Raw genomic sequence first — 286,085 nt, forward strand, 5'->3', positions numbered from 1 at the left:
ACGTTATCATATTAGTCTCATAAATTGCTATTATTTCAGCATGATTTGATGAGGTGGTGACTAATGATTACTTTGTAGATTGCCAAGAAACAGTTGTACCGCCACATATAAATAGATAATGAGTCTGAAATCTTGCTTTATGTGAGTTAGATAAATACCCAATATCAGCATAACCAAACAATTCAAATTTAGATTTATTTGAATAAAATAAACCAAGATCAATTGTTCATTAAAGATATCAAAAAATATGTTTAACATTCCAATGTCATCTTGTAGGTGAGAACTAAATCTTGCTAATAAATTCACTGCAAATGATATATCAGATCTTGTACAATTAGTAAGATACATTAGTGCACCAATTATACTGAGATATGGTACTTCAGGATCAAGTATATTTTCATCTCCCTCTAGTGGTCTAAAAGGATCCTTATTAGGATCTAATAATCTGACAACTACTGGGATACTTAATATATGTGCCTTATCTATTTAAAATCGCCTTTAATATTTTTTGAGTATAAATAATTTGGAGGATAAAAATTCCACCTTTCAAATGCTCAATTTGTAAATCAAAACAGAATTTTGTCTTTTCAAAATTTTTGATCTAAAATTCTTTTTTCAAATATTCAACAGTATTTTGGATCTTTTCAAGAGTTCCAATCAGATTAAGATTATCAGCATATATAGCAATTATCACAAAATTTAACCTATTTTTCTTGATAAAAACACATGGACATATTGGATTATTGGTATAACCTTCCTTAATTAAATATTTATTGAGGTGGTTATACCACATACATCCAGATTGTTTGAATCTATACAAAGATTTTTGTAATTTAATAGAATAAATATTTTTAAGATTTGATTTACATGCTTCAGGCATGTTGAATCCTTTGGGGATCCTTATATAAATGTCATTTTCAAAATTCCCATATAAATATATAGTGATGACATCCATTAGACGCATATGTTATTTTTCATGCATTACAAACTCACAAGATATTTAAATGTGATTACATCCACTACAAGTGAATACGTTTTATCATAACAAAATCTAGATTTTTGTGAAAATCCTTGGACTAGAAATCTTATTTTATATCTCACAATTTTATCTTTCTCATTTCTTTTTCTCACAAATATCCATTTATATTCCATTGGCTTTACACCTTCAGGTGTTTGGATTACATGTCTAAAAATATTTCTTTTAACCAGTGAATCCAATTTAGATTGGATCACACCTTTCTATTTTGGCTAATCATTTCTACTTCGACATTCATCAACCGATCTAGATTCATGATTTTTGTTCTCTATCTTAATATCAAGTGCCACATTATATATAAAAATACTATCAACAATTATTTCTCTTCGATTCCAATTTTTCTATGGTGATAGAATTTGTTGAATTTTCTATTATTTCATTCTTTTCACGAGTTGGCTCTTCAGGAGTGACCTCTTCAAGAGGTTAAATTTTGTCACTAATTGTTCATTTATCTAATCTTCTTTTCTTTCCAGAATTTTTATTTTTGGAATCAAGAGGTCTCCCACACTTTAGGTGTGCTTTAGATTCATTAGTACTTGTAATTTGTCCTTCATGGACATTAATTTTAACTGGAACATTTTCAACAAGAATATGAGATTTTATAACTCTTTTAGAGTCATTAAATGCATCTAGTAATTGATTTGTATTTTTTATAAATGTATAATTTTTTGAACTTCTAGTTCACATTCTTTGATATAAGGATCAAAAAATTTAATGATATTTTTTAAGTGATTTTCTTTTTCAGTTGATCTTTACCTCCTTCTAATGTCGAACAATATGATTTATCAAAATGATAATCTCCAAATCTTGTAGTAAATAAATCATATGTCATTGTCTCAATGTACTTAATTATTGAAAGTGATTCGTATCCAATATATATTCCTGGGTAGTAGTGTAGTAGTGATGGGGGATGATCGGTTTGTGTACTCAAACTTATTGTAATTCCTGGTTATGAATAAATGAAGGGGCTGGCACCCCCACCCGTTGAGCGGGTTTCGCCAAAAAAAAAAAAATCCAATATATATTCTCATTCTTTTTTGGAGGCCCAATTTGTGGCGTTGGGGTAGTGCAATAGAAACATAATCTACACAACTAAATATTGGTCTCATAATCAAAAGCTAATTGTAAGGGAGAATAAATATGATACCTTGTTGGTCTAATTCTCACAAATATTGCTATATATAATATAGCATGTCCCCAGACAGATAAAGAAAGTTTAGATTTTATCAATAATGGTCTAATAATTAATTATAACTGTTTAATAAATGATTCGGTTAGACCGTTTTGTGTATGAACGTAAGTTACAGGATATTCAACAGTTATTCCAATGGATATACAATAATCATCAAAAGCATGTGATGAGTACTCACCTGTATTATCTAGACCAATTCTCTTAATTGAATAATCAAAAAATTATGCTCGCAACTTAATTATCTGAGCAAGTAATCTTGCAAAAATGAGATTATGAGTAGATAATAAATATACATATGACCATATAGTCGATGCATCAATTAGCACCATGAAATATCAAAATGGTCCACATGATGGATCTACAAGCACACATATATCATCATAGTAATATTTGTCTCTTCCATTTTCAAATAAGAAAAATACCTTTTATTTTTCAATAAAGTATGCGTAATAACACTATTAATGAGATAAATGTCATCATCACCATTATTTAATCCCAAATGTTTGGCATTCATTCCTTCTTTAGGAAGAAATTTACAAACAAAAATAAATATTAATAAAAGATGTGAAAATAGATATTGAATAGAAAGTAAATTGCATAAAAGATACAAAATATCATAAAATATCTAAACAAGTATGAGGTATTTGTCACATAATCATTTGGCATCTTCAGAATGTTCAAAGAAATCAACTAAATCAAGGTGTGTCATATCATTATCATCATCATCATAATCATTCTTTTGATTAATGAAATTTGCCTAGGCACTTTTGTCTTTTTTTTTTCAATGATACTTGATAGAGGCCAATAAAATGATCAGCCGTACAATAAGTACGGGACTAATGACCTTCTATACCACACCGGTAGCATTTTTCTTCATATATTTTCTTTTCTCCATTTTTCTGATCATAATTATTATCCTGCTTCTGGGAGATATATTGCTACTTGCCCCGATTATAATCATCATGAGACATAAATTTACTACGATCGCGTCCACGATCACGGCCACATCCACGGCCTCCTCTACGACTATGACCACGACCTTGACCAAAATTTTGAGATTGAGTCACATTCGCTTCAAAGGATGGACTAGAACCAGTTGGTCAAGATTCATGATTTTTCAGTAATAATTTATTATTTTGTTCAACTAAGAGAAAACATATAATAAAATCAAAATATTTCTTAAATCTCTTCTCTCAATATTACTGCTGTAGGCATATGTTAGAGACATAAAAAATATAAAATATTTTATTTAATATATCTTCATTAGTAACTTTTTCACTACATAATATTAATTGAGAAATAATTTTGAATATGACTGAATTATATTCATTGACAGATTTAAAATCTTGTATCATAAGTGAAGCCGATCCGATTATACTGAATTTTTGGGAGAACAATCAATTTCAGGTGGTCGTATCTTTCTTTCAAATTTTTTCAAAGGACAAGAAAATCTTTGTTAGTAAGATATTTTATTTTTAATCCTTCATTTAAATGATGACGAAAGAAAATCATAGCCTTGACACGGTCTTGGTTTGAGGGTTCATTCTTTTCAACAATAATATTACCAAAACACATTGCCTCAAGATGAATTTCAATATTCAATATCTATAATAAATAATTTTTTTTCAAAAATATCAAGAAGTACGAACTCTTATTTCGTAAGGTTAGCCATAAGAAATTAAAATAAATTTATGAGTTAGAAATTTACCTCAATAATTAGTCAAGAGTTGCTCGAGGAAATGTCCAATAGTTGATTTGACATTGGCAGAATCTCGATAGAATCTCGTGTTTTACTTTTACTCAGAAGTAGAGTCTCGTGCTGATAACGTGTTGTAAAAATAATAAAATAAACTCTATAATAGGGATTGGAATATTAGAGAACGAAATAGATAGAAAATAGCGAACTATTTTCTTATTATTTCAACTGATCAAAAGTTGTTCTTGTTCCTGTTACAAAGAGAGTTTAGGATACTTCTATATATAGGCAATACAAGATCAAAAGTATATGAACCATATTAAACACTCATACATGAATTTAGTACTTCAAGTACATCAATTGAATAGCACCATACATGAATTGAAAGGATTCATCCATTTTACCAATGAATTTTATGGAGGATTCATGAATCAATCATTTTGAGAATACAAATGGAAATCCATATCTTTAGTTGTTTCATAACAAATTAACCTTAAAAGTCAAGCGTGTTTTTCGCATACTTCCATTATTAAATCCGGTGCCTTTATATAAATCGTTATGTTAATCATAAATTTATCAAGCAAGAATGAAGAGACAAATAACATTTTTTAGTGCTTTACTTTTCTTCTTTCTCTTGCAACCTCATGAAGTGATCTGTTTCACTTTCTTGGGAGATCATTTGTGCTGTCATGATGACGCTGTTGCACAACTTCAATTTAAAGAAATGTTTAGCATTTCAACAATTTCCTATCAATTTCTTCTTGGTTAAAATAGTCATTCATGCAAACCCATTGATCACCAAAGTCACCAACATAAGTTGCAGATAATACAAAATCATAGATTACTTCTTGAGAGTACAAAATCAGCAATCTGATTTAGTCGAACATATCAATGAATAATTTATGCTTTTTTTTTTTTACAAACACATTTTTTGTTTGACTTATACATTTTAAGTACGACGGTTTTAGCATGTACTAGTTGTTTGAACTTATTAATGACTAAGATGTAGTGCCAGCAGAAATTTGTTCTATTCTGAAGGAAACTTGAGAGAGGCCTTTAATGCTTTATGTTTCATAAGTCAATAAACTCTGCTACCATTTGGCATTTGTTTGACTAGAAAACAACTCTGGTCCAAACTTGTACCACTTCAAATTATTCGAAATCTTGTATAAGCTGCCAAGAATTTTTTCTTTTTTTTTGTTATAGGGAAAGTGACGAATTCCTATTTCACAATCTTGCCAAATGCTGCCGGGGGTTGGAAAATGCCCTCCAGCATACGTCTTAATTTTAAAGGTTGATTTAGTAATTTTAGAAGGATTGTCTGTTGACTATGAATATTTGAAGTTAGAGGCCAATGACTAAAAAGAGTGGTGATTACTTTATCACTCGTCCACGCATTTATTGGCCACAAGTAGCAAAAAGACATTTAGCAGAACCTTGAGAGATAATTTTAGAAGCCTCCCCGAAGTTTGTGATAATACTAGTTAGCACTCTTGAATTTTGAAAAATATCACTTTCTTCCTTTATTTTTAACTTTTTGTAAAATTGTCAACCTATTTAAAAAATTATTATGACAAAAATCATTTCTAGGTAGAGAAAATATTTTCATTCCAATATTACCATTTTCTTGTAAGCCATTTTGTTTTCATAACAAATTTAGGTAAGCCCTTAACTTTTGAAAACTTGGTCAATACAATTTTTTTAATCAGGGATTACAAGGTGTTAACAAAGTTGAAAAGCCTATTAATAATTTTTGTATGTATCATTAATTTGCACAAGAAATATAAAATTTAAAATAATATATGAAATTCATAAAAGTCAACTGAGCATTTTACAATAAAAAAAATAACATTTTGCGCCTTAAAAATACCTCAAATAAGTTTCTGAATATATTGTTAAGTATTTTATCTTATTCAAGTTTTCAATTGTACATAATTCATAAATCCTTAAATTCATCTTCGAACACTTTCAAATTAAAAATATAAATTTTTGTCTTTGAAAATACCTCAAATGAGTTTCTAGACATAAATTTTTTCCTTTTTTTTTTGGTTTTCAAGCCATCTACCAAGACAAGAAAATTTGAATATTTTAAAAATTTTAGAAATGTGAAAAATTCTTCAAATTGACCGAAAAAACTTTTAAATAAAGGAATAGCTTTTTAGCTTGAAAATAGTTTGAATATATTCTTAAATCAATAAAATAGTTTAAATATTCTTAAAATTAATCTTTTAAAACACTTACTATTATATTGTGTCTATCAAAATTACACATTTGCATAGTTTGTCTTTAATTTTAAAATTTATTATATACTTTCAAATTTGAGAAAAAGTAGGACAACCAATGGCACCTTTGTTATGAAAACATCTTCTCTATCTAAAAATGAATTTTTAAATATTATATTTTAGAATGGTTTGACAATATTTTAAAAAGGTAAAAGTAAGGGAAGCATGTGATATTTCTCCGAGTTAAGGGATGCTAAGTGAAACTATAAGAATCCTCGAGGGAGGTTTCTAAAATTATCCCAAACTTTAAACATCAAAAATTTCTTTAAAGCCTTTTGTTTTTTCCAGGGATGTCTCTTTAAGTAATCTTGAGCGCGTGATTCTTCAATGCGCTATAGCTTAATTTCTATAAAATAACGGACATTTCAAAATTTTTATTAATGATCGAGTTAGATGGATATAATCGCATAATAAAACTTTTTTTTTAATAATTTAAAGGGCAATTTGAATGAAAAAAAGGAGAAAAATTGACATGGGCATTACATAGTAAAAGCGTGTGCAGTCATTGTTTATAGTTTTTAGTTGTATCAGAAAATTATTTCCGTGAAAGTAATATCTACAAATTCATAAACACTGGTTGGAAAGAGAAATGATGCGTATGTGCAAATAAAAAAATTAAATTGGTGAGAAAAAGGAAAAAATGAAAAATATTGGCAGGTACTACTCTCAAGAATAAAAAAAAAAATCTAAAAACAATCTAGTTGTGGGTACGGTAATTATGGATTAAAAAAAAAAAGGTATAGTAGCCTAGTTGGAGCAATTTTAGAAGTTCAGTGGGTTGAGTGGTAAAACAGAAAAGTATGTTGGACTGGATAAAACTTTCAAAAAGTTTTACGGCCTACTGTGTACTTTACCCTGCCTTAATGGTTCTTGTAGTTCTTTGGAACCAAATTTTGACACAAAAAGCTCATTCAAGAAGTTGCAAATCACGGATCTATCCAACAATAAGTTCACTGGTGTTGTACCTTTAAGACTTCAAACAAGCTTAAGAGCAATGATGAATTTAGACAGAAATGAATCAAAAGCAATGTACATGGAAGATTTCAGTCATGGTAGTCATTACGGATATTCGGTGAGCATTTATTTGAAAGGGCTGCCAGTGGAAATCATAACAACTCTTACAGACGAATTTATCTTCCATATGTAGTTCATTTTACTTGGTGACAATGGTAAGTTTACGCTTTTCATTGTTTGCCTTAACTTACTGTTGTTATCTTTTGTAATTGTAGGTTGCTTCTGATGATAGGTAGTTCCTTCATCAGTCAAGTTGTCCAACATGTTTCCGAGTAAGTAATCTCTCTAGGTTCAGGACTGCTAGACGAAGCAACTGCACTGAAGCTAGCAATGTGTAAAGCTGCGACTTTGCAATTCAGGGATGTGCAATTTCAAGTGCCAAACCGACAGCTCCTCAATCAGGTTCGAACAGCAGGTGTAAGCGATTTCAGATTGGCTACTGTTGTGGACGATATTTTACAACTCAGAGATTTGTTTCATAAGTGCTCCTTTTGCCTAGTTCATAATGATAACAATCAACTAAGCACTAAGCTTAGTAAATATGCCTTGGGCATTATTCTAGATGAGGAACATTGGTTTCCTTAGTGGCAAGTAAAGCCGCTTGTAAAGTTCATTCGAGCCTTTGCTCGTACTTGTAAATCTTTTGTCAAGTAATACAACCAATTATCGTTTCGAGAAAAAAAAAAAAAAGTAATCTCTCTAGGTATATATATTTTGTTCCTTGATTATATTTCTTCTCATTATGCTTTACTTTTGAGCTGTACTTTTGAGCTGAATGAATGGGCTTGTTACACTTTTGCCATTTATGAACGCATGGAGAACCACACAAATGAAGAGTTTTCTTGAACATATAAGCTAATTTTGTTCGATATGTATGCCCCAATGCAACATTTTTATAGAAACTTAATTGCAAGTGGAGATATTTCATGAGGAAGAATTGAAAAAAAATAGAAGAAATATCAACGCATCTTGGATTTCTAAGTTAACTTGCTCATCTGGCATCCTTGCCTTCTCACAGTGGCATCTAACTTCTCTATCTCAAGAGATCCTCTATGGAAAATGTTTGTTCTTTTCAGTGACCTTGCCTAATTTTTATTTCTGTAGATAAACCATGAACTAATTTGTATCCGTCAAATTCTCCATTATATCTCATGTAAGTGATTCTATCTACTCTAACTGGATTAATTCCATCTGTTACCTTGCCATTTTTCGTATTCTACTGTCTTTGCATTACATTCTAACTGATTATATCTTTCTTTTTTTGATTCATTATAATTGTAGTCCATGAAGGCATGAAGATGCTTTTGTTTGGATGTTTATGTTATTTTTGATAACTTTTGTGGAGAACCTTGATATATTCAAATGCTAGAATAATCTTGTCGGCAACGACCTGTGATATGCATGCTTTGAACAAAACAGATGTTGTCCTTATGAATTTGGTTTATGGGTTCGTGTTAATTTACAAGTAATTTGAACATGGATTGCTAATTATCTTTTTCTAAGTTCACGTCTACGGCTTTTGTGTTAGTCCATGCAAGGCAATTATAGCTGGAACACAATTGCCTAATGACAAAAAGAGGTTGTCAATTATACGAGTATGTACAGCAGCAACGCCGCACCTTTCACATGCTATTACTATTAAGGACAAATGTGGACGGGACCAAGTCATCACTAATGGTGTTGCAACTAGGGCTGCAAACAAATCGAACCGCTCGCGAGTCAAGCTCGACTCGAACTCGATATTGATCGAGTTCGAGTTGGCTCGAGTCGAAATCGAGCTCAAAATATTAAGCTCGTTAGGCTCGCGAGCTCGAGTATATATATATATATATATATATTATTTTTTATTTTAAGTATATATATATTTTATATTTTTAAAATTTTAATAGTAAAATTACATATATATTCTTAATATTTTATTATTTATTAAGAAAAAATATTATTTTATTTATTTTTTTAAAAATAAAATAATTATTTTTTAATTTTTTCGAGCTCGAGCTTGAAATTGTCAGCCCGTCGAGCTCGAGCTCGAGTTCGAGTTCAATGAAATTAAGTCAAGACTCGATTCGATTAGGCCAAAACTCGACTTGACTCGGCTCGTTTGCAGCCTTAGTTGCAACCTAAGAAGTTGAAAACAATGGTTAAACTACTAATCATTATTGTACTTCGTTAAGTAGTATTATGAACTCTTTATAAAAGTTATCATTAAAAAATTATTAGGATTAATTATGGCCAGGGAACTCATGAGTAACTTGATAAGCCTTCATATTAACATGTTTCAAATTAGGCAAAATGTGGATAAATGCTGGAAACTTTATGCAAATAACACAACAATTATTGATGCCATTTGAGCAGTAGTTACTCTTTATATATTTCATGCTGCAGCACTGGTACTGCGGCATCGCTCCAGAGTGTTCATTCAACTGACTTAGCAGTCGTAGTACGATACTACTGCTATTGCTGCTGCTGCCACTGCTTTTCCAGTGGACCACTATCGACTATTTACAAAATAAGATCAAGAAATGGAGAGCCATTCATCAGGAGCTCTGATTCCAACAGAAGTCTTTCGAGGTGGCCAGGGTGATCTTACCGGCTTTCTTGGATGTCTATGGCAGCAAGCAAAAGCATCACTGTTGGTGCCATTTTTAAAAATAATGGTTCTTTTGTGCCTGACAATGTTGATATTGTTATTCGTGGAGAGAGTTTATATGGGAATTGTTGCAGTTTTGATAAAGATATTCAGGTGGAAACCTGAGAAGAAGTACAAATGGGAGCCAATGAAGGAAGCTTTGCAGATGGGAAATTCAGCTGTCCCTATGGTTTTAGTGCAAATACCGATGTGCAATGAAAAAGAGGTGCTACTCTGTTTCTTTTTTATATAACTTCTTGAATAGCAATTTGACGCACTATTTTTCAGACATGTTTTTAATGCTCATTTCCTTGAGTGCTGCATCATTTGTTTTACGTTTAGGTGTATCAATTGTCAATTGGTGCTGCTTGTGGCTTATCGTGGCCTACTGATCGAATCATAATTCAAGTTCTTGATGATTCAACGGATCCTGCTATCAAGGTTCAACAACTTGCAAAGCTAACTTTTATCTTCAGAAAATTCCTCTGAACATAGGAGGGTGTAAAAACTGTAGCTTTCAGGGTAAAAGTATGCTAAATACAAATGGAGGAGTGCAATGCTTAGAAAAGCTACTTTCCTTCATAAAAGCTTTATGTTTGTTAAGAACACATTTCTCAATCACTTTTTTACCTCACATATATCAAACTATTACAATACATTTTTCTATAAAACTCTAGAAAATAGCAATCAAAACGGGATCTAAATTTTTGAAAAACTTCATAGAGACAAACCTTATCTTAGAGAACATTATCTGAGAAACAAAAGAAGGATGTCAAATCAGAGTACTGGTTCTTGTGTATTTTAAATTGAACTCATGCTATGGACCCCAAATTACTGCTAATTTTGAAAAACTCATCAGCTTTGCGTAAAATTTTTGGGATGTGGCAGCACTATCCTCCAAGCCGTAAATTATAAACATAAATATCCAACCGTCAAATACTCTTCGAAAAATTTGAGTTTTTTTTTTGGTGTGTGTTACAAATTGAGATGGACTTGTTAATTGACAATTACAGGCCTTAAAGGAGCAAGAGTGCAGGAGGTGGGCAAGCAGAGGCATAAACATAAAGTATGAGATTAGAGAGAAACGCAATGGTTATAAAGCTGGTGCTCTGAGGGATGGAATGAAATGTAGCTATGTGAAGCTATGTGACTATGTCGTCATCTTTGATGCTGATTTTCAACCTGATTCTGATTTCTTGTATCGCACCATTCCTTTTCTCGTCCATAATCCTGAGATAGCTCTGGTTCAAACCCGCTGGAAATTCGGTAACTTTCTTGGTTCTATAAAGTATGCTTAATAGCCCTTCAATTTAGGCTGTCGATTGAAGCTTTAACTTGTCGACTTCCTAAACTGTAACTATAAGTTTCTGCCTTCAATTGCAGTAATTCTGATGAATCCTTGATGACAAGAATGCAAGAGATGTCTCTTAATTACCATTTCATTGTGGAGCAAGAAGTTGGATCCTACATTTATGCATTTTTTGGCTTTAATGGTCAGATTTACCGGGAAAAATTTCTTGGGTTTTGGCTCTAATTAATTAACGTGTTAATCTATTTTACAATCTCGAACATCTATTCGTCATGTAGGAACTGCTGGTGTATGGCGAATTTCAGCACTCAATGAAGCTGGAGGGTGGAAGGACAGAACAACTGTGGAGGATCTGGATCTGGCTATCCGAGCCGGTCTCAAAGGCTTGAAGTTTCTGTATGTTGGTGAAGTTGAGGTACAGCTCAAGACAAAATGGACCATATGTTTGAGTTCTAAACTGCAACAGACTAAACTGGCCCGTCCATTTTGTAAAGATCAAAGCCAAAATTCCCTTTAATTTTGCATTTTATTGTGCCTGATGTACTCTTTGTGTGTTCTTAATCAGGTGAAAAGTGAATTGCCAAGTACTTTCAAAGCATACCAGCACCAGCAACATCGGTGGTCCTGTGGCCCTGCTAATCTGTTTAGGAAAGTGGTTATGGAAATAGTTAGATGCAAGGTACAAAGGCATTTGTTTTTATCTTCAATCTGGGGGATGAGAATGATGATTATGCCACTCTGACGCAGGGACGGAGCCAGAAATTTATTTTTGGGGGGGCTGAAGTGTATTAAAAATTTTTTTTTGTGACGAAATAAATATATTTAATAAGTAAAATTTAGAATCAATAATTATAAAAATAATAAAAACATATAATTATACATACCCAAAAATTTGTTCTGAATTTTTGGGTATGTAACTTACCCAAATCTACAAATCTACAAAAGAAACAACGAAAACAGAAGGCCTATCAAGATATGTATAGTATTCGGAGGCATAAACCGCTCACAAAAATAGTTTAAGAATTGCCCATCGCATACTAAAATAGTTTAAAAATTGCCCCTTTCATATGAATTTGATAAGTTCTTGGAAATCTCAAAATGCTCCAAAAAAATACTCTAAACTATCAATAATCTATCACTCACCCTGCTTATTGATTTCATGATCAGAATTCGAAATAAAATAAAAAACTAAGGCGGTCAAAAAGCGAAATAGCAGGAAAACTTTGATAGTAATTGCAAATTTAATTCTTCTTGAAGTGCAAGGGATGTCATAAGCGTTAAATCAAGAACTTTTCTAAATTCCAGGAAATACATTTACAGCATTCTTTGTTCCAGAACATACATTTAAAACAGCACCAACAACTATTGTTGGCAAGCTTCTTGATCAACAAAAGAAAGCCCACTCCACCATATAGTTCATGACAGCGATGCACAAAAAATACTTTGCCAACAACCAAACATCTGAAATAAAAAAAAAGGCTATGTTTCCCAGGCTCTATGTTTCCGAGTCTCACAGGCTCTAACAAAGTCCAGAATATATGATGAATAACTACAGAGTTCAGACCTGCTCAAAACATTTTAGGAAAATCCAAGTTATTACATCACCAGTAGGTGAAAACATAAATAACTATTGAAAATTTCAGACAATAATACCAGTATCCTAAGAGACACATAGGAAGAGAAAGGTAGTACCTACCTACCTACCTAGTTACCTACTGCATTTTAGAAGCAAGCATTTGGAATCCCCTATATATAGGGGGTTTTCCGGCGGCTTGGGGGGGGGCTTAAGCCCCCACCAGCCCCCCCTTAAATCCGTGCCTGCTCTGACGGATCATGTTCCATTCCATTTTTGCAGAAGGTTTCTCCGTGGAGAAAGTTTTATCTGATATACAGTTTCTTCTTCGTTCAGAAGATAGTGATACATATAGTCATGTTCATCTTCTACTGCGTTGTCCTGCCAGCCACTGCTATGATTCCTGAAGTACAAGTTCCTATATGGGGAGCTGTTTGCATTCCTGTAATTACTCTTCTGAATGCACTTGGGACGCCGAGGTCTCTCTTTATTCTGCCTAAAGAATCTTAATTCGTTAATTACCACTGCTATAGACAGTGACATGTTTCTGTTGCGCTATAATCTGCAGATCATTCCACCTAGCAATTTTCTGGATCCTCTTCGAAAACGTAATGTCTCTGCATCGAACCAAGGGCACATTCATAGGTCTACTCGAGGTAGGGAGAGTTAACGAGTGGATTGTCACGGAAAAATTGGGACGTGTCCTACAAACGAATTCAGGCTCTAAAGTTCCCAAGAAACCTCGTTTTAGAATGGGAAACAGGTACAACTCTTCATCACACAAAACTATATTCTAAGCAACACAAAAGAAAAAGGATCATATACAACTTTGATTTATTGTCAGAAAGAACTGAAAAATCTTCTACCATTTGCATGAATTGTTTAGTGATAAAGTGTGTAAAAGATTATTGATCTATGAAGTTGAGTATTTGTTTCTTCTTTATTTTTCTTTTTCTCTGCAGCATAGTTTTCTATCCAAAATACTACATCAATTCAAGTTTTATATTGAGGTTAAATTTGCAGATTACAAGTTCTGGAGCTCTTTGTTGGGGTTTACCTGTTCTTTTGTGGGTGTTATGACGTGGCTTTTGGAAAGAGCGGCCTCTTTATATACCTTTTCCTTCAATCAACTGCATTTTTCGTGGTAGGATTCGGACATGTTGGCACCTTTGTCCCTGCTTCTTCCTAAAACTCTTGCAGCATGGGAAAGACTCATCTTTTGGATTGTCCGAAGGATATCTGTGTACTATTATTTTTCGCCTTCTGAAGTACAAGTGGCTGCTTAGTTCTTTTATGCTGTCACTTAGCAATTACAGTGAATATTTTATCCAATGGTTCCCATGCAAGAAAACGGGCGAGATTTAAGAAGTGGGGAGGAAGAAGGAGATTTGATGATGTAATATTGTAATTAATAATTAAGAATTGAAAACATGTGTGGATAATAAATCACATTTGCCCTTGCCTCGTTGAAGCAAATAGCATCCATAAAGCACATTTTTCACTGATTGCAAATTTGTGCTTGCGTCAATGATAATTTAGAATAGTAAAAGCGTCCATATAGCATCTTCAGGTTTTTAAAAAGGAAAAAAAAAAGGCTTCCAAGGTTGCTGTTCTACAAAGTAAATGGAAAAAAAAAAAGTCACTTGACTATTTAAAATTGCAGTGTTCAATAACCAAACTTTTTTTTTTTAATCGAAAAAGTAAGTGCCAATTTTAGTCATGCCGTTGAATTCCGATATTAAGATAGAAAAAAATGCAAACACACGAGCAGCACGCTTAGGGTTTCAATAGCAAAAATATCTTTGATGCATGTTGAAAAAAATTAAGGACTTTCATAGTTTCCAAACTTTACCAATTCTCTTTAGATTATATTGATAACCTTTATCAATGCTTAGGAATTTTACTCAATAGCTAGAGAGTTAGTAAAGTTTGGAAACTTAAAAAGACTTTTTCTAATACGCTCCAAAAGTTACAAGATTTTTTTTATCCTTGAAAATCTAACTATATTGCTCAAGTGGATGCATTTCTTCTATCTTAACACCGGAATTCAATAAAAATAACCAAAAAATGTACACTTTTATGAGTTTGATGACCTTCTTAACTTAAAAAATTAATGACCAAACGGTGTAATTTTAAATAGCTGAAGTGACCTTTTTTTTGCTATTTGTTCCTGTGTATACGATAGGTACATCAGAAGCCAAAGAGAATGTGCCCCTCCTAATTGGGGAATATTTCATCACTTAGGTCATTCTAATCTTTCAACATTCAGACTGTTCAATGACAATGATTTAGAAAAGGCAGGTGGCATAGTAGTGTTCACTCGGCCACGAAGAACCCAAACACCCAAAAAAAAAAAAAAGTAAATAAATAAAGCAAGACAACATAAAGGGAGGGGTACCAACAAGTAGCTTCGCTTTTACACATGTTACATGTCGGGAGTTTTCACTTTTAGGAAACTGATTTAGAAGTGGCAATTAAGGCACAGATCCACCTATAAAAAATGATTCTAAATCACGACAATCTTGATTATTGACACAAATATAAAAATTTCTAAAATCAAATAATTGGGTTATCTATTAGCTTGTTTCCGTCGTTTAATATGTATGTCGCTTACAGGATTTTCATTAAGATAGATTAGTAACTTGAGAGATTTCGAAGTTAAACTTAAGATCTTCAATCCCAGAGATCAGCACGTAATGCTTGCTCTCACATGCATAGATACCTTACATTGCATTATACACAATCTAATTTTTTCATTCGAGCTCTTTATTGTTCTTGATTTCGAACTTTATTGTTCTTGATGAAGACTTTAGAGGGGTCTGTTTCCATTTTTTTTTTTTTTTTTGAGGGGGCTGGGGTTTGGGGGGGGGGGGGTGTGGGGTGTCTGTTTCTTTCCTTTTTTTTAAACCAAAACAACAGTTGCTGTTCAAACTAAAAAAGCTTTAAATTATACAAAATCTTGTAAAAGCTGCCATAAAGTTTTCGTACGAGGGAAATTAAATATTACTTTTTCGCAATCTTTCCAAATCCTGAGGGTGGAAAAATCAGCACCCCTGCAGTCCAGGATTCCATCATACGGATTAATTTAACAATGTTTAGGAAGGTTGATTGTTGACTAGAGAAAATTTGGAGTTGCAGGTTGTGATTAAAAGGACGTTTGGCCGTGGCTGTCAGCACAACTGCGAATGATTCTGGATATATAGTAATTTACCCATTTACAATCAGTAATCCAAGATTTTGAGGGACGGAAAATTTTAGTTTTGAGCACAAAATTTAATGTTAAACACCTCCTTAATTAAGTAGTCAGATATTGTTATGATGAGATGAGCAACTTAACAAAAGTTTCGCATAATTCTTAAGAACATTAATTCAGACATCAACTTCTTCCTGTGTATTTCGCATTGTATCAGTATACATCTTCAAGCTTCATATTCTGCGTAGTCAATTGCTTTTACATTGGCGTCCTAAATATTCAATGTTCCTCTACCTCTTCTCTAAACTATGTCATAGACGTCTTAAATAATTATTGATACGAAAACCCACAAAGACCGCTGGAAATTTTAAAAGCTTTACTCGGAAAGATTAATTCATTTTTAAAACTGATCAAGTCAAGCCATGAGTTAGACTAATTCTCTCGGTTATTGCCTACTGAGAGAGCAAGAGTAGAGCATTATATAACATTCATGATGATTCAAAGTTTATCAGGCAAAAATGAAGAGACAAATAACATTTTACAGTTGCTTACTTTTCTTCTTTCTACGGCAACCTCAAGAAGTGATCAGTTTCACTTTCTTGGGAGATCATTTGTGCCATCATGATGATGCTCTTGCACTGCTTCAATTCAAGGAAACGTTTAGCATAAATGCATCAACTTATGTTTCTGCTTATTGTGATAAGTGGGGTCAGAATTCTTACCCAAAGACGACACATTGGAAACCAGATGCAGATTGTTGCAATTGGGACGGAGTCACATGCCACAACATCACTGGTCGCGTTATTGGGCTCGATCTGAGTTGCAGCCACCTTCAGGGTCTCATCCTTCCAAACAGTACCCTTTTCCATCTTTCCCATCTCCGCCGCCTCAACCTTGCTTTTAATGACTTCATTGGTTCACGGATTTCACATCGATTTGGTTGGATGACAAGTCTGACCCACCTCAATCTCTCAAGTTCATCGATGGTAAAGTTGCTTCGGATTTCACATCGATGGTAAAGTTGCTTCGGAAATATCATACCTATCCAATCTAATTTCATTTGATCTCTCTTCCCTTTTTCCATATGATTCTATGGGTTGTTGGGTTCTAAGATATGAACCTAACAGTTTTGAAGCAATGCTTCAGAACTTAACCCAATTAAAAGAGCTGTCGCTTTCGTGGATGAGCATCCCATTCGAGTTAAGAACGAATTTTTCTTCATCTTTGACATATCTAAGTCTCACGGGTACTGGAATAAGAGGTAATCTATTAAGTAATGTTTTCCATCTGCCAAATATGCGAGTTCTCTTGTTAGGTGACAATGAGAATCTTACTGTTAGTTTACCGAAATTGAACTGCAGCATTTTTGATTCTCTGAGGCAGTTGGACCTATCGAGCACAAGTTTCTCTGCTGCATTGCCAGATTTAAAGGGGTGTGCAGTGTCCTTAAATTCTTTGAATCTAGGATCCTGTCAAATTTCTGGTGTCATTCCTGAATCAATTGGCAACCTTACACAACTTACTGAATTGCATCTGGGTGACAATTTGTTGGCTGGGGAAATTCCAAACTCACTTCGCAACCTTAGGCATCTTGAGAGTTTAGACCTCTCTAGTAATCTACTGATGGAGGAAATCAAAGATTTTAAAAGTAGGTCACTATCAATGATTTTGTTGAATAACAATCAACTAAGCGGTTCAATTCCTCCATCAATTTTTACTCTTCCGAACCTATCTTTCCTTGACCTTTCAGCAAACCATTTTATTGGGGTTGAGCAAGACTTGCTTGTGGACTTCAATAAGCTTCAAAACAATGCTTTTAACGGTGAAGCAGCATGGAACACTACCAACAATATGAACATTCCCTATCCAAATTTGGGATTCTTGGGCTTGTCTTCTTGCCAAATTAAGGAATTTCCAGAGTTTCTGAGAAATTCGGAGAGCTTATCTTATCTAGATCTCTCATCCAATATGATTCATGGCGAAATCCCAGGCTGGTTCTTGTCCAAGACATGGGATATTCTGGTCTACTTGAACCTTTCACATAACTTCTTAATTGGCATTGTAGACCAAATACTCGTAACTCCCTCTATCGCGTATCTAGACATGAGTTCCAACTCACTTCAGGTTCAAATACCTTCTTCTATCTGTGAATCAAGTCTTCTTACTATTCTTGATTTGTCAAATAACAATTTGTCTTGTCCAATTCATCTATGCTTGGGAAACTCCAGCCAGTATCTAGAAATTATGGATTTGGGAAATAATAGGCTTTTTGGCACCATTCCCACAACATTTTCAAAAGGAAACTCTTTGCGGTTCCTTGTGTTGAATGACAATCAATTGCAAGGGCCATTGCCACGATCTTTAGCTCATTGTGAAGGTCTGGAACTCCTTGATATAGGGAACAATGAGATAGATGATAAATTTCCAATTTGGTTGGAAACTCTTTCTAATCTGGAGGTCCTAATATTGAGATCTAAACGATTTCACAGAGCAATTGGCAATTGTCAAACTAAAAGTCCATTTCCTCAGCTGAGAATTATTGATGCATCCCACAACGAGCTCACTGGTGCTCTACCTGAAGAAATTCTCAACAACTTCAAAGCTATGAAAAGTTCAAAGCATGACCAAAAGGAATTCCAGTATGTGAAGTCAAATGTCAGTAATGATTATTACATCCATTCTGTGAGTTTGGTTATCAAAGGGGTGGCATGGTTCGAAGTCTCGGCCGAGACCGAGACGACTCGGCCGAGTCGTCACCGTCTCGGCCCCTACCGATACGATACCGTGACGAAACGATACCGAGATACTTGACTCGCCGAGAAATCGGCCGAGAAGTCACCGCGACGGATTGACTCGGCCGAGTCACACCGAGTCACTCCGAGTTATCCCGAGTCAAGACGAGAAATCGATCGAGTTACACCGTGACGGATTGACTTGGCCATTTCTTTTACTATTTTTTATTATTTTTGTTTAGCATACTTTTTTTATATTATTAATAATTTTTAGAATATTAAATATTTTAAAATTTGCGTCTCACCGAAACCGTGATCGATATGCCGAAACCGATGTGGAACGTTCCGGGCCGCGACCGTGACCGTGACCACGACTTTGAACCATGAGGGGTGGAGTATAGTCTTGAAAGAGTCCTAATAACTCGAACAGCAATTGACTTCTCAAGCAACAGATTCGAAGGACAAATTCCAGAGATTATCGGATCCCTTCATTCTCTTCAATTACTCACTCTCTCTCATAATAACTTCTGTGGTCCAATGCCTAAGGCATTAGGGAATTTGAGTATGCTTGAATCTCTGGACCTCTCTTGGAACCGACTTGAAGGAACCATTCCTATGGAGCTAGTGAATCTGGATTCTCTTGAATTCTTAAACTTTTCTGAAAATCGTCTAGTCGGACCCATTCCATGAGGAAGGCACTTTGATACATTTGGAGATGATTCATACAGAGGGAACCTCGACTTGTGTGGATTTGCACTAGCCAAAGATTGTGGAGATACAGAGGCACCACCACCAGCCACGCCATGGGAAGCTGAACAACAATATGATGATTCGGAATTCTTTGATGGGTTCACTTGGAAAGCTGGAGAAATTTCTAAGTTTGTGATGAAATTTAAAAAAATTCTACAAAAGGGGCGATTTCGGTGAGGTATTCCGTAGGGGGTCTTCGCATTTCAGAAATGCGAGCTCTGATAATGCGAGCTCTGCAGAATTTTTTATTTTTTTTCGGAGGCCAGAGAGCTCGTATTCGCAGAATGCGAGCTCTACTTATTGAGCTCGCATTCCGCGAATGCGAGCTCTCCCAAATTTAAATTTTTTTGCTTTTTTTTTGGGAGCTAGAGAATTGTCCACCCTAGTTTCTTTCTTGTAGAACTTCTCCCTTGTCTGATATTCTAAGCTCCACAACTAATTAGGACAAGTTAAAAAAAATCAAAACTCAAAACTCTTCAGCTAATCTATTCTTAGTGTAGAACTAATCTTTGCCAGAATTTTCTATTTGTTACTTTTCATTATTATTATTATTATTTTTTTGCTTGCAGGTGCTTATTGTAGCAGGAACTAGTACCACATCAAGGGCGTTGAGCTGGGTTATCTCCCTGCTACTGAACCATAGGCACGCTTTGCAAAAAGCCCAGGAAGAGATTGACTCTTTTGTTGGTAAAGAGAGATGGGTAGAAGAATCTGATATCAAGAATTTAGTCTACCTACAGGCCATTGTCAAAGAGACAATGCGACTACATCCACCAGCACCTGTACCTATGCCACGCCAAGCCGACGAAGACTGTAACGTAGCCTTGTCTTGGTGCTCACCCAGCTCTCAGTGAGCTCGCATTCCGCGAATGTGAGCTCCAATGCGAGCTCATTGAGCTCGCATTTCCGGAATGCGAAGACCCCCATTTGTAGAACACACTCCAAGAACCGCCCTCGTTGTAGAATTCTTTTTTTTTTCCATCATAAACTAAGAATTCACCCTGGAAAGCTGTTCTCCTGGGATATGGCTGTGGATTGGTGCTCGGATTAGTTATGGGAGGTCTCATATTCTTGACTGGAAAACCAAGATGGTTTGTACTGATTGTCGAAGAGTCGTTCAAACTGCGAAGGCGACCGAGGAAATGGATCCACATAGGCACTTAAGAAGGGCAGTGCAATAATTTACATAACTGGTAAGCAAAGCATTCATTTTCTACCCCTATTATCCTTCTTCTTTATTTTTTCCTCAATCACAATAGCTTTTTGAATGACAAGTTTTTGGTATGGCTAATTCGAAAAATATGACTTGTAATGCCCAGGTCTACCCATGGAGTGGAAATAACGAAAAGTTTTGGTACATTTCCAGTCGTACGTGCTGTGTATTTTATGCTGTAATACTTACTTGTTTCTAATGCCCAGGTTTTCAAGTCTCAGAGCGTCAAGTGATTGTGGTTCCTTGCGATTTTATCTGTAGCTTTATATTGAAAGTTGTCCAATGTATGTTACGAGAATGATCCATCAAAAGACTACAAACTCATCGGGTCTTCAAATGCCTCCCTTCAAGAGTGAAGGTTGACATTCAATTTTGCAAGGATCAGGCCATCAAGAAAACGAAAATCATGTTGAATTTTGAAAAGCAAAAACAATCAAATTATGACATTACAACAATGAGAAAATACGATTGCAACTCTGAAATACAAAAAGAATAAAATGCCAGTAAAGAGTTTTTTTTTATATATAAATTTCATGTTACCAATTTTAAGCTTTACAAATTTCATTGATTTGAAATTTTAAGATCATAATTCAAAAGAACAATTCTGGTAAATACTTTGTAATGGGATTATTGTAACGATTTATTTTCATGAATACTTTGATCATCACATCCCACCGACATCAGTAATATTCTAACATTCTTCTGGGAATTGTTTGACATCACATCCCACAGTAATAATGGTGTTTGACACGGTATACACACATCAGGTGAAAATTTGTGCAAACAAAACTAATAATTTCAGCCATTCGGATGATAAGTTCAACTTGAATTGTTGCTTCTCATCGAAAAATTTATCCCCAGTCTCACGGTTCAACCTGAATGTCACTACTTTTCATCAAAACTTAATCACTAAACTTACCGTTTTAGTACGATCTGCAATATCTAGACAATAAATTCAATCTTGAACTGGGCACCGTTAACATACCTATTTCATGCCCCGCTTGTCATTTAATATAAATAATATAACATCTAAATTTCTATGGCTCGTAAATGCGCAAGTGGTTTTTGCCATGGCCTCAAATGAGTGCGTACTAAGCTTTTGATATTCCTATGATAAACATCCAATGTTGTCCAATTCAAGAGATATACTGTTTGGAATGGGCCTCAAATCAACCCCTATACAATTTGGTGATTCAACAAAGATGTGGATTCCTAGTTCTGTGATTCAACAGATATACTGTTTGGAATACCAAAACATATATATATACATATATATACAATTAGATTCCAACAATAATATCTGTGGGGCGAAAGAGAGTCTATGTCATAATTTTGGGAGGAGACCAAGAATTCAAGATTAAAGATAGAAGACTTGGAATAAAGAGAATGAATAACTTCCCAATTAATGAAGCTCCAAATCCAGCGTCTTGATCTCTTACTAGATTCTTGAATCTCCAAAGAGAAGTGCTAGAACTAATGTTTGCAAGTGTTTTTTCCCCCTCCAAGTCCGGTCTCAATTCCGGACTTCCACTTTGAACTCAAGTTTTTTTCCGCAAATTTTTGTCCGTTTCCACCAACCAAAGCCGACACAAGACAAAACCAGGCAATTTTCATTTACACTTAAAAGCTCAAATACAGCAATTGAAGCACAATACACTCGTATATAAAAAAAAAAAAAAAAAAAAATTCTAACCTATCAACCGTATGACAAAACGCATCTTTCTAAAAATTTCTTAGTAGTTTTCTAAAATACTTTCGAAAAGCTTTATTGCTAAAGTAGTTAGTAAGATTTAGAATCTCTCCTAAATTGCAAAAACTAACATACTTATGAGCAATATATCGAACACTCATAACTCTCTAAGATTAACTACTTTCTCCCTCTCTCTCTCTCTCTTTATTTTTTCCCCCATACTGTAGGCCTGTACCCAAATAGATATTGCTTCAACGTAGAAATTTAATGTGGCAATTTTATATAGAATGACTTCTTTTTTTTTTTTGAGAGCTAGTGGATAATAAGTCAGTACCAGTGTCTTCAAATGGTGGATAAATTCTCAATTTCATCGAACCAATAAATCCTAAAAATGGGAGGAGGGAGGAGGGGGATGGGTTGGATGGTTGATGGGGGAGAGAGTGCAAGTGAGAGATTTCGAGTTCGATCGCACCCACGTACACTTAAAAAAAAAAACTCCTAAAAACAATTATTACAAAATTAAGGTCTCATTTCATAGTAGTTTGAGATCAACATTATAATTAAGGCATGATTTAACATATTGAATGCCCAGAAACTATTTTGATGTTATATGCTTAATAGCAAGAAACAGACCACCAATACAGGTGGTCATAGTGTCATGGTCTTGTTTACTCGGTTCGAACTTCTGAGTCAATACTAAGCCCACAATCGATAGCGATTGAAAGGGAATTCTTAATAAATTAGGACTGGAAATTATGTTTTGCATACTTGTTCAATATCACTGTTTGAAAAATCCCATATCATAGCGTACGTCAGTACGTGTGTGCCTTCACATTTGATTGTCATTCTTCGAGTTAAAAAGTGATCAATTAATGTCTGTATGCCCAAAAACCTAGAAATATCTTCACCAATACATTTATTTAAAGAAAAAAAAAAAAAAGAAGAAGTCAAAGGCTTCATCAACGCAATTTATATTGTCGTGGCCATGTTTAATGTACGATGGAAAAAGCTCATCAGCTAATTGAAATCACTATCCGACTATTATTATCCTATAAAACTAGTGACCCAAATTATTCCTAAGATGAGCCCAAATCTGAATATCCTAAATGTAAGAATATGAATATTATTATTCCGGGGTTGGGATAAAACCCTTACTGGTTATCGAGAACTCAGTTTATTTTTACAATGAGTAGCAACGCTGGAAAGCAATTTCAGACCCCAGTAGACTCGTAGAAGAGGAAAGAAGTGAGAATCATTAAAAAAAAAAAAAGAAATGTTTCTGATGATTGGAAGAACTTCTTTTTATTCATGTGAAGTAAATACAAGGATTGAAGGTAATCAAGTGAAACGGTACACATCCTTGTTCATTTGAAGACAAAGTTATAGTGTCTAAATCTGAATGTCATTTAGCAAAACTTTGAAGACTTGTTCTTGATGACCACAATAAATGTTTATTCAATTTTTTCAATTCCTATTTCAATCTCTCCCCTTCGATCGCCTATAAATATACCTCTTCTGGCTTTTTCTTTATCATGAGAACAACTTCGCAAAAGCAAACCAATTAAGGCTATCCACAACGGCAGGATGCAAGGTTTGGGGCCAATGCTTGCGCTAGTTTTTGTTTTGGTAATATCTTGGGTGCTTTCTCCATTTGCAGCTGCACTCAGCACAAATTACTATGATCATACATGCCCAGAGGTTGAGTCAATCATCACCAGAGTAGTTAAGAAAGCTATGATGAATGACAAGACCGTTCCAGCGGCACTACTTCGGATGCACTTCCATGACTGCTTTATTAGAGTAATCTCTAACTAACCCTGTTACTTTCATTTCATTTATCTTCTGTTGATTTCCTCATGTCTACAGTTATATAAGATAGAATTTTACCCATTCATATTTTTCTTTTCAAGGGATGCGATGGTTCTGTGCTGCTAAACTCAACAGCTAAGAACAAAGCTGAAAAAGATGGACGTCGAAATATTTCATTGCACGCATTCTATGTCATTGACCATGCAAAAAAAGAATTAGAATCCCAGTGCCCTGGTGTTGTCTCCTGTGCTGACATATTGGCATTGGTTGCAAGAGATGCAGTTGCACTAGTGAGTGTCACTGACTAATCCCTATGATAGTTGGAATAGAATTATACTATAGTTTACCTACAGCTACTTTCTGATCAATCCTACCGGTTGAGGGTTAAAGTCTTGACAAGTTGATAGGCCCCGATGTTTGGTTGTAACTTCTTCACATTTACATATTCTGTGTGTCGATGTGGTGCTCTGACTACACTCACATTTGCTAAATGTTCCAGTCAGGAGGTCCTAGTTGGAATGTGCCTAAAGGTAGAAAAGATGGCAGGATTTCAAAGGCCACTGAAACTGTACGACTGCCTGATCCTACCTTTAACATATCTCAATTGCAGCAAAGTTTCTCTGAGAGAGGCCTATCACTGGAAGATTTAGTGGCCCTTTCAGGTTCATCCCAAATTAATTTTTGCTCTTAGTAATCTTCATTAGTTAATGTTCTCCTTCAGCATTGGCAACTTCCCTTACAGGAACACACAAAACACAGACACTCACACATGACAAACCTGCCAATTTTCAAGTCCTGATCCAACCGTTGATGCATGCATGCTTGCCCGCATTTTTCAGATCATGACTCTACTAAAAAACATAATTTGATTGCTAATATGCAGGAGGCCACACCCTAGGTTTCGCTCACTGTTCATCCTTCCAGAACAGAATCCACAACTTTAACTCCACTCATGATGTAGATCCCTCCTTGCAGCCATCATTTGCAGCCAGCTTGAGGAAAGTTTGCCCCATGCACAACAAGGTGAGGAGTGCAGGTTCTGGCTTGGATTCTTCGGCAATCACGTTTGACAACATATACTACAAGCGAATCCTTCTAGGCAAGAGTATTTTCTCTTCAGATGAAGCTTTATCGACCGCTACAACTACAAAAGCATTGGTTTCGAAGTTCGCTAATTCCCAGGAAGAGTTTTATACAGCCTTTGTCAAGTCTATGATCAAGATGAGTAGCATAAGTGGTAGTGGACAAGAGATCAGGTTGAATTGTAGAGTTGTTAATTAGGTAACTTCTTCGACGCGAATTCATCATGTCAGCTACGGCTATCTCTTTGACTCGCCGTTTTAATTTGTTTTCTGAGTTCTTAAAATTAACTAGATAAGAGAACATACTTTACACCTTGTCTGGTAGAATTGCTTAAGGTTAAGTGTGTAATTTAATAGTATATTGATTTGCAAGATTGTTATGGATGCACAAATCTTCAGGAGATTCAAAAAAGAGACACTTGAACTATGAATTTCATTTTAATAACAAAAAAAGGCAAAAAAAAATAAATAAACAATTATTGTGTAGTTATCAGGTTTGGTTTATCTTTTCTTAGCTAATAAAAGTAATAAAAATAACAATAAAAAAACTCCTAGAGTTATAGAATTCCTCACTATTCTTGCAAGTAAAATTACCGGTTAATTGAATGTTATTCTCTTAGCTAATTATGACGTAATTTCCTATTATATGTGAAACCTACTCTCGTAATGAATCAACTATATTTGTAGCTAAATCATACCTATTTTCATGGTTATAAAATTAACTATAAATTCATTTTTTCTATAAAATTATATGGAACAAGCCACTAAAGCCACAAAAGTGTATCTCTACTCTTGTGAGTGTACTGTCTAGATTTAACATTTCCTTAAACTAGGGAGGGGAATGAGGAAGACAAGGAGGAAGGGGGAAGTGGAGAGGGATGGAAAGAGGAGGAGAGGGTAGTGGTGGCAAGTGGCGGTTAGTGGCGGTGGCAAGTGGCGGTTAGTGGCAGTGGCAAGTGGAGGAGGGGGAGGAAAGATGAAGATAGAGGATGAATAATTTTTAAAAATTTTAAAAGTTTCTCAAAAATTTTAAAATTTATAAAAACACACATGATAATTGATTCAATGGTTTTAAAATTTGTCAAAAACACCCATGATAGTTAAGTTAAAGGAATTTGAGCACAAAAAATAAAACAAAAATGAAAAGAAAAGAAAAGAAAATTATTAAATAATAATGATAATACATCACTTGCAGGTCACATACAAGTTACAGGTGAAATTTCATATTAGTTTAAAGTATCAGAGGGTTATGTAGACATTTCGAAATCATAAGGTGCCTGGTTGATTTTTTGCAATGCCACAAGAGAGTTTTTTCGCATTTAATCCTTTAATAAAGTATAGATATAGATTGATTTGTGTTTGAAGAAAGCAATAAGAAGAATATATGTGTACCAGGGCCAGTTTGGGATTAAGATTGAAAAATGAACCAAATACTTGATATTCGAATTGAATTTGGTGTGGTAAGAACTCGTTCGAACTTGATTTACCAACTAGTCAAGCAAAGTTTGAACAACGTTTTATATTTGATAACATTTAAACTCGATAAAAAGTTCGTTCAAATTCGGTTCGGCAAATAAACAAGCCAAAGTTGAACAAAATTTCAAATTCGTTAAAACAATCAATCAAGTTTGAACATTAAGATGTTCGATTTGATTAAATTTGTTTACACCCCTATTTGGGATTCTTCGATTCATTCTTATTCCAATGTTCCATATTGTTTCACAATATTAAATTATTAAGGAGCCTAATTGGCCAATTGTTCCCACTTCGATTGTTGAATTCAAGTAACCAATTACTTGTAGAGTAGTTAGCCACCAGAGAGAGGTTTAAGGCACTTCTTGGATGTAGGTCAAGAGATCAAATCTCTTGACTTGTATTCTTTTCTAGAATTTCCTAAAAAAATTCACCAGCAAGTGCAAAGACACCCGTCTAGTGCAGTTGCAATTCAGTTCCCTCCGATTTCCCATTAACCTCTTTGAAAAAATCAGAGTAGATAATGAAGTTATCAAAGCAGACATTTGCTCGAGATATTTACAAACAATGATAACTTTGATAATGAAGTTATCAAAGCAGATATTTACTCCAAACTCACCAATGTCTGTCAGTCTTACCGGAAATTGAAGAACTTATAGAAAATAAAAAGAAAAATGAAAAAGACTGACAGGTCATCCGCGAAATTGCATTTGGTCATTGCGCGCAGTAGACTCAATCATAAATTAATTGGTTAAAACTGACATGAAAGCAAATTGGGTTGGATCGGGGTTTGAACATTCCTCGTGAATGAGATTGAAGCGTTTGATTGATAGTAGTTTTAAACTTTCCTTGCCAATATTTTCTTTTTTTTTCCTGGGTAATTTACGATTTACCTCCTACGGTTTCGTCTATTACGACAAGGCTACTCATGTATTCATCTTAATTTTCAAAATATCTATACACCACATTTGTAGTTTTATGCAAAGTAAAAATTTGGCAAAAAAATAACCTGCGTAATATTGTTAATTAGGATGCTAGTATTGGCCTTATTTGAATACTAAATATAACAGTGAATAGCCAATTCTGCATAGTACCACACGAAAATTATGTGGATATATTAGAGGGCTAAATAATTATATTATAGTTCTAGCTATACCTGGCAATTGGGCGGGTTGGGCGGATTTTGGGCGGGTTAATGTTGGGTTTTCATTTAAATGGGTTACACCCAACCCGCCCAACTTTAGAGTGGGTTAATTTTGGGTTGGGTCATATTGGGTCATCTCAAACCCATGACCCAAATATGACCCAATATATTAATTAATAGATTTTGATACATAAACTCTCTCAAATACATTTTTACATACAAAAAAAAAAAAAAATTCACACACATAAACACATTTTCACATAGATACACATAATTTTACACACTAAAACACTCATAGACACAAAAATATACTCACTTCTTAATCTATTTTGAAATATGTTATTTTTACACATACAAACACATTACAATACACACTAATATACTTTCACAAATACACACACATACTAACTATTTAAACTACTTGGATGAACTCTCTATTTTTTATACAAGTAAGGATTTTCAAACTGGGTATAGCCTTGGTCCAAACTAAGAGATATTTTAAAACTCAAATTCTTATTTATTATTGCATGGGACACATGTCAATCAACTAAATAATGTAACGAGTGTAACGGAAAAAATTATAACAAAGAATCTCTTGTCAAATAATTAGCTTTCAATAAACCATATCTTTATAATTTCAACATTTAGCATAAAAATCTTTAGTGAAAGGATTAACAAAAATTTGGCTATTACTTCAATATTTAATCGCTCCATAAACGAATTTTTACAACACTTGTCTCAGAAATGTTTATTGATATATATTTGCCATAGGGACGACTCTCGGTCAACTAGTCATAGGCTGATGATTCTTGCTCTACAATAGCAGAGGTCAAATTACGTTTAAATGATAATTGCTAACCCCTTTACTAAACCATCAAAAAGTCCAACCAAAATACAGGGAACTTACTCAAAAAATTAACACTTTTTTTTTTTGCCCCGGGTTTTTTTGGGGGGGGGGGGGGGTGGTGGTAACACTTTTGTACACAAGAATGTCTTTTTCCATGTGTCAACAGGATGGGTTATACTTGCATAAAAAACATACAAAGAGGGAAAAGTTGGGTAATGGGTGCCCAACACAAATACCCAAACCGCCCAAAATATATATGGGTTTTTATTACCCAACCCAAAATTTATCCAATACCCAACTTACCCAACCCAACCTCTTAAATTAGTGGGTGGGTTGGGTGGGTTGTTGGGTTTTGGGTATAATTGCCAGCTCTAGTTCTAGCACATGCAGTTTTGAAGCACGTCTGCTAATTAGCCTTTGATCAAAACCATCATATAATGAACAAAGGATGAAAAAATTTTTCATAATCTTATATGGTTCTTGTTACCATTACCTTTTCTGTAATGCTAATCCCCATAAGATTTGACTTCTAATATCCAGGTCTCCCAATGGTGTGGTAAAACCGTTTTTCAACTTGCAGCTTCGTGGGACTTCAATCATGCCCAGAGTTTCTGGGAAAGAATAGGTCATGATAACTGATTTGGAGGTTAATCCAAAAGGAATGAGATAGGTAGGCCACTTGGTCCCATAACCGTGACAGGTATTTATGGTGGAAAAAAATAAAAATCTAATTATAGTGTCTTCATATTATACGGCAATTATACGTATTTTCAAGCCTTAATGAGGACAGCAAATAATTCATAAGGATTCTAAGATTTGTGAAAGGGTTAGTATTCACTGCAAATTAGCCGTTACTCATGAAAGGGATGGTTAGATAGGAATGTGTAGCAGCCATCCAAAGAGAACAGGTCTATTTGTCCACAAAGTAAAGTGATCAGGGAAAAAAGGAGGAATCTGATATTCTAATGCTTACTTGCTTCATTTTATAGTCTAACTTTAAAGTGATTCTGGTGTCCTGCTAGTGTGTAATTTGATTCAAGGTTGATAGACAGAAATTGTTCAGAAAATGTAAAATAGGGTAATTAGGTAGATATCCTAGTTTGGTTTGGATCTTGAAAGTTATAAAAATAGAAATTATGTCAGTGATACTCTTCATTTTTCCTACCTATTAAAGCAGTGATTTTTAAGAATACAAACAAGATTTAAAATCGAATCGCAATATTTAAAGGGAGGAAATAGATGGTTGAGGGCAAAATGGCCATGTTAATGAACTGATATTTTGCTGGTAGGCTGCGGTGATGAAGCGTCACCATAAGTCACAAATGAGTGACTGATATGATGCCACAATTAGGTTTTAACCTGCTATTACAAGTTTCATTGTGGACAAAATTTTGATGGTTAATTTAGTACAGTCGATCAATAGTAAGTTTCTGTTTAAAACCAGTAAGTTTCAATCATTAATTTATGTAACTTACTAGTTAAATAACAAATTTTGCTGAATTTTTAGCAAAAATTGCCACTTGTCTTCTGAAACTTACCATTTTTTTTTATAAAACTTACTAATTTTTCAAGTAGAACTTGTGATTTTATTACCAAATCTTACCACTTTTTGGTAAAATTCACTAAATCATTAACAAATGTTACTATCTTTAAGCGAAACTTACTATTTTTAATACAAATCTTACTTCTTTTTTTCAAGCAAAATGTATGATTTCATTAACAAATGCTGCCGTAATTTTAGTAAAATTTACTAATTATTAACAAAATTTACTATACTTGAAGGAAACGTACCATTTTCTATACAAAACTTACTACTTTTTTGAAGCAAAATTTAAGACTTGATTATTGACTAATGTTACCTTTATTTATGGATAATTTTAGAAACTTCCCTTGAGGTTTTTGTAATATCACTTAACATTCCCGAAGTTTTAAAAGTATCACTAACCTTTCTCGAATCATACTTTTGTAAGAATATCAGCCCTATATCAAACAAATACTCCCAACATAATCATTTAAGGAAAATAGATATATTTTTCTTCCAGCTTTATCCTTTTGTGTTGTCTTATTTTTTATTTTTTTGCCAAATTGATTTTAAGATAAGATTTACATGAGAAAGACTTAAAATGATTTTTTTTTTGGGCGCGAAGGGCAGTAATTGCCAAAGTAATTATTAGATTAGTGACTTTTTTAATTTTGGTTTATCATAGAATAGGCATGTTTATGAATTCAGATTTATTATCTTCGAATTTTTCTGGCAAAAATAATTGTTTGAATAATGAGTAAAATTTGATCTAAGGATGTCATAGGAAGATTCGTTGGGGCGGGGGGGGGGTGATGGGGGAAGGGTATTAAAGGCAAAAAATGATTATTTGAATAGCCTTTTCTTATTATTTTCCCTTTTTTTCAAAATTTTTTTGCATGAGTAATTGTTAAAATAGTAAAGTTACATTAGTAAAAGTTTGGCATTTAAGTGAAAATAGTAACTGTTAGAATACCTTTTTTTTCACGGAAAACATACTAGTGCTTAAGTAAATATTTCCATCCTTTTAATGAAAGTTACAACTTCTTCGAGGAGTTTTAGTACTTTTTAAACCAGATAAACTTTTAACAAAATTTAAGTCATTATAACTCTGTCAGTATTCAAGAAACTAGGGATGACTGAATTTGACTGCCGTTGTTTTTGATAGACTTTTTTGTTCTTCATTTTTTTTTTTTTTTAGTTTGAAAAGACCTGAGCTAGTGGATAAAAAGTGAGTACAGGAGTCTTCAAATGGCAGATAAGTTCTCAAGTTCGCCTAACCAGCAAAATTCCAAAAAATGACCACTTACAAGTCAAAGTCTCATTTCGTAGTAATTTGATATCAACTTTATAATTAAGACATGAATTAACGTTGAGAGCCCCAAGAAACTATTTTGATGTGATGTGCTTAATATCAAGAAGTAGACCACCAAAAAGGGTCATAATGTCATGATCTTGTCTTTCTAGGTTATGAATCAATACTAAGCCCACATATTTGTAATATGAAATCTTAATTTCTAAGTATAAGAATATGAATCTTCTGGGGATGGGATAAAACCCTGACCGGTTATCCAGAATTCAGTTTAATCTTACAATGAATAGCAACGCTGGAAAGTAATTCCAGACCCCATTAGACTCGTAGAAGAGGAAAGATTCATTGAAAAGAAAATGTTTCTGATGATTGGAAGAACTTCTTCTTATTCATGTGAAGTAAATACAAGGATTGAAGGTAATTAAGTGAAATAATATACATCCTTATTCATTTGTAGGCAGATTTACGGCGTCTAAATCTGAAGGTCATTAAGCAAAAATTTGAAGACCGGATTAAATGAAGACTTATTTTTGCTAACCTAAAATGATAGTCAAGTTATCAAAGCAGATATTTCATCAGACTCACCAATGTCTGAAATCTTACGGGAAATTGAAGAACTTCTGGAAAATTGAGAAAAAAAAGGGAAAAGACTGACGGGTCATTCGCGAAATTGTATTTGGTCATTGCCTGCAGAAGAGGGAATCAGTCATATATTCATTGGTTGAAATTGACATGAAAGCAAGCTATATATAAAGGATTCATCGATAATTCGAACACAAATTGTAATCTACATTCACTTGGATAGAGATTGTTGGGAAAGAGAAGTATCATCATTCATTTTCTTTTAGCAACAGAGGTTTTGAATTGCTATGAAAGAAAATTATTCATAATCTATCATACGATTCTTATTTCTTATTTAACATCTTACTACTTCATGAAATATGCACAATATTAATTTTTACAATAATTAATTTGAACAGTTTTTATTCCTATATTACTTATCATTTTCTCTTACAAACTCCTTTTGTTGCTCTATCGTGCCAATAAATCTTTATTAATTTTCAAACATTTGTAACAACTTTATCCAACACGTACTTGACATGTTATGACATTTTTTATTTAATAAAGGACCATTTAAGAAATATTTAAAATAACTTCTATCTTGTACTAATTACATAATTAATTGATTTCCAGAAAAAGAAATATTTCTTTGTTCTATGAAAGTTTTTATTAAAATCAACTCAAGCATCACACTAATCATATATAGTTCAGAAGCATCTATCTCCATAATTATTTGAAAATTTTCCCAAAAATTAGGAGACTAATAAAAGAATAGTTGTATGTGTTTTTTAAGCTATTAAATAATGCTTCTCGATTGCTCTAATATGGATTAGAGGAACAAAAACGTTCCTAGAAGGTCTTCGTCAACTGCGTGACCGAAGTCTTTACAGAGCAGTGCCCCAAAGACTTTGAAGAAAGTACGTACTCTCAAGTCTTGGTGATTTTTTCACTATTCAGAAAAGAAGGATAAGTGAATTTGAACACATTTTTTGAAGAGTCAAGACAACTCTATGACAGTTTCAATTGTTCGCTTGCAAAAACGCAACTTGCATTCTACATTATGCTGATACAAACTTGAACAATTTTTATCAAACAAAAAATGCACATACAAAAATCTTCTAGGAGTATTGTACTTTTCTACTTTTTGCTACAGTCTCATGAAAAGCTCACCAGTTTTTATTTCTTGGAAGAATATATGTGCCTTCATAGAGATTGAAGGGCCACTTTGATTGCTTCAATTTAAAGAATGTTTCAGACAAATGCAGCTGTTGGTGATCCCCCCATTTTTAGGATTTTGGTCAGTTTTCTTATCCACAACGTTTTTTAATAATTTTTTTTTCAGCAATGAAAGGTGGGAATTAAGAAGCTGAAAGGGAGCGGGAAATTCGAGTCCAAAACCTCTAATTCCACAACCTTATCCAAAGAAGTTATCTTGGAATATTAATGCACATTATTATCAATGGTCTTGTAATTGGGCTAAAAGATCAAAGTTGCAGTCCTCTTTAACATTAGTTTTTTCCAAAGGTATGGCTAATTATAAATGGCGACAGCACATTACTGTGATTATGAATGGTCACTGCGTTTGATGTGATTTGCTTAATAGAGAAAAAGGCAACACCAATACGGCTTAGAATTTCATTGTCTCGTTGACAGGGTTATAAATCAATACTATGATCTATCCTTGTCTAGAGTAACTTACTTTGAAAGGTAAAAGAAAAGTTAATGCAAAGTCTTCCTCCAAAGGGAACAAATAGTCTTTAAGATATTTTGAACAGAAATTGTACTCTACATACTTCCTTATCTAGAAGTTAGAAGTCTGAATGAGATTTAATTAATTCAATTAGAGATAGGTGGGAAAGAGAAGCAGGACCATTTGATTTGGTATGCTGAAAGGTAAATTACTCGTAATCTATTACGTGCATGGTTACAATTGCAATTTTTATGCACAATATTAAGTTTTATTTCAAACCATTTAAAAATTTTTATTTCTATGTTACCTTACTTTTTCTCTTATGAGCCCTTTTTATTGCTCAACCATGCCATTAAGCTTTTTTACTCACAAAGTAACAATTTTATGTTACTCTTTAACGTGATGTATCAAATTTCATTTAATAAGGGACCATTGACGAAATATTTGAAACAATTTTTCTGTACTATTTCCAAATAATAGAAATGTGTAATAGTTAGATGGAAGTTGTGAAAGAATAGCAGAACCAACTCAAGCATCACGCTATTTCTCATATAATTGCTGAAACATTTATCTCAACAGTTCTCGACAAGTTTAGTTCTTGAAAAGTTTCCCAAACAAAACCAATAAAAGTACAGTTTGGCTACCATGCATCCTGTGCAGCTTTCCAGCCCTTAAATTGTGCAACTCGACTGCCCTAATATCGCCATCAGGAATAAATCTGTTCCTAGGGTTTCTTTCTTAACTTTATCATGGAACGATTGCCAAAATATTCAGCAAGAAATTCAAGTCATTATAGCTTCGTCAATATTCAAGAAAGTAAGGATGACTGAATTTGATTACCATTGTTTTTGAAAGAAAAGAACGACTCCATTGGTTGAAGAGTCAAGCAAAGATTGAGACAAGTTCAATTGTTCACGTACAACACGTAACTAGTAGTTTTCATGATGCTGATACGAATTTATACAAAATTAGTAGGCAAAACATACTTTTATCTGCATCCATTGTTTAATAATATTATTTTCTTTGTCACTAGGTCAAAAGAAAAAGAAAAATGTTAGATTGTGTAGAGGCAGAGACCTTTACCCTATACTATCTTATTAAAATTTCAGCATCCACACCTGCACTTTAATTTCTAAAGAAACTCTACCTTTCAGCACTAAAATCTTTTCTATAGTTACTTTTAGTTTTCTTTGTGACCGTTTTCTAGGTAGGATGTAGGGTGTCCATATAATGTACATCTACTTCTTTTCCAATGTAAAATTTTCATCAAATTAGAGTCTGCTAATAATATGTTCAAATTGATCAAATAACACGAAGTATAAATAGCTGACTAAACTATCAATTGTACTGACTAAATAGAAGGAAAGATTGAGATTTCTGTTTCAATATGCAAAGACTGTTAAGATATTAGAGAGAGTGAGTCAAGAATAACCACACAATGAAACGTAGTTTACCACAAACTGCAGATACCAAAAGTAATCATGAAACGCTTCATGATCCAATAAACGCAAGAATAAGTAATTTTGACAGAATAATTATTGAATTTCTTCATCTCTTTAGTATTATTTATTTTTCTAATTTATTGTTTAGAACAAAAAAAAAATAAGTCAATTCAAGATATATATGAACATATGAAAGGCTCAACAGCTGGATAATACTCATTAACGACAGAGGCTATTAATCCAAAAGGACTAAAATGGGCAGGCCAGTTGGTCCCTTGACTGTAAGAAGTAAATTTTATATTCCAAAGGGCATTTATGGTGGGGGGAAAATAGATAGGATCTAATTGAAGTTTCTTAACATTATATGGCGTTATACGTCCTTTCAAGCCTTAATGACGATTACTAATAATTCATAAAGACGCCAAGACTTTTGAAAGGATTTAGATTTCGTTGCAATTTAGCCTTTACTCATGAAAGGGAAGGATGGATCGGGATTCTGTAACATGCCGGTAGCAGCCATCCAAAAAGAACTAGTCCATTTGTGCACAAAATAAAGTGAATGTAATGTGTGTGTGTGTGTGTATTAAAAAGTAATCAATTGGATTAGATTTGATGATTTGTGATTTACAGTGTAATTTTTTATATTTTGTGACTCTGTTAAATCTAATATTTTTCAGATCAAATATATTTGTGACATATTCAATATTTTTTCTGCCATTGCTGCAGATTACTTTGTTAAGCAAATCGTGTTGGATGATTTCCAACTAGTTTATTAATAATATTGACTTCTTTTTTATCAAAAAAAATAATCAAGGAAAAATGAGGAATCTAACAGTCTAATGCTTGCTTGCTTGCTTTTTTTATGGTTTAAAGTGATTTTGGTGTCTTGCTAGTTATTCAAGGTGGATAGAAAGAAATTGTTCAGAAAATGTGAAATAGGGTAAGGAAATTGTTCAGAAAATGTGAAATAGGGTAAGTATCCCAGTTTGGTTTTGGATTTTGAAAGCTATAAAAATGAAAATTATGTCAGTGATCCTCTTCAATTTTTTATCACCAACCAAAGCAATGATTTTTAAGAATAAAAACAACATTTGAAATCAAATCGCAGTCTTTAAAGACAGGAAATAGATGGTTGAGGGCGAAATGGCCATGGTGATGAATTGACATCATGGAAATCAAACTGTTCTGTACTAACGCCAAAACGTCACCATAACTCACAATTGAGTGACTAATGTGATGCCACATTTAGGCTTCACATTTAGGCCACCAAAACTTATGACTTGATTATTAAATCTTACCTTTATTTAGGAATAATTTTGGAAACCTACCCTGAGCTTTATGCTAATATCACATAACACTTCTAAATTTTAAAAAAATCACTAGCCTTCCTTTGAGTCATATTTTTTTGTAAGAATTTGACCCCTATATCAAAAATAAATACTCCTAACATAATCTTTTAAAGGAAAATAGATATATTTTTCTTCCAATTTTACATTTTTGTGTTGTCTTATTTTTTAATTTTCTGCCAAATTGATTTTAAGATAAGATTTGCATGAGAAAGACGTAAAATGTTTTTTTTTTTTTAAAGGGGAGAGGGTGTTAAGGGCCAAAGCAATTGTCAGAATAGGGATTATTTTATTTTTGGTTTATCCTAGATTTTTCCCTAAATAGTTATTAGAATAACAAAGAAAATTTAATATAAGATTGGTATAGGAAGATCAAAGAAGGCAGAGAAGACAGATATTTGAATATAAATTAATGGTTTTAGTAGGCATTTCTATGAATTCAGATTTATTATCTTCTAATTTTTGTGGCATAAATAATTATTTGAATGACAATTAAAATTTGATATAAGGTTAGATTGGGTGGGGAAGAAGGGTATTAAAGGCAAAAAATAAATATTTTAGTAGACTTTTCTTAATAATTTTCTTTTTTATCAAATTTTTTTGCACTAGTAATTGTTAAAATTGTAAAGTTAAATTAATAAATGCTTGGCATAATACTACAAAATAAAGGGGTGTTTAAGTGAAAATAGCAATCATTAGAATACCCTTTTCTATGGAAAACATACCAGTTTTTAACTAAATATTACCATCCTTTTAGTGAAAGTTACAACTCCTTCAAGAACTTTTAGCACTTTTTAAACCAAATAAACTTTTAGCAAAAGACAATTTGTAAAACTTATAATTTTTTTTTTAGCAAAACTTATTACATTGTTGACGAACCTTACCAACTTTCAAGCATAACTAATCATTCTTTTTACAATAAATTCACTGCTATTTCAAATAAAACATTTTACTTCATTTACCATTCTTAGCATTTTTTTTGCAAAGTTTGTAATCTATTGAATATTTTACTAACTGTGTAGCAAAACTTAAAAAAACAAACTTTGTAGTATATAAAATTTTATTAAGTCTCTTATAGAATATACAGTTCATGGTCCTTGATTAAAAAGTCTTGTTAAATTTTAGCAAAACTTACCACATCTTTCTAAAAGCAAAACTTATCTACTTCATCGCACAAATCATAAAAACCCATTCAGGAAAAATATAATTATTTATAAATAAAGTTATAATTTTTTCTAAGGACGCTGTATATTTTTGCTAGGTAGGATTATGTTGAAAAAAAGGTATTAAAAGTGCTCGAGGATGATTGTAAATATCACTAACGGAATAATAAATTTTATCAAAAGTTTATTAGGTCATAAGAAAGTACTAAAAAGTCCTTGAAAAAGCATTAGTTTCATTAAAAGAATGGTAAATTTTACATTAAAAAAATGGTACGTTTTGCATTAAGAAATGTAAGATTTTGCTAATGAAGCCATAAATTTCCCTTGAAAATGTATTAAGTTTTTTTTTTTATATATAAGAATAGTAAGTTTTGCTTGAAAGTTAATAGGATTTGGGAATGATGCGCGCAGTAAATTTTACTAAAAAAAGTGACAACGTGTGTTATTGAAATCTTATCTAAAAGATGCATTGACAAGGCCTAGGCCAATGCTTTGATTATTTCTGAGTACATGTTTTCAGGTAGGATCCTGCTTTGGTATGGTAACTACTAACTACTCGTCAGGTAACGACAATATATATTATTAGTTTAGCTGACAAAACACAAAGATTTGACAATACTAATTTTTTGATTAAACAAAGAGCACCTTTACAAGATGTTAGGTTACATGTAAAACCACAGTTCATTAGTTCGGCCATTCGACGATAAATAATGGCTTCTTAATGGTCCAGTTTTTTTTTTTATTCTTTTTTAAAACTCAGAATATGTTTACAAAAATTTATGGTTACGAAAAAGATTCTTTTAAATGACAAAAGCTGACTAGTTTTACGAGTTTTGGCCATTAAAATTACAACGTTAGCTGATGATTAATTATTTTCTCAAGGACTGGACCTTACATGGTAAATCATTTTCTCAAGGACAGGCCATTAAAATTACAATGTTGGCTGATGATTAATTCCACACACTGCTTTCAAGTTTGAGCTCTCATGCATAATAATAAATAGTAGAATTAAACATTTATAGTCAAAATTTTCACTTTTCTCTTTTTTCACATACTTTCACTATTACCTTGATCTACATCTAAGAGAAACTTTTTACAACCTTCTCCAAATTACTGGCTAACATTTTTTTTTTCTGATGAGCTGATGGTTCTTGGACTAATTAAGTCATCATCATTGTTGTTCACCTTCACACTTCACCCCACCTGAAGAAAAGGGTGCGTGCTTAAACGCTCCAGGTCGGCAGAAATCTCTAGCACAGTTGTCAAGAAACAACCAAGCATCCACAAGAATACTACCACAACTCGAGAGAGATCAGATTCAAGAAAAATAAAGACTCTTGTTCATTTTCCTAAGCCATGTTCTGCATGAAGTTGAGTTAACGAGGATTGAAGTAGAGGGTCATTTAATTGAAGAATAGCTAGTTTGGAGAGAATTGAAGGAGGGAGTGCAGCAATGGCAGCCCTTCGGCTCCTCCTCCTTTTTTTAGTGATGTCTGCAGGATGTCGTGGGATCTTCTCTAACACAGATCCTCGCGATGGTAATGTGCTAGTCTCGTGCTGCATGCTTTTCCAAGAATATCACAGTATACAATTGCAGGCATTTCTTATCCAATTTGATTACATCGGATTGCACTTTTGGTTGGACTGCTTTATTGATACACTTTGCGTCCAAATCCAGTACTTTTGTTGGTGTAAAGAGTGAACTAGCCTCATCATTCTTCATGAAAAATGTCATTGTAGCTTTTACATTTTAACATCGATTTGAACTATAATATATATCAAGAATACAACTACTAGCTTGTAGTAGATAGTAGAGTTTATAAACAAATAAATTATTAGTTTTCTTGAAGTTCAAGCAGGAAGATGCATTTAGCCGAGTTGGATACAAAATTTTCAAGCTTTGAATCAGCCAGGGTCTTTGAAACGCATGACAGCCTCACATGTAGCTATTCTTATGGGATTATGGTCTATATGTATGCAAAGAGTTTTTTGCAGTTTGGGAAAGGGGGGAAGGGAAAGTAGGAAAGAGTTATTAGCTAGATATTCTATGCTTTCCATTTCTTAGATTGGATCAAGAAAAATGGTTGAGTTGGGGCGTAGGGAAAGAGAAATCATGTTCCTTGATTTTTGCTTCTTTGTTGCTTCTCGCATGAGTACTTTAGTTACAGTATAAACTACAAAGTTGAGAAAAGGTTGACCTTAGAGTTCCAATTAAAGTCTGAACTAATGAATCAACTCTGGAATTCCATGATCATGGTAAATAGTTGTCTCTGGATTATTTTGAGATTAAGCTAATGGTAATGAAACCAATGAATGAAAGAACTACCAGGCCACAACTTTATGCCAAAAAGGGAAAATAAAAAAAAGGCATCATAGGAACCTCATTTTTTCACCTTTCCTGCTCCAGTAACCTATGTAAAGACAATTTGAAGTCTTTCATCACTGAATTTTCTGCCTGATTTTCCCCCATCCAGTTGGCCCAAACAAATACAATTTTTGGCAGCCTATTAATTCTTGCTAGTATGTACTTTTCGTTAATGGAGTCTCATAAATGTACCATCTCTTTGATTACGTAGTTTCTATGCTTGCAAAGTCCTTTTGATCTTAAGTGGATACAAATTCTTGCAGTTACTGTTCTTCTGTCTTTGAAAGATCAGTGGCAAAACACACCACCAAGTTGGGGCAAGTCAGATGATCCTTGTGGATTTCCTTGGGAAGGAGTCTCCTGTAACAACTACTCAAGGGTCACTGAATTGTAAGTAGTTCGTCTACTCTTTCAGGCTATCACGAATTCATGATGGTATTCCCTTTGAGGTCTTTTGATAGCCTAAAAAATCTATGCCTGTAGCCTCACACTGTGCATTGATACTTCAGGCTATTATCAGCTATGGGACTATCAGGTAAACTCAGTGGTGATATTGGAGGACTCACTGAATTGACGTCCATGTAAGTTTCTCTCGCTATTTCAGCTGATCAAGCACAAAATTTTACAAAGTTTTTAACTTTGCATTCATTCAATTCACGTTTCTAAATATTGTTTCAGGGATCTATCATTCAACCGAGGTCTCACTGGTCCACTCTCTCCACGAATAGGAGACTTGCAAAATTTGAGTATATTGTAATCAATCTGACAAAATCCTACATCAAATTTTGATCCCTGGAAACTATTTCCAGGAACATATTTACGAAGGAAGTATTTTTTTTAATCAATATTTTCGCCTATGTTGCTCAGAATCCTCACTGGATGTAGCTTCAATGGAAATATACCAAGTGAACTAGGGAATCTTGCACAATTGTCCTTCCTGTAAGTATCTTGAGACAACAGCATGAAAACATGGCATTATACATGGACTTATATGAGGATTTGCTGATCTCAATTAAATCTCTGCTTCATCTTCCATGACAGGGCACTTAACATAAATAACTTCACTGGAGAGATACCACCATCGCTGGGAAAGCTTTCCAACTTATACTGTCTTGATATAGCAGATAATCAGTTGACAGGATCAATACCTATTTCATCTCTGACTGAAACACCAGGATTGGACCTCCTAAAAAAGGCACAACACTTGTGAGTACAATTCCTTTTTTAACTCAGTTATTCCTGTCCGATTTTCTTCAGGGATAAGAGTTTGATCTTCATATCTTTGCAGCCATTTCAACAATAACCAGCTTTCTGGCCAAATTCCAGGCACACTTTTCAGCTCAGAAATGGTACTTATACATGTGTAAGTTACCATTGGATACAATCAGTCTTCAGGTCTGATTTATGACCTTTTTCCTTTTTCTTCTTCTTCTTCTTATTGTTTGCCATTCTTTATGGCAGACTGTTTAATGGTAACAACTTGACCGGAGGAATCCCCTCAACATTAGGATATGTTCAGACACTTGAGGTTCTGTGAGTATTCTCAAACTGTTTCATTCGATCTCCCTTTTGGATGGACTGAGTTTTCTTTTTCTTTTTTTTTTTTTTTGGCCTCTCATTCTAACTATTTTCTGGTGTAAATTCTGTAACGGAGAACAGGAGGCTAGATCGAAATGCCCTGACTGGCAATGTCCCATTAAACTTCAAAAATCTCACGAATTTGACGGAATTGTTGGTTCTTCTTGAAATTTGGAGAAGCATTATTTTTTCTTCAATTTTACCATTGGATGCTAAATTGAAATGCCTTCTTTCATACTTTCGTTTTCGTCTAGGCACCTAGAACATAATCAGTTATCAGGTCCATTTCCAGACTTGACCGGAATGAAAGACCTCAACTACGTGTAAGTGATGGTTGAATAATCTCCACAATCAAATTTTATGCTCCCGATTTTTGTTTGGAAGGTGAACTCTATGCTTTTGTTTCCCTTCACAGGGACTTGAGCAACAACTCTTTTCAACAATCGCAAGCTCCAGACTGGTTCGGTATATTAGAGTCACTAACAACCTTGTGAGTATTATTAAGATCCTAATGAGAAGCTTAAGATGAATTATTCTGTTCCTGGATCTATCTTATGCTTCAAAGTTGCAATTCTGTCAGGGTTGCTGAATACGGATCACTTGAGGGAACAGTGCCTCAGAAACTCTTCGCTTTACCTCAAATTCAACAAGTGTATGTTTGAATCAGCACGCTTTGAACAGTAAAGCATATTATTTTATCTTTTAAAAGATAAAAGTAATACGATTATACCGATTCATTTCATGTCAACACTTTTACAGCAAACTGAGAAACAATGCATTTAACGAGACACTGGATATGGGCAGAACCATTGGTCAGCAACTTAAAGTTGTTGATTTGGAGAACAATGAAATAGCCTTCGCTGCTCTTGGTTCTGGTTATGACAATACACCGATGTGAGACAATATTATATTAACCTTTTTTTATGCCAAGAAACAACTTTCCATCTTTTTGTCCAACTAGCGTTCATATCTGTCATCCATGTTAAAACAGATTGCTAGCAGGAAACCCAGTCTGCAGCGCAGATCTTGCAAAGACCAATTACTGTGAGGATATGCAACCACTTCCACCCTATTGTACGAGCCTGGCTAATTGTGCAAGCACATCCTGCCCTGCTGATAAGAAACTCAGTCCACAGAGTTGTGAATGTGCTCATCCATATGAGGGAACAATGTACTTCAGAGCGCCATCCTCCAGGGAGTTGTCTAATTATACTCTATTTCACCAGTTGGAAATTAGCCTGTGGACGAAGTTAAACCTTACTCCTGGCTCAGTTTCTCTGCAGAAACCATTCTTCAATGTTGACGACTTGCTTCAGGTGCATTTGGCATTTTTTCCATCCGTAGGAGAGTATTTCAATAGGTCAGAGGTCCAGAGGATGGGATTTGCTTTAAATTATTACATTTTCATGCCTCCAGAGCAATTTGGGTCCTTCTACTTCAGGCCATTTCCTTACACTTTCGGTGGTATAAAAGGCTAATAATTTGTCTAACTGTCATTTGTTTTTGAATTCATGAATGAACAAACTACTAACAAAAGAGGTGTTGCAGCTGAACGTAAAAATGCCATAAGCAAAACAATTGTTACAGCGATAGCTGCTTGCAGCGTCATTCTGGGATTGTTGCTCATTTGCCTAGGCATCTATGCTGTCCGCCAAAAGAGACGGGCTGAAAGAGCTGTTGAATTAAGTAAACCATTTGGTATGACCTGTCCGCTATAGCTTACTACTCTTTATTATGTTTATGAATGTGCTATAACTGAAACATGTTGACCAGCATCTTGGGCTCCAAGTCGCAAGGACAGTGGGGGAGCACCACAACTAAAAGGAGCTCGTTGGTTTTCTTACGATGAGCTGAAGAAATCAACTAATAACTTTTCTGAGAAAAATGAGATCGGTTCTGGTGGCTATGGCAAGGTATGCTGTCATATATTTTGATTTTGCATCTAAAAATTTTCTTCAGTTTCAACTCAGTTGCATTTCTGGATTCTTAGGTCTATAGAGGGATGCTCCCAAGTGGACTATTTGTTGCTATCAAAAGATCACAACAAGGCTCCAAGCAAGGTGGACATGAATTCAAAACTGAAATTGAGTTGCTGTCACGAGTTCATCACAAGAACCTCGTTGGCTTGGTTGGATTCTGTTTTGAACAAGGTGAACAGATGTTGGTATATGAGTTTATGCCTAACGGAACTCTGAGGGAGAGTTTATCAGGTACGTTTGCTTTCATGTCACCAGATTATACTTACGCAGGAAGATTACTGACTGAAATTTTCCTCGATGGCACGGATACAAGATGTAGAAGATAAACAACCAAATGGTTTTTTTGTTCAATGCATGCCTGCACTTGAAACAGACTATATTGACTGAAGCATTATCACTAGGATTCACTCACTTGAAACAGATTATGTTGACTGCATTCTTTTTTTTGACTTTTAATTCTGGTAACTTGATCAGGTTTTTACAAAATCTAATCACTCACTTGCATGCCTCAACATTTCTACACCTTCTTCCTAAATTATATTTCAACTCATAGGATGTCTGAACCTCTGGATATCTTTGTACAAAGTGTGTCATTAGCTTATATTCCAAATAGACTATATGCCGCTTTCATAAATCCAAATTGGACCCAAACTATAGAAAATGAGATGTCAGCATTGTGAAAAAAAATGACACATGACCTTTGTTTCACTACCAAAAGGAAATAAGATTGTGAGGTGCAAATGAGTATTCTTAATCAAGTACAAAGCTGATGGATTAATCGACTGATATAAGGTGCGACTTGTGGTGAAGGCGGTACATATAGACATATGGCATTGATTCAAGAAACTTTCTTACCAGTGGCAAAATTGGACACCATTAGAGTTTTATTGTCCCTCGCAGCCTATCTAGATTGGCCGTTTCATCAGTTCAATGTAAAATATTCCTTTTTACATAGTGATTTTAAGAAAGATGTGTATATGGATATTTCACCTAAGTATTCCACAACTCTAAAGACAAACATTATGTGCCGATTGCATAGAGCTTTGTGGACTTAAATAGTCACTGTGTACTTGATTTGGCCAATTTACTTTGGCTATAATAAAATACGATTTTCATAGAGTAATGTATGCCACACCTTATTTTTGAAACATAGGCTTGAGAAAGTGACAGCACCGATTATCTATGTCGATAACATGATTATCACAGGTAATGACATAAAGGAGATTTCTAAGCTACAAGACAAATTATTAGCTGAGTTTGAAATTTAGAGTTTGGAAAGTCAAATATTTGTAGGCATTAAAATGGCAAGATCAAAGCAGAGCTTCTTCCTATCTCAATGGAAGTTTGTACTCGATCTTTTGTAGGACTACTAGGTTGCAACTTAGTAGACACGTCGATTATCTAGAACTACAAACTCAGAGATTATCTTGATCAAATGCTGACTGACAAAGAAAGATATTAGATATTAGTTGGTAGGCTAATTTATCTATCACATACTTATCCAACAGTATAACATATGTTAGTATTGTCAGCTGATTCATGCATTCTCTTAGTGGTAGGCATATGAAAACTATGATCAGGATCATTCAATATTTAAAGGGTTCATCTGGGAAAGGACTTCTATTTTCTAAGAATAATCATCTCAAAATTGAAAGCAATACAATGCCAATTGGTCGGGAGACCATACTGATCAAAAATCCACTTCAGACTACTTTACCTTAATGGGTGACAATTTAGTTACATGGAGAAGTAAGAGACAGAAGGTGGTGGATTTATCTAGTGTAGAAGCTAAGTTCAGAGGGATGACCAAAGGGGTGCGTAAACTTCTTTGGCTTAAGAAGCTGCTTACTGGTATACGGCATGCTCAAACTTCTGAAATAGATTTGTTTCATGATAACAAAACAACCATTGACATTTCTCAGAATCTAGTTTAACATGACCAACTAAACATGTAAAGGTTGATCAGCACTTCATTAGACAAAATCTTAAAGATAAGGTGACACTGTTTCCGTTTGCCAAGTCTGAAGATCAACTGACTAATGTACTCACAAAAGCTGTGCCAATTAAAAACTTCTACAACTCATTTAGCAAGTTGAGCATGTATGATATCTATACACCAATTTGAGGGGGAGTGTTGGAGCGAGTTGATCTATTTTTTAATTTAAACTTTTTATCAACTAGAGATTAGATAAGGATCGAATAGATTAATTACCATTTTGAATGTTTCATTGTACTTTATCTTAGTGTAAACCTATAGCTAAAGTGCGAAATAATGAAGATATTTTCCCAATTTTCCTTCTTTTAATCTTAAACAGAAAGAAATTGACTTAGTTACCATTGAAATCAACCCTTAATACGTAAATCAGGAAATTTTGAGAATTTTAACCCCATATCAGGAAATGACCACTAAGAAAAACTTCTGTCTCAGACATGCCTAACTTGGCAGCTTGCAGAATTTGATGCATTTTTATTTACATTATAAATGATTTCAGGGAAGAGTGGAATTTATCTAGACTGGAAAATGAGACTTCGAGCTGCACTTGGTTCAGCTAGAGGATTGACTTACTTGCATGAGCTTGCCATCCCTCCTATAATCCACAGAGATATCAACACCAGGAATATTCTCTTGGATGAAAATCTAACAGCTAGGGTTGCAGATTTTGGCTTGTCCAAGCTTGGTTCTGACAGTTCCAATGGCCATGTATCTACTCAAGTTAAAGGCACACCGGTGAGTTTTGATGTCTCTTTAGCTACCTGATCCCATAAAAACTCCTAATCATGTCCATGTTTAGATACATCATCAAAGGTCCTTTCTTTGTCTCTTTTGCCATCGTGAGCAATTAACGATAATCGTTTATATGGGTGCAGGGTTATATTGATCCTGAATATTACATGACCCAAAAATTGACAAACAAAAGTGATGTGTATAGCTTTGGTGTGGTTATGCTTGAGCTGGTAACAGCTAAACTGCCTATTGAGAAGGGGAAGCACATTGTCCACGAAGTGAGAATGGCGATGGACAAGAATGATGAAGAATGCTATGGATTAGGGAACATGATGGATCCAGCAATTCGAAACGCGGCCAATCTGGTAGGCTTCGTGAGATTTGTAGATTTGGCAATGCAATGTGTGGAAGAATCAGCAGCAGATCGTCCAACAATGAGTGAACTGGTGAAAGAACTCGAAACAATTATTCTGCAGAATGATGGACTTGATACAAACTCAACATCAGCATCCTCTATCGGCACATCCTCTGCCACAGTTTTTGGCATGACAAAAGGTGCTAAACACCTCTATGATGTGATGCCTAGGTAGGATGTTAACGACAGCTGTAATACCCAAATGTCTAAAGTTGTGAGGCCGAATTAGAAAATCACTTTTAAGTGGGGAACTTTTATAATTATAACAAGAACATGAGGGCCAAAAAGGAAAATGCCTATGTCTATCTCATTCCACCGCCAAACTCCCTTATGATTCTTTCATTCTTGTCTGAAGCATCAGGAAATAAGGAGATACGAGAGGACTTGGAGAACAGTGGAGAGAGCTTGCCATCTACCGATTTCAGTCGACTCTGAGGTACAGAGCCAACTCTTCTTAAGTTTCATGAGTTGAAAATTAAAGATAATGCTGTAGAATCTGGATGGTTTTCTTGAATATAGTAACTGCAGGTTGCCAGAAATGAGATTGGACAGATACAAAGTAGTTCTATTGGAGTAATTTTGTATGTATGTTGTTGCTAGCTTGTAACCAGGTACCTGATAAACACATACTGTATATGCGAAATTATGAAGATTTCATAATGTTTAATACCTAGAACACCTTGAGTTTCACCAAATCCGTAGCTATCAGTCACCTTTGCGCAGCCTTAGAAATTGATTATAACTTGGTGTAGAAAAGTCCAAATTAAGTGCCGTCAGCTGCAATCGAAACTAGACTCATAGATCTTTTCAAGCTCTGATTCACCTCCTGTCAGCACCAGTAATTGCACGAAATTGACCGAAAACTGCAACCTGCGCAGAACAGTCCTGGAAACACCTTCAATTGAGGTCTAATTTAAAGCGCTTTACAGCTTGAAACGCTAAATGATGTCTTCTGGAGATATTTAGTACTTTGAGTGTAGTTTCTAGCGGCACCAAATTTGTAGTGGTTCGACATATATAGCCTAAGTTTTGTGTATTTAACCTAAGACTGCAATTGCTAAAATTCCTTCGTATCTCTATAATTTTTAAAATGTCTTAGCAAAAGATTTTGTTCGCTAATTATTATGGAAAACGTATTTTATTATATTAACTTAGATTGAGCATATGTATTTGTTTGATGATTGGGTGTCTTGGAATTATTGCAACACATATATATAAGAGATAAGAGGCGCAAGTTTGGGAAATGGAACAAGAAACGCACCCAATGGTCACTTGGCCCCAACTAACACATAAAAGGGAGTCATGAGTCATCATGTACCAAAATTTGTACGGGCTATTATTCATTTAGCCATTTGCTCTTTCTTCCATTGCAATCAAGTTTTTTCGTCTAAGTCATTTAAACACTTTCTCTTACAAATTAAATTAGCATTAGTTTTGTCTTTTTTATTTATGAGTATTTTATTTCTTGTACTTTTTTTTTTGGTAAGTTTTGTTTCTTGTACTTGTCTTGCTTACGTGTTAAAATCTGGACCGTGAATATAATTATCTAATGATCAAAGTTGTTGTAGTCTTTTCTTTGAATGCTTACAAGGTGTTCACTTAATTTTCGTGAATGAACACAGATCATACCTTGTCAATAAAATTTGGAACACTTTTGAATTTGGAAGCATCTTTTTAACTTCATGTTGAGTGTGAGCTTACAACTTGAGAACTTCGATGAATTTCAATTGTGATCACCATAATAAAACATAAAGATAGAAGTAAGGACTAACCAATTTCCTTTCCATTTTTTTTTTTTTTGGTCAAACTTTAGAGTAATTGGTGCCACACTGTTATTAAACACTTTAATTTTGCATTCATTTCTTTGGAACTTCCAAGAAGCTATCTTTCCCACGAATCTTGAAACAACCCGTGTAAGCTAGCATGTAATCTCATTGATTTGCAAGTCTTCAAGTGTGCTGAAACCAGTCATGCTACGATACTTACATTCATCAATTTACATTTTTTTGCTACATGAAGATGCTGTTTGCTCAATTGTTCTTGGCCTACACATGACTATTATTTTGTAACATTTTATACTATTTTATTGTTTTTGACTATTAGTGCAGTTTTGTTGGCGTTTCATTAGTAATTTTCACCTAAAATGTCAAATTGGTAAGATTGATTAAAACATAACACAAAACGTTAATAAGTAGATTGTGACACGAGTACAATATGAAATTTAACATATAATGTATGTATTTGTACTCAATTTGATACAAACACGCAAATAACACAAAAAAACTATGCTCTCTATATCTGTCTAATTTTCTAGTACGCTCCTCATTATTCACCACGGTATTCAAAACTCAAACTATTCATATGTCTCAACTTCTTCATTTTGAACCCTTTACTATTCTCGAACAATTGTATTATTTTGTTTCTAAATCCACTCAAGTGCAAGCATAGATTTTAAAATTATTCTGTTTATCAGTTGCACATATGAAGTGTGGTTTAATATTCACTAGTAACCGTAAAAGCTATTCAAACTTAAGCGGCTCTAATTTATGCACAACTCTAAAGTTTTTAACTATCCTTATCTTGTTCGAATAATAGGCTACAATTAGTACGTCCTTCAAAGATCAGCTTAGCAACTTTAGAAGGATTAATTGCTTACTAGAGAAAATGAGCTACTGTCGTCAGGTCTTTGATGAAGTGAAGGCGCAGTCACACTTGTCGGTACAAAAGCAATAGCTTTTTGACTGATGATAGACATAGACCGTAGAGCGAGTCTTCCTCTGCTGTGAAGGCAAAGTTTCAATTTCAATTCCTAAATTCTTGGATATGTCTTAAGTGATATTGATTTTGCAAATTCAGCTCCGGATATTCCTCCCAATACACAGTACCCATGATATGAAAATTTTGTCTAAAAAAACAGTAAGCTACTATTTCAACCTCCTATGATTTTCACATTTTGTCACACTATTCCCTTATTATTTAATAACACTCACTTGACTTCCCTGTAATTTTATGTAGAGTGAAGAACAGACGCAAAACACTTATTTACCCAAGAAAGACTTTAGAATTACATGTGAAGTATGAAATATTTTCCGCAAAAACCAATTTAGTTTGTAGAGATATTAACCATTTGACCATAGGATCTTTAGTTTAACACTTATGTCTTACCGTTTTTTCTTCTTCTTATAAAGTTTGGAGTCTCCAATGAATTGAAAAGAAAAAAGAGTATGAAATATGAAATGTACTGATATTTAAATATCCATTTAAACTCCATGTCTATTTCGCATTTGACCACGTAATACTTTTGTGGTTTTACTTAAACCAGATAGGTCCGTTGTGTTTAGTTTTTCAAATAAGGACGTAATTGAATCTTTAACTGATCATCTTCGGGGTTGGCATCAAGCCCTAATTGTTTATTAAGAATTCAATCACATTACGTTGACATGAATTCAATCAAATTTGACAATGAGAACTAGGGCTACAACATAACTTCAGTCCCCGCAATATCGTTGAGAACGGGAAGGAAGTCATGATATTTGTTAGAAAAGGAAATCTCACTGATAAATGTAACTTCTCTTTTCTTCCTCTGGACAAAATACTTTTTTGTTCGGATATGGACTAAATACCTTGTTTTTATGGTACGAACAAAAGAAAGTTTGTTAAGCGAAACTCATCTTTACCGAGTTGAAGACATTGTAATGACTAAAGAACGTTAAAATCTCACACGTGACGTAATTCGAACAAATTACAAGCGTATGTATGTTCATAAATGTGTGTATTCTTATAGGCTGCATTTGTATTGAAAGATTTGATGAAAATTTTGAAATGTTCTCAAATCCCTCTAGTTGTTTAGATTTCTTAAAAAGTATTTGAATTTATAAATCACCAATTTATCTAGTGTTCAAAATATGTTTAGATGATTGGTGAATTACAAACTCAAATATTTCTTAAAAAATCCAAACAACTAGAGCAATTTGTATAAACTTTTGCTGACTGAAACAATTAGCTCCACCTTTTATTCTGTATCTTTAGGGCACAAAATAGAAATATCTTTCCTATAGGATGTACTCAAAAGTGATTATAGGTTTGACACTGGTCTTCCTTAGGCCTAGGTAATTTTTTTTCACTTTTTAAGGTAGGTCAAGGTATTCATGGTCGATAAATCCAGCCTTCGCCAAACGAACAATTTATTTTTGACTGCCTAAAATAATATATATATATATATATATATATATATATATATATATATATATATATATATATATATATATGTTCTTGGCTTACCTGATGATGGCATGACAATCTTGAAGAAAATTTGACAATATTGTTCTTGGGATTTATATGTGGCATTAGGAAATAGGAAAATTGTATTTGTGCTTACAAGCGAGAATTGACGCCAATGTTCTTTTGTTTAACTCAAGTTGTTTACAAACCCAAATCCTATTCTCGAATTAAACTAAAAACATGAAATCGTATACCTTGTTAAAAAAAATTGATGGCATCTAAAAGATATATGTGTTAATTACGTTTACAATTTCATATATGTGCCTGTGCATCACTATTCCTCATTTGGAATATCGATCTTTGTACCAATTTGATTTGATAATTGGAGCATTTCATCAACAAATTGGGTTTAAAAAGTGCTCCAATTTGTTACTAATCATTTGCACACGATGTAGCACATACGTCTCAAGACGTAAAGATTTTGAGTTCAAAACCTTCTCGCCCCCCCTCCTTCTTAAATCTAACTCTTCCGCTATTAGAAAATTTTTTTAAAAATTATGCACACGTGTGTTTTTAAAGTGATATTACATATACTTTATTACCTGTATAGAATATGCAACACTTTTAAGTCCCCTCTTACTAAAATCATGCATTGTTTACTCCACTTTTGTTAATTGCACAAATAGTTGGGTAGAAATCTTTTGACAGGTTTAAAGTGCAAAGTGTCTATAATAATACAAAAGGGCACAATAATTAGAACCCAATGTTGGCTAAACAAAGATATACTTTTGCTATAGGTAGCATCTTACATATTAAATGATTTCACAAATAGACAAGGTACGTTTTCTTTATAGTTTAGCAAACTGAAACAAATTGTATAATAACCAAAGAGCACTAATTTGTTTAACTTCTCTTTGATTATCTTAAGAAAGTACAATAAACGAAAGTAATTAAGCAGAATTAATTCATCTTTGTTCATTTGAAGACAGTGCTATGACTAAGGTCATTAATTAAGCAATATTTTTAAGACAACAAGAAATTTTCTTTTGATGACTACAACGAAAATTAAAAATCTCCAAAAGTTCTAATACCAGCAAATGCACAAGCACAGCAATTTATTTTTATAGATGTATATTCCATGTGTAAAGATGCACTTATAAAAACATCAAAGATTTGGCATATATATGACTTGATAATTCCTAATTGAATATTTACATTCACTAATCAACATTGCAGCCACACATGAACTCACAATTTGTGGGATTTGAATTTGATCTTCAGACCCCTACAAATAACGTTCACGCTTTAGAGAAACTAATTATTTATGTAACCTTTCTTTATCATGCCAAGACTTTCATTCAAAGAATATATGTGGGGGATTTATTCTTTTCTTAATTTTGACAAAAGAGGAATCAAGACTTTTGATTAAAAGGGACTAGTCATCTTAAGATCTAGACCAAGCTAGTGGGTAATAAATGACTATAAATGGTGGGTAATTAAGACGTGAATTTTATGTTGGGAATGCCCAAAAAGTATTTTTGATATGATTTGCTTAACACTGAAAAACAGACCAACCAATATGCATGGGTTATAACTTTTGAATCAAAACACTAATAAGGTCCCAATTCAATAACAGTTGAATGGGAATTCTTAGGACTTAATTGGCGCAGAGTTTTGACAAGAGGTAACATTTGTACTCAACGAATTAGTTTTGGCATGGTATTGAAATCTATTTAACAGTTGCGACCATAAAGATACTTGGAAATTCATGGAAATCTCCTGGATCATTAATCGGAAAATGCTTGTATGCAATTACCTGGACAATTAAGACTGCTTAAGAGTAGTGGCTAATTTCAATCCATTCTTGATTATCCTACAACAATGACCAAACTTACCCTAAATCCTTAATTATCACTATTTAATGAAACAACAATAATCAATTAGTTCAGTATATTGGGTAAGATGTAGTTAGTACTACAGAAGATTCTACTCGGATGAGATGTAAAAATTTTAGTAGTAGTTTAAGACTTAGCTGGCAATTTACCTTTATTTTTTTTTTGGGCAATTTGCATCCTCAGAAGAACAAAGGAATCTTTTTCTTTTGGAAAATTTCTTTTTCTAATGTATATTTACGTGGACCATGAAGAGTATAACTACATGGAAGCTTTGATAGGCAATTCACTAGTTGGACACTGTCTATAAACTACCAGGATCTATCTTTTTTTAGACTAACTTACTGTAGAAGAAGGAAGAACAGTCAATATAAAGTTTTCCTTTGAAAGCCTTTTGAACAGAAATTGTACTCTATGAATGACATTTACTTCAATTAGAGATTGGTGCCAAAGAAATGTATAATTAGTTTCTTTTATCTTCTAACAAGATACTTTAGTGGTCAGGTTGTGATCTCAATATTTAGAGGTCTTGGATTTTAATCCTCTTTTTTTCTTGCCGCTTTTTAAATCTTATCCCTTTCTTACTGTATTTTTTTTTTTTTTTTTAAAAAAGACCCTTTGAATTGCTATGTTGACAAAAGAATTATTCATTATCAATTACTGGTATTTGTTCTAATTACAATTTGTTTATGCACAATAATAAGTTTATAATAGTTTAATTAACATTTTTTATTTCTACATTACTTAGCATTTTCTCTTACGAGCCCACTTTTATTACTTGATCATGCCATTGAATTTTTATTTACAAATGTTTGTAACAATTTTATCTTACACTTTAATGTGTTAAAATAGATTTCATTCAATAAAGGACCATGAAAAAAAAAACAATTGCTGTCTAGTATTCCTTTGCAAAAATTTATTGCCAAATAACAGAAATGTGTTGCAGTTCAGTGAAAATTGCTAAAAAAAAAAAAATTTAAATCAATTCAACCATCAGACTACTTCTTATATAATTTCGGAAACATTCATTTTGAAAGTTCTTGAAAACTTTCCCAAAAAATTAGTAGACAAATAAAAGAATGGTATGGCAACTATACATAATGTGTGTCTTTTCAAGCTTTAAATTGCTCTTCTCAATTGCCCTGATATTGACCGCAGGAAGAAAAACATGTTCTCAGAACATCTTCCTCAACTTTGTCATGGAACAATTGCCCAAAGACTTTACAAGAAATTTATATCAGTACAAAAACTATCACTATTCAGAAATTAAGGATGGTTGAGTTTGACCACCATTGTGTTTAAAAGAACAACTCCATTATTATGGTAGTATGCTGGTAATACATAGTATGCTGATACATGTTTGTTGAAAAATGGTAGGCAAAACATACTTTTTTCTACACCTGTTATCTAATGATATTATTACGTTTGAATAATCTCAAACCTCTATAATGCCAAGAGTTTCTGGGAAAGAATAGGTGAAGATAAGTGACTTGCAGGTATCCATAAAATCAATACGCGTCTTTGAAACTGAAACTCTCAGAAGAAGCTTGGGCAAAATTTATTCACCATTGGACCTGAAATTAAATCAGAGAACCAGCTTGACTGGCTTCAGAGCTTTCACAACAAAAAGTAACTTTGACAGAATACTTCAGTGACTTTCTCTATCTCTTTTATCATTTCTTTTTCCCATTTATTGTTCATTAACAAAAAGAAGTCGATTCAAGATATGAGCCTATGAAAGGTTCAACAGCCAGATAATACTCATTAATGAGGGAAGCTAATCCAAAATGACTGAGATGGGTAGGCCACTTGGTTCCATGACTACTATATATGGTGGAAAAAATTAGAATCTATTAATTGTAGTTTCTGGACATTATATGGCAGTTATTCGTCTTTTCAAGCCTTAATGAGGATAGCAGATAATTCATATGGATTCTACGACTTTTGAAAGGATTTAGAATTCATTGCAATTATAGCAATTACTCATGAAAGGGATATATGGATGGTTAGATAGGAATTCTGTAGCGTGCTGGTAGCAGCCATCCAAAGAGAACAGGTCCATTTGTGCACAAAATAAAGTGAATGGAGAATATATATACATGCTACATCAATATTCAACATATACAAAAATGTGATCAAGGAAAAATGAGGAATCTAATAGTTCTAATGCTTACTTGCTACTTTTTATGGTTCAACTTTAAAGAGACTTCGGTGTCTTGTTCGTTTGTAATTTGATTCAAGGTTGATAAAAAGAAATTTTTCAGAAAATGTGAAATAGGGTAAGTATCCTAGTTTATTTAGTTGGGTATTGAAAGTTAATAAAAATGGAAATTATGGCAGTGATCCTCTTCATTTTTCCCCTCCAACCAAAGCAGTGATTTTTAAGAATACAAACTAGATTTTAAAAAATAGTTGTGGAGAAAACTTTTAACAAGTTTAAAATGCATAGTGTCCATCATAATGTAGAAGGGCAAGTAATTAGAACTCCCACGTTGGCTAAGCAGAAATATATGTTTGCTCTAGTAACATATTACATATTATTAAATGATTTTACTATGAGGTAGGGTACATTTTCCTTATAGTTTAGCAAAATGGAACAAAATTATAATAATTTTAAATTAATATAATTGCATGGTGAAATATCATCTGCCGCAAAATATATATATATATATACAAGAATTTGAGAATATTGGTTAATCAAAGAGCACCTTTAGCGACATGAGGATGAAAATTGCTCCTAGAATGTCTTCCTGGCCTTAGTCATTGAACGATTGCTCAAAGAGTCTGTAAAAAATTTAAGCCATTCTAACTTCGTCAGTATTTATGAATTTGACTGGCATTGTTTTCGAAGGAATGACTGCATTCATTAAAGAATCAAGCCAAAACTGAGACAAGTATGAACAAACAAGCAATTAGTAATTTATATCATGGTAATACAAGTTCATACAAAAAAAAAAACAAAACAAAAAAACAAAAGTAGGCAAATTAAGCCTACTTTTTCTACACCTGTTGTCTAATAATATATATTATTACCTTCCAAACTTTGTAGGTTTGTAAAATGCATCAATTATGGATCTTGCTGTAAAGATGTTAAGTATTAACTAAATTAACTAATTATTGAACTTATACTCATGGAATAATAAATTTTTTGGTAATGTGCTAATTAATCTCTAGAATATTTGACTTTTAATATCCAAGTCTCCCAATGGTGTGGAAATTAAGCTGTTCTTCAACATGCAGCTCCGTGGGACTTCAAATAAATACCTCTCTTCCATACAAATCCCGCGCCTTTATATAAACGGTTACAAAGTTTATCAAAGCAATAATGAAGAGACCGATAACATTTTATAGTACCTTACTTTTCTTCTTTCTTTTACAACCTCAAGAAGTGATCACTTTCACTTTCTTGGAAGATCATGATGAGGCTCTCGCACTGCTTCAGTTTAAGGAAATGCATAGCACATCAACTGATACTTCTCATGATTGCAATTATTTTGGTCAGTACTCATATCCAAAGACAACACATTGGAAACCAGACACAGATTGTTGCAATTGGGATGGTGTCACATGCGACAACCTCACCGGTCGTGTAATTGGGCTGGATCTGAGTTGTGGCCAGCTTCAAGGAGTCATCCATCCAAACGCTTCCCTTTCCATCTTTTCCATCTCCACGCCCTCAACCTTGCTTTTAATGATTTCATCGGTTCACGGATTTCACAGCGATTTGGCTCGCTAAAAAGTTTGATCCACCTCAATCTCTCAAATTCAAATTTTCAAGGCGAAGTTGCTTTGAAAATATCACACATTTTCAACCTAATTTCACTTGATCTCTCTTTTAATCTCCTGTGTAATTCTATGGGTTGCTCGTATCTAACCTATGAATCTAGTAATTTTGAAGCGATGCTTCAAAACTTAACCCATTTAAGAGAGTTGTCGCTTTCGTCAGTGAACATCTCATCCGAGTTAAGGGTGAATTTTTTTTCATCTTTGACATATCTAGATCTCTCATATACTGGAATAACAAGTAATCTACCAGCTAATGTATTTCATCTATCGAATATGAAAGTTCTCTCGTTAGGTGGCTATGAGAATCTTACTGTTAGTTTATCAAAATTAAACTGCAGCATTTTTTATTCTATGAGGCAGTTGGACTTATCGACGACAAGTTTCTCTGCTGCACTACCAGATTCAATTGGGTGCATAAGGTCCTTAAATTATTTGCATCTAGGAACTTGTCAAATTTCTGGTGTCGTTCCTAAATCAATTGGCAACCTTACACAACTTACTGAATTATCTCTAGAAGACAACTATCTTCTAGGGGAAATTCCAGATAAATTTTTACTATTCCGACCCTATCTTACCTTGACCTTTCTTCAAACCATTTTGCTGGGGTTGGACAAGATGTATTTGTGGACTTCAATAAGCTTCAAAAGAACCCTCTTCAAAATGAAGCTCCATGGAACACTACAAACAATGTGAGCATTTCCTATCCAGATTTCTGGCACTTGGGATTGTCTTCTTGCCAGATAAAGGAATTTCCAGAGTTACTTAGAAATTCAAAGAGCTTAAAATTTCTGGACCTCTCAAATAACAGGATTCACGGCAACATTCCAAGCTGGGTCATGTCCAAGACTTGGGATAATTTGCTCTACTTGAATCTTTCGCATAACTTTTTGACTGGTACCATAGACCAACTGCGGTGCAAATATCTGTTGTATCTAGATATGAGTTTCAACTCACTTCAGGGTCAAATGCCTTCTTCTATCTGTAACTCAACTTCTCTTTTCATTCTCGATTTGTCATATAACAATTTGGTTACCCCAATCCCTCAATGCTTGGGAAACTTCAGCCAGAAGCGCTACGTTTTGGATTTGGGAAACAATGGACTTTTTGGCACCATTCCCACCACTTTTTCACAAGGCAACTCTTTGAATATTCTTATGCTGAATAACAATCAATTGCAAGGGCCACTGCCACGATCTTTAGCTCATTGTGAAGAACTGGAGCTCCTTCATTTGGGGAACAACAAGATTGATGATAGATTTCACAATTTGGTTGGAATCTCTACCTAATCTACAGGTTCTCATAATCGATTTCACGGAGCAACTGGGAATTTTCAAACTGAAAGCCCATTTCCGCAGCTGAGAATCATCGATGCATCCTGCAATGAGCTCACAGGTGTTCTACCTACAGAACTCTTCAAAAGCTTAGAAGCAATGAGAAGCTTAAGGGATCACCGTGGGGAATATATGTAAGAAACTGGCTATGAGCTTGATTATTACATCCATTCCTTGACTTTAGTAATCAAAGGAACGGAGTATAGTCTTGAAAGAGTCCTGATAGATCGAACAGCCATCGATTTCTCAAACAGCAGATTTGAAGGACGAATTCCAGAAATTATTGGAACCCTTCATTCTCTTCTTATACGTACTCAGTTTCTCTCATAACAATCTAAGTGGTCATATTCCCCGGCCATTAGGGAATTTGAATAAGCTTGAATGTCTAGACCTCTCTTGGAACCAGCTTGAGGGAACTATTCCTGTGGAGCTTCTGAATCTGACATTCCTTGAATTCTTAAACCTTTCAGAAAATCATCTGATTGGACTCATTCCTCGAGGAAGACATTTTGATACATTTGGGAATGATTCATACAGAGGGAACTTGGCCTTGTGTGGATCACCATTGACTAAAGATTGTGGAAATACAGGGGCACCACCACCAGCCTCACCATTCGGATCTGAGCAACAATATGATCCAGAGTTCTTTGATGGATTTGCTTGGAGAGCTGTTGTTCTGGGATATGGTTGCGGATTAGTGCTCGGACTAGCCATGGGAAGTCTCATGTTCTTAACTGAAAAACCAAGATGGTTCATCCAGATTGTTGAAGTCATACAAACTGCGAAAAAGATCGAGGAACGAAATATGTCCACATACGAACTTGAGAACAGCAATGCAATTTACAAAATTGGTGGGCAAAACATACTCTTTCCTGCAGCTGTTGTCTAATAATTTTACTTCCTTTGCATAATTTCCATTCACATAATCAAATATCCTTGGAAATGATAACTTTTTTCTATGGCTAATCACCAGAAAATTTGACTTCTTATGTCCATGCCTCCCAATGGAGGTAATCAGGAAGGATCAGCAGTAAAACTGGCTTTGTTTCAGTTCCAGTTGTATCTGCTATGCACGTTTTAAGGTTCTAATAGTTGCTTCTTTTTATGATTGTCAACTTCCAGGTGCAAAGAGATTCTGATTCCCTGCAACTTTATCTTTTGCTTCATGGTTGAAAATGAAATCAAGAACATGTTTAGAAAATATGAAAAAAGGGGTATATCCCAGTTTGGTTTGCATATTGAAAGTGGTTCGATGAAAATTATGACAATAGTTCTCTTCATTATTCCCCACCTACCAAAGAGGTGATCTTTGAGACTAAAAACTAGGCTAGTGTGCTTTCAAATGCTTTACATTGACTAATCAACTTGCACCTTTGTGGGACTTGAATTGGAACAGCTTTGCACCATTCAAACTTCAATCGTTTACCCCAAGCTGATATGTGTAAACAGAGAGAAAGTAATCCAAGCGACATTTTTTGACTTTCTGGAAAAGAACAAGTCATCCTCAGTCTTTTGCAATAAATGATAGATAAGTGAAGCCTAGTCTTCATCCAAAATTGTCAGAAGTGAAATTCATGGAAGCAACTTGAACAGAACTTATTCTTCACTGGACCTGAAAATTAGAGCACCAGCGACCAGCATAATCTTAATTGGCTTTGGAGTTTCCCCACCAAATGGTACGACAATTTTGAGAAAAGGGAAGGGAGAGTTATATATTTCAAGAGAATGATCTTTTTTCACACTACAATGTGACAAAACAAACTAGGATGAAGGGTTTTGTGGAGTAACAAAATGCATCTTTCTGGAACGTTTCTTATAGTTAGCAGGAAGACTTGATTTTAGGATAGAAGCTCACCATATTACTTGATTTATAAGGTATAATTTTCACCAAATTAGGATCTACTAACAAAATTTATGGTGAAGTTCTTCAAATCACATGATCAATCCACGAGACAAAATCTAATAGCATGAACTAACTCGAAAATAAGGTTGAAATTTCTATTTTAACTACAAAAGACAATTCACATATCCTAGGTAAGGAGTCAAGAATAACCATATAATAAAGCACAAGAATACAACCACAAACTTCAAACAGCAACAAGTAACCATGAAATGGTTCATGATCCAATTAAAACAAGAAAAGCAAGATAGTTAAGTAATCTTAACAGAATGCTTATTGACTTTCTGCATCTCTTTAATCATTTTTTTTCCAATTTTTTGTTTTACAACAAAACAAAAGTGAATTCCAGATTACAGGTTCAAAAGTTCAGATAATACTCATGAACGAAAAGGGCTGAGATGGGTAGGCCACTTTGGCCCCATAGCTGTGATAATTAGTAGACTCGTTGATCCAAAGGCATTTATGGTGGAAATGAATTTAGAACGTAAATGTAGTTTCTTGGCATTACAAGTCTTTACTCATGAAAGACTTTTCAGAGGAGCTAAGGCCCATTCTAATTAGCCATTACTCATGAAAGGGATGGTTAGATAGGAATTTAGTAACAATGTGATAGAAGCCATCCAAAGAGAACTGGTCCATTTGTGCACAAAGCAAAGTGAGTTTAGGATATATATATATATATATATATATATATATGCTACACCAACAATCTGCACATACAAAATTTGATCAAGCAAAATGAGGAATCTAATAGTTTATACACTAGTGCTCCTTTCATTGCAATCTCGAGAAATTACCAGTTTGTCCTCCCTTTCACCTCATTTGTGTCACCATGATGAGGGTCTTGCTCTACTTCAGCTTAAGCAAATGTTTCAAACATCAACAGATGCTTCTGCCTACTGCGAATATGCATATCCAAAGATGATATCATGGAACAAAACTTCTGATTGCTGCACCTGGGATGGGGTAACATGCCATAGAGTTGCAGGCCATGTAATTGGCATAGACCTTAGTTGCAGCCAACTTCAAGGATCCATCCATGCTAATAGTAGCCTGTTCAATCTTTCTCGCCTCCAAAAGCTTAATCTAGCTTACAACGACTTCAAGAATTCACCAATTTCTCATGGCATTGGTGGCTTGACTAGTTTAACAAACCTCAATCTCTCCAATTCCAATTTCTACGGTCAAATTCCATCCCAAATATCTTTACTGTCAAATTTAGTTTCACTCGATCTCTCCCAAAATCCTATTGAGTTTGAACATCAGGATTTCCAACTGCTTCTTCAAAACATAACTCAGGTTAGAATACTTTCTCTTTCTAACGTTAGTATCTTCTCCGAGTTCCCCAAGAACTTTTCTTCATCTTTAACAATTGTGGATCTGGGTCAAACTCAAGTTTATGGTAAGCTACCAGACCATATTTTCTCTCTAGCAAAATTGCAACAACTCATACTAGATGGAACTCAAGTCACTGGAAGTTTACCGAACTTTAACTGCACTGCTTCATATATGTTGTCATACTTAGATCTTGCTGACACAAATTTTTCTGGGGAACTTCCCAACACATTTGGCTGCTTGAAGTTCTTGAACAGCATGTTGCTCGATGGATGTCAGTTCACTGGTCGCCTTCCTGAGTCAATTGGAAACCTTTCTCAGCTCACTACAATGTCTCTGACTCATAACAGTTTCAGTGGGCCTCTTCCATCGGTGATCTCAAATCTTGTCCAACTGGAAGTTTTAGACCTTACAGGCAACCAAGTGCAAGGCCAAATACCAGATTGTTTCACAAATCTCCAAAAACTAACTCAATTGTCATTGCCAGACAACCGTTTGGTTGGCCCTTTCCCATTCACCATTGCGAACCTTACCAATCTCCAGACACTGGATCTACGATCCAATTCGATAACTGGTCCTCTTCCATCAAACGTGAGTGGCCTTCAGGGATTGTCTTTTCTATATCTTTCAAACAACTCGCTCCATGGCACAGCACCGACATGGTTATTTAGCCTGCAGTTACTCACAACTTTGCTTCTCAAAAACAATCTCCTAACAGGACAAATCGAAGAGCTCAATGGAATGTCACTGATGAAAATTGATTTGAGTAATAACCAATTATATGGTCAAATTCCTAAATCAATTTCAACACTCCCATTTTTAGGTTTCCTTGACCTCTCATCAAATAATTTGAGTGGCGTGCTTGAACTATCCAGTGATAGTCTTGAGTACCTTGTTCTCTCTAATAATCGAATATCATGGAGCACCAGCGGGAATGTCAGCAACTCTTTACCAAACCTTCATCGTTTGGAGCTATCTTCTTGCGAGATGAAGGCTTTTCCAGAATTTCTCAGAAGCTCAAAGAAGTTAGAAGTTCTACAGCTCGCTGGCAATAAGATTCAAGGTCAGATTCCCAGCTGGGTGACATCCATGCCTTGGGATTCACTTCTGTATCTAAATCTATCTTACAACCACCTTTCTGGGATGGATGCATTACCTTGGAAGAATCTAAGGGTTCTAGATGTTCGATTCAACCAAATCCAAGGACAATTGCCTCTTTTCATTTGCAATTTGAAAGCTCTAGCAATTCTTGATTTGTCAAGGAACAAATTTACTGGTGCAATTCCTCGGTGTTTTGGGAACTTTTCTAGTCAACTTGTGGTCTTGAATTTGGAAGGAAATCGCCTGCAAAGGACCATTAATTCAATGGTATTTGCAAAAGATAGCAGATTGAGGTATCTTGGTCTGAATACAAATTTCTTGGAAGGGCCGCTGCCAGAAACTTTGGCCAACTGCAAGTACTTAGAAGTCCTTGATGTGGGGAACAACCGTCTGAAAGATATATTTCCAGCATGGTTACAAAATCTTACGGAGCTCCAAGTTCTTGTGTTGAGTTATAACAGATTCTTTGGACCCATTAGCATTTTCAAGGCTAAGAGCCCATTCCAAAAGTTGCAAATCTTCGCCCTCTCTTGCAATGAGTTCAGCGGTGTTCTATCTACAGAACTTTTGGAAAGCTTCAGGGCCATGATGAGCTTACAAAGCAACAAATCAGAATCTAAATACTTGCATGCAACCGGCAATACGACAAATTATCCATACTCTGTCAACATGACATCCAAAGGCTATGAGATTGAGTTCACCAAAATCATTAGAACTCTCACAACCATTGATCTGTCGAGCAACATGTTTCATGGGAGGATCCCAGATGTCATTGGAAATCTCTACTCCCTCAAGTTGTTGAACTTATCCAGCAATAACTTTTCTGGCCACATTCCACCAGCTATTGGGAACCTGAAATTTCTTGAAACATTAGACCTTTCAAGAAACCAAATTGGAGGAGAGATTCCAATGCAGCTAACGAATCTCACATCTCTTGAAGTCCTAAACTTATCATGCAATCATCTTATTGGGCGCATTCCTCAAGGCAATCAATTGCGCACACTTGGTGAAGATTCATACAGCGGAAACTCAGGATTATGTGGATTCCCACTAACAAAAAGCTGTGAAGAAATGCATGTGCCACAAGCGCCCCCAGACGAGGCATTGGAACAAGGCGAGGATTCGAGTTTCATGGGTGGATTTACCTGGAAATCAGTGTTCATAGGATATGGTTGTGGACTTGTTCTTGGCATAGCTTCTGGTCTTCTAATGTTTGTTACTGGAAAACCAAGAAGATTGGTAAGATTCATTGAAGAAGAAGCATATAGTAATAGTGTACTCTTGTTTGGAAAGAGAAAAACTGTATAATCAGCTGGAAAAACCAAAAACATGTCACAAGCGCATGGAAGAAGAAACTAAATATCCAGATAAATGAGGTAACTAGAACACACATTCTGTGATTTTATATTGTTTCCTTGTACAACTTTGTTATCTATATCATCAAATGTTTACATTCTTAAGATAAACTATTCTTCTCACAGTTGCCCTATGTATATTCAGTTACTTACTATCTTTGTGCTTAATAAGCTATTATTCATATAGCGGGTCTGGTCTTATATTTGTATAGCTGATATCAAGTTTTTGGAGCATGTCTCATTGCCCCATTATTCAAAAATAACAACTTTAAGATCTCCAGTCTATGAATCAAGATATCACTCAAGGCCATAACCAAAAGGATGACCTCACAGGATCCAAAGCCATTTCTGATAATTAGTGAGACTGATAGTTTATTGTGTTTTCACTGAATTTCTGATTCACTGAATTAGAATAGACAACTTTAAGGTTATGATACCTTTCTTTTTATTATTCTCATTTATTGATTTGATCAATTCATCTAAGCAATCACCATTGTTGTAGTTTAATGCGCTTACCTTTCATTTTTGTAGGTGGAGAAATTTGGGAAAGGGAACTTTTCATTCCACGTTAGATGTCTGAAGTATTTGTGTCAGACCAATTAATCTTTCACGGTTCTTCAAGTGCTGTCTGTTGAAAATCTAGAATATCTTTTTTGTACAGCTATAAATTCTATGTATATCCCATGATTTCTGCTCTATTTTAGGATAGAATAATTTACTCCCAATGTATTTTAGGATAGAATAAATTAGCTCCTCATTTCTAGGAGATTACAGATTTCATAAAATTAACAAAAGTCAAATTCCATTTGTATAAATGTTGTACAGAGTCTAGAACAAAATAGAACAATTCAGTTTTCTTTTTGTTCATGGTATCAGAGCTTTTGCTCTTGGGACCTCTTCTTGTCAGCCTTCAAAGCTGAGTGCTTTCTTCTTTTCAAGTCTTTATTGCCAAATGCAATTTCTAGCCTTAATTGCTGATTTTTTTCATTAGGCCTTCATTGCCAATTTTTTTTTTGAAACTTCCAACATGTATGAAACTGAAACATCAGAAATCAACTCCAATACCAAATCAGAAGAGACCTCAAATATTCCACAAACAGGGGATTTGCAGAATATCCAGGCAGCCTACAGGCTCAACGGAAAAAACTATTTGAAGTGGTCACAATTTGTTCAAACATTTCTCAAAGGAAAGGGCAAAATCAGCCACTTGCTTGGAACTGGACCGAAAAAGGGAGATCCTAAATTCGCTGCTTGGGATGAAGAGGATTCTATGGTCATGTCATGGCTGTGGAACTCCATGTTACCTGAAATAAGCGATACTTGCATGTTCCTACCAACAGCTAAAAATATATGGACTACTAGTCGACAGACCTATTCAAAGGCAGGAGATGCTGCCTTAATCTATGAGATCAAAACAAAGATCTCAGCCACTAAACAAGGCAACCTTTCTGTTACTCAATATGCCTATCTTCTGCAAAATTTATGGCAAGAATTGGACCAATATCGGCAGGAACTGAACTCCTTGTTACCTGAAATAAGTGATACTTGCATGTTCCTACCAACAATTAAAGATATATGGACTACTATTTGATAGACCTATTCAAAGGCAGGAGATGCTGCCCTAATCTATGAGATCAAAACAAAGATCTCAGCCACTAAACAAGGCAACCTTTCTGTTACTCAATATGCCAATCTTCTGCAAAATCTATGGCAGGAACTGGACCAATATCAATGTGTTCAGATCTTGTATAGTGAAGACGCAGCCACCTTGAAAAACTTTATCGAAAAGGATAGAGTTTATGACTTCCTTGCAGGTCTGAATGTGGAATTTGATCAAGTCAGAGTCCTGATATTGGGGAAGGAAAGATTATCATCTCTGAATGAGACAATATCATTGATTCGAGTTGAAGAGAATAGGCGAGAAGTAATGTTGGAGCCTAAAACATTAGAAGGCTCGGCAATGATTTCTACAAAGTCAAACAATAAGGAAACAAAGATAGGTAGTGGACGTACAGAGTCAAATAAAGACACAATTTGGTGCACATACTGCAAAAAATCATGCCATACGCGAGATGATTGCTTCAAACTCCATGGGAAGAAACAAGTCTTTAGTCGTAAAGGAGGTTCAAAGGAGGAAAAGCCCACTTAACTGATGGAGAAGACCAAACACAAGAAAAATCCAACCACGCTGGTATAGGAGAATTTAAGAAAGAAGAAATCGAAAAGCTAAGAAACCTCCTAAATTCCCTTGAAAAGTCCTCTAGTACGTGTTCATTGGCTCAATCAGGTAAGTACTCTAACTCTTATGTTTTAAGTGCCTCAAGCATGTCTTCTCTAGGCTCTTGGGTCATCGACTCAAGAGTTACTGACTATATGACTGATAGCCCAATCAAATTTAGAACATACAACCCATGTCCTGAAAATAGAAAAATTACTATTGCGGATGGATCTCCTATAACTGTTGCAGGCCAAGGGACAGTAAATCTATCAAATTCTTTGTCCCTAAATAATGTGTTGTACGTCCCAAAATTGTTCTCCAATCTCATATCCATCCATCAAATTACCAAAGATCTTCTATTCTACTCACTGTGTTTTTCAGGATTTAGTTACGGGGAGGACGATTGGACTTGCTAAGGTGAATGATGGGCTTTATTACCTTGAGGAAATGAGTGGCAACAAGAAGAACAATAATCAGTTATCCCTCACCTGCTCCTCAAATAATAAATCTGAAATTTGGGTTCATCATTTCCGTCTTGGTCATCCATCTTTTATTTTACTTAAAAATATGTTTCCTTCACTTTTTAAGAATAAAGATGTTATTAGTTTTCATTGTGATACATATGAAATTGCTAATCATCATAGATTATCATTTTCATTGAGTAATACAAGATCTACTAGACCTTTCTCTTTGATACATACTGATATTTGGGGGCCTTGTAGAGTTTCTAGTATTTCTGGAGCAAAATGGTTTGTCACATTCATTGATGATTGTACTAGAATTGCTTGGTTATTTCTTATGAAAGAAGAATCAGAAGTAAGCAGTATTTTTCCAATGTTTCATAAAATAATTTGTACACAATTTGGAAGTTTGATTAAAAGAGTAAGATTTGACAATCCAACAGACTATTTTAATCAAATTCTCTCATCTTTTTTTCAAAAAAAGGGTATAATACATGAGTCATCCTGTATAGACACACCCCAACAAAATGGGATTGCTGAACGGAAAAATAGACATTTACTCAATGTGACTCGAGCAATTTTGTTTCAACATAAAATTCCAAAAACCTTTTGTGGGGATGCTATTTTAACTGCTGCACATTTGATAAATAGAGTACCTTTCAAAGTGCTAAATAATCAGAGTCCCATTGCTGCTCTTTCCATTTTTTACCCTGATTTTAATGTCTCTTGCACATTGTCACCAAAAGTGTTTGGTTGTGTTGCTTTTGTACATGTTCATGCACACCAAAGAGGAAAACTTGATCCAAGAGCTTTAAAATGTATTTTTGTGGGATACTCAAACACAAAGAAAGGATACAAGTGTTATCATCCACCTTCAAAAAAAATTTTACCTCTATGGATGTCACATTTGTTGAAAATGAATCTTACTCTCAAAGTAACAATCCTCATCTCCAGGGGGAGAGTTCTTGGAAAGATAAGAAATTTTTCCTTAATTTTCAAAGTCCTACACTAAACTTGAAATCTTTCAAACCTGACCCTACACCAAGTTCCAAAGGAGAACATGTTAGCAGTGAATCTGAACCTGAATTTGAAGTTGAACATGCCAGTAAAGAAATTGAACCTGATCTTGGAGCTGAGAGAAAAACTGGTTTAAATCCAACTACACCACTCAAGGTCTACTCAAGGAAAAAAGTTCAAATTTCTGAACTTGTGCAAATCCAAGAATCTGAACCACAATCAGGTATTGAAAATTCTGTTCCTTTGTGTGTTCAATCTGATTCTGTTCAATTGCTGTTCAAAAAGGAACACGAGAACGCACTAAGCATCCAATCTCAAATTTCGTGTCTTTCCATAGACTCTCTCCACAACATAAAACTTTTCTTACTACCATCAACTCCATTTCAATCCCACAAACACTACAAGAGACACTTAGAAAATAGAACTGGTTACAAGTTATGAAAGAGGTGATGAATGTCCTAGAGAGAAATAAGATTTGAAAAATTGTAAATCTGCCTAAAGGAAAGAAAACAATGGGGTGTAAATGGGTGTTTACTTTGAAATATAGAGCTAATGGTTCATTAGAAAGGCATAAAGCTCGGTTGGTTGCAAAAGAATATACACAGGTATATGGGATAGATTACCAAGAGACCTTTGCACCCGTTGCAAAAATGAATACTGTGCATGTTCTTTTGTCTTTAACCACTAACTTTGGTTGGTGTTTATAGCAATTTGATGTTAAGAATGCGTTCTTACATGGGGATTTAGAAGAAGAGGTGTACATGGAACCTCCACCGGGTTTCAATGAAATGTTTTTGGAAAAGAAAGTGTGCAGGTTAAAGAAAGCTTTATATGGATTAAAACAATCGCCAAGGGTTTGGTTCGGAAGATTTACTAAAGTGATGCTAGTAATGCAATACAAACAAAGTCAAGAAGATCATACCTTGTTCATAAAACATTCAAAAGGAGATGTTACAGCTCTACTTGTATATGTAGATGACATCATCATCATCGGAAATGATCCAATCGAAAGAGAAACACTCAAAAAGTACTTAGCAAAGGAGTTTGAAATTAAAGAACTAGGAAGGCTGAAGTATTTTTTAGGCATTGAGGTGGCATACTCAAGTAAAGGCATCTTTGTTTCCCAACAAAAGTATGTCTTAGACTTGCTTAAAGAAACAGGCAATTTTGGATGCAAGGCAGCAAACACACCCATTGAGCCTAACTTGATATTGAATGAAGAGAAGGATGATAGCATAGTAGATAAGGAAAGATATCAGCCATTGGTTGGGAAACTGATATACTTGTCCCATACAAGGCCGAACATAGCATTTGCCGTAAGTGTAGTAAGCCAATTTATGCATGATCCAAGAGAGAAACACTTGCAGGCTGTCAACAGAATTCTATCCTACCTCAAAGGGACACCGAGTAGAGGAATTTTGTTCAAGAAAAATGAAGGATTGCTCATAGAGGCATATACTGATGTTGATTATGCAGGTTCTGTTGTAGATCGTAGATCAACTTTAGGATATTGTACATTTCTTGATGGGAACCTAGTGACATGGAGGAGTAAGAAGCAATCGGTTGTTGCAAGATCAAATGCTGAAACAGAGTTTAGAGCTATGGCTCATGGAGTTTGTGAATTGCTATGACTCAAAATAATACTTGATGACCTTAAAATCAAGTGGGAAGGACCTATGAAACTCTATTGCGACAACAAGTCTGCCATCAACATTGCACACAATCCAGTGCAACATGATCGCACAAAGCACATCAAAGTAGATAGACATGTTATTAAAGAAAAGCTGGACAGCGGCATGATTTGCACTCCATATGTAACATCAAATAATCAATTGGCAAATGTGTTAACTAAGGGAATGCCAACTTCCAACTTTGAAGACACTACATGCAAGATGGGAATGGAAAATATCTATTCACCATCTTGAGGGGGAGTGTTGAAAATCTAGAATATCTTTTTTGTACAGCTATAAATTCTATGTATATCCCATGATTTCTGATCTATTTTAGGATAGAATAATTTACTCCTAATGTATTTTAGGATAGAATAAATTAGCTCCTAATTTTTAGGAGATTACAGATTTCATTGAATTGACAAAAATCAAATTCCATTTGTATAAATATTGTACAGAGCCTAGAACAAAATAAAACAATTCAGTTTTCTTTTTGTTCACTATCAATTACTAAACTCATAGAAATCTAAATCCGCTTCAAAATTTCTCATTTTATGTCCTTTGTTCTTTTCATGTGTGAATCTTAGTGTGGTTTTGTAACACTTTGTAGAAGCTCAACGATTGATTACTAGATTCAGGTTTCTAAAAGATAGTCTCCATAATTATATGATTTAGGAAACCCAAACTAATGGTGAAAATAATAATTACATTTTTTCAGAAGCTCCTAAAGGTAGGAACTAATATTGAAATTCACCTTTACGAGACGGTACAGAAGCTATACATTGGTACATCCCAAACTTATTCAGAAAATGATCCATCTTTGTGTCAAAGTTCATTAAGGGTATACAAGAAGGTCCAACCACAAGCTAAACATTAGTTTTACTAGAACTAATTTTTATTAAACTTCAAAACATAAGCTAAATTATTTGACAACAAACTAGCAATGAATTGAGAACATAGGATTTTGTGATTCAACAAAAAAAGAGGAAACTAAGGATTATGTGGATTTGCACAAGTACATGTAACTTGATGTTACTGTTGGATCTTTTAATTGGAACGAAGAATAAAGGATGGCTTACCTAATTAAATTTACCACTACCAGGTCAACCTTCTTGTAGTTTCAGCATTGTTTTCTCAATAACTCACAGCTTCCCCATGGATTTTCTGCATTCAAATAATTTTGTCCTCAGCGTCAGAGAGAAGTCATAGACAAGTAATTTGATTGTTAAGAAACCAACATGTAAGGCCATTCAATTAACTTCTTAATCATGTAACTCACCTTTGTGCACAGAAATATGAGACTCTAAAAGACAAACCTTGAAATAGCATTTCTCCATTCACATTTAGTTTGATTTTATGATCTAAAGTAACTGCTGGTGTACTTGCGACACAAAATGAGAAGACTAACGTGCTTTGTGCGTCAGTTGAATGAAGCTAAAGGAAAGCACCAACAGAGTGCCCTGCGTCTGATGAACAAAAGCCACATATGGCAACACGATGAACATCTCGAGCTCCACGACAAACCTAGTTGCAAAGTTACCCATTAAGGAACATAAAAACGAAAGTTGAAAACTCTCTGATCGAACATCTTTAAAACCAACAGAACAAACTTCCAGAAGCAGCAAGTCATTCTGATTCTTGTGCAATCTTTTATCAATCCCACAAGGGTGGAACAAAACCTAGAAGCGGATTCAATTAATAACTCTATGAGTGACAAATTGTCATCAAAAGATTTAAGCTCTGAGGGAAACAACTACAACCAAAATTTTACTTGTGGTATACATCTAAATGAAAGCAATTTCAAAGTTTGAGCAGCCAAAAACATCAGCAAGAATGATGATTGCTACCCATAAAAGGAAAAAGAAAAAAAAGGATCAGATCAGCAGCTCTACTCAGCCACCACTCAAACTGATTGCAACATAGCTAGAACATGTTGACACTCTGCCTAATCTAATTAACAAGAAACTGGCATGTCATACAAATGCACTTCTGGACACGCAATTGCGAGAAACTGGCATGTCATATAGATGCACCTCTGGAGGCGCAATTGATAAAAATTTCTGCTGACATGGCAACAAAATGTTGATCTCAGCATCCTGGCAGTATACTTCATGGATGGAATAGTTGGAAAATTGTATTCAGCAAGTCATGGAGCCTGATGTTTCCAAGTCACTCTCTTCACTCCCAGCAAGTTTAATAGATCCGCCAAAAAGAGCCATCTTCTCTGACAAATTACGAAGAGCATCCTGCCTATTAGCCAATTCCATAAGCACCTTAATCCTCCTAAATGAAACATTACTTGGTTTTTGCCCTTTCTCCACCATCTGCAAGAAAGACCTCTCAGCCTCATCCAACTTCCCCATGTCACAAAGCAAATCAAACAAAACGTCAGAGACCAATATATAAGAGCCAAACCCCATCTCCACCATATCATTCCATAGCTCAAGTGCCATTTCAACCTTCTCGTGCCTTCTCAACAACCTGATCAAAAACATACAAGATTGAGTGTTTGGTAGACACCCTGTTTCCCTCATTCTCAGGTACAAGTTCCATGAACTTATCAAATCATTCCACCAATAAAATGTCCTCAACAAAATATTATAAGTAGTTGCATTTGGGCTCAACCCCTTCTTTACCATCTCATTCATCAAACCGTAGGCATCCCCAATCCTCTTTGCAATACAGAAATTTCTAATAGCAGCATTGTAAGCTGCGACATCAGGATAGCATCCATACTCTCTCATCTCTTCCAAAACATCCCTTGCCTTATCAGGTTGCCCCACAAGCCCCAAACCACCAATCAAACTCGTATATGTAATCACATCTGGACTAATATCCCTCTCCCTCATCTCCTCCACCACCCTATACGCCTTATCGATTTCTCTCGTCTTACAATACACATCCACCAAACAGTTATAAGAAACAATATCAGGTTCAACCCCCATTTCCCTCATCTCCTCAAAAAAGCCCTCGGCCTCATCAGTTGACTTCCAACCAGACAACAATATATTAAAAGTCTGCAAATTCGGCCTAAACTCATGCTTCAAGTTATGATACACATTCCTGGCATCACTCATACTCTTCTCTTGACACAATGTCCTAAACAGTGCATTGTAACAACTAGTATCAAACTCCAAAACAAGCCTTCGAAACCGCTTAAACGAAATCACAGTCTGCTTAACTGAACAAACCTTAGCAATCCTAGCTAAGACAACTTGAACAGTTCTTGAAGTGATCGAAGATTGATCCTTTTTCTTCGCTTCCACCAAAACCTCCCAAATATTATCAAATTTTCTGCTCCTACCCAAAACATACAGCATTGTATCCAAAGAAAATGCAGAATGCAAAAACCCCTTTTTCCTAGATGTAAACTTAAAGAATTCCAAAGCCTGTAATGGATTAGAATGAGAAAATCTAACCCTTTTCAGAACCTTATCAATTAAGTCATTTGAGAAAGGGATTGAAGCTGCTGCTGATCTCAGTGACTGTCTGAGTTCAACTGAGGTTCTTGAACTTGTTAGTATCCGAAAAACAGTCTCAACATCGTCGTTTACAGCAGGGGAGGAAGAAGTAAAAGGCGGGATTTTTTCAATTTGGGGAATGGAACTAAAGAAAAGAAGAGAATTTAAACAGGCATACCTTACTGTTGCCGTTGATGATGTACAAGAGTGAAGAAAAATGGGATTTCTGATAAAAAGATGGAGCATTTTTTTTGGGATGAAATCTGAATGAAGACAAGAACCAAATATTCAGACTCTATGCTACTGCTGCTCCTGCAGGTTTTCCCTCAAGTTTTCGAATGCATGAAATTTTTGGGATTTTTGTGATTTTGGGGTCATTTGTTATGCTGTGGTTTTGCCGCAAAGCGATTCTTCCAGCTGAATTGAAGTGAAAGAAACGCTTCAGGGATGCACCTCAGTATTCTTTTGTTTTCCTCTTTTTTGCCTTTTTTTTCCATCGGCGAAATAAAAAGAGAGAAAAAAAAAAGTAGGCTAATACCATAAAAATGACCATGGTTTTAGAACAGTCAGATCCAATTACTTTCAAAGGTCAAATTAGCACTTACTCTTGTTAGGCTGATTCTAGTTTCGATTTCAGTTTCTATCATTTTCAATTTTAGTATTTTTCTAGGTATAGTTTTCAGATTTTCTAGTACATTTAATTACTTATGATTATAAAATTCATTTTAAGAAAATATAATAATGAATTTAGAGTAACGAGAAACTAAAGAAAATGAATGTAAAAAAAAAATAAGGCTTTTATTCTATTATTAGCTAACAAGGAAGAGAAAGATGATAAAAAAAAATTTATGAAAAACACACCTCATATTTGTTGAATGTTTTACATAAAACAAAAAATACATAATTTTCTATCAAACTTGAAAAAAGAAAAAGAGAAAAATATCTCAATTTTCTCACTAACTTGCGCTTTATTTTTCTTTTGACTCAACATTTTAAAACTAGCGTAATACTGCTGAACTTTCGGTGAACCTCAACCAAAACCTTCAACCATAGTTCAACCCCGATTTCAATTTTCCAAATTAGTTATAATTCTATTTTAACAAATTGCTGATTCAATTCCGATTTGATTCCAATTTGAACCTGAACTTATGGCCATGGTTATTACTATTACGACCCAAATAGTGAAAACTTGGGTTTTTTTTTTTTTATGGAAATGGCACAACTTTGGTGTGAAAGGTAGCACAAGGGCTCATGCATCAAAAACAGAACCTGTTTCGTTGAAGCCCTTTTGGACAGTGGATATTACCGGCTCAGGCCATTGAATTTGAATTGAAGAAGGATTGCATCATGATATAAATAATTAGATTGTAAACGAATTGAATCGAATACAAAATCTATTCCCAGATTGAATTCTAGATATTAAGTCACACAACAAGCAGGAAAAAATAATAAAGTTAAAATTGGGACTTCGTTTATGTCACATGTATTGCCAATTTTCATGTAAATCCGAACTTTTGTTCAGTTTTCATATAATGTTTTTAAAAATTGAACCCGAAATCACTATATGAACTTGAATTGATAATTAGGCATTTTTATGACTAATTTGGTTTAGTAAGTTCTCTAAGTTTTACTCATCGTTCGCTTAATTTCTTAAGATTATACTCGAGTGCCCAAATGCACGTAATTAGAATGGTATCTTATGTACATATTATTAAAATGATGTCTTATGAAATTATTGCAGGTATCATGCAACAAAATTTTATCAAGTCCTAAAAATGATGTGAGTTCTTGAAAAATATTTTAAAGAGAAAAATGCATGCATTATTATTTTGGTAGTCCACTTATATTAATTGCATGAGCAATTGAAGGCAGTCCAAAATTTTTTCAACAATCTTTACAAGTGCAAAGTGTTCATTGTTCACAATAACAAACAAGGGTGAAACTATCAAAACTATTCTTCCTTTGAAAAATGTGAAATGTGGGCAAAGATATTATGAAAATAACACAAAAGACTCGATGATCATAAAATCAAATGTTCAAAACAACATAGAATAGTTCATGATCTTTGTATACTCTATACATAAATGCATAATTAATGAGTTTTCTGTTAAATTCCATAAACTGCATGGGAGAATATTATCAGTTTCATATGACATTTAACTTGGGGTCAACTGGTCATGGGTAGAACATGGGATGCCCTAAAACATGACATGGAGAAGAGAATCTGCATATTAAGGGGCTCTTAGAGTCTCTTACTGCTAATACTCTTGTTTATGCCTTGGCTAAAAAGCTTGAGGCGCAGGTAAAATGGCCTTAATTTTAAGTTCTCTTGTAACTTAGCTTAATTTTGAATCTGGTCCCCAACAAACAATTCAACTCTTGATTCAAGTTTGAATAATAAATAAGATTTGATTAGAGTATCGAATAAAATTCGAGTTGAATATTCAACTCGTACATATTCAATTGATTAAGGTTCAATAAAACTCAAATAATTTTTAAAATTTTTATGTTTCTTAATATATTTTATAAAATTATGCATTTACTATTTTATTATTAAAAAATTAAATAAAATTCTAAGCTCCGAATTGGGCTCAAGCCTAGTGAATACTAAATTGAATCAAACTCAACCTTAAATTTTAAACTCGTTTAGGATTCGAATTGAGCTTTCGTTTGAGTCCAAAAATTCGAATCAAGTCGAAAAATTCAAATTGGAATCTGAGTATAACAGCTGAGAAGTTCGAGTAAATTCGTTTGCAGCCCTAGCTTTATGGATTTAAAATCCACGAAATACAAGTTGAAAAGCCAAACAATTAGTCAAGAAACCAGAGCATCCAAAAACTATATTTCCTTTCCTTTCTTCCTCAATCTCCATCCCTTGACCAAGACAAAAAAGATGTTCACTAGTAACGACATACCAGAAAGGTCTATGAATCCTTTAAAGGGCTAAGGGAAAGAGGAAATGAAACCCCAACTCAAGGGAAGAACAACAGGGACAATAATTACAAAACCTTTACAACTATACAAATTTCCTGTAGAATTGAGGGATTATTTCCTCACCTCAAAATTAGGGAATGCTTTCTCTATAACATGAGTTGGCACTATGTACTGTTATGATTTTTCTTTGTGTATGTCAAATATGGATCCTGAGCAATGCTTAAAACATCTGGCCTCTCTGCCTGATTATATGTAAGACAACGACGAATAAAATCCTGCAAAACATAAAAGGAGTAACTGCTTCAGCATACAGAACAAAAGCAATGAAAGAAAAATTTAGCGCAGTTTATATACAAGTATTCTTCAGTTTTTTGGCAGCAAATGTCCTTTAAACACATGTAACAACATTCATCGCAGAAAATCCAAAAACTAAAATAAACATTGTAATCAAGAATCCAAGCTAAACAAGGAAACATCCTAAAGGTACAAATTTTGCTCCTTTGCCAAGCAAATAATTTAGAAATCCATCCACAGTATTGTTATCAATTTTCCTGAGAATCAGCAATGCCAGTTTTATTTAATAAATCATCATCATAGTTTCTTCATTTTTGACATACCTAGCAAGTTTGTCTATCTCGTTTTGTTCCTTCATCAATCATTTCCATATTATGACTTGCAATATGAGTCAAAGGAAGCATGAACATTGTGTCTGAGCCAGTCAGCCAGATGTTAATCTGTCTCAGAAACTGCTATAAAACATTGATACAAATGAGATTTTCAAATTTGCAGCACATCTGGCTTGGAGAATTGCCAGAGACAAGTGGGGGTTGGGGCTGGGGGAATAGATTGACATGTTTGTAAATGGACAACCTCGATTGAATTTCATACAGAATACTTCCGCTAACAGAAAGGATAGACATTGACGAGTCAAAACCCATATACTGAAATAAATTTTGAAGCACTTCAATACCACATAAAAATTGACTCCACTATGTTGGAAACAATAACCATTATGAAACAAACAAGAGGATATCATGAATAAACTCAGTAGCATCCACATGATTGGCATGCTTATCCATTACAGATCAATTGAAGAGATAATTGTTGAAACTTTTGTCAAATAAGATTTACACAAGTGAAAACACATCAAATTGTGAAGTATAAGAAAGATGATCGATTTCACACCCCACTTTTGCTGTTATCAAATTGTGGTAATAAACACTAGCAATTAGTGCTGGTGATGGTGATAGTGATGGTGGTGGTGGTGGTGGTGGTGGCCATATTAACAATGATATAGTCTCTCCTACGCAGACTCTCTTAGAGAATTTACCCTACATAAGGATGTCGAAGATTATCACCCCAAGAAACATTAGCAAAGAAGTTTACACACAAATGATTAGTGAACCTGCCTTTGCCTCGTTCGACACAGCTGGCCTTGAAGGAAAATCCACCTTGCGGGCTTTAATGATGGTATCTTCGCGTAAAATTCGTTCTTGGGTTTGGTCATGACCAAAAGGCCGTTTGCCAAATAGCATTTGGTACAGAAGAATCCCAGCTGACCAAACATCCACCTGTATTCTCGAACAGAATCACAAGTATCTATCAGATCGAGAACACACAATTGAACATCAGTAGAAAATATAATGGCCTCATTAAAAGGTTGCCGAAAAGATGCTTCAAGGGCCAATGCAAAGACAAGCATAGCAGCCTTAGACAAGGCAGAAAATGCAGGTACATATCCAGGCCATTACAGCTTTCCAACTAGTTAAACATAATCAAAGATAAAATATAACATTCACCAAACCTTTGAGGATATAAGGGGTGTCTTGTTAAGCTCAAAGCATTCGGGAGGTAGATACCTGAAATTCAGTATAGAACTATGCATTCAGGACATCATTTCGAATAATAAAAACATAAATCACCGTAAGGCTGCTAATATCTAGCTACCAGCCAAATAATGAAACTGCATTAGCCACAAAAATATAAGCCAATGGATCCAAAGGCAAATTTAATGAATGCGGCATGAGCTGAAAAAGAAAAAAAAACAGAGCTTAAGAGACAACTCTATTAAACTATATCATCATTGCAGAAGGCATTCTTCCACGAGAACATGCCAGAAATGGACAAGTCAGAAGAGCTAATTTGTTGCACGACTCACCAATATGTCCCAGCTCCCTGGGAGGTAAGCTCCATCCCCTGGGACCCAACATCATCCTCCACTATTTTGCTAAGACCAAAATCAGTCACTTTAGCAGTGCCAAATTCATCAAATAGAACATTTCCTGGCTTCAGATCATAATGTATAATCTTTTGTGCTCTTTTATTCAGGTAAACAAGGCCTCGAAATATCTGAACAATTATGATTCTCGCTTCTCTTTCTGGCAAAACAGGCGTTGCTTTGAGGACTGCATCAAGATCCTTGCCTGAATGGGCAAAACATATTGAAACAAGTGACTAAAAATACTTGTGATCCTCATTCCAAGATAAAAAATAATAATTCATCTACATTTCCAATTTGTGTTTCGTGAAATGCAACTGCGAGAGCAACCATACCACTGCAGTATTCCAAGACAGTGCAGAATGTGTTTTGGTCTATCTCAAAAATGTCCCACAGACGCACAATGTGATTATGTACCAAGCTTTTATGAATATTGTACTCCCTGATAGCATGTCGTACATAACTTTGCTTCTTCTCTTCACTCCACTGAGCATTCAAACCATGAAGCTTACATGCAACATATCTATGCTCAACTAAGTCAAAAGCCTGCCATCAATGTTGATTCAAATCACTCAGAATATCCATTTTCAAAATATTCAAAGTTAGAAAGGAAATTGGTAACACTTTATATGGATGGATGGAGATTTCCTTCGCAACTCATACACATTGAAGCCTCTAAAGCAACAGAGTATAGGAATCCTAGTATTTTACCTTATAGACCTCACTAAATCCTCCTTTGCCAAGAAGGTTTAAGAGGGCATAGCGGTGGTTCAAAATCTGAAAATTGTTGAAGCGAGAGCCATCCTCATCTCTTATTCGTTTCATTTCCCTTATAAGCCTTGCTTTATCCAACTCATAGCGATCTCTTTCACGCATAATTGTTTCTTCCTCCTGTAGGAAATTTGATACTAAAAGTGACAATATTCACAAAAATCTTGTCCAATAAAAGAATAAGAAACAGACATACACGTTTGATGCAAGCTAAACGAGATTTATAGATTTCATCTTGAATGAGAGAATCATCTTCCTGGACTCCAGCTTCTGAATCAGTTCCATCAACTTTATCTGCAATAATCATTATTTGTTAGTGCCATTCGTCAACCAGTATCACATCAATAAGAATAACACAGACACTTCATGAAAAGCAAGAACTGTACTCATGTATACAATTTGCAGAACTAATAGTTGCCTGTGGACTATTATTAATTAGTTACATATCTTCACTCTTCAGTATCATTGCATAGAGGAATGTTGTTACACCCCCAAGAAAGTTAGATAACACATTCTTAAACTAGTTAAACAATTATCCAAATATCAAAACGAAAATGGCAGAAAAACATGTGGAAAAGGATGTTCAAATTGCAAATGGTTAGTTGACCATCCACTGTCAAGCATATATTGGGATCGAGTTTAATATACGCTTTAGTCATCAAATACATATCTTTTAGAATCGACTAAATAATTACTAACCATAAAAACAGAAATCATTGCATTCTTCAGACTCCCAACGGAACAATCTAAAATACTACTCAAAGCCTTGTGCACTCATGAATCAACCACACTTTGAAGTAGTTAATTGTGCATTCTCCTATCTTTATTACCTTTCAACATTACCCTATACCCCAGGAACTGCTATTTGCTGAGGACTCAGAAAAGTGTCATTGTAGTGAAATTTATCAGCATATATTAGTTTGAAAAAGAATATACACATATAAAACTCTTTTACCTGGCTGCTTTTTCTTCAGTGATTTCCTCTGCCGTTCAATTGCTTCTTTCATCTCCAATAAGTTTCTCTGGAAAATAACATGTTTGCACCAGTTACTAAATCTCTTTTTTTTTTTTTTGAGCTACTGTATCTTAATGTTATGTTACGTGAAACCACAAACTGACATGACAAGGACAAAATACTCAACAAAAGGAGAACAATTGCAACTAACACAGTATCTGGTACCATGCACAAGCACTTCATGCATCAGAGGTACAGGAAAGATTGTTTTCCTATAATAAACATGTTAACTTGCCAAAAGAAACCATCAGATAAGTAATCAGACCACACCATGAAAGACTTAGAAGTCCTAAGGTCAATCAACTATTTGAACCCTACAATCAGATGCCACAGAAAAGTTTGCAGACAGAAGTTCACAAAGTATCATGAACCAGAATACTGCAAGTAGGAATAACACTACAGAACTACAGATATTATACAAGACCAATCAAATTCAAAACTAGATTAATAACAGGAGCAGAACTACTACATAGCAATAAAAAGTACTGTATTGAAGCAAGTAATGCTCATCATTTTCATGTAGAACAGGTTTCGAGATCACCCCCACACATTAGGCCAACAACATAGAAGAGGACATACAACAATGTCAAATCTGCAGATAATGTCAACAACTCCCGCAACAGTAAATTTCAGAAGTAATCAACATCATTTTTGGCTTTTCCAAATAAGAGCAAGTGGAAAAGTAAAAACTGATCTTTACTGGATTCTTTTTACAAATTCAAACAAAAATTTTGTGAGCCCAAATAATTCGTAGAAATGAGCCAATTTATTTTTAAAAGACGAAAGAAAAAAATCAGACTACTCCATGTAAGCAGAGAGAAGCATACAAGCTGGACATTGAGATCCTTCAATGCTGGCCCATCCTCCCATGTCTCAGAAATGAGAGTTCCAGCTCTGCAATTTAGGGGCGGAAAACATTAAAAGTGAGAAAAAAATCCTCAACAGTAAACAAACTGCTACTTTGCAAAGAACTGAAATAAATATACATCTTAGAAAGGATTTGTTGAGAAGAAATTTATCAGACACAAAAACAAGTAAATGTGCAACAACCAAATAAGAGAACATGATCTGTTAAAAAGACTTTGGTTAAGCCAGCCAAGATATTGCAACCAAGCCCTTGTTTTAGAGCCCAAAAAAGATTTTGTTTTCTATATAATACAAGCGATAACAGGAGAAAAGAAGCTTTCATTAATCAGGTTAGCCCATCAATTTTATCAAAGGCAGGTATCACAATTTCAGTCATCTTTGTTTCTGTCAAAGGCTGGTATACTTTCGTCATCACCCATAGCACCAGCAGCAGCTAATAGCCTTGCAGCTTTCATCAATACAAGATGGAACTCCAACAATATCATAAGAACCACCCACTCCAAGCATCCCAAGTAACACCACTGGTACTCAGCTAGGGTTCTTTCACAGATGATAGGAACCATTAAACTCGTGAGCACCTCGTGCAACCCACCATTTCAATATAATTGTGCAAGTATACAACAAAAAACGTACTGCCAGTTGCCCCTCATTACTCCTTCAACACCACAGAAAGAAGTGTAGGGAAACAGACAGCCAAGACCACTCCCACTTCCCTAAGGCTCAAATACTGCCACCCCATACCAACCACCCATAAATATATGTTTAAAAGGGCCAGCATATAACACCTGTTCCTAAACTTGGAAAACATTCAATAATAGAGCTACTCAAAGCGTACATACCGGTAGTTTCCATGTATATACATACATGCCTATCAAGCATTTATCGTATGCTTCATGTTGTGATATTTCCAAGCCTTCTACTTTGTGAAATTGTGCTTGGTTTGGTAATTATGTTCCAAGATTTCAGCAGGAATAAGGCTAGTGTACATTTCGACTGTGTCCAAACATAGGAGATGCAGGTCTTGCTCCTTGAGTATTATTCTGCTATACTTCATGCTTGGGCCCAAAAATAAAAGATGGAAAGTGGGCCATGAAAAAATTCTAACCTCTCATCATAACCCAATAAGCTAACTGGTTCAACAGAAGGGAAGTCAACAGTAAGCTACCTGATTACTCCAACATTGCCAAGTCTCAAAGAATCCTGGCGTACTTTCATCCTTGCTTCTTGTCTCTCAGCTTTTGAAACAGATATCAACAAATCAGATAATGTTTTTAATCTCTGCAACCAGAAAGAAAAACATAATTAGTAGCTGAAACACTGAACCAAGAAACACGATGACGTCTATATTAACATTTTTTTTCTTAAAAAGAGAACTCTCCATCTATACCAAAAAAACAAGGAATAACAGCATTAGATAAAAATTGCACCAACACCTTGCCATACAGTTATTCAGCTGAACTCCAGAATTATGATATATCCGTAATATAAGCAGGAAATAATTGTTTAACAACATTGGAAACATCTTAGCAAAAAAGTCAAAAGTAAGTGATACTATATCAAACACCTCATAGGCAAAGTTCTAGATGAAAGAATGTACATTCTCCAGTTTCAAAAATGACTGAACCTGCAGATAAGTCACCCCTAATGCTTCTAAGGACCCACTATAATCGGTGATCATATTTGACCGGTTACTACATTCAGGTATGTTACAAATAAAATCATGACCTAAATTCCAGGTAAATATTCTTAACTGTATGGCTTTTGGTCATTATACCCTAATGCACGCTCAGTGAGCAAACAGTAGGGGAAAGGAGATTTAGAGAGAAATAATATTTGATATATTGAAAACTAAATTTTGGAGCTTTTATCCTAAACAGTTGTTGGACATATATAAGCATAGGCATTCTTACTTTTGACTTTTTGTACTATACATGGCATTCTTACTCAAGAAGATTATGAATGTATCATTAATGTTATTGCGATAACCAGGTAAAGGACCATCTGCTGGCATCAAGTACACTTTTTCATTGATTGATCACTTGCTAAACGACAAATGACACAATCACATCATCACTTGAATCAAAATAGAGAGGGTAGACGAAATGAAAGAACTAGATGCTTCAATCAGCTTTTAGATCTTTAAAAATCAGAGACTGGAATCAATTAAATTGTCTTTTTGGAGATAAAAATAGCCTGTATGCCAGAGTATGTTTTGGATACTTGACGGATAACATGTTCACCTTTGCAAAAAGCTTGTCATTACAAAAGTAAACAAATCAAAGTAAGTGCAAAGGATCAGAATGGCGTACCTTTGGCTTCATCTGCTGCTCAATATCCTTGATATCCTTCAACTCCTGTTGAAATCATAACATAGAAAAGTGAATTCTACATTGCAGAAGAAACAGTAAATTTTCATGCTAATGCAGGTGGCAGTGATCTGAAAGAGAATCATACCTTCTCTAGCTCTTGAGTTAAATGTTGAGATTTCCGTAATGCCTCCTCCAAATTTCCAACCTTCTCGCGTAATGTTGTGTTCTCCTCCTAAATATATTTAGGTGTACATGATTTTGACATTTAAAGTTGTGAAAAAAAACTATAACACTTTATTAGGAGATTCAAAGACTAAAAAATTGCAAGAGAATCACACAACATTTTTCATTAGAAACTGTATCTTAGTTACATACTAATAAAAAGACAAAGAATACAGCTGTCGCAGAAAACTTCTACCTCCAATAAACTTAAATCGTCACGTCGAAGTTGCTCTTTGGGCCACCCATCCTGCAATAAGAATTAGGCACACAAGAGTTTAACAAGATTAATTTAAAAGAAAACAACAAACAAATAAAGGCCAACCAATTCAATCCAATAGAAGTGATTTGGCCTGATTTTGATTGATTTGTAAGCAACACCTATCATCTCTAGATCTCTACACTTCCAAAATTACAGAAATTATGTCAGAACAAAGGAGAAATACAAACTGGTTGATCTGTAGGGTATTTTACAACGTAGTAATGATATTTTTAGGTTGGAACATCCTTTTCTGCTACACTAGATTCTAGAACACGGGCAGTCAATACAAAACTGATTTCTGAACTACTTGTAGTGATCCAGTAGAACAATGAAAAAACAGCTACATACATTCCCAGTAATTACTCACAACGACAATGAGATATAACCTAAAATCCCAATTTGAATACCCAAAAACCATTTTTAGCAAATTAATATACTGCTACAGCTTATTCAGGGGGGAAAAAAAGACCGACTATTATCTAGTTCAAACTAGACTAATTGACAATGCAAACTATATGCAAAAGTTAGGCAAGATACCGGACATGGATCAAATGGTTCTCAATTTTTCACTCCCAATAAATAAAGAAATTTCATTAAATAATTTCTACAAATCAGGTTTACATAACACAGAAATATGACCATTGTGACGGTCAACCAAGACATCTAAATCTTAAAGTTCCAAATCCGTAGCAAGCAAAAAATTTAAAGAGTATTAACAAAAGTTTGGAAAGTATCAAGACTATGATGAGTAACTTTACCATTAGATGAAACAGTCAAACAGCCAACGCAGAAATTCTCTTCGATCATTTTTTTTTCTGGCACAAGATTTTAGGTTTCCAAGACAATTTAAATAGAGCCTCAGTGAAGCATGTGCCAACTGTACCACAATATCTTTCAAGTAATTACACTTTAGATATATGGTGATTTAAATCTTTGCATTCAATTTTGTTGACCAGTAAGCCACTTTTTCTTATATATCTGCAACACTTTCTAGGACAAGGAAATCAGGTAAAGTACAAAGCAAAGGACATTGGTATAGAGATAGTTGCACGTGACAAGGTAACCATACATTATAATTTGGTTATTTGAACAGAGTTAAGAATTAGAAGCGGAAAGCAATAATTATCTTAGAGATATAGTCATGTTAAAGAAGGCTTACCTTTTCAAGCTGTCCATTTGGTGGAGAAACCGTTTGAATTTTGGTTTGATCATTACCTCGTGAACCACGCCCTCTAGCCGAGGCAGAATATCCCCTGCCACGGCTTTGTTTTTTCCTATTTGTGTCTGAAGCCACCTTATTTGTGTCCACGGTCTCAACAACCTTCTGTCTTGGCTCAGCCACAGACTGAGATGTATGTCCCTATTTGCATATATGTTAATTTGGGGAAATAAAAATCTGAAAATTAGTAGCTATTAAAGTTCCCAAAGAAGGAACAACCAGATAAATGATATTATAACGGAAGAAATAAGTTTTAAAGGACCAAACCATACTAGGAACCAGGGATTACTATGAACATTCAGTATATTAATCAATTGAACAATCCAAAATGCAGTAGCCATAATAAGGCATACCTCAACATGTTCAAAAACCATGCCACTGTTATCCTCGTCCAATTTACGCCGCTTCTGAGTGTTAGCTTGAATCAGAAATTCCCCTCCATTCTGGCAGAAAGAAACTCATCATGTTATGGACATTCAAAAGCCTTCACGAAAGGTGCAACAGGACCACGGCAATGAAATACCAATGCACGCTAAGGAAATGTTGAAGCGATAATTATTCACCACGTAATGGAAAGGATACTTGTTTCAACATAAAGAACAAACCATAATGCATGTGAACGGGTTCACACAACTTTTAAAAGAAAAAGTGAATTAGGCTCAAGTGACTATCTTTTTCTTTTTAATGAATTAAAAGTGTATCTAACTATCTAACAGCATTTCCATTTAGAGCCTCTACTAAAGCCAAAAGCCAAAGAGCTTGTTGCCGGCTGAAATCATGCACAGAATTTGGTGAGGTAGCATACTGACAATACTTGTTCGCTGGATTGGAGTATCTTCTATTAGAGTTAGTGATTTAGCCAGCCTACTAAATCATGCTCTCATTTACCACCACAAATTCATCCAAATCAGCTGATGAAGCTTTTGGCTGAGGAGAATCAAGGTTTCATATTAAAACCATTTCAAAATTTGTGGAGTGCAAAAACTTAATAAAGGAACAAGAACATCCAGCAACAGTGTGTGAAAATCAGACTAAAATTGCCAAAAGGCCCAAAAACTAGAAACAGCTCAGCGAGAAAGTTTACAAGCCAAAGATTTAAAAATGAACATGTAAATTTAAAGGAATATGTAAGGAAAGTATCACCGAGATAGGCATCGCCCACTAATGCATACATATTCTTTCTGCATGTTCATGTCATTTATTTGTGGCAAGGCAAAAGAATGCAACCTATATGCGACGTACAATGCACTACACGCATGCAATCATTACATCGACAGTAAATGTTCAGTGGCCGAACCAACAAAAATAGGTAGATTGTTACATGAAAAAGAGGCTTCCTTTTGACTCTTAATAGTTACAAATATGCAAATAAAAATGGAGGAAGCAGGAGAAAAGAACATTTCCACCAGCGGAATGTGAGATATGATTATCAACTAAGGATTTTAATGACAACCTTCCACAATTCTTTTGCTTCATCTAACTTATCTTATTTAAATAATTGTTGGATGGTACATGCAATAAAAGAAAGACAATCTTAATGCAAAATCCACTATCCTTTTAAAAAGAGCAAGGACTTAATTCCTGTACTGATACATTTCATATCATTCTGAAGCCGTAAGAATTAATGTTGCACATTTATTGAAAATTGATAGCATTGAGACCGTCTAAAAATTGGTTGAAATCATTCGAATCATGCTTCACTGGCTTAGCAAGAAATTGGAAGTGTAACACATTAAACATTCCTTATAACAAAGAGAAGCACTCAATTGAAAACCAAATATTTGAGCAAAATCCAGTTTTTTTTTATTATTTCCCTCTAGAAGTGCACTGAACCACAAGGACCTTTTTATCAATGTTTCATTGTGTAAGTGTTAGCCACTTCCTTTAATCAATTTACAAGTATTAGTATGCTAGCTGTTGAAAGACATAATTGTACAACACTGGATGCAAAGGGTGACAATAGATAAAAGAACAGATAAAATGAAAAACTTGTACAACGTGCTCAGTTCCCCAACATTTTTTCTCTCCCACCTCTTCTAGCTTTATCCTTCGCACAGAAATTTATCCGCTCATGAAAAATAACTGAAAGTACCAAGCACCAAATAAATTGAAATGAAACCTCACATGAGACGACCTTTCCTTCCCACAGTCAGATGAAAAATGCAATGCAACTTGGACAAGGATAAAGTTACTGAAGTTTTAAAGACAACCATTGACGAAACACGTGCTTTGCATTCTTTTTAATTCTTCAACTCAAAAGCTTCGAACAAGATAGTGAACCAATTTACAAGAGATAAAAGGAAATCTACACTTAGCAGCTCTATTATTATATATAGATACTTAATTCAACAAATCTATTATCCAGATCAATAGAATTTTCATTATACAAATTTTTGAATTAAACGGCGCATTAAGTAGATTCAAAAAGTGATTTTCTTTAATATGCTGTTTGAAACACATAGTATGCTCTATAAACTTCACGAACCATGTGATAGCAGTTCCATAAATTTCTTACCCTATATAGGATGAGAAGCTTGCTAGTTGTGTAAGTCAATTATTGTTAAACCTGCTGCAAGTGGATCATCCTTCTTTAAATATTTTTAAAATTTCTTGATGAATTAATGGAATAACATCACCAACTAGATTCCAACTTATGTCAACTCCCAATTTATCTGAGGCTTCCACAGTTCCATTCAGTTTATTTTGGACAATCATTAGAAAATTATGAAAAATCATGCAGGAAAATATCAAACCGTAAACAAAAATATATTATGGTCCTTGAAATTTGTGCAACAGATGAATCACCAACAGCACTTGTTGATATTATTCAACGAAATGAATCAACACATGGACTATCAGGACGAAAAGACGTTTGCTTATTTTCACTACTTCCATCCCTATAATGGCATGTCCTATCTCATTGTATCGGTTTTCATCTTTTTCCTAAAGTAAAAGATCTAGTGGAACAACCTGAGGAACCTCATTCCCAGATAATAAATGCATGCAGTGCACTAAAACACTCTTGTACTGCTTAACAGTGGTCAAGGGGGCCATTTCTAAAGCTGCCATCCATGTAGCTTTTGGTTTTCTACTTATCAATCAACTCCAGTGCTTATTTTACAACATTCTATCAAAAGAAATAAATTGCGCATGCCAACTGTACCACAACCATGGCAGCAAAAGAAATGTTTAAACAGACACATATGTTTGAGGTGCAATATTCTTTATTGCAACTTTGCAAAGCAAATCATCAATGTAATTAAGATTTGCTCCTTGTTGTAATTGTAATAGCCATTCACCCAATAAACTACCTCACAATATCCAGCAGAGGCAGAATATGAAACAAACTACAGTCAAACAGAATATGACTTCAACTATCAGTCAATGTTTTCAAAACCAAAGTGGGAAACTCTAAAAAGACACAGGACTAAAAAGACAAATGAAAACCTTATTGTTCAGGAAAGTACAACATTTAAGAATCTCATGTAAAAAGTTCTTCGCTACAACATAAGCATTTAATCCATCCTCTGCACATCAATTGAAAGAACAAAGTCACAAAAATGTAATAGAATCTGAAGTTGAATCCGTTAGTGATCCAGACAGAAACAAGTGAAAATGGGCAATATCAAGATTAAGAAAAAAAATGGATTAAGAAAGTAATGGGTTGCATGGCTAGAAGATCATTTGGAAATTTTTTTGAATCATACTTGAGCACTTTTTGTGATTTGATTGGAAAGATAAAAAGGTGATTGAAAGCGTGTTTATGATGCAAAAAATGCTTGGAAAAATTGACAAATCCAAATAAACCCATTGTATGACTTGATAACCAAATCAAAGGTACATCAGCAAGATCATTATCAAACTAATAGCTCCCAGAAAACAGGACAGCCGATGTAACAGGTCGCATTTCCAGAACCGTAGCTTCTGCAATTCTTTCCCTTTCCCCAATATAACTAATAGCTGCAACACAATAGTCAGAGCTGTATGCATTAAATTTCAACCATTGTATGGGAATTATCTTGAGTTTCTGCAAACAGGTTTACAACAGCAAATAATTTCAGAATTCCAAATACATAAATTTCCCAAAACAAACATCAACGTCCCATTTTCACAGCCTAGAATTACCACATTATGCCTATATTATGTGATCCATTAAACAAGAAAAATCCAAAAAAGAAAAAGACAAAGAAAACCTAAACACTCACATCGTTGTCATCCGAATCACTAGACAGATGCTCATTAGGCAAGCTCTCAGGAGGCTCGGGGAATTTGGTGGCAACAGACCACGAGGCTGCCTGCTGTGAATGTGCGACGGCTGCAGTTGCAGAGGATGCTTTGCCCACCATTCGCGCCTCGAGCTTCGCAATTTTAGTGGGCAAAGATTGATCGGATTGATTGGAAGAGTTGGAGGAAAATTGCATAAGCATGTCATCCGACATTGTAATCACAAAATTCTCAACTTCAGTCCACTCCTCACAATGCAGGTAAGCTGACAGCACTGAAACAGTAGTCAAGTCATTTCCATAAACGTCAAGAGCCCATCAAAATCTGGGGGTAAAGAATAGAACCCGGAAAAATAAATGCGGGAAAAAAAGCAAGAAAAGTTGAGTTCCTTGGTGCCAAGAAGTGATTTTGGACAAACCCTTTTAGGAAAAGAAGTGTTTTTTAAGCAAGGGCTATTGGGCTAAGCTTCAGTAGTCGAAATTCAACTGTGTTTTTAGTGTGTTTCTGCGTGCCTAAGAGGGGTAAAAAAGGAGTCATTGAAATCAACCAAGATGACCAGAAGAGGAGATGAGAAGTTCATGCAGGGAGAGAGAGAGAGGAAGAAAAAGTAGGGATTCAGGAGAGAGAGAAAATTAGGGTTTTGGAAGTTGGATTGGTGAAAAAAGGAAAGTAAATGCAGGATCAGGAGAAAGGAGGAGGAAGAGGAGGAGGAGGAGGTGGTGGAAGAGGGGGGAGAATTTTGAAATCAGATGGGGGATATGAATATATGATGAGATGGGAAGGGAAAAAATGGGGACCTTTTGGTTTTTTAGGAGGAAAGTTCGCTAACTGGTACCTTGCTATGTTATGCTATGCTGTGAGGAGGTGCGGTTGGTTGGATTTGGCCGTGGTTACCAAATGGTTTCTTTGGAAGGCAAAATTAGGAGTCAAAAGGACAAGTGAAATAATGGGTGATAAGTAGCATGATTTGGAAAAGGTGGGGTGATGAAGGAGGACAATATTTGAGTTAATGAGAAAATAAAAAGTATAGATTGGGATTTGGGATTTGGGATTTGGGAATTGAGAAGGCAGAACAGAAGGAAGGTTTGTAGTTTTGTACCTTGGATTTAGGTTGAGAGACTTGAGACTTGACAGAGGTCACAAGTGAAATGGCAACTTGATGGAGAAGCTAATAGGTTCTTTATAATTTGTTTTGATTATTGGAGATGAGGATGGGGAAATTGGGAGTTGTTTTCTATTCTTTTTTTATTGTTTTGTTTTTGTTAATTTGATGTATTAGATTATTTTGTGCGTTTTGGCATGATTTTATTTTTATAACAGAGATTGTTTCGAAAAAGATAAAAAAAAATCGTGAAATTAATATTGTAAATTTCTTTTATATACACGTGCATAGATGTATAAAAAACTAGGATTGGAAGATCAGAAATTTGGAAATTTGATAGGGAGAAAATGTATTACAAAGTGAATTTTGTTTGCCAAAAATTGAGGCTTCTCCATCTTTTTTTTAGGCTTCTCCTTTTACATTTTTTTTTTGGGTGCTCTCCTTTTCCTTTTGTGCAGGAGGTTCCTAGACAATGAATTTTGGAACAGGGAACTTGAATTGATTCATTGCAAACCAAAATTGGGCTTTAAAGTGATTTCAGAAACCAAGAAAAGGACAATAATGAAGCTCAAGGAAAGAACACCTCTGATGGAATTATCACTACTTTATTATCCAAATGCATCATTTAAGCTGGCCTGCTATGAAAATTTTTTAATCTGCCCTGCTGAAAATTTTAATAGTAATAGAGGCCAAAATGGTGACAAGACGAAGCAAAAACTACCCATAGATCGGTTCAAATGAATTTGTTGCTTTCTCAAGTTATTGGATTAGGATCCTACTCATTGCCATTGTTGGCCATTATGGCATTTTAGTGTTACTTTGCTATGTGAAAAAGGTTCATAATTGATTTTTTAACTACTTAGCTAATTTGAAATGATGAAATACAAGATAAAGATTTCTATATTGACTTTTCCATTTAAATTGCTATTTTTGAGAGTTCTATATAGAAAAATGCACTATAGAGATCTGATATATATAAGGTGAAAAAGATAATTGAAAAATATGTTCACGAGAACTGTAAATATTTTTCTTTGAAAAATGGCAATCCAAACGATGCAAAATCTTGTAATTTCTAGGCATTACGAAGTCCAGCCGTATTATAATCTGCTCATTGAACCCTAAATCTATTGATGAATATTTATCAAAAATAAAAAATATCTATGGATGAATAAAAGGCTTTTCTTTATCGTATGGACTGAAAAATTAGAAACGAAGTTGATTGTCCGTTCATGTTTGTCCTCTAAAGCGCACCTCTTAAACTCATTCTGACATAAAACCATATGCAACTCAAAATAAGTTAAGATTTTCACATGGTCAAAGTTTTTATGCTGTAATCTCTAACTTCATCAAGCTTCACCATGTTCTTTTGATTACATTTGTTTTCATGAAAATTGATACACTAATTGAAGAATCTTAAGAATACAAAAGGGGGAGTCAGGATCATGGATAGAACATTAGTCCCCCTATCAACACCTAGAATAAGTGGGCATAATTCTAATTGCCTCAGAGGTTTAATTGTTAGAAGGTGAAATTTTTCGAACATGCAATTGGTAGATGTGTGGGTCTGCTGGTGCTTTTACCATATACATGATGGATTTTCATGATGCTACTTCCAGCTGCAGAGGATTAAAAGAGAAGACTAATCACCAAAAAATAGATGTACTATAAGTCAAAGTATTGATCCAGCTTGAGCAGGAAGTGAGTAAAAAGAAGATTCATGAATAAGCCAAAAAGGGGTTAAAATATCAAAGTTACAAGAACCTAGTACAACAGAATGGCTACAGGAGAAAAGCATCAAAATGCTCATGATTAAGATTTCATGGAATTATACGTTCAGAGGATATTTACGTCTGAAAGGCAAAACATTAGAACTCGAAGAAGAAAGGGCTAATCTTACGAACAGCCAATAATGTTCTCTCAAGTATCTTACGAACTGCCAATGACATAATCTGCGGTATCTTAGTAATTTGCCAATAACATCATCTGCGATTACGGTGCTGCAGCTCAGCTTTCACTTCTCCACCATTTTTACTATCCCAGTAATTCTTGATGATTGATCAACCCCAGACAATTACAAACTTCAGCAATCCACCTATCCTGCCCTAACCAGACTCCAGACCGAAAAGCCAAAGGTATATGTTGCTCATAAACATTATCAAAGGATTCAGCAGCCCGGTTCAATAGCCAGGGAGTCATCCAACAAAGTACGTGACTTTAACATAGAGCACAGCTCATAAAGGTATTCTCCTACCTATCATAATTTCTTCTCATCCCACCGCTACTGCTATTGTCAAACCGTGACGCCAAAAATCTGGGCTGATAAAAGTTTGCTGACCCAGGCGAAGCTGAATTTCTATAGTTCAACCTATAAGCTTTTGCAGAAGAATAAGAAGTTGATGCATTACTAGCAGCATAATGATTAGAAACATTAATTCTCTTATACTTGGGGGTTGCAGGAGATTTCCAACCAGCTACTTTGGGTTTACTACCAAGAAAGTCTCCAGGATCTTCAGTGATCCAACCATGCTTTGGTTTTGATTTAGAAGCCGACATGACTCCGTGATCACGTTTAGATTTCTTCTTTTCACGTGCCTTGCCAATATCATTAGGAGCAGATCTAACCTCAATACGACTCCTACGTTCCTTGGAAATTCTTTGCTTGGGGGTTGATAACTCACGATTCCTTTTGCCACCCTGTAGAAAGTACAAAATTTCATAAATACTGGCATCTACGAATAATAGAACATGGGCACAAGAAAGCAGGAAAAGTTTATCCAGTACATGAAGCTTGAACTGATATTGATATTACCACGGTAGGCATAGCCAACAAAACCAAGGGGTAAAAGGCAGGTAGGTGCCCAATGTCCCATGAGAAGATAATAACAGTATAAAGGATGAGCAGAAGCTTCTAACAAACCTTGGATGAGCTAGTGCATTCACGTGCAAAATGTCCTTCTTCACCACATCGGTAGCATGATCTACGTGGTGCTGAGCCACTTGTCTCTCCCTGTGAACCTGTGCAAGCCTGCATTGATGCAAAGAGACTATAAAAAAGAGTTCTGAACTTAATAACAGTTTAAGATGAAATTAAAAAGGTTAGACTGATATAGAATTAGAATAAAAAAGTAGTCAGATTTTATTAATGACAATTCTTTCCAAACAAATGTAGAAATTAAAAAAGAACTGTCGTTGATGCTTAAGAAATCCTACAAAAGACGTTGACAATCAACTCAAAATTGGCAAACACTAGGAACAAGATTAATAGCAAAACAGTTTTTTCACTTTTAAAAAAATAGAACTTTGAAAGGCCACCCAGGGAAAACCAAGAATGTGGTGAACTAAGTGCATTATACAACTTGAGCCCATTCTGCATAATTACCCAAGACAAAAGATACCTAAAGGCAACATCATAAACAGTAATAACATCACCCAAAGAAACAAATACAAACTCAGGAAAAAAAAAACACATAACATAACATGATAATCGGAAAGCAAACAGCCAATTTATCTGTCTACCAAGTAGAGAATGTGGTGAACTAAGTGGGTGCTTGGTTAGAGGGTATAGGAACCCATAATTGGATTGAATCCCATAATTGTTGCTTGACTAATGGGTATGGGTTTTGAAACCCTGAAATGAATTATAAAAAGTCAGCCACTCTCAATACCCAACTAGATTGGGGGTTTTGATGAATCCCATATTTGATTCCAAAATCTGAAAAAAAAAATTTACAAGTAAAATTTTGTGAACTCTTTCTTCTTCATATTCTGGCCAGTCACTACCTCTTCATCCCTTAACCGGCTGCAATCCACACCCTCAATCCTACACTAGGTTGCTAGCCCCCAACCCCTTCGGTGACCACTGTCCTCTCCTTTCGCATCTACTGCTACTCACTCTCCTCTCACAAGCCCATATCCCCAATCTCAGTTGGTCTTAACAATTTTCGCTGCCACTGCCAGCTCACACTGTCTTTGTGTCCGCTCCTTTTCACTGTTAATCATCCATCTTCTTTCTCCTCTCCACTCATTGCCAATCTTTTTCTTTACCATTCCCCCCTAACCCCACTGCTACTTGTAGCTTATCCCCTAAATTTGTTGCCACCAGTCCCTCCTCAACCATTGATGGTTGTTTCAACTTGAATGTCATAAAGAGGCGTCAAGATGTCAACAAAATCCATTTGAAGCTTGCTGTTGTTTGTGAAAATTGTTTTGTTTATCTGTGATGTTTGTAATGGTTTTCTTCGTTCAAAAAATTTTAAAGGCAAAACTTTAATCTAATACTCATTTCTTAAAAATTTTCACCAAGCATGGGTCATTTGAATGATACCCTTGTTAAAAACCCATACTGATATTATAGGTATGAAACCAAACGCAAATCCAATTTTAGTCTCCAAACCAAGCATCCCCTAAGTGCATTATGCAACTTGAGGTCATTCTGCATAATTACGTAAAAGAAAAGATACCTAAAGGCAACATTGTAAACAGTAATAATATCACCCATACAAATAGTAAAATACAAACTGGAAAGAACATAGCACCAAAACACAACATGATGATCAGAAAGTAAATGGCCAATTTATCTGTCTAGCTAATCATCACATTTTTCAGACAGGAATTTTATGAATTTAAAGCTCGATTAACTTCAACAAATTTTTTATTCAAATCATAGCCTGGAATTTGCAGGTAACCTGAACTCACCAAACCAGTATGACCAGAAAGACCACATCTGTAACAAGAAATTTCTCTCGGACTGGCGTCAGTATAATTTACACAGCAAAGATGGCCAAAACTCCCACAAACGTAACACTGAATTTCCTGAAACAAACAACAAAAGCTATAGACGTAAAAGGCCAGAGCAAATACTTTGAAATCATAAAATCAAGAGAGAAGTAATAAATCCAAATTTTTGCATACATGAGAAGGACAACAAAATTTCATGATGCATGTGGTTGGATCACAAGTAGAATTATATACATCAGGAAAGTGGCCAAGAGTACCTTTAGGTCATCAGGGCAATAACTGTTCCAGCATGAAAACAAATCGTGGCCAGAATTACCACATTTTAAACACATCTTATAGTTTTCAGATGCCCCGCTGCTCTTTTCTGGACAATCTTTTGCACGATGACCTCCCTTTTTGCAGATAAAACAATCTTGCCCCTGTTGAAGATATCATGGCAAAATCTTTACTAAATGATTACATTTATTACATGCTCAAAACTCTTAATATTTTTTAATCTGGGAATAAACCTTCCCACTTGGTGTTTTCTACTATCTCAGAAATGAAACCAGAAAAAGGACAAAGGGAAATCGTGAGGAGGAACATGTAACAGCAAAGTTTATCAGCACGAGCAGATAATAGGTGAGTATCATACAGAATTGTCATTTATCAAAAAGGTTCTACAAGAAATAAACGAGATCTAAGTAATCCAATAGCCAACAAAGTAGGGGCAATCCAACACAACAGTACATCCAAAAGACATAAAGTATCTGTAAAAAGGCAAAATAATAATAATAATAATAATAACAACAATAATATTAATAATAATCGATTAATCACTAATATCGACGTCAACTGTGGTGGGAAACATGAAACCAGGTATAGATCTTTGGTACAACTCAAGGAACATTCTCATTATGAAATCCAAAATTTTCTCCTACACAGATGCTTAGACACTGTACACAACTCAGAGAATTGAGTCAAATGACTCGTGTCTGGAGATTTAATATTTTCTTTCACAAATAAAAATTTTGCTATCTCATCACTTGCTTTGCTGCATGACCACATTAAGACATTATGTAGACTACTGAACAGATATATGTTTGCACACCCACTAACTACACCCCTTGGTCAGTAACTCATCAGACTATTAGCTTCTTTTTCACTGGAATATTAATGATTGTAGGTATATTCTGATAATAACCTTCTTCAACATTCATAGGTGGTAAACCCCAACAAGATTCAAAGAAGGATGCTGGGAGAAACTATTAAGGTAGGCCAGACTGCACTGGTGCATACTGAGTAGAAATCTCAAAGTGGATCTAAAGTCTTATTTCTTCGACTTCTGATATGTAATAAATCTTCAAAACTTCAAACATGTCAAGGAGAAGAGGTCCGGACCTAGCCATGCAGGATCATTCAGCTTTGGGTGTTGAAAGTGTCTTCAAGTACATAAAAAGATCTTTAGCAACTTCAAAACAACATCAAAACCCTATTAGGCTACCTCTGGCTACTATTAAAGGGGCTTCTCATCAATAGCCAATCAGACATATCAGGTTTTCATCAAAATTGTTACTCCAGGGTCTCAAAAGCCAAAGCAGTACTGCTTAGAAAGTAACATCATTTTCATGCAAGAAAGATGAGATTTATCAATTAAAGGAGCAAAGGATAATTTTAAAACTTGTTTATTTCTCTGCATTCCGGAAAGAAATAAAAATTTTTGGCTTGATGCACACCCTAAGGGGTGAAGAGTCCAGAAACAAAATAAAAAAAAAATTCAACATATATTAAAACATCTATTCATCTCGCACCTTTGAGCATTGCTTAGCATTATGTTCTAGACTTCCACAAACAAAGCAAGGCTTCCTGCGCTTAGCTGAGGTACAGTTGACAGTCGTATGACCTTCTTCACCGCAATTATAGCATGTACCCCAACTGCTATCTGGAGGGTCAAAATATCTAGGGCCCCGCTGAGATCATAATAAGGTATGATAAAGAGACACGCCAAACAGCCTTGAAAACAGAATGCGACTACAAAATATCACTTCAACTCACAAGAAGCTTTCGCAGCACAGCATTATCTGAGACCTCAACAGGATTTGTTTTAACAGCTTTATCCCCAAGCTCTGCAGCTTTTACACTCTCTCCCTTCTCTTCTTCCTTCACATCATCAACCTAAAGCAATCAAATAATCATTTAGCAGTCAAGCAAGCCACAAGTCCTCAATCAATATTACAATTTTTGGCAACAAAAAGAGTACAATATACCTACAAATGAAAACCAAATTTAATCATCAGTCAAATAAAACTACTAATGCTAGGCAGGACTAATCCAATTCCACATGAAAACTCTTTTGATAATCCCAAAAAAAAAAAAACACCGTCTCAACCAGTATTCCAGGAAAAAAACCAATTTTCCCCAAGGAAGAAGATGAAAATGTATTGACTAGGTCAGCTACCTAAGCATTCGCTTTCACTTTGCAACACCAGATGGCTCACGCAGAACCACATTTACACACAATTACCCTATTATGCGAGTATTTTTTACAGAAAACTCATTTTTTCCTGCCATAGTTTCCAAAAGAAACTGAGTACGACATGCCCAACAAGTTCAATTACCAGAAACAAATCGCTGCAAAAATTCTCGAAAGTAGCATCTTTTTCACTTGATACCTGCCGTGGTTGTACAAAAACATAATAAAATAAGCTTTAATAATCAATTGGCTTTCAACAAGCATAATCAACTAACAAAACCCAAAACAAAGATAAATACTTCATAATCTGAAAAAAAACTAAACTATAAGAAAAAAATCAAAATTTTAATCAACTACATTCAAATAAAGTACTTACAGAATCAATTTTAGCTTCAACCTTCTTACTCTTCTTCCTCTTTTTCTCCTTTTTCTTACTCATATCATCCTTAAAATTCATAACTACCTCATCGTCGTCCAAAACGATGACGTCTCCGGCAACGGCGTCGGAATCAGATTTATTACACTTACGTGACATTGCTTTCTCAACAATTTTCAAGCTGAGATCCTCGTTGGCTTCAGTATCCTCATCGTCATCGCTGTCGAGAATTATAGTTTGGGGCGGCGTCGTTCCTTCTTCGTCTTCTTCTGATCGATTTCTTAGATTTGTAGTCTTCAACTTCTTCTCTCTTTTGCCCATTTTAGACAAGAATTTCGAAAATTAAGCCAATAACGTGATGGAAATTTTTGGGGATTTCTCAAAGATTTAGGGATTTTCCAATAGCCCTAATTGAAACGATCGTCGTTTGAATTTACGATTAGGGCTTCGACTGGTCTTGATTGAAACTTTAGTGGGCTTAATGGACCTATTTGGAGACCATTTTCTGGGCTATTTGGAAAGAAAATGGGCTTTAATACGTGTAAGAGTGGGAAACAGCTGAATTCATAAGTGAATGAATTTTACGAGTTTTATAAAATATCAACTTCGTCCCTAAAGTGTTTCTTTTTCATTTTAAAGCATTGTAGTCATTTTAGATTTTAAATATGCCAGAAAAAAAAAATTTTTGTCAAATAGTTACACACAAGTTAGATTAAGATTAGGCGAAACACTCCGAGGGTTGAACCTAAGGGGGACCCACAAGAAACACCCATCCAGCCAATTGGTGATAGGAAGGTGCTCCTGTGGACCTTAAGTCTAAGGGCACTACCTCACACACAATCCATGTAGGATGAAAACCATCCCACAGTCTCAGGGGCCTCACTCACACAAACATGGTGATTTTTTTGTCAAACAGTTACACACAAGTTAGATTAAAATATGCGAGAAAATTGAAAAGGAATTGTTTGCCTTTCTTTGGAGGAAATTTTACAACCAAAACGGAATTGTTCCAACACCCAGGACTGGAGTATGGTTTTATCAAAGCAATCTAACAATGGATTAATTTGAATTGGATGAAGTGACCATAAAAGCAACCAAAATAAGAAGATAATTAAACTTTTGTAGTAAACCTTACAATTTCAAGGTATAAAATACCTTTAAAAAATCCTAACATCATTAATAAGAAGACAAACCCTAGAGTCATTAATTAAAAAAAAAGTACCCTAAAAGTGCCCAAAATTATGAAATTCGGCTCCGAAACTAGGCACAGTTAACTTTGATTTATTGCAGCTATATAGGATTGCCCACTTGCTCCATAAACCAAATTATTCTAAATCAAATTGGCTCAATAAAATTTGTCATCTAATAAAATTTCAAATTTGAGTCAAGTTTTAATGAATAAACATAAAATTTGACATTATCCATAAAATATTCAAACTATTTGAGCTTAACTTGATAAAATACCATTTGACTGTTCTTAGACCTAGAGGAAAATACTTAAACTGAGGCCTAAACCTCAATCTCATATATCAAGCAAGTGATAGGTAATGGTTATGGAACATTTTTCTGGTATGATCAATGGCATCCTATAGGGCCATTATACCAGAATTTTGCTGAGTCTCTATTGTCAGGATTTGGCTTAATTAGGAATGATTTTGTTACTAAGTGTATGCAAGTTGCCGAATGGAGATGGCCATGTGGGAGGAAATCTAATGCTAACGTATGAAGATTGAAACAACTTACTCCCTATAAGCTTGTCCCTATACCAAATGAGGAGGATACTACGGACCTATTCAGCAAGTGAGTTTTTTTTGTATTTGTCTAAAATTTTATTGTAATTTACTGTAAAAGTTTTTTTTAAAAAATTTGAAGTATGTAAATTTTTGAATATTTTGAAGTATATAGTTTAAAATTTTTAAAAAGTTTTTTGAGATCATTGTAGTTAAAGTTTTTAAAAAACTTATAGCAGACAAACTTTGTAAAAAACTCAAGTGCCAAACAAGGCTGTTTCAACTCCTAAGTAGATGTGGCATATACAGTGTACAGTCTGCTTTAAAGGTCCTTAGAGCCAATTCACAAGAAGTCTCTTGGCATAAACTTGTATGGGATAAGGGGTCCATTCCAAGATTCTCATTTATTCTGTGTGGTTGTTATACAAGAACAGATTATAGGCCAAGGATAGAATGAGGAAGTAGGGAAGTTTAAGTGGTAACTCTGAATGTGTATTATGCAGTGGTGCAGGAGAATCAATGAATCATATCTTTTTTGAATGTCTTATTTCATCTGGAGTTTGGCAGAAATTTCTAAAAATGGTTTCAGGTTTTAGAGTTCCCTTGCTATGGTCAACGGAATTGCCCTGGGTTTGTGGTCATTAGATGTCTACATCCCTTTATTGATAAATTTTGAAGGCTTGCTCTAGTTATCTCTGCGTACTTCATCTGAAAAGCTAGAAAATCGGGTGCTATTGCAATGCAAAATGAAAATGTATCTGCTATAGCTATAGTAGGTCAAATTATTGATACCATCTGGTATATTAGAGCCTCATTGAGATATGTGCCAAAGGTTCAGGAGAATTGGTCACTGATTGTTGAGTGGGGTATTTTTCATAATTTTTTTTTTGTCGCAACGATAACATTTGTATAACATACTCTAGTCTAATCTAAAAAGAGGAGGAGCCGACGGACTTTTCCTGTCGGAGGAAGCCACAATTTAAGTGGCAAGGTGGAAGGCAAGCGTTGAATCCTTGACCTCTCACCCCCTACCAAGTACCAACAGCCCAAGAGGCTATTGGCAGGGTATTTCCCATAAATGCTTTGATAGAGTTTGATAGTTGCAAAAAAATTTGGGTCTTAAAATTTTGTAGAGACTAAAGGTGCTATCGAATCGAGTCAAACTCGAGTAGCACCATACCCGAGGTCAAACTCAATCACTATTAGTGTTACTTGAGCTTGAATGAGTATATAAATTTGAGCTCGAATTTGACTCGATATAATGAAAATTAAATTTGAACTTGAGAAACTGCAAGCTTTGTCAAGTTCGAGCTATTTGAGCTCGAGCTCGAGTTTTTCTTCTCTTGTTTTTAATTTTTTACATTTTAGATTTATCAAATTACCATTTTGCCATCTATCACTTTTTTTACTGAACATTACTTCATATAAATTTATTAAAATACGAATCTATAATAGTCATTTCATAATTAGAATATAAATAATATAAATACTCTTCGTTAAGTAATCGAGCACTTACTATTGATGCTCAAACTTGAACTCAGTCAAATCGAATTCGAGCCAAAATTTTGACCAAATTGCTCGCAAGTTACTCGCAAGTGGTCTAGCTCGCCCACACCCCCGATAGAAGTTCATTGATGTACAAATAGCATGTATATGCTACTTTGTATATGTTTCAGTTCTCTATCAATAAATTTTCACAATTTTACTTAAAAAAACATGATAAAATTTCTTTTAATTTAGCTTAAAATATCTAAAGGAATGTAATGTCAAATTTGTTAAAATGCATAACAAGTTTAAGCGCTGGATTGTTCTCTTGATTTACTTCTTTTACACCTCAAACAATAGTATGCAACTATGCATACAATTACCACTATTGAGAAAGAAATATCTGGGACAAAATTATACCAGAACCATGCCATAAGGACTTTGAGTGTAATTACTACGACTAAAGTAAAAGAGAACAGCACTATAAATAGCTGGAAATCCTGCCGGACTCTCAGACAAACCATCTTCAGCGACTATTTGGCAATCAAACTACAAAATTTGAATCATTGAACACCCCATTCTTGACGCTGTAAAAGGATCCGGTAAAGAACAACAATCACCATTAGCTTCTCGAATTATTTATTCTACTCAGCTCACATTCTGGTAAAAATTTGATTTTTTTTATGTTATTCTTCTCTTGGATTTATTGTTTTTTCTTATGCGGCTAATTTATTTTCTGATGAGTAATTTTGATTTTAAGCTTGTACTGCTTCATGGGTATTGTATGGATAGGCTACAAAATCAATAGCTGGAATTCTGTGTATGTATTATGGCCACATTTACTTGTCCTGTAAAATTGAGGGGGAAAAGGGGAGCTTTATTTTAGTTTGATTTGACGTAGCTTTAACACGTTAAAAAAGCAGGTTTTTTTTTCAATGAATGGGTAACAATATGGAACTTTTTTCTTTTACAGAGGAGCTGGTTTTAAAGAACGACAAGGCTGTAAAATGCAGAACTTCAATGTAAACTCCTTTTCTTTATTTTTGATTGCTGATTTTTGGAAATTGAGGTTGTGGATTTGCATTAATTTCAGTTGATATGACATTGTGGGTTTTATTTAGATAATCTTAGTATTAGTATATATGGTGGGCTGATCTTTTGTGTATGGGATTTGAAATTTTTTTTTCCCAGATGAGTTGGTTGAGCAATTGAGGTTTGAGAAATATATTGGAATGGATTTTCATAAGCATAGCAGTGAAGTACTGCCAGAAAGAAGAGTTGCTGTTGATAAATTACAGGGTCAAAGTGACTACAGTTCGCGAAATACTCGCCGAGGGAGGAGGTTTGGTCGTATTTCTGGACGAAGGCTATTGATTTGGGTGTTTTCTCTTGCAGTGCTGTTTTTCATTTATCTGTCTGTTTTCGGCATCCACATGCTACATGGTGAGACTGGAACAATTTTCTCAAAATTTGCTTTCAAAGTTACAATGCCTTTCATTTAAATTGCTTAAAATTTCATCTAAATTTGAGGTACTTGGAGTTCAATATCGTTAAACGTTTGATCCATATTAAACTTATTGGAAAAGATACCTAATGATGCAATCCTTGTTTTTGATGAATGAATCCTGTTAAAGTCTGTCAACCAAGTGGTCATTATCCTGACATTTATAGAAAATAATTTGAAGATCAAAAGTTTTGAGATGTATGTGACTTTCTTTTTCTTTCCTAGAAACTAAATCAGGATTGGACGTGGAAAAAATATGGTAAACTTTTTTTATAAAGATGTTCACAGACATGCCTTGAATTCTGTAATGCAGTGGATTCGAAAGGGGGACCCTCGTCTTTGAGTGAAGTAAAAGGTTCTTTCACACATGTTATTGTCAGGGAAGAGCAAGATAAATCAGCTGGTGATGATGTCTCGAAGCAACCAAGGAAACCCCATAGGGCACGTAAGAGAACTTCAATTTTTCTGTGTATGAATTTTGAGGTTCATCACGTAAGATTGTTTTAATCATTCAGATGTCTAGCCACCTTCTTCTCAGTACGTCTAACTTTTTTGTTTTTGTTGTTCTTTTGGCCTGGTTCTATGATATTCACCCAAATTTTCATCAGCAAAAGTTTACTGAGTAGTTGGACTTAACTAATAATTTCTCTTTCTGTATACTGAAACTTGCTTGCATCTGATAAAGATATTTCACAACCTCTTAAAGCTACTATAATAGAAGTTTGCAAATGAAAATCTATAAAATAAAGAAAATGAAAAGTCAGTGAGTAGTTTTCCATACTTAATCTGCATGGATTATTATGTGACTGTTAATGTATCATCAAAAACTGAATATGGTTAAATAGAACTAACATTTGACATATACCAAACATACTATGTTCTTAATGCGCTGGGCTCAAAGCAGCAGCTTTGATCTTTACTTTCACATCAGTTGTAAAAGTGAAGTGTGAACAGTGCTGAGAATGGGTACAAATACACTGCAAAAGTAGCATAATGATTTCTGTTCATCATCTGTTAGTCACCCGTCATTTGCTGTTCTGTCTATGTGTATTTCTTGTTTGAACTCCTGTTGCTTGCGCTGTGAATCTTTCCATATTTTGCGCTTGTACCATGTTGGTTAATTTTCGTGCCATTGTTCATTACTTCAACTTTATATTTCAGGGTATTTTCCTTGTGAGGTATCATTTTTAGATTCAGTTAATTATTTGATTGAGCCCAAGGACTCTGCGAACATCACCCAATTCTCAGTGCATTATGTTGAAAGAGAGGAGAGACCTTTACACGATGCATCATTAAAACCCAGATTTGGTGGTCATCAAACCCTTCGAGAGAGAAAGGAGTCTTTCTATGCTAGAAATCAGACAATGCATTGTGGTTTTATTAAGGGACCGGTAGGATTTCAAAGCACTGGATTTGATTTGGATGAGGAGGATAAAAAGTATATGAGTAGCTGTAGTGTAGCTGTTTCATCATGCATATTTGGAAGCTCCGATTTCTTGCGAAGGCCAACCAGCAAACTGGTAATATGTGACTCTTCACAATAATCCCAGAATATTCAGCTTTGGAATGACTTTGTTGTTTGCACAATTGGCTTTACACTTTGTACTGGACTGCGCTATTTATACTGGTGTTGCATATGATTTATACCAGTTTACCAGTATAGAATTATGAACTATTAGACACTGGATGAAACTGTCTGCTTTTACCATGTAAACGTCAACATCACCCAGTTCTCATTGTTCATTGCAGATCAGTGATTATTCCAAGAGAAATGTTTGTTTTGTCATGTTTGTTGATGAGCAAACTCTATCCAAACTCTCTGCAGAGGGAAATGTTCCAGATGACAGAGGATATATAGGATTGTGGAAAATTGTAGTTGTGAGAAACTTGCCATACAAGGATATGCGGAAAACTGGAAAGGTGCCAAAGTTTTTGTCACATCGCCTTTTCCCTTCATCTAGGTGAGCCACAAAACATCTATAGTTCTCTGGACCTTCCTTGCCTATTGAAGGCTGGAATAGTGAATTACTCCATTTCTTCTGGCAATCTCTAGATATTCCATATGGCTTGACAGCAAGTTGCGACTTGTGGCTGATCCTATGTTGATCATTGAATACTTTTTGTGGCGAACTGGTTCGGAATATGCAATATCCAATCACTATACTCGACACTGTGTATGGGAGGAGGTACTCCAAAATAAGCGTCTAAATAAGTACAATCCCACTGCAATTGATGAACAGTTCAATTACTATCGGTCCGATGGTCTAGTCAAGTTTGACCAATCAGATCCCAACATCCCTCTTCCAAGCTGTGCGTGCCCTTATTGTCATGTTTCTGCTTCAATTAATGCTTACTCTTTCTTTAAATTCTTTACCATTTGGACAAAATGCTAAATTTGTGTATTCTGTTCTGCTGTAGATGTACCAGAAGGTTCTTTTATTGTAAGAGCCCATACACCAATGTCAAATTTATTCTCTTGCCTTTGGTTCAATGAAGTTGACCGCTTTACATCACGAGACCAATTAAGCTTTGGTTATACTTATTTGAAACTTAAGAGAATGAATCCAGATAGACCTTTCCGCTTATACATGTTTAAGGTGAGATGCCTGCTTCAGCTGTTCCCTTTTTCTCCTCATGGGTGAAGCTGTGGGTCTATTGGAGCCTAATGTTTTAACTAATTTAATTCCGTTTTACCCTTTAGAAGTCTGTATCAATGCTAGAATTTATATCTTGAAGAATATGTTTCTTTCGCCATAATTTGGCCACGTTAATTCTTCTGTTTCTCTGTGTGCTACATTATTTCATTATTTCATTCTTGTTTCCAGATGTAGTTTTGCCTTTGAATGTACTTGAATACACGCGTATGTGCTTTAGTGTGTTTAAATTTCTATTAAGCCTTGGAAACAAAAATGAAATGCTCATCACATCCTTTACAAGGTCATTCAACCCTCACTTAGAACTATAAAACACTGCATCTTACTTGTCAAGCATTATATGTACACGCTTACTAGTGAATTATTTCTCACTGATTGATTTTGTCAATATGTTCCTTTAAGGAGTCTGATTGCTATTGCGATCCCATTTGTTTGGATTGCTTATTGCTACTAATATTACTCTGAGATTGTATGTGTTTTTAATTTAAAGTAAATCGACCAGATACTGTAACTATATAACCTGTAAACTATTCATTCAGGACTGTGAGCGCAGGTCACTGGTAAAGTTGTTTCACCATAGAGAACTCTAACCTCCCCCTGTTCATTGAAAGGTAAGGTGTAGTAACGTATTTCTTGTTTCTTCATCCTCAACCTCTTTTTGATAGTGTCTAAATATAGCAAGTAGTGTGATATGACAATTTGCTTTAAAAGTCAAAAGGTGAAAAATCAAACTTCCACTTTGCTGCAAGTGTGATACTTACTGCAGCTTCTTACAGATTGCGTGTCACTTGAATTTCTGACTCCAGGTCTGTACATATGGTGCTCTTCTGCCGTGAGGTTTTCAAATCAACAAAATACTGCAGTGGAAATGTCTTTGGTCAGAAATTCGGCCTAATTTCATATCCCCTTGGCCATTCATCATCACCCATCTTCTGAGGGGCTGTTTGACTAAATGGTAAACTTTGGTTTCCTATATCTCACTTACTATTACAGAATCATCCCTGATGGTTCGACCCTAGTGTTCTGCAGGTTGTCTGCTCAGTTACACGGCGTTTGGCATGCAGAATAGCCTGGATTTGAATGTTTTGAATCATTTTGATCTCTCATCTAAGCACATATACAACCTCAAGTTTTGGTACTTCTTGTAGGCTTAGCACAATCTCCAGATTTCTCAATTGAATTTTGGTAAATATGATTCAGCTTTGATGGTTTGGTCTCTTACTGGAAAAGTTTCAGTAATTGACTCTTTCCTTGTACATGGATATTACTCTACATTTACTAGAGCAGTAGCAACATTAAAGATCATTACTCCAGGTGCTGGCAATCTTGGAACACTATTACTGGAAATAGTGCAATGAGGCAACCGATGAAGCAGCTACAAGTTTGTTATAATGACACCACACCACACTAAACTGCTCTTAATCACTTCAAAATCTCCTGTCAAAAAATGGAAAAATGATAAGACAAAAGCTTGGTGATAATCACCACAATATCTTGGATGTGTTTGGATGGTATTTTGTTTGTCAACATTTATATGATTACATTACAAACACATTTTTCAACAACATTTTTATTCTTACAATTATTTTTTTTTTATCTCATATACACTGCATCAAAAAAAACTATAGTGTTTTTGGAAAATGTTATTTCAAATAATCTGCTATTCACCTCCATCATTAAGTATTAAAAGACAAGCTAATATATATATATATATATATATATATATATAATTTTAATACTTTTTCTTCTCTTTTTTTTTTCTCAAAAAAAAGATACTTAGTTTTTTCTTTTACTGTGTGTGTTTGTGCTGCAATGTGAAAAAGACTAAGGATTGTAAAGACATTTTAACATTTTCCTTTTTCTTTTAAGTAACTTTTGAAAGATTGCAAACAACTAACAGCCTTGAAACACTACTTCAGGTGTTTAATTGACAAAATTTTCAAATTTTCTTTATAATGCCGGAGTGTTCAAATGGAAGCCAGCAACAGATGCTACACGCTTTTCAAAGACGCGTCTAATTTATACAAGATGCACCACGCTTTCAACAACATACTACTAAAGGCGCAGTTATTGGATTTTAAACATCACTCGTTGAACTGGCCATTGTAATCTACATCAAGCCCAAGGAGTCATTCTTTGTTCTTTCCTATTGCAGATCTAAAGGCGTGTATAATGAGCCAAAGATAATCACGCCTTTAGAATCGGTGCAGTTTTCTCTACTATTTTGATCCTTTCTGCAATTCTTTCATTTCTGAACTTGAAGAATACAAATGGAGGCCTGCAATATCTTCAGAGCTCTCAAGTCCTTCAGTCTCAGGATCCCTCATTCTCGTTCTGTTCGATCTTCGTTTTCACTCCTCCCAATTGCCAAAATTCACACAGGTGAGCAAAGCTCCACTCAAATTGCAATCCCATCTGAAGTAATCCCCGTTTCAAATATAAAAAAGGTTAAAAAAAAAAGAAGAAAAAAATCCAATCTTGGTTGAAATTTGTGAACTTTGTACCATTTGGGAAAGACTAATCTTCTCTTTTTGATTTTTAAGATTGTGGGTTTTACTGCAGTGGTGTTGGCTAATTGGAGTTAAAATTACTGGAAATTTAAGAACCTTTTCTTTTGGATTGGATTTCTGGTAGGAGGAGAAAGATTGGTGAAGAAAGCATATGATGGGTTGCTATTAGACGCTGGGGGTACCCTTTTGCAGCTTCCAAAGCCAGTTGAACAGACTTATGCTGAAATTGGCAAAAAATATGGTTAGTTTATTTTCCTGGTGAAAAATTTCCAATGTTAAACAAGTGATTAGAGGTAAATTATTCAAGAAAGCAGTTTTTTTTTTGGGTTGGCATTTTCTTTCTCTTGAAGGGTTGCCTATGAATTGATTGGTGACTGAAAGCATAGCTGATTATTGGCTTGGTTTTGGTTGCAACTTTCTTGTATGTTATTTGGTGATGACAGGTCTTCAAACTACTCCAGCTGAAATAAAGCAAGGTTTTAAAAGAGCTTTTTCTGCTCCATGGCCTGAAAAACTGCGTTACCAGGTTTGCCACTTTTCACTGCTCAGATAATTGACAACCACTTAATTTTCAAATTTTATTGGAATAACAAGTTGATGGCTTCTTTATTTGATTGATGCAATATTCTCAACTTTTCATTTCTCCAACTATGTGTGGGTTATCTTTCGGTCATTCGCATGTGCTTCTTGTGCTTATATTAGATGAAATTAAGAAATTTATACAGCGGGGTAAACGTCCAAAAGTGAAAACACTGAAATTATGAACTAATACAGTGGGATTTTCTACTTTGTTGTGTAACTAGTTTGCAGGTATCTTGATGTAACAGAAAATGATCTAGGGAAATCTTTTGTTGCTGTAACAACTAATTCTGACTTTACTAGTTGGTCTGCCACTTGACCGCTACTATGGACACCATCAATCGACCAAAATTATGAACCCTACTTATAAAACACAGTAATCCTTAATGCGCTGCATAATCTCGTATTTGCAGCTATGACAACCTCCCCTGATAAATCCCATAGGATCACACTGTACTTCTTGTCCAGCTATGGCTGATTCTGTGTTCCCTTGGCTGATTCAATTTCCCCCTTAACCTGGAGTCCCTGCCCCACAGAAATTTACAGAGATTTAACAAAAAGCTTAGGTTGCACAACATTTCCGAGTAAAACAATGCTTACATTTTGCTTCAGCAATTTACCATGGTGCGTATGATTCTTTGGTTTGTTTAAAGTCTAAACTTGATTTCCCTTTTTTCCCCTAGCAAGTTGCATTATCTAACCATGGGATAATGGTGGACTAGAAAAATTATATTAGAGGAGGGATTGTTGTGCAGTGACCACATGTTCCTCATTATTAATTTGTTACAGCGTTCCAGGACAAATGAGTCAATATGTTTCTGCAGGTGTCGTTTAAAGGGAGTTAAAGTCTTTTTCCCAAAGTAAATGGATAATTCCTAAACCAAAAAGACATCTTTCATGCTGGCAGATATTCGTGTTTTTACATGATTGAAGATAAGTGTCCAAAAATTAATTCATGCATCGCATATTTCAGCATGCTATACTCTTGCTTGCCCTTGAAACTCTTGCTTCCATCATTTTGCTCTAAAATAAGGGGGAAAAGTAGGTGATTGGTCATGGCTCTGCCAATTGTTGTTGATGTCTGCCCATAGTTGAAGTAGTTACATCTATGATGGGAACAACAAAGACAAACAGGTTACCAAAAAGAAGTGTCCTTCCAGATATTTTGCTCGCTTTAGGTTTAGTTCTTAAAGTGAAGCTTGCATGTGCAAACAACCTTTTTTATTTCTCCATCATCATTTTGGCAGTAATTGCACAATATTATCCAATTAACAGAAGATGTTATGTTCCTTGATGCATATATAGTAGCTGTAGTTCCCCACTACAAAGTTTCAACTGTTGGTTTTATTGACAGATGTTACCTAACTGACAGGGTGATGCGAAGCCATTTTGGAAACTTCTTGTTTCTGAGGCCACTGGGTACAACAATGATGATTATTTTGAAGAAGTTTATGAGGTAATAATTTTCTTTGGCTTGAGCTACTTTCAGTATATCCTTAAAAGATTCTTTTATTACTAAGAGATTGGAACAAGTTTAAAAGTCAAAATAATTATCCTTAACTAAACAATACATTTTTATCAGTACTATGCCAACGGTAATGCTTGGCATCTACCAGCTGGAGCCTATGAGACAATATTGGTTCTGAAAGATTCTGGAGGTTATCATCTTTGTCTGTTACTGTGTAATTGACTGTATCTCTTTTCCTTCTCTTTGTTTCTGATTTTCTTCAACATTATACAGTGAAACTGGCTGTCGTGTCAAATTTTGACACTCGCTTGAGGAAGGTATTGAAAGATCTCAATGTATTAGATCTGTAAGTACCCATGTCACACTTTCCTGTTGTTCAATATTCAAAATAACCTGGATAAGTGTGGTTTTAGCTTTCTCTGAATAATGAGGACTAGGTATTCCATGTCCTGGAATGAAAATTCTAGCCTTTAAGAAGTATGACTCAGGAGTAAATGCCTGTGTCATGTAGGATAGTGGAATGTTCTTCATACGTAGAATGACACTCGTATCATTATGGAAACCCCTGCTCACGTGGGGGAAAGTCTCAACTTAGTTTGCCTTTGGCATTTGAGGTAATTTCCAGGCATGTACGGTATGGAATGTGGATAAATTATGTACTTTATTCCACGGTTCATGATCTTTTGCTCTTTTTCAAACAGATTTGATGCTGTCGCCATATCTTCAGAGGTTGGATATGAAAAACCAGATGCACATATCTTTAAATTTGCTCTAGGTATGTGTTCCATACCATCTTAATTCGAACAAAACATGATGGCAGACAATCTACACACACACACACACACACACATATATATATATGGAATTTTCCGATCTCTCTTCTTTATCTGCCTAGTTGCCATAGATTCTGTGATGCAGCAATCCTTGCTTGACTGAGGATCTCCACATCCTTGTTTCATTTAATTCAAAAAATTCATTTGTCTAATACCGAAGCATGTGTTGAAGATGTTTGAAGTGGATATGAGGTATATGTATTGTTTGAGCTTGTTGTAGATCAGATGTCTGTGGAAGCAAGAAGAGCAGTTCATGTTGGAGATGATGAAAAGGCTGATAAAGAAGGAGCTAATGCTGTTGGGATCGACTGCTGGTTAGTTGAAGAATTATCTTAGTGCTTAGACACATCATTTGTTCACCATGACGTCACTCGTACATTTACCATATTTATTACTCAGCAAGATTCACAAAATATTTTCTCGAACGGTTATGATATGTTGTTTATCCAATTATTGTTGTACTTTGAAATTTTGTTCTGGAAGTGAATGGTTGACATATTAGAAGTCTAACAATGCACTAATTCTAAATAAACAGGTTATGGGGCACTGATGTGAAGACATTTTCAGATATACAAAGTCGCTTGCTTCTCACAGAAACATGACTTTCCAAGTATGAAGCAGAGTTAGACCATTTTTTGATGAACCAGAAATGACAGTAAAAGAAAAACCAATCTTCATTCATCCTTGTCCTCCTGACGCTGCATGAAGCAAATCTTGGTTTTTTTCTGACTGAGAGAACAACCTGTTCCACTCTCCTTTGTGTTGACAGGACTCGTGCACATTACTACTTCAGTCTAGATTCTTTCACCTTTAGAGTCCAATGGTTTTAATGTGTCAGTGCTTGCTTTTTAATTAGTTTAGATGTTTTATAAACACGTTTTCAAGCACAAGCAAGATAGCTGTGCAGTTCTTTTATTGTAAAGTTTGTAAAAGATAAGTATATATTAAGTATGAGAAATTATTTGTTTGATTAATAATGTTCTTTCAAATACGTTTGTAACTATATCTTGATGTACTTCAATTTATTTATTTATTTATTTTAACATCGACTAGAAATTGTATGATGCCAACTCCAATAATCTGCAGAAAAGGGATTGATTTATTCTGCTCCAACGCTTTTGGATAGCAAACCTCTGGTAAGATTGAGAGAGACATGACGAGCTTTGGCAAGAGTCTATCCATCTTGTTTCTTACTCTCTACCACCTTTCCCAGCAGACCGTAAAGGGACACAGGGTCCGAATGGTTGTCAGGAAAATTGTTCGGGCCAATTTTGTGCAAAATGCTCAAGATGGAATTTATTTTACACACGGTATGACTCACTTTGCATAACGTGTAACTATGCAACAAAATTTTGTGGGTCTTACATATAGTGTGAAAAACAAAGTATAAGATGCAATTTGAACTTTATATTTTTTTTGGCCATGAACTTTCAGGAATGTTGCTTCTTGCCTCTCCTCCGACGGTAAAGGCACCATTACCCCAGCCGTCCATTCAAAGTAGCAGTCATGATACTCGGCTAAAAGCACAGGATAACACAAAATATGTCCAAGATGGACATGGGTGAGAGGCAGGGCGGTTGCCAGTTCAACTGCCCCTGAACAATGTAAATTTTTTTTTAATATTTTGTAATTTTATGTAAATTTCTTGTACATCCTTATAATAGAGATGTGATATTCTGTTACAATTTATGTGGGTTTCATATGTAATAATTCATCTCTGTTGTTAAGTTTTACAAATAATTCACGTTGAGTTACACCTTGTTTGAAAAATGTTACATCGTTCCGAACAATCACTACTGACAACCGTCCAGGCCCCGCGTCCGATGCACATACCATCACTGCCACGGCCTGTCTCCCATGACACATCACACGAGTAAGCATCAAAAAAAGATTGCATCAATTGTAGGCTCCTGCTTTCCAGTAACGCTAATACGAAACATGGTTTATTCCATATAACTCATTAGGTTAAATTTATATCATGTCAAACAAAGTCCACGTATACTTAAGATGTAAGCATAACCATTCGGCACAAATTTATCAAATAGTAAATTCATTCATAACGGATTTCAAATAGTACATTCCTTCAAAACAGATTTCAACATATACATACAGATTTCAACATATACATGCAATACAGCAACCGAAGAAAAGGGAAAACAGAGTACATCATTCTAAGCAATGCCATACAGTAGATTTTCACACTCGTGTGGTTAATCTTTCATGCTAAACAGATCATCCCTCATAATCTCCATCTGACCATGACAAAGTATCCTCAATTTCTTCTGAGATAAGGATTTTCAGATACTTATTTCCATAGTCTATCTGTTGTTTCTGAATATCTCGAACTACATCTCCGGCAGAGTATAGACATCGATGCACCGCAATCAATTGAAGAGTTAAGGTTTCCCATAAACAGGAAGGGAGCTCTTCCAACTCCTTGCAACCTTCCAAAACCAATTTCTCAAGACTGGGAAAATGAAGTCCTGAGCCTCTCCACGTGACCATGCTCAAGTCTTCCAATTTCAAGAACTTGAGCTCAGGGAAGAATTCCTCTTCGTCCATGCCTTCCATGTCCCATTCGTTTGCTCCATCAGCTTGTCGGAGTAATTTGAGAACCTGAAGATTTGGAAGCTTTGCTATTGTGGCAATAGTTCTAAATGAAAAGTCCTCCACAGTCAGCTTTTTAATATTCAAGGGAAGATGGAATTCAATTAGATGGGAAGCCACTTTACCTAGAACCAGCTTTAGTGATTCTAGTTGACTTAGAGAGTCCATTGCCACAATCATGTTGCTGTCATCAGAAGATTCTTCTGATTGCTGGAGACAGCATTTTAGTTCACGGATATTTGGAAACTTTCCCATCACCTTTTCCATGCTTTGCCCCACATAAAGCTTTACAGTGGAAAAAGTATCTAAACTGTATAAAATGGAGGAATATTCAATGTTGTCATTGGCCAACCTAAGATCAATCAAAGCTCCACATACATGTAGATGTCTCAATTTCTGCATTTTCATCAAAGTATCCAGAAATAACAAAAGACCAACATCAAAATAGTATGTTGTCACAAAAAGAGTTTCCAATTTTGAGAGTTTTTCTAGTGATGATGGAATGTTGTCCTTGAACCAACCTAGAACTGCCAAATACCTCAGCTCCACTAGCAAGCTCAATTCAGTCGGGAAAGCAGAACCTAGACTAATCTGTCCTAGATCCAACACTCTAAGAAGTTTCAAGTGAAAAATGAAGGACAAATGGTCTAACACTTCATGGCTCCCACCACCACGAGAAGAATATAGTAGAGAGCGCATGCGGGGACAAAATATCCTTGATTTCACAAAATGCTTTGGTTGGGAGTAAATGGATAACCGACATAGGTTGTATGGCTCCTCAACTTTATGAAGCACATCATACCCTCGCATAAACTGTAGAAAATTTTGATCTTTGGCTTTTCTCAGACAAAACACATGCAACAAATCATGAATGCGGCATGTCTTGACACCACCAATGGATCTTTGTTGCCCCACCATAACCAAACTTCTATTTATTAGAGCCATTATATAACCTTCTGCTATTTTCTCTAGATTCTGACTCACTCTTCTTCACAAATCCTTCAGCGATCCACAAGAATATCAACCTTTGGACAGAAATTTCTTGATCTTCGCTAAATGCTGCAAAGTAAATAAGACATGGCTTCAAATGTTCAGGTAGATGTATGTAACTGAGCTCTAATATACTCTTGCATTGTTCTGTGGCACCAATCTTCTTGTTTGAATTCAGCCTTTCTGCGACTTCTTCCCAACCAACTTGATCTAGAGTCAAAAGAATACCAGATATGATAACAATTGACAGAGGCAGTCCATTACAGTGTTTTGCTATTTGTCTGGCAAGAACATTTAGTTCTGGAGGATAGCCTTCTTCTCTAGTTAACAATCTCTTCTGTAGTAACTCCCAGCTTTCTTCTTCATCAAGTGGCCTAAGATAGTGAGGTTTACCAATAATCCCATGATGTCGACTAGTTAAAAGAATTCTGCTTCCATTGGTGTCATCTGGAAACGATATTTTCAAAGCATTCCATGCCTCGATGTCCCAAATGTCATCCAAAACTATGAGATACTTCTGTTTCCTCAAGTGGTTACACAATTTGTGAGCCAAATCATCTTCATTCATCTCAGAATATTGAGCCTTTGGGTCAATGCAAGACAACATCCCAAGCAACAAATCCTTCTTGCAATATGTTTGAGAAATACAACACCATGCAAGAATATGGAAATGCGATGTAACTGAAGGATGATGGTAAACTTTTTGTGCCAGAAAAGTCTTACCTAGCCCAGGCATGCCCACAATGGAAATGATGTCCAACTGCATTGATCCTCCAATAAGTTGATCAATAATTGCTTGCTTTTGATCCTTCAGATCTACTACAGCTTTATTCATTGTTGAGATGCTAGCCTGTGATGACACCTGGAGGCATGCTCCACTCAACATGCTCATTTCTGTTTCCAAAGAATTACACAGAATGAAATATCATTAACAAAACCTGGACTGCTATTAATATGATCTTATCAACTATTGTGAGATATTACCTTGAGATGACGCATTTCTCAAATGCTTGGTAGGTGTCTGGGCTTTGATGACGTTCTCATTGCCATCAACCACCAACGTCTTAGCTTTAAGAAGCTGAATTTCTGATGTGACATTATCAAATAACAACAAAGCATAAAATGATATATCTCCAACTCTTAGGGAGTCAATAACAAAATCTGCCTTGTATGCCATTTCCATAACACGGCTCCTAAGAGTTTGGAGCTCTTCATGGTGATTGCATTGCACCCTGTTTTTTGCCAAGAACGATCTTAAGAATAAAAGATCATCTTGCATTGTTTGAAGTTGGAGCTGTTTGTTCTGAACGTACTGCTCCAAATTATTTTCCAAGAATAATCTTAAGAATAACAGATCTTCTTGTGCTCTTTGGGGCTGGAGCTTTTTGCCCTTGTTGTGCTGCTCCATAACACTCTCCCCAGATGGTCCATAGTCTTCTTCATGCCCCGTGGGATGGTCCATAGTCTTCTTCAAGTATGATCTTAAGAAATCAGCTCTATCCTTTGCAAAGGAATATACGGGATCAACTTTACATCTTGCCAGTTCTTTCAATTTTTCTAGGAGAAAATCAATAATCCCCAGCACAGTGGTTGTAGTGAAGTTAAACCTCACCCCTACAGGATGATTTTCCTTTACTTCTGCCTGAATAACCCTAATTCTCTCGAGTAAACAAAAGAGCTTAACATCTATCTCCTCAGCCAAAGCTTCTTGGATGTTGTTCTGATAAAGTGAGAAAATTACAACTCCAGCATCATTCACCACAGCACCAATATGATCCTTGAATCTCCCAGGCAGCCCATCATTCATCTCTTGCTGCGTTTTGAGAATGTTTCTCAAGTATTGGAGTCCCTCATATAGCATCCGCATCTGATGTTTCAGAGATACCATGCAATTGGTAGGACAATTTAGTAGCAACTCCCAAAGATTACCTAGGAGAGAATCTACAAAATCCCCCATGATAAACATATCCGTCTTGGTAGACAGAGACAATGATGATGATTCAGATTCCAAGACATGAATATAAGCCAAACGGACTTGCTGATCAACAGGCTTGATCTTCTCTACTGATTCCAAAACCTCTACTTGCATTCCATCAAACACTTGATTATCATCTCTGAAAAACCAACAAACATAACAAAGATGTGCTGCGGATAGGGCCAAGACTCCACAATGCTGCATAAGTTCGCATTCATGCTTGCTTTGCAACCTGGCAAAGAGAATGAAATTTCTAAGAAATAGTAGCTTCTCATGAAGGGGTTCAAAAAGTTTTTCAAGTTTTGAGTCATAGGATTCACCCCAAACAAGAATGTCCGCAAGATTCTCTAGCAAGGATTGGAAGAATTCCATGAATTCATCTCCTGAAGTAGAACTGGATTCCAATAAGCGATCCAAGATAGAGGGATATGATTTACGTCCCGATTCATACCAGCAAACATCCCCTGGCACAAAGCCTCTTAAATTGCGCTGGATTCTAGACAGAGAAACCGATTGTAACAAGGAATCTGACATCTCGACATACAAATCATTGATTTGTTGCCGAAAATCCTTTAGAGTCTCTGGAAAATCAGAGGCAGCTCTCACCAAGTCACCAGGGGGCAACCCATCGTCTTCTAATCCAAGAATAAGAGAGTAAAACTGATGTGTCTTCTCAAAAACAGAAAATTTTAGGCTATACTGGGAGTGTGTCAATTCCATAGGACACAGAAGAAATGTTTTGACGAGCCTTAACTCCACCTTCAACTTATTGAAACCACGGTCATCCTGGCATATATCACCCTCATGCACCATGTACGAGTGTGGAAGTGACCTTAACAAGTCAACTCTCTCCTTTGCAAAATAAATTGGATCAACTTTACAGCTTGCTAGTTCCTTCACCTTTTCTAGTATAAGATCTACAAGCCCCACCTCATTCGTTGTAGTAAAGTTAAACCTTAGTGGCACAGGAAATTCATGCTCAGCTTTTTCCTTGTAACGCATAATTTCCTTCAGTAAAGAAGACATCTTCACATCCAGTGCCTCGGCCAAAGCTTCTTGAATTTGGTTCTGATAAAGAGAGAAAATAACAACCCCAGCATCACAGACTATACCTCCCAGATGACGCAAGGTGATCCAATTGTGTAGCCTATCATATGCATGACTCTGCTTCTTGAGTATGATTCTCAAGAATCGGAGTCCTTCATAGAGTATTCGCATTTGATGCTTGAGAGATACCATGAACCAGGCAGCAGGATTTAGTATTAACTCTGTAAGATTACCTCCCAGAGAATGTAAAAAATTCCACAAGATAGACGCTTTCGTCTTGGTGAACAGATTGAGTGATGATGTAGCAGATTTTAAGACCTCGATATAAGCCAAACGGGTCCAGTCATTAACTGGGTTCATCTTCTCGATTGTATCAGAAATCTCTGAATGCATTTTATCGAACACCTTATCGTCATCTCTGGAAAACCAACAAATACAACACAGGCGAGCTGCAGATAGGGCGACAACTCCATAATGTTCCATGAGTTTGCGCTCGGGCTTGCCCTGGGACCTGACAAAGACAACGAAATCTCTAAGGAAAACAAACTTCTTATGGAGGGGGTCTAACAGTTGTTCAAGCGCAGAATCACAGGCTCTACCCCACCAGAGAATATCCACAAGACTGTCTTGCAATGAGTCCAAGAATATCATCAATTCATCATCCGGAGGAGCACCGGATCGCAATAAGAAATCCAACAATTCCACGTACACTTCACTGATCTGTTGACTGAACTTCTTCAGAATTTCTCGAAAAGTAGAGGCTGGTCCAGCCAAGTCTCTGGTGAGCAATCCATCATTCTCTAATCTAACAAGAAGAGAGTAAAACTGCTGCCCATTTTCATGAACAGAATCTTCCACGCTACTGCAAGAATATCCCAGTTTCCTCGCACACAGAAGGAATGTTTTCACTAGCCTTAGCTCCACCATCAGCTTGTTCAGACCATGGTCATCCTTGCGGCAATCAACCTGGAGCACCCGAAACTTGAGCTTATCCAAGATTGCATCAGTGCAAGTCATCCAGTCCATCTGCTCTCCTCTATCATTATTCTCAGGTTTCTCTCTCATTCCTTTATCAGATTTCTTCTGATGCCGGAAGTAACTAGTGATTCTTTTCATCTCTACCTCTCGGCAATCTTGCTTGTAAGTTTTCAGATTTGTTCTCCCCTGTAGTCTGGTTTTCAACTTCTGCTTCTGTTTTATGCTAAGTTTGCGAGTAGAAAGGAAAAGAAGAGAAAAGTTAAATTGCTAGAGAAAAGAAATGAAGAGAAAGTAATAGTAGAAGAGACTGTTTGGGAGTTTTGGAAAGAGGGGGGAATGTTTTTGGACATAAAAGTTATTAAAAATTTATTCCACAGCTTTTTAAGGATATATTGGACATTTTATAAAAAACAAACAAGCTTCTAGCGATTTTCTCTCGTTCTGGTGGGATGATTATGTAGTGGAGACAGTACGGATGTCCCCAGCAAGGGAAAAGCAACGGTTTGGGAGGATGTGGTGTGTAATGAGCCACCGAAGTAGCATTAATTGTAATTGTCAGCATGTGCTGTGTCATTTCCATTCATAGTATCGGTTGCTTACCGGTTTGGAAGTGAGTGAGGTGGCATCCATGGGACCTGTGAATGCTTAGTGGCGGGTCGAGGTGGCAACAGGTAATTCAAATATTTCAAATGAATCAGCACCGGGACTGTTTTGCAAACTAAAAGTACAAATACTCCTGGACTTGAGTAAATTGCTTTGGAGGACAATGGCTAGGGACATTCGTGCAAGGTTTACGTTTAGCGGGAAATATATGCATAGTAGTGGGCCATGTTTGTTAGCAAGTCATTTAAAAACTGAATGCACCCTCCAGGCTCCAAGCAAGCATAGGCATTAAACCCTACCTTTGCCGCTGCCAAGAGGGAAAAAAATGGCTTAGCAGCTTGGCGGGGAGCTGTGGAGAATTAAGTCCAGAACGGATTCGACGAAGATAGAGTTACAAACGATATTAGTGTTGGTGTCGACGGCGTGCAAGGTAATATGGTATTGTAATAGGAAATTGTAAGGAGATTGGCATAACTCAAGCCTGGCGAAAATGATTGTACATGACGCTAAAGATCTAAGTATAATAACTATGGAATGTTAGATGGGTAATCATTGTTAGTGTCAAAATTTCGTATTTGTAGTAAAATCGGGTTATGGGAAACAGCTTTATTTGGGGAGAATTGCAGGGCATGTGTTTATAGTTGGCATGTGTGTAGAAATAATGAGTGTAGCCAATCGATTATGGGATGTAAATGAAATTCATTGCATAATGAAGAAGAAACTAAATGGCGCATAAATTAAATTAGTCCGAAGTTTAACGTAGTCATACATATGTGGAAAGGAGTTGTGAACATGCGAAGAAAGGGGAAAAATTGTGTGTTATTATTTAAATTGTGGAAAAAGGGCAATAAATGAAAGAGAAGGAAAAAGTATTAGTTGAATAGGTAAAGGCAATTGAGATAGGAAGTTAGTGGGTAAATTTTGGAGGACAAAGGATGGGCTAGTTGATGCAACAGTTAATGTGAAGGGCAGGTGAGGATAATGAAAACATATGGACAACGATACAGACATAGCAAACAGACGTATGAATGCTACAATGGCGCTTTTTAAAGGCATTGTTTGGGCGGCTGCCATTTCAAGTCAAAGGTAATTTGTGAAATACCAACATCCGGGCCAAAGAGGTGTAAAAGTAATAAAAATACTTCATTACTTTTTTTGTGTTGCAGTTAGTTTTACTTTTGATTAAAGCTAAAAATTGAGACGTTATGTATATATATTTGAGTTGTCTTGTAACGAATGAGATGATTGAATAAATGGTGCGAAATTATGACACTGTAATTGTAATTGTTTAGGAATACAATGGAAAGTTGGGAAGATGAGATTGGCAGAAGGCACGTCGTTGATCTTAACGAGGAGGTAGACGAGGAGTCAGATGACTGTGAGTACGTGAACCCAAGTAGAATACAGGCAGAAGAGGATGTGGAAGAAGAACCCAATAAAGAAGGGAACGATGAAGAAGTGTATGAGGTTGTCCAAAACATGAGCCAATATGATGTGATGACAATGCAGTTTGAAACTGTCAAAGATGCAGAGTGTTTCTATTTGAACTACGGCAAAGCAACCGGGTTTGGGATTAGAAGGGGTTACAAGAAAAAGCATCCAGATGGCTATGTGAGGTACAGGGCCTGGTTGTGCAACCGTGAGGGCAAGAGAGATGGCAAGCATATTGAACGGCAGGATCGACAGAGAGAGCCAAAGGCTATGACTCGGGTAAACTGCAAAGCATGCTTAAAGATTAGGTATGAATTGAAAATAAAGAAGTATGTAGTGTCAGGATTCATAAGCGAGCATACGCACAGACTTGCAAGCCCTGAGAGTGTCGCTTTCATGAGGTCCCATCGTCGTGTCTCTGATGGTGCTTATGCCCAGGCTCACACACTGAGAAGGATTGGTGTGGGTGCAAGTCAAATAGTTAAACTGTTTGCATTGCAAGCTGGTGGGTATGGGAACATAGGATTTACGCCTAAAGACCTTTACAATAAGCTACATAGGAAGCGGATGGAGGAGATTGCCGGAGGTGATGCCGAAGCTGCAATTGCATACATGGCAGGTAAGAATGACGGTGACCTGAATTTTTATTTCAAATATCTGCTGAATGACGAAGGTCGGTTGATTAGGCTATTCTGGGCTGATTCACGTAGTCGTGATGACTACCGGTGCTTTGGTGATGTGTTAGTTTTTGATAGCACGTATAATACAAATGGGTATGACTTTCCACTTGTGGTTTTCTGTGGAGTAAACAATCACTATTCGACGTGCATTTTTGGTTGTGCCTTACTGGTCCGAGAAGGAGACGATGCTTATGAATGGGCTATAACGACGTTTTTAGAGGGTATGAATGACAAGAAACCATGCTCCGTTGTAACTGATGGGGATAAATCAATGAGAAAGGCAATTCAAAAGTTGCTGCCTAGTGCCCGACATAGGTTGTGTAGTTGGCACCTGGAGTGTAATGCTAACACAAACGTTAAGAACAAGGCGTTTCTCGATGCATTTAAGGGATGCATGTTCATGAATTGCACGCCTGACCAGTTCGAGTTGAAATGGGCAGAGATAGTGAAAAAATTCGACTTGACCTCCAATGCTTGGGTTCAGAAAATGCACCGAAGAAAAGAATTGTGGGCAATGGCATACTTGCGGGGCAGTTTCTTTGCTGGGATGCGGAGCACCCAGAGGTGTGAAAAAATGAATCATGTATTGAAGATGTATTTGACACCAAAATTGAAATTGTATGAGCACATTCGATCATTCGAAATTTGCATTGCATGGCTGAGACATGAGGAGAGTAGAAACAGAAACCAAACAGAGCACACAGATTTACTTCCAGCAACGAAAATGAACTCCCTCGAGAGGCATGCAGCTGAATTATACACGAGAAAGACATTTTTAATGGTTAGGGAAGAAATGAAAATGCAAGGCATGTACTGTAGGTACAATGGGATTGACGATGGGGTCCAATGCATCCATTTTCTTCAGCACTCTTACTTGAAGGTTGAGTATAGAGTTCAATACAACAGGTTTAGTGGGGAGATGAGATGCTCATGCTTGAAAATGGAAACCCAGGGCCTACCATGCTGTCATATGTTTCGAATAATGCTGTTTGAACACTTGGATAAGATTCCAGAAAATTGTATATTAAAGAGATGGACCCGTAAGGCGAAGGAGTGTTTGATGTTACAGGATGATACTTCAAATGGTAGCATAAGGTTGACCGAGATGGCCAGGTACGCGAAGCTTATTTCTGGATGCAATAACTTGTGTTTCCATGCGGCCAAAACATTGGAGGGATTCCGACGCATAGAGGATATGATTACAACTGAGATAGTCCACGTGAAAGAAGTGCAATTGAGAGCTGAAAAACTTCCCATTCAATCGATAACTCCTGCTATGTCGAAGAAATTTGGTGTCCTTGACCCACCCTCTGATAGGCAGGCAAAAGGCGCAGTTGCGAAGGGAAAACGGAGACATGAGGAGCATAGAATGTGCGGCAACTGCAGGTTATATCTACACTCCTTGACTGAGATTATTAAAGTATAGGGGTATGGACGCTTGATGATTTTTAGGATATTTTCATATTACGTTACTTATGAAGTTTCATAACCCAAACGTAACAGTTTTTTGATGTCGCATGAATCAGGGCAAGGGATGGACACAATAGAAGGTCATGCAAGATGCCAAGGCAGCCGGCAGTGTTGTCCCCAGTTGAGGCTTCTCTTGAGGCAGGACTTAATAGCGATGATGATAATCGTGGGTCACAATTTAGCTCTGAACAGGCACTGAATCTTAGCTCACATGGGTGTGAACAGCAAGCACACAGATTGCCAAGGATGACTGCTGGATGGCCTAGCCTAAATAATGTATAACTCTAACCCTCGTCAACATATGAATTTTGGTAATGTAACATGTCTTGCACTCATTATTGATTTAAATAAATTTTTTACAAGAATGGATGGGGTACCTCACCCAGCAGCGTCGTAGGGATGATGGAAGGGCAGGAAAGTAGTAGGTTTTGCAGTACTCAGGTATATGTTGGCAAGTACCCAATTGTTGGGCACTATTTTATTTTTTCTGCAACTGTAAAACTAATGCGTACTAACTTCACGGTGGACATTCCAGGAATGCCACGGATCCTCGAGCTCGTACGGACGTGGCTCTTTGGTGGGAATGGACTTCGATCTAGCCGAATGGTGATTTGGTTGAATGATTACTACATTAAGCTAGGGGCTTAATAGGGTTTGATAGAGTTATATTAGAAGCTTGTTTTGTTTTATGTTTTGGTGGTAATCGATTAAGAGTCGCGGGAGATGTACCCTAAACCTAACTCCTTAGTGATTGTGTCATGCGATTTCATGCATTCGGTAGATTTAGCCACAGGTATGAAAGGCAAATTTTGAAATAGCTTAACAATTATTCTCGTGAATTTAGGATAGAGTTATCCATACATATATGTATGCACTGCATGAAGGCTAATATCACTCATTTGTCAAGGCTCTCAAGTGCAAAATCCCGTAATAGATCGTGCTTAACCATATTTGATACCAAATTAATTATAGAAAAGAAACGTTGAAAGCCAACATAGAAGAAGTTAAAATTAATTTACAATATCACAATTATCGCACCACAATGACAAAATCAGGTAGCCCATAGCCATAGACATCCAACTTGCCTATTCATTCAATCGATCTTCCACTTCGTAATAACATCCTTCAGTGATATAGGGCCTATCGATATTGAGGACTCTCCTTCTGTGCTTTCCATGGCATCTTGCTGAGATTTGCCCACAGTCACTTGATCCGGAGGCTTGGTGGTGGAGGGTGCAACAACCTCCATTACTTTTGACTTTGCATGTATGGGACTGATCACTTTATTTAGGGCCTTGGCCGCAGTAGGGGAGGAGGAGCAGGGTGCTGGAGATGATGTCCAGGACGTTGAAGATGATGCACGCGAAGATTGCGAGGAGTGGGTGGAAGGTGAAATGTTTTCATCAGGACGACCACGTGCAACAACAACTGGTCTATTCTTATATCTAGCGAAAGCTTCGTCTGCCTGTTTACGCGTTGGGTAGGACTTGTAAAGGTTTCCGCTGAAGCCGTTTATGGATGCATGACAATCCTCCCATTCTGTGAAGATCCCAGTCTGCCTACCAGCGAAGACGACATAACATTTTGTCATGTTTGCTGAAGACGGTTGCGTCCCTGGCCGGTGGAGGGCTTGAGGTGCAAGTCAAATATCAAGGTGGAAAAATGCAGGCAGAGTTCTATTGTGGATTCTTTGCTATGAGGAACCCGAACTACTTTAAAGTGCGAAAAGCATCGCGGACTCGTAGAGCAAGTCAAATTCGATTTATAAACAGTGAATGGCTCTTGGAATACACGACTTTCGTGTCAATGATCGGTATGGCCAACCATGTTTGCGTCTGCCATAAGTAAGCTAGGGATCAGAGGATGTCCTAGTGGGTACACGCATCGAAACTAATGTCGGTTGAACCCTAAGTATCCTAGTTTCTTTCGTCATGAACTAGGCCCTTTGGCGAACTTTTATTTTTTAATAAAATCTACATCCTTAACCTATGCATTTTTTGGGGTTTATATGTCAATTCAGGAAACAACACTAATATATGTGAGCGTATATATATATATATGTGTGTGTGTGTGTCTGTATAATATATATTATATGTTATATACAATTTATAATTTAATAAAAATAATAATTGAGACATGTATATACATACTTAAATTTTAAGAATAGTATAGAATACATGAAAAAATATATTAATTAAAATCGTTGCCCCTTTTGTTTTGTTTTTTTGTGTTAGGTTTTCTAGAGGTTTGGTACTTCTTCTGGATTCTGGTAACTCTATTGGGGTGAATTCTTACATTGTGATGAAAAAAAAAATGATTCTACAACGAGGGCGTATTGTGAATGATTTTCTGGAATTGGGGTCTTCACATTCTCAGAATACGAGCTCATTGAGCTCGCATTTTGAGAATGCGAGCTCAGTGAGAGCTCAACATCCGAATGCGAGTTCAGTGAGCTCGAATGCGAGCTCGCACTGATCCGAGCTCGGATCACAAGGTGCCCAGAAACATCCGACCACGGATGAAAGATCCGAGCTCGGATCCAGTTCAACCCACATAGATCCGAGGGCTCGTCTGTGTTTCTGTTCAAACTGATCCGAGCCCTCTCGGATCCTAGAACTTAGCGCCCGATCCGAGCTCGGATCGGTTCGCGAATATAGTAGGATCCGAGCTCGGATTCGTGAGACCTAAGATAGATCCGAAAACTTGTACCAACAGTTGCAAGTGTGTTGGAAAATTTGAGGGCTAAGAAAGCTAAACGTGTTTCTAGAATGTGAGGACTAAGAGGGCTAAACGTGTTTGTAATTCAATTAAGTTATTTGTTTGCAAATGCTTTTTTTTAATATGTTGTTGCTACACTTTCTGTTAAATCTTGGTGTCTACTGTTAATATGTTGTTGCTACACTTTTTGTTGAATCTTGGTGTCTGCTGGACTTAATGATTAGCTACTTATGTACCTTATTTTGTTTTGTAAAAATTGGTTATGAACTTCTGGACAGCTATATTGTCAAATGAATCCAAAGTTCAGTGGTGTGAGCCCATGTTAAGTAAGTCATACGAATTTGGTTCAATGCTTGGTTCAATGCTTCAGAATTTGGTTCCATGCTTGAGGCATCTTGGAAATTGGCTTTTGATGTGTGCTTTTTTGCTTTAGAACTTAGTCTGAACCTTTACTGCTCCTTATTTGTCTATACTTGAACTCTTGCCGCATAGCTATAATGGTAGTTAAATTAAGGGATAATTTCAGAGTAATGTGGTACATGTTTACAAGCAAGCAGGTTAAAATCCCGCCTGCATAATAACACTGAAACCCGCAAGCGGGATTCTGTGTTTTTTCTATTTCAAGGTTAGCTCGCATGCGGGTTAATGTTATATTTGAGCGCGAGAAGAAAAAATTGGTAATTAGACTCTTTGGGCATTATAAGTAAATATTTAAATTAATGGCAGTTTTATTACACCAATATTATTGTATTATCATTATTATGATTATTGTATTATTTCTTATGCAAATATAACATTTAATTATTTAAATTTGATTTTATTTTTACAATTTATAAAATTTTTATCACTTATATAATATTTTTAAAACCCTAATACATCTAAATTTGATTTTATTTTTCAAATTTATAAGATTTTTATTTAAAAAAATGGGATACGGATAAGATATCCGGTTGGTTCGATTTGCATAGGTGCATATGAGAATATCCGAATACTCTTTAAACCCGCATGCGGGTTTAAGGAGATTATGGCAACTCTCTGACACACTAGTTCCCTAGCTCTTAAAAAAGGAAAAAAAAAAATTTGAGAAGAGCTCGCATCCGTGGAATGCGAGCTCAATAACCAGAGCTCGCATTCCACGAATGCGAGCTCTTGTAAGCTCGCATTTGTGAAATGCGAGCTCAATGAGCTCGCATTTCACAAATGCGAAGACCCCCTGACGGAAATTAAACCTAAAATCACCATTTTTGTAGAATTTTTTTAAAATTCATCACAAAGTTGGAAATTTCTCCATCTTCCACACATATCTGCATGCGAAATTAACTGTGATACCTAGAGTATGCAAACCAGGGAACAAAGCAGTGATGGGCCCTTACTGCTAGCAAAAGATAGACATTGAGGAGTGGAGCAATGGATCTGGTTCTGGTGATGTTGATCGAATGCTTCGACTGTTGACTACCAGAAGCTACGGTTGTCTGCGAAAGCAGTGTGTCTCTGGACTACAGAATGAGTACAAGCGTTGACTTGATCGCTGAACATGGCCGTTCATTGCAGAGCACAAGACTTCACACACGCGAAATGTGTGATTCAACGAGGGAAAAAGATTGCTGGGAGACTTTGTATTCTAACTTTCTTGGATTTGAGCTACTGTAGTAAAATTGGTCCGCATGCTTTGGAGGCCATGCCACAATTTTGACAAAAGTCATGCGTGCACAAGAGTTCAGATGGGATGTGGCATGATGAAAAAAGCCTAGCACTGCGGTTCTATGAAGGATGTGTTGGAACGTAAGATGTCTGCTTGTTGGATGTATGATGGTATGTTTGTCTTGTGAACTATGCATTCCTAGCTAGGTCCAGAACCACCTATATATTTGTTTTCTAATTCAAAAAAACTCTCTGACTACATTGATGCACGTGCGTGCTTAACATGAGTATCAGGTGCTTATTTCGCAAGTAAAAAAATTAATTTTTGTATAATACTCATTGTGTGTTAATCAAGCAAATAATTTTTGTTCAGGAGAGCAGTGTCCTATATGTGAAAATTATATGTTCCAGTTAAAATTTAAAGCCTAAATTGCAATTTTTCAACATGTTATATTTAATGGTCCATTTTTTGAATCCTTTAAAATATCAGCCGTCTCTCAACATAGACAGAAACATGGCTAATTAATGTCTGGCCCATGGCTACTCCAAACAGATACGACATAATGAAAAATAACATGCATGCTATAAGTCCTTCACTAGTTTTCCCATGCACCAATATAAACAACCCCAAAAAAGGCTAAAACATCCCCATAATCCATCCCATCCTGTTCCAGTTAAAACCTCTGAAGCACAAAAAATCCAAAAGTTGATGCACTTAGCGACTCATTCCACTTCAAGTGAACTGGATATTTTCCAACCCTGGTACCCCCATTACAGCCGTGGTCCTCACGGTATTTTCTGTTGCAACAAATAGCTCCACAGCAAGACGCATCCGATCTGATTGGGAATTAAACTGGATAAAAGGAAGAGGAAGAAGTCAAGCAAGAAGTGAGTCAAACAGGTACAATAGTAGCATGGAAACACTGCCAAACCTGAAAATCAATGCCTTCCTGCATCTCCTGACTATTTTCCATATACTTCATGACATACACACCACAATCAAAGCTGTAGTATAGGAAAACGAATAAGCAAAAACCAGTAATAAGTCATGTAGAGTGTGGAAGTTACACCCATGTAGTGTATAGATTTAATAATGTAGGTGTGAATGGAATGAGAGACTAAACTGATCGAGTTGCCTGGGGCACCAACTTGGTGTCTGAAAAGCAAAGCTAGTGATGTCTATGTTGTATGCACTTCCAAACCCATGCAATAAGGCACTGTGAATCCTTTGGCGCTGAAAGAAGGGCTTTCTAAAATAGTGAGAGCGTAGAGAGTAAATTTGTGCAGCGATTACTTGTGACAGTACATTGTCTTACCACACAGTTGGCTATTGCTTCCCTTCTTGCGGTGGCATATTCAGCTGGTTTGGAGTCATAGATGAAGCATTTCTTGCATCTGAAGTCAATGACGAACATGTACCAATGCTCCCCATGATAATTCATGGGCACACATATCTGCAGTGCATCTTCTACACATGAGTACACTTTGTAAAAATGCGTGTGCAATGTCGGTATTTAAAAAAAAAAGAAAATAAACACACTCATACAGCATACCTGCTTACACTTTTGTATGTCCCCTCCAAAACTTGCTTCCGTCAGGTAGTCAGAATATAGTCTATGAGCAGAGAGGTTCCTCTGTAGAACAAGTTGCTACACAATATCTAAATAGGGCCTTGATATCATTAATTGACTCCGAAAAAATGGCCTTCCAACAACGAAAGGAACATTAATCAAACCTGAACAATGGCTGGAAGGTACCAAATGGCTGCGGCTGTACTTAATGGCAGGATTCTTCTTCTTCGTAGTGTCAAAAAAGCAGAGTAGCAATCTATAACCTAACGGAAAAAAGTCAAATTCAGGCCAAGTTTGGTTATTTAATACACTTAGCGACGCCGGCCTTTGATACAGTACCTCCGTGTCCAACCAAATACCGGGACGAAGTCGAAGAATGTTACTGCGGCTCGCAGTGTGTCCAAGCAATCTAACGAGAGTTGTACTGTACAAAATCAGGTAGCAAGTATTAAACACAAACTCTAATTAATAAAGTTGTACACTCTCAGGGCCGTGCACTGACTTGGGAGGCAATTAGTCGTCAAAAAGAAAGTTAACGATCCTGCCAAATAGGTGCACCGGCAAGGAGTCGCATTGCATGCATTTCAGAGACTGCACACAAGTGGGATAAATAAACAAGCATTACAACTACGGTTTATGAAATAGGTATGAAAGCACGAACATAATCTAAACTACCACTTACTGGGATGAGCATAGGGGATATATCCCCACTATGGTGAACAGGAGATCTAAACAAGCGCTGACGTACCTGCAAAAGGGAAGCCATGGTCACATTTATACAACAGGCGTGCACAGATGAACTTAAAACCATGACAGCTTCAAGGGGAAAATTTTGAAACTAAATAAAAACACCATTTGGTTTTTCAGGTTGCTGCGACAATTCCCATCAATCTGCTTCCTCTCACGGGTGCAGCTCTTCTTCGCATGTTTTCGAACAGGTGCTAGTGCTGTGTTGTGAACCCCAGAAGGTCTACCGCGTCCCCCTCTGAACATGATAAGGCTACGTGGGCCTGTTGATCCAGTCTCTGAAGCACATTTTGGTGAACTTTCACGAGTACCAGAGGTGTATGGAAATTCATCTGGCAATAGTTGAACTGTTGGAGAACGCCTCCTCGGCTGTCTCATGCAAGGAGAGACGTCTTTGGGAGGTGAGGTCACGTCATTGGATGTACCTTTTTCCCCATCATATGCACCAACTGACTGGGCATATTGGGCAGCAGGTGAACGGTTGTTCAGGTGGTTTCCAACATGCAGGCGGTTAAGAACATTCACCCCCTGAGGACTGGAGAGATACGTTGCCAAGGCAATACTCATTGTCTCTTTCCTGGCATTACTGAAGCCGTAGCCGCTGTCTTCTTCATCTACTAGTTTATGGCACGCCCAAACTCGTTTGTCCGTGCTTGCTTTCGTACCAGCTTCAGGCACCATTGCACATTTTAGCATTTCGAATACATGCGCCATGGAACGCATGCCAGCGTTAACTTGCCGCAATGATTGTTGCATCTCCGTATTCCGTTCCTCTAATTCAGACATCCTCCTACACAAGGATTCAGAGGAAGATAATGCACAACTTCCATTAAATCTCTCGTGGCTATCAACATGGACAACTACGCCGACCTACGACACATAACCACGGGTGGGAAAGACACAATCAGCCAACTTTCCATGTATTATAAAGCAATACATACTCCTAATACAACAAATTCTTAAATTCCAACCGTGGCTCCTGCAAACAGTCCGCTTGTCTTTAGGGCAAACACACGTTCTTTGACTTTTGCATTATCCCACCATCCTAATCGTGGGAAAAAGCGGTCATTTAGTGGTTGGTACCGCTCATGGGAGAGGTTGAAGTTGTCCAAGTACAGCAGCTATTTGGCACCATTGGAAGAGAAAGATTAAGCTACTACTAACAAGGATGAAATTGAAAGTTAAGAACACGTATTATATATTAATAATTCACTGACCATCACTAATACAACGCAACCATAGACCTCTGGGCCGCTGCTCTTCTTAGCTTCGGCAATACCGTTGATCAACTCATCCACCACTAGTGTTGCCCAGTTCACCTTGCCAGCTGTTTGAATATTGTACAAAAAAGGAATTAATGCCCTCCTCTGTGCCCAATCGGGGGATGGAGCTAGGAGCTTCCCCAGGACAAAGAGGATGAACTTGACTCTGAAGGCTGATCCATGGCTGACTAAGGTTTGAAGCTCCTTTTTAATGCTTGACAGAACCACTACCCCATCTTTAACTGGGATTTCAAGCAGCGCTTCTAAGTCTTCATCGACGGCTACATGTAACCCCAATAAACTTACATCCACTCCAGTACAGCTCACGCCTATAACTCTTTCAACATCGGTAGGTGTGACCTTCATCTTCATGCCGTGGACATCAAGAGTCCGCGTTTGGCAATTGAAATTGTTTACAATCCATGTCAGGAATTCATCATCGATCCTGAATCCTTTCATGTCAAGCAAGCCACCCATGCCTAGTTCACGCACAACATCTTTTTGGCCTATAGTCAAAGCGTCAACAACCTCCTTCACCAGCTCAGTTGAGGATCGAGTCTTGTATAGTACCTACATTAATATATCATTGATTAAAAGATCAGTGATATTTGAATGAATGGTATGAGCAAGGCCGAGACTCGTTTGGCTGTACTTACTGCCATATTTGTTTCGGTGGGTGTGATTGTGGAAGAGATGGATACGGGGTTATCCCATCCCATGGCTTTTTCCCTATGCCCATTCGTGTCCATTCCAGCAGAATTCTTGGCAACCATTGGGTGTCTCCGCTCCGGGAACTCCTCACGCACGCCTCCATAACCAGATATCACACTCACTTCTCTTCTCCAACCAACCTCTTGCTTACAATTTGAAGACAGCGCCTTGGCTATGTTGGAGTAGCTATCCGTGCCAGATGTCCTCTGTCCACCGTATGGATTTTTCCCTTTGTTTTTCAATGGATCCCTGTGTTGAAGAATTAAATTCGCGTATCATCAGCTTCATTTTTTCACTATAGCTACTGCCAAGAAGGATAATGTAATGCGGGAACCCTTGGTCTTGTGTGGGGTACACAATTCATTTTATTAAATCAATTTTGTGTGGGCCATTCCACTTAAATTACTGGTTACTAAGTTCATTTTACACAACGAACACAACATATTTGTCTTCTGCGCATTAATTATGTATATTAATTATACACGAACCAATGTTTGGTTCCAAAATGCCACTAGCTAATTTTGTTAACATAATCTCATAATGGGTGTGTAATCAATACCACTTTAATTGGTTCATCCTTGCCCTCATCAAATAAACAATTACTTGTTGCCCTTAGCCTATGAAATGCATCCAAACCATCAGTTTCATGCATACAGAACAAAGCTGGTAATCAATATGTGGTCCCTCACGGAAACATGCATATTCCATGAAACTTTAATGCAAGCCAACTCACTCTGGACCGTGGATACATACACATACACGTTATGCCATTCGAAACCTTTAACATAAATTTTTTTTAAAACCTTCACGAAGGTCCTATTAGCTACGAACTTAACTTTTGTTCTCATATTTTTTAATGCACACACAACATAAAGGAAAAACATAGTAGACAGTGGTTTGTCATGGATGTGGGAAGCATCCGAAAAAGGGTGTCGTTGGACTACATAAGGGGAGACATACATCTTCTGTAGAATCCTCAGATTCCTTTGCCGAGCAGGTCCTTGGCTTCCTTTGGGACGCCTTCCTGCCTTCTTGCTGGGTTGCACTCCTCTACAAGTTTTGCAAGATCCTACTTTTGTACTTTTAGCTTTATCCCCGATGTAACACACTTACTTTTTTATCTCTATGCTTTGATCAATGAGCCTTTTGGCGCCCAATAATTTCCCGCCCATTAAAGTTTCCCTCCAATCAATTATGTGTCATCTTTTTTCCCGCCTTTAAAGCTCCTACCAACGCATTGCTGCCTTAGTTATGGGTCGCACTACTCTACAAGTTTTTTAGGATTCTACCTTTTTCTTTCCGAGTTTACACTATAGCCTGCACCTTATATGATGATAATCGTTTTTGGCTAAAGTCCAACTTTATTATTTATTAACGGTGCGCTTCGGTGAATAAGCCTTTCAGCGCCCAATATTTTCCCGCCCAATATACTTTCCCTCCAATCAATTCTGTGTCTTCTTTCTTTCCCGCCTACATTTTTTAACTATTTATCACTCAACTGTTACTTTCCTCTTATGTAATTGAAGAAGTGCAAACTAGTTGAGTCAACTCTACCTTCGATATATTAAATATGAAACTCAACATAATTTTACGAAACTAGACCCTTGTCAAAATGGTAAGTTAGATTCAATTTTGAATCTACCTCGAGCTTAAAACATTAGAAACTAATTTTTAACAAAGACATAAATAAAGTCATAATTATTAATAAATAATTAAATACTAGCTCTCTTTCTATATATTAATATTTATTTATATATATTATATTTATTTCAATTTTATTTTATAATATGTATATTAATATATATATTAATATATAATATAAATATAATTTATTAATATAATATGTATATTAATATATATTCGATATACATATAAATATATATAATTTATAAATATAATATGTATATTAATATATATTTGATATACATATAAATAAATATAATTTATTAATATAATATGTATATTAATATATATTTAATATACATATAAATATATATTAATATATATTGATATACATATTATAAAACAAAATTGAAATATATATTTATATATATATATATGTATAAATATATTTATAAATATATATACAATATAATATACATAATTGAAATATACATATTATAAAACAAAATTGAAATAAATAAATTTATATATTTATATAAACAAATATATATTAATAAATATAAATTTATTTATATATGTATATAAAGTAATATATATTTATAAATATACATAAATATATTTTAAACAAAATATTAATATTTATTGTAAATATATAATATTTATTTCAATTGATATAATATATATAATATACAAATTGAAATATACATATTAACATATATTAATATACATATTATAAAACAAAATTGAAATAAATATATTTGTAAATTTATATAAATATATATAAATAAATATTTTTATATATTTGCATAAATATATATAAATATATTTTAAACAAACTATTTATATTTATATATATATTTTTTGTATTTATAATTTATTAATTTTATTTTTTTAAAATATATTTTTTGTATATATTTTATTTATTTTATATATTTTTGTATATATATTTTATTAATTTTATTTTTGTAAGTAAATATAAATATATATTTATATATTTACATAAATATATATGTGTAAATATATTTATAAATATATATCAATATATTTTAAACAAAATATATCAATATTTACATATTTATTTATTTATTTTTTGTATCTATTTTTTGTTAATTTTATAAGTATATATATTTATTTTAAACAAATTATTAGATATGTATATTTATTAAACAATATATATTTTTTGTATATAATATTTATATATAAACGTATATATAACTATATTTTTTGTATATTTGGAGTTATTTTTGATATATTGTTTGGATATGATATTTTTTGAGTTGTTTTTGTTTGTGTATTACTATAGTATTGTAGATAAAAAGACAAGTATTTCAAAAACTCTCAAATCCACACGAAGCCATAAGTATCTTGAATATATTTTTTCGATTGCCTGGAAGGGACAAAAGAAACATCTTGTTGTTTTTTCAATAATTTTTTTTCCTTTACTGTACCTCTCAGTACGATTCAAACCCAGCTGAAATTATGACCATCTATTACAGACATAAGAATTAACCAATCTTGTAACATTCCCAACCAATTCTTAGATTGCTTTGGGAAGAATTCTTATTTTAATGTCCTCAGTATTGGCTATTTTAGACTAGCGTAAATTATATAAGTACAAACTACAACACATTTCCATACAATTAGTTATTTCATTTTTAAGATTCACAATTTAAGTTATCCCATAATCATGTGAATACTATTTTGTACGATAGCATTCAAAAAATGTACATACAAATTAGATGCATTGACACCTATGATATATATTACTAATGTTACATTCGGTGACTGATTTTAAACTTTTTGGGACTTGATTAAAGCAACAAAACATATTGCATCACTAAGTTCTCTCAAATTTGTTCCCATTCAACAGTTAACGGTACAACGAGGCAATTTTTTCCCATTTTTTTATTCAACAAGGTCATTTTCTATGCAACGGTGTCACTACATCGAGCTGATAGTCTTAACTACGTTTTAAAGCATTGCTAATATCTTGTGCATTTTCCGCTCTGCCAAATTACCTGAATAAAAAAAATTTTCCCCTTTTTCCTACTTACCAAGCGATCATTCATCTACTTTCCATTCAATTTCTCTACCATCTAATTTTACTAGGTTCACACATTTTCTTACTTTTATTATACTTGTATAATATGTTTTCCATGAGCCACATCCATTTAATTACATGATGTTCAAGATATATTCACATATTATATGAACATTATTCGACCTTCATTGAATATTAAATGACCTGTAAATGTTGCTTGAACTAGCTTCAATATTTTGTATACATGTTACACTCAAATTCCATGTCAATTTCTTAAATTAAATTAATCGAATTCAAGCTTGAGCTCTAACTCCAATTTCATTTTCAAAACTATTTAATTATGCATTTTAAAGATCATTCATGATTTACAATAAATTTAATTATGCTTCTTTTTTTACCAACTTAAATAATATTCATTTCATATATAATTACTTTTATAATGAAACAAGACATATATATCCTATATTTAAAAATATACTCATATTGCTATTCATTTATTCTTTGTCATTATATATGTGTTCACGAACTATTCACAAAGTTTGTGAATAGGATCGTGCTTGTCTCAACTACTAAACGAACCTGACATCGTGTTCAAGTTTGATTTATTTATTAAACAATCAATCTTTTTTGTCACTCGAATGAACCAAACTCGAACATCTTTTTCATACCTTAACTTGTACTATAGATGAAACTTAGAGAGGAAGGGATGATTTGGATGGACCTATTTTCAAGTTCGAGACCTGCCACTTGCACAAAAAATACGTGACAATCGAAAAATCTTCTTTGCTTCCATTCTATAACTTTTAATCGCATCATTCTTATAGCCCATAAATCCCACTTCTCAAATTCGGCAAAACTGCGCCCATGGAATGTTCGACTTCATCATGGTTACCAATATACACATATACACATGTATGCACGCATACACACATATACCATATTTATTATTTTAAGAATTAATCATTTATACTCTGCCAATTTCGATAATTATCTATTTTGATGACATAACAACTAATTTGTTCTAATTGACTTGTATTTATTTTTCATCTAACTCTCTTCCAACTAATTTCATTCATAATTTGTCTCTTCTAATAAGCTCTATCATACCTAATGCATTTGAGTTATTCTTTTTATCCTTGCCTTCTAATTTTATTTATCCCTTTTCAATACACTTGCATTATCGTACATAGTAATTTGCGTGTACATTTATTAATTCACTTTTTATATTGCTTAACTTATTAATTTTGTTACATAGTAATACATCACTAATGCACAAATGCACTATGCAATCTTTCATTTTATTTCCGCTTAAAATGAATACCGATGTCAATATAAGCACAAACATCATAAATTTAATTACCATCCCACATAATATATTTCATCTATTGTATGAATTGTATTATTTAGCAGATATGATTGCACCACACTATTTTTGTATACATAACTTTTTAAAGACTACTATGGTACATAAATACCTCAAATGCAATTATTTCTTCATACAACTATGAATACTTTAACAAAACATTATTATACAATTATTTACACCTTGGATCAATTCATAATTAATCATTAAGCAAAAAAAAAAATTTTGCACTGGCAAAATAAAAGTTGTTAATCATGGACATACTAAACCTGCTACAAATTACTTGCATCTATACCATGCTTTTTATTTGGGGATGATTTCAGAAACCTTTCCTAAGGTTTCTGACTATTTCATTGAATTCTCATGACATTTGAAAAATTACGCTTACCTCCATTAATTCAATAGTTTAAGTAACAATATATTAAAATAATATTTATTTCGCCAAATTTAAATGAATACCCATAAATGCCATTGTATAATGTGTTTTAATTTTTTCTATACAATTATACTATTATCTAGTATAATTATATGGAATAGGTGCCAAATTTTTTAACGTACATATCTACTATTTTATAAACAACTATGATAATTTTATTATTATAATTGGAAACTTTTTTCTGGTATTTTATTATGGATTTAGATTTATAGGCTACAAAAAATATGTTGTAAAACTCATTTCGAATTTATTAATTTTTCAAGTAATGGAATTATCATAATTTAATACTGGTTTTAGCATATTTATTTTTCATTTTGTCAATTAAAACTAAAAATTATAACACCAAATAAAATAAACATTGAATTACATATAAAATTAACTCGTAACGAATTTCACTAATTCGACATTCAGTTATAATAGAACCTAGAGACAATAGTGACAGTTCTACAGTTTCATTGACGAAAAAATAACAAAAGACAAATAACCAGGAAAAAAATTTACAAACTCATTGTAAATATACGTATACCAAATAAGAGAATTTTCTTAAAATATTTAAGATTTAAATTGTCTTTTTAAATCCCAAGGAAGCTATGTGTAATTGTTTAATTTTTAAGTGAGAGGGAGTTCAGCGAAATCTCGGGGGATGTTTCTGAAAGTACGCCTTTTACTGCCCAGCCTTTTTCCGGGGCCACTTGCAATTTGGTGTTTCTTTGGTCCCCGGTCTTAAATTAATCATCTTTCCACGTTTGCAATGATGTGGACGTCCAACTGGAACATCACATATTTCTCGCCAACTGGTTTGACGTGGAGGTCGATCTGGAACATGTGCTCCACTATTCCACGCCGGCTCTGTAATTCTCCTTTCGGTTTCCATGCAGCCTTGATTTCCGTGGCTGGACACGTGCTAATCGATGCTTCATCGCGCCAGCTTTTCCCTTGCTGGGGACATCCGTACTGTCTCCATTATAGAAAAATCCCGTTCTGGTGCACCAAATTAGATGGAAGGGAAATTTTTTTAACTGTAGTACTATTTTCGTCCCTCTAAATCCGTCCATTTACATTCTTTTCTACCCCACTTAAAACTCACAAATGATGGAAAATTCATCAGTTCTCCTCTCTTTTCTTTTTTGCCCAAATCTCAACTCCTCAAGAGCAATGTGGTCATTTACGAAGAATTGAGTTGTAGTGAACTATCCCAGAATGGTTGATTTATGCATTTAGACAAAATGTAAAATCATTTCTTCGAAATTAGTTTGTAGGGTTCACATATGGTGTTTTAATTCATGGACATCTTATAATTTAAGTAGTACATTTTTTTGGATTAATTAAAGTCATTAACTTTTCGAGAATGGCAACCTTTCCAACCCTTAATTTATTTACAAATGGAGTAGATATATGCTTCTTGCATTTTGTACGGGTAATTGATATTTAAACTTTCTTTTCTATTCCACTTAAAACTCACAAATGATAGAAAACTCAGTTTTCATTTCTTTTCTGTTCTGCCTAAATCTCAACTCCATCGGGGTAACATGGTCGGTCATTTATGAAAAGAACTGAGTTGTAGTGAACTATCCCGAAATAGTTGATTTCATGCATTTAGACAAAATGTAAAATCATTTCTTTGGAATTATTTTATAGAGTTCACACATGGTGTTTAAATTCATGCACGTCTCATGATTTTAACTGTACACAAACTGTACAATTTTTTTTGCCCCCTCTATTTCGTTTGTTCTCTCATATTCTATAGAATCAAATTTCATAGTTAGATTGATGTTTGCCAATCTTCATTTGAAACCCCTAGGGGTTAATTTTTTCACTTGGAACAATTTTGTTAAATTGGTTGAACTTGTTTTACATGAGTGTGATGCCGATGTTTGTGTAAGATGTCCATTTGAAGCTTCATGCATTGGTAGAGTAGCATGTGTCCACGTCTGAAAGAGTTTTTGTGTTTTTAATTATGCAAATTTACATTCTCTCCCTTAAATTTGCTTGTGAATTTTTTTACCTCAAAAACACTCCAAATACATCTACCAAAAATTCAAAAAAAAAAAAAAAAGACTATAAAAAAATCACCCCCCCCCTCCCCATCCTTTCTTCCTCCACCACCACCCCCTACCTCCCGTCACCCTTCCTTTCCCCCCTTCCTCTCTCCACCTTCCCCCAACCACCTCCATCAATATAATAAAGGCGTAGTATAGCCCAACCACTTCCACCCCCACCCCCGGCCCCGCCCCAACACCCACACTGGGCCACACACAAAACCCAAAATAAACATCATCAAATTTGGAGTCATGCCAACTTGCCTGAGGGTCAACTATAAGTAGGAAATGCATGACAGTTGATGATGATTTGTAAAACATGCTTTACTTGATAAGCACAAATCAATAATGAATTTTTTTTTTTTTTTGCTATCTATTACCATAAAATATTACCCATTTGTTGTGGTGATAAAATTGAGGAATGCGGATGAAGTTTTTGGGTTGAAACGTTAAGCCTAAGAGTTGACAATCCTTTTTTTTTTTTGGTCCGTCCAAATTGACAATCACTAGTTAGTTAGTCCACTGCCTAAGATGCTCTCAATTACTCAATATAGTATTGCATTACAGGCCTTGAAAATTTCTCAAATGATTCTCTGTGTTTGCATTATTCTTTATTGACAAATAATTATTTGTTTACATTATAAACACGTTTTCTATCACCTTTTCTTTTTAAATTTTCAATCATCATTTTATTTCATCATACGTTACATTGTAAAAAAGTGTTACAGTATTGTTCTAAAAAAAATTTCTAAATAATACTAAGCAAGCACACACGTAACGAAGGGGTAAATGTACAAGAAACAATCTTGATATGAAAAAGTGAGTTGTTACTAAAGATCTGGGCCATCTCGCCAGACTATGACAATAGATTAAGAAAAGAAAATTTTACACCCAATTTTTGGATAGCCCTACAAGAATTCTGTCTTCCTGCAAGATTGGTTTCTAATTTAAAGATAAAGATTTATTTCATGGCTAATAGCCATGGCAATATACATGGACGTGCATGCGTTGTTACAAAAGAAATGACAGTTTCAAATAAAATGAATCAAGAATAAAGTGAAGAGGTTTCCTGGATCCCGTGTCACTTTCATTTTTTCAAGATAGTAATCTTTCTAACAAAGGACAATTATTCATGTCTAGAGGAAACTTTAAAAGGTGGTTCAATGTAATGATCAGAGTTCCAGAACCAGGGGAAAGTTAAGAATTGACACAGGGATGCCTGAGATTCACAGGACAACGACTCAGTGCAATTGTTCCCATAGATACTTAAGATGCAAAATGTAAACATCTGGCACAAAGTGCAGTATATCCATCATTGGCATTTTCATAATCAATTTTATAAAGTAAGATATTCATTTGATATTGATACATTGCAACATATACATGCAATACAACGAAAAATATTACACCATTCTCAGCAAAACCATACAGAAGATAGTAGCACTTGAAGCCCATGATGTTTACCCTCACCATCCATCTGAATCTCCATCTGACTCCTCAATTTCTTCTGAGATAAGGATTTTCAGATCCTGATTTCCATAGTCTCTCTGCTGTTGCTTAATGTCTCGAACTAAATCCCCGGCAGAAAAGAGACATCCACGCACCTCAATGAATTGAAGAGTTAAAGTTTCCTGTAAACAAGAAGGGAGCTCTTCCAACTCTGCACAACCTTCCATCATTAATCTCTCAAGACTGGGAAAGTGATCTCCTGATCCCATCCATTTGCCAATGCTCAAATCTTTCAATTTCAAGAACTTGAGTGCTGGGAAGAATTCTTCTTCTTCCATGCCTTCCATGTCCCACTCCTTTACCCCATCAGCTTGTCGGACTAATTTAAGAGCCTCGAGATTTGGTAGGTTTCTGATTGCGGACATTATGCTCCATGAGAAGTCCTCCAGTGTCAACTTCTTAAGATTCGAGGGGAGATGAACTTCGATGGGATGTGCAGTCACTTTACCTAGAAGCAGCTTTAGTGATTCTAGTTGACTCAGAAGGTGCATTGCCAGGACCATGTTGCTGTCACTAGTGGATTCTTCTGATGGTGATGGCAAGAGACAGCATTTTAGCTTGCGGATATTTGGAAACTTCATAATCGTCTTTTCCAAGCTTTTCCCCAGATAAAGCTTTAAAGTGGAAAATGTATCTAAACTGCATAATCTGGAGGAGCAATGAGTGTCGTCATTGGCCAACCTAAGATCGATCAAAGCACCACGTACATGTAGATGCCTCAATTTCTGCATTTTCACTAAAGTATCTTGCAGTAAAGAGAGACCGACACCAGAATCATGTGTTGTCACTAAAAAAGTCTCCAAATTTGAGAGTCTTTCTAGTGAGGATGGAATGTCGCCCTTGAGCCAACCTAGAATTGCCAAGAACCTCAGCCGGACGAGCAAGCTTATTTCACTCGGGAAAGCAGTACCTAGACTAATTTGTCCCAAATCCAAGACTCTTAGAAGTTTTAGGTGAAAAACGAAGGATAAAAGGTACAACACTTCACGGCTCCCAACCCCACGAGAAGCATGTAGTAGAGAGCGTATACGGGGACAAAATATCCTTGATTTCACAAAATGCTTTGGTTGAGACTGAACGGATAGTCGACGCAGGTGCTGTGACTCATCAAGTTTGAGAAATCCATCGTAACCTCGTATCAACTGCAGAAAATTTTGATCTTTGGCTTTTTCCAAACAAAATACGTGCAACAAATCATGGATGAAGCACGTCTTGACCCCACCTGTGGATCTTTGTCTCCCCGCCATAACCAAGCTTCTGTTAACTAGAGCCATTATATAGCCTTCTGCTATTTTTTCTGGGCTCTCTGACTCATTTTTCTGCACAAATCCTTCGGCGATCCACAACCACATCAACCTCTGGATTGAAATTTCTTGATCTTCGCTGAATGCTCCAAAGTAAATAAGGCATGGCTTCAAATGTTCAGGTAGATGTACATAACTGAGCTCTAATATACTCTTGCACTGGTCTGTGGCACCAATCTTCTTGTTTGAATTCAGCCTTTCTGCAACTTCTTCCCAACCAACTCGATCAAGACCAGCAAGAATTCCAGATATGATGACAATTGATAGAGGCAGCCCTTTACAATTTTCTGCTATTTGCCTCCCAGGAACTTCCAGTTCTGGAGCGTAGCCCTTTTTTCTAATAATTGCCAGCTTCTTCTGTAGTAAATCCCAGCTTTCTGGTTCTTCAAGTGGCCGAAGTCGGTGAGGTGTACCACAAATCCCATGATCTCGACTTGTTAAGAGAATTCTGCTCCCAATTGTGTGATCAGGGAACGATAATCTCAAAGCATTCAATGCCTCGGTGTCCCAAACATCATCCAGAACTATGAGATATTTGTTTTGACTCAAACATTTACGGAGTTTGTCAGCCAAATCATCTTGGTTCATCTCATAAAATTGAATTTTCTGGTTAATGCAAGCCAAAATCTGAAGCAACAAATCTTTCTTGCAATATGTTTGGGAGATACAACACCATGCCCGAATATGGAAGTGAGATGTAACTTTAGGATCACGGTAAACTCTTCGTGCCAAAAACGTCTTGCCCAGTCCAGCCATACCCACAATGGAGATGATGTCCAGCTGCTTTGGACCTTTTATAAGTTTGTCAATTACTGCGTCCTCCTCATCCTGCAAGGCCACCTCAGCTTTATCGACTGCTGAGATACAAACCGATGATGACACCTGGTCGGACGCTCCACTCGTCTGGCTTCTTGCTGTTTCCAAAAAATTAAAAAGAGAATGAAATATCACAAATACAAAATGCATTGCTAACGTATTGGATAGACCTAGAGGTGTCAAATGGGTGATTTGGGTGGATTTGGGTTGGGTTAAATGGGTAATGGTATAAGTGAGTCAACCCATTTATATCCATCTAATTAGATAGGTATAAATGGGTAAGTCAAAAAATGAATTGGGTAACCCAATTACCCATTTATAACCCATTTATTTTAAGTTTTTGTAAACTCATTTAAATTCATTTTTGCAAACTAAGTTATCAATTTATACCGCTCTTTGTATCCATCATTAGTTTTAAATATTTACTTGAATTGCTCAATAAGTCTAATTACCAATTTTTTTCCATTTATACTTTATGAAGCAAAATTACATATTATTTAATAATTGAATAATAAGAATATAAAAATTTGAACTAAGTACTATAAAAGTTAATATAAAACTTAAACCAAAAATTTTGAATCCTTAACATTATTTTCATATATAAATTTAAATTTTCATTTTAGAAAGATAAGAAAAGAATCTAAAATTTATCATAAATTGGTAATGCTGAAAAATGAGCAAGTTAACAAACTAAGATAAAATAGAATAATAAGATAAAACCAACAAATAATAATAATAATGAAACAAAAGTAGTTAACATCATGACAAAATGAAAATTTTGAAAAAAAAAAATGGGTGGGGGAAGAGAAGAGATTTGGGGGAAGAGAATTCTAAGTGGGTTAATTGGCTTTGATAAGTTACCTAATAATACCCATTTATACCCATATATAAAAATTTAAGATACTCATATCCATCTATGCATGGGCGGATATAAGTAAATTTAGTTAAGTGGGTTGGTTTGCCACTTATAGATAGACCGATAGAGGTTTATTTAAAATATTATTATTTGAAATAAATAGTGAGATTAAAAATGGGTTAATTGCACTTTGTCCCTCTGAACTTGGGTTCTTGTAACACTTTGCTCCCTAAATTTCAAATATATACACTTCATTCCTTGAGGGCAACTTTTTGACGGGGTTTAAATGAATTTATTTTTTTTATAATCAAAGTATTCATGCTACTTCTTAAACACACATAGTAATTGTAACATAATAAATACCTATTTCTTTAATAATTGCTAAATGCGTTTAAACACAATTATACTATGCATTTCGATCTTTTAACACTAAAATGAATTAAATAATTCACAAAAAAGAAGTCTAAACATCTCAATGTGTTTATCTCAATCCCGATAGGACTACTTATATCAAATAATATGAAATTAATTAGTGCATTTGGAATGAAAATTATTTGCTTCTCTTTTTTTTTATTATAGTACTTTTTAATGGATTTTATATGAGATAAAAACATGATTAAAAATAAAAATGTATTGAAAGTATACTTATTTAATTTTTAGTTTTTTTTTAAATGTAGAATGCAAACAAAATACAAAGCAAGGTATGAATGTGATATAAAATTACCAAATAGCATCTTATTGGTCCATAAAAATCTGGTGAAAGTTGCAAAATAAATTAAAGTTATCAAAACTAATCCACATGTTACCTTGTGATGTCACGTGCCTCGGAATCTTGGTAGCTTCCTCAACTAGGCTTTTGACGAGCTTAATTTCTCGTGCAATATCATCAAATAACATCAGAGAGTAGAATGAGATATCTCCAGCTAATAAGGATTCGATGACAAACTCTGCCTTGTATGCAACCTCTATAACATGACTCCAAAGGGCATGGGGATCTTCGTGATGGTTGTGTTGCTCCCCATTTTCTTCCAATAATGATCTTAAAGATACAAGATCACCTTTCATCGTCTGAAGTTGGTGCTTTTCATTCTTGATGTGCTGCTCCAAATTATTCTCCAAGAATGACGTTAAGAATGGGGCATCAGCTTGCATCTTTTTATGTTGGAGCTTTTCAAGCTTGATCCGCTGCTCCACATCAACGTCCGAGGTGTTTTTCTCCCAAGGTCGGAGTGGCGCCCCATATGGTACCCCGGGAGACCTAATGGGAAAAGGTCGGTCAACTCTTGGGCGTTGGATCTTGTTCAAGTATGAATTTAAGAAGTCAACTCCACCCTTTGCAAAAGAAAATATTGGATCAACTTCGCAGCTTTCAAGTTCCTTCAACTTTTCTAGAACAAGATCGACCAACTCTAGTGCATTGGTTGGAGGAAATTTGGACCTTGATGCTACAGGATACTTTTTCTCAATTTCTGCCTTAACAAGCTTGATCTTCTCCAGTAAACAAAAGAGCTTAAGATCTATTTCCACGGCTGAAGCTTCCCGGATACTGTCCTGATATAGTGAGAAAATTACAATCCCAGCATCATTGACCGCAGCCCCAAATCGATCCCTGATTCCTCCAGGAAGCCCATCATAATCCTCTTGCTGCTTCATCAAAATGCCTCTCAAGAACCGCAGCCCCTCGTAGAGTATCCGAATTTGATGCTTTAGGGATGAAGTAAACCAGGTAGGACACTTTACGAGAAACTCCCAAAGATTACCTAGGAGGGAAGCTACAAAGTCCCCCACTATAGTCATATCCGCCTCGGTGGACATCGCAAGTGATGAAGACCCAGATTCCAAGATGCTGATATAAGCCAAACGGACTTGTTCAACAATAGGCTTGATCTGATGTTTTACTTCATCAATCTTGGAGCTGATTCCAACAAAAACTTCATTGTCATCTCTGAAAAACCAGCAGCTGTGACAAAGATGGGCTGCAGACAGAGCCACAACTCCACAGTGCTCCATAAGTTTCCGCTCGGGCTTGCCTTGCAACCTAGCAAGGAGAATGAAATTTTTGAGGAATACTAGCTTCTCTTGCAAGGGCTCCAACAGTTTTTCAAGTTCCGAATCGTAGGCTTCACCCCAATTGAGAATGTCCACAAAATTCTCTAGCAAGGAGTGGAAGAATTCCATGAACTCATCTGTCAAAGAAGAACTGGATGCCAATAAGCGATCCAACATACTGCGACACCCGTATGATTGACCGTCCCAAAAAATAGAGGTCCATTCGTAAAAATCTCTTGTATTGAATCGGATTCTAGACTCAGAGACGGATTTCGCTAAGGAATTGGAAATATCGACATACGATTTCCTGATTCCTTGCTTAAAACTCTTTAGAATACCTCCAAAAGTTGAAGCTGATCCAGCCAAGTCGCTGGGGGACAATCCATCATCCTCGAATCCAAGAAGAAGAGTATAAAACTGCTGCCCATTTTCGCGAACGGAATCTTCCAGGCCAACAAATTGATATCTCAATTTCCACTGACACAGAAGGAATGTTTTCACTAGCCCAAGCTCCACCTTCAGCTCATTCAAAGCACGATCATACTTGCAGAGATCACCCTGGGGAACCAACAGCCGCAGTTTATCTAAGATGGAATCAATGCAAGCCATCAACTCCATCTGCCTTGTTGTTTTATACATCCCTATTCTCAGATTTCTCTCTCTACCCTTTCAGTAAGTGATTGTTTGTTTCTACCTCTAAATGAAATGATTTGGTAGCTTTCAAAACACCAGTACTAATACATTATTCATTAATTGAGTGAAAAAAAAATTATAAAAAAATATTTAAATCAGCTTTATATGATCAAATGTGAATGAACTTTTCAAAGTTTGAAATATTGCTATCAAACAACAAAGTTTATCTAGTTGTTTATTTTATACAAGCACACCAAGAAGCTCAAAATATTTATAATTTTGCGAACAAAGTAACATCAAACTGTCTTTTTTGTCTGGTGCACTAAAGGCGTGGAATAATGGAGTGCACTAAAGTAACGTTGACGGTTGACTCTCCTCGGATACCATCACCATCGTTTAGGATTTATTAGTGGAGTGGAGACACTAATTATTCTCCGAAAACTTTAATGCGATTATCTCTTGTTTCTTTCTCCATATGATGACAGATTAAGAAACTGCTGATGATGATTTGTAGTATAAGCACAATTTCATAATTTTTTTTTGTTCTTTTTTTTTGGGTGCTATCTTTGACTAAATAGCTGTTGAAAAATTTGCAAATCAAGGAAACATGTTATGGAAAACCTTGAAATTTGAAAAAAAAAAAAAAAAAAGTGTTTTAAAAGGATATTGACATGTAGTTCTCATAATCATTCTTCTTAAACTGAATAAATTCGTCAATATTAAGGTGTAACTATGGGCTGCTTTCAGATTTTTCTAATAGATTTTCGGATTCGAGCCCTTCTTATTTTTTTTCTTGTGCAAACATTTATTGATTTTTTTGCAAAGGAAACTTCAGTGAAGTTGATGGCTGCATTTTGTGATTGGCCTAAAACTTAAAATCGAAGCGATGGAATAATTAATTAAACATTGACATAGTAATCATCTTTTAATCTGCAATTATGAAAAGAAAAAAACACAAGAATCACTATCATTAGCATAAACCATTGAGGATGATGTTGGTTGAAACCCGGACGCTATAAGTTGAGAATTATTTAATTCAATAGATAAGATGCTCTTAATTACGTAATCCTACTGGGTAAATCATAGTCTTGCATTTATACTAAAAGTCATTGAAAATCTATCAAGTGAAATGTTTTTTCCTCCTTGTTTTCAGACTTGGCGAATAAAGGGTTAAATGTACAATAAACAACCTCGACCTGAAAAGAAGAATTGCTGCTAATGATCTGGCGAGATGTAATCTCCCGTGCCACCCACCCCATTCCTTCACTCTGGGGCAGTAGCCTCTTACATAGTTTTGTGATTTTCTCGTTTTTACTCATTTCCGTTTAAAATATTCCCCTAAAAATCTCCTTAAGGAAGTAATTAGACTATAAAATTTTTGAAATGTGATACTTAGAGATAAGTATCTTTCACCCTATTTTGCCGAGCTAGATCAAATGTGAATGAATCATGATACGTTTAAGCTTAAAAAAGAAAAGAAACTTTCAGCTTAAAGAATAGTTATGGTTACTTTTCTTCACGACTCATGACACAGAGCAACTTAAGCTTCGTTAGCATTTTCTTTAGTCTTCTATCAAGATTGGTTTGTATATTAAACATTTTTAGACAAATGAACCAAGATTTATAAGTAAACCTCAATAACTAAGAAGTGAGCTGGACCCCGTGTCATTTTCAATTTTGTAACATAGTCTGAGTACTCTTTTTACAAAATGATTTCACCAATAGAAGAAACATTGAAAGGTCCGAACCAGGGGAAAGTTCCGAATTGAGAAAGGTTTGGCCGGCACACCCTCAGGTCACCATCATTCCAACAGTCCATCTTCGGGGCAGTTATCATTAGGTAAAAAAAAAAAAAATCAATTTTTTTAATTATCATCCAAACTTTAGTTAATTTAGTTAAGTGGACAAAACTCCTAAATGATCCGATGTCAATATGACATGACAACTCCTACTATTCTTCCTTTAAACATTTCAAAGCTGAAAAATGTTGGAGCATGGACCCGAACAAGAATACGAAGGAACTAACGAAAAGGAAAGAGAAAAAATCCAAAAATTTCAGGAGCATGATTTTCTTGACTTTCGGATGAACATCAGGAAACAGGACTCCTGTAAATTGGGAAGAAGCAAAAAGAAGATGAATATTAGGAAACAAGAGCTCCTATAAGTTGGGAAGAAGCGAAAGAAGTAGAAAAAAGGCGGTTGGAGAAGTAAAAATCTCAGTAGATGGGCTGACAACAACAACGAAAATAGCTACAAATATATTATTTTCAATAAGTAAAGAGCTACAAAAATTATTTTGAGTAAATTCTGATCATGTTCTTTACAATATGTCTTTTTTATTATTTGTAGTTTAATTTTCCTATTTAATTGATACCTTAAGTGTAATATCTTCATTATTTTCTTGCAATGATGGATTGCAAAATGCAAAAGTGTTGTATGCAACTACAAATAATTCACCGAACAAACATGGCAGGGATTAAAATGTCTTATCTTAATAGATTTCCTACCTATTCCAAGCTATAAAGTCTAATAATTTTTGTATTGCACTATTCCTTGGAATCTGCTCAAGAAGCCAAAAAAGATTAAATACAAGTTCAAATTGATTAGTGAAAGTAAACTTTTATCATGATATTAGGTATTGACACCATAAGAAGACTAGAAGCGGTAACTATTGGATAGACATAAAATTCATCTTTTGCCGTTAAGACTGATCTATTGTTAACATAATAGAAGAATGTAACCCCTTGAAGTTTTTTTTTTTTTTTTTTAAATCTTTTGATCTTTGAGGTGGGCTGATGGCAATGTTTTATTATAGTACAATTACAATTGAAGTACATGCTTCAAGTTTATTTTACTTTAAAGTTTAAAGTATACAAAATCATCTTGCTTTGGGGATTTTTAGGCACACATTGATTTATTGCCACATAAACTTTCTGAAATATTTTATTATAATAACAATGTACCTGTATTCACACAATTTTCACGTTTGCTTTTTTTTTTTCTCTTTAGTTATTTACCCAATTTTTGCCATTTACTGTTTTTTCCTTCACTTTATTGGTTCAAAAGCAATTTTTTTCCTATTGCATTTACATTTATTTATTCTTTTTTAACTATAATTTAGCCAACTTTTTCCTTTTTTTAAAAAAAATAAAAAACACTATTCTTATAATTTGTAAATTTGACGGCTACCCCAACTATCAATGATTGAGCAAAACAAGAAAAAGGTGCTTTGATGCATTTATACAATCTTCACATGCATTTTTTTTAATTGAATAATTACACCAGTGAGTTATCCACTACATAAATAATCACAAATAATCAAGAAATCTTAGTTCCTCTATGGTTCTAAGATGATAATGGTGTTTTTTGTCGAAAAAGAAAAGGAAAAAGTTGGCTAAATTATATTTAAACAAAAGAATTAAATAGAATTAAAAAAGGTAAGTGCAATGAACAATTTTAAACAAATAAAGAAAGGGATAAGTTAAATGGGTAAAAGTTGGCTAAATTACTTTAAATAGAAAAAAGAAAAAAAAAAAAAGAGGGAATAGCAAATGTGAAGATTGTGTAAGTAAAGCTACATTGTTATTAAGATGGAGCGCTCCCCAAATCAGGATGAGCTTGATCCGCCGAGATAAGTTAGTCAGCCTCCAATGCAAAGCTATACATCATTTCATCAAATAATAACTGCGAATTTTGTAGTTCTAGTATGTTATTTTGCTCCAATATGTCTCTATCCTCGTTAAATTAAGGGTTAATTACATTTACCTCCCCTGAGGTTTGACCATATTACCAATCAATCCCTGTAATTTGTCCAAATAACGGTCTCACCCTTTGAATGCTCAAACATTTAACAAAAACCCCCTTAATGCCGAAAATGCCCTTATTGAGGCCATATTGCATTAAAAAAAATATATTTTTATTTTATTAACCCTGAAGCAATCCAATAAAATAGAAAAAAGTTTTTACTTATTATTTTATAAAAACCATATCTTTGCTTCCATAAATAATTTTGAATCAATAATTATTTTAAATCTTAAAAATGAATATTAAAAATTAGATAAATTGAAAGAAAAATAAAAAAAGAAGAAATTATTTTAATTCCTAGAGTATGGTTCAAATTGAAGAAAACATGCTTGTGCTCTCCGCAACATGTCTTGAACCACAAGTATGTTATTTTGCTCCAATATGTCTCTATCCTCGTTAAATTAAAGCAGTCAGTCATCTTCCATTACATGCCTATTACTAAATTTCTTTAGCACTAAGTACTTTTAGTTTTTTCCATTTGTCATTACATTAATTACTATTAATTTCTTTATGTAGTTTCTTTAATGTAGTCATCTGCATTCCATGGCCATTACAATATTTCTTTCTTACTAAGTACTTTCATTCTTTCAATAAAATAGTTATCACTACAACATAAATTTATCAGCCATTATTTCTTTTTAAGTAGAGGTGGCAATTTGTCCCAAGTCTCAATGGGTTACCCATGCCCATGGGGACTTTGGGCGGAAGGGTACTGAAATTTGATATTGGGTTTAAAATTGGACAAATCCCAATTGTACCCATTAATTGATGGGAAATCTTGGAAAATACTTGGGTACCCATTGGGCTCAAATAGCAAGGGCTCTGTTTGGATTAGTTATTTTTGGGGGATGTTTTTGAAATATTTTATTGTAGTAGTGTATATGAAAAATTTTTACTATAATTTTTTTTTTGAAATATTTGATATACTAATGTGGATGGGATATTTTTTGAATTATCATATATTACCGTAATATTGTATTTGAAAAACTTATTTTTTGAAAAAATAGCCAATCCAAACGGAGTCTTAGATTCAAAAATTATCTTTAACAATTTTTATAGTCATACCAACGAATATAATCTAGTAGTCTTCCTAGTCATTATCCACAAGAATTTCCAGCATTTCAGTCAATTTAGACCTGTCATCCTTGGACAATGATGAGGATAAATATTCAACACCCTAAATACCTTGACCATCTTGATATATGTTGGAATATGGTTGTATATCTATTTTTTCCTTTATTTGTTAATTCAATTTTTGGTGGGAATCTTGAGTATAAAGCACTTGCATGTTTATTTAATAAAACTAAAAGAAATTTAATAAATCAAAAATATTAAATTTATATAAAAAGTAAAAAATGAATTAAAGGAAAAAGAATATGTAGAAAATAGATTTAGGTATTAGGCGGGATCAATCTAAACCCATCCCAAAGTGATCCCGCCCAAGTTAGTCCCAAAACACATATGGATAAGGTTGGGCCCAAACTCATATGACTCGGTTCCATCTCAAACCCAATCAAATCCCGCCCATTTTGCCACCTCTATTTTTAAGTATCCCATAATTAAGAATCATTTGTATAATAAATAATTTGAGTTTTATTATGCCTTCTTCAGGCTTCAAAGATTTTTATGAAGCACTTAATTAGTTCAGTTTAGTTTTCTTTAACTTATAAACTATATGGGTATTTGGGGTTGGAAAGTTCTTAGCTCGGTTGAAATTGTGTTTTAATTTATACAAGAAATACATAAAACTTTAGTATTCCAACCAAATATATTCAAGAAAGAATAATTTGATCAAAAGACCTTAAAAGCAAAGTCCAAAGTGATGACAAGCAAATAAAAACCGTACCAATTGTTACACTCAAAAGCAGGACATCATTATTATTAGAACAAAAAAGAAAAGGGCGATTAGAACCAAAAAAAAAAAAAAAAAAGGGACATTGAACCACAACAGATAATTTCACAATTCCCTTTAGCTTATTTCAGAAAACAAGCAATAAAAAGTAACATCAAGCAAATTTTTCTAAATTTCACAACAACAGATTTTATGAAAAGTCAAAAACTAGAAAGAAAATAAGAATGACTAAATTAATTTCAAGCTTTATTTTTAAACTTGATTTCTGACTATTATATCGTGTGTATTTCCAAATTTTGGCTGAAGTTTTGTTCTTTAGCCCTAATACCTTTTAGTCCGCGTTCATCCCAAATTTTATTGGTGTTATTTATTAGTTTTTACCTTTTACATGCATTTAGCAATAATTTTTAATTGACTTTTTATTTATTTGTTTTTAACTAAAGTTATCAATAAAACATGGATTTTGTCGATTAAACTCACAACCACTGAGAAATAAAAACGTTATTCTAATGATAGAGGATCATTCTCGAGTGGAGGAAGCATTTACGAAACAAAAGAAAGAAATCATGCACACAGCAGTTGAAATTTTTTTTTTTTTTTTCAAAAAAAGTGTATTATTAAAACATTAAAGTTTGAAGTCTTGCCAATTTGGTGGAGGGACCAGACTAGAGTAGGAAATGCACACAAACGAGGATGACTTGTTCCAGCTTTTTTTCAATGTCGACATATACCTATTTTATATAATTTTTTTAAAACACGACTTTGTCAGAACTCGTTTATTTTCTTCACCAATTAATTAAGCCAAACCTGACTATAATTTTTGTGTTTAGTGATTCGTTCTTGGCTTGATTCAACTAGCTTAAGATTAAAATTTATATGTAAATAATTCAAATTTTTCGAAATCAATAGAATCAAAGCTCATTCATGTTTGATTCATTTAATGAACAAGTCTAGATTTAAATATGATTTCAATCCCGTTAAAATAAACAAACAAATTACACGCTAGAGAGATTTGGTATGGCTATGATTAGTGTGACGGCCCTACCTCACCCTAAGGCGAACCAAAGGGTTCGACGGATCGCCTGCCCAACTGTCGTCAGGACTACGGAGTCGAATTCCACAAACCGTATAATATGCGCGATAGGACCCAAAGAAAACGAACAAATGAAAACCACCAAACTCCCATATCACTTACCAAATCATGTGGCGAAACAGGACATCGATTAAACACTTACCAAAGCCATAGAAGCGTAACAACTCAACGAATACACTTAATAAATAAGATTAAATACTTATACATGTATTTACATCGGAGTCTTCAACATTTTAACTTGAAGTACAAACCAAAGTGTTTATACTAGTCAAAATACAATTAGGGTTTCGATTACAAAGAAATTTATCAAAATAACATATACATTAGCTCGGCCATTTCTTCCTCCCAAATTGACTCCACAAATACCTTGGAAACTATCTTGGCTAACACTTTTATGGAGTGATTAGAACTCTTGATGGTTAGAACTCAAGGATTGAGCAAGAAATTAAAGTGGAAAACGAAGGCTTCTCTTGTATTTTTGCTCCAAGAGGTTCGGCCAAGGCAAGCTCAAAATGGAAAGAAATTGGTTAATTTTGAGGTTTAGTAAAGGTGATGAAAATTAGTCAAAGTTCAACTTGCAATAGGGTCATGACACTTGGCACCTTCTATATTCTCAGACGAGTCAGGGATCTGATGTTATTCTAGGAAATACACCCGAACCGGTACTTCCGATCCAGTCCCTTCCTTTTTTGACTGTCCAGGGTTAGTCTCAGTTGGTTGCTGGATCCCTTTTCCTTTTCGCAATCGAACTGGGCAGTCGGCAATCCGATGATCGGCGCTTCCACAGCACAGACATTTTCCCTCTTTCTTCCAACAAGTTGCCTCCGTATGATTTGGCCCTCCGCAATATCCACAGGGACCACGAGTAGCAGAAACCGATCCCCCCTGAGAGACATCACGCGGCACCCTCGGTTGTCGTACCCCCCGTTTTCCTTTCCAATCTTAGGAGGTGTACTCTTATTTTCTTGTTCCGAACTACTCCCAGGGAAGTTCCTTTTCTTGACTTGGAAGTTTCTCACCTGTAGCCTTGCATTTTCAACCCGCTGGGCTTTCTCCATAGCATCACTAAAGGTACTAAGTTAAGCTACAGCCAAGTCCTTCTGAATCTCAACATTTAATCCCTGGACAAAATGTCTTATCCGTCTTTGTTCAGTTACAATCAATTAGGGTGCAAACTTAAATAATCGAGTAAATTGACTCTCATACTCGGCTACGGTCTGAGTTCCTTGGTGAAGCCGAATGAATTCATCTTCCTTCTTTTCTTGGATTAGAAGAGGGAAAAATTTGGTGTTGAATTCCCTCATGAAATTCGTCCATGTTCTCGGGGTTTGTTCTCTTTTCCATTTCAGTCTAATGATATTCCACCAAGATCGGGCTGCTCCCTCCAGTTGGAAGACAGCTAAGGTCACTTGTCTCTCCTCGGTATAATGTAACGCAGCAAATATATCGATCATCTTCTCCAGCCACTTCTCAGCCACGTCAGGATTTGGTCCTCCAAGAAATTTTGGTGGGGAGAATTTCTGAAATCTTTCGAGGGCTCTATCCTCGCTCTCTACATTGTTACCAGGATTTCCAGGTTGAGGATTAGGGTTTTGGCCATGGTGTTCCACTATATGGGTTAGCAGATCGGTCATGCGCCGGATAGCAGCGGCTACCTGAGCATTTGGCTCAATTTTAGGCTCAGAGTTTGGTTTAGGCGTGGGTTCCCGATTACCCCTTTCATTCGAGGGTTGCTTATGTCCGCGCCTGCGATCTCGTGCACTGTGCTGACATAGATGACGTGGGTTCAACTATTTCTCCAAGAGACATACCTGACATAGATGACGATTCTTGAGACTCATACTGCTGAAAATTCATTGGCCCCGTTGTATAATTATAATTGGAGTTATGCCACCATCCTTGATCATACCCGTTTGGATTAGGGTTATACCACATTTGAGACCAGGATGAAAAATCTCCATAATTGTTGAGTGGGACACTCAGATTATCTTGATATTCGGGGCACATACCGGTTGAATGATCCCTGGCATAACAAATTTTACAGGTTGCAGCAGCCATTCTTTTTCTAATAGAGTTTAGTGCCTCTGAGTATGCAGACTTAGCGAAAAAACTAGTCGCATCGCCTTTCCCGCAAACAAAATCCAGTATATCACCAAAATACGGAGTGTTAGAAGCCATAAGCTATATAAAAAAAATAAGAGAAAAATAAATTAAAAATGAAAATAAAATGAACTCAAAAAGAAACAAATTAATCTGGCACCAGTCCCCGGCAACGGCGCCAAAAATTGACAGGTTGTCGAAACCTGTGCAATAATAAAACCTGCTCAAACTAAAGTTAATTTCTGTAGATAGTGGTAAGCAGGGTCGAATCCACAGGGACTGGGAGTAATTGTTTCTCTTTAAATTCACAGTGACAATGGGGTGTTTTTATCTCAGGGGTGACAATTTAAGCAATCCAACTAAAAGTAAAATAATAAAAATAAAATAGCCAACTAGAAATTAAATAACAATTTACTAAAATCAGAGGGTCTAGCCAAGAAATAACTTCAGCAATGGTTCACCTAATTGATCATCGATGAGCAAAGGCAATTCCAATTATTTACTAATAAATAGGTTATAACTGCCAAACAAGCGATGACAGTCAACCCCTCCTTACTGTGTCGATGATTAAGGTACGCCCATTAATCACTGCTCTAACTGAGAAATAATTTTAGGTACGCCCATAAGATTTAATTCCCCAATTGCCTTACGTATTAGAGGAGCTCTATTCTAATCAAATAACGCACTACCAGGGTTATTTTAGATTAACCCGCGTATTCCCCTGACACAAACCCAATTATGACAGTTATCACTATTTTGAGACAATTAAACAATTACGGATTTAACGTCCCAATTGATAATAGATTATCAAATTAACTAATTATCCGGATCTAAGACAATCAATTAATTAAACAATAATAAACACTGCAACCAGGGAATATGCAAATACTAATAAATAAAAGATAAAAGATAAAATTAAATCGATCTCACAATTTTAGGCGATCCAAAGCATCCGTTGTCCCTTGACTAGGGTGAGGAAATTAGTTCATAGTTGATGAACAAAATCCACCGAAAATTGGAGAGAAAGTCGCAGCCATCAATTGGAAACTGGGTAAACTTAATTCGATTGACCACTGACTAGAAAGAAAAGCTACAAAATACTTGATTGTTTGTTTGCTTCTGCTCCATACGAATGAAGAGAAAAACTACCACTAAAAGCTAAAAAGGAGACAAGTCAAAAGCCAGGCTAAAGGACAAAAAACTAAGAAGAGAGTCAGTGCTCTTCCTCTGCGCAATTCCTATTCTAATTAGCCTACTGCTCCTGTGCGGCGTCCGCCGCACGAGAAGAAGAAGCTCCCCGAGGTTTGCTTTCTTTTCCCTTTTTCTAGTTGCTGTCTTGGGTCAAAATTACCAAAAAGGTCTTGCATCTCCTTGTTCCAAGAATGCCCTTGATTGCCTGCTATTTGAACTCTTTCCCGATGACTGTCAAATTGGCCTTGATTATGATATTTTTATTCTACTCCCTGAAATAAATGCAAATTACGAAAAGTGAGTAGAATCTAATAATTAATTCACATTGGGTTAGGTAATAGAGGAAATTAATAATAAAATAAATGATAAAATCGCAACCTATCAGGGTTGCTTATGTCCGTGCCTGCGATCTCGTGCACTACGAGTACCCTCAATTTGTCTAACCAATCTAGGGTTAAAGCGTGAATATAACATTAAAGATAATTATATGCATAAGTAAGTAACAAAAGTACATATAGATCAAAAGCATGTATACATAACACAACTTTATCAAATAAATCACACGGTAATAGTCAGTTAGATACAAGCAAAAGGGAATTCCATGAAAGTATTTGAGTCATCAAAAATACTATATACCAACTAGATCAAAGGTTTAAAAACAACTAACGAAAAACTTTTCCCCTCTAGAGTTTCGTCCATACTCTATGAGAATAACACAATTCATATCTTAATTCAGGTTAATCATGCTTACTAACATCCGAACAAACCACATGAAGCTCTATAGAATCACATTTCTAGTTCGTCCAAGTCCTTTCTAACCTAGACTCTCATCTATTTAGTAGTCGGGTACAAGAATCCCCAAATAGAATAATTTACAATTCGAGCCGGTCGGTCCCAAGAGTAAATCATCCATATTAAAGATTCCTACCCGACATACATATATATCTTCCTCAGGTACCATGATAAAGATTTTTACACTTATAATGTGCACGGTTCATAGCTTATGCTCTAAAGAGCACTCATACCTTTAGACACATTCACGAAATCAGAACCATAACACCACTTGGCCCAACCTCACTCCGTGCAGAGACCACGCGAAATGGCTCTGATACCACCTTGGCCCGCCGAACCCTTTGGTTCACCTTAGGGTGAGGTGGGGCTGTCACAATTAGGCTCATTTGTACTCCAATTCTAAAGCTATTCAAGAATTTGCAAATTAAGGAATCTTGTCAAGAAAACCTTGAAATGTGTAAACATTAAGTTAACAGTAAATTTGTATATATGTCTGTAATCATTCTCCTCAAACTAAATATATCCAGATTGCTTTCAATTTTCTAAAAGATTTTCAGACTCAAGGCATGTTCTTTAATATTTGAATAATAAGTAAAAAACGAAACTCTTCTTCTGAATAACTTTAAGTGAAGTTGAATTTAAAAATAGGTAAAATATCAAAAAACTTCTCGTGGTTTGCCAAATGTTCAATTTAACTCTCTCTAGTTTGAAAACCTACATTATAACTCCTTGTGGTTTCAACTAAATTGAAAATTGGATAGAAAGCATCCAATCTAATAGTTGTACGTGAAATATCAATATTGCCCCTATATAAATGAACTCTCTGTGGTTTGCCGAATGTTCAATTTAACTCTTTCTAGTTTAGAAAACTACACTATAGCTCCTACGGTTTTGACTAAAGTGAAAATTGAACAGAAATTATTTCACGTATAGTGGCGCCAAAAATTGACAGGTGCCGAACCTGTGCAATAATAATTACCTACTCAAGAAAAATACAGATTTTGTATATAGCGGTGAGTAGGGTCGAATCCACAGGGACTGGGGATAGTTCGTTTCTTCTAGAGTTCAAAGTACGTATAGGGGGTTTTGAGATTAAATGCCAATTAAACAAATTAAATGCAGAAAGTAATTAATTCAAAGAAATAATTAAGAGAAGCTCTAGCCAAGGGTACACTTCAGAAATGGTTCATGCACTGATCATTGATTCGCAGATAATTCCAACTTTTATTAATAGATTGGTTATAGTTGTCATGCACGCGATAAACAACCAACCTTTCCTTAATTTATCGATAGCTAAGGCACGACCGTTAGCTATTTCTCTAACCCAAAAACAACCCTAGGTACGACCGTAGAATTTAATTTCTAAATTGCATTAATAATTAGAAAGGCTCAATCCTAACTAACAAACACACTACGAGGGTTTGTTTAAGCTAGATCGTATATTCCCCTGACATAAACCCAATTACGCCAGTTGCTACTGAGATAGAGATAACGAACAATTACGGATTCAATTACTCCTATTTAGCAAAAATAGCCTATATGAATAATTAATTATTGCGCACTAATCAATCATACACAAGGCCATAGCAATTAAAATCAAGGAACATATAAATACCAATAAATGAAGAAAATAATTAAAACAGATTCGATTTCACAGTAATTGTCGAACGAAATCGTCAGTTGTCCCCTTGACTAGAAGGAAGGCTTAGCCACGCCGCATAATTAAATCACCACACGAATTAATGGATTGCAAAGGCATTGCGGTTTTTTACTAGAAAGCAAGGGATAAATGGCGTTTTTCCCGTTGGAGAATATTGTCAAACACCTGGCGTGTGTCAGAGGCCAGTGAAAAGAAAGAAAAACTAAAGCTACCCTAAAAGCTAAACTAGAGCCGTCTAAAAGGATCCCCTTTTGCTTCTGTACGTCTTCCCTTAAAAAGCCAAAAGAAAGAAGCCTAAAAGCTATTTCCTGTGGTCCCCACACATGTGGACAAAGCCTCCAAGTTACTTCTTGGTGCAAGTCTCTTTACGTTGCTTTCTTTGAAAGGCCCAGATGACTAAATGCCTTTCACTAGCTTGTGGTCCCCACCAATTCAAGAGTCCAAGGTCCTTAGAAGTCTCCATTTTTCCCATAAAAGTCCCTCTTTTTTGGTAATTTTCTGCTTTGTTCCTGAAATTAAGTCCCAATACCAAATATAAGTAAATATTAATAATTAAAACAATATTTGGCAAGAATAAAAGGGGAAATTAACAATAAAATTACTAACAATTAACACTCTATCAGCAATATTGATATTTCATGCACATCCGTTAGATTAAATACTTTCTATCCAATTTTCAATTTATCAAAACCGCAAAGAGGTATAGTGTAGGTTCCAAATTAGAGAGAATTAAATTGAACATTCAGTAAATCACAATGAAATTTTTTGCTATTTTATCCTTTAAAAATCAAGAAAAAAGCTTGAAGGCAATCTTTTGTCTCTAACTTAAAGCTTAATGTCGAATAAGGGGGAAAATAGTAGAATAAGAAAACGATTTATTAATTAACATTAACCTAGAAATCAACGTAATCTAAAATTAAGAGACAAAAAACAAGAAGGTTATTATCGTTGTCATAAAATATTACCCTCTTGTATTGCTGCAAAGTTGCTCGGAAAGTGAAGGCTACTAATTGAGAATTATTTATTCGCGTCTTCGGATTGACAAGCACTAGGTAATGCCCTAGGTAAAGATGTTCACAATTACTCAAAGGTCAAAGCGGCCATTAACGGGTGAAATATATTGGGAATGGCAACGGAGAGGGCTGCGCTCCCCCACCCCTCGCCCCGCCCTCGCTCCGCCCTACTTTCACTACAGTGCTAATAAAGATTTATCATATAATTTTATTATAGTTAAATTTTAATAAATAAGTAAGTAATAAAATATCAATATATTATCAAATTATTATTCATTATAATTTTACAATTGAAACCTATAAAAACAATCAAAGAGAAGTAAGTGTAAACATCTGGAAATTTGAGGGATGTGCCATCACAAGGTAGTACAAGATTTTGCTATCAAGACATTCCTGATCAGATTTTGCTCCCACACTGACACTAGAAAACCTTTCCTGGCACACCCTCGACACACCATCACCCCAGCAGTTAATTTGCAGAACAGTTAGGGTACAAGCTAAATGCATAGCAGAGCATAGAAAATACCCCAGCAGCACATACCATCATACCTGTAACATCTGTAATCACAGGTAGAGCTGTTAATCGAGCCGAGTCGAGCCGAGTATTGGGCTGCCGAGCTCGACTCGAGTTTAATTCGAGCCGAGCTCGACTCGAGCTCGTTAAGAAAACGAGCTTTAAAATGTGTTCGAACTCGGCTCGTTAAATGTACATGTGGCTCGAGCTCGAGCTCGAGCTCGACTCGTTTATCACAAACGAGTCGAGCTTCACGAGCTCGAGCTCGAGCTCGTGCAAATTAACATTAATAAAAACCTATAATTTTTAATTTATATAATTTTAATTTCTAAAATGACAAATATGCCCTTCATTAACGAGTTCTAACGAGCTACTCGAGTATCTACTCGGCTCGTTAACTAAACGAGCATGTTTCGAGCTCGAGCTCGACTCGTTAACCAAAATTAACGAGCCGAGCTCGAGCCTTAACGAGCCGAGCTCTAACGAGCTTTCGAGCTACTTGATTGGCTTAACAGCTCTAATCACAGGGGATTGCCCAATGACGAGAGAAATGCTCAACACTCTCAGAGTTCTCCCTTTGTCAGATTCAAAGTTCGAATTCTTGGCTTGGCAATGGAAGGTGAGAAGGGTGTAGAGATGGGATGGGACGATAAAACTTAAAAAAAAAAAAAAAAATCTGTATCTCATGACACAACACATTTGACTAACTGAATAAGCACAAATACAAGATTGTATCAGATTCTGTATTCCCATTTTCCAGATGAAACAGGTCTTTTACATATAACTCACTAAGGTAAGTTTATATTCCACAGATACTTGAGATGCAAGTGTAAAGATCTGGAACAAAACATAAGTATATCCATCCTCAATATTTGAACAATCAATTTAATCAAATAGTACATTAATTTGTCATTAATACATAGCAACTTATTTATGCGTTACAATGACAAATATGACATCAATGTAAACAGAACCATACAGAAGATAACAACGCTTATGGCAGATGATCGTTAGCCTGACCATCTGTGTGAATTTCCGACGATGAAGAAGACTCCTCAATTTCTTCTGGTAACCATCCGTCTGAATCTCCATCTGACCATGAACAAGACTCGTCAACTTCTTCCGAGATAAGGATTTTCAGATCCATGTTTCCATAATCCATCTGTTGTTTCTTAATGCCCCGAACTACATCTCCAGCAGAGTATAGACACATATGCACCTCAATCAATTGAAGAGTAAAAGTATCCTGTAAACAAGAAGGGAGCTCTTCCAATTCCGCGCAACCCTCCAAAATTAATCTCTCAAGACTGGGAAAATGCACTCCTGTGCCCATCCACCTGACCATCGTCAAGGATTCCAATTTCAAGAACTTGAGTTTAGGGAAGATTTCCTCTTCTTCCATGTATTCAATGTCTCCCATGTCCCATTCCTCTTCCCCATCTGCTTGCCGGATTAATTTGAGAGCCTCAAGATTGGGTAGCTTTCTGATTGTGCAAATTATACTCCATGAGAAGTCCTCCAGTGTCAACTTTTTCAGATTCAAGGGGAGATGAAATTCAATACAATTTGCAGTAACTTTACCCAGTAGCAGCTTTAGTGATTCTAACTGACTCAGAGAGTCCATTGCCACGATCCTTGTGCCCTCACTAGAAGATTCCTCTGACTGTAGCAGACAGCATTTCAGTCTGCGGATATTTGGAAACTTCATCATCATCTTTTCCATGCTTTGCCCAAGATAAAGCTTTGGAGTGGAAAACGTGTGTAAATTGTATAACATACAGGAGCTTTCAGGATTTTCCTTTGCCAACCTAAGATCAATCAAAGCACCACGTACTTGTAGATGCCTCAATTTCTGCAATTTCCAAAAAATATCTTCCAACGATGAAAGAACAAAATCAGAATAATATGTTGTCACAGAAAACGTTTCCAAATTCGAGAGGTTTTCCAGCGAGGGTGGGATGTATTTGATCCAACCCGAAACAGCCAAGTACCTCAACTGAATGAGCAACCCTAATTCACATAGGAAAGTAAAACCAAGACTAATTTGTTCCAAATCCAACACTTGAAGAAGTTTCAGGTGACAAACAAAGGATGAGTTGTGTGATACTCCACGGCCCCCAATACCATGAGAAGAATGTAATAGAGAGCGTACATGGGGACAAAATATCTTTGACTTCACAAAATGCTTTGGCTGAGAGTGAATAGATAACCGATATGGGTAGTGTGGTTCATCAAAATTAAGAAATCCATCACATCCTCGTATCAAATGTAGAAAATTTTGATCTTCAGCTTTTCCCAAACAAAAGACATGCAACAAATCATGAATGTGACACGTCTTCACCCCGCCAATGGATCTTTGTTGCCCCTCCATAACCAAGCTTTTGTTGATTAGAGCTATTAAATAGCCTTCTGCTAATTTTTCAAGGCTCTCTGATTCCTTCTTTCGCACAAATCCTTCAGCCATCCACAGCAACATCAACCTCTTTACAGAAATTTCTTGGTCTTCTCTAAATGCACTGAAGTAAAGAAGGCATGGCTTCAAATGGTAAGGCAGATGCTCGTAACTCAACTCTAATATGCTCTTGCATTGTTCTGTGGCACCAATCTTGCTGTTTGAGTCTAGCCTTTCTGCTACCTCTTCCCAACGACCTTGATCTAGAGTCCCAAGAATTCCAGATATGATGACGATTGATAGAGGCAGTCCATTACAGTTTTTTGCTATTTGCCTCCCAAGAACACTTAGCTCTACAGGATAGCCACCTTCTATGGTAATTGACAGCTTCTTCTGTAGTAACTCCCAGCTTTCTTCTTCATCAAGTGGCCGAAGATGGTGAGATTCACCAATAATCCCATGATGTCGACTTGTTAAGAGAATTCTGCTTCCGTTGGTATCATCCGGGAAAGATATTTTCAAAGCATTCCATGCCTCAGTGTCCCAAATGTCATCCAAAACTATAAGATACTTCTGTTTCCTCAAGTGTTTGCAAAGCTTGTGAGCCAAATCATCTTCATCAAACTCCGAATATTGAGCTTTTGGATCAATGCATGCCAAGATCCCAAGCAACAGATCTTTTTTGCAATATACTTGAGAGATACAACACCATGCAAGAATATGGAAGTGAGATGTAATTGACGGGTCACGGTAAACTCTATCTGCCAGAAACGTCTTGCCTAGTCCAGGCATTCCCACAATGGAAATGATGTCCAACTGCAACGATCCTCCTATAAGTTGACCAATAATTGTTTGCTCCTGATCTTTCAGATCTACCACAGCTTTATTGATTGTTGAGATACTACCCTGTGATGGCACCTGGTGAAATACTCCACTCCACTTCCTTCCTGCTGTTTCAAAACAAATTACAAAGAGAACGAAAGATCATTAACAAAATCTGGAGAGCTAATATCATCATCTTTTAAACTATTGCAGGATATTACCTTGCGATGGCACATCCCTCAAACCATCGGTAGGTTTTTGGGCTTCGATGCTGTCAATCTCCCCTGTCTTAGTTTTAAGAAGCTTAATTTCTGCTGTGACATCATCAAATAGCATAAGAGAATAATATGATATATCTCCAACAATTAAGGAGTCAATAACAAACACTGCCTTGTATGCCACTTCCACAACATGACAACTAAGAGCTTGGAGCTCTTCAGGGTGGTTGCTTTGATCCCTGTTGTTTTCCAAGAATGATCTTAAGAATACAAGACCATCTTGCACTGTTTGAAGTTGAAGCTTTTCCTTATCTACGTGCTGCTCCAAATTATTTTCCAAGAATGATTTCAAGAATGACAAATCTTCTTGGATTGTTTGTGGTTGGAGCTTTGCATCCTGGCTGTGCTGCTCCGTGGCATTCTTTAAGTATAGCCTTAAGAAATGAACTCTATCCTTTGCAAAAGTAAGTATAGGATCAACTTTACAAGTTGCCAGTTCCTTCAGCTTTTCTTGGAGAAGATCGATAATCCCCAGCACATTAGTAGTAGGGAAGTTGAACCTTGGCACTACAGGATAGCTTTCGTCAACAGCTGCCTTGATAGTGCTTATCCTCCCCAGCAAACAAAAGAGCTTAACATCTATTTCCTCAGCTGAAGCTTTTTGAAGGTCATTCTGATAAAGTGAAAAAATTACAATCCCAGCGTCATTGACCACAGCTCCAATAAGATCCTTGATTTTTCCCTCTATCCCATCGTACTTCTCCTTATTGAGAATGTTTCTCAAAAATCGCAGTCCCTCAAAAAGCATCCGCAATTGATGCTTCAAAGATACCACAAAATAGGCAGGACAATTTAGTAGTAACTCCCCAAGATGACCTAGGAGAGAATCAACAAATTCAGCCACTATAATCACATCCTTCTTGGCAGACAGAGTGGGGGAAGTTGTTCCAGATTCAAGGACGCAAATATATGCGAGATGGGCTCGGTGATCAACACGCATGATCTTGTCTGTTAATTCAGAAATCTTTGTGTCCATCCAGTTGAGCTCTTGATAGTCATATCTGAAAAACCAGCAAATGTAACAAAGATGTGCTGCAGATAAAGCCACAACTGCACACTGCTCCAAGAGTTTCCTCTTGGGCTTGCCTTGCAAACTGGCAAAGAGAATGAAAGTTCTAAGGAACACTAGCTTCTCTTGAAGCGGTTCCAACAATTTTGCAAGTCTTGAATCACAAGCTTCGCCCCAGATGACAATATCCTCAAGGTTTTTTAAGAGAAAATTGAAGAGTTCCATGAATTCATCTCTCAAGGCAGAATTGGATTTTAAAAGGCTATCTACATACGAATTACGACCCTCGCTGCAATAGCCGTACCTTTTGAATAAAAAGTCCGGCATCTCAACATACAATTCACTGAATTTTTGCCTATAACTCTTTAAGATTCTTCTTAAATTGGAGATCGCCCCAGCCAATTCGCTGGGGGGCAATCCATGCTCCAATTGAGCAAGAAAAGAGCAAAACTGCTGCCAATTTTGACAATACCACTTATCTTCGAGGCGTCTCCACCGGTCACCACCGAACTCTTCCGGTATTGTTGGGTCACCACGGAACTCTTTCGGTTTTGTTGGGTTCACTAGAACAGGTTCCAAGACTGCTGCAAATCTTGAATCACAGCGTATACCGAGGCGGAGAATGAACTCAACATCCTGTTGGAAGGATCCGAGAAGATCAATGAATTCATCGTTCTCATGATACATCTCTTCCCATCCACCCGTCAAGTCATGCTCCCATCTCTTCTCATGATATTTTTTCTTTAGAAAGATGCATTTTCTTATACGGTATAAATTTTTCATCCTGTGGTAGTTTTGATCAAAGGCCATTCTCTCGAAATAATTCTCCCTTCCCTTGTTCTCAAAATTGTCGTACCATTTGGGGCGGAATATCTGAAGCCAATTGCGCTGGTCCTCTCATTTTTAGGTCTACTCAGGAGTAAATTCTATCCAAGTTGCTTACATGAGTTTCACTTTCAAGTTTCAACATCCTTGGATTAAGAAGAAACCTCTTAGTTATTAGTTATCTAACACTTATTCCACGGACCTCAGAAAAGTCTTGGCATGCTTAAGAAAAATTATGCATTCCAACGTGCAAATTGGTGTGAAATGTTCAATCCCCAAACCCCACCCCACGCAACCCAAAAATAAAAAAATAGAAAAGAAAAAAGAGGTTTAAACTTTAAAGTATTGTTTATATATATTTGTGGTTCTGCATATTACCACATAATCCTCTAATGTTTGAAAATATCTATATAAGCCCCTTACAGTATTATGTAAAATAAAAAAAAAAACTAGATGTGCTTCAAAAAGATATATAAAAAAGACAAAAAAAAAATATAAAGGGATTATTGTTCTTTTTCTATTTTCATGGTCAGTGCCTCACACTTGTATTTTATTTTGCCAAGTTAAATTAATGTTAACTATTCTAGTTTTCATTTTCATAGGGTAGCATAGTGTATATTCTTTCCAAATAGCAAATAGTTTTGTTATGCCATTCATTTAAAAGTTGTAACTTGAAAGATGAAAACTCATTCTTTTGCAATATAACCCATTGTATTAGTTAATAGCACAATTTTGCTATCTGTTAGTACATATGTTCATTTCCTCTTACTAAGAAAAAATTAGAATGAATTATGTTAAGTTTTTTAATACAATTTGTTAGTAAAGAAAGCTTAATTACAAAAAAAAAATTCCTATTTTATGTTAACAACTATAAGCTTTCCTTATTTGGCTCATAATTTTTAGTTGAAGATTATTCTAATTTCAATTTAAATGCAGTTTATTAATAAAAAAATTTTTACAGTAGCTAAAGATTGAATAAATTTCATGTATTTATAATAAAACTAAAAATTGAGCATCAGGAAGTCTATATTTTACTTTTCGTATTGCACAATGGAACATGTACAACATGTAGTAATAAAATTTGATATTGGGTTTGACCAAAAATGAAATTACAATTTTAACAATCCGTTTTGAAAACTAAATTAATTTTGACACAATTACTTTTATATTTATACCGGCAAAAATATTACAAATCACCAATTAAGATTGTAAATTTAGCTATTTCATGTCTTATGTGGAAAACATAATATATAATATTTTCAATGTAAATAATATCTTAGAATAGGACGAAAATTTCTATTATCAAATCTTAGTGTCACTTTTCATTTAGAATTATTGGAGTTGAAAGAAAAAAAGAGAAAAACCTAGGTGTTTCCATAGAAAAATTTTTAAAGAAAGACAAAAAAAAAGTTTTTTTTTGAAAGAAAAACCTAGGTTAAGCAACATGGTTAAAAAAGCTAAAGTCAATGGTTGAAAATTACATTATACATGTGTTTGTTATCCAAAGATATGCTTAGGAAAATTTGAGAGAAGGGATAATGGAGAGGAGGCTACTCCTTTAGAATTAGAATGCTATCCAAATGTTGTGCCAAATGGGCGTAAGAAGGACGCTACTTTCAAGTTTCAAGCTAAAGTTAAGGACTTTAACCCATTAAGTACACTTCAAACACGCTAACAACAATGTAAACACGCCAACACCAATGACAATACTATTGACTTATAACCCATTAAACACGCCAATCACAACATAGATCGTATTGATCAAACCTTTTACCCTTTGAAAATTGTATTAGTGAAGAAATTTCTTGGGGCTCAGAGATGTTGATTCATGTCTTAGTTCACCTTTTTAACTCAAATGTTGGCCACAAAATGTGAAATCACGCTAGGATATAGGATTTTATAAGTAGTCGTATTGAAAATTTTAGTTTGTAAAATTCAGGGTCAATTCACTTGAATATCCTTTCTTTTATGGATGGTGAAAAAATAACAATGACTTGAATAATGTTGCAGAGCCTTTGGGCCATGCTCCTTCAAGACTTCCATGACATGGTTGACGAAGAGTTTCTACGAATATTCTTGTTCCTCTTGTCCATATTAAAGCAGCAATTGAGAAACACAACTTAAAAGCTGAAAAGATTTATATGTTATGCATCGTGCCAAACCATTCTTTCATTTGTCTCCAAATTTCTGGAGAACTTTTCAAAGAATTATGGAGATAAAAGCTTCTGAAATTATACAAGAGCAGTGTGATGCTTAATTTGATTTTCATAGAAACTTTCGTGGATCTATGAAATTTCTTAATCCGGAAATATACACGTAATTAATACAAGATAGCAATTGTTTGAGATATTTCTTGAATGGTGCTCTAATTTTACATGCAAAGCGCTAGAAATTTAGTTGCTAAAAAAGTTTTACAAGTAAGGATTTATTGGAGTGATTGAGCAGTGAAAGGGTTCATAAGAGAAAAAAAGTGAAGCAAAATAGATGTTAAAATTTGGTATTGTGCATAACTCATGAAGTAATAAGACATCCGTACAAAATCAGATAGATAGCAAATACAGAGACGACCTCTCCTCTTTAGGTTAGGTCAGAAAGACTTTAATTTCTAACTTTTAACATTTCTTTCACCTTTTACAATAAGTGAATCGAGAAAAGAATAAATCGCACTACATTTTTGTCCACATGCAATTCTGTAGAAGACCCGTCAGTTCAATTTCTAATCAACATTGTTAAATTTTCTACCAGATTCAAGACATTAGCGTGTCTCAATTGGAATGCTTAGCATAGAAAAATATTGTGTGACAATATGTAATATTCTCTATAGTAAGGTGATGTGATGACAAAACGATAGGGAAATATGTTGAATTGATGACCTCTAGAAATTAGCCCCACAAGATGATCTGTGACAGAATTCTAAGCAGGAAAGTGATGTAATTACAAAATTACATTCAAATTGATGATATTGGCACGGCCTGATTACAGCCTTGAAACCGTTGAGAAGTAATGTAGAGACGACATTAGTGAAGTCATTGCTGGAGATATCTGTAAATCTTCCGAACATAATTTTTTTTTTTTTTTCTGAACGTGAGTTGATTCTTCAAAGTGCTAATGGGTCCAAAAAACCAAATAGCTTTCCAAGTCTTGGAATTTGGAAAACTTCCGAGTTAGTCATGTTGGAAACATGTCACCTTTATATGCGTGTTGGGGACGTCAAGGACTTCCAATTTTCTTCAGAATTAGCTAATTATCGTGCTAAGCAGTGAGCCTTTCAAGAAATTGCAATTCAAACCAAGACTTCTCAATAAACGTTTTTCAAGTTCATTGCCCAAAATTGAAACTTAAGTTTCCCAAGCATGGTGGAATTGCAGTTTGCATGGTTGATTTGTTTTTAGACAAGTCAAGGACTGTCAGTCCTGCTCATTTGCACATAGAAAGTAGCAATGGATGCCGGACTTGTGATTAAATCTGGATTTTATAACAACTAGATTTTTTTTTCTAATTGGTGAACCGAAAGAAGAAAATTAAGACATTATCAAGAAAACTTTTGTTTAACTTTGTATCGGCATTCAGCATAGGACGGATTACTAGTTACGTGTTTGTAGATGAACAACAGGCCTTGTCATAGTGATGTCTCCGTTCTTGGAAAAAAATATTCTAAATTGTGGAAAAAAATATTAAATAGAGTCAAGTTTTTGGAAAAAAAAAAATTGTGGTCCAAATCAACCTATCCTTACTTTTCTAAATTGTGAAATAATCACAATGACCTGAATCCTTCTACAGATTCTTTGGGCCATCGTTCTTCCTTGACATAATTGGCGAAGACTTTCTGGGAAAATTCTTGTTCCTATTGTCCATTTTAGAGCAATTGAGAAACACAATTTAAAAACTGAAAAGACTTACTACATATTCATATAGTATCCAAAACCATTTTTTCATTTGTCTCCTAATTTCTGGGAAATTTTCAAAGAATTATGTAGATAAATGCTTCTAAAATATATGAAAATAGTGTAATGCTTGAATTGAGTGTCATAAAAACTTTCACGGAATTGTGAAATATTTTCTTGTATATGTGTACATACATACATACATACATACATACGTGCAAGCATAATATATGCAACCATTTTTTTTTTAACCTATTACAATTAGTTAGTCTAGGAAAACTAGGATTAGTCTGGAAAGGGCAGCTCCCAGATTGATTCCATGGAAGACCTATGAGTCCAACTTCAGCTCAACATTGTTAAAATTCTTGCAAGGCTTAACATGAGGCCCAACTGACAATTGTGTGATAGTTTGAATTAGAATCTGGTAAATAGCATTTAGGAAGGGCCCAAGTCCTAAGGCCCGCCCAACTGACATCTCTAATATTTCTTTGCACAAGAAAAAAAAAAACCATTTTCCTTAGAAAATGGTTTCTACATCCATATAATATCGGTTAGGCAGAGAATGGCAATGTATTTTCTTTAGACTTTAATGGCAATGAATAATGACCAATAAAAAATAACAATTAGATTTCTTTATAAGTATTACTAGTCGATTTGAGTCATTGGAGATAATGTTGCTTGCTTCGGAAAGTTATCGTTTTGATCAAATAAATTAAGCGTAAAAGATGAAGGACAATAAATTAGATACGGATAATGAGCTTCTCACAATTTTCTTTTTAACAAATGTCTTCAAATACTTAGATTCATGTAAACACACTAAAATTGTCTTGAAGACTATTCTTGGATCATGTACAAACAAGCTGACAAGATATTTTTTTTAAAATATTATGATGTATTTACCCTTTATCATGTACCCTTTGAAATTTTTTAATAAACAGCTCAGAGTTTAGGTCTAACCCCCCGTCACTTTTCGGTTATTTTTTAAATTAAAGAAAAAAAAAAAGCGGACAAGATACATAATCATTTGCACAGATTATGGAAAGCAAAAGATTAAAAGAAAATGTAGAATGAGGGAGAAAACATAAACCTTAGAAGATGATCAAATAATGGAAAATAAATAAATCATGAAATGAGCAGAATTTACAAACCTAAAATCATTCAGAAGATAAACCAGTCCATTACCTACAAGCGAATAAAACCCGAGAAAGCTTAACTCTCAAAATGGTGTCAACTTTGATACATATTAATATATTACTCCTTTGATTATCCCGCATTTGGATTGCTATTTTTTTTAGTCTTTGTAGAAAAAATTACTGTAGTGATTTGACATATGTGAAGTAAAATGTGATTGAAAAATGTGATCATAGAAAATATACCAATTTTTTAGGAGAAAGCAGCAATCCAAACTTGGTGGATCAATAAAGAAAACATGTGTGTGTGTGTGTGTGTGTGTGATGCTAGGGGGGAAAAACTGATTATTCAACGCATAGAGAGAAATTGAATAGATATAGACTGAAAATTTAAAAAAAATATATATATATATACACACACACAATCAGATAGACATTTGTGACTTCATAAGATCAAATGCTTCTTTGTAAAACTGTGAACTCTTATCTAGTTAGGCATTTTGAAAAACATTCTTCCTTTCTTTTCTTTTCTTTTCTTTTATGTGAATAAAAAGGCTGTAAGGAATTTTTCCCCCCCTTTTTGGGTCAGAGGGAGGCTAAAGGTAGCAAGAGTTTGTGCAAAATGGAATAGTCCTCTAAGGTCTAACCGCATGGGTTACAGATAGTGAACAATTTCTTGAATTTCATCAATTTCTTGAAAATAAATCATTACAAGAATCTCATTACAAAATACAAAGTAGTTGAGATCAACATTCTACTTACAAGGCGAACTTAATTTTAATGGTTAAATGGGGAAAGCGAACATCAATTATGCAAGCTTTTCAGACCTGGGAAAAACTAAAGAAGAAAGATAATGTTATAATTGGTAATTATGCAAAGGAATAACATCAATTATTTGATAATAGGGGGTAGAAAAAGAATGCTTTGCTTACCAGTTATGTAAATTATTGCACTGCCCTTCTTAAGTGCCTATGTGGATCCATTTCCTCGGTCGCCTTCGCAATTTGAACGACTCTTCGACAATCGTACTTGGTTTTCCGGTTGAGAAAATGAGACCTCCCATAACTAATCCGAGCACCAATGCACAGCCATATCCCAGGAGAACAGCTTTCCAAGTGAACCCATCAAAGAATTCAGAATCATCATATTGTTCTTCAGCTTCCCATGGCATGGCTGGCGGTGGTAGTGCCTCTGTATCTCCGCAATCTTTCGTCAGGGGAAATCCACGCAAGTCCAAGTTCCTTCTGTATGAATCATCTCCAAATGTATCAAAGTGCCTTCCTCTTGGAATGGGTCCGACAAGGCGATTTTCAGAAAAGTTTAAGAATTCAAGAAAATCCAGATTCACTAGCTCCATAGGAATGGTTCCTTCAAGTCGGTTCCAAGAGAGGTCCAGAGATTCAAGCATACTCAAATTCCCTAATGCCTTAGGAATTGGGCCACTGAAGTTATTATGAGCGAGAGAGAGTGTTTGAAGAGAATGAAGGGATCCGATATTCTCGGGAATTTGTCCTTCGAATCTGTTGCTTGAGAGGTCAATCACTGTTCGAGTTATTAAGACTCTTTCAAGACTATAGTCCACCCCTTTGATAACCAAACTCACAGAATGGACGTAATAAGGTCCTTTTCCTTCAAAAAATGAGTCCTCTGTCATATACTCAACTCCCTTTTGGTCATCCTCTGAACTTTTCATAGCTGCGAAGTTGTCGAGGATTTCCGTAGGTAGAGCACCAGTGAGCACGTTGTGGGATGCATCAATAATTCTCAACACTCAACAGAGGAAATGGACTTTTCGTCTGACAATTGCCAATTGCTCCGTGAAATCGATTAGATCTCAATATTAGGACCCCCAGGTTAGAAAGAATTTCCAACCAAACTGGAAATTTATCATCTATCTTGTTGTTCCCTAAATCAAGGAGTTCCAGACCTTCACAATTGGCTAAAGATCGTGGCAATGACCCTTGCAATTGATTGTCATTCAGCATAAGAAACCACAGATAGTTTCCATTTGAAAATGTTGTGGGAATGGTGCCAAAAAGCCTATTATTTCCCAAATCCATAATTTCTAGATACGCGGTGGAGTTTCCCAAGCATTGAGGAATTGGGCCGGACAAATTGTTATTTGACAAATCAAGAATACCAAGAAAACTTAAGTTACAGATAGAAGATGGTATTGGGCCCTGAAGTGAGTTCACATCTAGAGAATATAGATCTGGAGTAACAGGTAGTGGGTCTATATGGTACCGGTCAAAAAGTTATGTGAAAGGCTCAAGTAGAACAACTGATCCAAAGTCTTAGACATGAACCGGCTTGGAATTTTGCTGCAAATCATGTTGTTTGAGAGGTCCAGAAATTCTAAAGTCTCTGAATTTCTAAGAAACTCTAGAAACTCCTTTATCTGGCAAGAAGACAATCCCAAGACCCAGAAATCTGGATAGGAAATGCTCACATTGTTTGTAGTGTTCCATGGTGCTTCACTGTTAAAAGCGTTGTTTTGAAGCTTATTGGAGTCCACATATAAGTCTTGTCTTACCCCCGTAAAAAGGTTAGATGAAAGGTCAAGGTAGGATAGGGGCGGAATGGTAAAAATTGATGGAGGAATTGAACCGCTTAGTTGATTACTGGAGAGATCTAAATGTTCAAGATGCTTAAGGTTGAGAAGTGAGATCGGAATGTTCCCGGACAATAAATTATGACCAAGTGACAGCCTACTTATCTTTTGTGAAATGAAAAATTTATCTGGAATATTACCTCGAAGATAGTTATCGTCCAGATGCAATTCAGTAAGCTGTGTAAGGTTGCCAATTGATTCAGGAATGACACCGAAAATTTGACAATAACTTAGATCCAAATGATTTAAGGACCCCATGCACCCAATTGAATCTGGCAGTGCAGCGGAGAAACTTGCACGTGATAGGTCCAACTACCTCAGAGAATTTGAAATGCTGTAGTTCAACTTAGGTAAACTAACAGTAAGATTCTCATTGCCACCTAAGAAGAGAACTCGCATATTTGGCAGATGAAAAACATTACTCGGTAGATTACCTCTTATTCCAATATCCATGAGGTCTAGATACGTCAAAGATGAAGAAAAATTCACCCTCAACTCGGATGAGATGCTCACTGATAAAAGCGACAATGCTCTTAAATAGATTTTGATATCTTGCTAGTTTGTTATTTTGATAACTTTAAAGTGATTCAAGGTCGATAGAAAGACATTGTTCAGAAAATGTGAAATAGCAAGACATTTTTAGTTTAATCCCCAAGTGTTTCTTTTTTTTTTTTTTTTTTTTTGTCCGGCCTCTTCTTATAAGGTTTGGAGTCTCCCCATAAATTAAAAAAAAAAAGAGACTATGAAATATAGAATATACTGATATATAAAGTATCCATTTAAACTCCATCCCCGAGTACAGACTAAATATCTTGTTTTTAGGGTACGAAAAGAATAATGGTTATTAGACGAAGTATGAAACTGATCTTTCAAGAGTTGAAAATAGTGAAATGACTAAAGAACGTTAAAATTTCACACAAGACTTAATTTGAACAAACTGCAAGCATACGTTCAAAAGTGTGTAGGTTCTTGTAAGGCTTTTATAATACTTTGTTCTAAATGTACAAGTTAAGCACACCAAAACAGAGGGAGTAAGCCCCCTTTAAAATTCTAACATTATTTCCACCCCTAATTGTGTAAACTTTTGGATAGAAATTTTAAAATTTTGTTGAATAAATTAATTAGTTCCACCTATTATTCTGTACGTTCAGGACACAAAATAGAAATACCTTTCCTATAAGATGTACACAAAACTGATAAGAGGGTTTTTTTTTTTTTTGAAGGAAATGATAAGAGGTTTGACACAGGCCGTCCTTAGGTTTAGGTAAATGTATTTTTTTTTCAAGGTAAATGTTTGATAAGTGACTTTGAAGCATCTTCATGATCAATAAATCCATTGGGTTTAAAAAGTGATGCGATTTGTTGCTCATCATTTGCATACGTTGTTCTACGCGTAATAATTGACAGTAAAATTAAAATTAAATATTAAATATTTACATTTCAATCTTTGGATTCTTTTTTCACATACTTCAACTGTCACCTGACTCTACCTATAAGAAAAACATCTTACAACTTTCTTTGAATATGACCTCCTCCACACCTATATATAAACCGTTATGCTGATCATAAATATGTCAAGCAAGAATGAAGAGACAAATAACATTTTTTAGTGCTTTAGTTTTCTTCTTTCTATTGCAACCTCAAGGAGTGATCTGTTTCACTTTCTTGGGAGATCATTTGTGCCGTCATGATGACACTGTTGCTCTGCTTCAATTCAAATAAATGTTTAGCATTTCAACTTATGCTTATCTAGATTATGAGGATTTGGGTCAGTATTCATATCCAAAGACAACACATTGGAAAGTTGCAATTGGGACGGCATCACATGCCACAATCTCACCGGTCGTGTGATTGGGCTGGATTTGAGTTGTGGCCAGCTTCAGGGAGTCATCCATCCAAACTCTAGCCTTTTCCATCTCTCCCATCTTCGCCGCCTCAACCTTGCTTTTAACAATTTCACCGGTTCACAGATTTCACACCGATTTGGTTCGCTAAAAATTTTGACCCACCTCAATCTCTCATTTTCAAATTTTGAAAGTGAATTTGCTTCAGAAATATCACACCTTTCCAACCTAGTTTCACTTGATCTTTCTTTCAATAAGTTTTTAAGATATGAACCTAGCAATTTTGAAACGATGCTTCGAAACTTAGGGTGTGTTTGGTTCTACAGAATTGAAATTAAATTGGAATTGGAATTCTATAGAATTAGAATTCTATGACTTGGAATTCCAAAACATTGGAATTCTTTTGTTTGGGTAATGCATAGAATTGATACAGAATTCATTTGGAATTCCAAATTCTTTGTTTGGATGGGAGAAGAATTCATTAAAAATTAGAATTGTTTCCAACTAATATTTCCTTACATAAAAAATATCTTTTTTTCACTATATAATAATTTTTTAACATTTAGCTAATTGTTACTAAAGCTTTAAGGAAAAAGCCAATTAGTGCCTTTAATAATTTATTTTTTCTTGCATTTAACTAATTGTTACTAAAGCTTTAAAGAAAAAAAAAACAAATTAGTTCCTTTTCTGCACAAAAAAATTATTCTTGTTTTTTTTCTTAATTAAATTATATCAAATAAAAAATAATTGTATATTCTAACTTAAAAAGTAATTAATATTTATCAAATTAAAACCTTGATACTTTTTTTAAAGTTAAGAACTTTAAATTTTAGAAAATCAAAAGCCTACTCTATGATATGAATTGGGGAGGAAAGTCATAACTTGTACCTATTAAAAATGTTTGAGTTTTGTATCTTACAAGAAATTCTAATAGATGAATATGCAAACAAAGTGATTTTAGCCAAAAAAAAAAAAGAGAAAGAAAAGAACAATTATACATTGCTACTATTTTTCAATAAATGGCCATTCTAATATTAATTAAGTCCGAATAAGTTCCTATCAAATTTCAACTTCCATGATGGTCTTGTCTAATTTGATAGTCAATAAACATTGCTCGTGCTAAAGCATTCCTAAATTGTGTCCACTCGCTAGTTGGTTGAACTGTTCGAATTTGATTCTCATTAATAGCATTTACACCACCATCATTATTTGGACCATCATCTTCCATTCCATTTTCCTCATCTTCATCATCATCATCAATCTCATGTTGTACTCTTCACATCTCAGTATCAACTTCATCCAAGTAAGGATCATTTGGTTGTTCTATGCGAATAAGATTATGAAGGATAGCATATGCATTAATTATCATGACATGAGTCTTAACATCAAAAAAAGATGCATCTCTCAAAATGGCCCATCACTTCTTGAACAAACCAAATGTCCTTTCAATCACATTTCGAGCAATTGAATGTCAAAGGTTGAATAACTCTTTAAAATTTTGAGGCTTGTTCCCGCTAGCAAACCATTCACTAAGATGATATCTAACTCTCCTATATGGAGCTAAGAAACCAGGGCTATTTGCATAACCCGCATCAACAAGAAAGTACTTGCCTGTTGTGGAGGCCAATTGTGTATTGTCCGCCTCGGCAACGGGTGCCTGGAGGGGGCCTTCCCAGGATTCGATCCCTAGTCCCTTAGAATAAGGGGTCTTGGGGATGCTTCCTGGTACCACTTGAGATTGGAGGAGGGCCTCCCCAGGATTCAATCCCTAGTCCTTTAGGATAAGGGGTCTTAGGAATGCTTCCTGGTACCACTTGAGCCTGGAGAGAGCCTCCCCAAGATTCGATCCCTGGTCCCTTAGGATAAGGGGTCTTGGGGATGCTTCCTTGAGCCAAGTGGTACCAGGAAGCATCCCCAAGACCCCTTATCCTAAGGGACCAGGGATCGAATCCTGAGGAAGCCCCTCTCCAGGCACCTGTTGCCGAGGCGGACAAATACACAATTAGCCTCCACACCTGTAATGTTGGACAACAAATTGTTACTCATTTATAGTTAAAAGAAAAAAAAAACACTTGATATCTAATTGTCACATACCCTTGGGAACAATTAATGGATCTGATCTAACTAACGCATCCCGTAGAACTCTACTATCTGCTGCAGAACCTTCCCATCCAGGCAATACATATGTAAATCTCATGTCACGGGAGCATACACTGACAGGTTGTTGAAGCCTGTGCAATAATAAAACCTACTTAAACTAAAAGTAATTTCTGTAGATAGCGGTGAGTGGGGTCAAATCCACAGGGACTGGGAGTAATTGTTTCTTTTCAAATTTACAGTGACAAGGGGGATGTTTTTATCTCAGGAGTGACAATTTAAACAATTCAACTAAAAGTAAAATAATAAAAATAAAATAGCCAACTAGAAATTAAATAACAATTTACTAAAATCAAAGGATCTAGCCAAGAAATAACTTCAGCAATGGTTCACCTAATTGATCATCGAAACAAGGGCAATTCCAATTATTTACTAATAAATAGGTTATAACTGCCAAACAAGCGATGACAGTCAACCCCTCCTTATTGTGTCGGTGATCAAGGTACGCCCGTTAATCACTACTCTAATTGAGAAATAATCTTAGATACACCCATAAGATTTAATTCCCCAATTGCCTTACGTATTAGAGGAGTTCTATTCTAATCAAATAACGCACTACCAGAGTTGTTTTAGATTAGTCTGCGTATTCTCCTGACACAAATCTAATCATGTCAGTTGTCACTATTTCAAGACAATTAAACAATTACGGATTTAATGCCCTAATTGACAATAGATTACCAAATTAACTAATTATCCTGATCCAAGACAATCAATTAGTTAAATAACCATAAGCACTGCAATCAGAGAATATGCAAATACCAATAAATAAAAGAAAAGATAAAATTAAATCATTCTCACAATTTTCAGGCGAATCAAAGCCTCCATTATTCCTTGACTAGACAAAGGGATTTAACTCAGCCGTTGTCTACTCCTACCGAAAAGAAAAGAAAAGAAACTAAAGATAAAAAGAAAAGTCAATATCATCCAATTTGCTTGGGACCTCCATAGACAAGAACCACAAAGAGATGATAGAGGGAGAAAATCAAAGTCTAGCCTACCAAAAGTCTCCACTACAAGACGAAGAAGACCAAAAGGTCAAAAGAAAAGCTAATCTATCCTAGTACTCCCCTGCAATTCTATTTCTAAATCCTATCTAAGTAGCCTACTCCTACTGTGCAGCTTCCGCCGCACGAGAGGAGCAAGACTCCCGAGGTTTGCTTTCTTTTCCCTTTTTCTAGTTGCTGTCTTCGGTCAAAATTACCAAAAAGGTCTTGCATCTCCTTGTTCCAAGAATGCCCTTGATTGCCTGCTATTTGAACTCTTTCCCGATGACTGTCAAATTGGCCTTGATTGTAATATTTTTGTTCTACTCCCTGAAATAAATGTAAATTACGAAAAGTGAGTAGAATCTAATAATTAATTCACATCAGATCAGGTAATAGGGAAAATCAATAATAAAATAAATGATAAAATTGCAACCTATCATACACCTAAAACATTTGTTGCTATCTCATTCTTCCTATTCCTGTATCTTCCTTGATCTCTACGAAGAACATGTACTTTAACATAAGTACCGTCTAACGCTTCAAGACAATCCTGTATTATAAACAAAATATCATAAGTTGATGAATCTTGTAAATATTATCTTCATTAATAAATATCAAAAAATATTGATTACCTGAAACCATTCCGATTTTTCATGCTCGTAACCTTCCATTTCCGTTAGAATCTAATAATTAATTCACATCAAGCCAGGTAATAGGGAAAATTAATAATAAAATAAATGATAAAATTGTAACCTATCATACACCTAAAACATTTGTTGCTATCTCATTCTTCCTATTCCTGTATCTTCCTTGATCTCTAAGAAGAACATGTACTTTAACATAAGTACCGTCTAACGCTCCAAGACAATCCTGTATTATAAACAAAATATTATAAGTTGATGAATCTTGTAAATATTATCTTCATTAATAAATATCAAAAAATATTGATTACCTGAAACCATTCCGACTTTTCATGCTCGTAACCTTCCATTTCCGTTTCAAGCTGGATAAGATAGTGTCTCCCCAATTTTATGATAGCACGTAGAACTATATTAAATTATCGACTAATTGTCTCACCTGATCTTATGAAATTAAAATTGACAGTGCGATTCTTAAAGTTCTGAGCCAGAACATAGAGAAACATTGCAACTGCTTCTTCAACAGTAATATTTCTAGTATCCCTCAACCCACAATGCTCTCTGAAATTTGTACATAAAACAGTAAAACAATGTTTATTGAGTCGAAATTGCTCTACACAAACTCTATTGTTTTCGTAGTAAAGATGCCTTAGATATATTTCCAAGTGCTACTTTAAAGTCAAAATAAGGCTCCTTTACTATATGTTTCTTATGCCACCAAACTACTAATGTGGCTACTGTTACCATATAATTTGCAACTACCACTTTTGTCTTTTTCGCTTCTTGCTAGTCTCCTTCGTTATCCATGTCAATAGCCAAATTCTGCAATTCAAAATCATGACAACAATAAGAAAAGGTAAGTCAAAAGACCAAATCATGCCAAACTAGCTAAAACGCATATACCCCCCCTCCCCAACCCCAAAAATAATTAGAGAAACATGTCAAAGAATAATAGAAATCAAGGGACGAAGAGATGTCTTGTGGACCCTCTCTCCCTCTGATCCGTCTACATGCCTGATTCAACTAAGTAGTCTCTTTTCAGAGACGGTTCTGAGTTCCTCGAATGCTCTGTATCTAAAGCATAAATGCAGCTTTAGCACCAGCTATTCACCACCTTCACCTTGACACCCTTTACCACAGATACAAGGAAGACTGGAGTTACGATCTTTAGCCTTTAAGCATGCCCGAATTTATGTCAGCCCGCAACTTTGCTATCAAGAAGAATGCACCGACTTCACTTAAACGCAGGACAAGGTTAAACCAGCCTTCCTGTAACATATTAGGAAAAATCAAACACATTTAAATGTACGTTAAGAGAGAGTGTGTGCGAGAATTTATGATGGCATTAAATAGTCCAAAACACATATGCATCACAATCCATGTCCATTGACAAGAAGTTAGCAGCCTTGACACGATACATAAAAGATTTTTCAGACCCTGACCTGACAGCAAGTTTTTCCTTTAAGAAAAAAAACAACAGACAACAAGATAAAGTGCTCTATAAATTGAAGACAAGCAAGCATTTCAAGAATAATTACCCAGCACTTAATTAGTAAACATTGCCACCCATACAAAGTATCTTAGTTTATTGCACCTTCCTTCAAAAAATGCCATACAGTTGGCTAATATCTCTTTTTGAACAGTGTACTTACCTTACCTCACAAGTTGAACCAACGATTAGGAACTATGAAACATTGGATCCCTTTTTACCCAAGCTAATGAAACTAGAATCAGCTACTATTACATAATTAGACAAGTAAATCCTATTGGATATTATACGAAATTATCCAAACTAATAATTAGACTAATAGAAAGGAATTAATGGGAGTTAAACAATTAACCAAACTACTAACTGGACGAATAGAAAGGACTTAATCAGGGCAAAATTAAACAGAGTCCGATAGACAAAAGTAAAGTTTTGAAGCCCCAATTATAGTTAGAAAATAGATTCTCCAATTATATGACAAAGGTTCGTCAAACTCTAAACGACACAAGCTAACACTGCAAAAACTACAAAGAAATACAAGTCAGATGGACTACGATTGGACTAAAGATAGAAATCAACTAGGTAATTGATTAATATTTAAATTAATGCCACAAATATTCCATTCCATTTCCAAAAGAAAGCAGAAAAATACAAATATTTGAGCACAAGATATAGTGCGTCAATAACAAGAAATTACCCTCAAATAGATAAGGCGAGTAATGGAGAATCCATGTACAAGGGATGCCCACAACATGTCGTGTTGAGAAGGCTATCTCCGGCGGTCGTCTTTAGCTATAGCTATTGGATTCACTGGATTTGAGCCAATTTACAGAAAGAAACCCTATAATTTCACTCTTAACATGCGTAAATGAGAGTAGATGTTCAATGCTGGGAAGAGGCAGAGAAGGAAGATGAGTAAGATGAGAGACGAGGTGTCAGCGATGGAAGTATAGGTAGAGGCAGAGGAGGAAGTATGGGAGGAGGCGGAGAAGGAAGATGTGGAGGAGAAAGAGCTGCAAAAGAAGCGATGGTTGGTCTATGACGAGAGAGAGAGAGGACTTTTATTTTCATTTTTTTTCATTGGTTATATAGAGACCCATTTTACTGATTTAATCCACTTAGGATCCGCATACTTACCCGAATAGGAGGTGAAATTATGGAATTAGAATTGTGATTCTTAGGTCTTACCAAAGAATTGAATTTGTGGAATTGATGGCCCATAGAATTCGAATTGAATTCTAATTCTCTGGCATTGATAGTGTCCAAACCAAAGATTTGGACTTGAGACTCCAATTCCAATTCTAAACCCCAATTTCATGGGAACCAAACATACCCAAGAGTAAATTTGTATATATGCCTGTAATCATTCTCCTCAAACTAAACATATCGCTCGACAAAAAGTTTTGGGCTGCTTTCGATTTTCTAAAAGATTTCCAGACTCAAGGCATATTCTTTAATTATTGAATAACAAGTAAAGAACGAAACTCTTCCTATGTAGTATAACTTTAAGCGAAGTTGCATTTGAAAATCAAGAAAGAAGCTTGAAAGCAATATTCTGTCTCTAACTTAAAACTTAATGTCGAATAAGGAGAAAAATAGCAGAATAAGAAATCAATTTATTAAGAAATTGAAAAAAAGGTTATTATCATTGTCATAAAATATTACCCATTTGTATTGCTGAAAAGTTGCTCGGAAATTAGTAAAGGCTATAAATTATAGAATTATTTATTTCTCATCTCAGGATTGACAACAACTAAGTAATGCTTTTGGGTAAAGATGTTCACAATTACTCAAAGCTACTATTAACGTGTGAAATATAGTCCTTGAAAATTTGTCAAACGAGATTCTTTTCTTTTTTTTTTCTACTTTTTTAGGAAGAGTTAAATGTACAACAAACAATCTCAACCTAAAAATAAGGGTTGTCATCTGGCAAGATGTACCTATTTAGTGTAATCTCACATTTTCTTTTGCCCAATATCCAGGCTTCGTACAAATGGTTTGTAAATAAGGGGAAAAAAACCAAGATATTCGTGGCTAGATATTGCTTAGATGCAAAAGAAAGATAGTCTTTAATACCCGAATCGTGAATATTGAAACACCAAAAAGCACTTAATGGTAATCCCCTAGAAGAAACTCTGAGAAGTACTTAAAAAGGTGATCACCCCAGAAGAAACTTTGAAAGGCAGTTTTGTGTAATGATGAGAGTTCCATAAATCAGAGGACAGTTCTGAACTGAGACAATCCTGATCAGATTACTAGCTTCTTGACCTTTTCTAACAGAAGTTAGAAATTCGGCTTTTATACACCTAAATCCCAGAAGAAACCTCAAAAGCCGGCAACTTTTGAGGTCCTCCCAGGGACTTATAAACCCAAACCCAACCCATCCTAGAACCGATGTGGGATGGCAACCCCACAAGGGCAAGCCAGTAAGGCCGCTGCTGCTAAGAAGTAAAGACCCCTCACGACACTCAGTATGCTACCCCTGCAGGAATTTGCCTCTTGACCTTTTCTAACAGAAGTTAGATGATCAGATTACTAGCTTAGGTGACATAATCTGTCAAATTTTCCTCCCACTTTCGACAACCTTTCCTGGCACAACCTCGAAACACATCATCACCCCAGCAGTTAATTTGCAGAACAGTGACCAGAGAAAAGTTTAACACTCTTAGAGTTCTCCCTTCTCTCAGGTTCAAAGTTCAAATTCTTGGCTTGGCAATGGAAAGTGAGAAGGGTGTGGAGATGGATAGGATGATACAAATTAACAAAAAAAAAATTCCCATTTTGACGCAGCACATTTGACTAAGGTAAGTTTATATTCCATCATATAAGTTCCACAGACACTTGAGATGCAAGTGTAAACATCTGGAACAAATCAATTTAATCAAGTAGTACATTAATTTGTTATTAATACATAGTAACTTATTTATGTATTACAACAGCAAATATGACATCAATGTAAACAGAACCATAAAGAAGATAATAACGCTTATGGCAGATGATCGTTAGCCTGACCATCCGTCTAAATCTCCAACCGACCATGAAGAGGACTCCTCAATTTCTTCTGGTAACCATCCGTCTGAATCTCCATCCGACCATGAAGAAGACTCCTCAATTTCTTCCCAGATAAGGATTTTCAGATCCATGTTTCCATAATCCATCTATTGTTTCTTAATGTCCCGAACTAAATCTCCAGCAGAGTATAGACATCCATGCACCTCAATCAATTGAAGAGTAAAGGTTTCCCACAAACAAGAAGGGAGCTTTTCCAATTCTGCGCAACCCTCCAATAACAGTGAAGTAAGATTATTTGGTAACTAGACATGGCATACTTCTTTTATTCTATCTGCTTTCCTTTTGTTTTATGGACTTTTTTTAGAAAAATTTGGCACAAAATTCTTTCAATTATGATATGGTAGGACAACAACAAATTTGAGAAGTACCCAATTAAGCTTCGGAAAAACTCTAAAATTTCAGAATGCATTATTATTATTATTATTATTATTATTTTGAAGAGTCATGTTTGGACAGAAACTCTTTCAGTGTACAATTAAATATAGCATTACTTCCCACTAGTCCTTGTTTGAAGAGTTTGTCCACAGAACATATACTGATATACAGATGATCATAGGTTGCAATTGTATGATTTATTTTATTACTAATTTTCCCTATTACCTGATTTGATGTGGATTAATTGTTGGATTCTACTCACTTTTCGTAATTTACATTTATTTCAGGGAGAAGATAAAAAATACCACAATCAATGCTACTTTGACAGTCATCGGAAAAGAAATTAAATAGAAGGCTTGCAAGGGCATTTTTGAAAAAAGGGACACAAACCCTTTTCGGTCATTTTGGCTGAAGGGTTCTTTTCCCTAGGAGCCGCTGCAAGGAGCAGGAGGATATAGAGAAAAAATGGCGCAAAAGGAAAGAGGCTTGGAGCTTAGCATTTTTGTTGACTTCTCCCGTTGTCTTTTAGCTAGCTTTTTCTTACGTATGGAGGATTGCTTAGGAGCTTAGCTTTTGCCTTTGACTTTTCTTCTCCTGCTCCTTGCTTCTCCAGTGAATGTGATGAGCAAATTGGAAAAGCTCTTGACTTTAATTCCTTTCAGTTCTTAGTCGTTTTCTCTTCTTCGGATGTCAGACAAAAACGAAGACAATCAACTGCCCCCTGTAGCTTGTTTTTCCGATTGAGTAGAACAAATTGATTAGCCCAATTTTCTAAATGTTGGCTGCAGCTCTTGCTTCAATTTCTTGGGGATTTTGTACATCAAATATGAACTAGTCTTCTCACTCTAGTCAAGGAGCAACGGAGGCTCTGGTTCACCTAAAAATTGTGAGATCGATTTAATTTTATCTTTCTCTCTTATTTATTGGTATTCGCGTATTTCTTAATTGCTATGCTTATGGTTGTTAAATTAATTGATTGTCTTGGATCCGGATAATTAATTAATTTGGTAGCCTATTGTCAATTAGGGCATTAAATCCGTAATTGTTTAATTGACCTGAAATAGTGACAACTGGCATGATTGGGTTTGTGTCAGGGGGATATGCGGGCTAATCTGAAATAATCCTGGTAGTGCGTTATTTGGTTAGAATAGGGCTCCTCTAATACGTAAGGCAATTGGGAAATTAAATCTTACGGGCGTACCTAGGATTGTTTTCCAATTAGAGCGGTGATTAACGGGTGTACCTTAATCACCGATACAGTAAGGAGGGGTTGACTACCATCGCTTGTTTGGTAGTTATAATCTATTTATTGATAAATAATTGGAATTGCCTTTGCATCGATGATCAATTAGATGAACCATTGCTGAAGTTATTTCTTGGCTAGATCTTTAATTAATATTACCTTGATTTTAGTGAATTGCCATTTGACTTTTAGTTGCCTACTTTATTTTATTTTTAATTGTTTTCTTGTGTTAATTGATTTAGGCTTTTAATTATTGTTACTCTAAATTCAGTGAATTGTTGTTTAATTTCTAGTTAATTATTTATTTTTATTTTCTTATTTGAATTTAATTGATTGTCGTCGTTCCTATAAAATCACCCCCTGTGTTACTTTGGATTTCTTAAGAGACAAGTATACCCAGTCCCTGAGAATACGACCCTACTTGCCCTGTCTACAAATTCATAATTATTTGTGAAAAAACCATCCCATTCGGGTATATCGGATCAAGCAAACTCTTCGGGAACATGGTGAATCAAGTAACCCATTGCACACCTAGAGTCCCTGCTCCAGTATTTGGAATTGGATTTTGGTCATTTTAACTGACAATTAGGTTTATTTTTATTATTACACAGGTTTCGACACCCTGTCAGATGACTAAAAAGTGCCAGCAAACATAGTGCGCTATTTAACACATGACTTCGTAGTTTTACATTTACAGTCAATCAAATGAACTGCACAAATACTTGGGATGCAAGTATAACTATTTGGCATAAAGTAATCAACATTTTTGCAATCCATTTATCAAATGGTACATTCATTTGCTACAAACCTCTAGTAAAATTGAGAGAGACATGCCTGAGATTCACAGCTTTGGCTAGGATGTATATAGTTCTGCTACCACTCTAAACAACATTTCCTAGCACACACAAAACATACCATCACCAGTTTGTTCACATGACACAACACAGATGACTACAATCGGATTGTTTTACATTTACATTCAATCAAATGAGCCGCACAAATACTTGGGATGCAAGTATAATCATTTGGCATAAAGTAATCAACATTTTCGCAATCCATTTATCAAATGGTACATTCATTTGCTACAAATGTCAACATATTTCTGAATCTCAATCTGAACATGAAGAAAAATCCCCAATTTCTTCGGATGTTTAGATCCTCATTTCCCCAGTTGATCCGTTCTTCCTTAATGTCTTGAACTAAACAACCTACAAGCTCTGGACATCGATGCACCTCAATCAATTGAAGAGTTAGACATTCCCCTAAACAAGAAGGGAGCTCTTGCAAATTCATGCAACCTTCCAAAATTAATTTCTCAGGACAAGGAAAATGATCTCCTGAGCCATACTCTGAATCTTATAACATCTACAACTTTGTCTGATTAATACTATACTGTTTACAAATAATTACTTTGCTCTATGTGAAAACCATAGGGCAAAACAACAAAAACATCCACTCAAATCATGTTAAGTTTCATTTGGATTACAATTTGTCTTTAAATTATTGGTGAATATTCTTATGGAACTAAAACATCAAGCATTTTTCTTTTGCCAAATTTGTATTAATTTTTTAATTTACAATTTAGATTAAAGTTACGTTTATATAAAATGATTAAACATAAAAAAAAGACTTATTACTATTACATATTGCAAGACAAGTTATATGAAAATTTTCTTATATGTTAAATTCGCTTCCTCCTACCCTTTTATCACATCCTGACTCCGCCATTGAAACTAAAAGTAGCATTAAATTCGCTTCCTTCTACCCCTATAAAGTGTTACTAACACCCCCCTAAAAAAAAAGTCCTATGATAGGCTGTACTTTAAAGTGATATGCATTTATTGTGGGTTGAACAAGTTCTATAATCTTATTTGGAGTATTTTCATTGATTAATAACCAGCTATTAAATGCTAGTTTATGCTTTCAAGTTTCAAGAAGTTTTTCCAATTCAGAGATAGAGAACAATAATTTATATCCAACCGTAGAAGATTAGGAAAAGTTAAAAAAGTCTGCTCAGTTTTATAAGTTGTTTGGATAGCAACTGATATAACATCTTGTAGTAATTAACCAACATCTGATTACTTTGTTCGGTCAATGGTTGAAAAGATGAAGGCTTAACTCCAAATTCAGCTCATACAAACCATGGCCATACTTGAGGAAATCATGCTTGCATACCTGTTAACTGTCGCTTATCCATTGTTGAACCAGTGAAAGCTATGCAGTCCATGTTACTTTGTTCTGTTTGCCATTGTCCCTCCTCTTCTTGTTTTCTCAGATTTATCTCTACCTTTATAGGAAGTGTTTTCATTTCTTCTTTGCCTCTCAATAACCGAGTATGATCAAAAACTACAGAAAAGACACTAAAAAGAAACAACAGGTCACAGCTTTCTATTACCAGTAACTACCAAAAACAATAGTAATAAAAACGATGAAATTAATAATAATTTTTTATCCTTTTTATTTGTCAGAACATTTGTAATTCTTCTTTAAACTGATAATGCTCCAATGGCACATCCTATAGTTTGCAAAAATCGAAACATGCAAACTATTTAATCAAGATAAGAGAATAATACCTTCTCATTCAAGTTTTTCTAGATTTTGAGGTTGTGAAAAGAAGTCTTTTGCATTACGCCACCTCTGCCTCCAAGGCTGCATCCAAAACAGTGTCAGATCCCATCACCATATCTGATATCACTGCCAACAATAAGTGCTTTGTGGCATAATTAGTCATAGCAGATTCATTAATAACCTAAAACTATCAGGTTCGTATACCACAAGGCTTAAATCACGAGCACTTTCAACGGCCCAACATTTACTTTCAACATGTAAAAGAAACAAAATATAATATTCCAAGCTTTAGTAATCAAGTAGATTGTGGCCTATCGTTGTGGAAGAAACCAAAAAAGACCAGTGATGCATATCCCATAGCCTGCAACATGGGAGAGTCCATTATTGTTTATTCTATCTGGTTTTGTTCTTCTATCTCCCAGTCCTTACTAAAGAAAATAACACTTTCTTGTAAGGATAATCTCCCATCTGTACTAACTAGCAAGGCCAGTTGAGTCCACCTGTGGTGTGCCCACTTCTCCCTCCAAACCTCATGACTCCATGCCTAATCTTCATCAGGATGAGACTTGATTTCCAATATCAAGTGAAGCAGTATATTCTAAAATGACATGCTCAAAAGAAAACAAGCAAATTTCATAAAATGCAATACCTATCCAGGATCCTCAGCTTCTACTATATCATTCAGGCAACAAACACCTGATACAAACTAGTAAATCTTAACTTCACCAAGGCAATGAAAGTTTATTTTAATGCCACCAACAAATAAGGTAAGATACAAATCTAAGTTACCTTCTTGACCATCCTCAAACATAAAGTTATTTAACTTGCCATTCCATATAATATGTCAGTACTGGAAATTACTCTCTAAATCACACAAAAAGCAAAAGAAAGACTGAAAAGTCTAAATGATAAATAGAAGCACATTTAGAAAATAAAGAGCAAGAAGAAAGACAGAACCCGGTAAAAACCAAAACAAGAAAACGGCTGACACCTTATCGATTTGGCAACAATCTTGCACTTTCAGCTGATACTGGTAGGATGGTAAGACCAAATTCGTCTGTTGGCTCATTCAGAACTTCATTATTCACAGAAGCAGGCTTCAATGACTTAGATTCAGCCAACTTTGCATAAGCAGTAGCTTGGCTATGCATGTCAGATGAGGCTGAGGTTCGTGAATTATAATAATAGGAAATACATAGTTTGAACCCTACTGATAAAACTTGGTGCTAAAAAAGACATTAAATGGTTGTAAATAAGGCAAAAAAAAAAAGATATATCGTGGCTAGATATGCTACGTGTGGTATTGATTAGATGCAAAAGAAAGATAGTCCTCAATAATCGAAATAAAATTATTGAAACTCTAAAAAGCACTTAATGGTAATCCCCTAGAAGAAACTCCGAAATTTACTTAAAAAATGTAATTATTCTAGAAGAAACTTTAAAAGGAAATTTTGTGTAATGATGAGAGTTCCAGGACTAGAGGACAGTTCTAAACTTTGACAGACATTCCTGATCATGTTACTCTAGCTTAGGCCACAAGCTGTCAAATTTTGCTCCCACTCTCGACAACCTTTCCTGGCACACCCTCAAAACACCATCACCCCAGCAGTTAATTTGCAGAACAGTTAGGGTACAAGCTAAATGCATAGCAGAGCACAACACATACCATCACACCTGTAACATCTGTAACCATGGGGGTTTGACTAGTGATTAGAAAAATGTTTAACACTTGACTAAAGTTAAAGATTAAAGATTAAAATCTGTCACATGACACAACACACTTGACTAAATGAATAAGCACAAATACAAGATTGTATCAGATTTTATATTCCCATTTTCCAAATGAAACATGTATTTAGATATAACTCACTAGGTAAGTATACATTCCATCATATAAGTTCCATAGATAATTGAGATGCAAGTGTAACATCTAGAAGTAAATTATAAGTATATCCATCCTCAATATTTGAATAATCAATTTAATCAAATGGTACATTGTGTTATTAATACATAGCTACTTATTTATGCATTACAATGACAAATATGAAATCAATGTAAATAGAACCATACAGAAGATACTAACGCTTATGGCAGATGATCGTTAACCTGACCATCCGTCTGAATCTCCGACCATGAAGAAGACTCATCATTTTCTTCTGGTAACCATCCGTCTGAATCTACATCTGACCATGAAAAAGACTCCTCAATTTCTTCTGAGATAAGGATTTTCAGATCCACGTTTCCATAATCCTTCTGTTGTTCCTCAATGTCTTCAAATGATTTCCTATCCAAGTATGAACATCGATGCACCTCAATCAATTTAAGAGGTGATTCCCCTAAACGAGAAGGTAGCTTTTGTAATTTCTTACAATCATCCAAAACTAATTTTTCAAGACTGGGAAAACAATGCCCCAAGCCTTTCCACCTAACTATCTTCAAGGATTTCAATTTCAAGAACTTGAGTTTAGGGAAGAATTCCTCCTCTTCCATGTTTTCCATTTCTTCACTATCTTCCATGTCTTCCATGTCTTGACTGTCCTGTTTCTCTTCCCCATCAGCTTGTCGATTTAATGTCAGAACCTGAAGATTGGTTAGCTTTCCAATTGTGGAAATTATACACCAGGAAAATTCCTCCAAGGTCAACTTTTTTAGACTGGAGGGGAGATGGAGTTCAACACAATGCATAGTCACTTTACCTAGATTCAGCTTCAGTGATTCCAGATGACTCAGAAAGTTCATCACCATGACCCTATTGCTGTCTATAGTATATTCTGTTGATTCCACGAGACAGCATTTTAGTTGACGGATATTTGGAAACTTCCTAATCATCTTTTCCATATGTTGCCCCAGATAAAGCTTCATAGTTGAAAAAGTGTCTAAATTGTTTAAGATGGAGGAGCTTTCAAGGTTATCATTGGCCAATCTAATATCAATCAAAGCACCATACACATGCAAATGCCTCAATTTCTTCATCTTTAGAAGAGTATCTTGCAACAAAGAAAGACCAACATCATCCTTTGTTCTCACAAGAAAAGTTTCCAAATTTGAAAGATTTTCTAGTGAGAATGGAATCCCATTCTTCAGCCAACCTAGAACTGCCAAGTACCTCAGCTGAACAAGCGACCATAATTCCCTCGGGAAATCAGAACCTAGACTAATATTTTCCAAGTCTAGCACTTTAAGAAGTTTCAAAAGAAAAATGAAACCAAAATTGCACCAGAGTTGGCGGACCCCAAAATCTCGAGATGAATATAATAGAGAGCGTATCTGGGGACAAATTATCCTAGATTTGATGAAATGCTTTGGTTGAGCTTGAATAGATAATCGACGTGGGTTGTACGGCTCATCAAATGTAAGATCCTCATCATACCCTCGTACCAATTGTAGAAAATTTTCTTTTTTGGCTTTTTTCACACAAAAGACATGCAACAAATCATGAATGCGGCAGGTCTTGACCTCACCTGTGTATCTTCGTTGCCCCACCATAACTAAGCTTCTGTTGATTAGAGCCCTTATATAGCCTTCTGCTATTTTATCTGGGCACTCCGACTCACTTTTCTGCACAAATCCTTCAGCGATCCATAGCCATGTCAACCTTCGGACACAAATATCTGAATCTTCTCGAAAGGCTCCAAAGTAAAGAATGCATTGCTTCAAATGGTCAGGCAGATGCTCGTAACTCAGCTCTAGTATGCTGCTGCATTGTTCTGTGGCACCAACCATGGCAGTTAAACTTACCATTTTTGCGACTTCTTCCCAACCAGTTTGATCGAGAGTTGCAAGGATACCAGATATGATGGCAATTGATAGAGGCATTCCATTACAAGTTTTTGCTATTTTCCACCCAAGAAGATTTTGTTCTTCGGAATAGCCTCCTTCTCTAATAGCTGCCAGCTTCTTCTGTAGTAATTCACAGCTTTCTGTTTCATCAAGTGTCCTAAGATGATAAGGTGTGCCAATAATATCAGTAAGTCGACTTGTTAAGAGTATTCGGCTTCCATTGTTTTTCTCTGGGAATGAAGATTTTAAAGCATTCCACGCTTCGATGTCCCAAACATCATCCAAAACTATGAGAAACCTCTGTCCCAACAAGCGTTGCCAGAGTTCAAGAGCCAATTGATATTCATCCTTCTCAGAAAATTGAGTTTTCTGATCAATGCAAGCCAAAATCTGAAGCAACAAATCTCTCTTGCAATATGTTTGGGAGATACAACACCATGCCTGAATGTGGAAGTGAGATGTAACTCTAGGGCCACGGTAAACTCTTTGTGCCAAAAAAGTCTTGCCTAGTCCAGCCACGCCCACAATGGAAATGATGTCCAGCTGCTTTGGACCTTTTATAAGTCTATCAATCATTGCTTGCTCCACATCCTGCAAGACCACCTCAGCTTTATCGACTGTTGGGATACTACCCGATGATGACACCTGGTAGGATGCTCCACTAGTTGCGCTTCTCACTGCTTCCAAAAAAATTAAAAAGAGAATGAAATATCACTAATACAAAATGGACTGCTAACATATTGGATAGACCGATAGAGTTTTATTTAAAATAGGGTTAATCACATTTAATCCCCTTAAAGTATACTCCATTTCTCAGTTTACCTTCTAACATTTAATTTTGGTCACTTAACCCCCTATAGGACAAAATTGCCCTTGCATTATTTTGACTTTTTATTTACTTTGTTTTCCTTTCTTTTATTTCTTTTTCTCTTTCTTCTTTATTTAATTCTTCTTCTTTTCCACAAAAATCGTCACCTTAATGATTGAAATTAAAAAAGAGGATTTGCAGAGATCTATTTTCTCCTTAAATGATTAAAAAAATATTCAAATCACTTTCCTAAAATATAATTTTTTTAGCCTTTCAATTCTTTTAATTTTGGGTTTTCCTCTCTCCTTTCTAGTTTCTCATTTTATTCTCAAGAAAATATTATAAAATGAAATTATTTTCCTTTCTTTTATTTCTTTTTCTCTTTCTTCTCTCTTTCATCCTTCCCAATAGAAAATTCCATTTCAATGAAAATTTTTGATTTGAGTTTGTAATTGCATATTTTTGGGTAAAGGTTTAAAAGGCATCAAAAACTATTTTTTGATTTTTTGTATGATGCCACATGTCACAAATTTCAATTGATGATTATTAATTAGGTCACAATTTCATCTTAAGATATTTTCTTGGGAATAAAATGAGAAACTAGAAAAGAAAGAGGAAAACCCAAAATTAAAAGAATTGAAAGGCTTAAAAAATTGTATTTTAGGAAAGTAATTTGAATATTTTTTTAATATTTAAGGAGAAGATAGATCTCTACAATTTCTTTTTTTTTAATTTCAATAGATCTCTGCAATACCTGTTTTTTGATTTCAATCATTAATATGAAGATTTTTGTGGGAAAGAGGAAGAATTAAATAAAGAAGAAAGAGAAAAAGAAATAAAAGAAAGGAAAACCAGGTAAATGAAAAGTCAAAATAATGCAAGGGCAATTTTGTCCTATAGGGGGTTAAGTGAGTAAAATTAAAGGTTAAGGGGTAAACTGAGAAATGGGGTATACCTTAAGGGGATTAAATGTGATTAACCCTTTAAAATATTATTATTTGAAATAAATAGTGAGATTAAATATGGGTTAATTACACTTTGTCCTTTTGAACTTGGGCCCTTGTAACACTTTGCTCCCTAAATTTCAAATATATACACTCCATTCCTTATGGTCAACTTTTTGATAGGTTAAAATGAAATTATATTTTTTATAACCAAAATATTCTTGGCTAATTCTTAAACACAAATAGTAATTGTAACATAATAAATACCCATTTCTTTAATAATTTCTAAATGCATTTAAACACAATTATACTATGCATTTCGATCTTTTAACACTAAAATGAATTAAATAATTCATAAAAAAGAAGTCTAAGCAACTTGATGTGTTTAACTCAATGCCGATAGCACTACTTATTTTAAATAATATGAAATTAATTAGTGCATTTGGAATGAAAATAATTTGCTTTTTTTTTATTATAGCACTTTTTAATGGATTTTATATGAGATAAAAACATGATTAAAAATAAAAATATAGTGAAAGCATATTTATTTAATTTTTAGTTTTTTTAAATGTAGAATGCAAACAATACAAAGCAAGGTGTGAATGTAGTATAAAATTACTAAATAGCATCTTATTGACTCGTAAAAATCTTATGAAAGTTGCAAAGTAAATGAAAATTATCAAAACTAATCCATTTACAATTTAAAGGAAGAAAGATAAGCGATGGAAAACTTGTGCAGATGCTTTAGGAATTTTTTAAATTCTTTTTTTCCACAATATGATTTTTCAATTCTTTGGTATTATACCACCTTTTATTTTTTAATTATTTAAATCAAATGACTTTGTGTTTTTTCTAATAAAATGTTTCATATTCTGATTAAAAATATAGCATTATTCTTGAACTATTATGTAAGGGCATTAATGTCATTTTATTAAAATTTTAGGTCGAAAATTCATCATTAACATATGACCTAATCAATGAAGGGGGCAAGGTGTATATATTTAAAGTTTAGGGGGGCAAAGTGTTATAAATGGTCAAGTTCAAGGGGACAAACTGTAATTAATTCTAGAAGGATAGTTGAGAATATAAAAAGGATTAATTACATTTTATCCCTTAAAGAATACCCCATTTCTCAGTTTACCCCCTAACCTTTAATTTTGCTCGCTTAACCCCTTTTAGGACAAAATTACCTTTGCATTATTTTGACTTTTCATTTACCTTATTTTCCTTTCTTTTATTTTTTTCTCTTTCTTCTTTATTTAATTCTTCCTCTTTCCCACAAAAATCTTCACCTTAATGATTGAAATTAAAAAAGAGGAATTGCAGAGATCTATCTTCTGCTTAAATGATTAAAAAAATATTCAAATCACTTTCCTAAAATACAATTTTTTTAGCCTTTCAATTCTTTTAATTTTGGATTTTCCTCTTTCCTTTCTAGTTTCTCATTTTATTCCCAAGAAAATATCTTAAGATGAAATTATGACCTGATTAATAATCATCAATTGAAATTTGTGACACGTGGCATCATACAAAAAATCAAAATTAGTTTTTAATGCCTTTTAAACTTTCACCCAGAAATATGCAATTACAAACTGAAAACAAAAATTTTCGTTGAAATGGAATTTCTATTGGGAAGAATGAAAGAGAGAAAGAAATAAAAGAAAGGAAAACAATTTCATCTTAAGATATTTTCTTGGGAATAAAATGAGAAACTAGAAAGGAAAGAGGAAAATCCAAAATTAAAAGAATTGAAAGGCTAAAAAAATTGTATTTTAGGAAAATGATTTGAATATTTTTTTTAATCATTTAAGCAGAAGATAGATCTATGCAATTCCTCTTTTTTAATTTCGATCATTAAGGTGAAGATTTTTTTGGGAAAGAGGAAGAATTAAATATAGAAAAAAGAGAAAAAAATAAAAGAAAGGAAAACAAGATAAATGAAAAGTCAAAATAATGTAAGGGCAATTTTGTCTTAAAGGGGGTTAAGTGAGCAAAATTAAAGGTTAAGGGGTAAACTAAGAAATGGAGTATTCTTTAAGGGGATAAAATGTGATTAACTCATATAAAAAAGTATATTGAGAAATGTGTTTATGATGCAGGTGAAATATTATTTGAAATCAATGTCTTATCTAAACACTCTCAATTGTGATCCATTCAATTATTGTTGAGATGTTACCTTGTGATGTCAGATGCCTCGGAATCTTGGTAGCTTCCTGAGCTAGACTTTTGACGAGCTTAAATTCTCGTGCAATGTCATCAAATAACTGCAGAGAATAGAATGAGATATCTCCAACTAATAAGGATTCGATAACAAACTCTGCCTTGTATGCAACCTCTATAACATGACTCCGAAGGGCATGGGGATCTTCCTGATGGTTGTGTTGCTCCCCATTTTCTTCCAATAATGATCTTAAAGATACAAGATCATCTTCCATCGTCTGAAGTTGGTGCTTTTCATTCTTGATGTGCTGCTCCAAATTCTTCTCCAAGAATGACGTTAAGAATGGGACATCAGCTTGCATCTTTTGATGTCGGAGCTTATCAAGCCGGATCTGCTTCTCCAGATCAATGATCCAGGATGGCATGTCATAATACGTAAATGTTTCCAAAGGTCGGTCAACTTTAATGCATTGGATCTTGTTCAAGTATGAATTTAAGAAGTCAACTCGATCATTTGCAAAAGAAAATAATGGATCGACTTCACAGCTTTCCAGTTCCTTCAACTTTTCTAGAAGAAGATCGATCAACTCTAATGCATTTGTTGTAGGAAATTTGGACCTTGATGCTACAGGATACTTTTTCTCAATTTCGGCATTAACAAGCTTGATCTTCTCCAGTAAACAAAAGAGCTTAAGATCTATTTCCATGGCTGAAGCTTCTCGGATATTGTCCTGATATAGTGAGAAAATTACAATCCCAGCATCATTGACCACAGCCACAATGCGATCCTTGATTCCTCCAGGAAGCCCATCATAATCCTCTTGCTGCTTCATCAAAATGCCTCTCAAGAACTGCAGTCCCTCGCAGAGTATCCGAATTTGATGCTTTAGAGATGAAGTAAACCAAGCAGGACACTTTACGAGAAACTCCCAAAGATTACCTAGGAGAGAACCTACAAAATTCCCCACTATACACATATTCGCCTCGGTGGACATCCTAAGTGATGAAGACTTAGATTCCAAGATGCTGATATAAGCCAAACGGACTTGCTCAACAACAGGCTTGATCTGATCTTTTACTTCATCAATCTTGAAGCTGATTTCAACAAAAACTTCATTATCATCTCTGAAAAACCAGCAACTGTGACAAAGATGGGCTGCAGACAGAGCCACAACTCCACTGTGCTCCATAAGTTTCCGCTCCTGCTTGCCTTGCGACCTGGCAAAGAGAATGAAATTTTTGAGGAATACTAGCTTCTCTTGCAAGGGCTCCAACAGTTTTTCAAGTTCCGAATCGTAGGCTTCACCCCAATTGAGAATATCGACAAAATTCTCTAGCAAGGAGTGGAAGAATTCCATGAACTCATCTGTCAAAGAAGAACTGGATGCCAATAAGCGATCCAACATACTGGGATACATTTTCCTGTCCCAATTATACCTCCTGAAACCGTCTGTCTCAAAATCTCTTGTATTCCGTCGGATTCTATCCTCATCAACGGATTTCAGTAAAGAATCGGAATCACAGACATAGGATGTCCTGATTTGTTGCTTAGAACTCTTTAGAATATCTCCAAAAGTTGAAGCTGATCCAGCCAAGTCACTGGGGGACAATCCATCATCCTTGAATCGAAGAAGAAGAGAGTAAAACTGCTGCCCATTTTTATGAACAGAATCTTCCAAGTCACCCCCGGAATATCCCAATTTCCACTGACACAGAAGGAATGTTTTCACTAGCCCAAGCTCCACCTTCAGCTCATTCAAAGCACGATCATACTTGCAGAGATCACCCTGGGGAACCAACAGCCGCAGTTTATCTAAGATGGAATCAATGCAAGTCATCAACTCCATCTGCCTTGTTGTTTTAGACATCCCTATTCTCAGATTTCTCTCTCTACCCTTTCAGTGAGTGATTGTTTGTTTCTACCCCTCAATGAAATGGTAGCTTTCAAAACACCAGTACTAATACATTATTCATTAATTGAGTAAAAAAACAATTTATAAAAAATATTTAAATCAACCTTATATGATCAAAGTGTAAATGAACTTTTCAAAGTTTGAAATATTACTATCAAACAACACAATTTATCTAATTGTTTATTTTTAAACAAGCACCCCGAAAAGCTTAAAAAATTTATAATTTTGCAAAGAAAGTAACATCGAACCTACCTTTTTTTTTTTAATCCGGTGTCCCAAAGGTATAGAATAGTATAGCGCTTATCTTATTTTTCTGATATTATTGTCAAGTAAGTGTTGACTTTCCTCGGATGCTATCATCCTCGATTAGGATTTATTAGCGGAGTAGAGACACTAATTAAGTAATTATTCCCCGACAACTTCACTCTAATTAATGATAGAGGACCGACTTTTTCTAAAATAATGTTGAGTGGAGGTGTAACCATTTGCTAATCAAAAGCCAGAAATTATATGTTGAAGGAATAAGAAACTGTTGATGATGATTTGTTGAATAAGCACAATTCCATAATTCTTTTGGTTTCTTTTTTTTTTTTTAAATTTTGGGCGTTATCATTTATTAAATAGCTGTTGGAAAATTTGCAAATCAAGATAACTTTCAGATTTTTATATATAAAAGATTTTCGGACTCGAGCCTTTCTTTTTTTTCTTTTTTTTTCTTGTTCTAACTTTTATTGAATTTTTTGCAAATTCAGTGAAGTTGAAGGCTGCATTTTGAGATTGGCCTAAAACTTAAAGTCGAAGCGATGGATTAAATAATTAAACATTGACATAGTAATCATCTTAATCTGCAATTATGAAAAGAAAAAAACACAAGAGTCACTATCATTAGCACAACCCATTGAGGGCGATGTTGGTTGAAACCTGGAGGCTATAAGTTGAGATTTATTTAATTCATTAGGTAAGATGCTCTTAATTACTTAATCCTGCTGTTAACGTGTGAATCATAGTCTTGCATTTACACTAAAAGTCATTGAAATCTATCAAGTGAAATGTTTTTTCCTCCTTTTTATTCAGACTTGACTAATACAAGGATAAATGTACAATAAACAACCTCAACTTGAATATAAAAATTGTTGTCCTCGTACTACCTAACCCATCTCTCTCTCAGCCTCTTGTATAGTTTTGTGATTTTCTCATTTTACTCATTTACATTTCAAAATATTCCCCTAAAAATCTCCTTAAGGAAGTAATTAGACTATAAAATTTTTGAAATGTGATACTGCGAGATAAGCATCTTTCACCCTAGTTTGGATTCAAATATTTTAGGGATAATTTAAGAAACCTCCCTTGAGGTTCTTGACAATTTCACTGAATTCTCTCGAATTTGAAAAATTACACATACCACCCTTATCATTTAAAATGACAATTTTATCCTTAAATATTTTAATGAGATTCCATTCCCTTATTTGGTATGCTTATACTTAGAATGAGTTTTAAAATTATTTTTTTCATTCTTTTTCCTTCTTATTCCTTTTTAAAATTTTTCACGAATAAAACTGTAGAACTACCACTATTGTTTCTAGTTTTTATTGTAACCAAATGTCAAACTAGTGATTTTTTTGACGAGTTAATTTTATATGTAATCCAAAGTTTTTGCTGATCTTTGCTTTTTTATTTTTTGGTACTAAAATTAATAATAAATAAAAAAGAAATGACCCAAAACCACTACCAAATTATGATAATCTCATTACCCGAAAAATTCATAAACTCAGAATGAATTATTTCAACATTTTCTTTTCTATCTTATATATCTAAATCCATAATAAACTACCATCAAAAGTATCCTATCATATGATAAAATTATTATTATAACTGTTTATTAAATAGTAGGTATGGACATAAAAAATTTGAAACCTTTTCCTTATAATTATACTAGATAATCTTATAATTGTATCGAAAAATATATTAAAACTCATTACACAAGGGAAATTTTGGGTATTCATTTAAAAAATTGACCAAGTCAATATTATTTTAAGATTTTGTTACTAAAACTATCAAATCAAGGGAGGTAAGTGTAATTTTTCAAATTTCAGGGGAGTTCAGTGAAATTATTAGAAACCTTAGGGGAGGTTTCTGAAATTGTCCCAATATTTTATTTACGTTTTGCTGAGCTAGATCAAATGTGAACGAATCATGATATGTTTAAGCTTAAAAAAAAAAAAATTCAGCTTAAAGAATAGATATGGTTAACTTTTCTTCATGACACAGAGCAATTTAAGCTTCGTTAGCAATTTCTTTTCCTTAGCGCTTAGTCTTCTATCAAGATTGGCTTGTACATTAAACATTTTTAGACAAATGAATCAAGATTCATAAGTAAACCTCAATAACTAAGAAGTGGACTGGATCCCGTGTCATTTTTTATTTTGTAACATAGTTTTTTTAAAAAAAATTATTTTGTAACGTAGTTGGAGTATTCTTTTTACAAAACGACAGTCGTTTATGATTTCACCGATAGAAGAAACATTGAAAGGTCCGAACCAGGGGGAAGCTCCGAATTGAGAAAGACCATGCCGGAGATTCACACGGTTTGGCCAGCACACCCTCCGGACACCATCGTTCCAACAGTCCATCTTCGAGGTGGTTATCATTAGGGTGTTCATTGGTCGGCAATTGAGATTTCGATAAAAAAGAAAAAATCGATTTTTTCTTCTAAGACCAACTTTCAATTATCATCCAAACTTTAGTTAATTTAGCTAAGTGGACAAAACTCCTAAATGATCCGATGTCAATATGACATGACAACTCCTACTATCTTTCCTCAAACATTTCAAAGCTGAAAAATGTTATAGCATGATGGACCCAAAGAAGAATACGAAGGAACTAACGAAAAGAAAAGAGAAAAAATCCAGAAGTTTCAGGAGCATGATTTTCTTGACTTTTAGATGAATATTAGGAAACAAGGCTCCCATAAATTGGAAATTAAGAAGCAAGAAGAAGATGAATATTAGAAAACAAGGCTCCTATAAGTTGGGAAAAAGCAACAGAAGTAGAAAAAAAGTGGTTGGAGAAATAGCATGTCAGTAGAGGGATTGACAACAACAACTTAAAGGGTTATAAATATTATTTTGAGTAAATTATGATCACGATCTTTACTGCATGTCCTTTTTATCATTTGTAGTTGAATTTTCCTATTTAATCGATACCTTAAGCGTAATATCTTCATTATTTTCTTGCAATGATGGATTGCAAAATGCAAGTGTTGTATGCAACTACAAATAATTCACCGAACAAACATGGCAGCGATTAAAATGTCTTATCTTAATAGATTTCCTACCTATTCCAAAAGTCTAATAATTTTTGTATTGCACTATTCCTTGGAATCTGCTCAAGAAGCCAAAAAAGATTAAATACAAGTTCAAATTGATTAGTGAAAGTAAACTTTTATCATGATATTAGATACTGACACCATAAGAAGACTAGAAGCAGTAACTCTTGGATAGATATAAAATTCATCTTTTGCCGTCAAAACTGAAAGTGCCATACTAATCTATTGTTAACATAAGAGAAGAATGTAACCCCTTAAAGTTTTTTAAAAAAAAAAAAAAAATCTTTTGGTCTTTGAGGTGGGCTGATGGCAATGTTTTATTATAGTACAGTTACAATTGAAGTACATGCTTCAAGTTTATTTTACTTTAAAGGTTTGACTTTCACACACACAGTTTAAAGTATATCAAAATCATTCTGTTTTGGGGCTTTTTAGGCACCCAATGATTTATTGCCACATAAAATTTTTTTAAAATATTTTATTGTAATAACAATGTACCTGCATTCACACAATTTTCACGTTTGCTTTTTTCTTTTTTTCTTTTTTTTCCTCTTTAGTAATTGGAAATTTTGCCAAATTGGTCCCTAACATTTTCACAAAAAACTTTTTTGTCCCCAACATTTAAAATTAACAAGAATCGTCTCTAACATATAAATTATGATCCATTTTGGTCATAATGCTCGTATTTGCTCATTTTTCCGACTAAAAATAGCATGCCTCTCTCACGTGGGCATATTTTTAAGTGCAAAATCGAAAAACACACTTCATTCCCGGTTGAAAGCAAAAGTACCCCTTTTCGCATTTCCCCCTAAAATTACAATCACAAAAAAGCCTAGTTTTCCCCCTGAATTTTGGGAGGAAGCATATGGAAAAGGCATTGTGTACCTAATGTTGAAAGGGGCCCCTTTTTCTTTTGCTTTCGTGCCAACGAGACACCAAGCACCACAAGACCAATTGCTAGAAAGCACATGAATCCAATTGCCATGATAACTCCGCCCTTCATGCCCCCACCATTTCTGGATATTGTGATTGCAGTAATATTTGAAGTAGGTGTAGTTGATCTTACAGTGGGTTTCTCAAGGGCAATTGCTGGTAAGATTGAGCTAGTTGGAGCATTAGCTTGGGCTGTATTATTCTCGAAGGTAGGGAGAAAAGTTGGAATAAGAGATATGGTGACGGGAGAAGGAGACACTACCGAAAGTGGAGGGAGATTTAACAAGGATGGAGCCTGGGAAGAAGTAGGTAGTGGTGGAGGAGTTAATGCAGGAGAGGGAGGGATAGTGAGCGGTCACTTTATAGCGGAAGGAGGTGGAGAAACTGAGGTAGGTGGTGATAGGACTGCAATTGGCAGAGAAGGAAAGGGTGAAAGAGCTGGAGAGAGAGGTGTTGTGTCAAAGGAAGGGGAAGGTGATGCTTGTGGGGGAGGAGGGGGTGATAAGTTTACAGATGAAGGGGGGGCAGCAGGGGGTGGCGGTGGTGACAGTTTTTTGTTAGGGGGAAAGGTGAAAAGGGGTACTTTGCTTTCAACCGAGAATGAAATATGTTTTCCGATTTTACCCTTAAAAATATACTCACGTGAGAGAGGTGTTCTATTTTTAGTTAGAGAAATGAGTAAATACGAGCATTAGATTAAAATGGATCATAATTTATATGTTAGAGACGATTCTGACTGATTTTAAATGTTGGAGACTAAAAAAGTTTTTGTGAAAATGTTAAGGACCAATTTGGCAAATTTTCCTTAGTAATTTACCCAATTTTACCATTTACTGTTTTTTCCTTCTCTTTATTTGTTCAAAAGCAATTTTTTTTCCTTATTGCATTTACATTTTTTATTCTTTTTTAAATATAATTTAGCCAACTTTTTCCTTTTCTTTGAACAAAAAACACTATTCTTATCATTTGTAAATTTGACGGCTACCCTAACTATCAATGATTAAGCAAAACAAGAAAAAGGTGTTTTGATGCATTTACACAATCTTTACATGAATTGAGTAATTACATCAGTGAGTTATTCCACTACATAAATAATCACAAATACCCAAGAAATCTTGAGTTTCTCTCTGGTTCTAAGATGGTAATGGTGTTTTTTGTTGAAAAAGAAAAGGAAAAAATTGGCTAAATTATATTTAAACAAAAGAATAAATAGAATTAAAAAAGGTAAACGCAATGAACAAAAAATTGCTTTTGAACAAATAAAGGGAGGGAAAAAGTTAAATGGTAAAAGTTGGCTAAATTAATTTGAACAGAAAAAAGAAGGAATATCAAACGTGAAGATTGTGTAAATGAAGGTATATTGTTATTAAGATGGAGTACTTGGGAAAATCTAGGTGACAATAAGTCATTAAGTGTCCGGTAAACCTCACATCAGGATGATCTTTGATATACTTTAAACTCTTCCACATAATGGAAGTTTGGTCCTTTTGATGTCTAGGTTACCCAACCTAACTTATTAATCCACTCTGAAACGTGGATTAGCCGAGATAAGGTAGTCATCCTCCAATGCAAAGCCACACCATCATTTCATCAAATATTAACTACGAATTTTGTAGTTCTTTTACGTTATTTTGCTCAAATATGTCTCTAACCTGGTTAAAATAAAGTAGTCATCTTCCATTACATGGCTATTACTAAATTTCTTTAGCACTAAGTACTTTCAGTTTTTTTTTTTCATTTTCTCATTACGTTAATTACTGTTAATTTCTTTATGTAGTTTCTCTAATGTAGTCATCTGCATTCCATGGCCATTGCAAATTTCTTTCTTACTAAGTACTTTCAATCTTTTCATTCTTTCAATAAAATAGTTATCACTACAACATAAATTTATCTGCCATTCTTTTTAAGTATCCCATAATTAAGAATCTTTCGTATAATAAATAATTTGAGTTTCATTATGCCTTCTTCAGGCTTCAAAGATTTTTATGAAGCACTTAATCGGTTCAGTTTAGTTTTCTTTTGCTTATAAACTATATGGGCATTTGGAGTTGGAAAGTTCTTAGCTTGGTTGAAATTGTGTTTTAATTTATACAAAGAATACATAAAACTTTAGTATTCCAACCAAATATATTCAAGAAAGAATAATTTCATCAAAATACCTTAAAAGCAAAGTCCAAAGTGATGACAAGCAAATAAAAACCATAGCAATTGTTATGCTCAAAAGCAGGACATCATTATTATTAGAACAAAAAAGAAAAGGGCGATTAGAACAAAAAAAAAAAAAAAGGGACATTGAACCACAACAGATAATTTCACAATTCCCTTTAGCTTATTTCAGAAAACAAGCAATAAAAAGTAGCATCAAGCAAATTTTTCTAAATTTCACAAAAACAGATTTTGTGAAAGCCAAAAACTAGAAAGAAAATAAGAATGACTAAGTTAATTTCAAGTTTTATTTTTAAACTTCATTTCTGATTGTTATATCGTATGTATTTCCAAATTTTGGCTGAAGTTTTGTTCTTTAGCCCTAATACCTTTTAGTCCGCGTTCATCCCAAATTTTATTGGTGTTGTTTATTAGTTTTTACCTTTTACATTTAGCAATAATTTTTTAATTGACATTTTATTTATTAGTTTTTAACTAAAGTTATAAATAAAGCATGGATTTCGTCGATCAGATTCACAACCACTGAAAAATGAAAATGTTATTCTAATGATAGAGGAACATTCTCGAGTGGAGGAAGCATTTTCGAATCAAAAGAAAGAAATCATGCACAAAGCAGTTGAATTTTTTTTTTTCAAAAAAAAAAGTGTATTATTAAAACATTAAATTTTGAAGTCTTGCCAATTTGGTGGAGGGGCCAAAATAGAGTAGGAAATGCACACAGATGAGGATGACTTGTTCCAACTTTTTGGGTTTTTATCATATTAGCCCCCTTAAACTATACCCCAACTATCAGTTTAGTTCCTAACGTTAACTTTTAGTCACTTAAGCCCATCTATTAAGTCAAAGTAGATAATTGACCATTAACCCATTTAAAAATTGCCCTGCTAACTAACTAAAGTTTGGTGAAAACTTTATGACAAAAATACCCTCACCTTGTGCTTTAAGTATAAAATAAGGATTAGAAGGCTTTTCTCTCCTCTATGACAAAGTTTGGTGAAAATATGATAGGCAAAATGACCTGTTTCATCCCTCACATTTCACAAAAATATTCTTTTCGTCCCTCACTTTTAAAATGAAGCAAATTCGTCCCTGACATTTAAAAATTAAAGCTGTTACATCCCTGAACCTAATTTTCAATCTGAATCAAACCATCCAATAACCCAATAATAAATTTCGAAAATAGAATTGATAGATCATTCGGTCAACTTCATCGTATTCACATGACATTTATTAAACGAAAAAAATAAAAATTATAACATAAAAGGTCATTCTTTGTCTTGGAATAGTAGAGTTTTTTTTTTTGATAAATTTTTTCATGCACCGTTAGTATATCCGCTTGCAAATCTAGATGTGTATCATAAATATAAAATTTGGTGTTTAAAGTTAAATTAAAATGATATGGCGGTACATAAAACCGTCAGTGTATACAATGATAACGTAGAAAAGATTAATCTTTCTTTTTATATTATAATTTTTTCTTTTTTCTTTTTAGATTCATTAAATTTTACATGAATATCAAGTTGAGTTAACCAAATGATCTACCAATTACGCCTCCAAAATTTGTAATCAGGTTGATTGGTGGTTTGATTTAGATTGAAATTTAGGTTCAGGGATGTAATAATTTTAGTTTTTAAATGTCAAGGACGAAATTGCTTCATTTTAAAAGTGAGGGACGAAAAGAATATTTTTGTGAAATGTGAAGGATGAAACCGATCATTTTCCCAATATGATAATATTTAAAAATTGCCCTGCTAACTAACTAAAGTTTGGTGAAAAATTTTATGACAAAAATACCCTCACCTTGTGCTTTAAGTATAAAATAAGGATTAGAAGGCTTTTCTCTCCTCTATTTTCTTAAATTGTTCACAAAATTTTTTATTTTACGCAATACCATGTCAAGACATTGCAAATATGATGATATCGAGGTGTGGAATTTCATAACCTGTTTGCACGTCATCGAGCAAAGACAATCTTAGAAGGAAAATTTTATAGTTTTTCCATTATAAGGTCTATTTTTTTTCAAGTGATATGTTAGTAAAAAAATTTTCCCTAGTGGTCCTTTTCTTTTCATAATTCTCCAATTATAAGAACATGCGAGTTTTTCCACATTGAAGCAATTCTCACAGATTAAGGAATTGGAAACCAGACATTATTAATTGAAAAGGAGACCTAACGGAACTTTTTTCATGTACAAAACATATTTGTCAACACATATTAATTCAAAATATCAAGTTTAGCAACCTGGTGCATTTTCATGCTTTACAATAACAAATGTTTATCCACCGTCTACTTGCCACAAAAACACCATCATTACATCAAGTGTTTAATTGTCCTGAAACAAAAGATAAATAGTCATTCTACTACCTTAAAAGGCACCAACCAACCAGAAAAAAAAAAAGCAACATAATATCATTATCTAATAGGACAAAGCAAACAGTTCTCGGAGTATGTCCAACCACCAGAAAAGTCATTTTTCCACTTGGCTTGGAGAAGCATTTGAGGACCCTTGGTTGGATAGTAACTGAACTCCAAATCTGGTCTGTATTTTGCAAACCTAAAAGGCAGATTTTTAGGTTTGAGAATTAGTTATTAGTGCAAATTACCTGATAGTAACAAAAAATAAACTCTATGAAAATTATCTACACTAACTTGATTTTTAGTATTGGATGTTACGTTGCTTCTTAAAGATCTAGATACACTTTCACTTGGTACTTTTTTTTTTTTTTTTTTTTTTTGTCAACACAGGGGTGTCGGGTCAAGACCCGAAGGCGGCCCGACTAATCCCCTGCGCCTGGAGTACAGCGCCACCCCAACCGCACCCAGGCGTTAGGTGAGGTTCGATCCCACGACCTTGCGAGTGGTTTTCCAGCCGCAGACCGGGTGATCTAACCCCGGGGGGCTTCACTTGGTACTTCACTAGTACTATTAACAGTGGTTTTCACAGCATGTTGCTTTCTCGTAGCAGCCCCAAATTTCCATGTCCTGCCACATCCACTCGCATTTGCAAACTGAGTTGGTGTCATACATGGGGGAACCTGTAAACAACGACAAATGTTACTGATATCATAATGAATAAGGTTTGGAGCATAGATGTGATAAAAGTGAGATTTTCACCATTTGTGAATGATGAATAAAAGTGGATCCAGTTGACATTCCTACACCATTCCAAAATTTTGCATACATGTGCCTGACACAGTACCTGTGCTCAACTCCAGAAAATTTGCTTTCTATTGTGTCAATCAAACCCTATACAAAAGTGAACAAATAATAAATATTAGATTCTGTACAAATACATAATCACATATATTAGAAAATAAATTAGTCTAACCTTCTATCTATCAGATATGAAAATCCAGCCCCTTTCATTCGGCTTCCCAATATGGTCCGTAAGTATTTCAAGAAACCAGCCCTTACTATCTTTGCATTCAGACTCTACCAGTGCCATGGCCAATGGGTACATCTGGCTGTTGGCATCTCTACCAACTGCAGCCATCAACTGCCCTCCTAGTGTGCATTTCAAATGACAAGCGTCCAATCCTATTACAGGCCTACATGCTGAAATAAAGCCCTCTTTTTGTGCAGAAAACATTACAAACATCCTTTTGAAGATGGGGTTTTGATATATAGGAAATCTTTCAGTCACTACAATAGCAACTGAGCTCGGATTCTTTAGCATTAAAGTAGCACAGTAGTCCCTCAATCTCCAGTATTGTTGTTTATGTTCACCTTGAATCATTGTTTTCGCTTTACTCTTGGCCCTATAAAGTTGTTGGTCGCCTACATTAACATTGTATTTCTTCTTCACTGCTTTCTTAAGTACCTCAATTTTCAAAGATGGATCATCAGCAATATCCCTAACAAACATTTGAGCTAACCATCTTGCAGTAGCACTCTTGTTCTTATAAGACCTTGGACACTTATGAGGAACCCCTTTTAATGTTTTTATTTGGAATGTACTGGTATCCCCACATTTACTAGCATGCATTCTCCGGCCACAATCCTTGCTACATTTAGCTGTTACCCTATCACTATCATTCTTAATAGGCTTCAATTCAAACCCATTCACTATAGAGTGTTGTATTAGTGCAAGCCTGAAGTCTTGCACAGTAGTGAAAATATGCCCAACCTCAAGTTCAACTTTCTCCAAGTCCTTCTCAATATTAAACTCAGGAAACTCAGCAGGTTGTTCATCATCAGATGAGTTTAATGCAACGTGCAATATTTCATCATCACTAACATTGTCCCTTTCCACAATTTTTTCTTTCTCTCTGTATGCAAGATAAGCCTTGTACTCATCTTCAATTAACTTCTCATACTCTGTATAATCTGAAAAATCATGATGATGATCTAGGCCCTCTAAATTTTCTCTCTCATCTATTGGGTCACAATTATCACTCAACTTATCACCATCTAGGAAAAAATCAAAGTCAGAATCATCACTTGATTCAACTTGAGAAGCATGATATGTTTCATCAGATGTGTCACATATATCACCCTCATGTTGAATAGGTTGATTAACATTTTGAGCTCCGTTACCATTTTCCAAAGTAGACATGATTGTATAGCTAGAAAAGGCAACAAATAGACTATATTATACACATATATAATCAATAAGAGAAGTATTAAAATCATAAAAGAAGTCCCTTAACTAACAATTCAAATCACATATGGAATTAAAAAAAAAACAACTTCAGCAGGTAACGTCATTTTTTTAATAGAAAATTAAGATATTAGTTAGACAAAGTTCAATCACATAGTAAGTGCCAAAAGTTGTGGTTCAATGACCAAAAAAGGGCAAAAAAATTAATCATCTCTTGTAATAATATATTTTTTTCAATGTCAAATTCGTTTGCTTTTATCTGTTTCCAAGAAGTTGATACTATTAGTGGAGTAGTATTTCTTTTTCAAACATAATCTGAACTAAATATGTCTTCAATTTCAACAACGTTCTACTTTTACCAAAGCCCAACTAAATCCAATCAAGTCAACGAGCATTCTGATGTCAATGGTGTTAGGAACATGGTACTATAACTAGAAGTGAAACATACGGGCCACAATGCACTAGCAACAACCACAAACTACAATATTGTCTAGTAAGAAATCATTTGTCAGATTCATTTAATATTCATTAGTTGTTTTAAAATAGGGATAATTTCAAAAACCTCCCCTGAGGTTTCTGACACTTTCACTGGCACCCCCTAAGGTTCTCAAAATTTCACCGACCTCCCTTGCATTTGAGTTTTTGGTAACAATGCAGTCCAAATCTGATTACAATATTATTTTCATGTGTGAGAAGGAATTTTTATTCCATGGCTGCCCCTTTGCTCCTTGTATTAGTAGAAGATTGAAAGAAGAATAAATTATTAGAATGATTACTAAAGTTGAGAGGGTGTAAGTACAATACAAAAATTGTAAGCACTAGATGTGCCAGGGAAAATGCCGGTTTTCATAAATCTTAAGTCAACTAGTAGGTTATCTATTTAACATAACTTAAGTAACTAATTAAACTAATTAAATTACCTGCGAGTATTACTTTCACATAATTAATTTATGTTAAATACAAAACCTATCAGTTTCCCTTTCGTAAAAATATGAGTGTAATACTTTTTGAATTTTACTTACAACCATTTGTATATTTAATATAAATTAAATGATTCAGAGTAAAATGCCTATAAATAACTAGTACTTTATTCATATAATAGAAGAAACTTGTAAAGAGCTAGTAAAAAGTGGGTAATTTATTTTTTTACTTTCACGTATTTAATTTATATTAAATACAAAAATTACTAGTTTCCCTTTCGTAATAATATTAGTGTAACAATTTTGAATTTCACTTATAAACATTTATGCATTTAATATAAATTAAATGATGCAAATTAAATTGCTCATAAATAGCTAGTACTTTATCTATACAATGGAAGAAACTCGTAAAGAACTTGTATATTATGAATTTTTTTTTTACTTTCAAATACTTCATTTATATTAAATACAAAACATGCTACTTTTCCTTTCGTAAAAATACTTGTGTAACGGCTTTTGAATTTTATTTGCAAATATTTATAAACTTAAGATAAATCAAATGATTCAGAATAAAATGCTCATGAAATCTGGTACTTGGTTCATGTAATAGGGAAAAGCCATAAAGAGTTGGTACTTTATGGGATATTTCTTTTTTAAAAAATATTTAATTTATGTTAAATAGATAACCTACTAGTTTTTTTTTCGTAAGAAGTTACTATAAAATTTTTTGAATTTTACTTAAAAACATTTATATATTCACAGCAGGCACAAAAATGGTGCCTTACTCCCTAATCCAGCTTTAATTCATGTATTAGCCATCAAGTTTGTGTTATTGTTGTTAAGCTTAATTAATCATTTTAGATGCCTTTTTCTCCAACTAAACGGTAGTAATACACTCCATCTTCAATAATAAAACCCAACTTCATAGGATATATTTGTAATTTTGGCCTTCATGATGTCAGCAAAGGGGCCCAATTTTCTATCAAGGGAGGTCAGTGAAATTTTGAGAACCTCAGGGGGTGCCAATGAAAGTGTCAGAAACCTTAGGGGAGGTTTCTGAAATTATCCCTTTAAAATATTAACCCTTTGGTGTCTAGAAACTGGCCTTTTCGTTTTATCCTTCACTTTCACATTTTCGCTTCAAGTCTTTCGCCTCCATTCAAGCTTGATTTCTTTGATTTTGTTAGTTGATCCGTTGTTTCTTTCTTGGATTTCTATGAGGGAGAATAGTGAGAGTTTGGGTTGATAATGATGAAGAAGAAATTAGAAAAATGGCTTCCATTTTTTTTGTTTTGTTGTCCCGCCACTTCATAAAGGGCATTTTTTAGAATGAAATTTCTTTTTTAGGGTTTTATGGGCATATTTGTCCATTTATAATTAAGTGGGATCTAAACATGTCTTTTTACGTGAATTATAAAATGCCGTCTCGTTTGACCGTTAGTCCAAGGAGTTAAGTGACTAAAAGTTAACGTTAGGGATTAAACTGATAGTTGAGATATAGTTTAAGGGGGTAAACTGATAAAAATCCCAACTTTTTCAATGTTGACGTATACCTATTTTAGATTTTTTTTTTCAAAGCCCGACTTTGTCAGAAGAACTCGTTTATTTTATTCACCAATTAATTAATCCAAACATGAATATAATTTTTGTGTTTAGTGATTCGTTCTTGGCTTGATTCAACTAGCATAAAATTTAAAATTTATATGTAAATAATTCAAATTTTTCGAAATCAATTGAATCAAAGCTCATTCATGTTTGATTCATTTAATAAATAAGTCTAGATTTAAATATGATTTCAATCCTGTTAAAATAAACAAACATATTACACACTAGAGAGATTTGGTATGGCTATGATTAGGCTCATTTGTACTCCAATTCTAAAGCTATTCAAGAATTTGCAAATAAAGGAATCTTGTCAAGAAAACCTTGAAATGTGTAAACATTAAGTTAAGAGTAAATTTGTATATATGTCTGTAATCATTCTCCTCAAACTAAATATATCCAGACTGCTTTCGATTTTCTAAAAGATTTCCAGACTCAAGGCATGTTCTTTTTTTTTTTTTTTTGTTTTGACAGGTTGTCGAAGCCTGTGCAATAATAAAATTAAACCTAATTGCCAGTTAAAATGACCAAAACCCAATTCCAAGTACTGGAGCAGGGACTCTAGGTGTGCAATGGGTTACTTGATTCACCCTGTTCCCGAAGAGTTTGCTTGATCCGATATACCCGAATGGAATGGTTATTTCTTTTCACAAATAATTATGAATTCGTAGACAGGGCAAGTAGGGTCGTATCCACAGGGACTAGGTATATTTGTTTCTTAAGAAATCCAAAGTAACACAGGGGGGTGATTTCGTAGGAACGGCGATAATTAAATAAATTCAAATAAGAAAGTAAAAATAAATACTAATTAGGAATTAAACCACAATTCACTAAACTTAAAATAACAATAATTAAAGGCCTAACTCAATTAAAGCAAGGAGACAATTAGAAATAAAATAAAGTAGGCAACTAAAAATCAAATGGCAATTCACCAAAATCAAGGTAATATTAACTAAAGATCTAGCCAAGAAGTAACTTCATCAATGGTTCACCTAATTGATCATCGAAGCAAAGGCAATCCCAATTATTTACCAATAAATAAGTTATAACTACCAAACAAGCGATGGCAGTCAACCCCTCCTTACTGTGTCGGTGATCAAGGTACGCCCGTTAATCACTGCTCTAATTGAGAAATAATCCTAGGTACGCCCGTAGAATTTAATTCCCCAATTGCCTTACGTATTAGAGGAGCCCTATTCTAACCAAATAACGCACTACCAGGGTTATTTTAGATTAGCCCGCGTATCCCCCTAGCACGAATCTAATCGTGCCAGTTGTCACTATTTCAGGACAATTAAACAATTACGGATTTAATGCCCTAATTGACAATAGGTTACCAAATCAATTAATTATCCGGATCCAAGACAATCAATTAATTAAATACCCATAAACATAGCAATCAGGAAATATGCGGATACCAATAAATAAAAGGAAAAGATTGAATTAAAACGATCTCACAATTTTTAGGCGAACCAGAACCTTCGTTGCTCCTTGACTAGGATTGGAAAATTAGCTCATAATTGATGACCTAAACCCACGGGAAATTGAAAAGGGAACAGCGGCCATTGTCCGTTGAAATTCCGGAGAGTACAGCTCGTCCGAATGTTGAATATATAGAAAAGCTACGAAAGGCAATTCACAGTTTCACTTCGTCTCACGCACAAAGGAACAGAAACCACTAAGAGCATCTAAGGAAGAAAAGTCAAAGCCAAAAATGGCTAAGCTCCTGACATTCGTAAGTCTCAAAAGCAAAAAGGTAAACTCAAAGGAGAAGTCGACAATTTTCTTTGCTAAGCTAAAGACGAAAAGCTAAGAATAAAAGCCAGCCCCCATCTGATCCTCTTTTCTTCTCTTTATTGCGGCGGCTCACAGCAGGAAGAGAAGCCCTCCGTCCGTCATTCCTTTGCGAAAATTACCAAAATGGGCGTGACATCTCCTGTTCCAAAAGTGCCCCTGGGACAAGCTTTATCATCTGAATTCTTTTCCTGTCAATTTGGCACCTGTTATCATATTTTCGTTCTACTCCCTGAAATATACGTAAATTAAGAAAAATGAGTAGAATCCAGCAATTAATCCACATCAAGTCAGGTAATAGGGGAAAATAATAATAAAATAAATAGATAAATTGCAGCCTATCATGTTTACATGGGAGAGGTCGAACCTCTTAAGCAGGGATAGAACGCGGGGTCGCAACTCCCAAAATATCTGCTCCAATCAATTCCCGGAGTTTCTGTTGAAGTTCAGTTAGAATCTGCATCCCTTGTTCACCGTTAACACTCCTCTTAGCCAGCCAGTCCGCGCACCTGTTCCCTTCTCTCCAAACATGTTGTAGTCTACATTCCCAATCCCTACGTGTGTAACTCCTGATGAGAAGTATCAGGTTGGATAATGGTGATTCCGAACCTGCGCCCTGTATTAGATCCAAAGCTACCCTTGAATCAGCTTCCAAAATCACTCATTCTCCCCCGAGTTCCAAGCCATTTCTAACCCTTTAAGTATTGCCCATAGTTCTGCTGTCAAAATATCAATTAGCCCGAGTTCCAAGGCATGTTCTTTAATATTTGAATAATAAGTAAAAAACGAAACTCTTCTTCTGAATAACTTTAAGTGAAGTTGAATTTAAAAATCGGTAAAATATCAAAAAACTTCTCGTGATTTGCCAAATGTTCAATTTAACTCTCTCTAGTTTGAAAATCTACACTATAACTCTTTGCGATTTCAACTAAATTGAAAATTGGATAGAAAGCATCCAATCTAATAGTTGTACGTGAAATATCAATATTGTCCCTATATAAATGAATTCTCTGTGGTTTACCGAATGTTCAATTTAATTCTTTCTAGTTTAGAAAACTACACTATAGCTCTTGCAGTTTTGACTAAAGTGAAAATTGAACATAAATTATTTCACGTATAGTATAGTAGGGGCAATATTGATATTTCATGCACATCCATTAGATTAAATACTTTCCATCCAATTTTCAATTTATCAAAACCTCAAAGAGGTATACTGTAGGTTCCAAATTAGAGAGAATTAAATTGAACATTCGGCAAATCACAATGAATTTTTTTGCTATTTTATCCTTTAAAAATCAAGAAAAAAGCTTGAAGGCAATCTTTTGTCTCTAACTTAAAACTTAATGTCGAATAAGGGGGAAAATAGTAGAATAAGAAAACGATTTATTAATTAACATTAACCTAGAAATCAACGTAATCTAAAATTAAGAGACAAAAAACAAGAAGGTTATTATCGTTGTCATAAAACATTACCCTCTTGTATTGCTGCAAAGTTGCTCGGAAAGTGAAGGCTACTAATTGAGAATTATTTATTCGCATCTTGGGATTGACAAGCACAATTTAATGCCTTAGGTAAAGATGTTCACAATTACTCAAAGGTCAAAGCGGCCATTAACGGGTGAAATATATTGGGAATGGCAACAGGGGGCGGGGGAGCCCTTGCTCCGCCCTACTTCCACCACGGTGCTAATAAAGATTTATCATATAATTTTATTGTAGTTAAATTTTAATAAATAAGTAATAAAATATTAATATATTATCAAGTTATTATTTATTATAATTTTACAATTGAAACCTATAAAAACAATCAAAGGAGAAGTAAGTGTAAACATCTGGAAATTTGAGGGTTGTGCCATCACAAGGTAGTACAAGATTTTGCTATCAAGACATTCCTGATCAGATTTTGCTCCCACACTAGACAACCTTTCCTGGCACACCCTCAACACACCATCACCCCAGCAGTTAATTTGCAGAACGGTTAGGGTACAAGCTAAATGCATAGCAGAGCACAGAAAATACCCCAGCAGCACATACCATCATACCAGTAACATCCGTAACCACAGGGTATTGCCCAATGACGAGAGAAATGCTCAACACTCTCAGAGTTTTCCCTCTGTCAGGTTCAAAGTTCGAATTCTCAGCTTGGCAATGGAAGGAGAGAAGGGTGTAGAGATGGGATGGGACGGTAAAACTTAAAAAAAAAATCTGTATCTCATGACACAACACATTTGACTAACTGAATAAGCACAAATACAAGATTGTATCAGATTCTGCATTCCCATTCTCCAGATGAAACATGTCTTTTACATAACTCACTAAGGTAAATTTATATTCCATCATATGAGTTCCACAGATACTTGAGATGCAAGTGTAAAGATCTGGAACAAATCATAAGTATATCCATCCTCAATATTTGAACAATCAATTTAATCAAATAGTACATTAATTTGTCATTAATACATAGCAACTTATTTATGCGTTACAATGACAAATCTGACATCAATGTAAACAGAACCATACAGAAGATAACAACGCTTATGGCAGATGATCGTTAGCCTGACCATCTGTGTGAATTTCCGACCATGAAGAAGACTCCTCAATTTCTTCTGGTAACCATCCGTCTGAATCTCCATCTGACCAAGAAGAAGACTCATCAATTTCTTCCAAGATAAGGATTTTCAGATCCATGTTTCCATAATCCATCTGCTGTTTCTTAATGTCCCGAACTAAATCTCCAGCAGAGTATAGACATCCATGAACCTCAATCAATTGAAGAGTACAAGTTTCCCATAAACAAGAAGGGAGCTCTTCCAGTTCCGCGCAACCCTCCAAAATTAATCTCTCAAGACTGGGAAAATGCACTCCTGTGCTCATCCACCTGACCACCTTCAAGGATTCCAATTTCAAAAACTTGAGTTTAGGAAAGAATTCCTCTTCTTCCATGTCTCCCATGTCCCATTCCTCTTGGCCATCCACTTGTCGGATTAATTTGAGAACCTCAAGATTGGGTAGCTTTCTGATTGTGCAAATTATACTCCAGGAGAAGTCCTCCAGTGTCAACTTTTTCAGATTCAAGGGGAGATGAAATTTGATACAATTTGCAGTAACTTTACCCAGTAGCAGCTTTAGTGATTCTAGCTGACTCAGAGAGTCCATTGCCACGATCCTTGTGCTCTCACTAGAAGATTCCTCTGACTGTAGCAGACAGCATTTCAGTCTGCGGATATTTGGAAACTTCATCATCATCTTTTCCATGCTTTGCCCAAGATAAAGCTTTGGAGTGGAAAACGTGTGTAAATTGTATAACATAGAGGGGCTTTCAGGATTGTCCTTTGCCAACCTAAGATCAATCAAAGCACCTCGTACTTGTAGATGCCTCAATTTCTGCAATTTCCAAAAAATATCTTCCAACGATGAAAGAACAAAATCAGAATAATGTGTTGTCACAAGAAACGTTTCCAAGCTCGAGAGGTTTTCCAGCGAGCGTGGGATGCATTTGATCCAACCCGAAACAGCCAAGTACCTCAACTGAATGAGCAACCCTAATTCACACAGGAAAGTAAAACCAAGACTAATTTGTTCCAAATCCAACACTTGAAGAAGTTTCAGGTGACAAACAAAGGATGAGTTGTATGATACTCCATGGCCCCCAATACCATGAGAAGAATGTAATAGAGAGCGTACATGGGGACAAAATATCTTTGACTTCACAAAATGCTTTGGCTGAGAGTGAATGGATAACCGGTACAGGTAGTGTGGTTCATCAAAATTAAGAAATCCATCACATCCTCGTATCAAATGTAGAAAATTTTGATCTTTAGCTTTTCCCAAACAAAAGACATGCAACAAATCATGCATGTGACAGGTCTTGACCCCGCCAATGGATCTTTGTTGCCCCTCCATAACCAAGCTTCTGTTGATTAGAGCTATTAAATAGCCTTCTGCTAATTTTTCAAGCCTCTCTGATTCCTTCTTTCGCACAAATCCTTCAGCGATCCACAGCAACATCAACCTCTTTACAGAAATTTCTTGGTCTTCTCTAAATGCACTGAAGTAAAGAACGCATGGCTTCAAATGGTCAGGCAGATGCTCGTAACTCAGCTTTAATATGCTCTTGCAATGTTCTGTGGCACCAATCTCGCTGTTTGAGTCTAGCCTTTCTGCTACCTCTCCCCAACGATCTTGATCTAGATTCCCAAGAATTCCAGATATGATGACGATTGATAGAGGCAGTCCATTACAGTTTTTTGCTATTTGCCTCCCAAGAACACTTAATTCTACAGGATAGCCACCTTCTATGGTAATTGACAGCTTCTTGTGTAGTAACTCCCAGCTTTCTTCTTCATCAAGTGGCCGAAGATGGTGAGATTCACCAATAATCCCATGATGTCGACTTGTTAAGAGAATTCTGCTTCCGTTGGTATCATCTGGGAAAGATATTTTCAAAGCATTCCATGCCTCAATGTCCCAAATGTCATCCAAAACTATAAGATACTTCTGTTTCCTCAAGTGTTTGCAAAGCTCGTGAGCCAAATCATCATCATCAAACTCCGAATATTGAGCTTTTGGCTCAATGCATGCCAAGATCCCAAGCAACAGATCTTTTTTGCAATATACTTGAGAGATACAACACCATGCAAGAATATGGAAGTGAGATGTAATTGACGGGTCACGGTAAACTCTATCTGCCAGAAACGTCTTGCCTAGTCCAGGCATTCCCACAATGGAAATGATGTCCAACTGCAACGATCCTCCTATAAGTTGACCAATAATTGTTTGCTCCTGATCCTTCAGATCTACCACAGCTTTATTGATTGTTGAGATACTACCCTGTGATGGCACCTGGTGAAATACTCCACTCCACTTCCTTCCTGCTGTTTCAAAACAAATTACAAAGAGAACGAAAGATCATTAACAAAATCTGGAGAGCTAATATCATCATCTTTTAAACTATTGCAGGATATTACCTTGTGATGGCACATCCCTCAAACCATCGGTAGGTTTTTGGGCTTCGATGCTGTCAATCTCCCCTGTCTTAGTTTTAAGAAGCTTAATTTCTGCAGTGACATCATCAAATAGCATAAGAGAATAATATGATATATCTCCAACAATTAAGGAGTCAATAACAAACACTGCCTTATATGCCACTTCCACAACATGACTACTAAGAGCTTGGAGCTCTTCAGGGTGGTTGCTTTGATCCCTGTTGTTTTCCAAGAATGATCTTAAGAATACAAGACCATCTTGCACTGTTTGAAGTTGAAGCTTTTCCTTATCTACGTGCTGCTCCAAATTATTTTCCAAGAATGATTTCAAGAATGACAAATCTTCTTGGATTGTTTGTGGTTGGAGCTTTGCATCCTGGCTGTGCTGCTCCGTGGCATTCTTTAAGTATAGCCTTAAGAAATGAACTCTATCCTTTGCAAAAGTAAATATAGGATCAACATTACAAGTTGCCAGTTCCTTCAGCTTTTCTTGGAGAAGATCGATAATCCCCAGCACATTAGTAGTAGGGAAGTTGAACCTTGGCACTACAGGATAGCTTTCGTCAACAGCTGCCTTGATAGTGTTTATCCTCCCCAGCAAACAAAAGAGCTTAACATCTATTTCCTCAGCTGAAGCTTCTTGAAGGTCATTCTGATAAAGTGAAAAAATTACAATCCCAGCGTCATTGACCACAGCTCCAATAAGATCCTTGATTTTTCCCTCTATCCCATCGTACTTCTCCTTATTGAGAATGTTGCTTAAGAATCGCAGTCCCTCAAAAAGCATCCGCAATTGATGCTTCAAAGATACCACAAAATAGGCAGGACAATTTAGTAGTAACTCCCCAAGATGACCTAGGAGAGAATCAACAAATTCAGCCACTATAATCACATCCTTCTTGGCAGACAGAGTGGGGGAAGTTGTTCCAGATTCAAGGACGCAAATATATGTGAGATGGGCTCGGTGATCAACACGCATGATTTTGTCTGTTAATTCAGAAATCTCTGAGTCCATCCAGTTGAGCTCTTGATAGTCATATCTGAAAAACCAACAAATGTAACAAAGATGTGCTGCAGATAAAGCCACAACTGCACAGTGCTCCACAAGTTTCCTCTTGGGCTTGCCTTGCAAACTGGCAAAGAGAATGAATGTTTTAAGGAACGCTAGCTTCTCTTGAAGCGGCTCCAACAATTTTGTAAGTCTTGAATCACAGGCTTCAACCCAAATGACAATATCCACAAGGTTTTTTAAGAGAAAATTGAAGAGTTCCATGAATTCATCTCTCAAGCCAGAACTGGATTGTGAAAGGCTATCTACATAGCCGTACCTGTTGAATGATAAGTCCGGCATCTCAACATACAATTTACTGAATTTTTGCCTATAACTCTTTAAGATTCTTCTTAAATTGGAGATCGCCCCAGCCAATTCGCTGGGGGGCAATCCATGCTCCAATTGAGCAAGAAAAGAGCAAAACTGCTGCCAATTTTGACGAACAGAATCTTGAAGAATTTCAGTTCTCTCTGAGGAATAACACAATTTCCTTGCACACAGGAAAAATATCTTCACTAGGCTCAACTCTACCTTCAGCTCCTTCAGATCATGATCATCCTTGCAGAAATCTATGATCGAATCAATGCAAGTCATTGCCTCGGTAGACAGAGTAAGTGACCGCGATTCAGATTTCCAGACACCAGTATAAGCCAAAGAAGCTTGGTCAGCAGCAGGGTTGATCTTCTCCACCGATTCAGAGGCCTTCAAGTGAATTCCATCTCTTAAAAACCAACAACAAAGACGAGCTGCGAATAGAGCCGCAAATGGAAATCGCTCGATATATTCGAGGCGATCCCTCCGGTCAGAACTGAAATGTTTCACAAATGGAAATCGCTTGATAACCGAACTGAAATGTTTCACAAATGGAAATCGCTTGATAGGATGCCCTTGCGGTAATGTTGAGTAAATAAGAACAGGTTTCAAGACTGCTGCAAATCTTGAATCACAGAGTATACCAAGGCGGAGAATGTACTCAAACTTCTGTTGGAAGGACATGAAAAGACCAATGAATTCACTTTTCGCATAAGACATCTCTTCCCATCCACCCGTCCAGTCATTATCCCAGCGCTGCTGCAAATATCTCGTTCTGGATTCCGAAAAGAGTAGCCCCATGGAATCCCACATCCCTTTGTAAAAATCTCTGATTTGTTGCCTAAAATTCTCTAGACTTTCTCGATCTGCTACAGTGCAGGGGAATCCATCCTTAAGAAGAAGAGAATAAAAACCCTGCCAACCTTGATGAACAGAATCGTCAAGACATCGGGTCTGTTGCCTAAATTTCTTCAAAAAATCTCCAAAAATGGAGGCTGCTGCAATTGAGTCGACGCCGGACGGTACCTGATCTAATTCAAAAGAAGAGAAAAGCCACCTCCGATAGTAACGAACAAAATCTACAAGCCTTTTAAAAGAAATCTCCAATTCCCTTGCAGCCAGAAAATAATTTCTCACTTCTTCTAATTCCCCCTTCAACTTGTCCAAATGATCCTCCTCCCCGAAGAAAACACCCTCGTCCACCAGCAACTGCAGCTTATTCAAGATCGTTCCAGTATTCTGAAGAAATGATGCTCCTCCCGGAAGAACCGCCTCCATGACTGAGAGTTTACACTTTTTCTGATAGAAATTTGTCAAAACCAGCGGACAGGAGCACTATCCATGTCTCCTAGAAGTATTCGTAGATTCCCCAACTTAATACGACAAGCGATAATTATAAAGTAAAAGAAAAATGCCGTGACTTTTAAGCTGCTTTTTGTAAGTGGATTCCACGTATTATGACTCCGTTGCTCCTTGGAAAAGTAGATTCTTATGCCTTTTGTGTTGGTTGGCATCAACTCAAAATCAGAGGAATAAGCAAAATTTGTCCAACTACATCACGTTTCAGTAATGCTAAATTTTTCTACCTGATTAATCAACTGCCTAGATTCTTCAAATTCTCACTGTACATTAGGACAAATCAACGGGATGGCGGAAATGAAAACTAAATCAGCTGAATCGAATCGAATTTTAGTCGAGCTTGAATTTAATTTTTTCAAACTCAAACTCTAAGTCAAACTCACAATTTTGAAACTCGAAAAAATAAAAGTAATTATTTTATTTTTAAAAAATAAATAAAATGATATTTTTTAATAAGTAATAAAATATTAAAAATATTTATGTAATTTTGCAGATAGCTACAACTACAGATTCTAATACTTTCCCATGAGCTACTATAAACATTTGCAGAACAAACCCTGTACTGTATTCCCATTTTCCCATAACAAACATGAATTTTGCACATATCTGAACACTGTTAAGTTTATGTCACTGGGCCTTTGGTCCAGTGGTCACTCCCAAGACTTGGTAGTGCGAGAGGTCAAAGGTTCGAACCTTACCTCCCACAAAAAATCACAATATGTGATGATTTTCATTGGCCATCTTCGATTCAAAAAAAGAAAAAAGAACACTGTTAAGTTTATATTCTATCATACAAGTTATACTTGAGATGCAAGTGCAAACATCTGGAACCGAGTGTAAGCATACCAATCAACATCTTCACAATCAATTTAATGAAATAGTACATTTATTGGTTAATATTGAAACATATGTCTGCAATGCAGCGAAAAATATTACATCAGTCTCAACAAAACCATACAGAAGATAAAATATTTAGACTTATCATAACTGTTTTAGTGTAACTAACCTTCTATGAAAAAAGAAAAACGTGAGCAATAGTAGCAGTAAGGCAAGCAAAAGTGTAAGCATCTCCGTCGCAAAAGAATGTAACAAACTTTTTATAAAGGAAGGATACAACTTTTTATAAAGTTGTAAGCATACAGCTTTTTATAAAAGGAAGGACTTTTATTTTATGTTCCCATACCTTGACCAATTTTTTTCACAAGTATCTTGAATAAGTTTCATAGATATTACTCAAAAGTTTTACATGCTTAACTTTCTCTGGCAATATTTTTTCTTTAGAAAATTATAATGTTTGGCAGAAGTTTTGTTCTTTAGCCCTAATACCTTTTAGTCCATGTTCATCCCAAAATTTATTGGTGTTATTTATTAGCTTTTACCTTTTATATTTAGCAATAGTTTTTTAATTGACTTTTTATTTATTTGTTTTTTTACCAAAGTTATAAAAAAAAGTTGGATTTATTTGTTTTTTTACCAAAATTATAAAAAAAACGTTATTCTAATGATAGCGGACCATTATTCTAGTATTACGATCTCGAGTGGAGTAAGCATTTATGAATCAAAAGAAAGAAATCATGCACACGGCATTTGGTTTATTTTTTTCCCAAAAAAAAAAATGTATTATTAAAACATCAAAGTTTGTTTGAAGTCTTACCAATATTCCTGAAGGGGCCAAACTAGAGTAGGAATTGCATCACAGAACAGGATGACTTGTTCCAACTTTTTCAACGTCACATATACCTATTTTATATGTTTTTTTTCCTTTTTAAAATCCGACTTGATCAAAGCTCGTTGGTTTTGTTCGTCAATTAATTAAATCAAACATGAATACAATTTTTGTGTTTAGTGATTCTGGCTTGATTCAACTAGCATAAAATTTAAAATTTATACGTAAATAATTCAAAATTTTCGAATTCAACAGAATCAAAGCTCATTTATATTTGATTCATTCAATGAACAGGTCTTGGTTTAAATATGATTTCAATCCCGAACAAATTAAACACTATAGAGATTTGTCTATGATTAGGCTGATTTGTGCTCCAATTCAAAAGCTATCCAAGAACTTGCACATTAGGGAATCTTGTCAAGAATACCTTGAAATGTGTATGTTAGGGTGGTTATCTAAATTTAGCCTTTAGTGAAAATCATCATCTATTAAACCCAAAATCAATATGGCGATTATTAAGAAATAAATTAACAGGAAAATAGTGGAAGCGTACCTGAATCCATATTGACAAACTTGATACTTGAATCCTTAGAGAATTTGGGGTGGCCTTCCAGGTCAACACGTATTCGTCGATTCTTGAGAGTGCCCTTTAGTTTTTCTCTGATATTTTTCCTAACGATGGGATATCAGGGAAGAAATATTTTGTGGTATTAGAAAATACAACACTTAGAATAATCCGTATGACTTGGGGACCATAATTTTATTTATAGGTAACATTTTGTTATCTTTTGGAGCTCTATTTCAGCCCATCATAGAAATAGGAGTCATTAAATCTCTCCACATTAAATGTCCACATCCTATTAGATACATTAAACCCAAACTATATTTGATCACTTTAATTGGGTTTAACCTTAATTGACAGTTTGCAATACATAATTATTCACATATAAGTCCAATGTTGGATTAAGAATCCAACAATCTCTCACTTGGACTATATGTGTAACCTTATAATTATGTTTCGCAATTAACCGTATGAGTTCAACTTTACTGTCATTACTAAAATGTATCTGTAGCCAATTCGGTCAATCAATCACACCAATATAGGATCAAAGCGGCCTTTGTCACAATTTCATAACTCGACTCATCAATGGTCACATATATCGATGCAATTGAATGACATGAATCATGATGTAGATGTGTAGCATGAAAATTTCATGTAATGTGATCAAAACATGCCTATTTCCAACAGGACCATTTTAAATTTTCAAGAGATCAAACCATACCAAGGTCAGAGTGTAAATAAATTCAAATTTTATACTAAAACTGTATCATAAGAGCATTTAAAATATCCTTAATCATTAATAACCGAAAGTATCATAAGAGCATTAAAAATATCAAACTCCTACTAAAACTGTACATCATTTATCAACATGACACCCACATGAGCAGTATGCTCATGAAACATTTTGGGTGGCAATCTCTTAGTAAGCGAATCCGCAACCATGGAGTTTGTCCCGATATGCTCTATCGATAACTGTCCACTCCGTACTCTTTCTTTAACAGCCAGAAATTTGATATCTATATGTTTAGATTTCGTCGAGCTCTTGTTATTATTGAAATATAAGACTGCTGATTTATTGTCACAAAATAATTTCAATGGTAGTTCAATACTATCCACTACACGTAATCCTGTGACAAAATTTCGCAGCCAAATTCCTTGATTGGATGCCTCATAACAAGGCATAAACTCTGCAACCATAGTGGAAGATGCTATGATGGACTGTTTAGCACTCTTTCAGGATATGGCACCTCCAACCAACAAGTAAACATAGCCTGACGTTGATTTCATAATATCTTGGCATCCAGCATAATCGGAATCAGTATACCCAATGATTTCTAACTCATCTGACTTCCGATTACGTGAGCATGTAACCTTTATTTTCTGTAGATATCGTAAGACCCGTTTGGTTGCTTTCCAATGATCTAATTCAGAATTACTCAAATATCTACCCAACATTCCAGTAATGTACGCAATATTCGGACTCGTACATACTTGAACATGCATTAGACTCCCTACTGCTGACGCATAAGGAATCTTTTGCATCTCTTTTTCCTCAAAAGCATTCTTAGGACACTGTTCAAGACTAAATTTGTCTCCTTTAACCACGGGAGTGTCACCTGCTTTACAATTTTATATGTCATACCTTTTGAGAACCTTTTCGATATAGCGCTTTTGTGATAGTTCTAAAATACCCTGAGATCGATCTCGGTGTATTTGTATACTTAGCACAAAAGATGCATCACCAAGATCTTTAATCTCAAAATTTGTAGTCAGAAATTTCTTGATTTCATGCAATAGACTAATATCGTTGCTGGCAAGTAAAATGTCATCAACATACAATACCAGAAAAATATACTTGCTCCCACAGAACTTATGATATATGCAATCATTTATTAAATTCATCTCAAAATCAAATGAGATGATCACTTGATGAAATTTGAAATACCATTGTCGAGACGCTTGTTTGATCCCATAGATGAATTTTTTAAGTTTGTAAACCACATTCCTTGAATCTCCTGATACAAAGTTTTCTGCTTGCACCATATAAATCGTCTCATCAAAGTTACCATTGAGAAACGCTGTCTTTACATCCATTTGATGTAACTCAAGATCGAAATATACCACTAATACCATAATAATTCTAAAAAATTCCTTTGAAAAGACTGGAGAGAAGGTTTCTTTATAATCGATACCTTCTTTTTGTGTAAATCTCTTGGCGACAAGACGAGTTTTGTATCTTTCCACATTGTCTTTCTAATCTCTCTTGATTTTAAATATTCATTTACAACCAATGGGTTTCGCACCTTTTGACAATGGGACAAGATCCCAAACATCATTATCTTTCATGGATTTAATCTCCTCATTCATGGCGTCGATCTACTTTTGAGAATTTAAACTTTCCATGATTTGACGGAAGTTGATTGGATCATTTTCCATCAATCCAATGTCATTCTCATGTTCTTGGAGAAAAATAATGTAATCATCTGGCACTGCACTTCTCCTTTCTCTAATGAATCTTCTTAATGGCACTGGTTCTTGGTGAGGGAGAGTTTGAACTTCTATAACAGTTTATTTTTCGACATTGTCTTGATTTGTTATGTCATGATCTTGTTCAAAAATAGGATCCAGAACAAGATCAATGACACTTGTAGGAATATTAATATATTTCTCTTTAAATACAATGTCCATTACTGTATTTTCCCCCCAAACTCGACATCCTCAAAGAACCGGACATTTCTTGTCTCAAAAATTGATTTAGTTGTTGGATCATAAAACTTGTAACCTCTGGATCTTTCAGAGTATCCAATAAAATAACAACTAACTATTTTTTAATCCAGTTTCTTTTCATTTGGTCTGTAAGATCTTGTCTCAACTGTACACCCCCAAACATGCATATGCTTTAAATTGGGCTTTTTCCCTGTCTAAATCTCATAAGGGGTTTTGATAGTTGCTTTAATTGAGATTCTATTAAGGATATATGCTGCAATCTTAAGTGCTTCACCCCAGAGTGACTCTGGTAAGATAGAATGACATATCATACTCCTTACCATGTCTTTAAGTGTTCTATTTCGTCTTTCAGCTACACCATTCATAGTGGGTGAACCCGACATATTATACTGTGGGACGATACCGCATTCCTCTAGATATTTAGCAAATGATCATGGACGTTGCCTGAACCATCATATCTACCATAGTACTCACCACCACGGTCAGATCTGACGCTTTTAATTCTTTTATTGAGTTGATTCTCAATTTCAGCCCCAACATTTTTGAACACGTCTAGTGACTGTGATTTTTTGAAATGAGATATATGTAGTCATATCTTGAAAAATCGTCTATGAACGTTATAAAATATTGTTGACCATTCCAAACAGATGTAGGAAATGGTCCACAAAAATTTGTATGTATAAGTTCTAAGACGTCTGAGGACCTATTGGTTTCAAATCTCTTTTGATTGATTTGTTTTCCCTTTATAGAGTTAATGCAATCATCAAAATCTGTAAAGTTTAAGGGGTCGAGAATTTTATTTGACACAAGTTTTTTCATTCTCCGTTTGGAGATATGTCACAATCTCTTGTGTCATAATGCAGTTGAATTCTCATTGGTTAATTTTCTCTTTACTCCTCTAGTACTCAAATGTAGAGATTCATTAAATGAGGCAATCGTATCAATTAAATATAGATTATCGTAATGCATTAAGGAACAAGAACCAACCAATTTTGAATCATGAAATAATTCAAATTTTTCATTTTCAAATAAACAAAAATAACCAAATTTGTCCAAAGCAGAAATTGAAATTATATTCCGTCTAAAAGACGGTACAACAAATGTCTCATAGAGATCCAAATAAAATTCAATTTTTAACAATAATCTAAAAACTCCAATTGTCTCAACTTGAACTGTTTTGTCATCGCTCACGTAGATATATCTTTCATTATCATTAAGCTTTCAGTAATTCAGACAACCCTACATAGACACACTGATGTGAGTTGTTGCAACAGAATCTAACCACCATGTGTGTTTAGGTACCGAAGTTAAATTAACCTCAGAACAAACCAAATTAAGAAGCATACCTTTCTTAGCACGTTAAGCGTGATAGTTGGTGCAATGTTTCTTTTGATGCCCTTCACCTCCACAGAAGAAACAACTATTCTTTCCCTGATCATCTGATTTCTTTTGTTGTTTCTTTTGTGGCGCTGTACCTGCAGCTCCTTTTTCCTTTTTTCTCTTAAATTCCCTGTTTTTATTATTAGTGGTTGACACCAGATAAACACTTTCTGTCTGCTCTTATTTCAACCTTTTCTCTTCTTCTACATAGTGTGAGATGAGTTCATTTAGAGACCAAATCTCCTTTTGACAGTTATAACTCACCTTAAACTGGCTAAACTGTGTAAGGAGAGATATTAAAATCAAATGCACTAGTAACTCTTCAGAGAGTTTCAACTTAAGTGCATTTAATTTCGAAGCAAGACGAGACATCTCCATGATATACTTTCTGATATTATCTTTACCACTATATTTCATTGAAATTAGGTGTGTCAATAGCGTATTAACTTCAGTCTTTTAGTTCTTGATAAACCTTTTTTCAATATCCTGAAGGAACTCTTTAGCGGTTACAGTCGTTTCTGATATTGTTCCTCTGAATGTTTCTGGAACGGCCTTTTTAATGATCATCAGACACAAGTGATTTGATCTCTCCTACCTCTCATTATTTCTCTTTTCATCAGAGGTACTCTGATCTGTAAGAGGTGGGGAAGAATCATCCCTTAACGTAAGGTCGAGATCCATCAGAGGTAGCGGAAGCGTACCTGAATCCAGATTGACAAACTTGATACTTGAATCCTTAGAAAATTTAGGGTGGCCTTCCAAGTTAACACCTATTCGCCGATCCTTGAGAGAGCTCTTTAGTTTCTCTCTGGTACATTTCCTGACGATGGGATATCAGGGAAGAAATATTTTGTGATATTACGAAATACGACAACTAGAATAATCCATGTGATCTGGGGATCATAACCCTATTTATGAGTAATATTTTGTTATCTTTTGGAACCCTATTTCAGCCCATCATAGAAATAGGAGTCCTTAAGTCTCTACACATTAAAGGCTTACATCCTATTAGATACATTAAACCCAAACTATATTTGATCACTTTAATTGGATTTAATCTTAATTGACAGTTTGCAATACATAATTATTCACGTATAAATCTAATGTTGGATTAAGGTTCCAACAGTGTAAACATTAAGTTAAGAGTAAATTTGTGTAGATGTTGTAATCTTTCTCCTCAAACTAAACATATCCCTTGACAAAAAGTTTTGCGCTGCTTTCGATTTTCTAAAAGATATCCAGACTCAAGGCATATTCTTTAATTATTGAATAACAAGTAAAGAACAAAACTCTTCCTATGTAGTATAACTTTAAGCGAAGTTGCATTTGAAAATCAAGAAAGAAGCTTGAAAGCAATATTCTGTCTCTAACTTAAAACTTAATGTCGAATAAGGGGAAAAATAGGAGAATAAGAAATCAATTTATTAAGAAATTAAAAAAAAAGAGGTTATTATCATTGTCATAAAATATTACCCATTTGTATTGCTGAAAAGTTGCTCGGAAATTAGTAAAGGCTACAAATTGAGAATTATTTATTTCTCATCTCAGGATTGACAAACACTAAGTAATGCTTTAGGTAAAGATGTTCACGATTACTCAAAGCTGCGATTAACGTGTGAAATATAGTCTTGCATTTACACTCTAAACATCCTTGAAAATTTGTCAAACGAGATTCTTTTTTTTTTTTCTACTTTTTTAGGAAGAGTTAAATGTACAACATACAATCTCAACCTGAAAATAAGAGTTGTCATCTGGCAAGAAGCACCTATTTAGTGTAACCTCGCATTTTCTTTTGCCCAGCATCCAGGCTTCGTACAAATGGTTTGTAAATAAGGAAAAAAAAAAAAACAAGATATTCGCAGCTAGATATTGCTTAGATGCAAAAGAAAGATAGTCCTTAATACTCGAATCGAGAATATTGAAACTCCAAAAAGCACTTATGTTGGTAATCCCCAAGAAGAAACTCTGAGAAGTACTTAAAAAGGTAATCACCCCAGAAGAGACTTTGAAAGGCAGTTTTGTGTAATGATGAGAGTTCCATAAATCAGAGGGCAGTTCTGAACTGAGACAATCCTGATCAGATTACTAGCTTAGGTCACACAATCTGTCAAATTTTCCTCCCACTTTCGACAACCTTTCCTGGCACACCCTCGAAACACATCATCACCCCAGCAGTTAATTTGCAGAACAGTGACCAGAGAAAAGTTTAACACTCTTAGAGTTCTCCCTTCTTTCAGGTTCAAAGTTCAAATTCTTGGCTTGGCAGTGGAAGGTGAGAAGGGTGTGGAGATGGATGGGATGATAAAAATTAACAAAAAAAAAATAATATTCCCATTTTGACACAACACATTTGACTAAGGTAAGTTTATATTCCATCATATAAGTTTCACAGACGCTTGAGATGCAAGTGTAAACATCTGGAACAAATCAATTTAATCAAATAGTACATTAATTTTTCATTAATACATAGCTACTTATTTGTGCAGTACAATGACAAATATGACATCAATGTAAACAGAACCATACAGAAGATAAAAACGCTTACGGCAGATGATCGTTAGCCTGACCATCTGTGTGAATTTCAGACGATGAAGAAGACTCCTCAATTTCTTCTGGGAACCATCCGTCTGAATCTCCATCTGACCATGAAGAAGACTCATCAACTTCTTCCGAGATAAGGATTTTCAGATCCATGTTTCCATAATCCATCTGTTGTTTCTTAATGTCCCGAACTAAATCTCCTGCAGAGTATAGACATCCATGCACCTCAATCAATTGAAGAGTAAAAGTTTCCCATAAACAAGAAGGGAGCTCTTCCAATTCCGCGCAACCCTCCAAAATTAATCTCTCAAGACTGGGAAAATGCTCTCCAGTGCCCATCCACCTGACCATCTTCAAGGATTCCAATTTCAAGAACTTGAGTTTAGGGAAGATTTCCTCTTCTTCCATGTATTCAATGTCTCCCATGTCCCATTCCTTTTCCCCATCTGCTTGTCGGATTAATTTGAGAGCCTCAAGATTGGGTAGCTTTCTGATTGTGCAAATTATACTCCATGAGAAGTCCTCCAGTGTCAACTTTTTCAGATTGGGAGATGAAATTCAATACAATTTGCAGTAACTTTACCCAGTAGCAGCTTTAGTGATTCTAGCTGACTCAGAGAGTCCATTGCCACGATCCTTGTGCTCTCACTACAAGTTTCCTCTGACTGTAGCAGACAGCATTTCAGTCTGCGGATATTTGGAAACTTCATCATCATCTTTTCCATGCTTTGCCCAAGATAAAGCTTTGGAGTGGAAAACGTGTGTAAATTGTATAACATACAGGAGCTTTCAGGATTTTCCTTTGCCAACCTAAGATCAATCAAAGCACCACGTACTTGTAGGTGCCTCAATTTCTGCAATTTCCAAAAAATATCTTCCAACGATGAAAGAACAAAATCAGAATAATATGTTGTCACACAAAACGTTTCCAAATTCGAGAGGTTTTCCAGCGACGGTGGGATGTATTTGATCCAACCCGAAACAGCCAAGTACCTCAACTGAATGAGCAACCCTAATTCACATAGGAAAGTAAAACCAAGATTAATTTGTTCCAAATCCAACACTTGAAGAAGTTTCAGGTGACAAACAAAGGATAAGTTGTATGATACTCCACGGCTCCCAATACCACGAGAAGAATGTAATAGAGAGCGTACATGGGAACAAAATATCTTTGACTTCGCAAAATGCTTAGGCTGAGAGTGAATGGATAACCGATATAGGTAGTGTGGTTCATCAAAATTAAGAAATCCGTCACATCCTTGCATCAAATGTAGAAATTTTTTATCTTTAGCTTTTCCCAAACAAAAGACATGCAACAAATCATGAATGTGGCATGTCTTGACCCCGCCAATGGATCTTTTTTGCCCCTCCATAACCAAGCTTCTGTTAATTAGATCTATTAAATAGCCTTCTGCTAATTTTTCAAGGCTCTCTGATTCCTTCTTTTGTAGAAATCCTTCAGCGATCCACAGCCAAATCAACTTCTTTACAGAAATTTCTTGGTCTTCTCTAAATGCACTGAAGTAAAGAAGGCATGGCTTCAAATGGTCAGGTAGATGTATGTAACTCAGCTCTAATATACTCTTGCATTGTTCTGTGGCACCAATCTTGCTGTTTGAGTCTAGCCTTTCTGCTACCTCTCCCCACCGACCTTGATCTAGAGTCCCGAGAATTCCAGATATGATGACGATTGATAGAGGCAGTCCATTACAGTTTTTTGCTATTTGCCTCCCTAGAACACTTAGTTCTACAGGATAGCCATCTTCTATGGTAATTGACAGCTTCTTCTCTAGTAACTCCCAGCTTTCTTCTTCATCAAGTGCCCGAAGATGGTGAGGTTTACCGGTAATTCCATGATGCCGACTCGTTAATATAATTCTGCTTCCATTGGCATAATCTGGGAAAGATATTTTCAATGCATTCCATGCCTCAATATCCCACACATCATCTAAAACTATGAGATACTTCTGTTTCCTCAAGTGATTACAAAGTTTGTGAGCTAAATCATCTTCATCCATCTCTGAGTATTGAGCTTTTGGATCAATGCAACCCAAAATCCCAAGCAACAGATCTTTCTTGCAATATACTTGAGAGATACAGCACCATGCAAGAATATGGAAGTGAGATGCAATTGATGGATCATGGTAGACTCTTTGTGCCAGAAACGTCTTTCCTAGTCCAGGCATGCCCACAATGGAAATGATGTCCAACTGCATTGATCCTCCTATAAGTTGATCGATAATTGCTTGCTCCTGATCCTTCAGATATACTGAAGTTTTATGAATGGTTGAGATATTACCCTGTGATGGCACCTGGTGGAATGCTCCAGTCCACTTGCTTCCAGCTGTTTTGAAAAAATTACATAGAGAATGAAAGATCATTAACAAAATCTGGACAGCTAATATCATCATCTTTTTCAAATATTGTGAGATACTACCTTGTGGCACATCCCTCGAACTATTGGTGGGCTTCTGAGCTTTGATGCAGTCAAACTCCCATATCTTGGTTTTAAGAAGCTCGATTTCTTCTGTGACTTCATCAAACAACATTAGAGAATAAAATGATACATCTCCAACTATTAAGGAGTCAATAACAAACTCTGTCTTGTGTGCTACTTCCATAATACTACTTCTAAGAGCTTGGAGCTCTTCAAGGTGGTCGTGTTGGTCCCTGTTGTTCTCCAAGAATGATCTTAAGAATACAAGACCATCTCGCATCGTTTGAATATGAAGCTTTTCCTTCTCTGTGTGCTGCTCCAAATTGTTTTTCAAGAATGATTTCAAGAACGACAAATCTTCTTGGATTGTTTGTGCTTGGAGGTTTGCATCCTGGTTGTGCTGCTCCATGGCATTCTTCAAGTATGACCTTAAGAGGTGAACTCTATCCTCTGCAAAAGAAAATAGGGGATCAACTTCATAGCTTTCTACTTCCTTTAGTTTTTCTTGAAGAAGATCAATAAGCCCCAGTGCATTAGTTGTAAGGAAGTTAAAATTTGACACTACAGGATACTTTTCCTCAACTTCTGCCATAATAATCTTAATCTTCTCCAGCAAACAAAAAAGCTGAATATCTATTTTCTTGGCTGAAGCTTCTCGAATGTTGTTCTGATAAAGTGAAAAAATTATAAGCCCAGCATCATTGACCAGAGCTCCAACAAGATCCTTGATTCTTTCATCTAGCCCGTCACACTTCTCCTTAGTGAGAATGTTTCTCAAGAATTGTAGTCCCTCATAAAGCATCCGCAATTGATGTTTCAAAGATACCATTAAACAGGGAGGACAATTTAGTAGTAGCTCCCAAAGATGACCTAGGAGAGAATCTACAAATTCACCCACTATAATTATATCCTTCTTGGTTGACAGAGTGGGGGATGTTGATCCAGATTCAACGACGCGGATATATGTGAGAAGGGCTCGGTGGTCAAAGGGCTTGATCTTGTCTATTAGTTCTGAAATCTTTAGGCCTAATCCGTCAAGCTCTTGATTGTCATATTTGGAAGACCAACAAATGTAAGAAAGATGTGCTGCAGATAAAGCCGCAACTGCACAGTGCTCCAAGAGATTCCTCTTGGGCTTGCCTTGCAAACTGGCAAAGAGAATGAAATTTTTAAGGAACACTAGCTTCTCTTGAAGCGGTTCTAACAATTTTGCAAGTCTTGAATCACAGGCTTCACCCCAGATGACAATATCCTCAAGATTCTCTAGGAGAAGATAGAAGAATTCCAGGAATTCATCTCTCGAAGGGGAACTGGATTCCAAAAAGCTCTCCAGATATGAATTATGACTCTTGTTGCAATAGTCATACCTGTCACGGCCCTGAGAGACAGATTTTAGCAAGAAGTCCAACATCTCGACGTACATTTCACTGATTTTTTGCCTACAATTCTTTAGAATTCTTCTAAAATTAGAGGCAGCTCCAGCCAATTCTCTGGGGTGCAATCCATCCTCTAACTGGAGAAGAAAAGAGTTGAACTGCTGCCCATTTTCTTTAACAGAATCTTCAAGAAGTCCAGTCTTTGAGGGATTACACAATTTCCTTGCACAAAGGAAAAATGTTTTCACCAGCCTTAACTCTACCTTGAGCTCATTCAAAGCATGATCATCCTTGCAGAAATCTAAGATTGAATCAATGCAAGTCATTGTATTGGTAGACAAACAAATATCAGTTCCATCAAATACTTGATTATCACCTCTGAATAACAAAAAACAAAGATGTGTTGCAAATAAAGCCACAACTACATTTTGCTCGTTAATGTTACTCTTGCCTTCCGTCCGCTTCCAGAGATAGTCACTTGAAACGTTCCATGCTTTTAGGTCCCTTTCAAAAAGAGCCACGACCAGACCAAGTCTTGAATCACGGAGTCTGGCAATGCGGAGAAAACAGCAGAACTTCTCTCGGAATGAGTTGAATAATCTCATTAATTCATATGTCCAAGAAGAATGCTCTCCTTGTAAGCGATCCAAGATACTGGAATACCATTCACCCGTCCAGCCATGCTCCAAGAGCAGCTTCGAATATATCTCTGTGGACTCTGAAAAGAATTGCACCATGGAATTCCACAGCTCTCCACAAAGATGTCTGATTTGCTGCTTCAAATTCACTAGACTTTCTAGTAAACAAGAGTCTCCAGTGGGGGGCAATCCATCCTTAAGAAGAACAAGGTAAAAGATCTTCCAATTTTGATGAATAGAATCTTCAAGGCATCCGATATCTTGCCTAAAATTCTTTAGAATATCTCGAAAAGTAGAGGCTTCTCCAACGTGAAAAGGGGAAAACAGTTTCCTACTTCGATGAACAGACTCTTCAAGGCATCTAACCTGTTGCATAAAATTCTTCAGAAAATCCCGTAAACTACAGTCTTCTCCAATCAAGTGGAAGCGGGAAAATTCCTGATCTAATCCAAAATAAGAGTAAAACTGCTGCCCATTTGGAAGAACAAATTCTAGAAGGCTGAAAAAGGAATCCTCCAATGCCCTCGCATTCGGGATAAAGTCTTTCAGATCTTCTAAATCCCGCTTCAGCATCCTGAAACTACTATCATCCACGGAGAAAACACCCTCGTCGCCCAGCAACTGCAGCTTGTCTAAGATTATTTCAGGGCAATACTTGCTGTCCTGCTGCCTTCTTCTGTAATCCATGAGTCCGGTTCCAGTATTTTGTCTGAGATTTCTCTATCTCCGGAAGTCTGTCGACTTTTTTCTTCTCTACCCCATCGAAATGGACTCACAAGTCACCACCACCCAAAACTTTTTCACTCGTCAAAAGGAAACGAACAGTACAAAAAATGAGACTATTTCTGTTTGAGGGACCAAATTGAAAATTTTATTGCTATTTCGCAAGACCATTTTGAGATTTTTCTAATTTTGAGAGACCAAATGAAAATTTCGATTCACTTTGGAGGACCAAAATGAAATTAATTCCTTTTTTTTTTTTGACAATTTGCATCAACTACTGCTTTTTTTTTTTTTTTTTTTATAACTCTCAAGAGCGCACAACAGCCTAAGGTCAAAACTCATCATTGTGTTTGGTATATAATAGTCAGCAGATACAGATTCAAGCGCATAACTTGGAGCTAAACTTGTCATGGCATTTTTTTTTCAATAATGAGGGTAACTTTTTTATTTTTAGATTGTAAAATAAGGGCTGGATTTTTTTTTTTTGGGTCAAAGTGTTGTGGTGATAATTGACGCCTGAATTGGCTCCGAACATTTGATGACATTGTTTTAATAATGATGGTAAAATTTTTTATTTTTTATTTTTGCCTGCAATGATAATATTTGTATAGCATAATTTATCATATCCCATAGTGAGGAGAGGCTGTGTAAGGAGCTAGCAGATATAAAGATCTGACTAAATCAAAAGGGTGTTCTAGCACCACCTTTGAAATTTGTTTACTGCAGATGGGGTTTGAATCTCCGACCTACAATCCAAAGAAGGACTTAATAATGATGGTAAAAAATTTTTTTTATTTGCTAGATTATGTATATTATATAGGATTTTCTAATGGGTGCCTATTCGGCACTCATTAACTGGATAAGAAACAACCTGCTTAATTAATGCATTAATTATTTCATATTTTAGAAAACTATTTTTAAGGGATTCAAATGTTAAATGATACATATAACCTTCTTCCTAAAAATAAATATCACAAATCTTCTGCTAACACTTATCTTTCTACTGCCAAAATAATGAATTCACCATGGCGCCAAAAGTGATGCTTTTAATGAAAACCACAAAAATGGAACCACCAAGATGCATAAAACTCATATTTTACTCCTATCTAGAACTACGAAAATTTTAACTTATATTTAAAATCTTCAATGCTTTGAGAAAATATATTAAAGACAAAACAAATGTAAATCCAAGAAAGAAATTATCATTTTAATTGAAAATGTTCTTGCATTGGAAGTTCGACTCATTTTAGTTTTTGACATGTTTTCATATTAAAATCATTAATTTAGTTTCAAATTAGTTGCTGGATTGAGTCAAAGTATAGCTTGTGTTAGTCAAGGACCAAAATTTTCATCCATAAGCTTGAGTGAAGTTGCATTTATGAATGAAGAGAGAATCCTGAAGGCCATCTATTGTTTTCTTAAGACTTAGGCCTATTTATAACCTAATTCAGCACTTAAATTTAATAAATTCAGATCTTAACATATTCAGACCGTTTGATAACAAAAAAGTAAACATCTAAATTAATTAAATGACACTGAATTTTCTAGGCAAAACTTGCTCCTAATATTAAGTGATAAGCTATTAACTTATCACTGAATGTGATATATACTCAAATATATTAGATTTAATACTTAACAATTCAATAACTTAATGGATTTAGACTTCAAATTTCAGATTTCAGCCTTCAATTTCCAGACTTTAGTTTATCAAACGCACCCTTAAACTCACATGAGAATACTCATTGACCTCTTCTTTTGGCGTGTCGAAAGCACTAGCTTTCCCTCCTCTCTCAAACACAATAACTCTTTCCCTCTCATGGCTTTCTTTTTTTCTCTTTTATATTTTTAATAAAGTCTTTTCCAGAGTTTTCTAGTAAGAATTTATTATTTTTTAGGGTATTTTAATGTGAGCTTTTTTCTCCTAAAGTTTCCCAATAAAAGTTTTCTATTCTCCAAAGGATTCGTAGTAGAAGTTTTTCATAATTTTTCTGTTTTTTTTTAGATGTGAGTTTTTGTAGATTTAGTTGTCATATATGAAATTCCTTAGGTCTATTTCGTCAGATCACACCCTAGCATCTGAGTTTGAAGCAATTAGTTAGCAAATTTGGTGGTTGGAAATATGTACAATTATCTTTGGGACTATAAGTGTTTTACCTTACTTTTTGAGTTTCATGGTGTAACTTTTGGTTGGGGCTAAATCCACCCCCCTCTAATATAAATCCACACTTTTTACATCCAAATGTCTATAAAGCTCACACTATTCACCGAGACTTCATAGGAACTTCTTCAATACCAAAACTAACCTTTTTGTAGTGGTAAAATATGGAGCCAATCAAGTTCATTTTTTCTCCCACTTTACTGCATCCTTTTATCGTTCCCCATCCTTACCTTCCAATACTGAAAACTTATAGTAACAACTATCATCATCAACTAAAATATACCAGAGCATAGCAAAAATTTACCAGAACAGTTCTCATCTTCTCATACGTAATAAGAGAGATAATAACATTTGTTGGCCTTGTTTCAACCAAGGCCAACAAAAGGAACGAAGAAAAACGTTAAGAAATTTAGAAATTAACATATGTAAGGATCTCTATTGGATATCCAAATAAACATATGAATATGGGTTCTCCATAGAAAATTGAAATCTAAATATCCAATCAAGAAAACCCAATATTATTGATAATAAAAAAAACAAAAATTTCAGGATCAAGACTGAATAGTGATACTTGATTTTCAAATATTTATTGATAATAAAAAAAATAATGATCATGGCAATGATTTCATACTCACTTGGAACTAGAAGTTCGGAGTTTTGCAGCTGATGATAATAGCTGTTTGCTATGGATTGTGAATATCATAAAGTAAGGAAAAGGAATTATGAAAGGACGCAATTGAGTGGAAGGAAAAATAAACTTCATTGGCGCTATCTTTTCCCACCACAAAAGGTTAGTTTTGCTAATGAAAAAGTTTCTATGAAATCCTGATAAATAGTACGGGCTTATAGACATTTTGGCGTAAAATGTGTGACTTTAGGCTAGAGGGTGTGGATTTAGCCCCACCGGTAACTTTTTGTTGACTTTTTTGAGTTTCACAATGTAATTCTTTTATTAATTCTTTACATCTATAGTATCTGAATACGTTTAATGTAATTTTTATCACTTGTGCAAATTTAATGAAATTATAATATTACATTAACAAAAAAGTCAAACGCGAAAGCCATGAATTAAGTAAAGATTGACGCAAGAATCATCTTAATTAGCAAAACGATAGACAAAAAAACACAAAGATCATTATGATTAGATACCTAAATAGCCCAAAAGGCAGAGGTAACAAGAGATGACATATTTGTATGTAAAATTAGTGGTGGAGCCAGCACAATTCTACTTAGCTCTGTGAAATATTCACATTAAAAGTAGTAACAAATAGCAACACAGATATTTAATAAAAATATACAAGAATGCAATAAACCCACAAATCCTACAATCATTAAACTACATATCTTTTGTGCATGGGAAAACCTCACCATTGGACTAAACTTCTTAAATAAGCATTAGGGTTATGCTTGTAGTCATAAAAAATTACATAAATTGCTTTTTTTATATTATGAATGGCTATCAATTTATTTATACAGATATGTTGAATTTCAACATATTATTCTGGACAAAAACAAAAAAATTTCTAAAGCCACCTAAAATGAGCACTTTCCGTTGGTCACTGAATACATTTACAAATTATTAAGGTAAAAATAAAATTCTAAGAGAAGAACGTATATCTCCTAAAAAGTAAAGAGAATACTTGATTATCATCTTTGAAAAACCAACAAATGTAACAATGATGTGCTGCAGATAGAGCGACAATTCCATAAATTTCCGCTTTGGCTTGCTAAGAAACTGGTAAAGAGAAAGAAATTTTTAAGGAATACTAGCTTCTCCTGAAGGGGTTCCAACCATGGTTCAAAGACTCGGCCGAGTTGTCACCGTCTCGGACCTTTCCGATGCGATATCGGAACGATACAATTCCGAGATACTTGACTCGCCGAAACGTCACCGTGAAGAGTTGAAACAGTCGAGTCACACCAAATCACTCCGAGTCATTCCGAATCAATTTGAATTTTTATTATTTTTACTAATTTTTTAATTATTTTTATTTATCATATTTTTTATAATTTTTAGAATATTAAATATTTCAAAAATTCGAGTCTCGTTGAGACTGCAACCGATATGTCGAGACCAATGTGGAAGGGTCCGGACTGCGACTGCGGCTTTGAACCATGGTTCCAACAATTTTTCAAGTCTTGAATCAAAGGCTTCATCCCCGATGACAATATCCACAAGATTCTCTAACAAGGAGTACAAGAATTCCATGAATTCATCCCTTGAAGGGGAACTGGATTCCAAAAAGATATCCAACATACTGCGAGACGATTCCTGACTCTTAAGATAGTCATGTCAATCACGCCTCCAAGATGGCTCAAAATTTCTTGTATCCCATATAACTCTTGACTGAGATACCGATAAGGCGTCCAACATTTCAACATACAGGTTATTTATATTTTCCCTAAAATTCTTTAGAGTTTCTGGAAAATCAAAGGCTGCTCCGGCCAAGTTGCTGTGGGGCAATCCATCCTTTAATTCAAGAAACAGAGAGCAAAACTGCTGCCCATTTCGATAAACAGAACCTCCAAGAAGTCTAGTCTTCAAGGGATGACACAATTTCCTTGCACACAGAAAAATTATTGTCACTAGTCTTATCTCTACCTTGAACTCATTCAGAGCACGATCATCCTTGCAGATATCTAAGATTGAATCAATGCAAGTCATCGTCGTTAGACAGAGTCAGTGATGGTGATCCAGATTCCCGGATTCCCGTATAAGCCAAACGGGCATGGTCAGCAACAGGGTTGATCTTCTCTACTGATTCAGAAATATTCAAGTCCATTCCATCAAGCACTTGATTATCATCCCTGAAAAACCAAGAAAGGAAACAAAGATGTGCTGCAGACACTGCCACAACACCACAGAGCTTCATAAATTCATTCTTGTACTTGCCCTGCTTTCTGACAAAGCATATGAAATCTTTCAGTAATACTAACTTCTCTTGAAGGGGCTTCAAGAGCGTAGCAAATCTTGAATCACGGGCTTCGCCCCATAAGAGATTATCCTCAAAATTCTCCAGCAAGGAGTGGAAGAAATCCAAAAATTCACCTTTGCCAGAAGAACTCAGTTCCAATAAGCAATCCAACATATAATAGCATTCAGGCATCCTTTGCTTCCAGTGCCACTGAAGCTGCAGCTCTAGCGATGGCTCAATATCTTTTGTATTGGACAGGAATCCAGGGTGAGAAAGGGATTGGGACATGGAATCTGACATCCATACGTATGCATCTCTAATTACTTTCCTGAAGCTCTTAAGTTGAAAACAAGAGTCTTCTCCAGAAAGGGGCAATCCACCCTGAAGAGGGTAAAAACACTGCAAATTTTCACGAGCATATTCTTGAATACTGCGAATGGAGAACCCCAATTTGTTAGCACAGAGGAGAAATGTTTTCACTAGTCTTAACTCGACCTTCAGCATAGTCAATCCATGATATTTCTTGCAGAAATCATCCTCGCCCACCAGCCTTTTCAGCTTGAGTAACGCTAAGTCAATGTAAAGTATGTAGTCTGCCTGCTCTCTTCTTCTGCTGAGCATGATCCCTCTTCCAGTATCTGAGATATATCTCTAAGTCCAAAGTACTAGAAATCCGAGAGAGATGGAGAAAGGCGACTGGAAAGAGAGCTTGCAAGAGATGAAGCAGAAGGGCAGGGGAGAAGGGGAACGTAACCAGCAGGGAAGGAGGTGGAAGAGTAGAATATTGCCGTTCTTCCCTTCTTTTTCGATTCCAAAAAGAGCCAAGTAAACATGCCGTTTACAATTTTATTCTTTTGGGCACTCAAAGGAGGACCCCATTAGGCCATTAGCCCACTACGGACCAACTTTTTTGGGCATTATTACTTCGGGAAAATGGCCAATTTAGTCCCCAAACTTCTTTTAAGGTTTTAGAACGGTGTAAAGAACCCATTACTCTTTAGAATGCATGCTTAAATAGGCCTTGTTTGGATTATAATTTTCCACCCAAAAATTTTTGTATTTTTTGCAAATATATTTTTCAATCAATTTTTTATCTCACATAAATTAAATCATTATCGTATATTTTTCTATAAAAACTCTAAAAAATAACAATCCAAGCTGGCTCATATTTTTCCTAATAAGAGAAAGCATGTTTACATAATGTAGAAATAGAGATTCACAATTTTTACTCATACGAATTTACTTTATACTTAGTTTGACCTTGTCATGTGATATATATATATATATATATATATATATATATATATATATATACGCGCGCGCGCACACACATATATATGAAAAAAAGGCTTTTGTGGTTTTGTGGAGTTACTTTAGTGGAGTTACACACACACATCAGACACTCATTAGAATAAAAAAGGCTTTTGTGGTTTCCTGTGGAGTTACTTTAGTCAATTAACTCAAAAGTCAAACTGGCTTTGGAAAAAAGACACTCAGTAGAATTGGATTAAGGTGCTAATTTTTATTTTTAAAAAGTAAAATTAAATTACAAAAGTATATAAATTCAAGGCAGTCAGTAATTGTAGCTGTATATATTCAAAGGACAAATGCAAGTTAGGCGATAATTATTAGTGTGATTTAGGTGGCCCCTGTTACATAATAATAATAATTATAATAATAAAATCCATATGCATACTCTTATTAATAGTGAAGTAGAATTATTTGGTAACTAGACATGGCATACTTCTTTTATTTTATCTACTTTCCTTTTGTTTTATGGACTTGCTTTAGAAAAATTTAGCACAAAAATTCTTTCAATTATGATATGGTAGGACAACAACAAATTTGAGAAGTACTCAATTAAGCTCCTAAAAAACTCTAAAATTTCAGAATGCATTATTATTATTATTTTTTTTTGAAGAGTCGTGTTTGGACAGAAAAATTCCTTCTGCTGTCAAATGTTGTCGATCAGAAAAAGTTGCAAATGTTTCATTATTGATTAAATTTTAAAATTGAAATGCTTTTAAGTAATTCCATTCTTTCTTTTTTTTGTCACTTGTTATCATCTACATCTACACCTACTCCTAGTTCTAATCTAGCCTATAATAGGGGGGTGACCCAACAGGGTCACGGGGAACCAATAGAGACTAAACCACATCGGACCATACGGGTGCACAACACCCACATAGATTTTAAGCAAAGCCACATTAAGTGATAACTTTTTGATGGGAGGTAAGGGTCGAACCCTTGACCTCTCACCCCACACTAAAGGTGGTGGTCAACTCCATTAAAGGGAATTGGTTTTTAAGCAATTCCATTCACACTCCACCTCTACTGCATTTCCAAGTTCCATCATATATTGCAGCAAAAAGAGGTGTGGAAATGAGGCTTTTATTCCCTGATTGCTTTTCTTGCTCAGAAATCTGGACTACATTGAGAATCTGAATGGTCAAACAAACAATGAATGTTCCAGGAAAGCAACTGTCTATCAATGCAAAATTCCATGTGTCTACCAATTTCATTTCATCAGGTCTTTTCCAGTCAATTCTGATGTGCATCTCAGTTTATTTGCAGTTGATAGAGAATGCATGATTTAATAATGTATCCACTTTGACATGTTTCTTGAAAGAAAGGACTTTTGAGAGAATCGAGCCGACCGCGAGCAGCTTGATATAATGATAATTTTATTAAAAATACTATTGATCATAGCAAGACTGGATTTAGTTCTTCTCTCTCTTTTCTTTTTTTGTTTTTGTTTTTGTTTTTTTGTTTTTGTTAACATCAACTAGAAAATATGATAATTCCAACAGTAATCTGCAGAAAATGAATCGCAAATTTTTTGCTCCAACAAAATTGGAGAGCGAACCTCCAGTAAAATTGAGAGAGACATGCCTGAGATTCACAGCTTTGCCCAGGATACATCCAGTTCAGCTAAACAACATTTCCCAGCACACACAAAACACACCATCACCAGCCTGTTCACAGAACATACACAGTTGCACATTCCATCATACCGGCAGCCTCTCTGTCACATGACACAACACAGATGACTAAAAAGATCTACAATCGGATTGTTCATTCCCATTTTCCAGCAAACGTAGTGCGCTTTTTAACACATGACTTCGTAATTTTACATTTACATTCTATCAAATGAAATGTGCACAAATACTTGGGATGCAAGTATAACCATTTGGCATAAAGTAATCAACATTTTCGCAATCCATTTATCAAATGGTACATTCATTTGCTACAAATGTCAACATATTTCTGAATCTCAATCTGAACATGAAGAAAAATCCTCAATTTCTTCGGATGTTCAGATCCTCATTTCCCCAGTTGATCTGTTCTTCCCTGATGTCTTGAACTAAACAACCTACAAGCTCTGGACATCGATGCACCTCAATCAATTGAAGAGTTAGACGTTCCCCTGAACAAGAAGGGAGCTCCTGCAATTTCATGCAACCTTCCAAAATTAATTTCTCTTTTGCCAAATTTGTATTAATTTTTCAATTTACAATTTAGATTAAAGTTACATTTATATAAAATGATTAAACATAAAAATAAGAATTATTACTATTACATATTGCAAGACAAGTTATATGCAAATTTTCTTATATGTTAAATTCGCTTCCTTCTACCCCTTTATCGCATCCACTGAAACTAACAGTAGCATTAAATTTGCTTCCTTCTACCCCTATAAAGTGTTACTAACCCCCCAAAAAAATAAAGTCCTATGATAGTCTGCACTTTCAAGCGAGATGCATTTATTGTGGGTTTAATGAGTTCTATGATCTTATTTGGAGTACTTTCATTGATTAATAACCAGCTATTAGATGCTAGTTTATGCTCTCAAGTTTCAAGAAGTTTTTCCAATTCAGAGATAGAGAACGATAATTTATATCCAACCGTAGAAGATTAGGAAAATGTTAAAAAAGTCTGCTCAGTTTTATAAGTTGTTTGGATAGCAACTCAAATAACATCCTGTAGTAATTAACCGACACGGTCTATGCAGTCCATGTTGCTTTGTTCTGTTTGCCATTGTCCCCCTCTTCCTCTTGTTTTCTCAGATTTCTCTCTACCTTTATAGGAAGTGTCTTCGTTTCTTCTTTGCCTCTCAATAACCGGACCGAGTGTGATCGAAACCCCCCAGTTTTTCCAATAAAAGTACTGGTAAACATCAAGTATAAGAAGTGATTTTAGTTTTTCCCTTCATTGAAAACATTATTGTTCTACCAATAGACAGCCAACTTTTTAAAACAAACTTGAGTGGAATAACCATTTACGAATCAAAAGAAAGAAATGACGTTGATTGAATTTTTTTATTAAAGAAAAAATCTTTTCAACAAGTTGAAAGATCAAGAAAGCAGCTTTTAATTAGACAAGAACATCTGATCCACCTCTCATGAAGTATGCACGATCCACTTTGGTTGCTATAGCAATCGACTGAAGCAGAGCAGCGCGAATTATGCTATGACTTGGGAAATTTGAATAACAAACGTAAAAGTAAAGTAGGAAATCGATGACAGACAGAGTTGATGATGATGCATATCAATGTTTTAAGAATCTTTCGTCCTAAAAGCTATTCAAAAGTTTGCCAATCAAAAGGAATCTTGTTATGAAAACCTTTGGAATCTGAGTGCATGTTGTTAAAAGCATCTTTAGACGCCACCAAAGCTTATCATTCAATTGCCGTATAAGGACCAAACTCGTCTCCAGTAAACTTCAGTGAAGTCGCATTTACTAGTTAAGAAAGAAGTGTGAATGCTATCTCTTGTTTTTTTTTTTTTTTTTTGCTTAATACCCAGAGTCGAATAAGAAAGTATCAAGTGAACATTGACATAGAAATCATCTTAATCTGCAATTACGAAACAAAAAAGCACAAAGCTCACCATGATTAGATACATACATACACAGTGAACTGAACAGCCTGAATGGTGGAGAGTAGAGACAACAAAATCTAGCAGAGAAAGAGGGAAAAACAGCTTTTAGCCGGATACATTCATCAGGTAAAAGTAAGAGTGCACCATAGGGCATCTCTGACATTCACAATCTAATAGTAAGGTGCCAGTACAATGCATAGACCATCATACATTCCTTTTTGAAATGATGCTTCATGTATTTACGAGAGGCGAAGGTAGAACAGCACAACAGAGATTCTCAAAACCCGTTTTACTGCAGGCAGCTTCTCTTTGACAGAACATAAGGTTGATGTGGTTAGTTGCAACTAATACCGAGTTTAATCCTCTTAGCTAGCTTGCTGGCTGGATTGTCGTACAAAAATTTGTTCAAATCTGGGATATGCTAAGCCTGTCAAACAGCCTGGAATCAAAGCCAGAACCAGCCACATTACAGTTCAAAGATATCTTCCTTTCAAGGTCAATGAAAAAGAAAGAACAGGGGTAAAATAACTGTACGGAAAAGACACTAAAAAGAAACAACAGGTCACAGCTTTCTATTAATGTCTACCAAAAACAATGAAATTAATAATAATTGTTTATTCTCTTTATTTTTCAGAACATTTATAATTCTTCTTTAAACTGATAATACTCCAATGGCACATCCTATAGTTTGCAAAAATCGAAACATGCAAACTATTTAATCAGGATAAGAGAATAATACCTTCTCATTCAAGTTTTTCTAGATTTTGAGGTTGTGAAAAGAAGTCTTTTGCATTACGAGCCACCTCTGCCTCCAAGACTGCTTCCAAAACTATGTCAGATCCCATCACCGTATCTGATTTCACTATCAGCAATAAGTGCTTTGTGGCATAATTAGTCATAGCAGATTCATCAATAACCTAAAACTATCAGGTTCATATACCACAAGGCTAAACCACGAGCACTTTCAACGGCCCAACATTTACTTTCAACAAGTAAAAGAAACAAAATATAATATTCCAAGCTTTAGTAATCAATGGATGCAGTAGATTGTGGCCTAACGTTGTGGAAGAAACAAAAAGAGACCAATGATGCATATCCGATAGCCTGCAACATTGGAGAGTCCATGATTGTTTATTCTAGCTAGCTAGTTTTGTTTCTCTATCTCCCAGTCCTTGCTAAAGAAAATAACACTTTCCTGTAAGCATGACATCCTCTTGCCAACTGCCTCCAATCTGTACTAACTAGCAAGGCCAGTTAGGTGGGCGCACTTCTCCCTCCAAACCTCATGAATCCTTGCCTAATCTTCGTCGGCATGAGTCTTGAATTCCAAGATCAAGTGAAGCAGTATATTCTAAAATGACATGCTCAAAAGAAAACAAGCAGATTTCATAAAATGCAACGCCTATCCAGGATCCTCAGCTTCTACTATATCATTCAGGCAACAAACACCTGATAAAAACTAGTAATACTTGTTCATATCTTAACTTCACCACGGAAATGAAAGTTTATTTTAATGTCACCAACAGATACGGTAAGATACATATCTAAGTTACCTTTTAGAACATCCTCAAACATAAAGTTATTTCACTTGCTATTCCAGATAATAGGTCACTACTGGAAATTACCCTCTAAATCACACAAAGAGCAAAAGAAAGACTGAAAAGTCTAGATGATAAATAGAAGCACATTTAGAAAATAGAGAGCAAGAAGAAAGACAGAAACTGGCAAAAACCAAAACAAGAAAATGGCTCACACCTTTTTTACTTGCCAACAATCCTGCACTTTCAGCTGATACTGGTAGGATGGTAAGACCAGATTCATCCGTTAGCTCATTCAGAACTTCATTATTCACAGAAGCAGGGTTCAATGACTTAGATTCAGCCAACTTTGCATAAGCAGTAGCTTGGCTGTGCATGTCAGATGAGGCAGAGGTCCGTGAAGCATAACCCTAGGAAAGACATAGTTTTAACCCTACTGATAAAACTTGCTGCTAAAAGAAACATAAATGATGTTACAGGAAATAGATTTTTAGCAACACGATGAACCTTAGCAGTGGGGATTGCTGAAATGCTCTCTTTACCTGGTTTTCCCAGCCCAGTTTCATCTAAGTCAAACCAAAGGAAAAAAAAGAGTGGGTTGGGGCATGCAATAAGGTGAAAACCTGAAAAGGGAAGATTCAGGCTATTCAAGAACAAGAGTTAAAAGAAGAAGTTATACCACTTGTAGGAGATGTATTCACAGCATTGTCCACAAGGCTCCGAGTTAATGGACCAGGATTCATAAAAGATATAGTTCGAATCTCATGACGAATAGCTTCAAGTTGGGAAATAGTGTCTTGTAGTTCTTTATGCACCTACAAAACACAAAATTAGTACAGCTCATCTACAAAAATCATTGAAAGACAAAGTGCACTTTACATTTTAATTGTCTAGCCAGTGAACCTCAACCACTAACTATGCCATGCATGTGCTTTCTATACAGACAGACAGACACAAACATTTAGAGACATATATCTATGTGCATGTAGAGAGAGAGAGACCTGACGAGCCTGAGATTGCTGCATAACACTATCGAATTGGCCACGGGCCACTTGGACATATCCAATTGCCCTTCCAGCTAACCTCCCCGCGGTTCTTGCAATTATTGGCAAATCCTTTGGGCCTGAACTACAGCAATGAATATCAACACATAAACCTCAATTCAACATTGACTCTAATACGTGTGCACATATGCCAGAGCAAGAGACAGAAAGTATCATTTCCAAAGGATCATCCTTGAAGCCATCCAAGCAAAAATGGAAAAACCGCAAAACACAACACACTTTGTCTTGATAGCAAACAATACAACTAACTACATTGTTTCATCGCAGTTAGAATCTACATCAATTATATGTAGGTAATCATCAAAAAAGATGCAAAGATCAAAATCTATACAAGGAGGAATAGCCAATAGTGTACCAATTAGAGCAGCAGTAGCTCCAATTATGAGAAACAGCTCCCCATAAGAAATCCCAAGCATCACTTTTTCCTTTTGTTCCCCCTCCTCCTAGGCACTTGTAGCTGCGCAAAGTGCATGACAGGGCTAAATTAGTGTTACTTTCTGAAACTTTGGCTCAAAGATAAAACTGTCAGGTGTAGAAAAAATGTATTATAGACAGCCCTTGTTGTCTTCTTTATTCAATGACAATAAATTGCACATTGTATTCAAGAAACAATCAATTAAAATCCCAAATTGCAACCACTAACACCACAATATTCTCTTTTTGCTTCCTCTCTAATGCCGCCTCCTCGCGCGTGATGCACACAAGTACAATTTCGCACATTAACACACAAACAGCACGAAAATCTCTCTTTCCTTTGCATTTTTCCTTTTTTGGGTTCTCATGTGGACATTTTATCAAAAGCTTGATGTGCATGGGCAAAAACAACGATTTTTTTTTCTGCTCAACCTAAACTAAAGCAGGGCCAAACTTTCTATTTCAACCATATCCACAGCCTTTTCCACATAAATGGAGCAAATAGTCACAAAGTTGCAGATGAAATATTGAAATACCAAGAAAATTAAAACAGGACCATTCAACAATACCCAGCAAAAAAATTCAATCTTGTACATAAACTATACATGATTTGAACGAAATTGACAATTGATAGCATGAGAAGCAGCTTACAGTGGTATTTCGAAGAAAAATTGCGCCTTGATAGTATCCCTTTTTTTCTTCTTCTTCTTCCTCAAGGAAATGGAGAGTTCTCAGAGGAGCTGGCGATGGGGGGACGTTGTATTTTGAAACCCAGACCAAATTTTGTCGAACCGAAAAAAGGTGGTCAAGGGTCATGACATCATAAATATGTTAAAACTAATTTTTGTGATCTAAAAGATAATTATACAAATCAAAAAATTACATGAAGCGATTGAGTGATTCGTATAATTAATTAAACTGGTAAATTTGTAATCTTAAATAAAACATGCAAGTATTCTAAAATCGTAAATCAAAGTTGAAGAGTAATTAACTAAGATTTAAAGCTAAATATATCATTAACATTAATATATTTCATACTTTTAGGTTAAGATAGCAAATTTAAAAATATTAATCATTATGTTCTCTTTGGTTATTTAGTGAAATAGCGTAGGTAAGAAAATTGGAGGAAAGTTTGAAATAAAGAAAAAAAAAGTGAAAAAAAGTGAACTGTAAAGTAATAAAATAAACATTGACCAAATTAAGCTCAATAAAACTCATTGAATGCTCCCAAAAAGAAAAAAAAAAACTCATTGTATGGTAAATGAAATTTGAGCCCTTTCATGCCAATTATTTACAGCATAAGGATTATGAGAATAATAAATTCAATTGTTATTATTTAGTTAAATTTATGGGTTGATAACTAGAGGTCTAGCAAAAAAAAAAATAGAGGTCTAGAAAATAATTCTCATAAATTCACTCAATTTAATGGTTTGCTAATTGAAACATCTGACTTTTCTGGTTTGCATTAAAATGGGTGGTTTTTTTTTTTAACGTTTGTGAGTTGAAAGATTGGACGAACTCGAAAATCAACCGAGTTGATGTATATTACTATATGCTTTTAAAAGAATATTATCACCAAATAGTTTAGTTTTAAAACATTAGTATCATCAAGTGAGTATAAGGATTATATTCTATTATTCTTCTCCTTTTTTTTTAACTCTCTCTCTCTCTCTCCAAATTGTTTTTAACTTTACAACTGCATTGTACCATCCTAAAGTGTAAAAATACCAAACAATTAAAGAAAAATAGGCTAAAAAACATGTGTGGTGTTTATCATGTGCGAGTTGAAACACAGCACTATGTTGATTTCAAAAACTCCTGAATAATATGGTAATGTAAAAAATCCTTGCCTTGACAATTTTAGATATAGCAGTCCAAAATGGTCTTGCTTAAGAATAACTATAGCTACTTCAAAACAAAAAAAAAATTTAAAAAGTAATTAAATTTTATGAAAATGCCTAAATAATTGAAAATTATGACATGACAATGGCCCAAACGATGTACACAAACGTGAGAATAGTTAAAAACAAGGAAGTTGGTTATTTTTTACTTTATTTTTTGACTTACTTAAGCAATATATGCAAACGTGAAAATAGTTAATAATAAAAATAAATAATTTTTACTTTGTTTCTGCTCATAAACTTGGGTATCTTATAAAATATCATTTTGCTTGAAAGAAATATGTAGTTCACTGTTCTAAATCGCCAACATGCCTAGTCACCACAACTTACTTTCTTTAAATTATTAAAAATTAGCTTTAAATTATTTACTTTCTCTCTTTTTATGATTTATGTCAAACTTTTAATAGAATACTTATTGAGCTGAAAAGGCTTTTATAGGTTGAGAGGTAGAAAAAAATTTCTAGCTACTACTTGTTAAATACCTAGATCAAATAATTTTCACCATGCATTTAGAATAGACTTTAGTGGGAGCTTATCACTATGTAATGTTTGCATTATTCTCTTCAAACACCAACCAAATGGCAACAATGGAAAAGGAAATAACGGGAAGAAAGATAGACCAAGGTCTAATAGTTCAAAAGAAGCAGAAGTAAAAAAGAAAAAAAAAAGTGAATCAACGTAAAATGCAAGAAAGGAAATAACAACATACAAAAAAGGAAAATAGGAAAAAAAAAAAAAAAGGGCAGTGAAGCAGCTGATTTTAGAGGCCAAGGAAAACCTGAGCTCCACAAACAAATTTGATCTTACTCCATATGCCTATATCCCCTCAATGGCCAAACCACTGGCTCACTCCTCACTCCACTCTTTTCCCTCATCATCTTCTTCAACCTCATCATCTTTTTTATGTCCCATAACGGTATGCTCTTCTTTTCCCACTCAATTGCTGACAAACTCAGAAATCTCAATTCTTTCCTCAGTTTCCTCTTGTTCTTCCAAGCTCCAGTTCATTCCACACCACTCCACTGCTACAACTACAACACTAAAGCATCCAATTTTGCTCTTCACTGCCCTTGATACGCCCCCTGTTGATACCCAATCCTTTCTTGCCACTGTTAGTGTCTTGGCTGCCATTGTTCTCTCCCTATTTCTTGGCCTCAAGGTTGCCTTTTTGTTGATTAAATTTGTTATCTTTTTGTGGTTTCTGCTTGATTTAGCTTCATATGCTAATTAGGCAAAAGGGTCGTTCTTTTTTTAACACTAAATTTTCTTCATGCTTTAGGATTATCTAGTGCAGCTTGAAATTATAAGCATACTGTTTTTGTTTCTTTTGCTAAAAAGCTGTTATTTTTGTGGTTTTGTAGGGGGATCCTGTTCCTTGTGACAGGTGTGCTGGAAATGGTAATCTCTTTTTCTTGGAACGAAATTCTTTATACATTAGTATACGTGCATTTAGTCTGCACAATTGACTTGTATGTAGATTGCAAGTGAATTTTTATGTGTAATTTTACATTATTGTATTAAAAACTGGTGTTTTCGTTTATATGCACAAAAAATCTAATGCAGATTGGCAGGAAACTTTATAAGTCAAGTCAAGTCGAGAGTTAAGTTTCGAGACATGCTCTCTCTCTCTCTCTCTAATGTCTTATTTGGTGTTCCCACAAAGGTGAAATTTTTTGGTTTTTCTGGTCGAGCAATGCTGATGATCACTGCAGATTTTGGTTGGCATGTTTTGTGTGTAAGGCTATGAAAAGTGGAAATCAAGCATCTCAATGTCAAAATATAAGCTACTCTTTTGCTTTCTGATTAAAAAAGCAAAAAAGAAAGAGAAGAAGTAAATAGGGAGGTAGAATTTTTCAGGAATCTTTTTAACCAGATGTGATTTAAAGGTTTATAGCCTGAAGTTCTGCTTTTTCATAATATGAAAAATCTATGTCCAATGAGAAGAAATCTCTTAAGTCTGTTAAAGAAACAGTGAAATTGAAAATAAACTTCTAAGTGCAGATTGTGGAATATTAATCTGGTATTACTTCGTTCAAAAGTGTGTCTGTATTAATCAGATATATGCTTTTAGAACAGTGTCAAAATGAGCATCTTTAATTTGAGGAATTGACGTACAATTGATTCACGAATTTCCAACTGATACCATATTGGAAATTTTAGCTACTTGGCTCTAAGACTGTATGAATGGTTACATTCCAATTGACAGAATTCATAGTAATTCGTTTGGTACATAAAGAAGACCATGTTTCTCTCTTTCTCGGATGGTGCTTAGCTTCAACTGACTCAACAGAATATTGCCTGAGCTGCTCCTTTTGCAAAAATAGACTGATAGAGGCACCATGTGGAATCAAAGTGACAACCTAATAATCAGAAGTTGCAAGGCTTCAGAAACTGATTTCCAAGGGTGAGGAATGGGTAGGATGGTGTAAGACGAAGGTCAAGAATGAAGATCATACTTTGTCCCTTGTTAGCACCATAATCCTTGAGATGGTATTTAAAGTTGTACCTACCTTAACCTTTCAAAATTGCTAATTGAACAGGATTTAAGTAACTCTTTTTCACCTTTGGTTAAGCATAAGCAAAACGAAAATAGAGCTGCTACAATTCAATTTGGGAGTTTTTAAGTCAATTTACTAGTTTAATATCCTCTATGATGTGCGTTTGCATAAGTCATACTGGATTGCTGTTTCACTACTTGCTTCTGAGTGATTGACAAAATACCACTTGGTTTCTTTTTGGGCAATTTTAGGCTCTCCTAACAATATGTTATGTAGTTGACTCCAAGGATAAAGGATTAAGATTTGGAGCATATTTTATGAGTATAAACTTCTAATTAGATTCATAAACCTAACTAGAATATTAGAAAGGTCTGTTTGTTCCAGGTGTACATAGTTTGACTTCAACAAGCACATAGGGAATCCTATTTTGACATTGGCCCTATGAGATGGCTCTTTACAGATTCTAGATTAAACTATCCTATTGCTGACCCTTAGCCCTCTGTATCTTTGTATAAAGTTCAAATATGAACCACCAAGTCATTTGCCTTATTGTTTATGTCTATCAAACTCAAGTGTCCAATCACATATGCGCCGGTGGCCAGACACATGGAAACACTTCTCAACCACCATCTAGAAGTGTAACTAAATCAATCATCTTGACTCTCTTACTTACAGCTTCCGTCACCAAAGTATAAGCAAAGTCATTTTAAGTGCCATATGGTATACTGAGGCACTACCCGGGAAAGTGAAGAAGCAGAAATCAGATGACCTGATAGCGTCAACTACATTACAAGGTGTACATACTCGATCATAATATATCAAGAGGAGTTTAACTGGTGGAAGCAAGTTGGGATAGTTAGGCAAAAGTACATGTTGTTTCTGGAATGTTTGAGCGGTGGTGTTGCTCTGCAGCCCACAGACTCTTAGAATATAGTGGTACTGGACGAGTTATTCCCCTTAGCTATTCCCTTATTATGGTTTCATTTGACCAATTACTTGTCCTTTATGAGTTTTGTATTATTGCCCTTGAACGATTTATTTAGCTCAATGCATTTTTAAAATTTTCCAATCGGTTAAAACCTGGTATATACATAAGTGGATCGAATTATGTTAGGGTCACCAATGAGTACGTAATCACGCTCTTGTTTGGCTTGAAGACTTCTGTGAATATCTGTAGTCCTTTTGGATTTGAAGCCATGATGATTTCAGATACTTGTTGATAAATGGTAGTGTTCATTACGTGTTAGTAGTCATTTCCCCCATAGCTGATGAACTATTCTTTGGTAATTGACGACAGGTGGTACCAAATGTGTCTTCTGCAATGATGGTAAGATGAAAATGGAAACAGGGCTGGTTGATTGCAGGGTCTGCAAGGGTGCAGGTTTGTTACTTTTCAACTGTGTATGACAATTAATATTTCTGATCATTAACAGGTCTAAGAATACATTGTTTGTAAACTTGATATTGTTGCATTTTTATCACTTCGTGTTGTTAAGCTAAAGTTATCATTCTACAGGTTTGATACTGTGTAAGAAGTGCGGAGGCTCTGGATATGCAAGACGTTTGTAAAGAACTTTAGAACCCCCAGAATTGCTTTCTCCCCTTGTAATTGCTAATATGGAAGATAATGTCATATCCCTAATTCATTTATTCAAGACTATCTTCTTAGCATCTTTACTGGTCCACTTAACAGTTTCCATCTCTCTTTTTTTTTTTTGTTCCCTTTTTTTTTGGGTTTTTTGGGGGGTAGGGGGCGGGGTGTTAGTATCATTTTTATCTACACTTCCTGACTTGGTCAATATGTATGATTTGTATGGCATATTATCACCTGTCTGTTGCTATAGGACACCCAAAAAGGTGGAAAAATTGTACTGAAAGTGGGAAAATAGTAGTCCAGGTAATCGATCAGTTTCTCTTTTGGGAAAATTCTATCAAGTTAACAACAGAAACAGAAACAGGAGCTGAAAGCCGCAAAGACTCTCGTGGATTGTTTCTGCCCTCCATGTTTCAACCGTAAGCCATTAACAATTGCAGACAGCTACTTATGCATCTCACTTGGTCTTGTATCACGTTCTAGATCAACCTGTGTAATCCCACAAAACATGGTATTTGGTAGCATTTTACTGCCTTCTTCCTTCTAGTCTTGCTACAATTTCCAACCTTATTAAGCTCCAGCCTTTGGTGGTTAGGATGGAATGATGTTTCCATTTGAAACAATAACACAGCACCATCCAAAATGAACTTGTATCAAGACTTATGTGCTATATTTTCCCCCAAAAAAAGAAAAAAAAAAGAAGGAAAAAGAAACAGACTTATATACTAGATCGTATATGTATGTATGGATTGCATAATTTGCATTCAAAGACATCTAATTATTGTTTGGGAGCTTACATGCAAAGACAACTAATCATCCTCATTCTAAATCAATTGACAAACATCTACTTTTACAGAAGGTTGGTAATAAAAGCAAAAGCATATTACATCCACTGTATATTGGATCCACGCTAGCCAGCCAGGAAGAGTTCAATTCTGTCACCATGTTATTTTCAAGACATAAAATGAACCCAATCAGCTGCCGTATTTACTCTGTCATTTATGAAGAAATCACTTATCACTTTGCCATCCATTTGTCTAGATAAGATGGAAATCCTAGCCATATCATTACCTAACTGATAAGATGGAAATCTTAGCCATACAATTACCTAAGTTTCCATCTGACAGGCCTGCCAGCTTTCTATTCTGCTGCCCATGAGCAAAGACTAACATGTAGGCCATCTTTTAAAAAGAGTCTTATAATGGTTATTCTCATCCACTCTCCTCCGGCCACCATGATACGAAGAATGTTATATTTTCCATTTTAAATTTAAGAAAGTTGCACATTTGTTTCATAATAGTACTAAAATTTAAATAATTTACCATTTTTTTGAACCATAAATTCACTATTTTGCAAGGTAATTACATTTCGTCGCAATTTTAAAAGAACCAATCTAGAAATGACTTGGATAGAGAATCAATTCGGCTTCAACAAAAGAGCAAAACTCAAAACACCAAAAGAAACACGTCAAAAAATTGAAGCAACAAACCAATAGAAGAAGCATAGAACTCACAAGTGATTCAGCAATTAGCCTTTTGGTTCAAGTGGAAGACCAAGCTTTGTCTTTAATCCTGTCCATTATTTCTGGCACCACATTAACTCAGAATTTGCTTACATAAACATTTCCAACCTAATCCACAAATATCCTAAAACGAAATATATTTCACAAACTAAAATGCCAACAAAAATTCCAATTCAGCATGATCAGTAGTTGAAACCCTTTTGTCCTACTAAACCACTAGGACTTTCATCAATACTATTTAACCCCCACCTATTTTTTGATAACGTAAAAAATTCTTCCTAGTAATAATTTTTCTGTCAGACAATTTATCAAACATGTCGGATACGGCTATTCCTGAGACTCCGCCGGCTGCCTCTGCCGCTGCCACCGAACCGTATGAGGTGGACGAATGCCGGGGAGCCCTCCGAGTCTATAGCGACGGCTCAATTGTCCGGTCCACCAAACCAAGCTTCGAAGTACCTGTAGAAGACGACGGCTCTGTGCTCTGGAAGGACGCCTTTTTCGACCCGGAACGCAATCTTCAGCTCCGGCTATACAAGCCGGCTACAGCGACGTCGTTGAAGAAGCTCCCGATCTTTTACTATATTCATGGAGGAGGGTTCTGCATTGGCTCACGTGCATGGCCCAATTGCCAGAACTACTGCTTCAAGCTGGCTAAGGAGCTTGAAGCGGTGATCATATCTCCTGACTATCGGCTGGCGCCGGAAAACCGGCTTCCGGCTGCTATTGAAGATGGGTTCATGGCAGTGAAATGGCTTCAGGCCCAAGCCGTGGCTGAGGAGCAGGATACATGGCTCACTGATGTAGCTGACTTTGGCAGTGTGTTCATTTCGGGTGACTCGGCTGGTGGAAATATATCTCATAACTTGGCGGTTAAGCTTGGAGCCGGCTCACCTCAGCTGGCACCGGTTAGAGTAAAGGGCTATGTTCTTCTGGCTCCTTTCTTTGGCGGGACTGTGGTTACCAAGTCCGAAGCTGAAGGGCCACAAGATGCATTCTTGAATTGGGAGCTCATTGACAGGTCAGCTGGCTGGCTAATTATGCAGCACTAATTTCATATTTTTTGGAATACATTAATTCAATAAAAATGCACTAAATACTCTCCCTTTGGCTAATTAGACACATAATGATATTTTTTGATAAATTACAAATTTTTATTAAGGGTTTTTGTGATTTTCCAAGATTACCTCATACATGTTTAAACAAAAATAAAAAGGTTGTTTTTCAGTTATATAATAAATATAAAATAGATCACTTTTTACGTTTTTATCGATTCTCATATTACATAAACTTGAACGGGTCAAAAGTGATGCAAAGTAGTAGTTGTAACGTGTCATGCCCGTCGAAAGCGACACAAAGTGATAGCGATTGTAATTGTTTAAGGAACTCATGATTAAGATTTGATTACTTTTACATACAGATTATGTGAATTCCTTGTTTGAATTGCGAGTTTTCGTAGAAAAATTTTCTCGACACATTTTGTAATCACTTTTTTACCTCACAGTATATTTTTCTACAAAAACTTGCAATCCAAATGGGTAAATTTTGTGATTTTGTCAAGTGCAACATCTTGAATTTCGTAAGTTATATGTATTGTTATTTTTGATTGATGAATTAGGTACTGGAGGCTATCAGTACCGGCTGGGGAGACTACTGACCATCCACTAATAAACCCATTTGGACCCTTAAGCCCCAACCTTGAAACAGCTGATCTTGATCCAATCCTGGTGGTTTGTGCAGGAAGTGATTTATTGAAAGATAGAGTTGAGGAGTATGCAAAGAAGTTGAAAGGGTGGGGAAAGAAAGTTGAGTATGAGGAATTTGAGGGACAGCAACATGGGTTTTTCACTATAAATCCCAACTCTGAACCTTCCAAGAAGTTGATGGGAATCATTAAACAATTCATTACTGAATATTCTGCCTAAGTAATCAATAATGTTTGATGAGCTTGAAACGAAGAAGAAAAGAAACAGTTGAAGCCTCATTTGTGTTTATCAATTGTAGGTCTTTCAGTAGCCCTCACGGGTTGCTCGGCTGGGTTTCGCGTTCTTAGTTAAGGCGCCGGTCCTGGTTTCGATTCCGAAGCTGGACAGCCTGGGGTATCTTCCTGAGGATCGATGGGGCCTGCTCTCCTCAGGGTTAGAGGAATAGTCGGGTGTAGGCCCGGATACCTCTAACGAAAAAAAAAAAAAAAATTGTAGGACTTTCAGTTCATGTCATGTGTTCCGTAATTGCTCAAATAAATATATCATGTTTTAAATTTGTGCCAAGGAATTATAGGCTCCATTAGTGTTTTGTCTCTGACTTGTGCTTTATCTCAAGTTTCATCACCTTACAAATGATATTAAGTTGGAGCTACACAGGAATCAATTGACTAAACAACATTTTCTTTACTCGAAGAACAAGTTCATTTCGAAATGACGTTGAAATGTTGATCGTCGATTTAAAATACAAAAGCATTCAAGGAGGAAAAAAAAATAGATAAATACTGCAACTTATTCATGGGTACTAGTTGTCCCTTTCCAAATTCACAACTTTATATGACGATTATTTAAGGGTAAGTATGACATTTCGAAATTTCGAACACATCTATTTCACAACATCACTAAAAAGGTCAATAATTATACAACCTTTTATGTGATCATGATGTTGTTGAATGCTGTTTTGTATATTAACTCGTTCTTGATGGCACCAAGGATACCATAGTGCATATGATCTTTCCTTTAACTAGTAGTTAGCCTACTGCCAGAACAAATTAGGTATGTTTGGTTATCAAGATTTGCAACAAAAAAAAAATCAAAATTTGTTCTGCTTACATCATAAACACAATTTCCAACCACTTTTTTTTTTTATCTTTCACATATATCATATCACAAAAAGTGCTACGGTAATTATTTCAAATAAATATTTTAAAATAACCTCCCTGCCAAAACAAATGTTTTCAAGGTAAATAATATTTGACACTCGCTAACGAAGAATGTAAAAGTTTGTGTGAAATAAATGTAGAATTTTTTGTGACATGAATTGTCAATAACAGAAAGTTCATAGACAATCTCTATGAGTTATAAATTTCCATTTAGGTTAATCATTTAAGTCATTTGCCACGCAATGTATATAGGTGATTGTCATAGTTCATGAAGAGTTGTTCTCCCCTTGCATGACATCCACAATTTGGTTCTTTTTTTTTTTAAATTAATTTTTCTTTTGGATTTATTTTACTAAACTCTTCCTTCTCGTCACAACACTAGCACAACTCATTCCTAGCCTAGGGAAAAAGACCAAAGAATTGGCAATAGAAGTGAAAACAACTAAACAAGTATCATAAACATTGTCAATCTTTTTTTGCTTTTTAATACAAGCTCACCATTTCAACAATAGAAATTATTTTACTTATTCACTTTTGGTCTAACATTGATCTCTCCAACGATTCATCTCCTTCGATTAGATTTCAAGCCTGTGATGGTGGCAAGCAATGGTGGTGTGATGTGCAGGCATGACAAAATGTTTACATATTGGATTTTTTTTTTTACTTTTTAATCAAATAGCTAAATTGAAACTTCTAAAATAAACTGAATCATTTGATATAAATCTCAGTGGGTTAGATGTGATTTAAAGGAAAGATTGGTTGAGGATTATTGATGATGGATGCACCGAGGATTCTGGTTCAAAAAGGAGAAATGACTAAGGACGATGAAAATGAAGAAGAATTAAGGGAGAGAGAAAGAAAGGAAAGATAAAAAAATAAACAATAAAAGATTTTTCTGGTAGATAATTGTATATCAAGGGGAAAAAAATTAAAGCACGACCTATTTAATAATCCCTTTATGAAACACACTATGAAATATGACAAAAATGATTGTGGGGTTATCATTATAAAAAGTGAAGTGCGATTAACATTTTTTGACGTCATGATATAATTTTTTGTAATGACACTCTCACTATATTTTTTTATCATATAGTTTAATAAATAAAAATGATAAAAAGAGTGTCATTATAAAAAGTGGATTGCGATTAACATTTGCAATAAATAAAAAGCCATTATCATTAATCAATAGAGGACACAATAACCTGCCCCACTTGGCTGCACCTTCTTGACTCGCATGATTCAAAATTTCACATTAAAAAAACAAAAAACAAAAAAAAACCTCTAACGGTTCTCTTTTACTCCCCTCCACATTTGAATTCCATCCCGCATCCTAACCGTCCATCTCCTTCCTCCTCCACCGTCCGATCTTCCCTCTCTCAAAATTTTCCCCCTCTTTCAAATTCCAACGCCTCCATTTCACACTCCCCATTTCCACTCCCAAACAACAAAATCCTCTTCACAAACTATCCCAAAAATTTTCCTTTAATCTTTTCCATTAATCCAGATTTTGCTAAACCCTAATTCTTCTTTAGTTCTGAATTTGCTGAGAAAATGCCATTGTTTTCTGATGCAGCGAGCGCGATTAAGTCCAGATTCAGATATCACGACCATGCTTCTTCATCCTCGTCGGAAGTTTCGTCGGCGATGCCGGCAGTTAAGAGCACCCCGGATCTGATGTTTAAGTCGGCGACGAAGGAAGCGAACTCCCTGACTATTAGGAGTTTCAGCGAGAGTGGTTTTAATGATGATGATGATTCCAAAACTACGCCGTTCGTTAGGAGTTTCGAGTTTCACGACGACCCCTCCTTCTGGAAGGAGCAGAATATTCAGGTACTGATTATCTAGGTTTTCACATTCATTTTCAATTCTTTTTTTGCTGAATTTCAACTGATATTGATGAAGCTGAGGTAAAAGATTTGAAGCTTGGATACTGAATAGAATATTTCTTTAGCAAGCTCCAGACTTTAAAAACCGATTGCAAAATTTGGACTTGGCTGTAATGTGTAACAGTTTGGTGTTGTACTTAATGCGTTGAAGGTTGTACCTCATCAACTTGTTGCCTGAGGAGCTTCTCAGGCAAGAAGGATTTGAATTGCTAAATATTTCCCTGTTCGTTGTGGGAAATAGAAATTGCGGATTGTGATAGTTGGCTGATTTTATTTTAGAAGAGAATTTGATAGACTTCTCATAATTCTTTGTTGCTAGCTAAGGAAAAAACTAGAGAAATCATTCATTGTGTACTAAAAGTTTTAAACTGCTCATTCAATTAAATAAAATATGAAATTTTAATAGCTAACTCAAATAATTTGAATATTAAGCAGAATAGTCGATGAGCTCAAAAGTTTGTTGAAAATTTATGTTTTGTTAGCTATTCTTCAACGAGCTTAGGAAGGAGACACCAAGCTAATGGACACCTGTAAATCTTGAATAGTTAATACTAGTAGGAAGTGGATTATCCTTAGAGTTGAGAATAGTTAAGTATAAAGTATGTGGCAACTGTTCCAGAGTTCAATTTATGCTCAAACGTTTTAATTAAGTTCAGGTTTTACTCATTTTAGGTCAGTGTTTTTATATTTATCTCTAAAATGTGCAGGTTATTATAAGAATTCGTCCTTTGAGTAGCTCTGAGATATCATTGCAAGGACATGGCAGATGTGTCAGGCAAGATAGTTCTCAGGCAATTACTTGGACAGGACATCCTGAATCACGTTTTACCTTCGACCTTATTGCAGATGAAACTGTTAGCCAGGTAAATATTTCTTTCATGTTACTATGTCTATTTGTTCACGTTTGTTCCTTATGTCTTCTAACATTTTTTTTCTTTTTTTTTGAACATATGTTAACAGGAGATGCTATTTAAAGTGGCTGGGGTACCCATGGTGGAAAATTGCATGGGAGGCTACAATAGTTGCATGTTTGCTTATGGCCAAGTGAGTCAAGGACTCTGTGATTATTGGTTTCATTTCTAATTCATTCTGGATAACTTTGTCAGTAGCTAGATACAAGGTTAGGCTTCATGGCATTAATTAGAGATGATCCAAGTTGGAGTCCCAATTTCAAAATAAACAAGCTTCTGGTGAAAATTGCATAGGAGACCACTCTTTTCCAATGTTTGCTTGGGATGAGTCAGTTAATGGACTCTTGCTTTTCACTTTTTTCCTCTAGTAAAAAGAAATCATAGTTCTTTTTTTCCTCATTAGAGGACTCTTGTTTTTTTTTTCCTTTTTTTCCACTAGTAAAAAAAACATCCTAGTTGTTTACTCTGCCACCAATTGTATACTTTCTTACTTTATGCAAAAACTTGTGGAAATTTTTATTTTGAAGTAAAATTTTAGGTCATTAATTATGTTTGAACTTAGATATTCTTCACAATGAAGTTATTTAGCAGTGAACTTTGTGTTTTCTTTTAGTTTTGTCTAATTGATACAAGAATTTTAATTTCCCTTTGTTTTTCTTTCCAAAAATAGACTGGAAGTGGGAAAACTCACACGATGCTTGGAGATATAGAGGGAGGAACCAGAAGACATAGCGTCAACAGTGGGATGACACCTAGAGTGTTTGAGTATTTGTTTTCAAGAATTCAAAAGGTGCATTAAATCCGTTTTAGATGCATCTTCAGCATACATGGGTTATTGGCTTCTGTATTTCGACTGATGGATGAGTTCCCTCAATCAAATGATTTATACTGGGGTACATTAAGGTTTTAAGCAATTAAATATTCCTTTTTAGAGTTTTTAATCAACTTGAGTTTGATTGCAAGAGTATATTTCAGAAATGATTAATCTTGTTCTAGAAGTCTCACATGCTACTTGTTTTTGACTTGTCAAAACAATTATGTAAGTGGTGAAATATCCTACTAATGAGGAAAATCTCTATTCATTTGATATCACAAATATCAAAACACAGTACATTCTTCTAGTTGTAAACTTATTCATGTGCTTGTGACTTATCTTTCGTGCATTGCCCTCATGCAAATGCAGAGCACATTAATATGGAAACAGCTAGATAGTTCCATTTGACTTTAACTTTAAATGGCATATCAACTTGTAAGGTTGAGGTTATCATCAAAATATTCAGAGTGTTAAAAGATCCACATTATTCATCTCAACTTACAGTTTTTTTGCTTCTACAGGAAAGGGAGGCACGGAGAGAGGAAAAACTAAGATTTACTTGCAGATGTTCTTTTCTAGAAATATACAATGAGCAAATTCTTGATCTTTTGGATCCTTCCTCTGTGAATCTACAGGTTTTTGACAATTTATAGCACTCTGATGTCATTTTTTGTGGAATTTCACATTTATCACAATCCTCTCCTGTGAAATGACAACTTAAGAGAGCTTTGATTGGCTTGGCAGATAAGAGAAGATAATAAGAAGGGAATTTATGTAGAGAATCTTACTGAGGTAGAAGTGACAAGTGCTCGAGATGTGATTCAGAAACTTCTTCAGGTAAGCCATGACATGCCTATGATACATGTTATAAGTTCTTAGTCTTATTATGGCAAGATTGATTGTTGTACTATACCCTGTTCTCTAATTCAAAGTGTGGATTGGTATATACTTCTAGATTGTGACCCTGTTACGAAGTTTCCCTAATAAAGGAAATGGGTAAATCTAAATTTTAATTCTTACACAACAAAAAGTATTGCTCTGCTGTAGGAACTGAAGTATCCTTCATTTTTGTACTATGTTTGTCATAATTCTGGGTCATGCTGCTGTAGAAAGACAAAAGTGGTTTTACAGATTTATAGACTGGAGCAGGTCATGATGTCTAGTGATGGATTTCTAACAAAATAATGAATAAACAAAACTTCACCCTTCCCACCCTAGTTTATTGTTCCCTTGAAGATAAACTTTGCTAGGAAGTGTACAGGGTTTTGTCCAAGATTGCTATCAGTTAAAACATCAGACAGCTTATTATCCCTTTTAGGTTCTAAAGGTGTAGCATTTTACTTTGTTATTTTCATTTTGTCATAATTTAGTAAACTGCAGGATTTGTCCTACATTCTTGTTCACCAGAGTTTCTCTAACCTGGTAATTTGCAAATTGCATTTATCCTTTCTGCCTGTGAATATCATCCAGGGGGCAACAAACAGAAAGGTTGCTGCAACCAATATGAATCATGCTAGCAGTCGTTCACATAGTGTGTTCACTTGTACGCTAGAAAGCAAGGTAACAATAATACAATTCTTGTTTTTGCTCTATTTTTCTTGGCTTGTTATAAATAAACTTTCAATTTAACAAATGTAACCTATTTGCTTATTTCTTTCGTTTCAGTGGGAATCACAAGGTGTAACTCACCATAGGTTTGCACGGCTTAATCTTGTTGATTTAGCTGGTTCTGAGAGGTACATAAACAAAATGGTGGACAAGATTTTTTTCATTTGAGTAATGATATAGCATTATATAGAGATTCAACTATTAATCACTATGTTAATCTTACAATTACAGGCAAAAGAGCTCCGGTGCAGAAGGCGAACGTTTAAAGGAAGCTACCAACATCAACAAATCTCTTTCCACATTAGGGTTGGTGATGCTCATATCTTTAATATCATTAATTTTTGACAAACGAGCTGTTGAAAATTTACAGTGCTGTTCCCTGTCCACATATTCTTAGTTTTGTTCTTTTTTATTATACCTTTGAATATTTAACTCATTATGGGATGCACAGGCTTGTGATTATGAACCTTGTGAATGTATCCAATGGAAAGTCACTTCATGTTCCTTATAGAGATTCAAAGCTCACATTTTTGCTTCAGGTAAAAACAACTAGCATTTAACTCATATTCTTCCTGCATGCATGCTTGTACAGAGTGATTGATGTGCATGCTGATTGAAGTTCAATAAATAGGTGCGATTGTGACCATATTACTGCAGCCAAATCAATTTAGATCACATAAAATCGAGAATCAGTTTTTTTAGATTTTTTTTTGTAGTACAGTTAAGTATTGATTTTCCTTTTCCTTTAGAGTTATTTATGGCTTGATATCTAATATCAACACTAGTACATATTCAGATGAAATGACAGCATAAATGTGTCTAAAGTATCATTTCTGAATGGTAGAAATAATGGTCATCAGCAGTGAGAAGCTTCATTTAACTATACATTGCTTATAATGGTAGAAATGATTTTTATTTCTCTGATGGTTTGCCATCTGGATTATTTTATTTCATTTATGCACTGGTTTTCTCAGATTTCCTTGTGCAGGCCATTTGTTGCTTGTGTCATTTCGCATTTTGTACAGATCTTGATATTGTGTTTTTACTAACTGGAAATGCACAAATATTGTATTAGTACAGATCTGATTATTCCCTGTGTTTCAGGACTCACTGGGTGGAAATGCAAAAACAAGTATCATTGCTAATATCAGTCCATCTAGCAGGTTAGCAATCTGAACTAATATACTTGTGTGTCCTATGAACTTGTATATGATTGAAGAAGTTTCTTAAAGAGTATCTTAGGGCCGCAACACTTTCAACTGTTTAGCAACTTGATATGTTTTCTTTTATTCCTGTACTTTTACTCTGAATATTGATATGTTTGTTCTTAATGAAAAAAACGGTGCCTTGCAGCTGTTCACTGGAGACATTGAGCACATTGAAGTTTGCCCAACGTGCCAAATACATAAAAAATCATGTAAGCTGTACTCAGCTGGTTGCTTCATTTTGTTGTTTTTGAACTTAATCTCTTGCATGCGATAGTTGAGGTTTCCTATTCCAGCCCACCTAGTATGCCTATTGAAAGGTTGCCATGGCATGATGGTGTGGTGGTTACTCTCACACTTGTTTATCTAGACAGGAAACATTCCACTTGGAGTTATTAGTTTAACATAGAATTGACTGTAGAGTTACTTCTCTTTGATAGCTTTTTGGTCCCTTAACACAAATTGCATGTCATTAAATGCAATGGCTTATATTTACTGTGGCATACTTATTGTCTTGAAAAGGAAGGAGAACTATTAGTAGTTTAAAATGTGTCAGAACGAATGAATTGTTAGGATGCAACTTAACTTGATTGAAGATTTATTAAAAGAGCACAATCACTGTTGACTGAAGCTGACATTTTGTGTTTTCTGTTCTCTGTTTTATCTTTTTTTGATCTTTTCTGTTAATTATATAGGCTATTGTCAACGAAGATGCTTCAGGAGATGTTCTTGCTATGAGGATTCAGATCCAAAATCTGAAGGTATCATGCTCTGCAAAAACCTTGTTCATTCATCCTTCTTGTTGTGCAATTGACTTTTTGGTAAAAGCCATGAAAGAGTCTAATCCTATACTTTTTTTCGGTTTTTTCCCCCTAAAATTTGTGCAATGCTTGAGTCTGTAACCTATTCAGAGCAAGTTATTTGCTGTGAAACCCTTTGTTTTTCTGGAGATGCTTTCACTGTTGTAATTTCTTTAAGATGTAGTTAAATTTTGCCATAGCTGGTGTTCATCTGTGTGATGATTTTTTTACATTTGTTTGAAAAGGAAAATGATTTGTTAAGACTTAAGTGCCATAAATAGACAGAATGCTCGATTAAACATCTATGGTTTATGCCATTTTGGATTAATTTTTATTATCTGATACTGCTATTCTGTTTCTTATACTTTTCTTCAAAAATAGAGCTTATAAAATCATCAGAATTGGCAATTATCTTCGCCTAAATCTGCTGGATGATGGATGACTGTTATATCACTGTCAGCAACAGTTTCTTGGTATTATTCCGTACATTTTTATAATCTGCTTGCCTGTGGTTTACAGAAAGAAGTGGCACGTTTAAGAAGTCTAGCAAATGGAGTAGCTGAGAACCATGAAACTGATCCTCTGGCAGTATCTTTTCCCGGATCCCCTGGAAACTTTAAATGGGAAGGACTCAATGGTCTATCAAGTCCACTTACTTCTAACAAAAGAATGTCAACTGTAAGTACTGTTTCCTGATACTGAAGAGATTGCTAAAACCTGTTCTGAATATTGATAAAAGAGTTTATATTTTCAGAAGAAAGAGTATGAAGTTGCCCTAGTTGGGGCTTTCAGGAGGGAAAAGGATAAAGACATTGCACTAAAGGCCCTGGCTGATGAAAGTCAGGCTGCAATGAAGCTGGTATGTTTACTATAAACATCTTAAACTTCTGTTCTATCTGTTTCAAAAGGTCTGGGCACAGGTTCTGATGATGACAAATTGTCTAGAAAAGAAGATGACTTGATCTGGAAGTTTGTCCTTAACTTTTTTACAGAACTTTTTTGTTTCCTTTCATGAATTAGGCCAAACAAAGAGAAGATGAGATCCAAGGTCTCAAGATGAGATTAAGGTTTCGAGAAGCAGGAATAAAGAGACTAGAAGCTGTTGCTTCTGGAAAGATCTCAGCTGAGACTCACTTGCTAAAAGAAAGGGAGGAACATTTGAACGAAATAGAGGTCTTACGTGCTCAGGTTGATCGCAACCAGGAGGCGACAAGATTTGCTATGGAAAACCTGCGATTGAAAGAAGAGATTAGAAGGCAAGCTTTTGTTGCTCTCTTTCTTTCAACAACTCATGGATGAACAGGCCAATCGTGTTTGATAGTTTTGACCAGGGACTTTTGAAAGTTTAGGAATCAAATGTTTAATTTTCCCTAGTTGCTTTGCATCACCTTAGGAATATCATGATCTACGTCTTCTTCTTTTTTTCTGAAGAATATGATTTAATTGTGTTCTATTCTTGACAATGCAGATTTAAATCATTTTATGAGGAAGGGGAACGTGAAAGAATGAATGAACAGATAATGACTTTGCAAAACAAGGTAAATGCACGGCATGTCACCTTATTTTCTTATCTTAGTGTTGTATTTCTTTTATTTTTGATTCTGTAATGTTGCCTACGTTGCATGAAGCAATAAACACTAACATTGCAGTATCAAACAATCTTTAGTAGATTTCAACTCAGAAATTGAATTCTGGAAAGGGTTTTGAATTAAATCACCTGCTTTTTTCCCAAAATTGGATAATGCCATCTCTTGAATGAATTGGCTGGCCAAGAATGATAGAGTACTTATCAAGGTCGATATATTACTAGATTATTTTTATCTTTCTCACATCTCCTTTTCTCCCTATTTCCCATATCTACCTTTTCCTTCTTTGAACAGTCACAGATATCAGCTTCCTGTTATTGCTATTTAAAACTTAATGTTCATCATTAAAATTCGATAGCTTGGTCCCTTTGGGAAATGAGACAAACAACAACTAAAAACTAGAGAAACATGGAAGAATACTACTTACTCTGCGTTTACACAAATACATGTATATAGATAGATGTCCATTTTCAGAGCAAGGGAGCGAAAGATGTTTCCTAGTTTACTCCTGCCTTAGGAATTATAACATTTAGGGGCATTTTGGGACTCCTTGCTCTGTGTGTTTTACTATATTGGCTCACACTAGAATATAGCCCTTGTTAATTTTCTTGTGAATTGTAGTTGCTAGAAGCTCTGGATTGGAAACTCATGCACGAATCAGACCCGATGATTGTTCAGGTTAGTTTACACTTCTGATTTAGTTGGATTTGTCATTTATTTACTTTTTGGCCAGTGTAATGGGCCAGAGAAGGTCTCTAGCTTGTTTATGGCTACTATAACATTGTTCTCTATCTATGTCACACAGAAAGAAACCTCTGAGCCTACACTTTCAAGTGGTGACGATCTACTGCTTTCTAGTCATGTAAGACATATTGCACTTTTTTGTTAATTTCCTTTATTGTGAACTTTTCTTTACTGCTTCCTATAGTTGCAAAAGTAAGCAGGCTGGTAATTCATCAGCCTTTGGGTTATGGGTCCATTGGAAAACATAATACATATGTATATTTTTTGGATCACAAGTACCCACAAAGGCAATAGAAACTTTACCAATCAGCATTGCTACTCGGCTAAAAGAATGAGTTGTAACTTGTCAAATAAAGTTTACAGTTTTTCAGTAAAAAATCTTGACTAACAGACTGCACCAATTTCGTATAAAATATTTCGAATATAGGGCTCTGCATCACCCTGGCGTACATCGATCAATGAGGAGAATGAGTTCCTTCGTATGCAGGTAACTTTCTAGCAGTTTGAAAGCTCTGTTTTGCAAAATACACGCAACTAGCAGCATAACAGGGTTTATAGTTTATCTAGTTATTTGTTTGTCGAAACTTTTGTTCCATAAACTAAAAAAAGATTATGTAAACTCTATCAGGCCATTCAGAACCAGTCAGAACTGACTTGTCTTCAGAAGAAGCTTGATTGCTGTGTTGATGAAAAAGAAAAATTGCAGAGGTATATAGCTGCTCTCTGTTTTTCCCGAATATGGTCACCCATGTTATCTCTCGTTCCTGGATGACGGTGATACGTAATAGATTCTGGTGTTAGTATATAGTTGACCCGAACCTTCTGCCCTTCTTCGCTTTCAGAGTTGAATTTGGACATTTCTGATCCCATAGTACTCTTTTGGTGTCCAAAAATCTTGTAGGCATGTAGATGACTTGGTAAGACAACTAGAAGCTGAGAGGACTCAAGATGCACTGAGAAATCAGCCTGGTCTTCCTTCAATGGCCAAGAATCAGATACCCAATACTGCTCCACCTGAGCAGATAGAACTAAAAACAATGGTTGATGCCATTGCTGCAGCAAGCCAAAGGGAAGCGGAATCTCATCAGATGGCCATTTTCTTGTCCAAAGAAAATGATGAACTTAAGATGAAGCTAAAAGTATTAATTGAAGATAATAACAAACTGATAGAACTATATGAAGCGGCAGTTGCACAAAATCATGCTGATGGTAAGGAAACTCATAAATCCAAAGAGCGGATGGAAGAAGAACAATATCATGACAGCCAATTTGCTGGGGAGCAACTGGAGATGAATAAAGAGGTTCAGAATGTAAAGCATCAACTTCTGGAGATGCATGAAGAAAATGAGAAATTGATGGGGCTATTTGAGAAAGCCATGCAAGAGAGGGATGAACTTAAACGACTTCTGGCCTCCAATGAACAGAAAAGTGTTGAGAAAAGAGGTGAGTGTGACCGCCCAGTTGAGCTTGTTGAAATGTATGAAGAAAATCATCTGAAGCTTGAAGAATCTTTCATGCCTGTTGATGAGAATGTTACTTCTAACAAAACGGGTTTCGTCGAAACAATGATGGAGGGTGGACATCTTCTTAAGTTAGAAGATAATTCAATATCTGTTGATGCAAAAAGCTTGTTGGTGGAAAGTGGTTTGTATGAAGTAAATGTGCAGGATGCCTCCAGTGAATGTTCTGTTAGTAGTCAGGACAATGACAGGTCTGAAGATTTGACTTGTTCTGAGATCGCAAATCTTGCAGAGAATGAAGTTTCAGGGCAAAGTGCACAGCATAAAGTTGAAACAGTCATGCTAAATGAATCTGAATCTGTAAGAGGGGACCTACTTCCGAATGAAGCTGGTTCATCTGAATACAAAACCAGTTTGGGGCATCAGGAGTCTGGTGGTAGTCCAAAAGTAGATGACAGGTCAGCAGCAATTTGCTTGTCAGAAGATGTGAGTTTGTTTAGAAAGAAGCTTGTTGAAGCACAAGAGAAGATTTCAAACTCTGCACAAAGTTTGAGTATATTTGGTACGCTTGAGAGAGCAATCCTTGAGGTTGATCAGTTATCACAAGAAATTGGAAGGCTAGAAAATGGCCTACAGGTGAAACAACAAGAGTATGCATTATCGAAGGTTTGTTCTACAGAGATTCATGAGAGGAGAGTCATTCTTGACAAGAAGTTGGCAGCACTGAGATACTCTTTGTCGAGCTTCTCTTCATCAATTAGATATTTTGAGCTACGTGAAGATCAAGCAAGAGAGAAGTTGAGTGCTTCATCGATGCATCTAAACCAGAAGAAACAAGAATTGGCCCGTCTGCAAGCGTCTAAAGATCAAATGATGGATGCACATGTAAGAATAAAAAAATCTGAAATTGAAATGCAAAACTACCTGGCTGACCTGAAGTCGAAAGTGGAGGAAGAAACACGAAGACTAGAGAATGATAAGGTTCTCTTTGCCATAGATAATTTTGAAAAAACAGACGCCCGTCACTCACAGAGGAGTTGGCATCTGAGTGGTAAAGCAACTGAGCTTTTGAAGTCTGAGGAAGAGAAGACAAAATTGCAAAATCAAGTAAAGCAGACTCGGGAAAAACTTGGGCTCGCGAGAAAGGAAATTGAGCATATGAACCATAAACTAGGGAAGGTGGAGGTTGACATACAAGTTGTCAGTAATGAGATAGAAAATACTCTGCAGTCAGTGGAAGAGATGGGCAACAAGCTTCAGGGCATCATTAAAGAAAGAGAGATGCTTTTAGAGATGAAAGAAAATGGAAGGGATGAATTTGAGAACATGATACTCGAGTATCATCAACATATGTTTGAAACTGAACTAAAAGAGGAAGAAATGAGGATCTTGGATGAAGAGGTGCAGTCAGAATCAAGTAAAATAGAGGACTTAATGAGAGCAAAAGCAGTAGCAACGGAGAGAAAATCACAGCTGTTGGAGGCAATTGCTTGCCATTCCTGCTTTGTGTCTGACAAGATTGAGGAGGATCTTCATAGCATAAGGATGTCAGTTATGGAGTTGAATTCATTACTTAAATGAGTGTTGAAGGATTTGATAATTCTTTTGTTAATGCAGTTTCCTGGCTGCATGATTTGCAAACCTGCTCTTTTTTTTTTTTTTTTGTTAATATGGATCGTCTCACCCCGTGCTTATTGTAATGTATTGCCCGATCTGAAGTTACCCTGACTTGTGCAAATTGTGCACTACTATAGGGATAATATCAGAAACCTTCCTTGAGGTTTCTCTTAATATCAATTGACACTCTTAAAGTTTTAGAAATATTACTTACCTTCCCTAATAATTATAAAAAGACTATATTAAATCTCACTTAACACATAATTCACATATTAAATAAATGGGATTCAAAAATTAAAAAAAGAGAAACGAAAGTTGCTTTGTTCTTTTTTCCTTTTCTTTATCATTCTCTCTTACTATTTTTTGGATGATTATGCAGTATTTTATTTGTAAATTATAATAAATTGAATTTTGTTTATCTTTTATTTTTTGTGATTGTGATAAAGTGTGATATTGCTTATTTTGATTTGATTTTTATAATGACTAGTACAATTTAACGGTTTGGACAAGGGTTGAATATGGAGAGTGGAATTGGTGCAAGTGTATTTCTTTTCAAATATCTTTTCTATTTTTTAAATTTATATTTTTATGGGGTTTAGTATTATGATGTGGTACTACTGCAAGAGATTATTTATAAGGTAATGGTTTTCTTGAAGTGAACAAAGTGATTTAGGAATATTTTGATTTAGCAAGTGAAAGGGTAGTTTAGAGCTTTTAAAAGTTTTGTTACACTAATAATAAAAGTAAGAGAGGTAAGTGATTTTTTAAAACCTTAGAAGTGCTAGGTGATATCAAGAGAAACTTCAGGGTAGGTTTATGATATTATCCCACTACTATAATCACATCAAACGGAATAGCATGTAAAGCATATAAAGGCAAGGGATAATTTCAAACCTCCATTGAGGATTCTAACAATTCCGCTGTCCTCCCCTAAAGTTTAAAATATAATCACTTACCTCCCCTATTTGCTATTTGGAACCCAATGCTTACTTCATGGGTGGTCAAATGACTTTACTATCCTTACAACTTAGGAAATATTACGTATTTATATGGAGAGAAACAATTTAGTCACTCGTACTAAATTAATCATGATTTTGAATATAAAAAATCTTGAAAATCTTGAACACTAAATTTTATAACAATAATTGTTAACATTTTAAAATTCTTTTTCTATATTTTAGTAGTTCTTTTAATTTCTTTCTCCTAAAAAAAGATTAAAATTACTATTTAGATATTATTATTTCATCAATGTTTCATAAGAAAACAAGATGAATATGAAAATACACAAAAAGAGGGTAAAGTATTAAAATATGTTTACAATTAGATTTTATTACATTATGGATAAAATGTAACTGCACATAATCTATTCTTTTCTTTCTTTAGTGTTTCTTTTCTTTTCTTTGTATACGTAATCCAAACAAGATGGTTAGGAAAAAAATTTTCTACTTTGATTTAATTGCTTTTCCAATAAAATCATGCCCTTTTATTAATCCAAATGTTGCTTGAGAGTTGGTTTTTTTTAATTAAAGAAATAATTCAAAAAAACATAACATATTTTAGCATATTCTATATTTTTTAATAGTAGCCATCTATTGTGATGTTTTTCTCATGAGAATGCCATACTTTGTCTTGTTCAATTTCTTTTCAAAATCTTTCAAATTCTGATACTAATAGTTTTGGAATTTTTCGTGTAAATCTTGATTCCAAATAACAAGTTTTCCTTTCCAATACTTTGATTTTGCTATTTTATGTAGTACTATGAAAAATACTTATTGTTTTTAAATTCTATTACACTCATGCTAGAGTTTAGTCTTTATTATCTACTTTTAACTAATACTTCCTTTTGATTCTAAGTCAACCAACTAGTAATAAGTTAAGGGATATTTTTGGTATAAAATATTCTTCTTGCTCTTGAAATCATTTTTTATTGTTGATTTTATTGCATTGGGCTAATTTGTTACAAGAATATTAGTTTTAAGGGAGGTTAATGATATTTTGAAAATATCAGGGGAGGGCAGTGAAACTGTCATAAGCCTCAGGAGAGGTTTCTGAAATTATCCCTAAAGGCAGTGCAAAACAATTTTGATCTTCAGCAGTAACATGACAGCTAACTTTCCGAGATGGACAAATGAAATACCAGAAAGGATTATATGATGATGTTTTTGGTAAACATCCTTAGGACTGCAGTTTCTTATACACGAACTAATTACAGCATTATAATTATGTCTGAAGAATTCGATATAAGAACCTTTTGAAAACAATATAACCATTAGCACTTGAGCACATCATTATCTGGAAGAAAGGAGGTTTTTTTTTTTTTAAAAAAAAAAAAAAAAGCCACAATTTCACCTTCTAGTTCAAAGCACGTATACAATGCAATAGCTGTACGCAATCACTGTCAGCAGTAAGACTCCAGATTAGTGTCTCAGCAAAAGCAGAAATGAGAAAGGTGAGTGTAAGTAACCTGCTGCAGGAATTTATCATGCACCAGATTCTTGAGTTTATTAACATTCCAGCCATATCAGAAGAGAGAAGCTCATTAAGGTATTAACTGGATTTGTTATTATGTTTTCATAGGACCATGACACATAAGCTGCAGCAAGCTCAATGCGAAGTCTTATCATTAACAAGCCATTGATGATGATAAAACCAAATTGCAGTTTTAATAGAGGGGAAACAAGACAAGTTTTTCATTATATTTACTTCAGGGATATGAATCAAATTCCTCCATTCCTTGCTGGAAATGCTTTTCTACTTGGTTGAGAAGTATTATTGAACTTTTCCTGGTATTTATGTTTATGTACTGCATTCCCCCTTTAGTGGTAGTAGTCTCTCTAGAACACATTAATTGAACTCGACTCTTTAGAGGCAATGGTCTCTCTAAAACACATTAATTTGAACTCAACCATGATAGAAGCATCGGTTACCACATCTGCTTCTGAACTCAGAAGTCACAGAAGTCATGCATACAAGAACATTTAATAGTAAAATTTCAATCACACAACAAGAAGGAAAACAATATTTGGAATCTATATTATACTCGTACCTTTAATAGAAAACAATTAATATTTCTCATATCTTCTCAATTTTCCTCCACAAGATACACCTTACAGATATCATCAATAAGCTATACCTTACAGCCTTCTTCTGGGGGAAAAAAATTTACTATTCTCGCAACAACCTTACATTCTTTTGACCACAATGTGTATGAGGCGATGTATTGTATTACAAGAGTTGCAAAGGTCAACTAAGATTGCACCATAAGAGGCTGCTATACCTTACGAGCCAATGTTCTCTGCTTTGTTGCATGCTGAACCACTTTTTCTTCCACAGGAAGACCCTTCCTGCGTCTCACAGCATCAATGAGTTTCCTTGCTGTATTGTGTGGCATGCTCGAACCATCTCCAAACTCTTCTCTCTCTTCTTCTGTCTTGGGTACAAAGAAAGGATCCTCTGGAAGTGTTTCCCAGTGACTAAGGACAAGTAGAGCACTTGCAGCACCAGAAGTCCATCTCCTCAGCTCATCGGCAAATCCAAAACTTTCAGCAACAGGAACATATGCATGTACAGTAAATAGAGGTGACCCTTCCTGCATTTCTTCCTTGACAACTCGGGCGCGCCTCCTAGAAAGCACTGCATACATGGAACCCAAATGCTCGGTTGGTGTGTTTAACTCACAAAAATACATTGCTTCCACAAGCCTAGGTTTTCTTTGAAGTAAAGCCGCCCTGCAAGCATCCTTAACAGCTGTCATAACCTGTCCAGCAAAGATGCCATACTGCTCTGACTGTGGAGCAGAAGCATCTGCCTCAATTGGTTGCGCAGCCAGTGGAGATATATAAACCTCAACTACAAATGCCAAACCCCACATAGGTTCTTCACACAATGGGCCAGATGCTGTAGCAAATTGGAATCCAGACACAACACTGCTCTCGAGACTCTCTGCTTCTCGCCATAAAGTTTGATCTGTTACTCCTGATGTATCAGCTGATTTACCACTCAAATCAGAGCCATCGAGGAATCCCAATCTAACAGAGACATAAGGGTGTCCCCTAATTAAAACAGGAGAATCGTCAAACTTTCCCTTTGTATCTGGAGTCAACAGAAGATTAGGACCCACCTGTCTAGGCCCCAAAGCCCAGATCCTATTAAAGAGTTTTTGCCACCGTGTTCTGCATTTCTCAGATCGTTCTTTGTCGGCCTCTGAATCTCCATTAGTATAATCACTTTCAACAGCATCAATAATGCGTTTCTTCAGTGCTTCAATTGGATTTTCATCTTCCACAATGCTACCTCTCGATGTTTCCAAGCTTTTGCAATCTTGACCAGATTTACCTCCTATAATATCCCCAATAAGCTCAGAACTCTCATCAAGCAGCTTCGTTAACATAGTTGGAAGTTTCATCACCTTCACTCGAACTACACACCTTCCATTTGGGGTAGTTTTCTCAATAACTTCAGAGCTGCCACTCAATTGCTTCAGATTATCTAATGGATTGCTTAACTCGCCTTCAATTGTCTCTTTGTATGATACAAGAGGGGGAGAGACTTCCAAGCTTACTTTTGCAAATCTCTCCTTCAAATCTTTAATGCATCTTTCGAGATGAACCTCACCTGCAGCAGCTAGCACGTGTTCACCTCTAGCAGATACTGCCACCTCAACAAATGGGTCTGCACGATTCAAAAGCCTTAGACCTTTCATCAGTGCGCCCATATCAGCAGGATCAGAAGGCTCAATTGCAACTTTCAAAGTGGGTGCAACTTGAAAAACCATGCTTGAGAAAGGCCAACAGTTCTTTGTGGATGACAGAGTTGCACTTTTCAGTATATTCTGGCCAAGACCTCTAATGGCAATGATATTCCCTGCCTTTGCAGAGGCAACAGGTCTCAACCCCTGACCCATCATCAGATAAATAGACTGCAGCTCAGCTTCCTGCACATGCTTCTGCATTGATTCCCCCTTTAATGGATCATACAAAGCTGAAAGCACAAAAATCCTCTGTCCTGCATGTAGAACTCCACTAAAGACCCTCGCAAATGCAAGGAAGCATTCTTCTGATTCACCACTAGCGTCATCTGCATAATTACTCAGATCCTCTCCTCGAGGAAGCATTTTTAATGGCACTGCAAACATCTTGGAAACAAAAGCAACACAAGGCGCAGTAGGGCTAGAATTGCAAGCCTCCACGGATTTCCTCACAACCTCTGCTTCAGCAAGCACCTCAGAGCTGCCAGCATTGTCCAAGGTCTCCCTCTTAGGAAGCAAGCGAGATATCCGGAAAGACTGAGCAGTAATAGGGTCAGGCATATGCTTAACCACCATTGCCAATATCCTGTCCGACAATGGGAGCCAACGGCTCATCACAGACTGAAGAACAGCCTTTGGATCCTTGTTCTGAAGTTCACGTGGAGGTATCAACAAATTGAAGGACTTGATAACTTTCTCAAGAACTCCTCTATCACCATCCTCTTCTAAAGCAGCCTGATATACTTGCCAAAGTGGCTCCAAAACAAACTGAACAAACATGGGCCTTGCCTTAGATCCAGAACTCATACCCTTTTTCCCAACAATCATCTTTGTCTTTGCATTGAAATACCGAGGACCCCACAATGCTTTCTGCAGTGCAGCGGAGCTGGCCCCAAGTTTGGAAGCATAGAACTCAGCAAAATCCAGAATGCTAAACCCCCACCCATCTAATGCACAAACAAATGCAACATTTCCCTTCTGAGGTTGAAAAGTGTCCTCTTCATCGTCTTCTACGAACTCAAAGTTATCATCACCAACATCCCCAGAAGGTACCGAAAGAAGTGAATCAACATCTGACAAATACTTTTCAGACTTATATGCACTCACAATCCCATTAACCTCATGTACAATCCTCTGCAGCCGAGTATACGCTTCCATAGGACTCAATCTCAATTCAGAAATCAACCTATCAATCTTATTCAAAACCAAACACGGCGTAAGCTTCTCAATCCAAGCTTGACGCAAGACAGCATGAGTCTGAATATGAACCCCCTCAACAGCATCCACTAACACCAAAGCCCCATCACTCAACCTAGCAGCAGTAGATACCTCACTACAAAAATCCATGTGACCCGGGGAATCTATAAGATTTATCGAATGGTCCTCATACTGAAGAGCTATAGAAGAGCTCTTCATTGTTATAGCGCGCCTCTGTTCCTCATCTAAATAATCCATATATCTAAGCCTACCCGCCTGCTTAGGGTGGAGCACCCCACCTCCATAAGAGGCAATTAGGTGGTCAGCCAGTGTGGTCTTCCCATGATCCACATGGGCAAGAATGCATATGTTTCGTATTTTCGTACGGTCAAAATCACCCATTGTTCTACCCTTGTAATCCCACAAACTATCAAGAATAAACAATTACAGAGGTCACCCTAATTACACCGAAAATTCAAAACCTATGCGAACAACAAACCTACAAAAACCGAGTTGTAGAACTTCAAGAAACAGGTAAAAGCAGCAAAAAGGTTACTCTTTTGACAGTTTTCTTAAAGTGATCCTCGAATTGAAGAAAACCCAATAAAACGCAAGCAAGAAAAGACAGAAAATTTTGAGCTAGAGATATAAGTATACAGAAGAACAAGGCAAAAATGGTTTCTTTAGAAAGGGATGCAAAGATTGTCTGTTGGGCTCTTTCCTATGAAGAATTGGGGTAACTCTGGATTTCAGTGTTTTGTTGTATCGGCTGTTCTTTTCCTCTGGATTAAGGAACATGATTGTGAATCAAGAAACAAGTAGGAAGGTTTTCTGGGGCTTCCAAGATTGGGAAAGTCTGCAATATTTAGGGTTTCAGAGTCTATAGGAAAATGCAGGGGAGCTAGCTGAGAGAGGAAGAAAGAGAGGAGATTATGGGCTTAGGAATTGTTCGTGTTGTAGGCCTGCTGACTACCTTGTGTAATTTTGGAGTAGTCAAGCCAATTTATGGTTAACTAAGCCCAACTTCAGTAGAAGGGCAAGCATGGCAAAATGTATACACTTGATTTGAGTTCTATTGGAATGGGAAATTTGCTCCTTTTTTTTCATACAATTTCCAATCAAGCAACCGTAACTGCAGTAGAAGTATTCAATGTGGTGTAGAAATGTATGAAAAATATATCATTTTGAAAATGTAACTGTAATGAAGAAAAATACGATTACTGCAAATAGAAGAAGAATGTCATAAAAAGTAGTTTAATTATTTCCAAAAACATAAAGGAGCAATTTGATGCTGTAATTTTTTACATGAAAAAAAATTACCAACTTAAAAACATCTAAATGATGCAGGAATTAAAAGGGTGAAACTTGTAATTTAACTTAGTTTGTATAAGAAACTTAATAGGGGGATGCGCTGGTGTTTGGTGCCTGTGACTAAAGAGAATTATTCAATAGGTAAAAAATAATAGGCAACTTAGATTAATAAAGAGTTATGTGCATTCAATATTTTTTGCAAGGTGAACAAATGAATGAAAATAAGAGTAGGATAACAACGCATATTAAGTAATATTAATAAAATTGTTGCTGATAATAATGCATATTAACCCAATCCTACTTAATATGAGTAGCAGGAAATGCATAGATAATAGAGTAGTTTAGAGGACATTAAGTATGTCTGCTTATTTAGAGATAGTTAGAGTTATTGAAACCAACTTGGGCATCAACCTGCCATAAGGATCGGGTTGGCGAAGGATTGGATTGGTGAGTCAGTGGTTCAATCGATGGGTTACTGATTGAATCGTTGGGTCACACTACATAATAAAATATATGTATAATATAATTAAATAAACATATAAATTATAATATAAGTACAAAAATTCTTAAATGTTAACAAGTCATAACCTATTTATGTTTCATAGTTCATACACACAAACTATACCCATACGTGTTTTTTAGTTTATGAATTCATATTGATATTATATACAAACATAAATGATAAATCTAAGTGTCAAAGAGAGAAATAAACCCTAATTCCTAAATCCCTTTTCAATTTTTCTCATCTAATTGACAAAAGATGACAATGCTCATGTTAGTGTGGCTGGTCAAATTAAAAAATTGGGTAAAAAAATAATTTTAGAAAAATTGTCAAAACCCGCCGGGTTTGCCGAGTCACCGGTTCCACCGTCCAAATCAAACAGTTCAAAGTGAGTCATCTGCAACTCTGGTCCAATTGCTAAACAGGCCCGGTTCCATGGCGGGTTCATCGATTTGACTGGTTCAACCGTCAGGACGGGTCGGATTTAATAACTATGGAGATAGTAATAGTAGAATACCTAACCCCAGCAACAATCATCCATAGGCCCATTACAAGGAAGAAACCCCATGTACACTCAACAGACACCTTATGCTAAACTACTATTACTATCCATTACTATGAATCGAAGCATAGAAACTGAACAAAAAGAAGAACTTATGACCACTACAGGGAGACATGCATGATTAATTTTCTATCACAACCTATATAGTTCCTTCTCTTTATTCAAAACAAAATTAGCTAAAGAAGATGAATTCGGAGGTAATTCATATTTGAGATACCATATAGTTGGGCTAATTACTTAGAATATAGGTTAAAAAAAGAAAAGTCGGACAATACAAAAATTGTGTCCAATGTAGGATAAAGCGAGACAAAAAATTTGTTAGGAGCTAAAGTGAAAAATGATATATATTTTAAGGAAATTAATTATGATTAACGCCTATTTCTTATGCTCAATTGTAACAGGTCCAAATCATCCTTAGCTTTAGGAAAAACGCTAAGTGCTGATTTTGGTATCAAGACTAGGAATTCTGTAGTGGGAAAGTTGGAGTCAAGAGGTATAATTGTTAACGTACACTAAGAATTCCTAAAGCTAGCCACGGGATGCTAAGGCATTAAGGGATGCCCAGCCTAGCCTTTTTCTTTTTTGTCCAAAAATCAGGCTTTGTTTTGTACTTTTTGGAGGCAGCGAGTCAAAGCAAAAGCCCGGCAGCCTACCAGTTTTTTGAAAAAAATTCGGTCAGGTGCCGGGCTATCTTTTTAAAAAAAAAAATTCGGTGTCAGGTGCCAGGCTGACAGATTTATACCCAGCCTGTGTCAGACCAATAAGTGTCCGACTTTTCTTCTTTTTACCTATATTCTAAGTAATTACTAATTAGCCATATAGTTGTATATTTTCCTCTTTGATATGCCATTGGCTCCAATCTAGGGATTCACTATTCTTCGGTGTTCAGTCTTTTTCTCTTGGTAGCCTTTGTAGCTACTATCCATTAGTATTGTTCTTTTCCTATCACATCATAAGCACACAAGTCAAATTACACAGAAGCACAAAGAGGAAGCTAATTAAGATGAACAATGAAAAAGAAACCCAAAAAACAGCAAGTAAACTGGCAACAAAGATTCGAATCAGTTATGGTTCTTTGTAAAATTTGAGCCTTTGGTTGCGTAATTTAGCTCCAATATTCCAACGGCATCCAATGCTAACCCCAAGAATCACCCACATAAATAATAAAACTATGGAACAAAACTCACCTCAAGTTGAACCACCACGAATAGCTTCGGCTAAAGACCATTCTGAAATATTAAGTATAAAGGCAGCAAAAATAGCCTAATCTTTGAAGCCGAAAGAGGGAAAACGAAAGAATGTGAAGGAGTAGGCATTGGAAGAACCATAACCGATACTCAGACATTAATTCATAGGCCTGTCAATCGGGCCTAATGAGCCGGGCTTTGATGAGCTCAAGCTCAGCTCATTTAATTTGAATCATTTTCGGGTTTTGAGCTATGAGTTTCGGGTTCGTAAATGTGAAACTCATACTCAACTCACATAATATTCGGGTTGTGAGCCTTAATCGGGCTTAGCCCAAGCTCACTTATTACTCTTTAATTTTTTTAATATAATTACTATAACTATTAAGTTGTAAAACTAATTTAACATTTACAAGACTATAATATTAAAACTAAACATGAACAAATAATAGTTCTTAAAACGTATATAAACCAAAAATTTTTCAACAATATTTATATTAATCCATTCAAAATGCATGAAAAATAGTAATAAAACATGCGATCATAAGCCAATACATCTTTAAAAGTTGAAACTTTTTTTATAATCTTGTGATTTAAATCCAAATATGCTTGATGATTTTTGTGTTTGTAAACCAAAAAAAAATCAACCAATATTATACCAATACAAAAATTTACTCAACCAATAAGAAAAATTAGAGATTTAGTTATGCATTACCAATATTGGCTCTCAAGAAAGCTCATGAAAGAGTTTTTAGATGTATTTTTGTGTTTTGTAATTTATGTATATATTTAGTATTTAGTAATAATATATTTGGATATATAATTATACATAATATCAAAATATAAATATTATATATATAGGTAATTAAAGGGCCGGACCTATATCGAGTTTGAGCCTAATAAGGCCCAAGCTCGGCTCACATTTAATTCGGGCCTAATTTTTAGGCTCAGGCTCAGACCGGCTCACTAAATGATCGGGCTCATCGGCTTTCTGTCCGGCCGAACGAGCTGAGCTCGGGCTGGCCCAACCCCATTGACAGTCCTATTAATTCATCAACATGCCCACGTTTTTGGCTGTTTAATTGCTAGTGTGGAAGCTGTTTCAAAGACATGGATTTCAGACATGGGAACTCATATGTTGGTATAATTATTAGTTGTTTCAGACAATTGAATATCCCTAAATGGTTAGTTATCAGCAACGTCTCCTTATTTTAATTGCACTATAACACAATTTCAGTAATTACACCAATACATACGATTATATGAGTTGTACCCAATGCACAAACGATTGTAAAATAATCTCCCATTCCAGAAATATATAGATGTCTCCATAAATACAAACTTTAAATGTACAAACATGTGGTCATTTCTATAAACATACCCAAACACATGCTATCATGAGTTGTACCAAAAGTTTTAAAAAGCGACACATCATTCCACATTCCCAAAATGCCCCTATCTATGCGATTGAAATTCAAAACTCCTCTTTGACCACAACTCATTCTTATATAGTATAAGGAATCTTTTAGTTCTAAGAGTGGCATATAATTGTAAAATATTACTAGGTTGTGTGGGAGTTTGGTGCCTGTGGTTTAAGATAGTTAGTAGTTTTTATTTGATATAATAGCATGGACGACTAATTTGTAATCAGAAAAAGAGAATCATGAAAAAATTAAGAATAACGATATATTAAACTTGATAAGAATGGAAGATTAGGTAAAAGCGGAATTCATAAGTTTCATTCCCTAGAAGATATTAATATTTACATGAAGTTCAAGTAGTAGTCCGTTGCGTTTAGTTTTTTATTGCAAATGGTAGTAGTTTGTTATAGTAGTGGCTATCCTTGTATTGTCTCTATTATCTTGTAGATAGGTTGAGAGTCACAAAATTATTGAATATAGTATCAAAAATCATTTTTGAGTTAATAGTTCCTCTTTAATATTTGTAATTTTTGTAATACTTACCATGGTATGATACTTACTTGGATGCAGGAACAATATTAGCCATTAGTTGGCTTTCATCAGCAGTATCTTTATACCAAAAAGTTAGTACCATTGGTTGATAGATACATAACATTGTTAGTGAAAATATATTTATAATGATTTTTAGTATTTGGGCAGGTATTAGTCGAACTATTGATCAACACTGATGACTTGTCTGGTATGTGGATCTACTTTTATAGGTTATGGTTGAATATGAACAGTAATTGCAGGAAGGTTTGAATATATGAATTCTTTGTTAGTGTTATTTAAGAGGCATACTTACTTATTAGTTTTTTGAAAGAAAATTTAAATCGTACCTTTTATAATTTCTATCAAGGTGGAAGATGAAGATATCTGAAATGAGTGTCCTATCAATTTCTTGCAATTATTAGATAGGAGTTGTGTTATTCATAATCCATGAATATTTATTTTTGTTTGTAGAATTTGTGACGGAAATAGGTTGAACTTTTGCATTGGAAATATAGTACCTTCTATAAGTTTTGAAGAATTTGTTGAAAAATTATATATGTAAAACATAAATTAGTGTTTCAACATAAATTAGTGTTTCAACATTTTATCACTGTATAGCAAAAAAGTATTAGAACAAAATGTTAGATAAAATTTTTTTTATGAAAGTGGTTTTGGTTTATAAGAAAAGACTGAAGCAAAAGAAAAGGGAAAAGAAAGATGTGATTATACCATGGAAGAAATGAGAAATGGAGAAAATATCATTTAAGGTGTAGATGACGAATGTAATTTAGAAATTGATTGTTTAAATATTGTGAATGACTCTTTAAACTAGTAAATTTATATAAAATGAAATGATACATGGCAACCATTGTGGTAATAGTGATTGAAGCAAAAGTAGGAAAACATAGAATTTATTTTGTATGATTTGTGTTTTTGTACATTGTTTGACCATTAATGAAGAACAATTTTTGATATTCCATCTTTTGAGTAGTGTGGCTTTTATCTCTCAATCATTTGAATAATAGTGCTCTAATTGTAAGTGAGATGTTGAATTTTCAACAACTCGAGTAAGTCAGCAGTTATTGTTCTTCGTTTAAAATGAAGATGAGAATAGTTGTGTGAGAACTAAAGAAATAGTAAGTATGAACTTTGGAGCAAAACTTAATTAATTAGACATTTGCATTTGAAGTCAGGAAAACCATGAGGCTAAAGTTAGAATAAATTGCTCACCTAAATTGGAATTAAAAGCCATAGATAGAAATTGTGCACCTGAATTAGTCACGTCAATAATTGCGTATTAGAGTGAAAAGAATGAAATGCAAAAAGAGGCAGCAAAGAAACAACTTCTAATAATGTTAGGAAACATGTTTTAGCAACTGATGAACGAGAAGTAAAATTCTAATTGATAAGCTACTGAACATTGGTGCTATGAAGATGGCACTGAATAAGAAGAAGTTGAACCAGTTGGTTGTTCCTGTGATTATAGGCATTCAATATAAATTTTGTACTGATTTTTATTAATTAAATATTAACATTTCTCTTACTCATAAATATGCTATACATTCATGTTATATGAAATACAAGGACACACATTGATAAGGATACATAAGGAGAAGTGAAGCAAAAACTGATGCTCAGCAATAAATTACTTAGCAAACTACATTGTTCTAGCTTTAATTGAGATGAAAACGGAATTTGAATGTCTTCAAGTTGTAATAGTAAAGTAAGGGTAATAATTGATATTATAACTGAATTAAAACAAGCTAATCAATGTCTCTGCAAGAACATTTAAGTAATTACAGTAACACAAAAGCTATTTTGACTTGTACCCACTATTGAAAAGGCGATCAAATAATCTCACACTAACAAATCACCACTGCATCTGACAAGATATAAAGACATTTTGGTAAATATAGGAAAATACATACTACCCTAAGTAGTACCCAATCTATAACTATAATTCAAACAACTTCACAGTTCCAAAATACCCCTACCCTTGCAGTTGAAATTCAACGACACTCTTTGACCAAAACTCATTCTTATATAGTATAAGAAATCATGATAATGTCATTTTTAAATTTTTATTAATAAAATTAATTTATTAGACATGAGTGGAGTCACAAGTGAATTGATCTGGCTCACAAGCTAGGTCAAAACTGGATTCGATTAAACTCAATTTGACAGAGCATGAATAGAGTTCAAGCTGACTTAGCAAGTTGTTGAGTTAAGTCTAAGTACAGAGATATTCAACTCGTACATTTCTCAACCTACTTGATCCTATATATTTTTTTAATAAATTTTTCATTAGTAGTAAAATCACATGTACATCTTCCATATTTTCATTATTTATTGAAGTAAAATGTTTATTTTATTCATTTTAAAAGTATTATAATCATTTGTTATTTTATTTTATCTTGATTAGGTTTGAACTTGAGCTCATCTTGGTCAAACTTGAGTTCGAGTTTGAGTTCAAATTTGATGTTGAGAGCCCAATTGAGAAAAAGTGTCTGATAAAATTAAGTTGAATTTAACTCAGTTAGATCCAAATTTGACTTGACTAAGCTCATTTGAGCCTTAAACATGAGACATATTTCCCTATGTATTTGTTGAAAATATTACATATTAATAATTACCTCTTTGATTTATTTGAAAATATTAAAAATTAATAGTTATCTTTGGTTTACTTGGAAAATCACTATCAAGTATCTTGTACTGTCCTACATTTGAAATTATTTAGGTTAAGTGTTTTGTTACATATGTAGAGTTTAGGGAAATCAATAGAAAAAAATATGATCAAAGTTAAGAAAATATTTGAGCAACATCATAACTTTTGGAAGATTGTATAATTTCTTTTAACTTTTGGAAGATTCTATAATTTCTTTTAACTTTTGGAAGATTCTATAATTTCTATTGGATATCATAATCTTGAGTTAAATTTACAATAAAATAAGCATTTGACCCACATCCAAATCTTTCAACAGTCTATGAGTAGTTGATGGAGTTGGAGAAACTTCCAATTCAATCTCAAAAATCTTGTTTTCCAACACTTTATCTATCTTTTCAATATTGATTTTCAATCAAGTCCTTCAAAAAATGGCATTATCCAACTTTCTAGATCATTCAAATCCATATTTTAGCTGATTGCTAATTAAAAGGAAAATGTACAAAAAATAAGAAAAAAAAATAGAAGAATGCAGTGGTTGTGATAATTGAGGAGAAAGAATTCAACTCTTGGTGGTTACTCATGCAAAAGAGAAGAGTAAAAGAAATAAGGAAAAGATAGAAAAATCGAGTGTAGACAGAAAAACAAGTACTTAATTGTGATGTTATGATGGAAGAAAAAGAATTCTTAGAGGGAAAATAATTCATATTGGTCATTTGATGCAAAACAATAGTAAAAGAAATTAGGAAAAGATTGACGGGGCAAGCAAAGGGATATTGAAAAAATTAGGACTTGCTAAGCTACCAACATCTATTTATAGTTGAGAGAATTATTTTTAATGCAGTGAATAGATAGAGAGGCAAAGTAATACAATTGAGATATCTTTTTTTTTTCAATAAATAAATGGTAGATTCATGACAACAAAAGCAATTACACCAATACAAAAGAAATATATGTATGCTGAACTAAAAAAAATATTTAGAAAGTCTATTTTGTTGATATTCATTAATGAAAGTAGAGAAGAAAAGTTCACAAATATAAGTTGAGAGAAAAAAAAAAAAAAGAGGTAGACAGCTATAAACATAGTTGATAGAAGAAAAATTAAATAATCACAGAAACTTTGTTATCTACTCATCATCATAGTTAGTAAATGCTTGTAATATGCATATATAAATATATAAATGTATGTCTGTACATATAATTTAGAAAAACTCGTATATTATGTACATTTGTCAAATATTTTGAATAATACCTCTTATTTCCAACCAAAAGTACAAAATACGTAATAAACTTTCTTGTCTTATAGTTCATGAATAATAGTTGAATTTATATTACAATATATATATGTATTTTAAAAATAAGAAGAATTATAAGATATTTCTTCAATATATCTGCAATATAATATCAAATTTTCATAGAATTATATTTAACTTTGTATTTCATCAGCAAAATTTGTGGATAAAAATCATTGCTAATATTGCTTGGTATCTGGAATTGATGATAAATGAATCATTATCTCCAATTTTGTAATATTCATAGATATTAGCATTATTCATGTGTTATTTATGATGAAAAATTTTATTAAACTCGTATTTTTAACACAAACTTAATATAATAGTGGATGGATATCCCTAATGCATCTTCATCTGTCTCTACAACCCCGAGCCATCGATTCCATCCCCTGAATCATCAACTGCAGAGAATGACTTTGAGCAATGACATTAGATACTGATCAAGGTATAAAAGCTCATAGTGGAAATAAAGAGTCTATTGATGCTTCAAGAAAAAATCTTGATTCTGATTCTCAATCGACAAAGGAAGACGCAAGTGGATTAGGTCAGGTAGAAGATGAATTGGATAGGGACAAAAGTGAAGAGAATCAACTTGGCATGGGGGGTGAGAATCCAACTATTGCTAATAGACATCTTGATGGATTCTTGAGTATGATGCCAAGAAGAATGGAAACTTTCCATTTAAGCTATCAGCTTTGAAACAATTCAGTAAGAACTGTCATGTTGTTGATAAGTCAAATATGCAGAAAAGAATTTAGGGATTGAAGATGAAGTATGAACTATTTGCAGATAAAAGGATCAAGTTTTCAAATTTTCATGATTTCCAAATACTTTTAGAGTCCAAGAAAATTTGGGGTAACGTAAAAAATAAAAATACGTTGATTGGTCTGAAGAGCCTTGCAGAAATGTATGGATGTGATAAGTCACATATACTTGATGTTTCAGAAGCTCTAGGTGGAAAAATTTGTGAAAAGAGAAAACAGCATCCAAGCTTCTTCACGCTTGTTGTCGGGGAAAAGTAATTAAAAGGAAAAAGCAGTATAGGTGACAATGAAAAAATTACTTTCTTTACATGCTGAAGTTGCAGCAACTTTGGAAGAAAAACAAAGGGTAACTACAAAAAAAACCTCCTGTGATAAATCTAATATACAGAAAAGCTCCCCATAGTTTTAAAATATACAACACGACACTCCGTACTTTGAACTAAATTGTAAAAATGACGGAATCCGTTAAACTTAACGGAAATGACTTATTGGAACCTAAAAAAAAATATTTATACCTAATTTTTAACAAATATACCCATTCTACCGCTTAACCCTAAATTCTCTCTATCTAGAGAATAAAACAAATGATTTTTTTGATCTGCATTTTGCTTAATTATATCAAGGCATTCTAGTCATTTCATCCATTTCCGTTAAGTTTAATGGATTCCGTCACCTTTATAATTTAGTTCAAAGTACAGGGTGTTGTGTTGCATATTTTGAAATTACGGGGAGTTTTTCTGTATATTAGGTTTACCACAGAGGACTTTTTTGTTTTTTATCTAAAAACAAATGATTTCGCAAAATATACTATTAGA

General features: G+C 35.1%; 25 protein-coding genes, 1 long non-coding RNA gene and 2 pseudogenes across 46 annotated transcripts; 12 read left to right on the top strand and 16 right to left on the bottom strand.

The window, feature by feature from the left end:
* The first annotated feature begins 9,740 nt into the window (after positions 1 to 9,740).
* On the top strand, positions 9,741 to 14,154 carry LOC140010137 (glucomannan 4-beta-mannosyltransferase 9-like). Of its 3 annotated transcripts, none has more exons than XM_072056499.1 (9): positions 9,741 to 10,075; positions 10,192 to 10,290; positions 10,863 to 11,137; positions 11,233 to 11,342; positions 11,437 to 11,573; positions 11,724 to 11,837; positions 13,014 to 13,210; positions 13,300 to 13,494; positions 13,755 to 14,154. In XM_072056499.1, the coding sequence occupies exons 1-9, from the start codon at positions 9,743 to 9,745 to the stop codon at positions 13,918 to 13,920; spliced, it is 1,626 nt and encodes a 541-aa protein (XP_071912600.1). In that variant the 5' UTR covers positions 9,741 to 9,742; the 3' UTR covers positions 13,921 to 14,154. The 3 variants fall into 3 exon arrangements, with proteins under 3 accessions (XP_071912600.1, XP_071912611.1, XP_071912621.1); XM_072056510.1 differs by having other exon boundaries at positions 10,863 to 11,115; positions 11,214 to 11,342; XM_072056520.1 differs by having other exon boundaries at positions 10,863 to 11,115; positions 11,214 to 11,342; positions 13,300 to 13,475; positions 13,763 to 14,154.
* Positions 14,155 to 16,442: 2,288 nt separating this feature from the next.
* On the top strand, positions 16,443 to 20,765 carry LOC113741525 (receptor-like protein 9DC3; annotated as a pseudogene).
* A 2,926-nt stretch (positions 20,766 to 23,691) lies between these two features.
* On the top strand, positions 23,692 to 25,592 carry LOC113725146 (peroxidase 64-like). Its single transcript, XM_027248176.2, has 4 exons — positions 23,692 to 24,109; positions 24,220 to 24,408; positions 24,618 to 24,780; positions 25,002 to 25,592. Exons 1-4 carry the CDS (start codon positions 23,894 to 23,896, stop codon positions 25,397 to 25,399), a joined length of 966 nt encoding a protein of 321 aa, XP_027103977.2. The 5' UTR covers positions 23,692 to 23,893; the 3' UTR covers positions 25,400 to 25,592.
* A 13,307-nt stretch (positions 25,593 to 38,899) lies between these two features.
* On the top strand, positions 38,900 to 49,634 carry LOC140004595 (leucine-rich repeat receptor protein kinase HPCA1-like). 4 transcript variants are annotated; one of them, XM_072056533.1, is made up of 21 exons: positions 38,900 to 39,235; positions 40,326 to 40,452; positions 40,572 to 40,643; positions 40,741 to 40,815; positions 40,930 to 41,001; positions 41,104 to 41,268; positions 41,351 to 41,425; positions 41,524 to 41,595; positions 41,722 to 41,793; positions 41,895 to 41,963; positions 42,056 to 42,130; positions 42,221 to 42,292; positions 42,400 to 42,534; positions 42,632 to 43,104; positions 43,189 to 43,338; positions 43,414 to 43,553; positions 43,631 to 43,850; positions 46,112 to 46,347; positions 46,488 to 46,899; positions 47,115 to 47,195; positions 49,355 to 49,634. In XM_072056533.1, the coding sequence occupies exons 1-20, from the start codon at positions 39,151 to 39,153 to the stop codon at positions 47,192 to 47,194; spliced, it is 2,877 nt and encodes a 958-aa protein (XP_071912634.1). In that variant the 5' UTR covers positions 38,900 to 39,150; the 3' UTR covers position 47,195; positions 49,355 to 49,634. The 4 variants fall into 4 exon arrangements, with proteins under 4 accessions (XP_071912634.1, XP_071912639.1, XP_071912644.1 ...); XM_072056538.1 differs by lacking the exon at positions 49,355 to 49,634 and having other exon boundaries at positions 46,488 to 46,930; positions 47,115 to 47,454; XM_072056543.1 differs by lacking the exon at positions 49,355 to 49,634 and having other exon boundaries at positions 46,488 to 46,930; positions 47,121 to 47,454.
* Positions 49,635 to 57,596: 7,962 nt separating this feature from the next.
* Positions 57,597 to 58,878, top strand: LOC113741542 (receptor-like protein 33). Its single transcript, XM_072071502.1, has 3 exons — positions 57,597 to 57,926; positions 58,014 to 58,123; positions 58,308 to 58,878. The coding sequence occupies exons 1-3, from the start codon at positions 57,597 to 57,599 to the stop codon at positions 58,876 to 58,878; spliced, it is 1,011 nt and encodes a 336-aa protein (XP_071927603.1).
* A 1,736-nt stretch (positions 58,879 to 60,614) lies between these two features.
* On the top strand, positions 60,615 to 64,665 carry LOC113725598 (receptor-like protein Cf-9 homolog). The gene is made up of 2 exons (XM_027248870.2): positions 60,615 to 63,701; positions 64,212 to 64,665. Exon 1 carries the CDS (start codon positions 60,628 to 60,630, stop codon positions 63,631 to 63,633), a length of 3,006 nt encoding a protein of 1,001 aa, XP_027104671.2. The 5' UTR covers positions 60,615 to 60,627; the 3' UTR covers positions 63,634 to 63,701; positions 64,212 to 64,665.
* A 6,122-nt stretch (positions 64,666 to 70,787) lies between these two features.
* LOC113704719 (putative pentatricopeptide repeat-containing protein At1g02420) lies at positions 70,788 to 73,118 on the bottom strand. The gene has a single exon (XM_027226595.2). The coding sequence runs from the start codon at positions 72,751 to 72,753 to the stop codon at positions 71,185 to 71,187; it is 1,569 nt and encodes a 522-aa protein (XP_027082396.1). The 5' UTR covers positions 72,754 to 73,118; the 3' UTR covers positions 70,788 to 71,184.
* A 2,199-nt stretch (positions 73,119 to 75,317) lies between these two features.
* Positions 75,318 to 89,743, bottom strand: LOC113704697 (serine/threonine-protein kinase TOUSLED-like). 6 transcript variants are annotated; one of them, XM_072056569.1, is made up of 18 exons: positions 89,645 to 89,743; positions 88,527 to 88,819; positions 84,675 to 84,764; positions 84,262 to 84,462; positions 83,040 to 83,090; positions 82,767 to 82,853; positions 82,622 to 82,666; positions 81,478 to 81,590; positions 80,273 to 80,339; positions 79,386 to 79,452; positions 78,627 to 78,724; positions 78,371 to 78,550; positions 77,995 to 78,205; positions 77,600 to 77,864; positions 77,246 to 77,300; positions 76,851 to 77,012; positions 76,059 to 76,187; positions 75,318 to 75,716 (listed from the first exon to the last, which is right to left on the bottom strand). In XM_072056569.1, exons 2-17 carry the CDS (start codon positions 88,758 to 88,760, stop codon positions 76,059 to 76,061), a joined length of 2,055 nt encoding a protein of 684 aa, XP_071912670.1. In that variant the 5' UTR covers positions 88,761 to 88,819; positions 89,645 to 89,743; the 3' UTR covers positions 75,318 to 75,716. The 6 variants fall into 6 exon arrangements, with proteins under 6 accessions (XP_071912670.1, XP_027082375.1, XP_071912691.1 ...); XM_027226574.2 differs by lacking the exon at positions 89,645 to 89,743 and adding an exon at positions 89,381 to 89,607; XM_072056590.1 differs by lacking the exon at positions 89,645 to 89,743 and adding an exon at positions 89,343 to 89,607.
* A 1,603-nt stretch (positions 89,744 to 91,346) lies between these two features.
* On the bottom strand, positions 91,347 to 97,727 carry LOC113704673 (uncharacterized). Of its 4 annotated transcripts, none has more exons than XM_027226558.2 (8): positions 97,213 to 97,727; positions 96,982 to 97,035; positions 96,419 to 96,523; positions 96,175 to 96,333; positions 94,642 to 94,803; positions 94,343 to 94,459; positions 92,565 to 92,672; positions 91,347 to 92,341 (listed from the first exon to the last, which is right to left on the bottom strand). In XM_027226558.2, exons 1-8 carry the CDS (start codon positions 97,531 to 97,533, stop codon positions 91,895 to 91,897), a joined length of 1,473 nt encoding a protein of 490 aa, XP_027082359.1. In that variant the 5' UTR covers positions 97,534 to 97,727; the 3' UTR covers positions 91,347 to 91,894. The 4 variants fall into 4 exon arrangements, with proteins under 4 accessions (XP_027082359.1, XP_027082356.1, XP_027082369.1 ...); XM_027226555.2 differs by having other exon boundaries at positions 96,419 to 96,538; XM_027226568.2 differs by lacking the exon at positions 96,982 to 97,035.
* Positions 97,728 to 100,920: 3,193 nt separating this feature from the next.
* Positions 100,921 to 106,099, top strand: LOC113704662 (probable hexosyltransferase MUCI70). Of its 5 annotated transcripts, XM_072056629.1 has the most exons (12): positions 100,922 to 101,090; positions 101,401 to 101,449; positions 101,619 to 101,870; positions 102,245 to 102,376; positions 103,093 to 103,451; positions 103,681 to 103,892; positions 103,985 to 104,241; positions 104,350 to 104,528; positions 105,125 to 105,196; positions 105,392 to 105,540; positions 105,615 to 105,770; positions 105,900 to 106,099. In XM_072056629.1, the coding sequence occupies exons 3-9, from the start codon at positions 101,660 to 101,662 to the stop codon at positions 105,173 to 105,175; spliced, it is 1,401 nt and encodes a 466-aa protein (XP_071912730.1). In that variant the 5' UTR covers positions 100,922 to 101,090; positions 101,401 to 101,449; positions 101,619 to 101,659; the 3' UTR covers positions 105,176 to 105,196; positions 105,392 to 105,540; positions 105,615 to 105,770; positions 105,900 to 106,099. The 5 variants fall into 5 exon arrangements, with proteins under 5 accessions (XP_071912748.1, XP_071912730.1, XP_027082347.1 ...); XM_027226546.2 differs by having other exon boundaries at positions 105,605 to 105,932; XM_027226551.2 differs by having other exon boundaries at positions 105,615 to 105,932.
* Positions 106,100 to 106,534: 435 nt separating this feature from the next.
* Positions 106,535 to 110,978, top strand: LOC113704654 (uncharacterized). Its single transcript, XM_027226539.2, has 9 exons — positions 106,535 to 106,967; positions 107,220 to 107,336; positions 107,539 to 107,621; positions 109,047 to 109,130; positions 109,257 to 109,332; positions 109,416 to 109,488; positions 109,844 to 109,917; positions 110,196 to 110,289; positions 110,511 to 110,978. The coding sequence occupies exons 1-9, from the start codon at positions 106,856 to 106,858 to the stop codon at positions 110,575 to 110,577; spliced, it is 780 nt and encodes a 259-aa protein (XP_027082340.1). The 5' UTR covers positions 106,535 to 106,855; the 3' UTR covers positions 110,578 to 110,978.
* A 1,030-nt stretch (positions 110,979 to 112,008) lies between these two features.
* Positions 112,009 to 117,945, bottom strand: LOC113704649 (uncharacterized). The gene is made up of 2 exons (XM_027226533.2): positions 114,557 to 117,945; positions 112,009 to 114,466 (listed from the first exon to the last, which is right to left on the bottom strand). The coding sequence occupies exons 1-2, from the start codon at positions 117,708 to 117,710 to the stop codon at positions 113,511 to 113,513; spliced, it is 4,110 nt and encodes a 1,369-aa protein (XP_027082334.1). The 5' UTR covers positions 117,711 to 117,945; the 3' UTR covers positions 112,009 to 113,510.
* On the bottom strand, positions 112,208 to 113,500 carry LOC113694888 (putative late blight resistance protein homolog R1A-3). The gene has a single exon (XM_027213793.1). It carries the CDS (start codon positions 113,498 to 113,500, stop codon positions 112,208 to 112,210), a length of 1,293 nt encoding a protein of 430 aa, XP_027069594.1.
* Positions 117,946 to 119,474: 1,529 nt separating the features above from the next.
* On the top strand, positions 119,475 to 122,038 carry LOC113694879 (protein FAR1-RELATED SEQUENCE 5-like). Its single transcript, XM_027213782.1, has 2 exons — positions 119,475 to 121,672; positions 121,813 to 122,038. The coding sequence occupies exons 1-2, from the start codon at positions 119,475 to 119,477 to the stop codon at positions 122,036 to 122,038; spliced, it is 2,424 nt and encodes an 807-aa protein (XP_027069583.1).
* Positions 122,039 to 139,207: 17,169 nt separating this feature from the next.
* LOC113704640 (putative late blight resistance protein homolog R1A-4) lies at positions 139,208 to 145,144 on the bottom strand. Its single transcript, XM_027226526.2, has 2 exons — positions 143,200 to 145,144; positions 139,208 to 141,635 (listed from the first exon to the last, which is right to left on the bottom strand). The coding sequence occupies exons 1-2, from the start codon at positions 145,079 to 145,081 to the stop codon at positions 139,375 to 139,377; spliced, it is 4,143 nt and encodes a 1,380-aa protein (XP_027082327.1). The 5' UTR covers positions 145,082 to 145,144; the 3' UTR covers positions 139,208 to 139,374.
* A 14,806-nt stretch (positions 145,145 to 159,950) lies between these two features.
* On the bottom strand, positions 159,951 to 164,706 carry LOC113704623 (putative late blight resistance protein homolog R1B-8). Of its 2 annotated transcripts, none has more exons than XM_027226512.2 (2): positions 162,530 to 164,706; positions 159,951 to 162,436 (listed from the first exon to the last, which is right to left on the bottom strand). In XM_027226512.2, exons 1-2 carry the CDS (start codon positions 164,403 to 164,405, stop codon positions 160,089 to 160,091), a joined length of 4,224 nt encoding a protein of 1,407 aa, XP_027082313.1. In that variant the 5' UTR covers positions 164,406 to 164,706; the 3' UTR covers positions 159,951 to 160,088. The 2 variants fall into 2 exon arrangements, with proteins under 2 accessions (XP_027082313.1, XP_027082319.1); XM_027226518.2 differs by having other exon boundaries at positions 159,951 to 162,433; positions 162,530 to 164,641.
* Positions 164,707 to 170,130: 5,424 nt separating this feature from the next.
* Positions 170,131 to 172,498, bottom strand: LOC113689397 (receptor-like protein Cf-9 homolog; annotated as a pseudogene).
* Positions 172,499 to 176,846: 4,348 nt separating this feature from the next.
* On the bottom strand, positions 176,847 to 180,229 carry LOC140010168 (uncharacterized). Of its 2 annotated transcripts, XM_072056669.1 has the most exons (8): positions 179,854 to 180,229; positions 178,685 to 178,939; positions 178,433 to 178,492; positions 177,985 to 178,231; positions 177,795 to 177,902; positions 177,665 to 177,715; positions 177,475 to 177,582; positions 176,847 to 177,359 (listed from the first exon to the last, which is right to left on the bottom strand). In XM_072056669.1, the coding sequence occupies exons 4-8, from the start codon at positions 178,021 to 178,023 to the stop codon at positions 177,129 to 177,131; spliced, it is 537 nt and encodes a 178-aa protein (XP_071912770.1). In that variant the 5' UTR covers positions 178,024 to 178,231; positions 178,433 to 178,492; positions 178,685 to 178,939; positions 179,854 to 180,229; the 3' UTR covers positions 176,847 to 177,128. The 2 variants fall into 2 exon arrangements, with proteins under 2 accessions (XP_071912770.1, XP_071912771.1); XM_072056670.1 differs by having other exon boundaries at positions 177,466 to 177,582; positions 177,985 to 178,492.
* A 4,339-nt stretch (positions 180,230 to 184,568) lies between these two features.
* On the bottom strand, positions 184,569 to 187,121 carry LOC140021499 (uncharacterized). The gene is made up of 3 exons (XR_011825322.1): positions 186,420 to 187,121; positions 186,022 to 186,206; positions 184,569 to 185,063 (listed from the first exon to the last, which is right to left on the bottom strand). It is a non-coding gene; the product is annotated as an uncharacterized lncRNA (long non-coding RNA).
* Positions 187,122 to 188,351: 1,230 nt separating this feature from the next.
* LOC113694860 (putative late blight resistance protein homolog R1B-23) lies at positions 188,352 to 196,016 on the bottom strand. The gene is made up of 2 exons (XM_027213761.2): positions 194,123 to 196,016; positions 188,352 to 190,871 (listed from the first exon to the last, which is right to left on the bottom strand). Exons 1-2 carry the CDS (start codon positions 195,972 to 195,974, stop codon positions 188,500 to 188,502), a joined length of 4,224 nt encoding a protein of 1,407 aa, XP_027069562.1. The 5' UTR covers positions 195,975 to 196,016; the 3' UTR covers positions 188,352 to 188,499.
* Positions 196,017 to 213,756: 17,740 nt separating this feature from the next.
* LOC113704609 (putative late blight resistance protein homolog R1B-8) lies at positions 213,757 to 219,358 on the bottom strand. 2 transcript variants are annotated; one of them, XM_027226504.2, is made up of 2 exons: positions 216,327 to 219,358; positions 213,757 to 216,230 (listed from the first exon to the last, which is right to left on the bottom strand). In XM_027226504.2, exons 1-2 carry the CDS (start codon positions 218,983 to 218,985, stop codon positions 213,895 to 213,897), a joined length of 4,995 nt encoding a protein of 1,664 aa, XP_027082305.1. In that variant the 5' UTR covers positions 218,986 to 219,358; the 3' UTR covers positions 213,757 to 213,894. The 2 variants fall into 2 exon arrangements, with proteins under 2 accessions (XP_027082305.1, XP_027082299.1); XM_027226498.2 differs by having other exon boundaries at positions 213,757 to 216,233.
* A 3,169-nt stretch (positions 219,359 to 222,527) lies between these two features.
* Positions 222,528 to 223,661, bottom strand: LOC140018110 (secreted RxLR effector protein 161-like). The gene is made up of 2 exons (XM_072071503.1): positions 223,598 to 223,661; positions 222,528 to 222,910 (listed from the first exon to the last, which is right to left on the bottom strand). Exons 1-2 carry the CDS (start codon positions 223,659 to 223,661, stop codon positions 222,528 to 222,530), a joined length of 447 nt encoding a protein of 148 aa, XP_071927604.1.
* A 4,089-nt stretch (positions 223,662 to 227,750) lies between these two features.
* Positions 227,751 to 233,176, bottom strand: LOC113704606 (putative late blight resistance protein homolog R1B-17). Its single transcript, XM_027226494.2, has 2 exons — positions 230,380 to 233,176; positions 227,751 to 230,286 (listed from the first exon to the last, which is right to left on the bottom strand). Exons 1-2 carry the CDS (start codon positions 233,078 to 233,080, stop codon positions 228,482 to 228,484), a joined length of 4,506 nt encoding a protein of 1,501 aa, XP_027082295.2. The 5' UTR covers positions 233,081 to 233,176; the 3' UTR covers positions 227,751 to 228,481.
* A 10,180-nt stretch (positions 233,177 to 243,356) lies between these two features.
* Positions 243,357 to 246,769, bottom strand: LOC113704588 (uncharacterized). Its single transcript, XM_027226487.2, has 8 exons — positions 246,737 to 246,769; positions 246,027 to 246,128; positions 245,609 to 245,735; positions 245,287 to 245,422; positions 245,115 to 245,173; positions 244,825 to 245,017; positions 243,809 to 243,922; positions 243,357 to 243,508 (listed from the first exon to the last, which is right to left on the bottom strand). The coding sequence occupies exons 3-7, from the start codon at positions 245,630 to 245,632 to the stop codon at positions 243,813 to 243,815; spliced, it is 522 nt and encodes a 173-aa protein (XP_027082288.1). The 5' UTR covers positions 245,633 to 245,735; positions 246,027 to 246,128; positions 246,737 to 246,769; the 3' UTR covers positions 243,357 to 243,508; positions 243,809 to 243,812.
* A 1,992-nt stretch (positions 246,770 to 248,761) lies between these two features.
* On the top strand, positions 248,762 to 252,155 carry LOC113704581 (uncharacterized). Its single transcript, XM_027226471.2, has 4 exons — positions 248,762 to 249,145; positions 249,348 to 249,384; positions 251,782 to 251,865; positions 252,001 to 252,155. Exons 1-4 carry the CDS (start codon positions 248,816 to 248,818, stop codon positions 252,051 to 252,053), a joined length of 504 nt encoding a protein of 167 aa, XP_027082272.1. The 5' UTR covers positions 248,762 to 248,815; the 3' UTR covers positions 252,054 to 252,155.
* A 1,317-nt stretch (positions 252,156 to 253,472) lies between these two features.
* LOC113704576 (strigolactones hydrolase CXE15) lies at positions 253,473 to 255,874 on the top strand. The gene is made up of 2 exons (XM_027226467.2): positions 253,473 to 254,621; positions 255,219 to 255,874. The coding sequence occupies exons 1-2, from the start codon at positions 253,915 to 253,917 to the stop codon at positions 255,523 to 255,525; spliced, it is 1,014 nt and encodes a 337-aa protein (XP_027082268.1). The 5' UTR covers positions 253,473 to 253,914; the 3' UTR covers positions 255,526 to 255,874.
* A 1,999-nt stretch (positions 255,875 to 257,873) lies between these two features.
* LOC113704569 (kinesin-like protein KIN-12E) lies at positions 257,874 to 269,301 on the top strand. Its single transcript, XM_027226463.2, has 22 exons — positions 257,874 to 258,296; positions 259,060 to 259,215; positions 259,313 to 259,396; positions 259,934 to 260,053; positions 260,599 to 260,712; positions 260,822 to 260,914; positions 261,548 to 261,637; positions 261,743 to 261,813; positions 261,917 to 261,991; positions 262,137 to 262,224; positions 262,790 to 262,848; positions 263,039 to 263,102; positions 263,586 to 263,651; positions 264,210 to 264,368; positions 264,445 to 264,549; positions 264,711 to 264,946; positions 265,159 to 265,228; positions 265,898 to 265,954; positions 266,082 to 266,138; positions 266,448 to 266,507; positions 266,649 to 266,728; positions 266,922 to 269,301. Exons 1-22 carry the CDS (start codon positions 258,018 to 258,020, stop codon positions 269,059 to 269,061), a joined length of 4,323 nt encoding a protein of 1,440 aa, XP_027082264.1. The 5' UTR covers positions 257,874 to 258,017; the 3' UTR covers positions 269,062 to 269,301.
* A 2,843-nt stretch (positions 269,302 to 272,144) lies between these two features.
* LOC140010196 (uncharacterized) lies at positions 272,145 to 276,026 on the bottom strand. The gene has a single exon (XM_072056709.1). The coding sequence runs from the start codon at positions 275,441 to 275,443 to the stop codon at positions 272,369 to 272,371; it is 3,075 nt and encodes a 1,024-aa protein (XP_071912810.1). The 5' UTR covers positions 275,444 to 276,026; the 3' UTR covers positions 272,145 to 272,368.
* Between the last annotated feature and the right edge of the window lie 10,059 nt (positions 276,027 to 286,085).

Source organism: Coffea arabica, chromosome 1e (genome assembly GCF_036785885.1).
Source record: "Coffea arabica cultivar ET-39 chromosome 1e, Coffea Arabica ET-39 HiFi, whole genome shotgun sequence".
NCBI lineage: Eukaryota > Viridiplantae > Streptophyta > Magnoliopsida > Gentianales > Rubiaceae > Coffea > Coffea arabica.

Excerpts from the sequence above, each read along its gene's own strand:
- LOC140010168 (XM_072056669.1), bottom strand. The coding sequence starts at position 178,023 with ATGGAAGGTTACGAGCATGAAAAGTCGGAATGGTTTCAG. Across the intron at positions 177,583-177,664 it reads AAAAATCGGAATGGTTTCAG|GATTGTCTTGAAGCGTTAGA; the intron begins GTAATCAATATT and ends TTTATAATACAG. Across the intron at positions 177,360-177,474 it reads TAGCAACAAATGTTTTAGGT|GGAGTAGAACAAAAATATTA; the intron begins GTATGATAGGTT and ends CATTTATTTCAG.
- LOC113704588 (XM_027226487.2), bottom strand. The coding sequence starts at position 245,632 with ATGCAGCAATCTCAGGCTCGTCAG. Across the intron at positions 245,423-245,608 it reads AGCAATCTCAGGCTCGTCAG|GTGCATAAAGAACTACAAGA; the intron begins GTCTCTCTCTCT and ends TGTGTTTTGTAG. Across the intron at positions 245,018-245,114 it reads CAGCAATCCCCACTGCTAAG|GGTTATGCTTCACGGACCTC; the intron begins GTTCATCGTGTT and ends TGTCTTTCCTAG.
- LOC140010137 (XM_072056499.1), top strand. The coding sequence starts at position 9,743 with ATGGAGAGCCATTCATCAGGAGCTCTGATTCCAACAGAAGTCTTTCGA. Across the intron at positions 10,291-10,862 it reads CAACGGATCCTGCTATCAAG|GCCTTAAAGGAGCAAGAGTG; the intron begins GTTCAACAACTT and ends TGACAATTACAG. Across the intron at positions 11,574-11,723 it reads TGTATGTTGGTGAAGTTGAG|GTGAAAAGTGAATTGCCAAG; the intron begins GTACAGCTCAAG and ends GTTCTTAATCAG.
- LOC113704654 (XM_027226539.2), top strand. The coding sequence starts at position 106,856 with ATGGAGGCCTGCAATATCTTCAGAGCTCTCAAGTCCTTCAGTCTCAGG. Across the intron at positions 107,622-109,046 it reads CTGAAAAACTGCGTTACCAG|GGTGATGCGAAGCCATTTTG; the intron begins GTTTGCCACTTT and ends CCTAACTGACAG. Across the intron at positions 109,489-109,843 it reads GATCTCAATGTATTAGATCT|ATTTGATGCTGTCGCCATAT; the intron begins GTAAGTACCCAT and ends TTTTTCAAACAG.
- LOC140004595 (XM_072056533.1), top strand. The coding sequence starts at position 39,151 with ATGGCAGCCCTTCGGCTCCTCCTCCTTTTTTTAGTGATGTCTGCAGGA. Across the intron at positions 41,426-41,523 it reads GAAATGGTACTTATACATGT|ACTGTTTAATGGTAACAACT; the intron begins GTAAGTTACCAT and ends TCTTTATGGCAG. Across the intron at positions 42,535-42,631 it reads GGTTATGACAATACACCGAT|ATTGCTAGCAGGAAACCCAG; the intron begins GTGAGACAATAT and ends ATGTTAAAACAG.
- LOC113741542 (XM_072071502.1), top strand. The coding sequence starts at position 57,597 with ATGAGTTTCAACTCACTTCAGGGTCAAATGCCTTCTTCTATCTGTAAC. Across the intron at positions 57,927-58,013 it reads ATGATAGATTTCACAATTTG|CTGAGAATCATCGATGCATC; the intron begins GTTGGAATCTCT and ends CCATTTCCGCAG. Across the intron at positions 58,124-58,307 it reads GATCACCGTGGGGAATATAT|TTTCTCTCATAACAATCTAA; the intron begins GTAAGAAACTGG and ends ATACGTACTCAG.
- LOC113704606 (XM_027226494.2), bottom strand. The coding sequence starts at position 233,080 with ATGGATTACAGAAGAAGGCAGCAGGACAGCAAGTATTGCCCTGAAATA. Across the intron at positions 230,287-230,379 it reads TTCGAGGGATGTGCCACAAG|CTGGAAGCAAGTGGACTGGA; the intron begins GTAGTATCTCAC and ends TTTTCAAAACAG.
- LOC140010196 (XM_072056709.1), bottom strand. The coding sequence starts at position 275,443 with ATGGGTGATTTTGACCGTACGAAAATACGAAACATATGCATTCTTGCC.
- LOC113704623 (XM_027226512.2), bottom strand. The coding sequence starts at position 164,405 with ATGGCCTTTGATCAAAACTACCACAGGATGAAAAATTTATACCGTATA. Across the intron at positions 162,437-162,529 it reads GAGGGATGTGCCATCGCAAG|CAGGAAGGAAGTGGAGTGGA; the intron begins GTAATATCCTGC and ends GTTTTGAAACAG.
- LOC113704662 (XM_072056629.1), top strand. The coding sequence starts at position 101,660 with ATGGATTTTCATAAGCATAGCAGTGAAGTACTGCCAGAAAGAAGAGTT. Across the intron at positions 102,377-103,092 it reads AAGGAAACCCCATAGGGCAC|GGTATTTTCCTTGTGAGGTA; the intron begins GTAAGAGAACTT and ends TTTATATTTCAG. Across the intron at positions 104,529-105,124 it reads TCCGCTTATACATGTTTAAG|GACTGTGAGCGCAGGTCACT; the intron begins GTGAGATGCCTG and ends CTATTCATTCAG.
- LOC113725146 (XM_027248176.2), top strand. The coding sequence starts at position 23,894 with ATGCAAGGTTTGGGGCCAATGCTTGCGCTAGTTTTTGTTTTGGTAATA. Across the intron at positions 24,110-24,219 it reads TCCATGACTGCTTTATTAGA|GGATGCGATGGTTCTGTGCT; the intron begins GTAATCTCTAAC and ends TTTCTTTTCAAG. Across the intron at positions 24,781-25,001 it reads AGATTTAGTGGCCCTTTCAG|GAGGCCACACCCTAGGTTTC; the intron begins GTTCATCCCAAA and ends GCTAATATGCAG.
- LOC113704673 (XM_027226555.2), bottom strand. The coding sequence starts at position 97,533 with ATGGGCAAAAGAGAGAAGAAGTTGAAGACTACAAATCTAAGAAATCGA. Across the intron at positions 97,036-97,212 it reads TTGAAGCTAAAATTGATTCT|GTATCAAGTGAAAAAGATGC; the intron begins GTAAGTACTTTA and ends CAACCACGGCAG. Across the intron at positions 94,460-94,641 it reads ATTGCCCTGATGACCTAAAG|GAAATTCAGTGTTACGTTTG; the intron begins GTACTCTTGGCC and ends TGTTTGTTTCAG.
- LOC113704640 (XM_027226526.2), bottom strand. The coding sequence starts at position 145,081 with ATGTATAAAACAACAAGGCAGATGGAGTTGATGGCTTGCATTGATTCC. Across the intron at positions 141,636-143,199 it reads GAGGCACGTGACATCACAAG|CAAGAAGCCAGACGAGTGGA; the intron begins GTAACATGTGGA and ends TTTTGGAAACAG.
- LOC113704697 (XM_072056569.1), bottom strand. The coding sequence starts at position 88,760 with ATGTCGGATGACATGCTTATGCAATTTTCCTCCAACTCTTCCAATCAA. Across the intron at positions 83,091-84,261 it reads CAAATGGACAGCTTGAAAAG|GATGGGTGGCCCAAAGAGCA; the intron begins GTAAGCCTTCTT and ends TTCTTATTGCAG. Across the intron at positions 82,667-82,766 it reads TAACTCAAGAGCTAGAGAAG|GAGTTGAAGGATATCAAGGA; the intron begins GTATGATTCTCT and ends TGATTTCAACAG.
- LOC113704569 (XM_027226463.2), top strand. The coding sequence starts at position 258,018 with ATGCCATTGTTTTCTGATGCAGCGAGCGCGATTAAGTCCAGATTCAGA. Across the intron at positions 260,054-260,598 it reads TGTTTTCAAGAATTCAAAAG|GAAAGGGAGGCACGGAGAGA; the intron begins GTGCATTAAATC and ends TTGCTTCTACAG. Across the intron at positions 261,638-261,742 it reads CTTGTACGCTAGAAAGCAAG|TGGGAATCACAAGGTGTAAC; the intron begins GTAACAATAATA and ends CTTTCGTTTCAG.
- LOC113694888 (XM_027213793.1), bottom strand. The coding sequence starts at position 113,500 with ATGGTGGGGCAACAAAGATCCATTGGTGGTGTCAAGACATGCCGCATT.
- LOC113694860 (XM_027213761.2), bottom strand. The coding sequence starts at position 195,974 with ATGTCTAAAACAACAAGGCAGATGGAGTTGATGACTTGCATTGATTCC. Across the intron at positions 190,872-194,122 it reads GAGGCATCTGACATCACAAG|TGAGAAGCGCAACTAGTGGA; the intron begins GTAACATCTCAA and ends TTTTGGAAGCAG.
- LOC113704576 (XM_027226467.2), top strand. The coding sequence starts at position 253,915 with ATGTCGGATACGGCTATTCCTGAGACTCCGCCGGCTGCCTCTGCCGCT. Across the intron at positions 254,622-255,218 it reads AATTGGGAGCTCATTGACAG|GTACTGGAGGCTATCAGTAC; the intron begins GTCAGCTGGCTG and ends TTGATGAATTAG.
- LOC113725598 (XM_027248870.2), top strand. The coding sequence starts at position 60,628 with ATGAGGAATCTAATAGTTTATACACTAGTGCTCCTTTCATTGCAATCT.
- LOC113704719 (XM_027226595.2), bottom strand. The coding sequence starts at position 72,753 with ATGCTCCATCTTTTTATCAGAAATCCCATTTTTCTTCACTCTTGTACA.
- LOC113704609 (XM_027226498.2), bottom strand. The coding sequence starts at position 218,985 with ATGGAGGCGGTTCTTCCGGGAGGAGCATCATTTCTTCAGAATACTGGA. Across the intron at positions 216,234-216,326 it reads GAGGGATGTGCCATCACAAG|CAGGAAGGAAGTGGAGTGGA; the intron begins GTAATATCCTGC and ends GTTTTGAAACAG.
- LOC113704581 (XM_027226471.2), top strand. The coding sequence starts at position 248,816 with ATGGCCAAACCACTGGCTCACTCCTCACTCCACTCTTTTCCCTCATCA. Across the intron at positions 249,385-251,781 it reads TGACAGGTGTGCTGGAAATG|GTGGTACCAAATGTGTCTTC; the intron begins GTAATCTCTTTT and ends AATTGACGACAG. Across the intron at positions 251,866-252,000 it reads CAGGGTCTGCAAGGGTGCAG|GTTTGATACTGTGTAAGAAG; the intron begins GTTTGTTACTTT and ends ATCATTCTACAG.
- LOC113694879 (XM_027213782.1), top strand. The coding sequence starts at position 119,475 with ATGGAAAGTTGGGAAGATGAGATTGGCAGAAGGCACGTCGTTGATCTT. Across the intron at positions 121,673-121,812 it reads AGAATGTGCGGCAACTGCAG|GGCAAGGGATGGACACAATA; the intron begins GTTATATCTACA and ends CGCATGAATCAG.
- LOC140018110 (XM_072071503.1), bottom strand. The coding sequence starts at position 223,661 with ATGAATGAGGAGATTAAATCCATGAAAGATAATGATGTTTGGGATCTT. Across the intron at positions 222,911-223,597 it reads TCTTGTCCCATTGTCAAAAG|GTGACACTCCCGTGGTTAAA; the intron begins GTGCGAAACCCA and ends ATTGTAAAGCAG.
- LOC113704649 (XM_027226533.2), bottom strand. The coding sequence starts at position 117,710 with ATGAAAAGAATCACTAGTTACTTCCGGCATCAGAAGAAATCTGATAAA. Across the intron at positions 114,467-114,556 it reads GAGAAATGCGTCATCTCAAG|AAATGAGCATGTTGAGTGGA; the intron begins GTAATATCTCAC and ends CTTTGGAAACAG.